General features: G+C 41.1%; 2 protein-coding genes and 1 pseudogene across 6 annotated transcripts; 1 reads left to right on the forward strand and 2 right to left on the reverse strand.

The window, feature by feature from the left end:
* Window positions 1-6,834: 6,834 nt before the first annotated feature.
* LOC144249261 (mesoderm-specific transcript homolog protein pseudogene) lies at window positions 6,835-9,535 on the reverse strand (annotated as a pseudogene).
* A 12,565-nt stretch (window positions 9,536-22,100) lies between these two features.
* Window positions 22,101-25,334, forward strand: Gadd45a (growth arrest and DNA damage inducible alpha). Its single transcript, XM_026409688.2, has 4 exons — window positions 22,101-22,574; window positions 23,021-23,122; window positions 23,367-23,604; window positions 24,689-25,334. The coding sequence occupies exons 1-4, from the start codon at window positions 22,531-22,533 to the stop codon at window positions 24,800-24,802; spliced, it is 498 nt and encodes a 165-aa protein (XP_026265473.1). The 5' UTR covers window positions 22,101-22,530; the 3' UTR covers window positions 24,803-25,334.
* An 18,051-nt stretch (window positions 25,335-43,385) lies between these two features.
* Gng12 (G protein subunit gamma 12) lies at window positions 43,386-164,198 on the reverse strand. Of its 5 annotated transcripts, none has more exons than XM_077803695.1 (4): window positions 164,144-164,198; window positions 113,253-113,305; window positions 45,945-46,063; window positions 43,386-44,247 (listed from the first exon to the last, which is right to left on the reverse strand). In XM_077803695.1, the coding sequence occupies exons 3-4, from the start codon at window positions 46,035-46,037 to the stop codon at window positions 44,122-44,124; spliced, it is 219 nt and encodes a 72-aa protein (XP_077659821.1). In that variant the 5' UTR covers window positions 46,038-46,063; window positions 113,253-113,305; window positions 164,144-164,198; the 3' UTR covers window positions 43,386-44,121. The 5 variants fall into 5 exon arrangements, with proteins under 5 accessions (XP_077659821.1, XP_077659819.1, XP_026265569.1 ...); XM_077803693.1 differs by lacking the exon at window positions 164,144-164,198 and adding an exon at window positions 163,793-163,901; XM_026409784.2 differs by lacking the exon at window positions 164,144-164,198 and adding an exon at window positions 163,789-163,808.
* Between the last annotated feature and the right edge of the window lie 124,160 nt (window positions 164,199-288,358).

Genomic DNA, 288,358 nt, shown 5'->3' on the forward strand with positions numbered 1-288,358 from the left:
ACAATAAATGGAAACTAATGGATGCCATCTTTACACCTATTGAGGCTGGACATGGCTTCAGGATCCTCAATACAATGCTTCAGGAGTGAGATCCATTTGCCATTCCTGCCTGCCTCTCTCTAGCCTCCAGAATATCACTTGCTCCAGTTGCATAGAGCATGTAGTTCCCTATGCAAGACTTATATATATGCACTTTGCATATGTACCCTCTTCATAGAGTATGTTTAGCTTACTCTTACCCCTCATCCATGTTTAGCTTACTCTTAGATACCCTGCACAATTTGCATCAAAGTTCATCTCCACAGGCTGATTTGAATATCTTTCTTCTGTGCTCTGGAAGAAACTGGCATGTTGGCCTTTTATCACACTTGGCCATGATTATAAATTGCTCATTCTTCTCCTTCATTCCTTGAGAACAGAGGTAGTATCTTCTTCTACTTTGTATCTCAGGCAGCAAGCACAGAGTCTGGCATATAGTAGGCATTTAATAAATTTCTGGGAATAAATGTTCTAGTCACTGTAGCAGGTTCTGGGAACACAAGAAAGAACAATGTCCAAAACCAAGTAACATTTATTCAACACTTCCTGTATGCCAGGCACTATTGTTCTATGTACTTTACATGGCTATAACTTATTTAAACTTTACAGAACCAACCCTTCAAGGTAGAATCTGTGATTATTCTCCTTTGGTTAAGTAAGGAGATTAAGAAACAGAGAGGTCAAGTTACTTCTCCAGGGTCACATCAGCCAGATAGTCTTGTTCCAAAATTCCTAACCAATTACACTCCACCTCCTGGACTTTGCATGAACCCTGTCCCCAAGGAGTTCAAAATCTGACCGAAGGAGAAAGGCAGGTAAGAGATTAACACCACAGAGCATGGAAGGTCTATAGTAGACACACACATGCACCATAAAGGGGTAGAGGGCATGAATGTGGTGGGAGGTGGAGGCACCATGTTCAGGGAAACTGTAGCTGAAGAAGTGGCATTCAGATTAGGTTTGAAGGAAAGGGGCTTTGGAAATGAAGTGAAGGGAAAGATATGCCAGTCAGAGAGAAAAGGGCAAACAACACACAGACGAGTAAGGCAACGTCAAGTTTGGGCACCAGAACTGGCTATCTAATTTGCAAGGTACAGTGCAAAATGGAGATGTTGGATACTTTGTGCGCAGATTATGAAAAATTTCACAATAGTGTTAGCAAATCAACAGGGAGCCCTTCTAAGCTCAGGCTCTTGTGCAACAGCACAGGTGTCACACCCATAAAGCCAGACCTGATAGGCACCATAAATGCTTCAACATCGCTGGAACAAGAAGTACCTGGGGAAGAAAGACTTTATGAGGCAGGAAATGACACTGGTGAGATCGGCAGAGTCCAAACCAAGCTAAATAGCCTGGACTTTGTCCCATAGCTAACAAGAAGCCCGAGAAGGGTTCTCAGCAATGATGTAACCTGATGGGATTAGTTTGCAAGAAGAAACTTCTGGCAGTGCTACCGGGAGTAGACTGGAGGGTAAGAGAGAAAAACCGGGGAAGAGCATAGCAGCAGAGGCAACTGCCTGGCCCAGAGAAGCTAAAACTTGAACTTGACCTTTTCATCAGGGAAAAAAGGTAGATTTGTGAAATGAGTAGGAGGTGTGACTTGCCAAGTTAACACTCAAAGTACATGAGGAGTCCATGAGGAAAGAGGCATGGACTAAAGGTTTCATCAGGCTGTGAAGTTCAAGGGAGATCATCATCATTTTGCTAAAGCCTGTCAGATGAGTTTAAAGCAGTGCTTGATATAATTAATTATTTAGCATCAGTTGCATCATTTTTATCAGAGACATACCCATCCTGGAGAAGGTTAAAACGCAAAATGCAAGAAATGAAACTGTTGCATAGATTTCCATTTCTGTAACTCCCACAAGCAAAGAAGCACATCAAGAGTCTATTTATTTATTCTTGATCTCCTTCCAAAAAACCATGGCTCTTTGGGTCACTTGAGTTTTTCCCATGAAAAAGAAAGAAACGATCCCTACACCCTTCGGATGAGATTTCTCAATTACCAAGTTGTTCCCAGGAAGCTTCTAGAGTTCTTTTGGGTTTACTAGCCTTTGGAAGTTCAAGGTAAATATGGCAGTTATCTGTTTTATTTACATGGAAACAGTAAATGTCTAGATCCAGGGAGGCTGACAATGGTTCACACAGCTAACCCTCAGATGGTGTATTCTTTTCTGTTTAGTTTTCCAAAGGTCAGTCTATTTGTGGACACTCTTACTCACGCTAACTTTCCTTTCACCTCTTTGCTAATAAAATGTAAGGAACTACCCAGGTGTGGTGGCACATGCCTATGTGTTATAGAGGCTGATACAGGAGGATCTCAACTTCAAACCTGAATCCTGTCTCAAAATAAAAAATAAGGGCTGGGGATGTGGTTCAAGCGGTAACGCGCTCACCTGGCATGCGCGAGGGCGCTGGGTTCGATCTTCAGCACCACATAAAAATAAAATAAAAATGTTGTGTCCACCGAAAACTAAAATAATAATAATAATAATAATAAATATTTAAAAAAATTCTCTCTCTGTCTCTCATAAATAAATAATAAAAAGAGTTGGGGAAGTAGCTCAATGGTAGAGTGCTTGCTCAGCACGTGCAAAAAGTTCATCATTCAATTACCAGTACAGAAGTGGGAAAAAAGAAACAGAATATCAACATGCACAAATTTAAACAAAGTATGGATCTGAAGAGACTCATCTTCATTAAATCATGTTAAAGATCACGAGCCTTCACATCAGATAGATGAGGTTCATACAGATACGATGGTACACCAATTCAACCTCCTTCACCTTCAATTACCTTGGGTGGAAAATGGGACTTAAGTCTGCACTGTAAGATGATTAGAGGCTTGAGTGAGCTCACAGTTGTGAAAAACAGTCATCCTGAACGGGGGTCCTGAGTAACCTGGGTTTACTTTTGATAAGAGAATTAAATGATACATAACACCTTTATAACTCTCCCATTTCAACTGGTTGGTGGGTGGGTTTCTTCCTTTGGGCATAGCCCTGCAGAAAAATCATTAATGGTCCCAGCTTCAGAACACCAATAAATCAGCACACCCATGGTCAGGTCCCAGGACACCACCAACAGCCCTGGGAAACTCAGAATCTCCATCCTACAGACAACTGGGGAACTCTTCTCTTTCTTTCCTCCCAAATTGCTTTTACTTTCATATTCAGTGCTTCCGTAATTTCCTCAAAAATCTCCCCAGACTTCCCCAATTGATTGGATCCCCTACTGTAAATTCTCATAGCAGCTTGCCCTGTTTCTTTGTAGAATGTACCACAATTATAATTGAATACATAACTTTCTAATTAATTATTTTAAGTGCATCTCCAAGGTCAACTCCATGAGATCTCTTGTCTCACTTGTCACTATAAACACAGCATCTGGTACACTCCCTTGCATACAGTAGATGCTTAACAACTACATGCGACTAAATGAACAGATAGATGCTGGGCCCTACTTAATTGATTTGGATCAATAAGTATATTACTCATAGGTACAAATGCCATGGGTTATTCTACTCGATTCATAGGTGCACTCTTTAGACTGAAGATTCATTTTCATGCACAGGACATTTGTGATTGATAATCGCCATACAACATAATCAAATTGCTTTTATCAAGGTGGGAATGGATTTGAACAGATCCAGCCACACCCCTTCCCTTAATTTTTGTGTTCAATGGTATTCATTTATGACTTGGTGAGATTAATGACTACCACTCAAAGATGCCATGTCTTCTTGGAATGGACAAGTAAGAAAGGGAAGAGAGTGAGATAAACACTTTCCAGATCCAATGAAGTAGGACCATTAAGTTTGCCTCTAGAATGGAGTCTGAGAGTAACATTCCTGAGTCTAAGATTTCTAACAATGGAACCAACAAGTTGGGTGGGGGCAACTTAATCAAGAAACTACAATGTGGAAGATACTGAATCCAATGACATTGATATGATCCTCCAATGATAGTTGAAGAAACTGAGGTTCAGAGATGTTAAGCAAACGTTCCAAGGTCAGAAAGCTCAGATCCATAATAAAGACCACTGATCAACAGAGGGTATAAAGAAAATACTGGGAAATGGCAAGGAAGAAAATATAGGGTAACTAGAGAATGATAGGATGAGTCTAGCACACTTAGGCCCAAGGACAGCCTCCTTTCTCCAAGAAATTACAATTCTAACAGCTGGCTGTGTGACTCAGCCTGCCCACCTCATACGCATTCCATCCCACTTAAAAGGCAAAGATGCCAGGTACATGAGAGTTTGAGAAGTAGAAAAAAGGAATCGCCATCTTAGAACTACAGCGATCAGTAATCACCTTAGTAGGAATGAGCTATCAGACACTGGGAAAAAATATGAGGGCTAGTGGAAAAAAGGGAGGAGCAGCCGCAGGAGGAAGAAAAGGCACCTAAGAGAACAGGTGGGGGCACCAAATAAAATTCCTTCCAATTTACTGTTTTGCCCAGCACCAGCCATCCCAATCACCACCTTTGTCCCTCCAGCATGCAACAGATGTCTAATCCTCACCAAACTCAACCTTGAGCTGAGTTTGTTGTCCATAATAATCTGAAAGAGAAAAAAAAAATTAAAATGATCTACCATCCACCAAGTCAGAGTCACTTTTGAGGCTTCTACTTGTTATTCATCACTGCCTATCACTTGCTGAGGCTTTGTCCCACCTCCGTCAATGCTTTCAGGCCTAGGAAGGTCCCTTTTCTTGGCTCCCTCACAGTGCTATGCTACCTGCCTCTTAACAACGGTTGATGTCAGATACTAGCTCCATGAGGTCAGGGACCAAGTCGATTATTTCACCATTATGTCTCCAGAGTTTAGCACAATCCCATGGCACATAGTAAGAGTTCAATAAATATTTGTGGGAAGAATAAATAAATATTTGTTGACTAACTGAGTAGTGTCACTTATTCAGTCTGCAAATATTTATTGAGTCAGGGCCCTGTGCTAGGTGCTGTGTAAGGCACCTGAGATACAGTAAGCAAGACAAACAATCCCTGACCTCTTAGAGCTCATAGTCTAGTATCTGCTCCCCTTTTGCTACCGCAATGCGGTAAGAAATCTGAGATTGTATAGCATCTTACACAATTGTAACTTTCTGAGTTCTCTGCAGCTGTATGACTTGACCCTTAAACACTTGTTCCTAAGCTATCTCTGTCTTATTGTTTTTATCTCCTCACCAGCAAGACAAAAATCCTTGAAGGCAGGAAATGGTTTCGACATTTTGTGTTTGTCCTCAGTCTACACAGAAGCTTCTTTTATTTTATTTATTTATTTACTTTAGTCACAATTTATTTTTATTAATAGAAAATAAACACTTTTTCCAGTTTCAAAGTTGCTATACTTAAAGTTCCTAATTTTTTTAAAAAAATGAATTTAAAATTAATCACTTAATAATCCTACTTTGACGAAGACAGTGAAACTGTGGCTTAAAAAAAAAAAAAAAACTATTCAGACATTTGCTTATAGGGCTTTGGGAATTTGTTCTTAGAGTGTCTGGGAACTATCCTGTCTGCTAAGTACAGGAACTGCTGAGCTGCCTGAGAAAGCCTATCTGGGACAGCCAATGGGAAGTGAAGCAACCATCACCAGGGGAGTCAGTGTATTTCAGCAAGGTAACTCCGAGTATACAACAGTCCCCTCCCTACACTTCAGCTCAGGAGGGACATGCTTCTAAGCACTGAGGTATGAGTAGTCAGGCTATTATTTGCTACTAGAATTGATCTTTCAGCTAATGATAGTAAATCTCTGGCACAGATGCAATTGGTTCTTTTTAAAAATTTTATTTATTTATTCTAATTTTCTTATTTCTATATGACAGCAGAATGCATTACAATTCCTATTACCCCCTAGAGCACAATTTTTCATATCTCTGGTTGTATACAAAGTATATTCACACCAACTCGTGTCTTCATACCTGCACTTTGGATAATAATGATCATCACATTCCACCATCATTTCTAACCCCATGCCCTCTCCCTTCCCCTCCGACTCCTCTGCCCTATCTAGAGTTCATCTATTCCTCCCATGCAATTGGTTCTTAATGTCTGTCATTTTAGGAAATTCTGTAAATAATTTAGATTTAGTTTACTCAGAAATTACACATGTTTAATAAGGGTTCACTGCTTTGGCAGAGTAAAGGTATGCCAGTGTAGTGTCCTTATAAACTATACACAATGTGTTGGCAAATCATACTCTTACACCATACTTTAAAATACTGCATCACTTAAACAAGTATTTTAACAAAATGTCTATCATTTGAAGCAGCTGATGAAACTAATCCAAAGTATGAAAAGGGATATTCACTCTCACTTAAGCTATGTTGCTTTAAAAACTTTAAAAACCATGTACCTTTTAAGCCTTTCAAGAAGAGGTAACAGGCCCCACGCCTCATTCTTTACTGTGGAATTCCAATTGGAGTTGGGCCAGAAATTAGCACTGTCAGAGACTTCAGCAAAGTCCACAGAAGTGTTAAGTCTTTTAAGCAAAAGAATGTCTAATGCCTGTCTCTATGCATCCATGAGAAGTCGTGATCAACAGAATTTCTTAATAAACAAAAGACAAGTCTACATACTTAATCAGACGTCAAAGGAATGAGGTGGACTATTTTGTCAGAATTTCTATTGCCTTCTTTCTATATTCTGTTCCATCAATGTGAGTAAAGTGGACTTTTGTGAGAGAACAGTGTTTGATTGCCAGGACCTCTTTGGGGCATTTCTTCCTAAGTGGAATCCACAACAGATACCGAAGTGGGGGTGATAATATACAAAAGATACTCTTTCCAGCTCAGAAGGAGTTGATGAAGCCCATACATGCATTCAAGAACCCATGGGATCCTCTAGCTGTGGGTAGTGGCTAATCTGTTCATCCAGAATCGACACTGTAGACCACAGCAGCGTTTTCCTGTACAGCTCCAAAAGTTCTGAATGGGATTTATAGGATCCAATGGCCCAAAGATAAAATGAATGGGAATAGTTACAGAGGCAAGAGCCCCCACCCAGCATCCTCTACACGTCTGATTGATGTAAGAGACTGTCAATCACCAAGTTCCTGTCATTGTTTCCAGTCCCTGCCAATATATCCCACAGCTCACTCTCGGAGGATTGAGTGTATGGTCCAAAGACTGGGGAAAAACCTCGAGAAAATACAAAGAAGTCCATCAACCTCGTGAAGATGGGTGACAGCACACCTCCAACTTTAAGTAGTTTTTGGAGAAGAAGAGGCTGATGAGTCTTAGAAAAGATACCTCCATTTGACAGACAGAGACTCTTTATGGTAAGCTGGCTGGATCCATTTTGTTTGAACCTATACAGCAGCTCCTGAGCAACAATGTCTCCACACTCGTGAGACAACAGGTTGAGTCCTATTATAGCGCCTCCATGATGCTGGCCTGCTCAAATATGGAATAGTGGTGTGGTCTCCATTTGTTACTGAAGCCAAAGCCTAAGAATTCAAGGGCAATCATTGGATGAAACCTCAGAGTCAGACCTTCCCAAATCTTATACCAGTCATAGCTGGAAGTTGGAAAGCCATGTAAAAGCACATTATCTCAGGACTGCCAACTACAACCACAGAGCCCTAGTAGAAGATGTACAATCCCATATAGGTGAAAAACTTGTCAGAAGTCTTCCATGAGTGCAGCCTGACTCAGGTAAGACCTGGGCTACAGGACTCCATGTTTGTGGGACCGGGCACGCATGTGCTCCAAAAATTTCTTTTAAAAAACCGTGTTGTTTATCAAAAAGTGACCCATGCTCATCCATGCTGATAGAAATCAGAATAGAGGTTGCTTGTGGGATGTGACAATTGAGTGGACAGGGGCCAGAGGGATCTTTCTGGAGTGATGGAGATGTTATATATCTTACTGGTGGTATATCATTATTGGGTTATATCTTGATTGGGCTTTGTATTATGAATGGGTTACACAAGTATATACATTTGTCAAAACGCAGATGATAGAGCTGGCCATGTGGTGCCACCTGTGATATCAGCTACTTGGGAAGCTAAAGCAGGAGGATCTCAAGTTAGAGATAGCCTGGGCAGCTTAGTGAGACTCTGTCTCAAAATTTTAAACAATTTTAAAAAGTTGGGGATGATGAAACTCAGTGGTAGAGTACCCCTGGATTCAATCCCCAACACTGCAAAAAACAAACTAACAAAAAATTCCAGTTCAGGTCATGCATTTAAGATCTGTGTGCTTCGCTGAAGATAAATTTTTTTTTTTTTTTTTTTTTTTTTGGCACCAGGGATTGAACTCGGGGGCACTCAACTACTAAGCCACATCCCCAGCCCCATTCTGTATTTTATTTAGAGACAGTGTCTCACTGAGTTGCTTAGAGCCTCACTCTTGCTGAGGCTGGCTTTGAACTCGCAATTCTCCTGTCTCAGCCTCCGGAGCCACTGGGACTACAGGCGTGTGCCATCACGCCTGGCCTCATGAAGATAAATTTTTACCTCAATTAAAAATATCTTTAAGGAAAACATGTTTATTAAACAAATAGAAATGTAAGTAAAAAAAAAATCAACATGACCTGTGATCCCATCACTCGAAGAGAAACATTTCAACATGGGTCCCCACACAGGAAGGATTCATGCAGAATATAGTGCCTTTTGATTTTTTATAAACAGTATACTAAGAACATACATAAAAGGCTCTTTATAATTGCCTTTTAAAGGATTAATTCGATAAACTAGATAAAAATCAGGATCCTCCATTAGTTGCCAAAGCTCATGGAGCCTGAGATGTCCCAGTACTGTCACTGTCAACAGCACTTCTTGAAGGTGAGACACCCCCCTAAAGAGCTTCCTGGACCGAGAGCCATCCTCAGGTTATGGCGCTAATATTGCTAAATCTTAACTACCAAATTATCACTAACAGTACATCTTCAGGCTGATACCAAATTTACGATCAGCTTCTGTTTTTGAGAACATTCTAGTGACTAAGTACTCCAAGTATCACCTCAGAATTCATTCTTCTGTCCCCTCTGATTATATTAAACTGTTAGAAGATCCAATTTATAGCATGTTACTATTATATTTATTGTTTAATTTGTACAGATTCTAATGCAATACAGAGTCCTACATAATTGTATGGCTAGATTGTTGTGATCCATATCCTCATAAACTCACCACAGCCTGAGATTATACAGGCAAATCTCACATTTATATCAGAAATTCAGACCACATCAAACTTAAGACAGAATATTTGAAGTCAACAAAGCCACAGCACATCTCCAGTGCTAAATCCAGCTCCACAAGAAGACAACATGTAGGTGAATATTTAGTGGTTTCTTTGTTTCCTGATGTGGGTACATAGCCTCAGACAGGAGAATTATTTGAAACTACCCAGAAAATCAGAAAAGCAAGGACGAGAAGCAAAGATCTGTGAGAAAGAGAAATGTCTTTAGCTTTACACTTTTGGCAAGCGATAAAAGGCAGCTTTAGTGACAGCAGCCAGATGGAGATCAAATGACAACTGTGAGTTCATAATGGTCTCCAGCACTCTGGCAAGCACAGGGGCAGTAGGGGAAGTGGGAGGGGTCAGTTTTACTGGTACTACAAGCCAATCTGGTGCACATCAGCATTATCTGACGTCAGCTAAAACCAGTTCTGAGGCACTGCTGCCTCGGGACCAGCTGCTAAATGCTGAAAGCACCCTGGCCTGCCTCTGTGTGTGCCCTGAGCTCCTGCCTATGACATTTACAGGACGCTACCAGTTAATTTATGCTCCCCGCAGCAGGAAGGATCCAGATGTTGAGGCTGCAGTTGCTGATTTGAAAGGAGTTCACAAATACAGGAAGCTCTCAGAGGATAAAAGAAAACATAAGGGTATTCTACAGTGAATTTGAGAAACTCATTGTTCTCTATTTTAAAATGCACACATGAGAAGTGTTTGAATAACATCAAGCCTGTTCCTTAGCACACAGAAATACATCATTCCACATTATCAAAACGGCCTAAAGATCTAAAGTGCACAAACGGGGAAGTTTGATTCGTCTGTTGAGTAGGAACTGTATATTGGGTTTATCTGGGGTTGCACTAACATTCAGAGGAATTTTTCACAGTAGGTGAGGACTTTTGTCATCAGTAACAATGGCCCAAATGTTAAAGAAAATAATAATAAGTGCAATATTTTGCTTAGATGAAGGAGTTAAGAACAAATAATTGTAGAGGGGAACTGGAAAATGGATGTCATATAACTACATTGATGGCATCCTACTATACACTGTGTACTTTAAGTGCTGTATGAATATTCGTTATCTCATTTAATATTCATAATAAACTTACAGCTTTTGTCAGGAAATTGACAAAAGAAGTTAGGTTTCTTGCCCAAACTTGACTTGAGTCACGTTCTGAACACTACACTGATGTCATGTGAACTGAAGTTGTTCTGGAGGAAGATTATAGGTGGTTAAGGATGTGAGATCCTGGCGCAGCCACTTAACTGTGGGTCCTTTGAGCCAGGAGTTTGCTTAACCTCATCAAAAGGCTTCAGCCTACTTAGCAATGAAAAACGATAGTAGCCTCATGGATTATTGTAAGAGTCTCGTGATGTCATATAAATAAAAATTTGCTCATAGTGCCAAGCATATGATAAGTATTTAACAAATTAGTTGTTGATATTAATGGGTAACAAGCATAATCAGAGAGAGTTTTTAAAGAAGCTGTCAGGCTCTGAAGCTATTACAATGGTGGTGATGGCACAACTTCTTAATCTTTCAAAACATCCTGGAAACCAATTCACTATTGCACACATTTTACAAGAAAGTCTTCTCAACGGTGCACATGGGTTGAAGTTTTGACATCTCTGGTTGTTGACAACTATGCTAATATGTGTTTTAGGTTAAGAGGATAACCTTATTGATAAAAACTTACAAAAGAATGAAGGGAGGGGCTGGGGATGTGGCTCAAGCGGTAGCGCGCTCGCCTGGCATGCGTGCGGCCCGGGTTCGATCCTCAGCACCACATACCAACAAAGATGTTGTGTCCGCCGAGAACAAAAAAATAAATATTAAAAATTCTCTCTCTCTCACTCTCTCTTTAAAAAAAAAAAAAAAAAAAAAAGAATGAAGGGAAACACCCATGTCATGAATGACAAGAAGTAACCTAAGAAAAAACTAAATCACAGCATTGTAAAAGCCTAGCATTAAGGGCTCCCCACAGCTAGAACCAAAGAAATGAGGATTGCCTTCAGACCTAAGGCAAGTTTAGCTTCAGGATCACAGATGGACTTGTTTTGATAGTTTACATAAAAGACGTAAATCCAAACTTACAAAGTGGAGTAGAGGGTCCAGTTGCTAAGGATAATTAGAGACATGCCAAATTAACCAAACTTAATTCAAATAGTCATTAAACAATCACCCCACCTGGTTTTCAGTCGTTTTACCATCTGTTGTAGCTGTTTCTTCTCAGATGGGAGAGTTCCCTCTCGCTCCCAGGTGTGACCTGTTTATTAGGACTCAGTGCCAAATCATACTGCAGAGCATTTGGTAACCAGACAATGTATTGAGGTTAACACCGCAAGTTCTAACAACCACAGCTGACCTGTGCGGATGGACTGAAATTTTTGAAAGCTCAAATCAAAGCCGAAGAAAAGGAACTGTGTTTTTTTTTAATTCCTTAGATACAGTCTCTGGTGATTGAATTCTTCAGGACCAAGAAAATAACTTTTGTGGTAAGGTAAGTATTACAGGTTTTTCTAGTGACTGCAGAAAATCATAGAATAATAACAGAATAAAAAAAAATTATTAAGTCAAGAGTGTTAGAGGTAGAATTGACTGAGAGAATAACCTTTTCCATTTCCAGTCATAACCAGAGTGTGTCTCAGGGGCTACAGGTGAGTTGGGGTCAGACCTGCAGACTTCTGCCCTGACCCCCACTCGCAGAAGGCTGCTTCAGCCACACCTGGCCTTCTATCCATCTACATGTGAGGAGTGTGCCTTCTCTGTCTTTTGGGAAAAGGGAATTTTTCTTTAAAAAAAAAATGCTTACAAATATTTGACAAATGAGGAAACCAAGGAATAGAGAAGGTAACCAACCTACCTCAAGTGACACATCATTCAAGCCACATTCCTGGAGAGACATCAAACTAGATTTATCATAGTTGGCTATGTATGCAAAGTAGCTATCTACATCTTATTTTACAGCATAATTTCAAAACTTCCTTAAATACAAACCAGACATAAGATATAAACAACCAACTAGGGATGAATAGAGTTAATTTGGATTAGATAGAGGGGAATGAAGGGAGGGAAGGGGGCATGGGGGGAGGAAGGAGAGGAGAATGAATCGGACATTACTACCCTATGTGCATAGGTGACTACCAGTGGGATTCTACATCATGTACAACCAGAAGAATGAGAAGTTATACTCCATTTATGTATGCTGTGTCAAAATGCATTCTACTGTCATATATAACTAATCAGAACACATTTTAAAAAGATCTAAACGACCAAATAAGTCTATAAACAGACCTTCGGTATTTGACAGTGATGCCTTCCCAAACAGGGAGGACAGCTTGCCAAGGCTGAAGCTCCAGCTGAGAAAGCAAAAAATCCCTGACACTTTTCAGCTTAGTGGCCAATGATACTAATAAGATTTCCCCTTCCTATATCTTAAGGGGATGAGTTGGAACATATGGCAAAAATCTGTGCAGGTCAATGACAGAATGCTAAGCACAATCCATCACTTTGCCACAAACTGATGGGGTCTATGAAGCTCAAATGTCGAGTGTCCGTAATGGACGGCCAGGAGACAGACCACTCACTGTGGTCTTTGCTTACTAAAAAGGAGGCTGCTTTGGACCTTTACAATATAAAGTCATGGGGTGGCCAGAAGAGTGCTGTCAGATAAACGTGGCTGTGGCCATCTTCTGAGACCAGTCCTCCAGAAAAAAAGGGCTCCAAAAGAGCACGTCCTAGGCTCTCTTCAAAAGATCACAGTCTCCCAGGGCTTAATCTTAAAGTATCCTGTTTTAATATTTAATATCTTCCAGACCTTGAGCCCGACATTTCATTGCCAAAGTAAAGCAGGACCAAAGAGAAATAGACGCATGCATATTATTCACAGGACAAAAGAAATCTTAGAAGCAATTTCAAAGTACAAGCTTTACTGACGGAAATTTCCAGTTAATAAAGATTAAATGCTTACAAGCGCTAAAGCCAGAGAGAGAGCTTAAAGTTCAAATAGCAGTAAAGAATGCTCTAATTTTCCTTTACTCCTTATTTCTTTTGTTTCAACCTCCTAAGTACTTCTCGATTTGCTTGTCTTCATCTTCATTGTGCTTCTTGCAGGTTTTCCACTATAATAAAGCACCCCATTTTTGTTCTATAAAATCTCCCAATCCAAAAATCAGCTTCATAAAACCTTTTAAGGTTGCTTTTCCTCATCATTATCATCTCTTTATGCTACACTGAAAGAACAAACCTTGAACCTTGGCAATTAAGCACCATTTAATCTATTGGGTTTTATGTGTGTGTACAATACAGACAAGTAGAGATCACAAATTCTTAGTTTACAAAATGGACCGGTTCATAGCTCCTGGAAAAATATAAGACAAAGGTTTGGGTGGGGTGGAGGGTGTATGAAAAATAAAGTGCAGATGCAGATAAGGGTCAAAATCCTCTGCAATTAAAAAATATGAGCAGCAGATAATATATATATATATATATATATATATATATATATATATCAGAATAGAATTCTATCAAGATTATCAAGATATCTTCCTTTCTAATATGTGAAAAGAGATCAGAAGGTTTATGGCCCTATGTTCTTGTTTATTCATTACATCTTTAAATACGTACATTTATTCCTTCAGCAATATCTGATTAAACAAATATTTACTAAGGGTCTATTCTATGTTAGGCACTGTTCTGGTCACTTAGAGATTGATTAATCAGTGAACAAAAAAAAAATCCTACCCCATTGAACTTATACTTGAAGGCTTAGGGTGGGCAGGAGAGGAGAGTCAGATAACAAATACAAATAACTAAAAAATAATATGAGAGGGTGATCAGTGGCATGATTTTAAAAAGAGAGAGAATGGGGTTTGGGGGCTCAGTAGTGCTACAGAGTAGAGGAGTTATAACTTAAGAGTGGACAGGATAAGCCTCAAATGAAGAGAACTGGAAGGGAGTAAACAGTATGGGTATCAGAAGAGAGAATATTCCAGGCATGCAATCAGTACAAAGGCCCTAAGGCTAAATGCGACCCATGCAGCCAGAGAGGAAGGAGTGAAACCTGAGTTTGAGACAAAAATCTATTTGCTGCCTCTGCTACAAGGGTGGGGATGAGGGGATCTACATAAGCTACATGCCTCTGCAGATGAGAAAACCCATTTTAGTGTTAGCAGCTAATCACAGTAGGGGATGCTTCCTGGTGTCAGCTCTGAGGGTTGCAGCCAGCGAAGCCAGATTCTTCTCCACTCCACTACTATTCAGTGATCTATTGCAGCTTTTATGGCTGGCTATGCCCTCCAGGGTTGCAGCAGACCCCACAGCAGCTCACTGCCAATTTCTTTCTGGGTTCTTGTCTTGCAAATTTGAAGAATAAAAGCCATAGATAATAATCAAAGGCAAAAGTGAAATGAATAGGATTTATTTAAGTGAGAAGAAAAGAGATAGAACTCTGGCAAGGCAAGAGGGGACCGGATAGCAGGTTGCCACTTAAATGTACTAGTCCAGGAGCTTATATAACTACCGGGTAGGGGCACTGATCAATATCTATGCTAATCAGGTCTTGGAAAAGTACCAACACTATTGGTCAAAATCTATGCTAATCAAGTCTTGGAAAAGTATCAATGCTATTGGTTTGGCCCGTGACCTTCTAATTGGTTGTGCCCTATTAACCCTTGAGTTTAAATTTTCCTGTAAACTCCATTCGGGTGCACCCCCACTTCCATTCCCCATCTTCCCACCCCACTACCACCCCCTGCTCTGGGACAAAGGCTTGGCTGGAATGTTTGGAATGTTTCTATAGATTTCATGGAGTGGTCTTCAAATTTGAAAAAAATCTTAATTGGAGTCCATTGTACACCCTATCTTATTTACGAGCATAGGGCAGTAAAAGATAACTCATCTGGGTAGGAATCAGATATATATATATATATATATATATATATATATATATATATATATATACAAAATACATTTCACTTTAAATGTACTATTTGATGGGTTTTACTATATTCAGAAAGTTGTACAATTATCACCACTATCAATATTAGAACACTTTCATCACAAGAAATAGATTTTACAGGGTGTTTTACACTACAGGAAGGACTTTGGATTTTACCGAGTTGCTGTCACTTTAGCAGCTAGAGGTGAAGGGACAAAGGACAAAAGCAGAGAAACCAGTTGTTACATTCATCCAGGTGGAACATGATGGTGGTGAGAAAAGGCTGAATGATTTTACATTTTGAAGTAAAGCCAATAGGATTTACTGATGGGCTGGATGTGGGTTGCAAGAGAAAAGAGTCAAGAAGAACACCTAGGTTTGACTGTTGGTGGAACTGCAAGGTAGTAAAACCACTCAGGAAAGCTGTGTGGAGATTTCTCAAAAAACTAGGAATGGAACCACCATATGATCCAGCTACCCCATTCCACAGTATATATCCAAAAGCTCTAAATTCAGCATCCTATAGGGATACAGTTGCATCAATGTTTACAGCAGCACAATTCACAATATCCAAGCTATGGAACCAACCAAGGTACCCTTCAATAGATGAATGAATAAAGAAAATATTCACTTCATGGTATATATACACCATGGAGTATTAGCCAGAAGGAAGAATGAAATTATGTCATTTGCTAGTGAATAGATGGAACTGGAGACTATCATGCTAAGTGAAACAAGCTAGACTCAGAAAGGTAAAGGTTGAATGTTTTCTCTGATATTCAGAAGCTAGTCCAAAATAATGGGGGAATAGAGAGGAAAAAGAGGGGTAGATTCCATTACAATAGGAGATCAGTGGACTGACTATCTAGAATAAGACTGAGGGGAAGGGAGAAGGGATGGGATAAGGTAAGAACAGTGGAAGGAATCTGACCAAACTTTCCTATGTACATATATGAATACACCACAGTGAATCTCACCATCATGTATATATCCATAAGACACTAACAAAACAAAAACCCTAAAAGTAAATAGCAGAACGATCAGTAGAGTAGAAGGAAGGGAAAGGGAAAATACTGGGGACGGAATTAAAGCAAATTATATTCCATGCTTGTATAATTGTGTCAAAATGAATCCTAATGTTCTGTATAACTAAAAAAAGAATCAACTTAAAAAAAACATAATAATACACAGGTTTGGGGCCAAACAAGGGGAAGAATGAAGTTACAATTGACCTATAGTAGGACAATAAGGAAGATTTAGGACAATAAAGAAGACATCTTTTGTCATTTTAAGTTGGAGATGCTTATTGTACACTCACACAAAGACCATGAGTAAGCTCTGAGGTTCAGAAGAGATGACTGACCTGGTTGGAAATACATTTGGGAGTCATCAGCATATAAATATTTAAGGACATGAGATCAGAAGAAGTCACCAAGAGAGTGAGTGAGGATATAGAGAAGAAGTCCAAGGACTGAGCTGTTAAGAGGTTAGGAAGAAGAAAACTTTGCAAAAGCAGGGCACAGTGGTATGTGCCTATAATCCCAGCTACTAAGCAGGCTGAGACAGGAGGATCACAAGTTTGAGGCCAGCCTGGGCAACTTCATGAGATCCTGTCTCAAAATAAAAAGGACTGAATGTGTAGTAGTTCAGTGGTAGAGCACCCCTGGATTCAATCCCCAGTACCACCAAATAAAAAAAAAAAAAAGGAAAAGAAAACTTTGCAAGGAAATTGATGAGTAAGTAGAATCACCTAGAATCACCACCTCTGTTTCAAAGATCGTAAACTCAGAAACCTAGTCAAGCAAGGTGCAGGAACAAAACCAATGGCTGAATACCAACTCAGACCACCTGCTTTTCTCACCAGTAATTAATCTATGTAGCAAAGACTTTCAGAACATTCCTCCTGTGATGGAAGCCTTCTGATGCACACTTTCCAGCTGGGAGATGGTGAGACAGGATAAAGAAATCCTCCTCATCTAACACCACCACTGACTGGGCCCTGTGTGGCTGGTGAAATGCAAATGCCTGGTGGCAGCACAAGATACTGACCCAAAGTTCCAAATGACACCATGAGTCCACTACCAGCGACTCTTAATAGTCAAAGAGAATTTCCTTACGGTAAAGATTTCACACACAAAAAGATGGCACTAGGGGTATTATATTAGTTTTTAACAATAGGTGACAACTTGCCGTAACATAGTAGCTTAAAGTAACATGTATTTGTTATCTCACAATTTCTGTCCATCAGAAGTCTGGGCATGGCTTAGCTGGATTCTCTTCTAGGGATCTCAGAAGGCTAAAAACCCATATTGGCCAGGCTCCATTACCATCTGAAGGCTTGACTAGGGAAGGATCTGTTCCTAAGTTTCTTTGAGTTGTTAGAAAATTTCATTTCCTTGCACAAGCTGTATTTGCTTCTTTCAAACCAACAGTGGAGAAATGGATCCAGTCTCTTCAGAGAAGGACTAGTTCTTTTCTGAAGGCCTCACCTGTAGAAAGTCAGGCCTGTCTAGAATAATGTCCCTTTCTTTAAATGAGAGTCAACTGATTAGGGACCCTAATCACACCTACAAAGTCCTTTCACCCTTGCAACGAAATGCAACATGATCATGGGTAGCCCAGCACCACTGCCACATTCTGTTGTGAACGCAAGAGAAGGCAGGGTGGATTATGCAGAGTGTAATACCAGGCACTGGAGATCATCAAGGTCATATTAGAATTTTGCCTACCACAGTGAAAGTCCAAGAACCTAAACCTTCATGTTAAATTCAAAGGGAAGTATTGACCCTAAAAAAAAAAAAAGGGTACATTTTTTTGGGTAGCAGTAATATTGTTTGAATAAACCTCTTTGGGTAACACTGAGAGACATTCACAGGCCTGCTTTGAGAAAATCACATCACCAGATCAATACAAACAAATAGACAAAACAACAATATCAAGAAATCAGCAACCTTATAGTTTATCAATGAAATATAATTCCTGAAAGGTGGTAAATCCATCTGTCAGTCAGAGGTAGTGGCACACAACTGTAATCCCAACAACTCGGGAGGCTGAGGCAGGAGGATCACAAGTTTGAGGCCAGCCTGAACAATTTAGTGAGATCCATCTCAAAATAACATAGAAAAAGGGCTGGAGATGTATCTCAGTGGTAGAATACTTCAACATAGGTGAGGTCCTGGATTCAATCCTCAGAATTGCAAAAAATCAAAAAACTATTCTAGTGATCTTATCTTTCTCCTCCCCTCTGCTCCCCCCCCCCATGGCCATGGTACTGGGGATTAAATCCAGGGCCTGTCCTATGCTGAAGCATTCTACGCAGAGCTATCTCCCCAGTCCTTTTTCTATTTTGTTCTGCTACGTGATCTCACTATGTTTCCCATGCTGGCCTGGAACTTTTAATTCTCTTGCCTCAATCTCCCTAATACTAGTAGTGTTTATAGATGTGCCATCACACTCCACTTGATCTTATCCTTTAATGTGAAAAATGATCTAATACTGATATAACAACATTTATTTTGATGTTAAAGAATTCAGTACTCTTTGAGAAAAAGAAACATTAATTCTCTATTATAGAACCAGTAGTAGAAATGTATATATGATAAGAGTGAAGAACATACAAAAATATTTTTAATATGAAAAGTAGGTAGCAGTACTAAAATAAGTTGTTTTGGTGTGTGTGTGTGTTGGGGGCCACTGGGGATTGAACTCAGGAGCACCCTACCACTTAGCCACATCCTAAGCCCTTTTTATTTTATTTTGAGACAGGGTCTCACTAAGTTGCTGAGGCTGGCCTTGAACTTGTGATGCTTATGCCTCAGACTCCTGAGAGGCCTACTGCACCACACCCACAGATTTAACAATTCCCATATGAGTTCCAAATATAGCCATTTGGCATTCTTATAAGTACTAAGTACAATGTCACTATAGGCCTGTGTACTTGTAGCACCTGGAGCTACCTGGAATAGTTTTTAAAAAATGACTTATTGGAGTTATACTGATTATAAAGCTCTATTTATCTACCTATCTAGCTATTATACTGATTTAGAGAAATTTCTGATTTATCACTAAACACCAACTCCTCCCAGAACTAATAACATAAATGATCTATGGCCACTCTAATATATAACTGCAATTTGTGTAGCTAAATGCAGTTCCTACTTCCACCCAGGAGGCCAACTTGGGAGAATCACAGATGAAATATTCTGGGTAAACTTAGCAGTGAGGTAAAATAATATAACATATCCGAGTCACAAGTATGACAAATGAATATTTTTGAATACTGGGAGACTAAGATTATCTCACAGAGAAAACTCCACAACACTTGAACAAATAACTTTCCCATGTGGCAAAATATAGCATGCAGAGGCTAAAATTATATTTCTGCCATTTTATCACACATTTTTACTGCATATAGTGACTTTGGGGGCACTGTTGGGACTGTATTTTCATTTGAATTGGTGTAAACAATACATGAGTTCTACTGTCCCACAGCTTCCATTCAGATGACTAAAGTCATGGGACTTTCAGCATAGCTAGCTGATGACAGTGGATCCTACTTTGTCCCAAAATTCAGTTCAAGCATGGCCATGCGAATTAGATTCTAAGCTCTTTACAGGCAAAAAACAGGAATTGTACAGTTCTTGGTATATAATAGGACATCAAAAAGTATTTTTGAACTAATGTTTAAGGTGGAATATTAGAATTCACTCAATTCACAGGGCTGTAGGATTCTGAGATCTCTCAACTTTCAGATTCTATTCAACCCAATAAACAAATGTGTCTTTGCTAAATGCAGGAAATGTGCTAGTTGCTAAGGACACCCAACTGATAAGTCAGTCCTTGCTGTCAAGAGACTCACATGAGCCTGCTGTAGTGTTACATGCCTATAATCCCAGTGACTTTGGAGGCTGAGAGGTGGATCATAAGTTTGAGGCCAGCCTGGGCAACTTAGTGAGAAACTATCTCAAAAAATTCAGGGCTAGGGACTAGGGATGTACTCAGGGGTAAAGTTCCCCTGGGTTCAATCCCAGTACCACCCAATAAATTAATCAATTAATCATAATTTTAAAAAATAAAGTATGATCAGTTAAAAGGGCTAGGGTATAACTCTGTAGTAGAGTGCCCCTGGGTCCAACTCCCAGTACTGGGGGGAAAAAAAAAAAAAAGCAAGAAAAGAAAAGAAACTCACTCATGTCATCTTGCAGTCATACTTCCTTCTAAAGAACCTCTAAGAAATGGGTAGTGGATAGACCCTTGGAGTTCCATAGAACACATTTCAATAATCTCCAGATGTTGACTCAGGCCAGATTGTGTAATTCAGGTTTTGTCTGCAAAACTGAAAATGTTTCAATACCTACCTAAATTTCCATGTTGAAGATTTTTTTGTTGTTTTGTTTTTTGTTTTGCAATGCTGACAATTGAACCCAGGAACTCAACAGATGCTAGGAAAACATTCCATCACTAAACTATGTCCCAATGTTGAGGAGCTCTTTAACAAAGACATCTCATATAAGGATTTAAAGCATGGATACAAAATACACAGCACCCATGGGTGAATCAAGCACTGATGATGACCATTCCTTTACTTAAATATTGCTCCTTTTTAGAAATTGTGCAAAGTGGCAGCTAAAATAAGTGAACCAGAAAACCAATCTATTACTTTTCATTTATACTAAATAAAATCAAAGGAGCTGGAGAATATTTTGTCTAGAATGATAAAAACATAGGGTCACAAAATTCCCATGTACCTTTGCAAAATTTACTCTGTGACCTGTAACAGTGCAGAGACCCTTATAATGTAAGCACTGTTTTGAATGCAAGCATATCAGAGGCATTCTCACCACTTGAGTGACTCCAGTAGGTTTATGAAATGTTTTTTGCATGTATTGCATAAAGTCATAAAACAAAGGGAGTTTTGAACTATTCAGTGAAATCTGTACATTAAAGTTTGTTTTTAAGAAACATGTAACTCCTGCTTGCAGTTATAAAGGTCTGCTTTCCACCTACAGGTTGCCATTATCTCAAAGGTGAAATTTTAGCATATGACTAAAATGTCCTATAGCCACAGCTTCATGATTCAGCATCTGACATCAATAATTCACAGTGAGATCACAGACTCTGTGGAAGATAGTGACATACTCACTTGTCTTATGAAAAAAAGCTCAGGGCATATCTAGAGCATTTTGAATTTAGATTGTGGCTGGTTGTGTGGGTGTCAGATATTTGTCTCTCTGCTGTTGTGCATGCAAAGGACCCTTCTGTGGGAAAGGCACTTTGAGAAAGGTGAAATTAGGTTGTCAGGCTGAGATTCTCACAGGTGGTCATCAGCTCCCCACAGATACACAAGCTAGGTCAGGGATTCCCAGAGCTACACACTGCTGATGGGAAGCCTTTTTGCTTTCTGCAGAAAAGATTCCAACTTGATTCCCTGCCATCACTAAACACAAACGTGTTGGTTTTTCTTTTTTGAGCTTCCAACCCTTGCAACTTTCCAAAAATAAATCAAACCAGCCATCAGGGCACCGAAATAATACTACTACTAATAAGCAGCTTTGCCTAGACTTATATAAACAAAATTTCTGAGGTAACTAACCTTTGCCCAGGAGGTCTGGACATACTTTTTTTTTTTTTAATGTAACCTGCTTACTAATAATTACTAGACTTGGGTGCATTAACCCTGGGAATAGATTTTAATAACAACCTCTTAAAACAAAAGATATGAAACAATAATTTTTAAATGTGCACCAACTAGAAAAACAATCGGCAGGCTGCTACAGCCGAAACTGAAATCACCTCCCGCCACCGCAACGTCCCTCACTCCAGATGGCCCCCCACCAACCGGATAAGAGAACCAGCTCCGGACCCCGCCTTCCCGGTTTCTGCACCGCCCGCGTCCCCTCGGATCGCCTCCCTCTTAGCTCCGCCTTTTTCCGCTCCTCTCAGCTGGGCTCCAAGAACAAGGGTCAAATTGCCGAAGCAGTCTAATTTGCATGGACCAATGACCGCACCGTATGCAAATGAGACTGGACGTGGTTGGCTGAGGATTGGCAGGATAACTCCGGCGAGCCAGGGCCTTTGTCCTCCAGTGGCTGTGAGGCAGCTGCGGTAGTGGCGTCGTGGTACACTTCTAGGCTAGGGCCCGCAAGCGACGGGGCGAGCCAGCAAGCGGGGCGGGAAGGGAGCACGGCGCGGCAGCGGCTGGCGCTGCTGGAGGAGCCCGGGAGGGCGAGGGGCGGTCGGACTGCGTCGGATCGGAGCGCGCCACAGGAAGCCTGAGAGCGAGTGCAGAGAGCTGGCGCCCGCGCGCCCACGGTGGCCGGAGCAGCCCGCACGCCGCGCTCTCTGTGAGGGACTTGCAGTTGCAATATGACTTTGGAAGAATTCTCGGCTGGAGAGCAAAAGACCGAAAGGTAAGTCCGCCTGCTGACTTCTCCGGCCCTAGTCCTCTCGCCCTCCCCGCGCGCTTCAGGGCAGCTGGGCTGTGGGAGATTTGCAGGGGAGCAAGCGGAAAAGTTTGTCTAGGGCACCTCCTGCCCTCGCTCCCTCGGGGATCCTCGAGGGTCACCCGTCAACGGAAAGCACCCCGCCAGGGCCTTGCGAAGTCAGAAGCGGCTTCCGCGGCAGACAGGCTGTGGTCATGACCCCCGGGGAGGGTGACGGGGCACTCTCGGGGATTCTCACGGGACACCCGGCCTCCGGGCGTGAGAGGGGTCATGAGGGGTGATGCGGCCGGGGCAATCCGGGTTTGCAGAAAGCCCGAATGCCCTGGCCCTCAGAAGAGAGGGTCTTGGTGCAGGGGGAGAGGTCGGCAATGGCCCGAGGGCTCACAAGTCCCCTTACTTTTGCTCACCCATAGGATGGACAAGGTGGGCGATGCCCTGGAGGAAGTGCTCAGCAAAGCCCTGAGTCAGCGTACCATCACAGTCGGGGTGTACGAGGCGGCGAAGCTGCTCAACGTGTAAGTGGAGGCGAGCCTTAGCTATCCCCTCGTGGGACCCCCTTCCCACCCCATCCCGCGGAGGTCGCCTCCGGGACTCCCCTCACCGTGCAGCACCCCTCTGTGATTTGCATCTGCTGCGCCGCTGCCTGCCCCGGGCTGGTAGCCCCAGGCCGGAGGTGATCCCTGGATCCAGCGGGGGTTGCAGGTGCCCATGCGGGTCGGGGGAACCTCAGCATTTACCCGCTTTGCCCATTGCCTACAGCGACCCGGATAATGTGGTTCTGTGCCTGCTGGCGGCAGACGAGGACGACGACAGGGATGTGGCTCTGCAGATCCACTTCACTCTGATCCAGGCGTTCTGCTGTGAGAACGACATTAACATCCTGCGCGTCAGCAACCCGGGCCGGCTGGCAGAGCTCCTGCTGCTGGAGACCGACGGGAGCCCAGCTGCAAGCGAGGGCGCAGCGCAGCCCCCGGACCTGCACTGCGTGCTGGTTACGGTAAGGAAGTAGGAGACTGCGACCAAGTTGGGGCTAGAACCCTGAAAGGAAGCGAGCTCGGGCTGAGTGATAGGCTGCAGACCTGTATGGGTGGGGGTTAAGAGCGTGGCTGCCTTTGCCCCACTAAAGTGTGTTGGACTTTCAGCCGAGAGGTACTAGTTTCATCATCAGGATTTTCTCGGGTACAGAACAAGTCTAAGCACGTTGGCTGGTGCCAACAGCGGAAGAGATCCCTGTGAGTCAGCAGTCAGCCGGGCTACTCCCTACCTACATCTGCACTACCTCGCGTGACTAATTCCTTTAGCAGGGCAGATTAGATAAAGCCAAATAAATTCCTGGCTCACCCCTCATTAAGAAGTCAGCTTCATTCTCTGCCAGTCAAAGCTAAAAATAGAAATGGTGTAGGAGACTGACCTTATTAATTCCCTAGAAATACATTAAGAGGCTCAAGTGGAATTTTTTTTTCTTTGCAATCTTGCAATTTTTAAATGCAGTCCCACCTCCCCACTCTCATAAAGCCTTTGGAGGGTAGACAAGATGATTTTAGAAGTAATTGTGCTGGCTTGACTGTCTTCTGAGTTTTTCTCCTTTTTGACTGGTCTAGGGAAGTGCAGCCTCAGTTATTTTGCTACTTCTGAAAAGTACTACTCATTATCTTTTGGAAGATAACAGGTGGCAATTCCAGTTAGCTGGTGTGCAGCTCTCATCTCATTGTACACACAGCATGGAAATACTTTCCAAAATGGTTACACTGAAGGCTCAGCCAGGGTACAAGTATGGGAAGGCAACCCTGTGAATGATCCTCTCATGCAAAACTGAATAGATATGCAAACATATTTGTGGCTCATTATGAGTTTCATGTGTTTAGACTTTGCAGAGTATAGTTTGATAGATAATATTTTTAGTCGTTTTATAGGAAACCCAACTACTTAGAAGAATTTATATTGTTTGTGCATATAACTTGTCTCCATGTCATGTAGCCAAAATATAGAATGTTCAGGTATCTTCCTTTCACCAGTAGTGTAATTATTAGCAAATGCTGATAATTTTTATGGGAAATTAATTTTTCTAAATTTGTTCCTAGAATCCACATTCATCACAATGGAAGGATCCTGCCTTAAGTCAACTTATTTGTTTCTGCCGAGAAAGTCGCTACATGGATCAGTGGGTTCCAGTGATTAATCTCCCTGAACGGTGATGGCATCTGAATGAAAATAACTAAACCAAATTGCACTGAAGTTTTGAAATACCTTTGTAGTTACTCAAGCAGTTACTCCCTACACTGATGCAAGGATTACAGAAACTGATGTCAAGGGGCTGAGTGAGTTCAACTACATGTTCTGGGGGCCCAGAGATAGATGACTTTGCAGATGGAAAGAGGTGAAAATGAAGAAACAAGCTGTGTTGAAACAAATAAAAGTCAAAAGGAACAAAAATTACAGAGAACCACGTGGGAAGGAAAACTATGTATTAATTTAGGATGGTTGAGTTACATTAAAATAAACCAAATATGCTTTGTTAAAGTTTAAATGTGCAGCAGTAGTTTGGGTATTTTGGTTTATATTCCCTCCCTCAAGTTAAAAAAAAAAAAACTGAAAGGGTTAATCATATTTTAAAACCATATTTTATTGTATTTTGATGAGATGTTAAATTCTCAAAAGTTTTATTATAATTGTACTAAGTTATTTTATGACATGAAAGGTTATTTATGCTATAAATTTTTTGAAACAATACCTACAATAAACTGATGTGGAATAATTGCATCATTTCTCAGTGCGTTCTTCTGTCTTTTGTTAGCTTGGACTTTATTAACAGATATTTGCTGATGCCTTGCTCTACACTAGGTCAGGAAAACATGTAATTTAAGAAGAATTGGGGTTGGGGTTAGAAAAAAGAAATGGTTACATATTCAGCTTGCCGGCTGAGATGCAGCTCAGTGGTAGACCACTTGCTTAGCATGCACCAGACCTTGGGTTCAATCCTCAGCACTGCAAACCAAAAACCCGTGGTGAGATTCAACTTGCAGAATCTGAAAAATTATAGCTTATTAATGTTAGTGCTAAATTGTGTACAAAATGTGGAAGCAGAGAGGAATTACCCAAAGCTACCTGCAAGATGAGTGAAGTTTTTATTGAGGAGAATCATTTTTATTTGGGTCTTAAAAAGTTTCATTTCTCTTAAGTAGGAGAAAGGGATATTACTAGCAGCCGCATTAGTTTATGCAAAGGTGTGGAGGCTTAAAACATCACAACCTGTTCCAGGGAACATAAAGTGACTCTGTGTACCTCTGGTATAGACAGATAAGGGAGAGATAGTTGAAAAGGTAGGTGGAGATTAGGCCCAGACTGAAGGCATTCTACGTCACCCGTTTGCATATAGCCTTCTGTAAATGAGCAGCCTGCAGACAGCTTCATGAACTAAGTGGCACAATCAGATAACATTGGACTGTGAGAGACCGCTACTGGGTTGAATGGCTGGAGGTAAAAGGGATGATTAGGAAGTGACTACCAGTCCAAGGCTGTGCACTTAGCAGAACCTTATTTAGGGAATGAAGTGGCCTGGTAGCATGGCAGTGCCCTTAGCCTATTCCTAGGGTTTTGTACCCTCCAGCTGAATATTCACAACAGTTTTTAAGGGGACTGGTTAAATTATGTCAATTGGGAAAGATGGCAGAGAGGAAAGAAGTGAAAGAAATGAAAGCTTTCAGCAGAACAATCATCTTTTAGTTGGCACAGTCACTTGATAATTAACTGCAACAATCTCCTATAGACAGAGCCAAAGAGAGCAAAAATGCTTACTGAGGCAAGGCCTAGCATAACTTCAGTCCTCAGGGTTTTTCTATGTTTACTTCTCAAACCATACCCTCCCAAGCTCCCCTCCATCAGTCTCCCATCATTATCATGACTCTGTGTGATCAGGAAAAACAGTAGAGAAAAACCAATAGCAACAATAACAAAGAAAAAAAACACTCTTAAGTTCCTGCATATCTTAGAACAGGTTCATAAAGAGCCTTTCACCTTTCACCTGCAGAACATAGGTGTTTCTGCTATTTTTCTGTCTGCTAGAATTCCAATGGGCTTGTTCAGCCAAAGCAAAATCCAAACCATAATTGGAATTTAATCTTTTCATATTACAAGAAAATTGAGAGCAGTGAGTTTGAAACAGCATTTTTTTTTTTTTGCATTTCCATCAGAGTAAGTATTTTCAATCTTTTTTTCACTACTATGTGTGATTAAAAACCCTTCTGCAAAGATGAGTGAATTAAACTCGGTAGGCAGAGTAGAGAAAAGCAACTTTGGTGGAAGGAGCCTGGATAGCAGGCAACCTGGGTTGGTCCTTCTCCATTCTGTTCTTTGTAAAATAGAGATAAAAATGACCTGTCTTGCAGGTCATTTACTATAACTCGAGGGCAGGAACTAATATTTGGTTCGTGGTTGTAGGCCAGTGGTTAACACACATGCATGGCAGCAATAGGTGCTGAATGATATTTGTTAAATAAATGACTAGAACTGAGTGCAGGGCTGGGGATATGTGGCTCAGTGGTAGAGCATATGGTTAGCAAGAGTGAGCCCTGTGTTCAATTCCTAGCGCCACAAAAAGAAAAATGAGAAAGAATAAGAATGAGTGCTAACTACTGGCATATAATAGTTGGTCAATAGAAGGTGTCATATTAAAACCCAGATGATAGTAATAGGAAAACATTTAAGACTTCAGAGACATTTGTCTGTTGCTTATAATGTACACACATATATTATTATTAAAAAGAAGTCTTGAATCTTCATCCTAAATTCTATGGCTTAGGGATATGAAATAATTGCACACATTCCTCAGATTGCCTTGTTTGTAGATAATCTCAACAATTTACGCAATGCTACTATTTTGAGTTTTGTTTCATTGTTATTCTTTCCTGAACATAATAAAAAGTTAACATAGCATTGAAAAATCCAATCATGAAAAAGTTAGTTATACATAAGTACACAATTGCTTGGACAGCATCTGCCTCTAATTAATGCCAATATTTATTCTTCAGTTGTTGCTTGAAAAATCCTTAAACTTATTTACCTTAAGCCAGGTGGAAATGTTACAAGAACAAAAATCCCCTCATCTACCTAAGGTGTCTTGTATGTTGAAAAGTGGAAAATACCTGTTCCCCCCGCCCCACTGGCAATTTAACCTCAGTGTCATAGATAGCATTCCCTCCTCCTTTCCACAATTAACTAAGGGCCCCAGTAAGTCAAACTTCTATAAGAAAGGGCCTATGAAAGTAGCTAATCTCCTGTTATCTACTATTCCCAAATAAAGAAAAAAAAAGATTATTTGTAGGAAGCAGCTATTAGTATGCTATCAATTAGAAGCTTTTTTTTTTTTAAATGAATCTTTTTTGTAGATGGACACAACACAATGCCTTTATTTTTATGTGGTGCTGAGAATCGAACTTGGGTTGCGCCCATGCTAGGGGAGCGCTCTACCACTGAGCCACAATCCCAGCCCAATTAGAAGCTTTTTCAAAGCATATTTTGAGTTAGCTTACTATAATCCTTATGAAATAATTATCTCCTTTACTTTCAATTATAAGTGTTAAATTTTTCTTTCAAATGAATAGAACCCAATGGCATGATTTAACTCATGCAATGTCTCTAAGTTGAGAGATAAATTCCTTTAAAAAAAATCCTTATTAAACATCAGAACTTCTGTGAAAATGTTGTATTCATAGAAACCACCAAGAAAGAGTGAGCGTTCACTATGGGCAAGGGACTAAGCTGTAAGTTGAAGTCTAGGAAAAAATCAGGTATATGCTGACTTCAGGGAACTCACAGTCTAGAGAAACAAGGTGTTAAGTATATTGACACACACAATATACTAAAGCAGAATATGCCCCCCCCCCCAAAAAAAAGGAGACCAAGAGAATCTTTAGGGAAGTTCAAAGGGTAGAAATCTCCAGGGTATAGAGGGATGGAAGGGAGCAAAAGTTATAAGTTTTATGCATTGAAAATTGCACAAAAATACTTGATTGTTTGAATATGATTTTGCTATGTGCTATAGAGATTATTACTAAGATCCAGCCTATGGGAGCACTTGCCCTTAAGTTTATAATCTATAGGATAATCAGGATAAGCACATTCGTTCCTTTAATGCTCTTTACTAAATGCCTATCATGTACTTGGAGCTGTGTTAGGTCCCAGGCTATAAAAGATGAAGAAGCAGCTGCCTTCAAGGATGTGCACAATTTAGTAGAGATGCCTGATACCTGTAAAATTGGGTGATGAGTGATAATAGGTGATAAGTGATATACTTAAGACCTAAGTGTTCTTGGGTCAAGGAGTGTTTTCTAGGTCCAGTGAGACATGAAAGGTGAAGAGACTTGCCAGAGGACAGTGAAAGGCATTTACTCACGGAGGAGGAACTGCAGCTCAAGGCATGTTTAAGGCTGGCTTCTGGGGATGAGAACAATAATATAGGTTTATGCTGAGCACTGATCTAAGTACTTTACCTATGGCCACTTACCAGCACTTTCAACAATCCTATGAAATAGATACTATGAATGTCTCCATTTTGAAGGTGAAAAGACTCATATTCAGAGAGAGTAATTTTGCCCAGAGTCATACTGGATAGGAAGTGGCAAAACTAGATGTAGTATTGTCCTTCAATGATGGGTGACAATGTGGGGAAAATGGCAGGAGCCTAACTATGACTTTGCTGCAAGCCAAAGTTTTTTCTAGTAGGCAATACAAAGCAATTAAAAATAACTCATTGGGTTGCAGTATAACGCAGTAGTAGAGTATTTGCCTAGTGTGAGCAAAGTCCTAGATTTGGTCCCCAGTACCATGGAGGGGGAAAAAAAAGATTTAGAAATTACTAGTGGTCAATTGGGCATGATGATGCATGCCTACAATCCCAGCAACTCAGGAAGCTGAGGTAGGAGGATTACAAATCTGAGGCCAGCCTCTGCAATTCAGCAAGACCCTCAGAAATTTAGTAAAAGTCCTTTCCCAAAAAGAAAATATTAAAAGGGTTGGGAATATAGCTTGTTGGTAATGTGCCCCTGGGCTCAATCCCCAGTACAAAAAACAAAAAAACAAAAAAACAAAAAACCTGAGAAAGGATGTTATCACCATAAAAAGAGAGCCGCCAGAAAAAGATGACACTGTGACACACAAAGTCCTAACGGTGTGGAAATGGGTAGCCAAGAAAAATCTGGCTCACTTAATATTTAGCAATTTTTTAAACATAATTCTTTTTAAAATATTTTTTAGTTGTAGTTGGACACAACACCTTTATTTTATTCATTTATTTATTTATTTATATGTGGTGCTGAGGATCAAACCCAGGGCCTCCCACTGAGCCACAGCCCCAGCCCTTAGCAATTTTTTAAAATATCAGATTTAACATTTAAATATGCTTAGCCATGGCTAGAGCTGTGAAGAAGCTCCTCCCTTTTAGACTAGGATTTCTTATTTGCCACAGGCCTCAGCCTTCTCTAGAGTCAATTCTAGCTTACTAAACTCAAGTAGTCTTTCCTCCCTAAATTTTTGGGCAACTATGGTCCGCCTTTTGCCTCAATATTTAAAACTCTTGGGCTTGGAGTCCACCTGCGTCAAAAGACGTGCCTTGTACTATCAGAACTTCTCAAACTGCTAATGCAAACAAGGTCCTGGGGTGCTGGCTAAAATACAATTTTTCAAGACCCCTTCCCAGAAGTCTCAGATTAAGTGGGGCCTAGATAAGGTTTAGAATTTCTTTAAGTGCTTCGGGTGAGTCTTGCTATCAGGAAAGTTTGAGGAACACCTCACGATTTCCCTGAGTTTCTGTGCCTGCAGATGCAGCTCAGCCACTTTCCAAGTCCTAGGAGGGAGGAGGGAGGGAGCAGCATTCTCTCCTTGATGTCAGCACCCCCAGGAGCTGAGGAATGAATGTACCTTCCTCTGCAAATTGCAGAGATTCCCAGGGAAGATGTGTAGCAGAACCATATGCCACCTGGAGACAGGGTTAAAATTTACTAGTTTCCTAAAGTGATCGCAACAGAAGTTACAGGAACCACAAAAGGCAGGGAAGTTCACAAACCTAAAGGCTCTTACTTCCACCTTGAATGGATCCATCAAAAGACCTGTTTGCACCAGCACAGTGCTGGGCAGTGGGAAGATGAGGAAGAAATGATTGGCATAACAAATGGTTGTACTGGTATTATTGTACAGGCATACTGCTGGGTGTCAGGAAGGTAGCATTTTTCTTAGATCCTCTAGTACAGTGTACTTTTCACAATTATTAACTCATTTTTTTTTCCTGCTAAAGCAAGTGAGGCTCATAGAAGTCAAGAGACATCTCCAAGATTCTTGGGCAAGGAAGTAGAAGAACAGAATTTTCCTGTGAACTCAATCCTCTTTATACTGAAGCTGTCTCTAAAAGGCCAACCAGACAGCAGAGGTTGCCTGGGGAGGATGAAACTAATTGAATCTAATCTTTTACTTAACCCTGATAAGCAGGACCAAGCCTCAGGAAAACTAAAGGAGATGAAAAGCTGGGTGGAGAGCATTCTAAGAATTGTTCTGGTATCATAGATCAGATCACTGGGAAAAGGGATCTTCAGAGCGGTTTTTTTTTATGCTAAATAAAATCTTTTTCTAGAATTAATACTCTGAGAAAAGAATTTATTCAGAAAAGCAGCAAATTTACATGACTCTATCACCATATTGCAATCATGTTTCAATCTTTGAAATAAGCACTCAGCAATAAGAGGCTGGCTTGAAGAGTCTTCTGATTTCACTTTGCTTTTTTGTGTGACTATGAAGGACTGGGCTGGCAAAAGAAAGAGGGAGAGCAGAAGAGGTGAGACAGTGGGGTTTTGGAGCCAGAAAGACCTGGTCTGGGATCCTGGAAAAGTTAAAATAACTTCTCTACGCCTTACTTTTCTATAAAGGGGGTGGGGGTGTTGTTATGATGATGAAAACAGTATATTGAAAACACTCAGCCCAGTTCCTAGGAACTAATCTAATAACAATTACATTTCCCATGAGTTGGTAATTTTCTATGTATGTGTGTATATTTTCTATGCAATTATTCTAAATTTGCAAATTAGAGAGTTATTTAAATAAAAAAAGAACTACCCTGCCCCCTCATCCTCCACCAGCTGCATAGCCCAACTTAAACTAAATGCAACATCCAATTACATTATGTTAATTTTCACTAATCTGGCTTCACCTTTCAGGGAACTCAACTCAGTTCTTTATCCCTTACTTGGACTCTTAGTAGTTCTGTTCAGAATCTAGGGCTGAGAACATGCTGCCTGCTAAGCACTGAGCTTCAGCCTGCTCCATACAGATGACTATGCCTGGTGTCTGCCCGTAGTCTTGGATGTGGGCATAGGAAGCTGACAGACAGACAAGTTTCAAGCCAGTTTAGTGTCATGGCATGTCTGGGCATGCACGGTGGTTGTGTGTGCGCACTTGCGCATGCGGAGTGCAGGATGGTGGTCAGGGAGCCTTCCAGGAAAGGGAGATGCTTGACTTGAGTCCTGAAGCATGATTAGGAGTTCAGGGGAGAAGGGCGTGGTCCACATGGGTCTCATTCTGTGCTGTTGACTAGAGGATTAGGTGTGAAGGGAGTGGAGACTTGTCAGCTAAAAAGGTGGACAGAGACAAATCACAGAGGACCTTGTGTGTTCTTCCGAGGAGTGTAGACTTTGCCCTGTTGGCAATGAGGAGGAGGTTCTGAGGATTTTTATGTAGAATAAAATGTTCAATTCTGAGTGTACTGTGGCTAGCTTTTTCTTCTGATGGATTCAATTGCTCAGGACACAGCGTCCTGGAAGGGATCTGAGGATAATGTAAAGAGACATTTATTTATTGTTGCTCTCTGTCCTGTTCCTCTCCCTCTTCCTTCTGCTAACTTCTTTCTTCCCATCCTCTTACTCCAGTCTCAAGGGTAGATTTGTCATGTCTGGCCTATCCCCCTGCCTTGGTGATTGAGATGGATATACAACTTCAGCTGGCCAATCAGAGACCTCCCTGGGACTTTTCTGCTACACAGATTCTCTTCTGATGTTGTCCAGCTGATGGCTATGTCTATGCTGGCAGTCATCTTACCTACCAGAAATTAAGCCTGTTCAAGAAAGAGGGGCAGAGAGGCTGGGGTTGTGGCTCAGCGGTGGAGCGCTCACCTAGCATGTGCAAGGCCCTGGGTTTGATCCTAAGCACCACGTAAAAATAAATAAATAGATAGACAGATAGATAGATAGATTAAATAAATAAAAGAATGGCAGAGAAGAGACTGGAAAGCAGAGCTCCCAAATCCACCTCTACCTGAAGTTGGTCTAGGTTTTCAGTTTTGTGCTTAAACTAGTTTCATTTGCAACCAAAAGAAGATCAGCAATCAGGGAGGAGAGCTTTCTGGAATGTGGAATTTTAGTGCTAAAACTGGGACAGTTCCAAGTAAACGGAGCCAGGGGCAAATATAGAGACTGCAGCCTAGATGGAAGGCTTTTGCAGTTGTCCAGTTAAGGAAGGACACATGTCCAACTTGTTGCATTTGTTTAAGAAATAAGAGGATGGATTTGAGTTTTGGGGAAATCAAATAGGTGTGTGTTAGATCAGTATAAGAAATGAGAGATAATTCTTGAATGCTTCTCAGGCTTCCAGTTTGGGTAACTTAGTGACCATAATGCTACCAATGAAATTTTCAAGAGCCAGGCACAGTGGTGCAGGTTTATAATCCCAGAGACTCAGAAACCTGAAGCAGGAGGATCACAAGTTCTAGGCCAGTCTGGGCAACTTAGTCAGATCCTATCTCAAGATAAAATAAAAATGGCTGGGAATCTAGCTCAGTGGTAATGTGTCCTTGGATTCAGTCCCTAGTACTAGGGGAAAAAAAAAAAAAAATAGAGAGGAGATGGATTTAGTCTTGGACTTACTATGCTGTTTCAGAGTCTTGCATGACTGTTAAAAATGTCCACCAGGCAACAGACAAGTCTGATGTTTGGACAAGAGATTGGGGCTAGATGTTTAGATGATGTCATGGAAGCTAATGGAAAAGAATGGTGAGTTTATGGAAGAGGATGATTCATATTGTTGAAGGGGTCCATGAGGCAGGGACTGAAAGACTTCATTGAATTTAGAAAATAGTAGTTCACTGGTCATTCAGCTGTGAGATCAGTTTCATTACAACAGTGGAGGTAAAAGCCAGATTATAGTTCCTTGAGAGGATGGGAAAGGAGACCACATATAGAAAAAAAAAAAAATTAGGGCTCAGGCTGTAGCTCAGTAGTAGAGCGCTTGCCTGGCACGTGTGAGGCACTGGGTTTGATCCTCAGCACTACATAAAAGTAAATAAATAAATAAATAAATAAATAAATAAATAAATAAAGATGTGTGTCCATCTACAATTTAAATTTTTTTTAAATTTTTTATTTGTTCTTTTTAGTTATACATGACAGTAGAATGTACCTTGATATATCATACGCACCTGGAGTATGACTTCTGGTTTTGATGGTTGTACATGACGTGGAGTTACCCTGGTCGTGTATTCATATGTGAACGTAGGAAAAGTTAGGTCCAATTCATTCTTTCCCACCCCGACTCCCTCCTTTCCCTTCATTCCCTTTTGTCTAATCCAGTGAACTTCTATTCTCCGCCCCACCCCCACCCATACACACACATTGAAAAATTCTAATAAAAGGTCAGAAGAGAGGGGGATCAGTGAAGAGCTGGAGGGCTTGGACTTGACTGGGAGGGACCCCTCAACCCGTGAGCCTGATGGCAGGTGGCTGTGATAGAGGTGTGGGGATGTGGGGAAGCAGGAAGTTTTAAGAATTCAGGTCAGATGGCATGTGTGTGCATGGGTGTGTGTGTGTGTGTGTGTGTGTGTGTGTGTGTGTGTGTGTGTGTTCTGGTGTAGAAGACAGGGGTACTTGAAGGGTGACAAAAGTTTAGATGGGAGGAGTTGAACAAACTCTAACAAAAAAAAAATTATGGAATATCTGTTAAGGATCCAGCAGGGATTAGAAATACTACCACCACTTTTCCTCAGCTATAATTTATTCTCCGTGTTCATTCTAATTATCTTCCTGATAACAAAGGTTATCATGTTAAGACTCTGCTTAAAATCTCTACCCACACCATATAATTCAACGCAAACTACTGATTTGACCCAACCTTTCTTTGCAACCTCATCAACATTGCATATCTCCTCTGTAAAGATCTCTGTTGTCATGACACTCTGGCTTTTTGAGAATTTACTGCTTTTTTTTTTTTTTTGTATATACTATTTTCATGCTGAGATTATTCTTCATCAACAAACTCCTATTCATCCTTCAAAACCCAACTGATATTTTACCTCTTCTGTAAAATCCTTTCTGACTCATTCAAGCAGAGCAACATCTTATCATAGCATCTGCCACATTTCATAGTAATTTATGTTTTCCTCCTACAGCCCACTCCCCTTATTCCCATCCAGACTACTCTGAGAGCTCCTGTCTTCACTGGGTTTATCCTGGGACACACCTACACAGTGCTAATAGGAGCTACTATACTCCTAGTCACAGCTCAACAAACAAAAGAATTTCTCTTTGTCCCTTCTAAAATCCAAAGGCCCCAAGTGTGCTGTTTTTCTTTTGAAGTTATGTTTTACAAACTTATAAGATGATGATACTTTAGTTTCCTGAAGAACTTTCCTCAATTAATTCTGCAAGTTACAACATGTTGATAGTCAACTTTCTACAATTCATTTTTCCTTAAAAGATCTTCTCCAGGACTGAGGGTGTAGCTCAGTGGTAGAGCGCTGGCGGAGCATGCACAAGGCCCTGGGTTCAATCTCCAGCACTGAAAAAAAATAAAATTCTTTCCAGTCCTTCTGAGAAGTCAGTAGCTGAAGTATCAGGAAATGATTCTTTAAATATCTTTTAAATACCTCTAATTACACACAGCAAACCCACATACCCTTCTCTGACTTCATACCCCGGACTTTGTTTTTTCTCCTGATTTTCAATTCAATGAGGAAAATGTGAAATGGCTTACAATAGAGATGAAAAAAAGAAAAAAAAAAAAACCCAAACTGAAAAACGAGTTGTTCTCCCTCCTCAGATTTATGTACAAATTTAGAATTGCAAGAAACATTAAGTATCACCTAGACTGAATCCTTGTTAATAGACGAGGAAACAAAACTAGAGGTCATGAATGTCCTCAGGTCGCACAGAAAATCAGTGGCAATTGGACCAGAACATATATTTCCTATTTGTAAGGTACATTAGTGCCCCTTTGTCCAAGGTTTCAATCAAGGTTAGAAAATATTAAATGGAAAATTCCAGAAATAAGCAGTTTATAATTTCATTTTATTATAGTATTAATATTTGCATTGTAAGCACTTTGTTTTATTATTAATTGCTATTATGAATCTCTTACTGTGCCTAACATGAATTTATAATAGATATTTATGTATAGAAAAACATTTTATATAGAGGGTTTGGTATTATCTGTAGTTCAGGAAACCACTGGGGTCTTGGAACATATCTGCCAGGCACAAAAGGGGGACTGTATGTTTTCTTTCTCTTAAATCATACTGACTATGATGAAAATTCAGGTTTCTTGGAAAAGCATATGAAATATGCTTTTGGATCTCTCCAAAAGAGATTCTCTTTCCTCGTGTGTAAAGTAGGGATAATAATAGTAGCTCCCTCCTGGATTTGTGGTGAGACTTACATGAGTTAATAGATGCAAAATGCTAAACACAGTACCTGGTCATAGTTAATGCCTGGAGTACATTACTGTTTATTTTTACTAGTAAACACATTACTTTTTTTTTTTTTTGGGTCCTTGGAATTGAACCCAGGGGCACTTAACCACTGAGCCACATCCTTAGCCCTTTTTATTTTGAGACAGAGTTTCATTAAGTTGCTTAGGGCCATGCTAAATTGCTGAGGCTGACTTTGAACTTGCAATCCTGCCTTAGCCTCTCAGTTCCTGGGATTGTAGGCATGTGCCTGGCCCAAGATATTACGTTCTTGATTATGAAAAAAACTTGATTATTAAAGAACTTGTTTGTTCAACGTACCTTACTTGATTGATTTTAAACTTTCCAAAGTTATTTCATTTTTTTCCTCCCTATTCAAATCATGCATGAAGACAACCAATGGGAATCTGGCCGATATATACACAGGTGTATGAACTTAGGATCTACATTTTTTAGTTGTAGAATCGGGCACAACTTTATTTCTCTGAGCATGTTAAATCACATCACATTGATTTCCCTTTGTTTAACAGCTGTGGGGCTTCAATGGGTGGTCACATGCAAAATGCCTGCCTGGTGTCTGGACTTCACTCCAACGCCTTGCGCAAATGTCTATGAATATCGACAGGTTGTACAGCCCATATTGAAATGTCACCAGAAGCACATTTAGAACAAATCATTTCTAATGCACTGGCTATGGGGAAAGCTTTCAAAGTTAAATGTAGAAATATGAACCTGTGCATTCTAATGGGCAATTAATTCTTGGGTACTGTTCTCAGAAGGGATGTTGGTTTTCTGATATAATGTAAGGCTTCTATAAAATTTTTGCCTCATTTAAGTACAAGCTGTACTATTTATGTTTAAAAGAAAATGTTTATTAGTTTCCTTTTTATTTAAGTCCATCTTAGGCGGAAACTTATCACAACTTGTACTAGTTCTAGATTTTTTCTTTTCCTTCTTTATTTTGGCAGTACTGACGATTGAACCCAGGGCACTCTAGCATTGGGCTAAATCCCAAGTCCTTTTTATTTTTTAATTTGAGGCAAGGTCTTGCTAAGTTGCTGAGAGTGGCCTCAAACTTATGATCCGCCTGCCTCACCCTCCTGAGTCTCTGGTACTATAGGCACGCACCATCCTATCTGGCTTCTAATATATATATAAAATATATACATAAAATTATACAACTAGTAAGCTAAAAAAAATAATCTATGGTTGGAGGTGTAGCTTAGTGGTAGAGTGTGTACTTAGCATGCATTTAGCATGCATGTAGCCCTGGGTTAAATTCCCAACACACACATATAGACACATACTTGTGTATTACCTAAATCTTACATGCCAATTTTAAGAATGTCCCTACTTGGATCCTAGGGAACACTACTGACCCAGTCTGTCAGTGCCTGGCTCAGAGGAAGTACTATTTCTACATTTGTTCTAGGAGTGACTGTTTTATCCCTGTTCCAGACACAAATATGTGAATCCACAGGGCCCTTATTACTTTACATGGTTAATATCCTCTAGGATCAGAGATGTAAGCTCTTCTAGTGAATGAATCTCTCCCTTTTATCACTAAGCAGTATGCATATGTGTGTGTATACAGAAGTGGGGCAGAGGGTGGGGAGTAATGAGTTGAGAGGCCAGAAGTAGCAACTTGCACATAATGTCTAGCTGCAAATTTCTCAGACTATCAAGAGTGGCATCATATTATCATGTATCTCAATCATTTCAGTTTCTTGCTTCCAAAACAGTATAGAGTGTTTGGAAGGAATTAGAAGGTATAAGGATGCTTCATATATAATATTCTCAATGATGCCTGAAACTTTGCTATGAACTCCGATTCCTTTGTGCTGAGCATTGTTTGCTCCTCCATAGTTCTGTTTTATTGTGCCAATGGTCTACAGATTGATATATTAAGTCACTAGTACTTTTACCATGAATTTATTTGGACTGTACTTTCCTCCAGGGAAAAGAAAAAATTGGGTTCTGAAAAAATTGACAGATGAGGTGAGAGTTCCTTGGATTATAGCTCTTGTTTGCCCAGGGCTGGCTGACAGCTAAATGGCCTTAATAGATTTGAATGGCTCAGATAAGAGGACAGCCATTGGAGTAACAGAAGGTTCATCTGAAGGCAAAGGTCATTTGCTTCTTGCAGTGGGAAAGGGTGGAGTAGCAGGTAGAGCCAAGTTCTGCAAGTCAGCTACAGGAGAAGGCTATGCCAGGTTGTGCAGATGGCTGAAGCTGACAGTGAGACCAGGTCTTACAAACATGGTCAGAGCTTAAGCTAAAAGACAGCAAAGGTGGGCATGGACAAGGAGGGAAAAGGACTCAAAATGACTGTCTACTTGGTCCCCCCAAAAGGCTTATAGTGCTACCCATACACTTATTTGTCACTGACCTTGCCAATGAAAAGTTATGATGATCCATGTCCACAAGAGTTGAAAGGCTATATGACAGGAGTCACAACACTAAGCAGCCATCTCTACCTGCTGGCTTATTTCTTACTTGTAACATTAAGGCAGTGCACATTTCACCTGCCATATTTCCTTACACACCCCTGCCATCTCATCACCATCCATCCCCTTTTTTGTTTTTGGAACTGGGGATTAAACCCAGTGATGCTCTACCACTAAGCTACATGCTGCCACTATTTATTTTTTATTTTGAGACAAGGTCTTGCTAAGCTGCCCAGACTGGCCTTTTTCTTGCAATCCTCCTGTCCCAGTCTCCTGATTACACCATAGGCCCCACCCCTGGCTTCTATCTTTCTAAAAACTTTTCTATCCAATCCTATCCACCACCCCCAATACAGTTGTCTTCTACTCATAAGAATTTGGTCAGAACTGATGAGAGTGCTTGTAAAAATTGTTGCCTAGTTCTCATAAACATAGTATGTAAATTCTTCTTCAGTCCTTTACTAGAATGGGTTGAGTGACCATCTTTTGTTTATACTTTTTTTTTCTTTTCTTTTTTACAGTAGTGGATATTGCACCCAGGGCACTCTACCATTAAGCTACACTCACAGTCCTTTTTATTTTGATATAGGGTCTGGCTAAATTGCCCAGACTGGCCTTGAACTTGTGATCCTCCTGCCTCAGCTTCCTGAGTAGCTGGGATTACAGGCCTGAGTTGCTGTGCCCACCTGTTGCCACTCTTTGCACGAGTGTACTGGTTCTCAGAGATGGGCTATCTTTCTAGCTTGATCAGTTCATGATTTGGTGCTCTTTGGCTGCCTCCCTTTTCTTTCCTTTTTGGAAGATGTTGCCTTCCCTTTCTCTGTGGGAAACCCAGCCCAGGGGGAAGGTCAGAGGAGGAGGCAGGGCACCTTCTGCAAGCAGTTGGTGAATATGAGTCACCAGAAGTCTAATGACCTTTCCATTTGTTATCAGTTTCCATGGTCACAGCTGGGTCTCAGGATGGGAAACAGCCCTCCAGGCATGAGGAATCACAGCCTCACTCTTAACAACCTCTTCTGCCACCTTGTTGCTTACTGGATAGGCAGTATATGGGAGACCTTCTGCACACTAGCTTGTGGCCACTTTTGCCTCTTATCTCCCAAGACTTCATGCCAATGCACACAGTGTTTCTTCTGCCTCTCTCAAGCCCCAGTTCATAATGCCCTCCCTTGGAAGCCTTCTCAGAAGGCTCTCTGGTTTGAAGCTGGTCCCTTTTTCTCTTGGGCTCTCAGCACCTGTGCTCACGAGTCCCGGCACTTCTCAGATGGCGCTGTCATGAGTGTGTATGTGTGTCTGTCATTCCAACCCTCTTTGCTCCAGACTCATGTTCTTGGGTTGCTGTGAGTCTTGTTTGTCTTCATGTCACCAGCCTGACCCACATCCCAACAGGTGTTCAAAAAAATTAACTGAACGAATGAAGAGAAAAGGTCTTTTATTAATATATTGAGCAAACACCAGCAAAACGATGCGAGGCACTGACTCAGTAAAGAAAGCAACAGTGCTTTTTAAATGAACTTTCTTTCAAATCTGTGAACATGCTAGCTGTGAAGTAAATGCTTTTATTCTTTCCACAGAACATATTTTAAACAATGATCACAGTGTTAAGGTTAATAAGATGCTGGACAGATGAGTAGCCAAAGAACGTTACAAAACAACACAATCTCACCAACAATATATTAAATGCAAATTTACTGAGACATCAAGAAAATAGCTAGAAACATCATTACAGTAACTAAGTCTGTAAAACTAGGGGAAAAAGCACTGTATAACAAAAAGGCCTTTCATAAGCTATCAAGGGAGCACACGTTATAGACAAACCCAGTTTCTATTTGAAGTAGCGTGTAGCACCAACACATTGGCAGGACCAGCAGAGGGGCAGTGGTGTTGAACCAAGGCATCTGGGACAGGAAGGGATCTCAGGGGTCGTCTGCTGCCAGCCCCTTGTTTTACAAATGGGAAAATGGAGGCCCAGAGAGATGAACTGCCTTGTCCAAAGTAAGATGATAACAGGATAGGCTAGAAAATGACTGAGGGCTAAAATACAGGCCCCAACTTTAGGTCAGTGCTCTATTTTGATATACTTAGATAACTCTATTTGATTTAAGGTATCTTTTCCTATTGATCTATTATCATGAAATAAATAGATCAGTACAATTCATACTATACTCTGGTATTACGTTCATTTCACCAAGAAACGCCTGACATGTATGGTTGTTATTTACTTCTTGGGCCTGTATATATCTTAAATAAAAATTCAGAGGAATCAGAGGGTACTATCTTAGTTATAAATTGGTTGAAAAGTCAGCATCTGAAGAGAAAATTGGCACTTCTTCCACTATGAAAATTAATCTATGCCTCAAAATTACCGAATTGTTGGTACAAAGTTGTTTTTTTTTTCCTGATAGTTTAAAGATTAGTAAAATAGACACATAGTCCAAACATGGAGCCTGCAAAAAGCAGGCCTTTCCTTTAAAAAGTAAGGTACTTTTCACTTTAATAAGGTAAGGAATTTAAAAACCTGAAATTTTTCTTAGAAAAGGAAAAAAGTATTTAGTCACAACCCATAAATTGTGAACCACCTCATATAGAAAGTATTTCTCTATTAAAAAAAAAAAGTGTTTTTGTAAAATACTTTGGAATCTTATGTTTGGCCTAGCCTATCTTGCCATGGTGATGAGACCTCAACTGGACAGATTTATGATGAACTAATGAAAATATAGGAATGAAAAAGGAACAAGATCACTGTTCACAGAAGCAGCATTACAGACAAAGTATATTGAGTGTATTTAAATAGTTCAATGGGAATGAAGCCAAGAAGCTGCCTGTATATATTTAAGTGTGTCATTACAGTGGTAGCAGAAAAAAATAACACACATTGGCATCTACCATTATCACAAACCAACTGCTGGAGACGGTTTAACTGTGGCTTCACAAGTAGAACAGACCAGATAAATAAAAGTGACTTCTGCATATCATATATATGTATACATATATTATATTTTCCTCACATAGTTATCTAGTTATAAGTAAATCAACATGTGGTTACAATTTCCCCCCTCTTGTGTCAGCATCAAAGGACAATTTGATTCCATTTTTTTATGAACATGCCCTACACCTGGTTAGGAAATTACATGACATTTATACTCATAGCCTGTATTCTATCTGACCGATAAAAATAAAATGAAATCTCCTGGGAACTCAAGCCCATTTCTTACTATAACAAACAAATTAACAAATATATAGCAAAACATGCTTGTTTACCGTTAGGCAAAAGACTGTTTTAATGCTAAAGAATAAACTATGCTGGCTGCTAATAATGTGCACAAAATGGTATAATAAGAGTGATTTCATGAAAAGATTCTGTAGTAAGCTGTGTTATAAATATTTAAAGAAACATGTTAAAAATTAGAGTGAAAATAAACTCAGTGTTCTGAAACTATCCGTAGAAAAATATACTTATAAAAAAAAGAATGTCTCCTTAAGTGAAGCATAAGATGTGAAGTTGTTGTCTTAGTGTACATTTCCAATTTCACCTTTTGAAAGGCAAAAGCTTTCTCTCCTATGCAGGTGCCTGTAATTTACTTGGGACTGAGTATTTCACAGAACCAAGCAGTAGGTGACAAAAGGTTGAGGGCAGTGCCGTGACTTTCACAGGGTCAGTTCACAGTGCTGAGTCGACGGGTGAGTGGGAGGAACACTGACTACGTTCAAGCCATTTAAAAACAGGACTGTATCTGCTCACCCACCACCAATGAGCATGATGTTCAAGCCCAGAGCATTGGATTTTAAAAGGTTTTGCTTTTCAGGGCAGATTGTACATAAGTAAGGAAATCATCGTAAGTAATTCTTTCTCAGGGTTGAATCCTCTGTGATTAAGTTTTTAACCCTTCATTAGTAGTTCTTTTTAATGAGCTGAAAGTGGACTAAAGTGTCATATCCTCAGCATGGTTTGGCCCCTAATTAAAAAGGAGCCTTCCTTCCTCTCTGATAAAGTCATGATGCCCCTTTGGCCAGAGGAGATGCATGCCTTTGGCTTCCCCATGGACATCTTGAGGACATATGTCCTATCTTCTCAGAGGAAGGCTGAGAAACTCCATGTCCAGCAGCTGGGACCCTATGGTCCAAGGAGTGTACCGCCGAGTCCAAGCCCCTCCTGGGAAGCTGGCAGTTTCCCTTGGAGGGTCTGTGGACAGGCAGGGTTGAAACTGCAGACATCTGAGGAGAGCATGAGTCCTGACACCTTAATGTTTTAAGTCTATTTCTTTCCCACCAAGTCTCATCTTTCTGGGTCTGGGGAGGGGAATGTCACCTCTGAAAATACTCTAGCAGCAGAGGGAGAATACAGGGGAGGCTAATGGAGAAGAAGAGGGGGACAAATTGCAAAGCTGGCCTGAGAAGAGCAGTTGGTTTTTACATGTTTCTGCTCCCCCTGGTCAGGCTCACTGTTCACTATCTTATTTTAATCACCAGGGCAGAAATTTCAGAGATGTCTTCCCCAGGAAAGCACAGCTGCTACAGTCCTCCTCCAAGGGTCCCCTCCCCTTTTCTAGACTCAAGATGGCCGAAGCCCAAAAGGGTCCCTATGAATTAATACCTTATCAAAGAGCTTTCAGTTCAGTTTCAGTTTTTAATTGGCATGGTTCATCATCACCTAAGAGGTCCAGCAAGTTTCAAGAGAGGAGAGATGACATATCACCTGATCACAATGAATACAATCTTTAGGATGCTTTTTCTTTATTTTTTGCACAATAACTATATGAAAAGAATTTTTATTCTACCTACACAGCTCAAGATAAATACAACTTCTGGAGTTGAGGAACTGCTGTTACATGGAGAGGGGAGCTTTGATGAGGAAGTAAGCTTTGATATGTGTACATACGAAGACATACATATACAAAATACACCCCTTTCCCTTGTACACTATACAGGTTGGCACAAACCTTATTAAGAGCAGAATATGATATAAAGGTTTCAGGACTGAAGTTATTCTTGGCATTTTAATTTGACAGGTGCTTAGGCATTTTAAGTCTTAACATATCTGAATCAACTGAATACATGAAATATATAATTGTGTTTTTAAGAAGGCCCAGGCCAACTCTCCTTAAACAATAACCCAAAGTAATACCATAGTTATCAAATGGAAAACAAAGATTGTTATTCTGTATTAAATCAGTAAAGGGTATTTTAAAGAAAGGGCAACTTGGAAAATAAAGACTTTAGAGTCCATTATTCCAAGAGAAGAGCATTTTAGTTATTAGCAGTGGTTACCAAATAAGCTGGAGGCAAATCTCTTCAAGGAGCCGCTCAGGATTTGCTTTGTTGGGAAGAGGCGAGGAACGGTTCCATTCTTCCACTATAAGATGATGCAGGTTTTCTTATCCTTGAAAGGGTTTTCTGAAGTCGGTATGCCTGTCAGCAAAGGGTCACTCCTGGCGTGCTCCTCACAGTAGGACATGAGGTCTGCAGAGGCCTTTGAGACCTGAGGAGACAAACCAAAGCAACAAATAAGGACGAAAATCCTTTATTCAGAACCCTCCAGAGTGTACTGAACGCTAAGCCATGGGGTGGAGACTGATTCAAACAGGATAAGCAGCCTTAGACATCATTCTCATACAACTAGTCAGGTGCAAAGGGATATGGTTCCTGGCAGGGATGGTTTTCCCTAGCCAAGTGATCAGACAAGCTGGCATGGTTGTCCCTACACGTGAGCACTGAGAATACCACACCAGCCAGCTAGCTGGTATTCCTGCCAAAATACTTAATGAGAGTCTGATCAGCAAAGGAGCATAACCCAAGTAGGGGTGATTTTGAAAAATGAGTGGGCTGGGTTCTTAAAAAATGGACCATGTGTTAGATATTATTATTAGAAATGCAAATAAGTTTCAACTGGCTTACAGAAAAAATTATATGTGTGGATAGGGGGGATGATATAAGCAAACATGGTGAAATGTTAAGAATTTGCCAATTCTTGTGAAGAGAATATGAATATTTAGTGTTACAAGTCTTCTTTAGGTTTGAAATTTTTCAGAATCAAAATTGTGGGATGTATCAGGGAAGGAAAAGTTTGTGAATCAAGGGAAGGTTCTATCAGTTCTTATCCAGGTAAAAACAGATTGGAAACAGAACAGAACTGAATTATTGGCTTGAAGCCAGAACTCTGAAGCCAAGTTGTAGAGCTTCAATATTTACTGTCAGAGGGCTGGGGATGTTGCTCAGTGGTGAGTGCTGGCTTAGTATGTGTGAAGCCCTAGGTTCTGTCCCTCGAATGGGGGCAGGCAGAATAAAAGGAAAGATTTATTGTTATCTATTAGGTTTGGGGAGATACAAAGGGCAAAACCAGCATAGGAAAACACTGTGCCCCTCTCCAGCTTAAGTTAGGCTTGGAATATGTCATACCCTGTTTTCAGAAACCTGGGTGGAAGACCCCAGGTAATAATCAGGTCAGGCACCCAGGCCACTGAGTGTGGCGGAGCTGGCTCTACGGAGCTCTGCACTCGGCAGCCTGCTGCTTTGAGGACAGGTGACCATCTCCAGTTCAGAGGAATTTATCAGGTGACTGCTTCTGTTCCTAGGAAACAGCCTTAGTCACCACATTCCAGGGTCCTCTCTTGGAACCAAGCAGGGAAAGACTTCAAAGTCATGTGATCTAAGAAATGCATTCCAGCTCCTCAGTGGGACCTGCCTTTATCCTGGGGGTAGAAAATGGTCACCAAAGGGTGCACATTTAAAAAGCTATGTTTTCCTAAAAGGAAGACCCCAATTGTTGACTTTAAGGCACCCTCAGATACACTGATACCCTAGAACACTTGATAAACTCCAGATGGATGAGGAGGGTATTTTAGAAATCCCCCTGAAACCCCTCCCTGTCCCAATTTAGAACACAGCAATCATAAGACTTGACCCCTTTCATTTAGGGAAGGCAGGTCCTCTGCAAATCCTGTGCAGGATTTTGTAAAGAGGGGTCAACTCAGACTCTGATTCCTCATTTTTTTTTTTTTAAATGAGGCCTGGGCTAGGTAGGTAATAAAAATTAATATTGTGAGGCCCTTGACCTGCTCTAGGAAAATCCTGGAAGCAAGCTGGCTTAAATGGCACCCTCTTCTCTGACTCATTTCCCAGTCTTGGAAGAGCAGCAGGGACCACAGCAGGCATGATTCTGTCCCTTGGGCTCCTTACCTTTATCCTTTCAATGGAAGCTTCTAGTCTCAGCTGCTGCACGGTTCTCCTCGCCTGGGCTATGTTGTTGGTGCTTGCTGTTTTGCTGGACATCTTCAATGGTTGTTCTTCCCTGAAATCTGAAAAAAATTTTTTTCAAATAGTGAATAACAGTCATCTTTAGGTTATTTAAACATTCATAGAAAATGTGTGTTACTTGAAGGAAAATGGATGCATCTGCCCATCAGCACAGCCTCTTCGAGGCAGTTACTAAAATGCCCTGAGCAATCCCAGTGGTGGCTTAGATGTTCCAGCTTATCATCCATTTGAGTGTCAACATAAATTTTTGGTTTGCAGAAACCCAGAGCAGCAGTTTAATCAATGAAACCCAACATATAGCATAAGGGCGGCCTTTTAAAGAATTTTCTAGGAAGAAACAAATATCAATATTTGCAGTAGTTAAGGGGCCTTTGGCCACCAGAGGCCACGTTACAAGTCAATTTAATACAACTACTACATACTCTAACAGAAACTGAGTTTATTTCTTTTGAGCTCTCTTACCCAACTATTAGGCTGATGCAAGTCCTGGCAAGAGAAAACAGTGAGAAGGCCTCTCCAGAGACTTCTGCACAAAATCACATTTTCAGGTGCTATCAATATGTGCAAATGTTTCCAGAATGTTAGGCAGGTAAGCAGTCTTTATTCAAGAAAAAGTGGTAAACTTTTGGCTGAAAGACTCAATGACAGATCCACAGTAAATGTCAACTGAGACGCATGAGCAGCTGGAAGTCTGAAATAATCAATGAAGCTTTATCATTCCTTCCTTTGACATCTCTCTGGCCTCATCCTAGTGGCCAAGGGTTTGCTAATCCTATTATCTTCCCCTTCCCTATATGTTTGGCTAGGATTGACTCTCCTCTTTTTGTCTGAGCCCTTGAGTTCGGGGCTGCCCTGTTGTCCTCTCCCCAGATACCTGATGTCAAACAACGGAAACAGGCTGGCCTTTGAGCTTTGACCTGCCTGGTTTCTAGTGGCACATTTCATGAGGAAGGCAGGCCTGGGACAAGAACTGCCTGGTGCCCCTGCCATATATGGTTAAGTTTTCTCTTGGCATGATGGTGAATGGAGGAAAAGACAGAGCTGGCAGGCCTAGCAGCAGTGTGGTAGTTTATGACTCACAGGAGCAGGTGGACAGTAGGTGTGTCTTGCCGGCACTAGGCAAGGGTTCAGCAGTCTTAGGACGCGGTGGCGCCAGCAGCAAACCCAGGCTGACTCAACCTCAGCAGGACCTGCAGCTGCAGGAAGGCTTAGACCAGTCAGGCTGCAAAAAACACCAGCAAGCTACAGGCTCCATGCTGTCCACCACGTGGGCATTATGGTACTCCAACACTGAGTTTCACCAGATTATGATGTCCCCAAGGACTAAGTTCAAGGATCTCTGAGGTTGTACCCTCTGAGGTTGGAGGAAGCACTGGGTCAGGTGCACAAATAAAACTGCTTTTAATTGGGTGCAAAACTTTGAAATCAGCTTCATGAGCAGCTTCACATTCCTGGGACTGCACCCTGCCTCTGCCACTTCCCAGACAGGTAGAAGTGGGCAGACTGTTTCACGTTCATGAGCCCAAGATTTTTTGAGGTTGTTGTTTTGTTTTTGCATACTCAGGGCTGCTCTTCCACTGAGCTACATCTACAGCCCCCCCCCCTTTTTTTCTGGGACAGGGTCATGCTATGTTGCCCAGGCTGCTCTTGAACTTGTGATTCTCCTGCCTCATTACATGCATGTGCCACCATGCTCAAGTTTTCTCGGTTGTAACATAAAAATACTACTAATCACCACAAAATGCTTTTGGGGATTCATTCACTGATGCATACCTAAGGGTTAGCACAGGACCAAGCCACTCTCATAAAATGCAACTGCTATTATTTTAGCCGGGGGTGGGGGGGGTGGGGTGGGGGTGGTGGTGGGGTGGTGGTGGTGGTGGTGGTGGTGGTGGTGGTGGTGGTCATACAGACCATGAATTGGAATTCCTTTACCTGACTGTTCTGCCCACCTCTCCTCAATTCTGGTCACTGAGTGTCAAGGGTTTTGACTGAGTGGGTCTAGGTAGGGCTTCAGGGATCAGCTCTTTTTTGATTCTGCCCCCAGGCACTTCTGCCACACTCTAGTATCAAGGTAAGACACAAAGGTTGGTGATAGCCAACAGAGGATTGCCACAGGGAAAAAGAAGCCCTAACAGTACAGGAAATTGGGAGGAGGAAGCATGTGGCAGGGCAGGGTGGCCTTGCCTTGTCCTGGCCTTGGGCAACCTCAGTTCAACACATTCCTGGACTAGCTGTCTCTTCCTCAGACTCCTCAGTACTGCTGCCCCACCCAAGGAGAGGCCTCAGATCTCCTCCTCGGGGGTGTTGCCCACACCCAGCCACCTGGCCTAGCCCCTTTCTATGCTCCCAGGCCAGCATCTGAAATGAACGTGAGGTTGTGGGCAACCTCACCCCAAACAGTGCCCAGTGCCCAGTGAGTTGGTTGCAAATTTCATTCCCCTGCAACACATTGATCTGGGCTGCCCCTCCAGTTGGTGGCTGTTCTCAGCCTCCAGAATGTGAACATGACACCTTTTCTGAGTGGCCTGTGGTTTCCAGGCTGCACCCTCAGGATTTTCTAAATGTGCTGCTTGCGTGAGAACAATGCCAAGCATTCTCCTCAACCTCCAGGGCACAAACTTTCCAAGGCCTGAGCAAGTTTTCCTGTAACTGCAAACAGGTCACACAGATGGGACCTTGACCAGTCACTGCTCCCACCCCGTGTGACCATAAGCAAATAGTCCACAGTCAGGCTATATTTATAAAAAGCCTGGGTAGGTCCCTCTCAAAGTGGTGAGAAAGCTGGCACCTAGAATACAGGGGACTTTTTCCCTTCTTGACTAAATTTTAATCAGGATTTAAAACAGCTAGCTAGTAAGAAGAACAAAATATAACAGAAAAAAGATAACAACAGTTAGCAATCCCCAATTCATGCTTGCCAGCTCTGGCTTTATGCAGTGTTCTGACGTCTGCTCTGCCCTGCTTCTTCACTGTGGGGCCTTCTCACTCTCACAGCTCCCTGCTGCCTTCCACTGGGGAATCTTGCAGGTCCCAGGCTTTGCAAAGTCCACGCAAGACCATTTATTTATTTATTTATTTATCTATTCATTCATTCATTTATTTTAAAAGATCACTTGAGCCCAGGAGTTCCACGGCAGACATGACAAATACAGCCAGTAACTCCTGGGTTCTAGTGATCCTCCTGCCTCAGTCTCAGTTTCAGCCTCTGAGCAGGTGGGAACTAGTTATGTGACACTTTTTTTTTTTTTTTTTTTTGGCAGGGGGAGGGGGTATGAGGGATTGAACCCATGGGCAATAAACCACAGAGCCACAACCCCAGTTCTTTTTATTATTTAAGACAGAGTCTGCTAAGTTTCTTAGGGTCTCACTAAGTTGCTGAGTCTGTCTCAAACTTGCAATCTTCCTGCCTCAGCCTCCCAAATTGCTGGGATTGATTATAGGTGTGTGTCACCACGCCCAGCTGGAAAACATTTTTAAATGAGTGCTACTAGTACTTGGTATAGCAAGCTAAGAATAAATGGGTAGAATGGACACAGCTTCTGCCCTCACAGAGACATTAGACAAAGAGGATCCTTTCCTTTTGTGCTTCAGGAAGAGCCCAATCCTGCCACTGCTCTCTGCTCCACTCAATCTTTTCCTGAAAGTTCCTTCCCCTGTGCTGGTAAATGAATAACTGATTAAAGTTTTGGAGATGGGAGATTTTTTATAGCATCACAAAGTTATTAAACACAAACAGCTTCCTACTGAATATCATACAGCAATAGCTTCAAAAGTCAGTTAAATGGGGGTATTTATGGGCAATCCTAGAGAACACTGTAAACTGGGCTACTGGAAAATAATATAATCTCTGACTATCACTTTGTTCCTATGGAGAAATCAGATCAAAATTATATTGTTTCAAGTTGGGGAGCCTCTTCCAGGGACTCTTGAGTTTCCTGGCTGAGCTACCTGGCCTCAAGGCAGGGCTCCTATTGTTTCACTCCTGAGAGGCAAGGTGCTCTCAGTGCTTTGCTCTGCCTTAACAGCTGGGCTGTGGCAGAACAAGACCAAGGACTGGGCAGGCTATCTCCAACTGTCTTGGCACTATCAGAGGGCTTGCTCTGGTCTTTTCAATGGCAAGGATGTCTGTTGTTTGTGCTATTAATGCTACCCATTTGGTTTCCTTACATCAAGAACAGCTTCCAGGGTAGACACCAATGTCTGTATGGAGGCTGAGAGTACACAGGCTGCATCATTCTAGGACCACTCATTGGAATCCTGAATGGGGCATTACTATCTATCCTTGTTTTACAGAGGAGGCAACTGAGGTTAGAAAAACTGGCTTTGAGGCAACCCAGTTTGTATACCACAGTCCACCTTGTAATCCTTTTCTCTCCTGAAGCCACCCCTTCTGGAGAGGGATCAAATTCCAACTAAATCCAAGGAAAGAGAGCAATTCCAATGAAATCTATTCATACTCAGGGTATCACTAAATGTTCCACAATGTGGCTCTTAGTCAGGAGAGGCTGACACTCATTGACTTGGAACAGTGGGCCTGCTGACCACCTTGTGTTTATGTGACACCCCTCCTGGACAGAAGGCACCTTGTTTATCTATCTGGTGCCTGCAGAGCAGTCTTCCCCTCTCCTGTGCACCAGCTGGGCAAGGGCTGAAGTCAGCATCTGGGGTCCCAAGTGCTCCATTCTACCCAGAAGGGTCAAGGCCTGCGTGAGCCTGTGCAGACCACCATCTGGTGAAACTCTGGCTAACTCTTCTGTAGCCTTATTTTCAGTTGCATGTAAGGGTAACAGATTTGAATAAACATATGTAGTATTTAGCTAGTCAAATCATTTGCATTGGTTTTAATGCTGTGGTTCATCTGAATTCTCCGGTTCCTAGAAATTCCCAGGAACAAGATGTCCCATTAGGGAAATATGGACATTTTAATCTTTGTTTGTGGGGGGGCCTAAAGCTGGGAGAGAAGGGTGGGGATGGAAAGTGTCACCAAGCACGCTTTGGGAGGAAGGCCCCAGGGAGCCCCAGGGCCATCATGGCCTGGCCAGTAACTGAACCACTGGAGCGAAGCCAACTTTCATGAGCAAACATACCCCTGTGGCTGTAATGAAAGAGCAGCTTAAAAAAAAAAAAAAAAAAAAAAAAAAGCCACAGGCTTCTATTTCCTTTCTGATCTTGCCTTCAACTTCTAATGCCTTCCTCCAGCTGTCTGCCCTCTTCTGTAAAAAGGGGGATAAAAAGACCCATCTCACAGGGCTGTCAGAAGCAGGCAGGAGCACTGCTCAGTGCACCGGGCATACTCATGTGTTTACCAAATGCTGCTCCCTGGGTTCCTCCCTATGGAGGGAAACGAGCAGAAGATCAAGATTACTCTCCAATTTCAAGGCTGTGTGACCAGGTAGCAATGGCTTTCTAACATGGCCTTGGTGGGAACAGGGGAGTGCAGAGCAGGCTGTTGAGAAACTTCTGTTCTCATGAGCACTTATTATTCCTATCAGAGTCTGCAAGCCAAAGCCAGACTGCAGATGTTTTTAGTTGGGCCACACACACAGAGTTAGCTCTTGTGTGTGTATGTGTGTGTATGTGTGTGTGTGTGTGTGTGTGTGTGTGTGTGTGTCTGAACTTTAAATTGATGTTGACAGTTAAGAAATCGAGAGATTTTACTTTTAAAGGAAGATTGAAACAAACCTGGATCTGAGTAGTGGCTTCCCTCTCAACATATGCTAGTACACCTGTGGAGCCCCCAAATTTGAACCCGTGACTCTGTCTTTACACTGCGGCTTGGATAGCTAGTTCCAGGGGACACGTCAAGGATCAGCCAGGGGATGTGGTCTTGCTCTTGCTACTTCCCAGCTCTAAGGCCCTAGGCAAGACTTGGAAACAATTTAAACCTCAATTTTCTCATGGAAATGAGCAGAATAATAATACTTTCATATTTCAAAGGACTGTTAAAAGTATCAGATAAAGTAAGTGTGTGGGATGTAATCCCAGCTTCTCAGGAAGCTGAGTCAGGAGGATCACAAGTTCGAGGACAGCCTGGGCAACTTAGTTGAGACCCTGTCTCAAAATAAAAAAGCACTGGACTGTAGCTCAGTGTCAGAGTACCCTGGGTTCAATCATTAGTACCAAACAAAATGAAATTAAAAAACCCAACAACAAACAAACCCCCAAACAAAAACAAAGAAAAAGTCTGTGGGCTGCTAGGAATGTAGCTCAGTAACAATGCATACCTAGCATTCGAGAGGCCCTGGGTTCAATCCCTGGCATGGCAAAAGAGAAAAAAAAAAAAGTCTATCACTACAATAAAAATAAGGAATATGTTTTTCTGCCTGTTTAGCACCTGCATCTTCTTATCATATACCATGCAACCTGCAACAAGCTCTTGCAAACCCTAATGGGCTGGCCCTAGGCAGCAGCCCTATCCTATTCCTAGCATGACCTATGGACTGTAGGGCTGGAAAGTGAAAAATGACATCTCCAGGGCCATGAGAAGAACTGTGCCCGCCTTCCCCCATTTCATATGCTGAAGTTCTAAACCCCTAGTACCTCAGAATCTGTATCTGGTGACAGGGTCTTTAAAGAGGAATTAAGATAAAAAGAGATCTTGAAGATGGACCCTAACCTAGTATGACTGGTGTCCTTATAAGATGGGGAAATCTGACATACATGGGTACAGGGGGAAGATTAGAAGATGGTTATCCACAAGTCAAGGAGAAAGGCTCAGGAAAAGCAAACCCTACCAGCACTTTGACCTCAGATTTCTAGACTCCAGAAACATGGGAAAATAAATTGCTGTTGCTTAAGCCCTGAGCCTGTGGTAGCTGGCTATGGTGTCCTTCGCACATGAATACACCCAGGTTCTCCTGCTGCCAGGGCGCTGGAAAATGTCAATTCTGCCAATTAACATATTCTGATAGGTGGGAGTGACAGGAAGATTGATTTCTGCTAACAAGCAGGGTGGTGAGCTAGTTACTGGGTGTGGATGCAGGGGCATCCTAGCCACCTGCAACCAGGTAGAGAAAGGATGAGAGTCCCCGTGGCTGTGGCAGCCTCCTGGTTCTGCACTCTCCACTGGGTCCTGGGGGCCAGTTCTATCGTGCTGGCAGTCCCTCCTAGGGACTCTTGAGAACCTGCTCCTCCAGACCTCAGGTGATTAGGCAAGCACCCAACCCCTGTATTAAGCCCATTCCACTGAAACTGCCAAGAGCGCTTTCTGTTTGCTGTAACTGAACCATGAACAACATGCAACTGCTAATCTGCTGTTTGTAAACTGCAAATAACTTGCAGATATTAGCTATGCTATTATTGCCATACCATCACTGCTGAACACCCCAAACTCTAGGACTCAAAGGAGGGAGTAGTAAGACATAAATTCTCTCTCAGCCAGATCACAGTAGCAGGCTGTGAGGCCAATAGTGGTGGAACCTGTGACCAGCCGCAGGTCCTACTCATTCTGCACAGTTCTGAGAGCAAAGGGCAGAAAGAGCAAGCTGCTGGTTATGGGGGAGGAGACTGAGAGGGAGAGGCGAGGAAAGGCTGCATGGAGCTTTGGTCTGTAAAGGGGAAAGAGATGGCTAGAGCTCAGCTAAGAGAAATTTACATAGAATCAACAGCATGGAAAATAAAACTGCTCTCACAAGGCTCCAGCTCATCCTGTAAGAGCAGCAGGCTTTTGAGTTCCTTATCTAGTACCCTACATTAGTAGCATTTTACCTGCCTTCCAGGGTGCATCTCTCTGAATAATAATGAGACAGATAAGTTAAATAATGATTAATTTTGATGATAGCCACCATTTACTGAGTACTTAGTCTTTGCCAGGTGAGTAAATTCCATGCATTTAGTTCTTACAATAACTCTGGGAGATACATTCTTTTATTGTGTCTGTTTTATAGAAGAAGCAGAGAGGTTAAAAAATAAACAAATAAAATAAAGGTATTGTGTTCATCTACAACTACAAAATATTCATGCTTAGAATCACACTGGTTTACATGGTATAGCTGGGGCTCTGGCTGACCTTACTCTCAAGATCACAGTCACCACCCGTCTCTAAACAGAAAGAACACAAGGAAGGAGTGGGGAGAAAGGAGGGGCAGGTGCCAGTCAAAATCTCTTATCGGAAGATACTGTGCTCTATTTAGGGGTTGTGGCTCACTTAGAGAGGTGGTCCCCACACACTGCCAGCAGGAAGTGAGGCGCTAAGCAACCTCACAAGATGGAAGTCAAGGAGAATAGGCTGTTCTCAGTTAAAAGAACAATTGCCCCAGATTCCAGGTAAGGCTTTTGCTAAAGACACAAGATGATCCTATCATCCTCAGAGCCCCAGAGAAGCTGGCAGGGAGCCATGAGAATGAGCCAAACCAAGTAATAGATCCAGAAGGAGAGGTTGCTACAGAGCCTGGGCAATGAGTTCCTAACTTCACTGTGTATCCAGAACACTTGGGGCACTTGCTTAAAAAACCTGATTCAGGGGCTGGGGCTGTAGCTCAGTGGCAGAGCACTTACCTAGCACATGTGAAGCACTGGATTCAATCCTTAGTACCACATAAAAATAAATAAAACAAAGGCATGCTGTTCATCTACAAATACAAAAAAAAAAAAAATAAAAAAAAAAAAAAACAAAACAACCAAAGAAAACCTTGATTCAATAGGTCTAGGGCTCAAGAAGCTGCATTTACAAACTTCTTAGGTGACCCTGACAGTTTCTGCTTCCAGAGCCTGCCTGTGTTTATTTCTATCTGGGAATTAAAACAGGTCACTGTTAAAGCTCTGAACAAACCCTGAAAAATTTGCGTTTGGATTACCTTAACCTACAGGATTAAGCCTCCTTCAGCTTGAAATCACTGTAACTATTTAATATATTTCTTTGCTACAAAAGTCTAAATTTGTTTTCTTAATAGCCACTTCCTTCTGGAAAGTGTCCAGAAGCTAGACATCCCTGCTCTTGCCATGTCTGGTGATATCCCTCTGCTACCACTCTCACTATTTCTGACCAGGTACCCATAGGGCTCACTCCTGGGGCTCTGAAAGTAGCAGACTGCTTTTACAGTCAGATAAATACAAACTGTGGCTAGTTACTTATGACTTCAAGGTGCTTTACTTCTCTGAGCCTCATCTGTAAAACAGGAAGGGATAATACTGGTAAATACCTTGAAGGGTTGCTTCCAGGAGGAACTGAGGGATGCACGTAAATTAGCACTTGCCTGACACACACTGGTCCTCAGGGGAGGGAGAGGAAGCTCTCTCTACCCTATGACTTTAGCTGTGATCAATGCACTTCACCTTTACTTCAGTCCAAATAGTAGACCATTTAAATTTACACTTGAATGGTTCACAGTCACAGGTGAAATACCACTGTCTATCCCTTCTTGAGTGACATCTGTGACATCTCCATTGTCTTGGTCACTGGGGCATCCTTTGGTCTCAATCCTCCTTCTAACTTCTCGTATCAAGAGCTAACTAATAAAAATACAAGCCACATGTATGATTTAAAAGTTTTCACTGGCGACATGAAAAGAAAAATAGAAAAAAAGTAAAATTAAGTTTAATACGAACAGAATTGACAGGTATTCCTTATAATAATTATTGTAGTTTACATTTTTGAATACCCAGTGTGTATTTTTCACTTACAGTGCATCCCAACCTGGATGTCCCAATTGGAGTACTTCACAGACCTGGTGCTTACTGGACACAACAGTGTCTGCTACGATAGACAGTGCAAACTTACATTCTGGAACTTTCCAAATTCTCGGGACTCTGACTCTGAAAAACTATGTTTTAATTTCCCCATTTTCCCGGCTTCTATATTACCCAGTCTTTGCTCCCAGGACCTTGAGCCAGGGATGCTGGCCTCAGCTTGCTACAGCTCTCCAGGCCCTAATCTTCTTCCAGTACATTTTCTTCTGACCCTTTGCTCAGATACCACTTTCAGCTTATTCTTTTGAAAAGTTGGCTCAAACAAGTTCCTGGGATTTCTCAGGATTCCCTAAGAGAAGTCCAAAGGGACTTCCCTAAAAGAAGTCCAAAGCTTTACCCTCAAGATCCTAATGCTTCTGCTACCATAATAAAAATCCTAATCACAAAAGGAGCTTATTTCTACTTAGAGCTTGCTAAATGCCACATACCAGCCTATATGCTAGATACTATCAGTCTAGTATCCTTCTAGAGCCTCACAATGGTCCTGAGGCAGGTACTATTTTCACCCCCATTTTACAAATGAAGAAACCAAGGCACAGTGAAGTTGAGTATGCCTAGTGCCAAACAGCTGGCGAGCTGCTGGACTTGGGTTTACGCACTGTTAGTTTGACTGCAGAAACCAGACCTGGAGCGTCTACTTCTATCTGACTGCAGAGATAGGTTGCATCGGCAGGCCCTGGTTTCAGGGGCTGCCCTTTCAAGTCCCACCTGTGATCCCCCTCCCAAGCTCTCTCCACCTGCTTCTCTTGGCTTAAATTCTCTTGTTTTAGGCTCCAGTTCACATTTTTATCTCTTGTAAGGAAGGTCTCTCTAACTACTTTTGCTTATGGTGACTAATTCCCTTTATGAATTCCTGCTATGTATATATAATTCAGGGGTTCAAGGACACCTGAGGACTTACCTATGCAAAAAAAGGGTAGTCATGGGGAGGTGTGCCTGAATACCCTAAAATTATATGCAAAATTTGGGTTAACCTGAGGAGAGGATTAATAGCTGTTATCAAGCTCTCAAGAAAGGCTTATAACACCATTTATTTCAGTGCTTCCAACTAGTCTTCCAACTAAACTTTTAGCTCTGTAATACAGCAACTACATTTATTCCTTACTATGTGCCAGCTACTGTATCAAGTACTCTATACAGATATTTAATACTCTCTGGAAACATAAGAGGTTGACTTTGTCATACTTCAAAACTCAGAAGGTTACACAATTTGCCCAAGATCACATAGCTATTGGTGGCAGGAACAGGACTTTAATTCAGATTTCCCCAACTTCAAAGCCATGTCCTAATCAAGATGTGGTATCTTAATGCCACCTTCTCTCTTATATGGACTAATTCAGAGAATGAGGCCTCAATAAATATGTGGGTTAGATTAAGACATGTGATGTGGCAACCAACACATCAGCTAGCAAGTGAACCTACCACCTGGGGGTGTTTATGAGTCCAGTGTTTGTTTTCTTAGAAACAAGATATACCTTGCTGCTCCTTGCCACAGGTATTCTGCAAAGTACTGACTGTTCTGAGCCAATGGATACCCACCTGCTTGGTTCCCTGCATAGTTCTGAGAAGTCTGGGTGGAGTTCCTGGGGTTCCCACACTTGCTTAGGGTCAATTACTAATTCTGAATTTTTACCTCCAGCATGGATTGGCCACTTGTGTGGTACCCAGGTTTCGAGAGCTACACTGCATTTTACCTGCATACTGTACCACAAACAGGTTTCCAACTGTTGAAGGTGGGCCGACAAGGAGGTACCCTCTGAGGTTGACCTACAGAGGTGTAGGACTCAGCCTCTTCCGTGCTGTGCTACACCAGAATCCAGCCATGCATAGAGACATATATTTACAGTCAACACTGAAAATGACAGTTACAAACAAGCTTTACTCTCTACTTAGTGTTGTAAGACTGACTGAGGAAAGATTTGCTTATATCTGCATGGCTGGCTCAAGACGGCCTGATGTCTCATATGTTTACCTAATGACTGAATAAAGGAATGAATGAATGCAATCACTACTTAATATTTAAAACAAAAACTAAAGGTAACATCATCAATGGATTTTTTTTGGCCAAAGTCTGTGTTAAGGGCTTTATGTAAAATTATTTTATTTACTTTTCACAATGCCCCTAAAAAAATATTACTCTTACTTCATTAATTAGCTTTCAAATGTTAATGAAGGAATAAGTATACAGTAAACATTTTAAACAGTCTGAAAGGGTCTTCAACACAAACTAGTTCTCCTTGAACTCTAGCCTTTCTCAGGCAATTGCTGTTACCAGTTTCTCACATTTCCTTCTGAGGATATCCCATTCATATACAGACATGTTTATGCATGTATCTGTCTTAAAAAATACAAATGGGAGCATGTTACATGCATTGCATGTATGTGTTTTATTCTAACACTGTATTTTGGAGATTGGGTTAAAGGTAGTATGTAATAATGCCTATTTTTCAAACAGGGATGCTGAAGCTCTACAGATATCCAGATAATAAATGCCAAGGCTGAAATGAAGCCTGGTGCCCCTAATTACTTCTCACATTGCATCCCTCCTGCATCTCCCAGAAGCTTCCTGAGGCCAGAGAAGAAGTGGGTATGACCAGGGATGTAAAAGACAAAACCCTGTCCTAAAAGGACCTGTGCACTACTTTTGGGGACAAAACTACAATATGAAGTGAAGAAATTTCTAAACAATATAAAAATGTACCCAGGACATGTTTCACTATACTCCAAAGTGCCAGACATTTGTGAAAGGAAAGAGCCACAAGACACTGCACCCCCACCCCCGCGCCCTTCACACACTAGGAAGTTCTCTGGCACAGTGGCTCCTGCCTGTGGTCTATACCAGCAGCGGCAACCTCAGGATCACTGAGGATTTCTTCGAAATGCAATTTTTCAGAGGTCAGCCCAGATCTACAGAACCAGAAATGGGTTGGGCCCAGGCTATCAGTATTCTAACAAGCCCCTGGGTGATTCTGATGCTCCCTAAAACTTAAGAACCACAGTGCCAGAGGAAGTGACTTCTGATTTTTTTTTTTTTAAGCTGTAAAGAGGAGAAGAGTCCAGCATTCAATAAATTAACACTCACTCTAGGTAAACCAAGCTTGATCCATATTCCCCACATTAACCTAGGGTTAAGCTGAGAGTCGGGATACAAAGACACAGAGGCTGTATCCTGAGGAAGTGGAAGAGATGTAAGACCAAGCTGCCTAAGCCAGGAGGTAGAACATCCACAAGCTGGGTTGAGGTCTCTTCCTCTTACCTGTGACAAAGTGCTCTGTGGCCCTTTTGATACCTAAACCCAGAAAACCTACACCTTCCTTCCCATCTATGTGAACTGGGTTTCCTCCCCATCAGCTTTCCTGAAGGACCTGCCTTCAATCCTCTATGACCCCCTTGGCTGAGCAGGGCTGGAGGTTTTCTGCATGGGGACCCCTCACCCTGGATGTTGTCCACATGTAGCAATTCTGTCCCCACATCTGGTGAAATGATAAAACAGAACAGAGATCTTTAGGACTCTGGCCTCACATTAAACAGGGGGCATGCTTTATAATATGGCTAAGCAGACAGGAGGTGGTCTCCTATGTGTGCACTTAAATAAAAGCAGAAAACCCAAATGTCTAATGGGATGGATGTAAATAAGGCAACCCACAAATGAGACTGCATCACTTTGGATTAGAAGCAACAGTTGCCACTGCCCTGCTTTGAGTGGTGCTGCCTTCTTGAAAGAGCAGGAGAAATGATTCAGAGAGGAACAGACTGGAAAGTCCTGAGGAAAGCTCCTGTAGCTCACTGGCATTTACAGCCGCAGGCTGGGGCTAGAGCTGAGGCTGGGGCTGGAGCTGGGCATTGTCAACAATGAACGTGGAGTACTGACTGGTGGTGGAAGGGCTTATGATTAAGTCCTGAATATAAATAAGCAGTGTAAGTGGGCCAATAAAAAATCCAAAGATAGGAATCAGGAACCCAGAGAGGGGTGGTCAGTGATGGCTGCAGCAGGCAGAGAAGCCTGATGCTGATACAGGTCTGAATGATTCCCAGGAGGGTGGAAACTATAGGTGGGTGAAGAGGAGAGAATTTCAGAATGATTATTGAGGGATTGAGGGGAGCTGTAGAGTGAGGATTTAAGTGGCTTTCTAATATAAAATGGGAGCCACCAAAAGTTTCTGGGCAGAGTGACAGGGGTAAGTGGAGGGCTGAGGGCAAAATGATTGAGCAACCCCAGGCAAAGAGGACTAGAAGTGAGAGACTGGGAAAGACAAGGCAGACTGTACCCATGGAAGGCCTGGAAGATGGCAACTTGATCACGTCTGGGTGTCAGATGGAACTGGGTGCAAATCTGAGCTCTGCCACTTAGTATAATAGGATGTTAAGTCATTTATGGTCCCTGAACTCCCATTTTGCCCATCTGCAAAATAAGACAGAGTTTCTTCCTCTTAGGACTGTAATGATTAAATGAGAAAATACAGAAAAGAGCTGGCAGTGGAAAAAACTCAGTACCTATCACTATCAGGAGTTACAGCATGAGAATGCACACAGAGACAACTGGAATGCAAAAAAAAAAAAAAACTGCTTGCAAGAGATATGAAAAAGTAAAAATGAATCAGACTTTGTTCGCAGGGATGAACAGGGAGTGACAGCACAAAGATGGCTGAGGGTGAGCACAGGAAAGAGAGAGCAGAGTGCAGCTGTGGGCTGTGGGCCCTGGGCCTTCCTCAGAGGAACAGGCTCAAGTGGGGCATCTTAAGAGGAACATATCAGGGGCAAGGAAACATTCAGCCTGGGCAACACTGTCACAAAAGCTAGAGGACGGGGTGGTGGGGGGTGTTAGGGAGGAAGAGGGGCTAATGTTGTATAAATATGTTTAGTTAAAAATGTATTGTGCATGTTAGATGAGCACACTCCAAACTGTACTTACTGCTGGGTGATAACAACGTTAGGGAATTTTGGTGCTGTTTTTTATGTACTCCTGCATTTAAAAGCTTTAGGTTTTCTTTTTCTTTTTCTTTTTTTTTGGTAATAATAGATGATACTTACACAGCACTTAGGCTTGCCAAGTATTGTTCTAAGGGTTTTACAGATAAACTTACTTATTCCTCAAAACAATGCTATGAGGTTGTTACTATTGTTCTTCCCAGTTTAGAATTGAGGGAGGTACCACTCAGAAGACAGCCGAGGTCAGGGAAGAGGTCAGGGAGGACTACATACTGGAGCACTCAGACCAGCACCCGGCTCCACAGCTTGTGCTCTCAACTGTGTGTGACACTTTTATGATTATAACCAAACAGCAAACATCCCATGATTGTCATTTACCACACTAGGAGGAGGGGTTTATGGGAATAAAGGAAGTAGAGAACAAAAACTAGTTCACTGGACTTGGTAAGTGGGGAGTTGCCACCTGGTGGCTGGGGACTTCTGCATGAGTAGTTTACACAGTGTGAAGGGAATGCAGGTCAAATAATAAAGAACTGAAGAGAAAACTCTTAACTCAGGGACACACCAGCAGTAGGGATAGGAATGTATTTAAAGAAGTGTGGCAGTGCAGTGAAGACAAGGAACTGGACAGAACTGTTGTATGAGATGGTTGGCATTAGAACATTATATATATATATATATATATATATATATATATATATATATATATATATATATATATATATATTTGGTATTAGGAATAGAGCCCAGGGCACTTTACCACTAAGCTACATCCCTAGTCCTTTTTACCTTTTATTTTGAGACAGGTTCTCACTAAATGGATGTGGCTAGACTCAAACTTGTGATCCTTCTGCCTCAGCCTACCAAGTTGGGATCATAGGCATGTGCCACTACACCTGGCTGGCATTGGAGCAAAAGGTGTCAACTGCCAAAGAGTACGTACTGACCACTTGAACAGGAAAAACGAATAGATGGTGACAGAAACTATGAATGGAGAGAGTGTAGGTGGGGATATAGATGGTGCAAGACAATCTATGAGTTAGTTGTTGAAACTGGGTGGCTTCAATAGTTAAGCTGCATGAGGTTCATCCTACTTTTGGATATGGTTGAAAAATTTAAGAATAAAAAGTTAAAAGAAAATTTTTATGGGCTGGGGATGTGGCTCAAGCAGTAGCGCGCTCGCCTGGCATGCGTGTGGCCCGGGTTCAATCCTCAGCACCACATACAAACAAAGATGTTGTGCCCGCCAAAAACTAAAAAAAAAAATTCTCTCTCTCTCTTAAAAAAAAAAAAAAGAAAAAAGAAAATTTTTATGATCCTAAATAATATATGACATGACAATCACTGACATTATCAGCTGAGAATCTGTCATTAAAGAATGACAGATATGTACATTAATGATTACCTAATTTCCTTCTCCAGATCAGCTCTAACCAGTATGCCCAGTGTCCATAGTGCAGTGAACTAACTTTTGAGGAGGCACAGATGGGACTATAAGCTTCGATCTAGGACCACTGCCCATTTCACATGGTGCTTAACTCGGGGTCACAGATACCCAAGGATACCTTGCCAGGAAGCATTACTCCCCACAGACATCTACAAAAATGAGAGGCAACACTGTGGTCCAGATACCCACCACTTGACATGCCAAAATGCAGAATAGGAAACTTCATCTCACATTCTCCCATGAACCTATGGCCAAGACACATCTGGATCTGAGAAGGAGCATTCTAGGTAATAGCAGGGGAGCATTCTCTGGGTTTGATAGTACCTAAATATGTATTTTCAAAGAAAAGGGAATGAATACAAGAGGTTCCCAAGTTGACTTCTTGTAGTTCTAACTAATTTTCTATTAAATTGATTAGAATTCTACCTCTGAAATCAAATTTGTTGATAAAACTTCTATTTTTTTAATGTTACTTGAGGGAAAATGGAATGGGAAACAAGGGTGAGTCGCTGAAAGTTCAAACATCATCATCATCAGCAGCAGCAGAGTGATTTAAATAATGTGACACCTAAAAGGCACGCTTCTACTTTGGTTCATTGAATTCTGTAAAATTTCTGAATGTCTCCAGTTCATTTAAAGGAATGATATAAAATTTCTCAGAAATATAAATTAATGTAAATTCATTAATATTTTTCTTTAAACGAGGTGTAGAATATTTAAGAAAGACTGTTGAGACAAACAAATCATGACAAAATATCTTCACTTGGAACAGCTAGAGAAATGACACCAATTTAAATATGTAGCAGGTTACTACAAACAACTTGCTAAGTAAGTTTTGTTCACTTCACCTCAAGAATTTCACAAAATACAGTGCAGGATTTCTACCTGCAAACACCAAAAAAAAAGAAAAAAAAAATCTATGGCTTTTTAAAATCTTGATTTCCCAGGCCAGACCTAGTTAAAATATTCTACTCCAGACTGTAAGTTCCAAGAGTCTACTTTACAGGCTGAGGCAGGAGGATCCTACTTTTTGTAATAATTGATATTTACTTCACCCCCTTTCCTTAAGCTTCATACTCTACCTGATAGTGGTTCATAGAGGGCAGGCACCCCACATTACACAGTTCTTTGTATCTTCCACATGAACTACATATAGGAAGACTATGCTGATTTACTCATTATGGACACAAGTCTTCATAATTCAGGAAATGGACAATATAGTCCTACAGTTGGGCACACAGCAGAAACTCAATAAACAATTCAATCAAATGATGGCACAGTATTTTAGGCAAGTGATGATAAAAGTCTGAACCCAGTGAATGAAAATCAGAATTTCTGAAATAAACTGAGATTATGTCACATTACAAAAGGATTCCTTCAGAGAAGAGTTTTCCAAATGCATTACCTACCAGGCAAAAAGGTTAAGTTAGATAAACTAATTATTAGCTCTGATTCTAATTAAGTATCAAGTAGGAACTATAATAACCATCTCTAAATTAAAACGTAAAATTTTTGTACAGCTTCTTATATGTCTTGAGCATAGTTCAACTTCAGCTTCCAAAGCATAATACCAGTGGGCAGGGCGTGATACTGCACATCCATAATCCCTAGTACCAGGGAGGCTGAGGCAGGGGGATTCCAAATTCAAAGCCAGTTTCAGCAACTTAGGAAGATGCTCAGGAACTTAGCAAGATCCTGTCTCAAAAAATAAAAAATGGCTGGGTATGTAGTTCAGTGATAAAGTGCCTCTGGGTTCAATCCCCAGTACCAAACCAAATCAAACAAAAGTATAATTCTAGTGCACACACTTTCATCACCCTGTACACTTGAATGGGAGTGTGATATCAACTTTGACTTTAGGATACCTGGTATCTTTGGGTTCAATAGCAGCTCTTTCTTCGGTTTCTGTCCCTGGTGGCAGTTTCCTTCTTGTATTAAAGACCAATATAGGAAAGTATGTTTCTGAAACTGCAAGCTCTGGAAGGAAAGAAGTGTTCCAAATCTCTTCTTTGCTTAAATCTGCTGTGTAGGTCAAGTACTTAGGGTGGAGAGAAGTGGGCTGCTTCCCAGGGCTAATTCATCTCACAAGCAGCATTGGGCACATATTTTCAAGTAAATTCTAACCGTGAATACAACAAATTAAGGCTTTTAACTTACTCATGTCCTTAACTGTAAAGTCCATCAAACTTTTCTAACACTGAAGGGGTCCAGGGATTAAACTCCTAAGAAAGACCACAGGAGATCAACATTTGGTTGTCTGTAACCAAACAGGAGTTTCAGAAGGTTGAAGCAGATTCTATCAAAAATCTCTCTTCAGGATATTTTCAGAAGTGCATGAGATTTTTTTTTAATTATGTGAAGATTTATTCTGTAATATATGTATGTATGTATGTATTTTTTGCAGTACTGGGGATTGAACCAAGGGTGATTTACCACTGAGCCACACCCTTAATCCTTATTTTATTTTATGTTTTTGTAATTTTGAGACAAGATCTCACTAAGTTGCTGAGACTACAGGCATGTGCTACCACCCCTGGCTATGAGATTCTTTTATGCCCAGTGAAAATCAGAATAAATGACATGTATTTATATAATACCAGAAATTGTATAAGATTGTAAGAATCTGCATGGAATTCTTACAATCAGCCATTACCTGTCAGTGTAAACATTTACAAATGAACAGACCTAGGGTTCACATGGTCCCTGCATGCTTATGCTCTTATAGTCCCGAGGGATTGACAGCTGAAAACTATTGCTAGCTGAGATTTGGGTACACATACCTAGCTGTCATATGTAGTTGCTGCCACATTAGTATGCCACTTCCACCTTTACCCAACGTAGAACCCTGCTATCCTATTTGCAATGTGGCAAGCCTGATGAAATAATAATGCCATCAAAAGTATTAAAAAGTGCTTTTTCAAACACCATCTTATACAGGGTCAATTAATTATTTTATTTATTTTTATTTCTATTTATGGATTTGTGTGAACCTCTTGAATTTAGCATGTAAATTTATGTGATTGGTACTTTTGCAGATAATTGAAAAAAAAATCTTTCTGCCTCAAGAGATCCTCATTTCTTAATAGCCTATCAAGTGCTTCCTCTCTTAAATATTTAGTGCATTTTCAGTTTTAATAATTTCATGTGGATTTCAAACAGAGATTCCCTGCCCCCTTTTCTTTTAAATGGAATCTTATTTGCTATGGTTTGGATATGGTTTGAGTGTGACACCAAAGGTTCGTGTGCTGGAAGTTTGGTCCCCAGTGTGGCAGTGTTGAGAAGCAGTGGGATCCTAGTGGAAGATGATCAGGTCACTGGGGATGCCCCCCCCCTGCCCCCTGCCCAAGGGATTAATGGAGTTCCCACAGGATCCTAGTTAGTTCCCTTGAGAGCAGGCTGTTATCAGAGTACAGCCGGCCCCTGAATCTCTCTGGTTTCCTGTCTCACCATGGGACATTCTTCTGCACTCATTCTTGCCACTGTGCCATCTACCATGAGTTCCACCCAATATTGGACTATCAGCCTCCAAAACTGACCTAAATAAACTTCTTTATAAGGTACACGGCCTCAGGTATTTTGTTATAGAATAACAGAAAACAGATTAATATAGCAATTTATATTTCCCTAGAAGCAGATTATACCTGCACTCAAAAGGTATAGCAACATGAAAGACAAAAAGCACCAACAGAACGACTACCAGATGGCTTCCTAAGAGGAATGCCTTCTAGACTCACCTGGGCATCTCTTTCAATGTACCCAGGGCCTAACCTCATGCCATACCTCCAGAATCAGAGTTTCAGGGATAGAACCTGGCCAAGGTACATTCTGGAAAATCCCCAGGTGACTCTGATGTGTACTCCTGGTTAAGAGCCTCAGGACTAGAACGTGACTGGACTGCTCAGTCACAAGGATGAGGCCTCCTGACTGTTCTGCCTGGTAGAGGAGCTAGTCCCTTCCCCTTCTGGGCCTCAGTTTCTTCTCCCTAACAGAGAAGAGTAACGGAGACACTCTGCGCCACTTCTTGGCTTCCCTCTGAATAGCCCTTTCTTTCCTGTTCTTTGCACTACTCAAACCACTGGTGTAAGATTCCTAATGATCAAGGTGGAGACTGAGTGTCACTAAGTGAACTGCAGAGGTGATTCCAACAGTGGTGGCTATTGCCAACAGAATTATGCAGTGGGTGATGTGCAGGGGTCAGCAATGAGTTAATGCCTTGGAAGAATTTACAACTGGGGACCGGCATTTTCCTTACCAGGGAGTTCTAAGATAGGTGAGTGTTAAGGAAAGAAACTAGTGCTAATGGATATTTGGATGGGAGGAACCATGCCCACAAATATAGTAAGCTCTTTTAGCTAGAGTGTTCTGGGAAGGGTATCAGAGCAAACTGAAATTTCTGGATGAGTTACCACTGTTGCTAATTTTCAAAGATGACAGCACATGCCTAAAGAACCCAGAACCCAGAACAATAACAGAGAAGACACTCTGCTAAACTTCCTATTTCCAGATAAAAATGAAGCTTTGAACATGTCCACTTTTTCATGCTGACATGGCTAAACCAGCCTGTCCTGGTTTCTGGTCCAGACCTCCCTTGGGTCCATCTTCAGGTTTCAAACTGGCTCTGTACTGTCTCTTCCCTGCTCTGTCTTTAAATACAGCTGACCTTGAAGATTTGGCCCAGTATCCGATTTTCCTGTTTCTCTCCTCTCCTCCACTCCCATTTTTTGCAGATGATTCTTGCATCTGTCTCTGGCCCCAGACCCATGCCTTCATCCAGAGAGCTTGCAAGTTCCTTGGATGCCAAGGTTTATACACTTCTTATTCCCAGTGCCCTTGAACTCAAAAGGCCAGAAGTCCTCCTCTGGATTCAACCCACCTCTCTCTTCAAATAAAACTTTCATTACAGTTACCTAGACTCAAACTTCAGCTGTGTTTCTGGGACCATCACCATGCCCCATCACATTCAAAGGGCCTCTAGCCCTGTCAGTTCCATTTTTCTCAGCACCTCAGTCTGCAGTCCCCCACCAGCAGCCTTTGGATCAGGCTCCTGCTCCATAAGTGTTTGGAGATGATGGCAACAACTTTAGTGTTTTCAGTTCCCTGGAGCTGTCCTCTAAGGCTTTTCAGCCTGTCAGACTGATGGCCAAAGCGAACCTGAGACATGAGCAGGCCACCCTGGTGGATGTGGGGTGGGCGTGAGAAGCCTGGAGCAGGACCACTAGCTCACCTCCCTTTCTCCCTGTGGCAGCCTGCGGGACTCTGCAGACAACCAGGGCCTCTGAAACAACTGAAACCACTGCTGAAAGCCACCAAAGCCACCACAGCCAGATACATCCTCCTAAAATTCAGCTCTGATGGTATTATAACCCTCAGAAACACCAGAGTGTTGGTGGATATGCAAATTATGTGGGCAGAATGTTTATATGTTGCTTCTCTAGTCCAGGTGTGTCCCTGACAGGAAGGTGCCCCTATATGTAGCAGAAGACAGCAGCACCGTTACACTCTTACCCCAGATGGAGGCTGCCCAAATGGCCAAATAGGAGTCGCTCCACAGACTACTACACAGAGAACAGCAAAGAATGAGGTTCCACGGCAGTTCTAATGAGTCTCATGCATTCTGGGGTGCATGAAAGGGCCAGACACCGGAGTCAAAATGGAGCACAGTCCACGTGGTTCTAGCTGCATCCAGCACTGCCACAGGTGAAACTAATCTGTGTCATCAGATGGCAAGACAGTGGACAGTGGTGCCCTCGAAGAGCAGGGTGGCAAGGGACACATCACGTGCTGGCCATGTGCTTCACTTGTGAATCAATCATTCCACTGATGACCATGGTCCTGTTCTGTCTGCTGTCATACTTCAGCAAAAAGTTTAAAACCAACCAACCAACCATCCAGGGCCCCACTAACAGCTGGGCTGAAAGCAACTGTCACCGTGGCCCAGAAGCCCTTCTTGATATGGCTTCGAGCCAGCCTCAAGGCCTTCACTGTTCTCACTCCAGGGCTTCTTTACCCTTCAAGAATCCAGGCATCTGCTGTGAAATGTGGTGCTGTGGACATTCCGGGGAGAGGCATGCCCAGCATTCCACAGCACTCACAGGATTTTCAAAGCCTCTCCACAATCCTGAGCAGGAAAAGAACAATTGCTTGACTTGCTGTTCCTCAGTTGATCCCTGAAATTTAACTCTATGACTTGCTCTTGTACCTATTTTTTCCTCCAGAAAGTCTTCCCCTTTTAATCCCCTGTTGGGATTCTCCCCTTGCTTCTAGGTTACATTAGGTTACTTCTACCCCAAGTCTCTGCTGGCTCTCCAAAAAAATCAATCTCCCTCCCTGACAACTACTCATAGGGGGTCTGCTCCGATTTATTGGTAGGCACTGAGGATGTACAGTGAACCCTAATCTCTGCTCACACGGAACTCTCTATCAGTAGGGGAAACAGAAGGATCGCAGATAATTTTAATCAAAAAAGCAGCATCAAGAGAGAGATAGGTAAGTCCAGGGAGATTCAGAAAAAGCAGAGATTTCTCATGGCTGTGGAAAATCTGGGCAGACTTCAAGGAGGAGTGGCACTGCCTATGGAATTTAGAGCTAGGTGGGAAGGACACTCTAAGTGGAGGGGTGAAGACTAGCACTGTGAAAGCGCGGAAACTGTGCAGGGAAGGGGGGTTCCCCTAAGCAGAGACAATATGAAGAAGAGGAGGTAGACGGGGCACAGGTAGGAGTGAATCAGTCAGCTGCCAGGCTCAGGAGGTTGAATTTTATGCTGTAGGCAACTGAAAGCCACAGAAAACTTTAAAGCAGGGCATGATGTGTTCAGGGATATGCCTCAATCTCTCAAATGAACTGAGATGATCCCTGCTTTGGAGGTTCCAAAACACACTGCTGTGCCTGTGGTTCCTCCCTGCCCCTTTCTGCATAACATGGCCACCTACCACTTTGTTTGCTTGCACACTCTGACCAACTTAAGTGAAAGACAAGAATGGTTCTAATGCTAGCACACTGTCTTACAAATAGCAGCCCTCAATAAAAATTTAACAAATGAATGTGTAATGGTCACTTAAAACTGTTTCTGAATGAATGAAGAAATTGGGTGAGAAAGCACAAAATAATAATAATAATAATAATAATAATAATAATAAACACTTAGTCTAATACAAACAAAGCTAGATGAGTGCAAGGGTTCCTTCAACCTTCAGATCCTGTGTGGACACCAAGATGCTCACTATTCAGAGTGACTGACATGGAGAGGAAAAGACGGCAATGGTAAAGGAGACAACTCAAGTGCCTTAAGACTATGGGGAAGTGCGCGTCATGGGTGGTGTCCAGGCCAGGAATGGTGTATCAAGAGTCCTGTTCAATGCTCAGCACCTGGAACAGGAACGCAAAAAGAGTCCAGCCTCACTGTGACCCTGTTCCCTGATGACTGGTGGGATCTGGGAAGGAAGAAAGAGAGAGAAACTGTTCAACCTCTCAGGTTGAACTTCTGTATTTTTACCTTTTTTAAAAAGAGGGAATGAAGTGCTTTGCATGCTGCAAAGAAAGGGGCTCCACCTCTCAATCAAGAAAGAACAGAACACCCCACTGGGAGAGAGGCTCACTCTCTCCCAGGTCCACACGGGGTGTGCAGGCTCCAGAGCTTGCTGCAGCTAATAACCATGTTTGCCATGCTATTTTTTCTTTGTACATCACCACCTTTTACTTTTGAAGCTCTTTCACTTATATTATCATACCTCAAACCACCCTGTAATTAAGTTACTCTGTCCAGCTGGCACTTAAAGAGATCTGATAACTTGCCCAAGATCCCTCAAACAAGGAAAAGAACCCAGGTTCCTGACTCTCAGATCAGGCTCCTCCACTGGATCTCACAGTTTCTAGGGAAGTAACTTTCGTGGATGTGGCAAGGACTCCCCAGAGGTGACCCAGAGATAGGTACTGCCCTTCTGGAAGTTATGCCCACTTGTATTTGAATATGGGATGGGCCCCTCCATTTGGTGCAGGCCTGGGTGATCATGTGCTTTATCCTGGCCAAGGGCAACGTGTGGAAGCTGAAGCTTGGAGGATGTGAGCAGCTGGTGCGGCTTACCCAAAGGAGGGAGGGAGGGCGTGGGAAAGGAAAAGCAGAACTTAGCACCATTTGTGACTGCAGCTCTCCAAAACTACACCCTGCATGGCCCAGTTTAACATGTACCCTGCAGTGCTAACTGCGACTGGAATTCCCTTTTTCTAGTCTAAGTTTCCTTTTTACTGCAAAGCCTTCCAGGCGGTCGGGCAGCAACACCCATTACTAGCCATTACTATTTAGTCTAGCCCTATTTTTGGAGCCAGCTCAGGGTGTTTGTCTCTTTTTTCTTTTAAACAACAAAAGAAGTGCATTGCAAAATTCAAACTATATGCACATGACTAGAATAAAAAGTTAAAACTTTCTTTTAATTTCACACCAAAGGGGTAATTACAGTCAATAGTCTTTTTCTTTCCTGCCACACCTACTGACCTTTACACACACACACACAAACACACACTTCATACACATGTATATGATTTTTTAAACAAATAGGATATTTGCATAAAATTCTGCAAACTGCATTTTTCATTTAACAATAAACATATCATGTGTAACCAACCTTGCTGGTATATTTTTCTAATTTTAATTTCTCATTTTGGGCCATTTATAATGTATAGAAAAAGCAGTGCAGCATAGGAAATACCTAGTGTCAATTTTGAAAATTAATAAATTGTTACAATTGATCCCCTCCCCAGACTTTCTAGGAGTCCGTGCAGGACCAGCTTCAGAACATGCAGGGAGGGGACCAGCAAAACCTAACCCACATGATATCTGCTTGGTACAGAATTTCACAACAAGTGGCCCAAACAGGCTTGGTACTTAGAGACCAGCACTTAGATGCTGAGCCTGAAAAACCGTTAAGGCTCCTCCTCTAGTGTCCAATCCACTGGGGGGAGATTTCAGGAGAGTTGTAGGTGACAGGCAGAGGCAGGTTCCATGAGAGTGCAATGCTTTGACAGTTTCCCCATTTAAAAACCCAGGAGTCAATGGTTTGCAAGGGCAGTTGCCTTGTGCAAACAGGGAACTTAGGTTCCTTTTTTGCAGAGCATGTTCTCTGCAGATTCTGTGGGCCACCCACATGGTGTGGCTAACCCTGATAGCTATCCTCTGTCCCAGGAGGAGTACATGCTAATCCTGGCTCAAGGGCAGAGACCTACTGCCTAGATCTGAATCCAGGTCTGGGCTGCTATCTGGAGCAACCAGATGGGGAGGGGCAGAGGGTACAGGGCAGCTAGAGAGAGCACTAGGGAAAAGGGGTAAGGGCATACTGCCTTCTCTGAAATGTTTTTTCAAGATCCATGAAACAGCATTTTGGCTATGCCCAGAGCCCATGGGTAGCAAATGTTTTGATTCCTTCTGCTACCTTTAGAACACAGAGTACTTCTGTGTGCAAGAACCGTTTAGTCCTTTAGATGCACTGAATAATTTTGTCCTCACAATTGCCCGGTGAGTACATGCTATAATATTTTCCTGTTTTACAGATGGGGAAAAGAAGGTACAGGAAGTCATGTGATTTACCTAGTGAGTAGCAGACATAAGATTTGAACTCAGTACTGTAGCTCCAAAGCCATGCACTTAAGGATCACACACCTTTTTAGACTGGTGTGGTGATCTCAAAATGTATTATGTTTAGAAGTAAGGTTCCATGTTATTTCCATTATGGAAAGCCCTAGTTCAAACAAAGATAAGTGGGCTTCTTTCATACAATACTTCTGAGGGTCTCTTCTACACTGGGATACATTCATAATCTGCAAGAGACATATGGTTTACAGCATTTCCCCAAATTATTTGAGCATGGAAATGTTTTCCTAGCAATTTCTCATGAGATTAGTAGTTTTGCTGACCACACTGAGTAAATGCTGGCAAAGGGAGTTGTTAGGAATAGGGCTGATTCTTGCCATTTAATTGTGTGATTCTTGAAACTGTTTAATTGGAGCCTGTCTCCTCATCTGGGACAGGAGAGGAATGTGGTCCTGGTACCTCACCACATTGTTTAAAGATGAAATACATACACATTAAGTTCTTAAGCTATGCAGTGCTCTGGCTGTGAGCAGTGGCACACACCTGTAATTCCAGTGGCTTGGGAGTCTGAGACAGAAGGATCCGAAGTTCAAGGTTAGCCTCAGCAACTTAGCAAGACTCTAATTTAGAAAGATCCTGTCTCAAAATAAAAAATAAAAAGGGCTGCAGATGGGAAACTCTTCAGATTATAAAGAATATAAAATAATTTAAGAACAAAGAAATGAGACTTCAATTTAAAAAAAATCAGAGAATCACTGCAATACTATAACCTCTGAGTGATCATTACCAATAGCAGTTTCTGTCAGAAAAACATGCAAAATCCTCACAAAGAAAACAACCCTGAAGCACTGCAGAGTACATTACCATTCTAAGGAAATGAGGAACAGGGAAACATTCTAAAAAAAAACTACTTCTGACAAAAAAGTTTCTTTGCAAAGTGTGTCCTCTAGTGTGGTATTAGAGGCAGACAGAGGACAGGACCAATTTCCTGAGTGCTGACAAGTGGGACGGAAAGGGTCAGGTCGTGCCCACACACTAGAGATGGGGAAGATCTACACTAACTTTCTCGGGGGAGAATTCTCATTACCGAACTGAAAATGGCTTGGCATCAGCAGGACACCTTCCTGTTCCCTGTTCCTGTCTTACAGTGACTCATGCATCTGTGTTCGTTTCAATTTCAGCGGTTGTGGGAGAGGAGCTGAAGGACTGTGTTGTCAGGAACTCTGACTCCATCAAGGCACCCTCCCACAACACAGTGCTCTTTCCGTCACGCCTGCCAAACATGTGAGGATGGACAAAACACAAAACAAAAACCCCATGAGTAGAAGTCAGGGAGAAGGCTGCAGCGGGCAGCCATGGCCGCTACTGTGTAAGCTGGGGGCCCGCCCTGCTAGGGGACCCACCCTGGCACCTAAGGCCCTGTGCTCAGTGGACCTGAGCAGCTCTGCACTAGGGGCCTGTTTCCTGTTGTGCAACTATGTAAATGAACCCCGTGCTGGGGAGGGCTGGCTGCACCCAGTGGCAGGAATATGTGAATGGTAGAGCAATAGGGCCCAGGGCAGCTCTCAAAGCCTGCAGACTCACACGCTGGATGCCATCCCCAGGAGCATGGCCCTTGTCTCTGCCAGGGAACCTATCCATATGGTAAGAACAGACAATTCCCTGGCAAGCACAATCTGGCAAAGGTGGAGCCAGCAACCTCAGGAAAGTGGGGGGGGGGGGATGAATTGGAAGATGATTGAAACCTAGGGGACTGAACTCCAGGCTGAACTCAAAATGGTTTCCCTGGGCCATTTCTGCAAACAGCCTGTTTCCTTACATGTAAAACGAAAGGGGCTCCTCTCTGTTTCAGGGCAGGAACCAAATGTGGATGATTTCCAATGTTTACACCAATACTGAAAAGGAAGGGTCTTAGTCTCCATTTTGCAGATGTGTAAACTGAGGCTTGGAGGAATGAGCATGGTCAATGTCCGTTCGGGTACAAGTCACAGAGCCAAGATATGAACAAAAAACTGTGGGTACTGTGTCCCCTTCTGAAATTTTACATAGACGTCTAAGTTCTAAAGTGATGTTTACAACTAAAATTAATTCTTACTTTTCAGATGCACAGCACTGCTAAGTTGGTAAATTATCTACTTCAAATTAAAAATCTTACTTTCATCAATCCTTCTTGGACTACTTGTTCTTTTGCCATTACCAAATGGACATGTTCTTAGGGGACTGCAAAAGGGTTTTGAAATTAGCTAAAGCAGTCTAATTACAATTCTCATCTTAAATTGTTAACAAAATAAAATCACTAAAACAAGTCTGTGACCAAATATAAATTAGTTGCATTTATTGGTCTCAGGAAAGTTGTACCAAGACAGAACAGGTACAGGATGGTGGGAAGCACTCTGGGCCCAAGGTCAAGAGACCTGGGGTCTGTCTACCTAGGCCCTCAAATTAGGTTTCTACAAACCACCTGTCCCTGTCCTGTGCTCTTCCTGCATCAGTAAAACAAAGGGCTTAGATCAGATCAGTGTCTCTCACTCACTTTAATATAAAGATGCTTTTTTTAGGGGGTGGAAGGACTAGAAATTGAACCCAGGGCCTTCCATATTTGAGGCATGTACCATGGAGCCACATTTTAGCCCACGAAGATGCTTTCAAAGTACAAATTCTTACTAGATTCTGCTCCTTCAAAGACGGTTGTACTTTTGAAGCCTATGGGTTATAAGAATATATAATGACAAAAAAACTCACATAAATGTTCTCCTACTAATTGCAACAAACTTTTCATATACTTGAACAAGAGTAGTGCCTTTATGTTTAAGACATTATTATTCAATTTATTGTCAATGTGTAGTCTCCATAAAAATTCCCTCACCCTTTACAATAAATTACCCATTCTCCTTCCCATTCTTTGCATATATACAGTGAACCTTTGCATTAAATGGCCCTAAAAGGTTCTTTTCAGTATCGGGCTTTGATTTTATCACAAGCCAAATACTTCTAAGAAACGTCATACTAACTTTCCATTTTCTGTTCAGAAATTTTTCAGTTAGTGATTCTGTTATGCAGCAAACCACACCCATTGTACAATGACGACAGATTTATTCGTTAAATACACATGTTTTACAAAGACACACACACACACACACACACACACACAATGCCTGTGCTAGGTATATACAGATGAATAAAGTAGACCAGATTACTGGTCTACATCAAGTCTTTCACATGATTCTTGAGTCTTCCTCTCTGTTTTATCTCTAGTTTCAACCTCTCTTTGGAGTTCTGATTCATAATCTTCATGTGTCTGCTCAACATCTCTACTTGGATATCCAAATTTATCTCAAACTTCTTGTGTGTAAAGCAAACCTCGGGATCTTTTCCCTACCATGCTTGCCAAAACCTAAAATTCTTCTTTCAATGGCATTCCCCATCTCTGAAATGGCAACATCATTCACCCAAATGCTTAGGTATAAAAGACTCTCTTTCCTGTTTGTGATATTCTTGCCCAGGTGGCATCTACAGATACTTGATTATGGGGACCAGAATTATTTTAATGCAACCTAAGTTTATTGAACACCTACTATTCTCAGGTGAGGCACTAGGGATGCGGCAGAGGGGGCCAACATCACACAGGTAATGAAGAATGGTGTGGTACTGTATGGGGATGTGATCACGGTTGAGAAATCACAGAGCAAAGGGGCTCTCCCTGGTCTAGGTGGAGTTGTGGAAATGGTGTCCAAGATCTCTACCTTTAAAGGCAGAAGCCTCTTTGAAGTCTTCCATTTGGAAGGTTAATATTATTTCCTAATGATGTGCTCCCATAACTTAAATTATCTGACAGATGAACATCAGGGTAAAGGAAGTATTATGCTTCTACTCCTACACACCAGGTAAATCAGTGCTGGGCATGAACCAGACAAGATGAGTTCAGATATTCAGAGAACAAATGAACTGCTTACTCTAAGCCTAACCATGACACAAAAGCCATTTTTCACTCCCCTTTTAAAATGCATAAAAATTGGGGGTTAGGAGGTGTAGCTTGGTGACAGAGCACCTGCCAAGCATTCTTGGGGTCCTGGGTTCAGTCCCCAGCACCACAAACAAAACAATAGACCAAAAAATGTTCATATCCTTTGACTCAAAAATCCTAACTCAGGGAATTCATTCTAAGGAAATAATTCAAAGTATGTGTGGGAAGATATTCACTGAAAAAATTATTTATTAAAAATTAAAAAATGAGCCAGTCATGGCAGCACACACTTGTAATCCCAGGAACCCAGGAGGAGCACTAGTTTGAAGCCAGTCTTAGCAATTTAGCAAGATAAAAATTTTAAAAATACAAATAAAAAAGGGCTGTGGTATAGCTTAGTGGTAGAGCAACCCTGGATTCAATCCCTAGTACTTAAATATATATATAATACCTCTCTCTCTCTCTCTCTCTCTCTCTCTCTCTCTCTCTCTCTCTCACACACACACACACACACACACACACACACATACACACACACACACACACATAGGGAAGAAAAACAAAAATTCATGCCAGCTGGATGGTAAAACACTGAAGGTATAATATTGAGGACTGTATTGCTATATAAAACATGCTTAGCAACACAGTGAATCCCGCACCATGTACATCCATGAGAATGGGACTCTAACTAGAATAAGATATATTTCATGCTTATATAATTATATTGAAATGGATTCTGCTGTCATATATAACCAAAAAAAAAAAAAGAGAACCAACAAAAAGTGTTATATAAAATTTACATATGAAATGGACAGAGGGCAAAACATACAAAGATGAAGTTCATTTCCTAGACATGTCTATGAATATTCTTTTACAATTGTTGTTTGAACAATAAAAACAATAAAAAATGTAACATGGATATATTTTGTCCTAACTCACATGGAGCATGGGTCTGTAAATTACAGCCACTGAGCCGAATCTATTCCACTGTCAATTTTTGTAAATAAAGTTTTATTAGAACACTGACATGCCCACTGGCTTAAGTATTATTATCCATGGCTGCTTTTGCTCTCCAATGGTAGAGGCAAGTAGTTGAGAGACCAGATAGTTCACTAAGCTTACCATATTTACTAACTGGTCCTATGCAGAACAAGTTTACAACCCCTGATCAAGAGTAAGGAAAGATCATGGTTAATTCCCTAAGCTTATCACATCTGTAACTGCTATGGACTGAATGTTTATGCCTTTTCAAAATTCATACATTAAAATCCTAACTGCTGAAGATAGTATTAGGAGGTGGTGATTAAATCCCTTCATGAATGGGACTAATGCCCTTATAAAATCAGCCCAAGGGAACTCACTGGCCCCTACCACAGTATGAGGACACAGTCAGAGAACGCATTGTGTAAGTGGAGGCAGCCCTCAGAAGACACTGAATCTGTCAGAGCCTTAATCTTGGACATTGTAAGCTCTGGAACTGTGAGCAAGAAACTTTTGTTGCTTCTAAGACACCTAGTTATGATATTTTTGTTATAACAATCTGTACAGACTAAGACAATAACTTAGCAGATACTCCATGAATATGTATGAATGAACAGGAATTTATCTATATTTTATACCAACATTTAATGGTGGTGGTTCTTCTCTTTTTTTGGTGGTGCTAGGGATCAAACACAAGACCTCATGCATGTGAGACAAGTGCTCTACCACAGAGCTATACCTTCAATTCCTTCCTACTTGTTCTTAAAAATACACACACACACACACACAGAATAAAACAACTACCACTCCAAATAACTCTCTCCACAGTTTCTATTTCAATTTGGATAAGAAGGTCATACATTAATCAAAAAGCTTATTATCTAAATTGAACCCCAGTTCATTTTTATATAATATAGACCTGGAGAGGAGACAGAAATGCTTCTTATGTTAAGGACTACTGCTGAGAACTGAAATACATTTCTTATAAGTGTTTTGTTTGTTTGCTTGCTTTTGAAAGCTTCTCTGGCCTTCAGGAAGAATAAACAGTCAGAGGTCCTGGCTCTTCCTACGTTGAACACCTTCCTATGTAAGGTCACCAACACATGCAAACAAGGTGGACTTCTCTTTCAAACCATTCCTTGTTGCACCACAAGAATGCATTGAGCTAGGGGTGGTGGTGCACACCTGTAATCCCAGCATCTCAGGAGGCTGAGGCAGGAGGATCACAAGTTCAAAGTCGGTCTTAGCAACTTAGTGAGGCCCAAAGAAACTTAGTGAGCCTTGTTTCAAAATAAAAAATAAAAAGGACTGGGGTTGTGGCTTAGTGGTTGAGTGCCCCTGTATTCAATCCCTAGTATTAAAAAAAAAAAAAAAAGAAAAAAAAGAATGCATTGACCCTGAGGTTCACAGTATTCAATCCAAAGTCCTTAAGGAGTACTTGTGCCCTTAGCTGCCTGTCATCTGTTTCCTTTGCTTGTTGATAGGGGAAGACTGAAGGCTACCAAGCAGGGCCCAGAGCTCATTCCCAGATTATCATAATCACAAAGAGACGACCAAAGTTGGGCTCTGGCATTGTTAGAGACTGCAACAACTGAACAAAGTGTGTGACATTAGAATTAACTAAAAATTCTATGTAACTTGGGACACTGCTGAAAATTGGATCAAGGAAGTAAAGTCCAAGTCAAAAGTCAGCGATTGAAAGGCTGGAGTTGGCTGGCAGACTTGTTTTATGTGGCCTGTAGAGATTTAAAAAAAAAAAAAAATGTAGCCAACATTTAGGAATTGGGAGCTTTCACATAAAAATCCAGATTTCTGGCTTTCCAGAGAGCACATTCCCACGTGACTGCTGGGCTGAGGCCGAGTGGCAGTAGTGCCTTAGGAGAGGGTGGCTTCACTCCCTATATGCAATACTTGCTGGACCTTCAGGCCTCTCAAGTTGTCACCCTGGGCAAGTCATCTTCAAACAGGCAATGGTGCCAAGGACAAGCTTAGGAATCAAAGTGCCAAGACTGAATTTCAGTCCTTTTTGCCTCTCTACTTGGAGGTGGCACAGATGAGGATGAGGCAGAGGACTCTAACACTCTTTCAGAAATGACTCAAATAGGGTTCGTAAAATTTACAGAAAGACAGTCTGCCACAATATGCACTAAATAATACTAAGAAACATTTTATTCTCATGACCCTAGTCTCTGCTTATTCACCCTCACCAGCTCATTCATTAAAATTCGGTGAAGATCATTGGCAAATTATGCCATCTGATTGGTCTCTACATCAAAGAGTGCAACTTTCCACTCTTGGGAAGGTACAACGATTTTTAGTGGTACATAGACATATCTTTATTTTAATAGAAAAAAACAGTTTTAATGTTTGTTGATAAAAAAAGATAATTACATACGGAATCAGTGGCTTTATGAATGATAGTCAATTTAAATTAGATTGAGTGATTAGATTAGGCTGCTTCATTAGAAGAGTAAAGTGTAAATTGTTTATCTATTAATGAGGAAGAATAAAGGTATCCAGCTGCCTGGTACAAAATTTATAATAAACACTGGATTTACTAACAACACTGGATTTACTAACAACTTGGGGGTGAAGTCCCCAAGTTACCTTACTGGATTTATAGCCTAAAAGGGAAGAAGAACAGCTGGGTGAGAATGAAATGTTTTAAAGAATCTAAATCTTGGATTCACAGCGTCAAGATTTACTGTGTTCTGAACTTAGTACCTGAAGCAGAAGCAAGGTGGGTAGGCAAAACATCATCAAAACTGAAACAGAACCAATAAACAAACAAAAAACCAAAAACACTGTCATGTGGTTTAAAAAATAAAACAAAACAACAACAATAACAACAAAAAACTGAACCAGGACAAAACACAATACATTTTTGTTAACACATAATAAAAACGACACCTGATTCAGGCACAAGTGTTTCTGTGCAGCAAATGATAGAGATTTTTATCTGCTGCTGACACAAAGGCAAAAGGAAATAGTGGCACCCAGATGAGGCTGGGTGAGATAAGAGTGGTGACAACCCAGTAGGCTTCTGCAGAGAGGGATTCCTTGCCAGGTGAGGCCCTGGGGAAATAAAACCGTTTATTTATTTTTACCCTTGTCTGCCTAGGTTTGAACTTGTTTCCTGACTCCTTCCCCACCAAAAAAGCCCTGTCTAAATGAATGATCTATTTTTAAAACTTCAAAAAACACATCTTGTACAATTTCAAGAATGGGATTATAATTAGAATAAGTTTTACTCCATGGATGTATAATATGTCAAGATACACTCTACAAAAACAAATTTAAAAACTTCAAAAAAATTCAAAGAATGATTGATACAGGCTTATGTAATGCTTAAGATAGTTCTATATTTCTATTCATCAATAAACTGAATTCCATGCACATAGAAACAGGAGAGGCAGAAGAGTCATCCAGATCTTCTCAAGTATATTTGTCCCTCAGAGACTTAGAACATCAGTCAGATGCTAAACAACTGTCTGGAAATATATCAAAGTAGAGAAAATGGTATTTAACTGTCAGTAGAGTACTGAAAATGGTAAGTAGAAATAACATAGTAAGCCATTCCAAGTGTGTGTGTGTGTGTGTGTGTGTGTGTGTGTGTGTGAGAGAGAGAGAGAGAGAGAGAGAGAGAGAGAGAGAGAGAGAGAGAGAACACATGCAAGAACAAGCAATAGACAGAGAGAGAGAGAGAGAGAGAGAGAGAACACATGCAAGAACAAGCAATAGACAGATACAGATCCCTAAAGAGCACTGCTTGAATGGTAATAAATAATACCAAAGACAATGAAGCCTTCATTGGGTGCTTCCTATGTACTAGGCACTGTGCTAAGTGCTATACCAGGACACCCCATCTCATCCCATGCATACCTTGCCAGGGGTCTACTGTTATTCCCATATGACACATGGAGAAACTAAGGCAAGAAGAAATGAAGTCAGCTGGAGCTAGCAAATCACAGAGGTAGACTAATCCTTAATCTTTGCTCTTAAATGCTGGCTCCTCAGCTACTTTCTAAGCAAGACATGCTGGGCTAAAGAGAACTTGTACTACCAACTGCTGCAGAGGCGCCTAGAGCCTGAATTCAAATTCTCAGGTGATCAAGGAAAGGCAGGGGCTACCCCTCATGCTCCTCCACACTGTGCCCAGGCTCTTCTCTAAATAATTGGTTTTCAGATATGCAAAGAATGTCAGTGAGGAGTGCCAATTTGTAGTCTGCCCAGAGAGCCAACATATCTTAATCTAGCTCTATGGAAACGGACAGAGACAAGGCACCATTCCAGAATTACCAGTGTGTGGCTACTACTCTTCGGGCAACTGCTAGGAGGACTCAGGTGTTTCTTTGAGGGACTCTGCACGTGCCACCTTCGTGCCGCTCCATCTCAGCCCTACATGTGCATGTGTAAGCTCCCTGTTTCAGAGGGGAGAAGGAAGCTTCAACCATCAGTGCCAAATTATACACCTATTAAGGAGTAGATCCAGAATTTGAATCTAGGCCTCTATAGCTTCAAATCTTCTGTCCCTATTAGCGTATCACCTAAGGGAATGTGTGATCTTGTTTAAACCAACAGCCAAGGTCAGTGGCTAAGTTCATAGATTGGAGCCAGCCTGTCTGTGTTTGACTAGCTCTGCCACCTACCTGCTGTGTGACTGAGGGCAAGTCACTTATTTTCCCTGTGTCTTTCTACAACTGAAAGCTGAGAATAATAATTATATCTACCCTATTGGTACAATTACTATTCATCTAGGAATGAATGCTTTAATACTTGTGAAGTGTTTAGAATGGTGCTTGACACATAGTCAAGCATATTTATCTTAGTATGCAAAAAATATATAAAACTTTTTCTTATACACAGATGGCAAACAAAGCAGAGTAATGATATATTTATCAATGGAAAAATATGTATAAATCAGTTCCTGCAGTGGCCAATGTAGCAAGCCCATCACAAACATGGGCTGTGGGACCTGGTAACTTTCCATCTAAACTGCTGAACTAAAGAACACATTGGAAAAGGGTCACTGACTGTAGTCTCAGAACTGATGTGAATTGGCCACACAACCTGGAGAAGGTATTTCACTCCTCCAGGCCTGTTTCCTCCCATGGTAAAACTTCATGACAAGACAGAAAGGCATAGGGAAGGAAAGGGCTCAGAATAGGAGCCCAAGGCCCCTGGGGTCCAGTTTTCCCACACATGAATTTTATAACTGCTTCATGAGTTTCAATCTCCACTCTTCTAAAGTGGAGAAAAGTATGCCAGGGTTGGGGGCAAATAAGAAGGTGACTGTAAGAGTCCCTCTACAAACAGGGCTTTCTATTACCTGTGGCTGGGTGGCAGGATCTTAATAAACATTTGTGAAAATGATCTGCAGCACTTCCCACTATCCAAAGTAACTTCCTTCATTTGTTTATTACTAGTTTCTCTAGAATCTAAGATCCTTAAAAGCAGGGATGTCTTGATAAAAAGTCAGCCCCTAATCAATACTTTTGGACTGAGTGGCAAGTAGGAATACACAGATCAGCCAGAAAATAACTCAAGTTACTGGGGGAGCTAATGAATTGATGGAGAGGCTAATGAAAGCCCAAAGTAGTAAGAATTAGACAAGAAGATCCATAGGGCTAAAGCCATTCTTATCACCCAACTTCTAGATTCTTTTCTTTAGGGAGGTGGTTTGGGTGGGGAAAACACAGTGAAGATACTATAAAGTGGCTAAATTAACATACTCAGCAGGTATAGACTTTCTAAAGCTGAATACCAACCGGGATAATTAAAGGCTAGAGTCTTCTCCTTTTTTAAATTGACTCCCCTATAAACTACCTGCTGACAAAGGCATAATTAAGTTGGTTCTTCTAAGAATATACCAGGGAACTTTTCTCCTTCATTCCTAATGTTTTTAAAAAGCCCACATTCCCCCTCCCTAAACTCAATGAGCACTTAAATCACCAGAACTAAAAGCAAAGTTACAAGATAGTTTTAATTTTTTTAAAATTAAACCTCTTACATCCCTTTTTTCCAGTAACCAATTCTTCAGAGCCTCAGAAGTGACCCAGGCTGGGATGGGGTTGAGGGCACTGGAGGCAAGCAGCTGCCCAGGGGAAGAGGTGGTCATATCAACTCTTCATTGAGGGATAGAGAGGTGCCTAGGAGCCTCCCCACTGGGCATCCACTTGGGGGGGGGGGAGAATCTGCAATTTTTTGAAACTTTTCTAAAGATAGGGAGTCTAGCTTAAATATGCCAGTTGATGTTTGATTTTTAAAATATGTGCAAAAAATCATGCTGAAAACCCAGTGAGTACTGCTAAGTAATTCAAGGAGGGTACAATTCTATTTTGATTCTAAGGTTCTAAAACATGTATTCTCTTAGAATCTGAAGAAAGGTTAAACAGAGATAAAAGAAAGGTGGTGGAGCTGATGTAGAATGCTTAAATTTCAGTTTAGAAATATAGTTTCTTTTGGTGTGCTCTCATTCCTCCCAAATGAATAGAAGAAAATTGGTGCATTTCAACTAAGTTACTCCTACCTTACCTGATGTCATTTCTGGATCCAACCTTCATGCATACAACACTGCAAATAATTCCCAACAGGCAGCTTTGAAAGCCTAAAGAATCTTCTGAGCATGGGGTGCTACAGGCTGGGTCTTTGGGATAAGAGTGTTCAAGTCTCCCTCCTTAGGCATCAGTCACGACCAGAATTTATTGCCAGAAAGGTGTGCCATGATGGATATTCATTGGTGAAGATTAATTTCAGATGAACTTGGGCATATGATGACACTGGGTTGGATGGGTAGCATTATAAGAAGCAAGTATTAATACTCTCTGCTCTGGATAAGAAGACTGAAGGACTTCAAATGCTTGATTTTACATGCTAACTTTAGCAACACAACTTTTAGATAATCTCTAAAGATCTGGATGTGTGTGTGTGTGTGTGTGTGTGTGTGTGTGTGTGTGCAGCATCACGTGTGGACCATGAAAGTCACCATCTCTCCCCCTCTCCCCGGAACAAACACCCACAAACTGATGGGGATGCTCTGGAGGTTGAACTGGCTACTTCAATTGTCCAGGAATGTTCGCTATGCAAACCATGTGGCTCCGGGTGCCAAGGCAGAGATATGGTGGGACTTGATGCTGCTGGCTGTAAGGAAAAGGATGTGGAGCGCATAGTTCTGTTCTCTGGGGCAAAGTGGGAACCTGCAGAGTGGCTGAAATGTTTCATTATCCTAATCTGCAAAGGACAAATAATTACAGAACTTGCCACATCAGAATAAGAGACTGTTAGTTTGCAGGGAAGGGAGGAGGGACAGCTGAGGGATAAAGAATCTTCCTTTTAGGGGGATTTCTTTCTTTCTTTCTTTCTTTTTTAAATGAAGGGAACATGCAGAGCAGGTTACAATTCACTTTACAATTCATTTTAAAGGATTCTTCTGCTTGCAAAAATGTTTCTTCTGAAAAGGTTATGTCCTGGGCACTTAAGTGTTTGGTTAGGATCAGTAAGAAATTCCGGGCTTTCCAGAGGCTGCTGGCAGAAAAGCCTGGGTGTCAGGAGGCAGGCTACCAAAGATCAATCAGATGGAAAAGTCAGAGGAGGCCACTGGGAAGATGCAATTAGCTTTCTGGAAATCTGTGCAGTCCCCTCCCCCCTTTCAGGGAGACATAAAAAGGTATAGGATCTTCAGCAGAAATACAAATAGGGCACAAGCAGCAGAGCTAGGGCTTGGGGGCAGCTAGGAGAGTGGTGCAGGAAGAAGTGCAGTGACCCCTCCTTGGGATGGCAGCTGTTTTCTCTGCACCCTCTGAGAGTCCTGAAATAATTAATATGCATTGCCATTCTTGTTTTTCCAGTGGTGATTTCACCCAGTCCCTACAGAAACTCAGGAATAAACGTCCTGGTTTTGTTCTCTGCAAGGGAAAACACTCCCTCCAAACAAGGGAGCTGAGCATACTGCAGAGAACCTGTGAGATAGGACAGGCTTCAGAGTGCAAATCATTAACATTTTACTTTGGAAGGCAGGATTGCCCTTTCCTGCTGACTCTCACACTTCCTTTACGTGATCCTGTCCGGTCCTGGTTTTCTCCCACTCACTTCCACACATTCTTCCCTAGCACTTGCAGAGTGCAGAAGAGCCTCTCCCTCACAGCCGGCCAATTCGACACTTCCCTCACAAACCCTCCTTTTTCAAAATAAATTCATCTCAGACTTATTTTTCCAAGGCCTCACCCTCTTCCTACTCTCCTGGGCGGAGCAGGGCAGGGAGCTCTACTTCTTCCCAAGGAGTTGAGGAAAATAAAAGCACAAGTAAAATCTATAGAAAATGGTAAATAAAAAGGTGCCTGAGAAGAACAGTCTCATAATTCTGTTTGGGTTTATGTCCTGTTTTTGTCATTTGTGAGTGGTGAAGCTATAGATAGGTTACTTAACTTTCAAATCTGCAAAATGGAACTTTTAATTAGGGCAAAATTATTATTTTAGGATAATATTATTGCAAGTTTTTTGAGTAATGTAAAATCCCTTCCAGGGCTATAAGGTAAGTTATGTGAGACAAAGTATAGGGCGTGCTTCCAGGACTTGGAACACAGTAACATTCTTGGCTATTGATGATGATGATGATGATGATATAAACCCTTTGGACAGAAATGCCATCCTTTCCCTAAGTGCATATGAAGAAGTTTCAATACTTCTAAAAGCGAAATTAACAGTATCCTAAAGAAGGGTCCAGATGCAATTACTTGCTGATTGCAGCTACATGGGAGCACTTCTCAGAAGTCAGTGTGCACAACAGAGCAAAGAACTTATTTTAGGAGCTTCCAGTCAGGCCAGACTGGTTGATCCAGATGCCTTACCTGGCTGCAGCTCAGCCACGCCCCCCTCTGAACAGGCTGTCAGCATTCCCAGTGGGATGCACCACAGCCCCACATTCAGGAATTTTACCCCCAACTGGTCTCTCTTGCCAATTTCCTCTCTCCTTTTTGGTGAACTCAAAGCTTGCTGGGAATGAAAGCAACAGCTCAGCCTCACAAATAAGGCAAGGGCTCTGTTCCTCTGGTACTGAGTCACCGGTTAAGGCCTGTCTCCTTTGCAGACTCTCCCAGAAAATTACACAAAAACACATCAAGTCAGGCTCCAAATCCTAGGCTCTCAGAGGCTCTGATTCATCAGGGCGTGCTTTAGAGCTAGCAATTGAGACAGGAGGGACCCATCGCCCAGCCTGCTGAGAGCCTTGGTCTTCCTTAAAAAACTATAGAAGAAAGAAAAGCCTGCACCTTTCCTAATAAGGTAATGCCACATGCCAGTTGTGGTTTTGAGTTGCTTGGCACGCTGGGATCATATGACAGTCACTGCAGCCACAGCTTCACGCTTGTGCTCGGCTCTACAGGAAGAATGAGAAAGAGTCTTTGGTGTGCCTCTGGGGATTACAAATGAATAGGGAGCATGCTCCGCGGGTGGAACCCCGCATTTTCTTGATTAACCACACTTGCCTCACATCTCTCCTTCATGCTGCTGCCCGCAGGACTCCTGCTTTGTAGGTTCAGGCATCGTAAAAGTTCTCAGGTTGCTTTGTAGGCAGGTTTTCTCTCTCCGACTAGGGGCACGCTTCTGGAGGGCAGAAACCCTCCTTTATTTCTTTTGTTTCTCCCTGCTATGCTTATCATGGCCTAATCCACCCAGCAGTTACTCAATAAACGCTTGATGACAGACTAGTGCTGAGAATTCTACAGACCAGTAGGTGATCACTTTATATCATTAGCCCCCAACTTATAAATCGGCAGGGTTTCAAAAGTGGGTTTCAAAGAAGGTCCTTACTGAGCATGTTTTCCCATAGAAACAGTGTTATAACTGGGGCTTAGGTTTCCAGGCCACTCAGTTCTCAGAATATCCTCTGCATATTTATATACATTCTTATTGGGCTCTATCATTTGTCTCAGACTCCCGTCAGACTGGCAGTGCTAAGTCACAGAATCATCAGGAAGGGTCCAGATGCAATCAATTGCTTACTGATCACAGCCCCTGGGAAGCTCTTCTCAGAATACAGCATGCACAACAGAACAAGGGGTTTGTTTTAGGAGTCTGCAGACTGCAGAATATATTTCAGTTCTTTAAATTTACCTTAATGATCCACTGTAATTACAGCAACATTAATTTGCAGAGATTTTCCTTTATTAGTTGTATTTTCATGGTTTATGAGATTACATGTAGCGTCAGGTAATAATCTACACATTAGGCCAGGCATGGTTGTGCATACCTGTAATCTCAGGGGCTCAGGAGGCTAAGGCAGGAGGATTGCAAGTTCAAAGTCTGCCTCAGCAACTTAAGTAAGTAACTTAGCAAGACACTGTATCAAAATTGAAAAAAAAAAAAAAAAAACTATAAAGGGCGGGGATATGGCTCAGTGGTTAAGGGCCCCTGGGTTTAATCCCTTGTACAAAAAGGAAAAAAAAAAAATCTACACATTAGGTACTTAAAAATAACACTGAAGAGGCAGAGTAAGGAATTATTTTTGCTCATCATATAAAAAAAATGCATGTACTTTTGTTTTTCCTTTTGTAGTAAAAATGTTTTTAACTTCAGTTATTATTCGAGCTACTCAAGATTTTCCCAACCACTTACATTACACACATATGTGCACATGTACATATATACCAACTCACATTCTACCTAGTTCCAAAAAAAGATTTGTAGTAAAAATCAAAACTCAGGTACTAAATATATGTGTATGAATATATTCCACTAAGTATCTAAATATCCATATGCAAATGCGTATATTCTTCTAAATAAATGATTGACATCAGCTTTACAACTAAAAGCATAGTGGTTCAATAGTACGACAGAATCTTCAGGACACCTTGTCACTTTGGTGCAGGAATACTGTTTAATCATTTGCTTTTGGGAATAGCACTACCCAGTATCTATGGGGGGAAGCTTTTGGTGGCTTAGAAAGAAGGACAAATACCCTCATCTGCATGGCCCATAAATAATGAGGACAGTCTGGGGTCTTTGTGCCCAGTTTCTTCAGAGCCTGCAGAATGGCAGCTCCAGAGGGCACTGTTCATTGTCTAGGGTGGGTGCCCAGATAAGAGCTTCTGGGTTTGTACCATGAGGACCAAAGTACATATACACAAAAACCATGTTGCACTTCCCCCCTATAACAACTTCCTGATGCTTAGGTAACCTGAAGAGCCACACCTTGGCCCTATTCCCATTCAATGGTATTCTGAAAAGAGAAATGTAACTTATTTACCGTATGACAAACAAGATGTCTCTTGTCATCTCTAAAATTGGTAGAAAGTGCTATCAGGTGGACACTGCAGAAGAGCCCAAACCAAACAAGCCAACAGGATCCCCTGCCAAACCTAAGCTCCCAAACACACACGCAAAATGAAATGTGACTCCCTGCCCCCATATTTTGGAGTTCAAAGCTGCCCTTCTAACCTAAAACAGCACTGACTGGATACAACAGAGATGTCAGGTTCATGACTATGAAGCGTGACAAGTACCAGTGTTTTGTATCATATCTGCCTTTCAGCAAGTTATTATCCAGACAAGAAAGAGCAGTCTCCTCCCTCCTCCATTGCACATCTTGGTAACTCCACATGGCTCATCGTTGATCGACTGGGATGACCCTTTAATGAGAATTTCTGGATAACAGGATATTCTTGTTAGCAACATTTTGCTTGGATCAGCTCCTTTGGAGAGTCTAATATATATTCCCTTGTTTTCCTATCACTGGAAGAAATATAACTGAATCAGCATAGCAATTAATTACCCTGCATTCATCTTTGCTTGGTGATTCAGGATGTTATTCTGCTTCTAGGGCAGAGTAAAAGGGCAGCTGTCTAGAGGTACCAAGTATTCCAGACTGGTTTCAGTGTATCTGTATTCCAACAGACAGTTTGCAAATATGATTGCTAACTTTTGTCTATAAAAACTGTCAGTGTATAGGGGTTTGGGGTTCTAGGTTGCATGCAGTCAAATCCCAGTTAGTTGAACTATTATTCTAATTTCAGGGTGACAGACCTGTGGTGTGTAGCTGCCTCTTCCCTTCCTGTCACCTTAGCAGACATCAGTGATAGATCACAGTGCTCTTTCCTATTAAGCGGAGGTGAGTTAAGGAACACCTCTTTTCAACTCCCAACTCTAACCAACTGTAGATGGCATATAACTTGAAAACAGTGAACTAGTCCTGTTTTTAACTGATTTCCTACTCTTCAATTTCTTACCTTAGTGCAACTGACAGTTAACTAAAGTGTCATTATTTTAGTGACATTCTTTATATTCTTCTCAGCTAATCCCTTCAATAATCTGAGTTACAAATAATATGAGCTAGCATTCATTGCCAGTCGCTGTCACTATGTGCCGCATACTGTTAGATATGAATTGCCATAATATGTCCCTGTATCTTTAGAAAAATCCTAAGGCAGAGAAAGGCAGCTGGAATCTGATCTGTACTATAGCTTCCACAACTTTCCCTGACAACCCCCAGGCTGAGCCACAGGTCAGCCATCACTGCACTTTGTTTGTCCACAATGGTCTGTTGATGTGACTGTATTTCCTACTCAACTTCTGAAGGCAAAACCTGTCTTACTCACCTGTGGATGCTCAGCACTGGAAATACTGCAGAATACAAAGTGGGTGTTGTGTAAATATGTTGAAAGAATTTTGTTTTTAAAGCTGTGTTTTCAAATAGGCTCTGAGTTTCAACTCATGCTCTACAATGAACAGATGAACTGTGACAATGGCTACCACTGGAGGCTATTTTCATCAAAAGCTAAGTGTGCTGGGCATGTGAGCCAGGATGCAGGCTGGGGCCAGGGCACACCCCAGTGACTTGAGCAAGCCTGTTCTTGGCACCCAAATGCCTCAGAGCACGGCAAGTGTCAAGGCTGCTGGGTTCTGTTGCTGCCTTCATGCTGTGTCTTTATATATATTTTGTGCTTTTCTCTGCCTCTCTGCCTCCCTCATAGAATTGTGCTCTATACCCCTAGCACTTAGGAAAGTGCTTGGTTAGTGGTGAATGAGAATCCTCTGAAGGGATCTGTGGTAAACAAGAGCACTGGCCTGAGATGGAGAACCCACAGCTACTTCCAGAAGTGCCTCGAATGCCTCGGGCAGGTTCAGCATGTCTGTGGCAGCACTTGTCAATGAGAGCCTGCCCCAGCCGGACAGGTAGCGGGTGTTCAGTGTGACAGTGTATGTAAGCAAGCTGCCAACTTAAAAGCAGGTGCTTATTTTCCTCTCTGTGAGGCTGCTGTACCCAGGGCAGGTGCAGTCACTCTAGAGTGTCCCCTTGACCTCTCCTCTAGTGCTCCCTGTGTGTCCCATTTTACGTATGATGACTTACTGTCCCTGCCTGGGCCAGGAAAGGTGTGACCTCTCTGCCTCTGCCTCCAGCATTTGCTGTCCCTCTCTCCTCACCACCATCTCTGAACAAGTTCTCAGGGACCAAGTATGACCTCTCAGCAAGGCCCAGGGCTCTGCATGGCTCATTCCTCATCACCTCTTTAGCTGGTTTCTGACCCGCCCTCCTCCCACACACTGAGCTCGATCTTGCACCTGAACTCATCAATCCTGTCCTCACCACAGACTGCTGTGCTCAGGGAGTGGCATGCTCTGCCATCCAAGCAGCTGCCCAAGTCAGACCCCTGGGTTCATTCTGGAAAGGCCTTTCTTTCATGGTGCCCCTTCTGTCATCTCCAGGTCTTGCCTACTTTACCTCCTTAGTTGCTCTCAAATTGGTATGCTTTTATCTCCACTGTCACTGCCTTGGCTGAGACTGAGCAGCCCCCACGACTCACAATAGCTTCCCTACCTTCCAGAATGGCCCTCTCCAATCTCTTCTCAGGTCAGAGTGTCTTTCTAAAGACAGTCTGTGTCTCTCCCTTTTAAAAACTTCTTCCATAACATGGTCATCACTTCTTCCAGGAAGCCTTGCTGGGGGCAAGCCTTGCTGTGCTTCCCTCCCTGGAACAATGGCCATGCTTGCTGGGCTTCTCCAGCAGCAGCAAACTGTGCAAGGGCCCTGAACAATGCAAGGATTTTCATGATTCCCTCCGTGGCAGGCACTCTAGCTTGCTACTTGACAGCCATCTCTCACATTTCCCCTTTGCATGACATTCTTTTGTCCTTTGATTCAGGTAAATCCAGATGAGTCTGTCCATATAAGTGGCCCCAGCCTGACTGTCAGGGATGAGCTCAGGAATGGGCATGTGTTCAAGTTTTGACGAATGAGACATGGTGTGGGGAGTCAACTGGGGTCTTTCAGAGTTTCTTCATTTTAAAAAGAGATGCCCCGCAAGTAGTTCCTTGACTGCCTTGGCATTGGTATGAAGGCTTGGGATGCCTGCAACCCACAAGGAGGGCAGGATGATGCTTGGAGGATGGCGCAACAGATGAAAAGAACTTGTTGTCTATGAGCTACTCAGTAAACAGGAGTGAACTTCTACACATGAACTTCCTTTTATATGAGAAGATAAGTCCCCTTTTGGTTTAAGCCATTTGGAGTTGGATTTTCTGTTACTTGTATCTCAAACAGAGACACTGGGGTACAAATCTTGTTTCTTCTATGGACTGTGGGTTTAGGAGGGCAGGTCTGCATTGAATACATCCTTGTATCTTCCAGAGACTGGGGCTTATCTCACTTCTGTGCTTGAATGATGGGCCACCACTGTTTTCATTTTGGGTCCCACTGCCCTCAAAGGGAGCCTTCTTTGAGGGGCTTACTTAGTTTATTTATTATTTTTAAATTCAATATAGGCAGAAATACAAACAATATAAAAGCCCCATGGTCCCTGCTAGGGGGAAAAAACCTACCTTACGCATCCTTACATGCCTTACTGTACTAAGCACATGCTTGTGCAAAATGCATACTCAAAATGTTTGCTAAATGAATAATTTAATTTGCCTTTGATGAGTCAAGAGCACTTAAGACTTTTATAATGTCCTAGGGTCATAACGATGAACAGTAATCATCAACAAATTGTGCTAAATATAACCTGGTCCTAGGACATCCCTAGTGGTAAGGTTCTGTTTGTTTATGTGACAGCTTTGATACACCAAGATGCGAAAGCTTTAAATAGAACAAGCAGAACGGTGTTTCATACAGTGGGGCCAAACTGGATGTGCACTAAAGGCCTACCTTGTTTGTACAGGCCCTGGGGCTCTAACACTGACCAGACAGACCCACTGTCCTCAAGGGGTTGAGTCCAGGGCCTGCAGGGAAGTAAAACAACTTCAAAACAATGTGATCATGTCCAACGAGGAAGGTAAAAGGTACACCAGGGATCCCAGGGATCCCAACTCCAGACTTGGGAAAGGCCTCCCAGGGGAACATCCACACTGCATCTGTACACAAAGGGGAAACTCATCAACCTAACAGAGGAGAAGAAAGAAATAAAAAGGAGAGGGCCAAAATCAGTTTTATAAAAAGCTCATTCTGGCAGCATTTGGGGTAAGAGAGAAAAGGCTGAAGGCTGGGAAACCCAGGCACTGCCACAGAGATTCATTGTGGAGCACCAGGGTCTTCTCAGGAAAGAAACAGGCTCATGACAAATGATACCAGACATGGGTCCCCGAGAGCACACGGCTGTGGCTGCTGCCCAAAAGTCACGGATCTGGGTACCAACCACCCATCTTCTGGGTTCAGGACTGCAGTGGATTTGAGTTGGAAGCACATGATAGAATACAGTGGTTGTCGATTTTCTTTTTGCTTGCACAATACTTTGTTGAATGAAATATGGGTCCCCAAGATGCTAGAGAGGGCTGAGAAGTCCGAGAACTACTAGCGATGGCTCAGGTTAACAGAAAATGCCAACAGAGTGGTGGGCAGGGTGTTGTAAAAACCAGCCTCAGGGCTCAGAATCTCTTTCAAAGAGGCACAGTAGCTCTCGCTGAATCTCGTGAGAGAGAGGATGTGTGCATGTGTACGTACATGTGTGATGTGGAGCCCTGCCTTCTTATTCATCCCATCCCACAGCCACGTAAGCACAGGAATGGGTCTGGTCCAGGCATAGCCACAAAATGCTCTGTGACCAGCTCAAGTGGCCATGCCTCTTCGACCCTCGGTTTCTTCATGAGTCCCACCAATGACTGGGCCTCACAACCTCTGAAGTCAAATAATTGGACTGCAGGGTCTCTGCATTGGAGGCTTATGATTCTCTGGACCAGAGTTTCTCAGCCTGGATGCCTTGCTGACAGAGCTCTAGGTGATCGGGCGGGGCCTGGGCAGCCCAGAGTCTCTAGCCACAGGCATCTTCCTCCATCCGACAGTATGACTTCTCTAAGCATGCGATCATGAGGAAACAGGTGGCCAGAATGAGAAAGGATCATGAGGAACAGGTGGTCAGAACGAGAAAGGAAACATCCATAACAGCCCAGAGTCCTCCTCAGTCTATCACCTTCCGTTACTCAAGTGTCCACTAGCTTTCTAATGACAAGGTAAACAAGCAGCTTCTAAATGCATACTTGTGGGGGGCGGAGGGTGGTGAGCAAGGAGAGGCACGGATGGCAGGTGACAAGAAGGAGGGCTGACAAGACCATGACAAACAGGAGCCTTTCCACCCAGGTGCTCAACCTCACGTCTCCTGCTTTCTTAAGGACTTTGCTTTACCAACTGAATATTACCTTCCTTCCCACAGTGCCAGACTGTCCCTCCATCTCCTTGGACAGGTGGCATTTGGAAACAGTCTTGCTTTCAAGAAAGTTCAGTATCAAAGACACTGCTTTCCCTGAGAATGCTGAGCCTGGGTCCCCAAGATGCTAGAGAGGGCTGAGAAGTCTGAGAACTACTAGCGATGGCTCAGGTCACAGAAAATGCCAACAGAGTGGTGGGCAGGGTGTTGTAAAAACCAGCCTCAGGGCTCAGAATCTCAAGTCTGATGAGGAAGTTGTGGTCTAGCTTTGTTTGGGCTTCCTATTACAGCGACATATTAAAAAGAACAAGTACCCAAATCCCTGGGACTGAATTATGTACCTAAGGAATGATTAACGCAGCCTGAGTCCTGCTTTCCCTCCTCAGACTGCAGTAACACTAGTCTGGTAACAGTGGCCAGCTCACCAACCTGGCAGTGGGTGGGTTCCTGCAGTCTTCATGGCCCCTGGCACTGGCCTGGTGTCAGAACCTGGAAGCCCTTCACGGGGGCACACACTAGTGGTGCCACACTATAGGGCTGCACTGAAAATCCTCAGTCCTGACTCTTAGAGGCTATAGAGATGGACACAATTGTTGTCTAATTTGTTTGAACAAACAAACCCAAGAAATGTCTGCCAGAAAAATATGAAGCAAGTAAAGTGAGCTAAGATGCTCCCTGTAGAAGTGTTTCCTGAAAACACTGGCCATGATGACAGGCTTTTCCTGACTGCTCTGAGGGAAACGTGCCTTATTACTTAACAAAAAGTTTGGAGTGAATTCTAGTACACAGGATGGCATATGTAACCCATAATATTAAAGGAGGCAGGCAAAGGTGTGGTTTTGAGTGGGAGGAGTATTAGGCCCACACAGTCCCTCCTCAGTGAGTCTTCTCTGTTGGCTAATTATAGTCTCTTAACTATTCCCTTTGATAAACATTTATAAAGTACCTACTGCATACAAAGAACTGTGGCAAGTGGTAGAGCACAATGATTTTAAAAATGTGCTTTAGCATTAGGTGGGTCTGGTTTTGTATTCTGATTTGTCTACTCTTTCCTTAAATGTCCTCTACAAAGCTATTTAACCTCTCTAAAACTCAGTTTTCTCACCAGTAAAATGAAGGTAGTAATAGGTCCTGCCTCTTGGTTACTATGAGAATGGTACTTAAGGCTCCTAGAATAATGTCTGACCTATAGTAAGTACTGGATACCTGTTGGCTATTATTATAATCTTTCTGTACCTCAAATTCCTCATCTACAAAATGGGTACAATAACCAACCATACCAACCTCCTAGGGCCACTGTGAGAATTAAATGGATGAATGCATGTGAGTGTTTTGCATAACAGCTTGCACATACTAAGTGTGCAACAAAAACTAGTAGTTGTTATTTCTAGAGGAGTCTCCTCAAATTATTTTTAAAAATAAGATATCCGGATGTGAATGAAGGCTCAGGCAACAAAGAAATCTTTTCCTTGAAAACTTTCAATAAGGGACATTTTGTGACAATGTCTGTTCTCTCTCTCTCTCTACCCCATGTCCTAGTGGTGTACAAAATACTATGCCTTGTGCTGACTACAATCCACAGTGACCCTCCTCAAAGCTCTGATGTCCCTGCAATATTCTAGTTTGCCCCTTAACGTGGGACCGAGGAAGCATCCACTCTACTATTTAAGGCACTATTAAGAACATGGTTTTGTGAAACAGGGAGCGAGGCACACAGCTTGCTAGCTCTGGTATTTGGCTTGGCAGGGAACAGAAAAGCTGTTTCACAGTATCAAATACCAGAATTAGCCATGGCAGCCACCAGCTGTGTGGAGCCCTTTTTTCATTATGGCCAATTGCTGAGCGAAGTGCACCATTTCCCGCAGCAAGAGTCTTGTGAAGTTGGTGTCTGAGGTCCTAGTGAGCAGAGCTGTGGGCCATAATCCATGCTTGGCTCCAAAGTCCACATGTGCAACTCCTGTCCTGTGCCTCCCCAGGGGCCCAGCCAGCTCACTCAGGGCTATCACTCCCCCACACTCTCAACAGGGCAATCTGTTCAAGGCTTCCTCCCTCCCTTTGTTTCCTTCTTTGATATTTAACCAACCACGACACCTAGTGGCCACTCTGCGCAAACACAGGTCTCCTCAAAAGTCTGGCATACTTAGTGCTAGGGCCTGGACCTGAAGGAGAACAGTCAAGGTTAGGAAATTGAGGTACAGGGAAATGAAGCAATTCTCTAAAATTGAAGCCAGGAGGGAATTGTGTAGAAAACCAGGACCTTGGAGTTAGAGCACTTGTTGAAGTCACACTTTGCCTATGTCCTAGCTGCAGGAGGACACTTACTCCATTTGTTTGACAAGCATGGACTGAGCACCTACGTCAGGCACCATGCCAGATGGTGGGGACATAATAAGCAAGAAGGACAAGTCCTTACCCTCACAGTCAAACAAGAGGAAAAGATAAACAGGGAGTTGCTGGTAACTATGCCAGCTCATGTGTACTAAGGACTCACTCTGCCACCAGACCCAGCCTGCGGTACACTAACTCACCTCCTCTTCAAAACAATTCTACAAGGGACAGTGATTACTAGTTTTGCTTTAAAAATGAGAGGGAGAATATTTAATTATGGGCAATAAACTTAGGGCTCTTATGCCTTTTAAAGTCTAAGTTTCTAAAAATGAGGTTAATGGGCTAGACACTAAAAGATTTCTTTTTTAAAATTATGTTTTCCTAATTTTTCCCCCCTTTCCTTTTTGCAGTGCTGGGGATGGAACCCAAGGCTACATAAATGCCAGGCAAGCACTCTGCCACTGGGCTATATCCCCATACTGACACTAAAAAATTCTCAAAGTCTCATTACAGCTCAGTTTCTTTTCACTTTTGGATCTTTGGAGTGGAGCTAAGATTGGAAACCAGGTCTGACCACAAGTCTCCTGCTGGTCAGTGTTTGTGGACAACGACTGGCAGTTACTGAATGCTCACTACATGCTGGGCTGTGCTCTGCACTGACATCAGCTCATGCAATCTTGCTAACAATGCACAAGATAACTTTAAAATGGTTAAGGAGGTCCAAAGATAAATGAAAAGGATTCCAACCCAACCCAGTTGTGGGATTCTTTTTTTTTTTAATATATTTTTAGTTGACAACGAACCTTTTATATATTTATATGTGGTGCTGAGAACTGAATCCAATGCCTCACACATGCTAGGCAAGCACTTTACCATTGAGCTACAACTCCAGTCCCCAGTTGTGGGATTCTTAACAACTGTTTTACCTCTGTTTGATTTAGTAATATGGTAGATTAAAAAACTTATATATGGGGTTCTTAGGCTCTCAAAACAGAAATGGATAGCAGGCCTCAGTGAATAGCTCAAAGATAATGTAAGTTCCAGGAAACAAGGAGCACACTGCTCAACAACATTGCTTTGGGGGTGACTCTGAATCTCCAGATACACAGAGAGACAAACATGCAAACATACAAACACATAGCTGGATCCTGCAAAAACAACTGGTTTATTTATGATTCCAAATGAATAAAACACATCCCAGCAGTTCCACTGAATACATAAGAGATAGCAAACTCCAAATGGGGTAGTATGGACACCCCCTCATTCCATCCTTTCTATGTCACATTGGTGTTCTGAGGCAGGAGTAAATCAGGTCAACTCCTACAGTGATTCTATAATCATTGAAGAGATCTATAAATTTATAGATTATCGAATTTATAATCTACAGCTTTTATAATCTATAGTTTTTATAACTGAGTCTACAATAGTATGTAAATTCATAATTTATATATACATTTATAATTTATGAAATTTATGATCTATAGATTACAGAATCAGTGATCCTATAATCACTGGGGGGTGGCGGCAGGGAGGAAGGCTCTTGGGACAAGATATGCCCTTTAAGTGCATGCCCGCAATGACCTACTTCCTCCCACAGGCTCCACTTCCTAAAGTCTCCGTCACCTTCCAATCTCCATTAAGCTATGAATACATAAATGGATTAATTCATCATGAAGTCAGGACCTCATGATCTAGACACCTCCCAAGGTCCCACCTCTTGACAATGCTGGACTGGGACCAAGCCGTCAACACACGAGTCTCTGTGGATACGTAAAATCCAAACAAAACAGTGTGTGTATGTGCAGACATACATACATATGTGGCTTCCTTCTGCTAGAATAGAGTGCATGGTGGTGAGACTAAGATCCTCTCAGGGCTTCTGTGATATTTTTTTTTCCTCCTGTTTTTCAAGAAGTACATGCTATTAGAGAAAATGTATAAAATACATTAAAGTAAATGAAAAATAACAAAAATTGACATGTGGCTCTATTTTCTTCTAATCTTTTCTTTTAAAATTTTTTTTTTGTTTTAGGTGGACACAATATCTTTATTTTACATTTATGGGGTGCTGAGGATCGAACCCAGTGCCTCGTACATGCTAGGTGAGCACTCTACCACTAAGCCACAACCCCAGCCCTCTTCTAATCTTTTCTACATGAGTTTCTAAGGTGGTTAAAATGATGCTTGGCTACACAATTTTATTCTTTGCTCCTCTTCAGCAAAAACTTACCCCTATGGATGATAAATTCTTTATACACATTGTGCTTTAAAACTTTTCTTTCTTTCTTTCTTTCTTTTTAATTTTGAATAGTCTTACTATGTTGCTCAGGCTGGTCTTGAACTTCTAGGCTCAAGTGATTCTCTATCACAGCCTCCCAAGGGGCTAGGGTAACACAGCACCTGGCTTAGAATGTATTTTGACCTAATTTTCAATTTAGAAGAACTGCAAAAATAATACAAAGAAGTCTCTGATACCCTTCAGCCAGATTTGGATCCCTCCAATGTCAACATTTCACTGTGTTTACTTTAACACCACCTAATCCTTGGGGCACAGGCAAGGGAAAGAGACAGGAAGGCCAGGCACGGTGGCACATACCTGTATTTCCAGCAACCTGGGAGGCTGAGGCAGGAGGATTGCAACTTCGAAGCCAGCTTCAGCAACTTAGGCCCTAAGCAACTTAGTGAGACCCCGACTTAAAATAAAAAATTAAAATAAAAAGGGCTGGGGATGTGGCTCAGTGGTAAAAGCACCCCTGGGTTCACTCCCCAGAAACCTACACATTCACACACACACACACACACACACACACACACACACACACACACACACAGACCCGACGTTGCTTTACTCCCAAATACTTTAGTGTACATTTCCTATGAATAAGGGGTTCTTTTATATAACCACACTACAATTAGTCTAATCAGGAAATTAACACTGATATAGTACTATTACCTAATCTAGAACCTTAAAAGATTTTGCCAATTGTCCAAATAAATGTCCTTTACAGCAAAAGAATATCCTAAATTATACATTCTGTTCAACTGTCATTTCTCTTTAGCCTTCTTTAACCTGGGGCACTCTGAGTCTTTGTGTTTCAAAAATATTGATTTTTTTTTTTTAAGGAATAAGGGCTAGTTATTTGGTAGAATGCTCCTCAATCTGGGTTTGTTAATATGATTTTTCCTGATGAGTACAAGGTACACTTTACACAGGGGATTATGCGTTAGTTTTAATTACTGTAATGAGGTTCCACTTTACATAGGCACTTTCTCATTGTAGAATCTTGGATTGTTTTATAATTTTGCTATAATTCTAAATGAACTCCTTATCAACTACCTATTAGCTTTTTTATAATAATTTCTATAATAATAATTTTCTTTCTTTATTCTACGCTTTTTATTGGTGCATTATAGTTGTACATAATGATGGGACTTGTTACATTTTTTTTTTAATATTTCTGATCTGTGGTTGGCTGAATCCACAGATATGGAACTTATGGATACCAGAGCACAGAGTGCTGTAAGATGAAACTGAAGAGGGCACCAAGGCCCCACCTCATGCTCCCATGCTCCCAGTTTGAGGAGCTCATTTGTCTTTCTCAACCAGGCTCTTCTCTGTTTCCCTGAGCACTCCCTTTGGTGACTCTCAATTTCAGATCTCTTATCATATTTCATATTTTCTTGTTCTGTCTCTACGTGAGCTCCTCATCTCATACCTAGCACACTGGTCCGGAGTGGACACTCAGTGGATGGTTACCTAATGAGTGAATAAACGTGTGAATAACAGTACAAGCAAATGGATATGCGCAGGGCTGTGGTAAGAACAGCCCTTTTTATAACCATAGCTTAAAACAAAATCCATTAAAGTAACAATACAGTATTATTTTTTCTTTCCAAATTAAAATGTATTTTAGTGTATGTCAGTATGCAAGGCTAGGTACCCTGAGGTAAACTAGACGCTCATCCTTTGTTGTGATAGCTTTTTATTAAAAAGTTGTTAATAAAATAAAATATCAACAGCTTTAAATCTTTGAAAGAAAAAATATTCAGAAAAAAATCCCCTTTGTCTGTACTGAACTGTATTATTCTGTAAATGATACAGCCTAACAGCTATGTACACAGTACTTGTATTTTATAAGATATTAAAAATAATTTAGAGTAGATTTGAAGTACACAGAAGGATGCACATAGGTTATCTGTACATCCAATGACATTTTATATAAGAACTCGAGCATCTGTGGATTTTGGAATCTGCATACACTGGAGTTCTGGAATCAATATACAATGGGTATTGAGGGACAACCATACTTACCACAAAATTCCATCAAAATGTCTGCAAAACATCCCAGAATAAAAATACTAACCTGATTCAGACCTGTCCTAGGTATCCATTTCCAAAGTCTGCCCTTTCTCTCCTTCCAGTCTATCCTAGTTAGCAGAGTCAAAACTTCAGCATGTTGCAATTTGCAAATAATAATGAAAGCTTGAAAATGCTCTGAAATTAAAGGGAATTTACATACCATTCTCAGCCTTGCAATTACCTGACATCAAGGGACCATTAATGAATCAGGCTGTCTCAACATTATGATAATGGCTACTTTCAACAGAAGAAAAGGGGGACAGGTAAGGTAATGAATGGCTCTACGTGTGTGTACTTGTGCGCATGTGCATGTGTATTCTTTTCTAAATAACAGAAGTGGCAGCTGTGGACATAGGCAAGAAGATGGGTGTTCACAAAGAAAATTTGGACTCTGGCCCAGCAGGGATTCCAGTTCTCTGGGGCCCACAATCACCTCTGGACTTTATCAGAGTGAGTCCAGGGGCAAAAGGAGAAGAGACTCCTAGGAACCTGTCTTGGGAGAACACATTCCTTCTGCCCCAAGTAAAGCCTGTTAGGAAAATTGGTTCCAAATACTTGGGGCAAAAAACAAACACATGATACTGTGAAGAAAAAAAAAAAAAAAAAAAGACCAAACCCTTTTTCTTTTGCAAAAGATAAAATTTTAATTTTGCATGAGATCCAAACTTTTAGTTTACATGAAATGAATTAAGACAAGAAACTAATAATTATTAGAAGCCTGTTAAATACTGAAAAAATAATTTGTAATAACCTATGAAATATGTGAAGATGATTTTTCTTTATAAGAAAAGTCAGTGTCCAATAAGCAATTAATCTGATATATGAATAACATCACTCTCATAATGCCATGCTCGCAGATATTAAGTGCAACTTGGTGCTCTTGAGAGCACAGAAAGAAAACAAACCACTAAAATCACCACTAATATAATTGATTGCATCTTTCACTTACAAGATGAAGATCCTGAACATGAAGACAATAAACATATTCATCCCGGGATGGGAAATACAACTCGGTGAACAAAAGACAGTAGATGAGATTTTTATTATGAAGCCTCTATTTGTAGGGGACACAATAGATGCTAAATAATTGGGTCAAATCTAGCAAATAAAAGCAACTGAATAATTAACAAAGGTTTAATAAAAGTTGTCAGGATAAGATCATGGTTTAACAATGAAATATATGAGAAGGTTGTTATATTTCAACTGTTATCTTTCTGATTTGATTTGCATTTTTCTTTACAAAATACATGCAAAAAATGTAGGACATAAAAGTCAAATGCCTATTAACTAGTTAACCTTACTATGACTGGAAGTTACTTGCTAGCAGTTGTTGGCTGCAAATGTTAAATGAACTGACACAAACAATTTAAACTAGCAAGGTCTATATCAGAAAATTTCAATGTGGGCAACACAGTTGAAGTTTATAATTTAGAACTTCTAACATATTCAGGTTGTGGTTGAAAATTTCTCTTTGCTGGTTGGTTTTAAGTCTCTGCTACAATCTCAAGGAGGGAAAGGAAGCTCAAGACTAGTGAGGCTGTGCTACAACTAGCATTGGTGGTTGAGACTTTGCAAAAACATCCACTGCAGGTTTAGTAGTTATGAGCTTTAAACGTGGGGGCATTTAAACCATCTTACTCTTTTCAGGTATAAAGGAGTAAGTTTAGAGTAATTGTTTCAAGGTGGAAGGTGGAAGGCAAAAAAGAAAGAAAAGAGCTTATCACAGTCTGACAAACTTTTCCAGATGAGAGAACAGAGGAAGCCATTTTAAACAATTCCTCTAGTTTTCCTCCAGGGGGCAAAATTGTCCAGCATTTCACTGAAAATTCATTTTCACACTTTGAAATTGCATAGTGCTGCAAAGATATTCCTATACAAGGGGCTCTCCCTTGTTTTTTAATTTCTTTTTTAGTTATAGATGGACACAATGACTTTATTTATTTTATGTGGTGCTGAGGATGGAATCCAGTGCCTCACCCGTGCTAAGTGAGTGCCCTACCACTGAGCCACAACCTCAGCCCCTCCCATTTCTTCTTAATACAGTTCACTCTGACTGATTAGCAAAGCACTCCAGCTCTTTTGAGGTAAGCAACACATTAAGGGTTAAGATTGAGCAGGACACTATCAGCACAGTTCTGTGGGCTAGCCTGCCTGTTCTCCTAAAACCTGAAGTCAGAGCTATGGTTTTGCCAAAGTTGATAGAGTTTCAAAGATTTTTTTTTTTTTTTTTTTTTTTAAAGGAGAATTTTTCCACTGGGTGTTTTTCAGCCTGCTGATGCCTCACCCTGGATCCCTCCTTCCCTGCCTCCTCTGTAAGGCCTCTCTCAGGGCAACCACAAAGCTGCTGGAGGTCTGGGCTCTCCCGACTTCCCTTCCTGCAGGAATAGTGGGACCTTTCCACTTCGTGGAGGTGTCTGGTGGCCAGGAAGGGGCCCAGATAGCAGTTTCACCCTGGGTCTCCTTTTCCCTTCACTTGAAGGGTTAGGAGTCCCCAGTGGAAACTCAGGTTGAGCCGCAGAAAGGGCACACACAAGGCTAAAGCCTGTTCTCAAGAGAGAAACACATGCTAGCTTCATTGACTAGGTGGCCACACAAGACAGCAGAGGAAAGGCCTGGAGGGTGTGCCCATCAACTCTCCCTCACCCAGGCACAGATCCAGTTTTTGTGGGTTCTGAGCTTATACAATTTTGAGAGTCCTTTTTATATCAAGAATACAAAATAGGAGTACCACATTAGCTACAGGAAATGGGAAGGAGCTGCTGCCACTGCAAGACCCTGAAAGCTCAGCTTCACAACTGCCATTAGCTCCTGGTAGGCTCTGATGGTTGAGGAACAAGTTGGCAAGGAGCTCCCACAAACCTTGTCCACAAAATAGCAAATATGGCTTCTCAAAGGCTTTGTGGCTCAGCCGTGCCTCAGGGAGTGGGCTGAGGAGCTTGGGAATAAAGCTTGCAAGGCAGCCAGCAGCCCAACATCTATTTCCTCCAGCCCCGAGAGCATGGCAGATGCTCATCAGACACTCACTGATCAGCCAACTGAAGCAGCCCTGCTGATTGCACAGACCTGTCCTTCCCCTTAAGGCTGCACCATTCCTTTCTGCCTGACTAGCCATGTTTCATATAAAAAAATACTAGTCCCAGGAAGGGGTGAGAGTCATGTCCAACGTAAGTGCTCACCAGGATAATTCATTCACCCCAAGTGCCTAGGCCTGGGTAACACTACTACAAAAATTAGTGGAACAAATAATGATGTAGTCCTCGCTCACACATTTGTACCTGGCACTGTGTGGGCACAAAGTCTGGAAGACACAGTGGGACTGGAGCTCCACACTCTTGGGACTGTCCCCTGTATGGAGACAAATCCTGGAGAGGAACTGCAGAAGGGAGCATCTGCAGTGCCATATGAAGGCATGCACCTCCTCGCTCAGCACCCCAGCTCTGCCGTGGCCTGGCTCTCCACACCTGCCAGGCCCAGCCTCACTCTCCAGTTTGGGTCATCCTGTTACTTCAGGCCCTGCCTTCTTTCCCTTTTCCACCTATGGGAGGTGATGGCGCCTTCTCAGACCTCTTTGGGCTGCACAAAGGTGCCACCTACACGGGTCTTTATTAAAACAGCAAAATAAACTAATGTGAGTTTAGAGCATTTCGCTCAGTGTAGCCACGATCACACAATTTCACAATTCTTGTAAAAATAATAAATTTCTCCTAATCTGGAGGCAAAAATCTTAACAGTGTAATGAAGTGAGGCCTAAAAAAATGGGAAGTTGTTTAATTTGATTAATGTAGCTTATTTTCATATGTGCTACAGTTTATGTATTTATAAGTAAATCAACTACTAAATGTTTTTTCTTGAACAAAACAGTGAGAACAATTCTTATACATGAGAATGTCTTCATGGAGTCACTTACCCCAAGGAAAATAGTTTTCTGCAAATTCTTTACTGGTAAAATGGAGATACTTCTTTGATGGGAAATTGAAGGCCATCATTACTTGGGTGCTTACTGCATGTCACATTTCCACTGCCCCCTTCAAACAGATGATTTCACTTAATTCTCTCAATAACACTATGCAGTACCATCCCCATTTAATGCAGAATTAAGGCTTTAAGAGGTAGGTGACCTGTCCAAGACCTGCAGGTATTCTGTGATAGATTTGGGGCTCCGCTGTTGAGCTCAGGTCCTACCATGCTGCCTCTGCCACCAAAACATCTAAAATAAAGAATTAATGAGCTCTATGAGGCAGGCAAATGCATATATTTTGATTTTCTCTCAAGTTACTATTTGACTTAAAAAAAAAAACCCTGTTGCTGGAGAACTGGGTTCTTTTTTAGGGCTTTAAATGTTTTAAGTATTCTCTGGGCATGGTGGCGCATGCCTGTAATCCCAGTGGCTTGGGAGGTGAGGCAGGAGGATCACGAGTTCAAAGGCAGCCTCAACAACTCAGCAAGGCACTAAGCAACTCAGTGAGACCCTGTCTCTAAATAAAATACAAAAAAGGGCTGGAGATGTGGCTTCGTAGTTGAGTCCCCCGGAGTTCAGTCCCCAGTACCAAAAAATAAATTAAAAATTTTTTGAAAAATTATTTAAGAAGTTGTGAAAGGGCTGGGGATATAGCTCAGTGGGTAGAGTGCCTGGCTCGCATGCACAAGGTCCTGGGTTTAATCCCCAGCAAGACACACACTAAAAGCGGGGGAGGGGGAGAAGAGAAAGAAATTATGAAAATAGTCAAATGCAAATAACAATAGATAACCATCTATTGAACACATCCTGAATGACAGGCCACTGTGCTGAGTTCATTGTATGCAATATTTCCTTTAATACTGCTATATTGTGAGGAAAATGGCCTTATCTCTGTTTCTCTTTAATAGATGAGGAATCCAGGCTCAGAGAGGCTAAGCCATCTGTTTAAAGTGTCTCAGTAGCTGAGGAAAGATCTTAACCCTAGTCTATCTGCCTACAGTATTTCACTTCCCTCTTGTAAAATGTAGGTAAACAGAAAACATATTTTAGTTCATAGCCTGTTAGCTATTTCATATTTGCATACAGACCTTTGAGTGGCCAAATGGAAACTGCTCTGTTCTTAGGCCAAGAGAAGACAGGTGAGTCATCCAAGGGGAGTTCAGTTGTGCTTTCGGAGCCCTCTGACTCCAACATCATCTAGGCACAAGGCCCATGTGATAGGTCTATGGGAAGGGAAATGAGGGAGGGGAGAGCTATATCCTGCCATCTTTCCAAACAGCCAGTACAAAACCATCATTCTCATCTATATATTTACTCAGTCTTGCCAAGGGAATCAGTCCATGATGGAAAGCATTTTATACATTAATCTTAGATCATTGTCCCAGAGGGACTCCAACTTTAGCTGACCCAAGTATCTTGCTAGCATGTATCATTTACTCATCTGCGTTCTGCCTTCATTATGGGTGGGGGACCTAAACACAGAGAGTGACCTAATTGTTTCAGGATCCAACATCATAGTGGCTCAACTTGCAAATGACAAAGGAGGGCATGCTGTCAGAGGCTGAGTTCACAGTACTGCAGCCAGAGAAGGCAGAAAACTGATGACTCCAAAGAACATTTGAACATTAAAGGAAAGCTTCAAAAAAGGTGAAAGGTCTTTGGATTGAGGTGGGGCACATTCTGCAAAGCTTGAGGTTTTTGCAGAGTTCAGAAACTATTCACAGAGCCCTGATCCAAATGCCCCCATGCAGCACAGCAAATCAGCCCTGAGATCAAGAGAAACTATGTCAGGGTCCTGAGCATGAGAAACGGTGACTGAGCACAGCTACCAAATACACACTAGCTTTCTGTGGAGGTCATATCAAGTACACTCTGGCATGCAGGTAGAGAAAACCTACCCAGAGACACAGATCAAAGGCTTCTCTATGGTCTCAGAGAACAGGGTATTTGAGTCTCACTTTGGAACCCTCCCACCTAGGCCCATATTCTCAGATGAGGAGCGTGAGTTCAGAAACTCTGCGCGCACACGCGCACCCAAACACACAAACACACCCCTTCTGACCCCTCAAACTTTACTGTAAGTTAGTTGGCTTGGAAGAAATATCACCTTTCCAACAACTTCAAGCTATCTGAAAATCCAATGGATTTGGACTGGAGAGGGAGGAAGAGAGGGAGAGGGAGAGAAGAGAGGGAGAGTAAGCGCCCTCATGCCTGGACAGGTTTCAAGCAAAGGATGAAGAACCACTCTGAGGCACTGGAGAGGAGTTTCTTGTACTGACTGGGTCAGGGGTTAAGAGTTAACAAATGCTAAAGTGGAAGTTTCCACAGTAGCATCAGGATGAGACTGATGGGAAATTCCAAAGAAAGGGCTCAGACCATTACATGGAAATTTCTAAGAAGTCAACCTAGCTGGCTCTAGGACCCATAAGAAGGCTACAAACTGTCAGGACAGTGGAAAGAGAAGAGGATTCTGTGAGAAAGATTCCTTGGAAATGCTCAGATTCCTAGGAATTTTACCCCATTCCAGGTGGGTGGGGTAAAGAGCTTTGACCTTCCCTGTCAGGCCCAGAGGCAGGGGTCTGACCTGGGTCTCCCAGGTAGCTCCAGGGTGAAATGTGCAGGAGGCCACAAAGTCTGCATAAGACAGCAGAGGAGAAGGCTTCGTTCCCTCCCTTGCTGGGGGCTAAAGGAAGACAAACACCCAGTGCACCTGGATGTAGCCCCAGGCTCATCAGAACAGGTGCTACCTGGAGGCCTGGGCTTGAGAGTAAAAGGACACCAAAAGAGGGCCTCTTGGAAACCAGATGCTGAGGAAGGAGAAGAGGCAATTCCCTGTTCTAGGAGGCCCAGAGAGAAAGGTCCAGCAGCAGGTGGTCCTGGAGAAAGCCAGAGTGAAAGCCAGGGGACAAAGAGGTCCAGGTTCAGAAGGATGAGGGGCAGGCGTGACAGTGCAGTCAGGAAGGACCTGCACCCTCTCTCTCCCCCACCACCTGAAGTCTGGTCCTGGATGGAAAGCAGCCTTCCCTCAGAATGAATACTGTTTATGGACTAGAGCACATCACAGATTTCCAAAACAACACATGTGCAGGTGTACTCACGGCAGGGGGTAGGGAGGAGTGACTTTAAGTGGCCTCAGGACTTTTCACTACCTAAAAGTAGCCTGGAAATGGGGAAAACACACCTGACTGAATAAAGCTGGAAGGAATAGAGGCAGACAAGAATCAAACTGGGGCTTAATTATGGCCCATGAGCATGTCTTACAGTGTACTGGTTAGAGTTTACCTTGCTAAGCCTTGACTGTGTGCCACGTATCAGGCTGAGGACTGCACAGATATTACCTCATTCAGCATTCTTAACAACTCCATGTGACAGGTATTATGGTCCCTTTGACAGACACAGAAACTGTGGTTCAGAGAGGTTAGGCAACTTGCCCAGAGTCACACAGGTAGATAAGCAGAGGGATCAGAACATGTACTCAACCTTATCTGACATCTAATCCTGAATTTAGTGTTCTTCCAGACAAGCAGAATCCCGTAGAATGTCTGTGACTGAATCAAGCCAAGGAATTGAGTCCTGCTCATTCTTCTCCTCAGAAAAGAATGAGCTAGAAAACCAAAGAGCAGAGTTTGAGACCCACTGATCCTAGTGGTCTCCTCTAACGCTGAGCTTCTATGATTCTATCACCTATGGGTGGGAAGGTGGGGAAAGGGGACCCTTAATAGTAGGCAGGGGTGAGAAGAAAAGAGTTAAGTATCCTGTATTCCCAGAGAAGCAGCTGGAAGGAGCTGGTTCCACCAGAGGGTAGTATAAAGGACCAGGTTCTCAGGATTAGAGCCCTGTATATAAATAAGTAGTTCAGATAATGCACATAGGATGCTTGGCAGAGTCTGGCATTAGGTAAATTGTAACTGTGACTGTGAAAAGTTTACATATGTCTGAACACCTCAACATATAATTTAATGTAACGTGCTCAGACACTGACATCACCGTGTCTGTTCCATCAGTCGCTGTGTTTATCGTGGACACTAAACTTCACTAGTGGAGCCAAGACTTGAGACGAATGCCTAAGACCAAGCCAGCCAAATTTAAAACAGTCAGAGAAAGTGGAGCAATAGAGCTTCAGCAGCAGGGGAGCGGAGTCCAAGGAAGAAATGATGGAAAGAAAGCCTGATTCCTTTCTGAAGTCAAAATGGCAAGCACATACATGTATAATTTTATAAATAATTATTGAAGGTCTGAAATACACAAAAACCCAATCACTGTCTCCAGGTTAAGAATGACCCCTATAGATCTTCAGGCTACAGCCTGAGATCCTCAGGCCGAGCTGCCTACCAGACCCTGCAGTGGGGCCGGCCGTCACTCATCCTGGGCACATGCTCACGGCTGATTTTCTGATCATGACATCAAACTTGAAACAGTCTTTCAATGCCACCAAGGCTGAACCTAATTTTCAACTTTTCAGGTTTAATGGATTCCAAACTAACAATTTCTGGTACATGGAAATTTTATCTGTTTGGCATTCTTTTTCCTTCCTTCTAGTAACAAAATCCCTCCTTTTTTTCCACAGGGAACCCCCTCTATGTGATGCTGGTGGGATCTGCCCTCTCATGGGACACAGGAACATGCCTGAATCAAAGAGATACTGGCCACACTGATTCAGACAGGCAACCATCAATCAAGATGACTCCTTGGCATTATTGTTATGACTGTGGCAAAGAGTTGCTCTTCACTGGGGTTTAAAGCTATGAGAATGGTGGCTGCTGCTGACAGGTACCTCTGCCACTGTGATGAGGGACAGCAAGTATGAGAACACAGCTGATGAAGTTAAACAGAAGAGCAGGGGAGAGAGAACAGAATGGCCCGATTATATCTCTTGAGCCACTGAATAGTTGTGCCTAAAGCCAGGGCAGCATGAACACACCAGTCACCTAAAGTCAAAAAACAAGCTTAAGCTGGAGTTTATCGATTGCAACCAAAATAATTCAAACTAATAAACTGATCTAAAGGAAAATAAAGTCCCGAAGGAAATTCCCCTTCATAGATAGTCCTTTTGGAATTCTGGACTTCTCTCTGAAAATAAACCTGACTTAATTAAAATTTCTTCTTCCTATGACATTACTGCAAAAAGTCCAGGCTAACCACATACCACCCTCTGCACCGACGGTTCATCTTAACAGTGCTGCCTCCAAGCAGATGCCACCTTCCGCAATGCATATGAAAGTCAGTCCTAGAGAAGAGACCTTGCAGTGGGCAATGGTAGCACAGTTTATAGCTGATTACCCTCAAAACACACTTGCAGTCAAGTCCCACAAGCTTCTCAAACTGCCCTCAAGAGGTACTGAACATGTCAGTGTAAGAAATGGCCTAGAGTTGTGGGGTCCAAAAACAAGGATACATATGGTGCAAAGGAAGAAGGTTGTACAGGTCAAAACACACAGAGGCAGTGTCAACTCTGCATGGAGAAGCCATTCTGCAGATGGCAGCATAAGCTAGAAGAATCGGGAGTTTCGAGAAACAGAATGCCCAGAGTATTGTCAGGAAGGTTGTCTGTTATTCTTTTGGAATAAGGATAGTAAGTGAAATGTCAACCAGGTGCCAAACCTGGACCACAGCCAAGTGCCAAGGTTTGGCATCAAGTGTGATGACAATCTGTGAAGTCTATCAGAAGCAGGACAGAGAAAGCAGGGATATGAATATATGAACTTGTTATTCTAATTGAAATTATTAAGTTTTGTCCTGGGGTTAAGCAAGGCCAGTGGAGAAACATACAGCTGGCCTGGAAGTTTCTCCTGCACTATACTTGGGTGTCTCATCAATCGTCTCCACTGAGGGCAGGCCTAATTATTCTCCCTACTGTAGGGACTCTGTGTTACCCTTTGCACTATCATGTTTATGAGCACTCTGTAGAATCTCCTGGAGTCTTAAATCACAATTAACCTTGCTTCTTGTGAGTAATGAGTGTGCTTTTTCTCTCTCCTAGCCACTATAAATTGCTAATTGTGTGAGTTCTCCTTTTGGTACTGACTGTGCAGAAGACCAGGGACAAGACTGGGACTTGCTACCAAATGAAGAGGCTCCCATCACATACTGGGACCTAATTTTATTTCTGACTTCATCCTACTTGTTTTTCCCAATACATTTCCTTCCTTATTTATTTTTCTGAATCCCATTATGTTATATGACTATTTAAAAGACACCTGAAAAATCTTTGGCAGAGGACAGGCACACAGTCTAGATCAATGGCAATCAAAATGTAAAACACACGGAGTCACAAACACGAGTGGAGGACAATTTCACAAACGCTATTATGGAGGTCATTAGAGGGAAGCTCCGACTGAGCAGTCTGAGGGTGGTGGGCCAGGTATATCCCTCAGCCAAACTGCCACGTCAGCAAACATCCTAGTACTCTCCTCCTCTTCCTGCTCTCTGGCTTATAGCCTGCATGCTCCACCCTTGCTTGGGTAGCTGGGCACTCTCAGGTCCATCCCCAGGCACCCATACCTACCCTCTCTTCTGGGTTGCCCTCCCTTTCTTAAGTCCTCCACCAAATCAAAGGTCTCACACCTCTGTAGGACCTTGTACTTGCCTGTAAGTTGTCAATGACTGATACAAAAAAAAGCCCTTCCTTTCTCAGGAACCAGTACATTTTAACAAGGAATTTTGAAGAGTTAAAAAAACCACTGGAATAATTCACTAATGGTGAATACACTGTAAAAAATGGTATAGATGCAAGTGAACAGGGCAATTTGCCTGTATATCTCAAGTAATCTATGTATAGCTGTTAGCCCAGTACCTGACATACTGTCAATGCTCAGTACACAGAAGAATAATTATTACTACTGCTGCTTTGACTATTAATCCCTCCATTCCCTCCGTTACCACTCAACCACTCTGCTTATTCCTACACTTCCAGCATGCATGTAACTGTCTTTTTCATAACATTGGCTAGAGATCCACAATCAATTAATGCTATGTTAATTACATTTTATGGTTTATAAAGCATTTTATATACATTGTTCTTTTTGATCTTCCTATTAATCATCAAACTAAATATTATTCCCATTTTGTAGCTGGGGAAACTGGGAGGTTGATTTGTAAGCTCAGGGAGGTTGATTTGTAAGGTCCTAGAACCAGGCTCAAAGCCAGGTTTTGCATAAATTTCTTGTTCTCCCCATAACAAGTTGCCAACCGCACTGCATCACATCAGAATTATGTGAGGGCTTTAAGATTCCTGGGGATCACTTAACGAATGTGGATGAACCAGAGGAAGGACCATGATTCTATATATTTCAACAGGTGCCCCATGTGATTCTGATGAGCTGCTGGTCCATGGTGCTTCTGGCTGACTGTGTACCTGCTGGAGTCTCAGTTCTGTGCGAGGTACCACGAGGAAGATACACGTGACCTTCTTGAAGAACTAACAAAGCAACTGAGGAAGTAAGACTAGCCAAGGTAAAAGAAGAGTGAACCACTGATGATACAGCTCAGTTCTGAAAGAGGTCAGAGTGAATGAGATCACAGACGTCAGGAGTAAGACCGCATTACAGAGGAGGGAAAATTCTACGGGGCCTCACAAAATGGGAAGGATTTCTAAGTGGAGAAAGAATAATCAAAATGAGATGCCCTCAAGAGAGATGATGAACAGATTAGTCTGGCAAGAATAAAGGGACCGGTAGGAGGTGAGCAACAGAGTGGAGAAGCCAGAGAGAGGAGCCCAGGTTGGTGTGAATGAATGGCAAGGAGAAAGGCAGGGATGGCTTCTGAGCACAGGAACATTTTAAAATATAAACTGAAGGACAACTGGTGTGGCAGTACTATGCAGAATGAAGGGAGGCCTGAAGGGTAAACACCTGGATTGGGAGGATCACCTAGGAACCTGCTGAACTGACTGTGTGCCAGATGGCAAACGATAAGATGGGTTATAGGGTACTGACCACCAGAATGGGAAGGGATGGGCTGGGAGACAGGAGTCTAACCTGAGACCTCTCTCTGTCTATGCACTTCTAAATTTTACAAAGCTGTTTTCATATGACACAGAAACATGATGGTAGGTGGCAAAAGTGACTACAGTTTTCTTCTCCTCCCTGCAACCAGGCTCCTTGCATTGTGATTCTGCAGCAACTCTCATCAAAAGGAGGGCCTATAGCTACAGCTATTGAATCCAGGCTAGACACAGAGCTTGCTTCAGCAAACAGAAAGCCTCAGAAGCACTGCGGTGCCTGTTCTGAACCTCAGCCTCAAGATATATGTGCCTGTTTCTCAACACCCTGCCCAATCACCAACATGAGCAAACTAAGAGTATCGTGAAGGGCGATGAGGCAGGTGGTTTAGCCATTTTTATCACTTCAGCTGGGTTTCAATGTGAATCCCAGAAACAAAGGCTGGCTGACCTGGACCTGACACAAAGAGTTTCTAGCTGCAATCAGACAAATCACAACTGAGTCCAGCCCAAATCAATAACCAGCCAGAGAATTAGGAGATACATAAATGACTGCTATTTTGAGTAAGTGAATTTTGGGGTGGTTTGTTATGCAACAAAAACTAACTCATACACACCATAGTAGTACAGCTGTATTATCAGGAACTGATGCCCCAAGAAGCCCCCAAAACTTCTCCACTTAAAAAGCACATTAATAGCCGGGCATGTTGGTGCATGTCTGTAATCACAGTGGCTCAGGAGGCTAAGGCAGGAGGATTGCAAGTTCAAAGTCAGCCTCAGCAAAAGTGAGGCGGTTAAGCAACCCAGTAAGACCCTGTCTCTAAATAAAATACAAAATGAGGTTGGGGATGTGATTCAGGGGTCAAGTACCTTGAGTTCAATCCCTGGTATCCCTCCCCGCCATTACTTTCCTAGCTCTAAAGGATGTTTTCTACCACTGCCAAACTTTTAACACAACAATCACATTTAGGTGAGATGACAGATGATTAAAAAAAAAAAAAAAAAAAAGCAATAGGAGTACAGCCCTAATATCTATCTTGGAGCTTGTGAGCCAATTTTCATTACAACACACTGCAAGGAACTGTCTGAATTCCTTGGCTAAAGAAACACTTTATTGTTTTGGATACTGCTTGAAATAAGCAGACCATCAACAGACGCCTGGAAATAGTTTCATTACCAAAAGAAAAAAAAAAGTCTTTATTTTAATGGTATTTGGCATACTCATGAATCTCTTTCCTGCCCATGTTCTTAGCAAAAGAACATGGGTTGCTGTTTAAGGCAAGAAAACATTATAAATCATTTGGGAAAGAAAAAAAAGTCATCTAGTCATAGCACTGGTTGGGATCCTTCTAACTTAGAAGTGTGAATGTCATTTCAAAAATAATGTCATATGGTCACTTAGTTTTAATAATGAAAGAGAACTTACCAGTAAGAACTTGTGTGGTCCAACGTTTTCAGGTTTTTAATGGTAGGACGAATCTGAAATAGAATTAAACAAAACATTCCATAAGTCAGTCACACTTGGAAAGAGTGAGCTTTCAATCCCAAGTGACTGCCATGATTTTGAGTATTTATTCTTTTAGTTAAAGATTAACAAAGCTTTTTCTGGCTCCAAATGCAATAGGGAGTGTTTTTTCGCCTACGTATTTCAACTTCCTGAACAGAGAGCATTCTCTCATCTACTTCAGGGAGTGCTGGAAGTCTGAGGCCGTATAACTATAAATGGTAGTGTTTTCATCCAAACCCCTCCAAGTCAGTGAAATCCTTACTGCTGCTCTTGCCTTGGTCCCTCAGCTGCCTTCGGCTAAGACCAAGACATGGCTACCTCTGTGGAACCAACCAACCAACTACTGGCTTTCCAATGGTGGCCACCTGATCATGTAAAAACACACAAGGTTGTGTCTTATTGGTAACAGTGAGCTTCAGGTAGTGCTGCTCAACAAAAATAATAATGCCAGCCACATATACAATATGAAATGTTCCAGCTGCCACATTAAATAAAAGAAACAGGTGAAATTAATTTTAATAACATATTTAACACAGCTTAATTTATCCAGAATATTATCATTTCAACATATAATCAATATAAAAATTGAGATATTTTACATCTTTTTTTCAATAAATTTTACCGTGTATATTTCAGGTTTAGAACGTTTCATGTGATATAGATAGTAAGATGGTTAGTATTGTGAAGATGATTGACATATCTATTATCTCACATACTTTTTTTGTGACAAGAGTAGCAAAAAATCTTACTTAATAAAAGTCCCCAATACAATGGGATTTTGTCACCTGCAGTCCTCATGTTCTACATTACATCTCTAGACTTGCTCTTCCTGCATATCTGCTACCTTATGCATATCTGCTACATCTCCCCACATTCTCCCCTGCCTCTATTTTGCATACCAAATCTTTAAGAACCAGTCCATCTTGACTGAGGCTGGCCACTCAGGCTAGTAGCTCCACACTAGACAGCATAGGTTTAGGGAATATGTTCTTGGCCTTCAGGTACTGGGCAAGGCTCCAAAGCAAGTCCAGCACACATGGAGATTTTATTCACCTGTTTTCCTTCTCCTTGTAATCCATCATTACCCCATTTTATGGTGTCATTTTAATAAAAGTCATAAAGCAGTGACAGCAAATACTTATACAGCACTCCTACATGCCAGGGCCTGTTCTTGTTCCTGTTACCTCGGTTAATCCTCACAAAAACTTATGAAGTACATCATCATTCCCACTTTGTGCTGAGGAAACTGAGGCATACAGAGATTAAGTCCCTTACCCGAGGTTATAAGGTGGTAACAGAGTCTCCCTCTAGAGCATACTCATAGCCACTATGCACTCAATTAAATTTGAACAGCTCAAAATAAGATCATTACTTTCAGTTTTAATTATAACCATCAACTGATCCAAAGTCTGCTCTCATGATAACACGGTTAGATAACAGCAGTGACAGTACATGGAAGAGGTACTGGCTATGCTGGCAAATTAAATTAAAAACCAACCTGGAGTGGGAACATGAAAACCACAGGTAGGCCTGGGGTCAGACAGATTGTGATAGACGAGGGGGCCTGTTTGGATGACGAGGGTAGAAGGAGGGAGCGAAAGGTATGCTCTCTAGAAACACTTGTCTTTGTGGCCTGTCAGAGGGAAGGGCCTATACCTTTCATTAGACTCTCCAAGGGGTCTGAAAAATAGCAACCCTTGCATCAGTCTCAGCAGTTCAGACAGAAGAATCAAGTAGACAAGAATTAAGAAAACACATCCTGTGTGCTAGGCGCTGTGTCCCATGCTTATAGTTTCAGTGACTCAGAAGATTGAAACAGCAGGATTCCAAGTTCAAGGTCAGCCTGGGCAACTCAGAGAGATCCTGTCTCAAAATAAAAAGGGCTGGGGTGTAGCTCAGTGTGTCCCTGGGTTCAATTCTCAGTACATAAAACACAAAAAGCAAATATATCCTCTTTCACCTTATTAATCCACAGGCCTCCCTCAACCCCCAAAATCAAACTCAGTGAGCAAACTCAGATCCACACAGGCACTCCATGCCTAAATCATACTGGAAGGAGGTTGGTCAATTGGTCAGTGATTGATGCTGCAGAATCACAGGCCATGAGCTCAGCATGCTGCAGAATATTGCCACCCAGCTCATACAGTGAGCAGTGAACCTGATGAAAACCCCTCCATGGCCTCCTCTGGGCTTTATAGTCCAATCCAAGCTCCTCAACCTGTCTAAAAAAGTTCCCATGACCTCGTGCCTGCCCCACATTGAAGCGCTCCTCACGGGCATCTTAGCCACCTAGAATTATTAACAGGGTTCTAAATGCCCCCCACCCCCCATCCTCCTCGGTGTCTTTGAGGATTCTGTTCTTTCTGTCAAATGTCTTTCCCTATAGCATCAGGTTACCTTCATGCTTTGGTTCAAAAGTTACCACCCCTGGGAAGCCTTGTGAACTACCCAGTTGGCCTAGGGACAACCTTGTGGTAATGGAAGCAAGTAGTATTCATTCAGTTCAGTTGACAGTTGTGTGGTACTACTGCTGATAACAATAAAAGCTGGTCTTTATGGAGCTATGTCTAAGCTTTACAAACTCCTTTAATCCTTTTAGAAATCCTATGAAGTAGATTTTATTGCTCCATTTAGCAGGTGAGCAAACTGAGGTACAGAAGTTAATTCAGTAGCCTACAGTCATAGGCTTGTAAGTGGCAGGGCCAGATCATGAGCCCAGACAGTTTGGTTCAGAGCCTGCACTCTTCATAGCTATATTATACTTGCCATCAACTAGGTTCCACAGCATCTATACTACTCGCCCTCATGCTTCCTGTTATTTCAAGTAATTCTTATGTTTCAGTTTTTCATGTACCGGTTTCTCTGCTCACTTATTTATAGAATCCCTGATGGTTAAGAATCATTCTTTTAACTCATCTTTGTCTCTCCAAGACCTAGCAAAGTGTTTAGTGTATAGTAGATGCTCAATAAAGGTGCACACAGGGAAACACTGGAACAGCACGGGAAGGATGGGAGACAGGGCTACAAACTGGGCTGAATAAAAACACACCAGGGGGACTGGCATTGTGGCTCAGTGGTAGCACGCTCACCTAGCAAGCGTGAGGCCCTGGGTTCGATCCTCAGCATCACATACAAACAAATAAAGATATTGTGTCCAACTACAACAAAAAGACAATAAAAAATAAAAGATTAAAGATGCATATTCTTTAAAAAAAAAAAAAGAAAACACCAGGGTAAAGAGCCTCTGAATGTGAACTTTTAACAAACAAGTTTTAACCTCATCTTTTAAATGTAGCCATTGCCAAGGAGATAATCACCCAGTAATGAAGGGAAAAGAAGTAACCCAAAGCTTGTCAGACTTGATCATGTCTTCACTGAGTTCATCATCAGCTCATTCTACTTTGCATGGAGATCTTAAGTAATAGCATGCCAATGGTTCTGGCTGGTCAGAGTGGAAGAACGCCCGAAAAGACACATATTGAAAATCTCCTTTGGCTGCCTGGACATGGCTTGGACATCTCTGCCCTAATATTCTATGGTATGTTTCTTTCCATTACTTTCTAAATTCCTCTTAGATGACTATGAAAAGTGACCTTGTAGGAGGACACTCTTCTCTTTCTTTAAATAGTGGAAAAGACAAAAGTTTCAAGATCTGGGACAGATAAAGACCTTCAGAGAGTGAGAAGAGCACCTTCTAGCTCACATCAGAGATTGTATACCAAGGCTGTGGCCAAGTCTACCTCTCACAGATACATAAAATCAGTCATAACATTCACCATTCCATGGCCTCCAGAATATAAGATACCATGCATCCAGACTATAAGATATCTATGTGCTAGTTTCTTGTATACATGGATATCAGCATCATCTTGTCATTAACAATCAAATTCTAAATCTATAGTTTGACTCTAGCTAGCTCATCTCCTTCCCTGATGGTAATAAATAACAACATTAATTTGCTAGTATTGAGAGCTTTACTGAATGCAAATAACGTGCTGTGCACAGTGTAGATGTTGGAGATACAACAGTGAATACGGTTAAAAAATTGGTTTTCTTTTTGCTCAAGCAACTGGGTCAATAATGACTTCACTTGCTCAAGGAGAGAAACAGGTTGAGTGAGGAAGAAAATCTAGAACTCTGATTTGACCTGGTTAACTCTGAGACATCCAAGGGGAGATGACCAGGAAGCACTAAGAAGTCTAGAACTGTACTGTCCAATAGAGACTAGTACATATGGTTATTTAAATTTAAATTGAGTACAATTAAAAACTCACTTCCTCATTTACATGAGCCACATTTCAAGTGGTCCAGTAGCCACCAAAGAGGCTTCTATGTGGAGTGACATAGGTTTTTTCCATCATTGTAAAAGTTCTACTAACCAGGGCTTATCTATAACATACATGACAACCTTTTGGATTCCTTTATTACTATAAAGTTTACTGAACTACAAAATTGGAGCCCTGGAAGATCTTAGTTTACATGGCAATTGGATTCTGATTTGCTTGAATATATTTGTTTCAAATCTAACTTAAATTCTCAAGGACAATAGACACTGTAGGCAGAAGTGGCATGAACACTGGATCCACAGGCCTTGCTTCTGGCTTGTCTTCTCTACCAGGGCAAGTAATTTATGTGTGCTTCCATTTCCCCACCAACAAAGTCAAGAGTGACCCTGAATGGACTCTGTGGAGATGGATGCTGGAGAATGTTTCCAACTCTGGAGATACCTCCACTGTCAGGTCTATTTGTTTTCACACGTAAATTCTGATATAATGTTATTTCAAATGGCAAAACAGATGTAAAAGGGGTTTTGATGCACATAAAGAACCCTACTGTAGTAATGAATGATATATGCTCCACCAAGGTGAGATCAAGCTGAAAAAAAAAAAAAAGAAAAAGAAAAACCAAACTTATACTTAAGTCTATCAGAGAAATCTATTATTAACTGTTGGCAAGTATAATGACTTTATAAAGCAATGCTATATGTGTCAAAGAGACACAAATTAAGTCCTGAGCTCCAAAGCTAAAAGACAGCAGGAAGCAAAATGCTGACATTTTGCCCTGTTGTGCAAAGGCTCTGTCCCAGGGACGGCACACCCGAGAGGGGGAACTGGCCTACTTTCACCAAGTGGAAACCACCCCATAGCTCCTGGCTGGAAGAGCTGGTCTGGGCTGTTCCTCAGGACTCTTCTACCTGGTCAGGATTCTTAATGCACAGACTAAAATTCTGTTCTTAATTGAGGATCTGGCAGTGTATGTTCTCAACTAATGTGTGGATGAGTTGAAGAGTAGGGAAGGAATTCTGATAATGCCAAATTCAGTGTGAAATCTTAAAAAAAAAAACATGCACACATATATTTCCATTTTTTTACACTTTAAGAGACTATATTAAAAGTCAAGAGTAAACAATATATTATTACATTCAACTTATCTTTTCCCCCATGTTTCTACTCAAAGGGCAATAGCACTTTTAAAAGTATGGCAAGCTTCTTTGGAATTTACTTGTATTCCCACCATGTTAGTGCTGATATCTATTTTTGCCTATTACTTTTGATAGACATATGTGTTTTCATGTGACTCTGTCTGCAGATTATATGCCACTGGTAATAAACCTAGTACAGGTTTTACAGGTGGGTTGTTCTAGGGTGTATTGAATCCTCAGCTAACAAGCTGCTCTTGGGCAATTGAACTCTAAGCCTCAATTTTCTAAAGTGTAAAATGGACTAGTAATACCTTTTATATATTAGTTGCTATAAAGATTAAAAAGAAAAAAGTCAGCATGTACTGCCAAACTCCATGAATGATGGCTACTATTTTTCTTATTTCACTCTAAATTTTAAATGTTTTTGTATGTATTTCTACACCTATTCAAAGTCTTTCATGTTGAAAAGCCACAATTTACTAAATCACCCTCCTAATGCTGAATATTTAAGTTACTTCTAGTTATTATAAATACAATCACACTGGGCTTTAGCTGTTTCATTCCTTTCTCTTATTTTTCTAGCTCCCTTGAATTCTTAGCAGTAGAATTACTTTTTTTTTTTTTTGCTTTTTTCAAAGGGGTTTTTACTAATAATAATATCAACAAAATAATGAACAGTTCCTAAGATCTTGATATTTTATACATAAAATGGTATTGTTAAGGTGACGTCTATCTTGCTTTTCTAAGATAATTAGTATAAATATTTTTCATGTTATTTATTCATAGTTTGTTACCTTGAAAAATAATGTTTATATTTTTTGTTCATTCATGGACTAGAGTCTTGATATTATAAATTTGAATGACTTCTTTATAGTCCATGATCATCCACAATTAATATGTGTATTTGCTACAAATGCATTCCTCAAACTTTTGCAATTTTTACATAAACATCTTTTAATTTATATGCTATTTAATAATATGCAATTGCCACATTTTATTTAAACCTCATGAGCTATGGCATTGCTTACTGGCAAACCATTTGGCTTTTGATTTGCTTCTCAAAGTCCATTTACATCCACTTTGACTTTCACAGCAAGCCTTGTGAGGGAGCTGGGGAGTATGACAATGCTCACTGAACATCAGAGGAAACTGGGATACAGATCAGTCTGATGTCTTGGGCAGGGTCCCTGAATACTGGATTTGGCCGAGACCATCTTTGGAGTCTCTTTTTCTTGAACCATAGGATTCTTGTGAAAGGAAGCTTGTGAGGTCAAATGATTTTGTGCAAAATGGATTATTATTCAGAGTACCAATTCTATAGCATTTCTTATTGGAAATGCCTTTACACAAAGCATCAGAGAACCAACAGGTTCGCTGCCCTGAAGGCTCAAGAAAAGTTAGAATTTAGTAAATCTACAAAAATAATGGCTTATATAATGAACCACCCTTATGCACCTTTTTAAGCAAGCAAAATAATTTAAATACCTTCAGACCTAAATTAAATTTTCCTTTATTATTTAAAAAAAAATCTGGATGAAAGCCATGTCTTCTCCCAAAAATTCCCTCATCCTTAGGCTCAGTGAAACCATTCTTCTCCTGAATTTATACTTTTCTACTTTTTACCTTTTATCACAGATATTTCAGAATATGTTGTATTTCTTAAGTAGATGATAAGTACCCAAGACACCATTTTTATTTGTAGTTGTATTTCTTAAATTATCAAGCACCCTACACCAATTCAGCATTGGAGGGGGGGAGGGAGGAGAGTTTTACATAGTTAAGAGCCATTTAAAGAAAAAGCAGAGTCTGGTTAAAATAAAAGCATTGCAAGCACTGTGGTATAAGTTGTCTTAACTGTGTGCTCTTTGCAATATCACTCCATTTTTTGGCAAGCACCTCATCATGACACAGTTCTGGTGCATTCTTAGGCCAGAGGTCTGCATTAGCTAAACCACGTGACCTGTATTAAAGAACATCCAAATGTTTCCAACCTTGAAAAATCTTTAAAATTCTGCAGAAATATCTGTTTATGCTTTTATTTGCAAGTTCCAATATAACTCATTCCTCAAAAATCCAATCTTGGTCAGCATCTGGAAAAAACTCATAAAAAACTGGAATAGCTGTTTCCTAATATTAGGAAAATTCACAGGAAGTGATTGATGTTAACTAAGGAGAAAGAAAAATAATCTGGATCGAATTATAAAACAAAGACATCTAAAATTCATAATTTAATACAGTACAGTCTGTGAGCCATCAGATCTTCAGAACTGAGGGGAAGATTACATATCTTATTGAAATATTTGTCACTATAGAATTTTGTTATTTTTTTTTTTTTATTTTTTAGTTCTCGGTGGACACAACATCTTTATTGGTATGTGGTGCTGAGGATCGAACCCGGGCCGCACGCATGCCAGGCGAGCGCGCTACCGCCTGAGCCACATCCCCAGCCCTAGAATTTTGTTATTTCTGTGTATGTGGTGCTGGAGATTGAATCCTGGTCCTTGTATTTGCTAGGCAAGCATTCCACCATCGAGCTACATTTTTAGCCCTTTTATTTTATTTTATGACAATGGTTCATTAGGTTATAGAGACTGATCTCCAATTTGCTCTCCTCTTGTCTCAGCCTCCCAAGGAGCCTGGTTAGAAATAATTTTATTCCATGTATATACAAATATACATAACATTGATGCCCCACCTACATAATACACTCTTAGGTCCTACACTTTCCCACTGATGTTTATGTAACCCTTATCTGTTGAGCTGGCCATTTCAAGTATTTTCATAAAGTTCCCAATGCCTTACAGGACAAGCTAAGACCTAACTACTCTGGATGGTGGTCCCTGATTGGAGAGGGCTGAGTCTTTTGAGAAAAATCTAGTGTGTTTTGTATCTCAAGAAGAACTGGATGAACAGTGACCAATAGCCACAAGGCAAGATTACAAGGCAAGACCAAAGCAAACTGTAGAAGAAGGAGGTTTGTGGCTTCTTGGTTCTTCCACCACCCTGCTCCATTATCTACTATGTGCCTGGTAGAGTAGATGGTGCTGGGGGATACACAGAGAACAATATAATGCCCCTCTTCCTCAAGAAGATTACAATAAGTCATACAGATAACTAAAAAAGCAATTACATCTAGTGGCATATAATCTAACAGCAGTAAGCACAAGGAGTGTGAGAATACAGAGGACACCTCACCTATATATGGGATGATCATGGAAGGCTTCCATGAGGAAGCAATATCAACACTAAAACGTGAACAGGATTAACAGAGAAGAGGAAAAGGGTCTCTATGCACCCTGAGGGCTGCAAGGAGTGTAGAGTGTGGGGGAAAAGTTCCCGATGGGAGACAGGCCTTACCATAGGAAGTAACAGTCAGGCAAAGCCTAAGCAGGTAACTTTATAGTGAGAACCACGGGACCAATGGGAAGAATCCAGAATTGACAAGAGGGAAGAGTCAGAGTCTCTTTAGGTAAGAGGCCTCCTGAGGGCAAGAAAACATGCTGCTTCACAGTTATAACCTCAAGGAAGACAATGCTGGTCCCAAGTCCACGGAAAAACCAATAAGCTACCCAACCCAGCAGATGGGAACAGTGAGCGCACTTCATCACAAATGCAGGAGGAGAGGGAGTTATCTCCATTTATAGGTAAGTTGCTCATTTGAGAAGACAGTACAATATTCCTTTCTGCTAAATGAACCTGATTCTGAACTGGGAACCAATTCATCTTAGCTTGCCTGGGATTTTTCCAGTTTTAGCACTGAAAGTCCCCCATCCCAGGAATCCCCTCCAGTGTCATATCAGCCAAAACGGCTGGTTATCTAACTCTGAGTTTGTAAAGTGCAAGAAGTGGGCAATAAGATGTGTGATCTAGGTATTTGTGTAGGAACTGGGGTGTTAAGTGTGACCCCCACAATGCTCAACCTAGGCTCACCCGGACCCTTTGAGCTATGGAATCCTCTGGAACAGCTTGGAGGCCTCTCTGGGACTTCACCATCATCTGCAGTAATCCATACTGAATAATACTTGCAAAGCATCAGACTAACTGAAGGCCTAGTAATTACTATCTCTCATACTCAAGAATTACATAGTTAATGCCTTTAGAAAACATCAATTAGCCAGAGGAGTGTTGTCATTAACTGAGAGTTATCCAAATCTCTTTCAACTTTAGCTTTTGACATTGAAAAATTTTCCTAAAATAAATTAGTCTACTTAGATATAGAAAGCAAATGTACTTTCATATATCTTGGTTAACTAGGGATCTTATCATGCTTCACTCACTGCAATGGCTTAGAGTCTTACTTTCAAGAGTTATAAAAATTTTAAAAGGCAACAAGAACACATTACAGTTTCCAATCAATAGTCACAAGAGGATGACACTTTATGACAATATTTGACAGGCAGAAGGTGGCTGATAAATCTTCATCAAATAAGTGGTAGTGGAAAACTGAGACACACAGAATCACAGAAGAGAATATGAGTGGGACTGTGGATAAGACGCAGGCTGGACTGGATGGAGTGTTCCTATAGGGCTGTGGACTAAGGCAATGGAACTCAGCTGCTGCTCACAGTCCTTGTTTGAAAAAAGGAAGCAAGAGCTTCAAGAATTAATTCTCCTTTCCTACAACAGGGATAATGACTGGAGGCAACGTGGCTTTCAGTCAGCAGAAGATCCAGGAAGACTTCAAGCTGATCTGTGCCAAGGGCCTACCAGTCATCCTTGACTCCAAAAGCACCCCAGGAAGCTGAGCCAAGGTCATCCAGGCCTCATGCTGTTTGGCGAGAATCACAGGATGGATGAACACATGAGCCTTAGTATCTTTCTCTGACAAAAAGCAATCATATCCAGCACATTTTGTTAGTTCTTGGTGAAAAAGTATTTTTGAAATCCAACCACACTTGAATAGAGCTACTTAAGAAAAATCTAAAATTATAAGAAAACAGGGCTGTATTTTTATTAGCTTCAAAAATGGGGGAAAATCTGAGAAATATTTAGCAGTATTTCCCACTGGTAATATATGTCATAGTTATGTTTTCCTCTAAAACTTCCAGTTTTATTGGTGTATTCTGGGTAACAGATTTTGCTATCTGTTCAAAATAATCATTTTGCCCATGTGGCTTAGTCCTCTAATCACATCCCTTTTTTCAATGACACACTTTCCATCAGACACCAAGATAGAGAGAGTCATCACAGAAATATTCAGGTCATTTCCAGAACACAGAGTGAGGCCGCATGAGCAGGGCAGGATGCAGCAGAGGGCACTGTCCCATCCAGGCCAGGAAAACAAGCCACGGAAGGTTTTGTTTTCCTCGGCCAGATCTCTTCCTCTGACAGGGAAGAGCCGACCTCCCGGGTGAGGCAGTGAGCAACGTCTGCCAGGATCCATGTTCACATGAGAAGCAGGTGGGCTGAAAAACATGCCACCCTGATCTGGGTTTTCTGACTCGACTGAAGATTTAGTCTTCAACTACAGCCACCAAAACATGGTGGAACACTGTTTTTTTTTGTTTGTTTGTTTTTTTTGGTTGGTCACTGAAAACAATCAAAGGAGTAGGTAAGATACAGCAATTCCAAGGCTTTGTTCATGTTTTCCACCTATATCATAATTAAGAGTTCCATAGCTTATTAACATTAACAGAGAACCCAGCTGTGTTCAATATGACCTCAAGGCCAAGATTCAACAGGAGGAGAACTGCACACCAGTACCACCCACCTATTCCTGCACCTACCTGTGCTTCCTGGGGAAAGTGTCGATTGTACCATTAGACATTCTCATGGGCCTTCCCATTTTACATACATTTTGAATTACGTAGAAATCTGTGGACCATGCTTTGGGGGAGTATACAAGCATATTTTTACTGTACCAGAAAAGAACAACAAAAATCCAGAACTAAAAACAAAACAAAAACTGTCACCCATCATATATTGGGAGGGGATTTAAAGGTGGCTGGGGCAATCAACATTCTGTGAAACTAGCCACTTCCATGCTCAACCCTTCTCTTAAGGGTCTCCTATTTCTCATTTGTTTGTTTATCAGTGTTGACAACTTGATTATAAGGGCCTCTGATTGCATGGGCTATACTTTATTTATGTATTGTTTTCCTTCCTATAAAAATTAGCTCTTTGACACACCAGAGGTTTTCAATAAATGGGTTGGGGGTAGCCCTAGATGTGCTTATTTTATTTCTAATTATCTATAACTAAAATGTTCACAGTAGCTTAGAAGAAAGGTAACAGAACAGTTAGTTCTGAAATTAGGCTACATGACTGGGGATGTTGCTCAGTAGTAGAGCACTTGCCTAGCATTCATGAGGCACTACAAATAAATAATAAAATTAACAGAAATATAGCTGTTATTTATCTTCTATTGTCAGAGCTGGCTTTCATTCCTGTGAATGTCTCTCTCAGTTCCAGGAAGAGCTGTGGATGCTGATGATATCAGACAGTCTTTCTTAACCTTTTAAGACTCATACACCCATTTTTGATAACCATAAAAACTTTATCCCTACCCAGATTCTGGTACACCCTTGCCTGGCCTTCTTGGGAAACTAATCTGCATTCTCAGGCTTCTTTGCTCAACACTCTTTTCTCCCCCACATCTGATGACTCTCCAATCTCTGTCTCTAGTCCCAGTCTTCTCTTTGAACTCCAGATCTGACTGACTTGTAATTCATCCCTTATCAGGCCTCTCAAATATAACAATGGACACACCCAAATGCTCATCATCTCCCCAAGCTGCTCCTCTCCTGGGCTCCCCAGCAGAAGGATACCACAAGGCTCTGCCCTTCCAAGCCCAACTTCTCATTGCATCTTTGTTTCACTTTTCACCAATTCCACATCCAGTCAATCAATCTATCAGCAAATCCTGTCAGCCCTGTGTCCAAAATACCTCCTGAATCCAACCATGTCTCAACATGGCCTCTGCTCCCTGCTGGTCTGAGCCACAGCACCTCTTGCCTAGATGCAACAGAAGGCCCCTAGATTCTGGGCCGCCTTCTGGCTCACTGCCTCAGGATGACTCCACGAAGCAGGGGAAGGTCAGTCATTTACTTTACTCCCCTGCTCAGAACTCCAGTTCCCTTAGCACATCACTGAAGCCTACCCCAGGGCCCACAGGCCCCCATAGGAACTGGCTCCACTCACTCTACGTAGCCATACTGACCCCCAATTCTCTGCCTCAGGGCCTTGACACGTGTTCTTTCTCCTGCTTGAACTTCTTACCACAGATACAGAGGCCTGCCAACTCCCAGCCTCCCTGCCTACAGGCTTGGGGTCTATTCGCCTCTCTTCAGAAAGGCCCTACTCTGTCCTCCCTTGCCCTGCTTTGCTCTTCTCCACAGCACTTAGCACTTCCTGGCACTCTATTTTCTATGTATTGAGTGATGAGGCCTCCCCTTCACTGGAATGTAAACTCCATGAGAAAAGGACGTTGTTTGCTCCCTGCTATGCCCCCAGTGCCTGAGGCAAGCCTGACACAGACTAGGCATTCAATATTTTTTTTTCTATTCCTGAATGAATGCATATTCTTAACTGGCCAGAAATATTTTGTTGAACTTGATTTTCTGTTGTTTGTATTATGAAAATAAATATTTCCTCGTCTCCCAAGTGAATTGTAAAATAATGTGTGATTGTTAAAATACACACACTTCCCCTGTAGTCTGTCATCTGTCCTCTCCAAAACACCCCACTGTGCCCTATGCCACCCCCTGCCTTGAAAATCAATGGTGTGATGGTTGAATGCATAGAAAACTGTGATTGTACCTAAATTTTTGCTAAGCATCTGGCACTTTCTGTGGTTTTTCTCTTACTAAAAACCTCAAGCTTTGTTACCCTTAAAAAAATACTCACAGAACCAAGCCAAGAAGGTCCTGTCTGCCTTATATATGTAATGGTGGAGTTTCTTTCAGTTATTTCTGAATATAGCTGACTCCGAGTTCAATGCCGAGTGGTCAGGCTACATTACTTTTGTTGCATGATTCCACGCAACAAGAGCACAGAAAGTACTGTTTTAAGAAAGCTCCTCAGAGAGGACACAGAAGTGTTTATAAATCCGTCCTGCCAGGATTCTCCAATACATCGGGTTTTCTGGCTACTAGGCCAATATGGGTGCTTTTCAGAGGAGTAGTGTTTTCCTTCATGAATGATCCCCATTTATCATGATGCATTCAGTGGCAGTGTTAGCCTCAAGAGGCAGCCATCCTCCCAGTCTTCTGCCTTCTTTCCTGGGACACAATGAATGTCACCCCACAAGACTACCATCTCTCTCCATGAATTTCGCCTTTCCTGTGCTTGGCTTCTTAGCAAGCCTCAGCATCAGACAGTTCAGTTAACTGGTTATTGTCTACTGTCTCCTTTCTCCTTTTCTTAAAACATAATCTTTCTGCAGCTATCTTATAAGCAAGACTTTGGAATTCTTGCAGAAAAACAAGATATTCTTAGTCATGAATTCTTGAGAAATAATTCAGACATAGAATCTGACATAGAATCTGGTCAAATTCTAACATCAGAGAGAACACAAATAGAAAACACTGATGAGTATCAGTTCTGCCCTTTGACCTCCTCAATTAAAATAAAATGCAATAAATCATATGCAACTTGATGAACTTTTACTTACACATGTAACTATTCCTTTAGAGCTTAAAAGTTTCTATGTGACATGGAATTCTATTTAATCGTTTAGGAATTTAAGTTGTTGGGTGGTTTGTACAAAAGAGAAAAATGGTAGATATGGATTATGAAGGAAGCATTTTGTTATCCAAGTCAAAAGCTCTCCCAAAAACACTTTCATTTCTTTCTTTAAATCACAAATCTGGATTCCTAGTAATGTGTGTGTAATTTAACTCTGGACTGCAGTCTTTGCATCCTTCTCGGCTGTGGAATGGTTTCCTTTCTTCTTCCATTTTCTGAACACCGAACATGGCAGAGCCACCAACACTGGTGACATTCTGAACATCCCCAAATTCCTGCACTCTTCTGCAAAGCTTCCCTGCCAGCCCTCCAGCCTGCCCCCTCCTCTAGCCTCCCCAAACACTGTTTTACATTTTTTTTCTCTTCACTCAGCTTGGTTGAGGAAGTATTTTGTTAGCAGTCCTTTGGCTGGTTTCAGCATACAGTTTTTGGCATTAGTCAGGGTTGGAGCATTTCAGAGGCCCAGCACTAACCCAAGAAAATATTTCCCTATTTGACTTTCACTCCTCTATTCTTTTGCCATCTCCAAAAGGGGGGCGGAGCAGACAAAACTCCCATACACCACAGACAGACACACAGCCACAAAAACATTTCTACTCAGCTTAAAGCTAACAGAATCCAAAAACCGAGTCCCTTATTACAGATATCAAAATCTTACAAGTAAATTATACCTGATGAACTTTAATGTTTTGACTTTCTCTTTTACTCCTGATTTGTGTGAAAACGTGAGAACACTACGACTGGCCATCCAGCAGACAGTCCTCAACACTGCCCTGCTAATAGTCCAGGTTTGCTGGAGTGAGCTGAGAACTCAGGAAGGGTGGAGCCCTACCCAAGGAGGCCCAGGGGCAATGTATGGAGGATAGTGGGAAAAGGTTTCGTTTCCTCACTGAAGACAGGGGCACAGTGACAGGAGCCTCCTGTGTTCTCCACGTTGAAGCTGGGTCATAAGGCACACAACTGTGAAAGTCATAGGTGACCACAAGAAAGCAAGTCTAAAATTTAACAACTTAACACAACCAAGAGGGTAGATAGAAAGGGTAAGAAGGGCATAGGTCTTCAATGGCAAATAGCAGAAGTGTTTCCTCTTCCAGAGTTTCTGAAGATGTGGAGAAGACTCTTAGGGTTACAATTCATCTGCTTTGCTTTTCTGTTATTTATAGGCTTCATAAATAGGAGGGGCAAAAGATGGGCTTATGCCTTCTTAATTTGGTCTCCTCTGACTTAGAAGTAGAAAATTTTGCTTAGCAAACATTTGGCTAATGGAGAAAATATGAGTTACTCTTTTTAAATTAAAAAATATTAGAACAGGCTGGGGATGTGGCTCAAGTGGTAGCACGCTCGCCTGGCATGCGTGTGGCCCGGGTTCAATCCTCAGCACCACATACAAACAAAGATGTTGTGTCCGCCAAAAACTAAAAAAAATAAATATTAAAAAAAAAAAAAAAAAACGGGCTGGGGATGTGGCTCAAGCGGTAGCGCGCTCGCCTGGCACGCGTGCGGCCCGGGTTCGATCCTCAGCACCACATACCAACAGAGATGTTGTGTCCGCCGAGAACTAAGGAAAAAAATAAATAAATGTTAAAATTCTCTCTCTCTCTCTGTGTCCCCCTCTCTCTCTCACTCTCTCTTTAAAAAAAAAACAAAACAAACAAAAAAAAAAAACAAAAAAAAACCCAGCCTCAGGCATTTAAAAAAATATTAGTACATGATAATTATAATTATTTACCCTTGAAGTTTTTTATATTTATCACAGGCCCGCGGTCTTCCTCAATCCAGAGTTGTCACTCTACCCATTCATATCTAACCACTGTTCCACAAATCAAGAAAAAAACAATTTTTTTTTTCCTGCTAACAACCAACTGTTGGTACATTGTCCTGTGCTGGGTTCTGTACTTGGCACTGGGGATACGAACAGCCTAGAGGACAGAAAATACTATATCCAAATTAGAGATAAAGAGACTGAGGATCAGAGGATTTAAACATTTTTCCCTCAAACAAAAGTCTACAGCAGAGTTAGAATTCAAAACTAGAACCATCTGAATTCATGAACCTGTGCTTTTAACTACACCAAGCAACTTCAAACACTACCCATCATTTTTTCCACCTAATTCAGAAATAATAAAAACTGTATTGCTTTCTAATAGTCTACAATTCTGACTGCCCCTAACTTCACCATCTGCAGTAAGGTAGCTACCATGTGTCATTTCTGGACATTTGATGTCCCTAGAATGTAGGCCTACTTTTACCTAGAAACCTGACCAACTGTGCCTATGGGGCAGCAGAGCCACCATGACAACCTTCATGCTCACAGCTTCATCTTGCATCTACTGGCTGCTGTATGCACCCAGGGACTTTTCTACCTTGCTCACCAGAGCCTGTACACTCCCGGCATATTGCAAGTCCTCCAGGCACTACATGTCTTCTTTTTTTCCTCAATACTGAGAAACGAACCTAGGTGCATTCTACCCCTGAGTTCCGTCACCAGCCTTTTAAAATTTTCTTTCTTTTTTTCTGAGATGGTCTTGCTTAGTTGCCCAGGCTGGCCTCAAACTTGCAATCCTCCTGCCTCAGGCTCCTGAGTATCTGGGATTATAGGTGTGCACCACCATGCCCACTCCTACATACATATCTGCTGACTAAATGTGTGAAGCAAAATAAGCCAAAGAATAAGTTGCTGTCTCAGGAAATCCTGAATGCCAGCTCTTGAAACTCTTAATTTAATGAGTTGATGTCACTTCAAAGACCTTGGCAGAGAGTCCCATTCCAGAAGGTGTTTAGTAACTTGCTGACTAAGCTCTCTGTACACAATGTTTATAGCAAATATGCTCCTAACTGAGAAACCCTGGAAACAACCCAAATGTCTAGTATTTGGATGAAAAGTTAAGCCAATGACCACTTAAGAGTGCAGGGGTTTATTTTATGGCCATCACAAGAGAAGGATGAGAACTGTGAGACCCAGGAAAAGGGCAACACAAACAAGGTTACATGTAGAGACACACCAACAGAGAGGATGACAAATTGATTCCCTCTACGCAAAAAATTGCACACGGAAATCAGCATTCGAATGTGCACATGGGCTAGACTATTACTTGTTATAAGCGTTCGTTCAATAAGTGTCCAGAACTTAATAAGACATTGACAACTGGCTCTTCTTTCTACTGTTTTGTTTCTGCAGCTTCTATATTAGTAATATTGTGAACTTTTAAAAAACGCATGTTCACAATTTAACATGCGACCAAGTTTGAAAAAACACCTTCTTCGTGCACATCATGAACATGAATGCTTCTTGACAAAAGATGTCCATTTATTTGCCAAGCTAAATATATAAATTATTCTCAGAATCTGAAGGTCACAATCAGTGAATGCTGAGGGTATGTGGAAAGCCTGGTATATGACTCCCACTTCAGATTCAGATGACCTGGCCTATGCTCCACAGGGCCAGCATTCCATGCCAAAATTGGCACACTCAGGAAGCTTTCTGCCTGAAACCTGCATTTCTACATCCCCCTTTGGCTAACTCTGATTGTTCCAGTATTTCTGCACTTGGGTGTACCTCTCTCAAGTAATAGTAACAACAATGGGTACCACTTGCTGATATTTACCACATGCTGGTCATGTCTGTAAGCACTTCCCTATGAATCCCAAGTCAATCTTGTTTTGTAGAATAATTCCAAATATCGAGTATATGGCACACAGTAGGCACTCAATAAATTTATCTTTGCTAGAAGCATTATACTTCAGTTCATGTAAATGTCATGTCCACACTACAAGGGAGATGTTGATGTTATAATTACTAACATCTTATAGATGGGGTACAGAGAGGTAAAGGCAATTGCTTGCCGTAAGTTAACCTTTTATGAAGGTGGAGAGAAATGAGTTAGTTATCTTCCTGAATTAGTTAGCCCACTGAATTTCAAATCCTAGCTCATGCTCACCTGGAATATTATACCTTTCTAAGTTAAAAACCAGTGGATAAAATACAAAAAGTCAGGTTTACCAGAGTATGTTCTAAAAGTATTTTTCTACTCAGACCTACCCCATCCTGCCATGAAGACCCAAGACTCTGAAAGGTAGAGACTCCACCTCTTTACTGCAGAGGAAGAAGGAAGCACTCCCCTAAAATAAATGTCCACTGGAAGGAAGAAGCACTCACCTAAAATGTCCCCATAAGTATAGACTAGTCCTGTCACGCCTTACTAACTTCACCTCTTCCAATAAGAACCCCTAGACATCCCCCCCCAAATACACACATACACACTAGCCAACTTCCATTTACCTTTCTTTACCTTAAACGCTCATGGAAAGAAAGAGACTCTTAGGGTTGGGGTTGTGGCTCAGTGGAAAAGCACTTGTCCAGAACATGTGAAAAACTGGGTTCAACCCCAGCACTGCACATAAATAAATAAAATAAAGGTACTGTGTCAATCTACAACTAAAAAATACAAACACAAGAAAAAGAAGAGAAAGACTTCCTTGGATGACAAGTACAGAAGGTTTATGGTAAGGATATAGATGACAATTAGGGCCCTGCCCAGATCAAAAATGCAGCCAAGAACTGAGAAGCCAAGGTGGCACTAGGACTGGAGTCTGCTCTCCAGCCGGCAGCAGGAGCCTGGATCCCACACTGATGATGACCCAGCCTTCCTTTCTCTGCTTTCACTAATGTCTGTCTTAGGTTTCCCTCTTCTCCGAGTTTCTCCTCCCTGGGTTCTTGCCTAGTGACCTCTTTGTGACTGTGAGCACTTGCTCACTCTCTGCACCCTGGCTGTTTTTCACCTTCATATAAAGAGGTCATAGTTGAAATCCATATATAGAATCTGACTGAACACATGGTGCCAGGGCTGAGCCAATTCAGGGCAGACCAGGCTGCTTGTCAGCTTATGGGCTCCCTTGGAGTCAAGGGCTCTTCTTGACCCAATCAGCCTTGGCTAAGGAAGAAAAGTAAGGATAGAAGAAATCATACTAGTTAGGGGCAGGGCCACAGTTCTTCCTGAACAGTGCAAGGTTGCTTCCCGCAGCAGAAAACAAACCTTTTTAGAAGCCTCTTCTAAAAAAGCCAAAACTCAGTTTCTCCTCTACTATCACTGAACAATCAACCTAGAAGACTACTGCAGGCAAAAATGTACACAGGTTTTCCTCAAACCCCAAGCAAGAATTCCACAGTGGACACCAGGTGGGTATCTTTTAATTCATTTTAATTCTAACACTCTGCCTAGATAGAGTCAGATCCCCCAAGATGAAGGCTCAGTCCCCAAGACTTCAGATGGCAGTCAAAAGCCCCAGGTTGTTTACCCGTGCTTCTGACCAAACAGCTAAAAATCAGATTCCCAACCCTACCCCTTGGCTTCTATTGAGTACCTCACAGAAATCAGGGAAATACAACATTTACCAGTTAATTATAAAGGACATAATAAAGGACATTGAGGAACAGTGGATGAAGAGATGGACAGGGCAGGTGTGGGAAGGGCCATAGGCTTCCATACCCTCTCTAGAAGTGCCACCCTTCAGGAACCTCCACGTGTTCAGCTACCTGGAAGTTCTCTGAACCCTGTCCTTTGGGGTTTTATGGAGGCTTCATTACATAGGCGTGACTGATTAAAATCATTGGTCAACTTAACCTTTAGCTCCTCTCCTCCCCCAGGAGGTCTGGGAGTGGGCCTGGAAGTTCCAACCCTCTAATCCTGCCTTGGATTTTTTGGTGATCAACCCCTACCATGAAGTCACCTAAGGGCTACCATCCAAAGATCAACTTAAAAGCATATAAAAACGTACATGATCTGGAAGATTTCAAGGATTTTAGCCCTTTCTAAAAGCATGGAAACAAAATGAAAGACCAAAAATAGGGCTACAGGCATAGGGGCACACTTGTTGGTCTCTCTGGAGAACTTCATTTGGATAAGGTACTTAACAATACTATGCATCCCAGGCTTGGTCACAGACAGCAGAGCACTGTGTAGTATTCTGCAATTGCTTCTTGCCTATTTGTCTGACTTTATACCTTTATATACTAATCTGGTGGTACCACTGATCCCAGAATACACTGATGTTCATGCACCAACTTCATTAGAGGACTTACCTTTCATTAATATATGTCAGTGACTACAAGTGTTTACACAGAGTGCTAACATAACAATTCTTTAACCTTTGGCCTCAGGACTCTTAACATTTCCAAAAGTTGAGAATCCCAAAGGGGTTTTTGTTTATTTGAATTTATCTATTGATATACAAGAAATTGAAATTGAAAAATATTGAATGCATCAAAAATATAATAAACAGTAAATCCATTAGATTTTAACAAAAATATTTTGTGAAAAACGGTATTTCACAAATGAAACAAATTTGTTTCCACTTTTTAAAACAAACTTCCACAAATTTGTTTTAAAAAACTGTCCCACATTTAAAAAAAAATTCTTTAATGTCAAGTTTCTTTGCAAATTTCCTTAAAAGGAGACACCTGGAATCTTATTTCTGTTTCAAGATTCATCTGTGTGTATGATACTGGAGATTGTACCCAGGAGCATTCTACCACTGAACTACATCCCCAGACATCATCATCATCATCTTATTATTATTATTATATTTTATTTTGACACTAAGGGTCTCACTAAGTTACCCAGGCTAGCCTCAAACTTGTGATCCTCCTGAGTTGCTGGGATTACAGGTATAGCCACTGCACCCAGCTCTAAGTCCAATTTGTTGTGCTATGTTGTTTTGGTTGTAGTATATAAGGAGAATCTGGCCTCATACAGATAGATGTACATGGAAAGTCTTTTCAGATTACTGTAGATATTATTCTTTGATACTATACCAATACTTAACAAGCAGTACTTTTTTTTAACCGCCCCCACCCTCCGTGTGTGTGTGTGTGTGTGTGTGTGTGTGTGTGTTAATGTTAAGTAGTAAGCGTGTGCTAAACATTCTGGATATGTTACTCTTAATTCTCCTAGTCTGTGGCCTGCCTATTAATTTTCCTAAAACTATCTTTTGACAAGCATAAGTTTTAAAGTACAATGAACTAAAATACATAAAATCACAGTTATTGTGAGCAGTATATAAAAAAATGCATACAAAGCAATGAGTACAGTTCTTAGCTCAATAAATATTAGCCACAAAAAAAGCAAGGGGAGAGAGGGAAGGAGAAAGAAAGAGGTGGGGGAGAAGGAGGGAGGGAGGAAGATGTGTGTCTGACCTGTTTTCTCCTATTGCTTTTCCATATTAGCCAGATGAGGGACGAAGAGTGGAGAGGGACAGAGGAGGAAAAATGGCAATGGGAGGGAAATGTTTGTGGAATGAGAGTAAAGCTGGGCAGTGTCTCAGAGAAAGTGAATCTATGAGCCCTGCTTGTGGTTTCCTAACCAGAGAAGAAGAAGGAAGCCTCCTGTCACTCCAGGTTTCAAGCCTAGGTGACCATGAGAATGAGTTATCTGAAGGTGCCCACAGAGCATCCGGATGGAGGTGCCAAGGAGGCTGGTGCTGTGGTGCCAGAGAGGTGTTTCCACAAAGATGTGGAAGTCTGCTGCAGAGAAGGGATGGACAAGTGGAAGGGTCGAGGGTGGTGGATCAATACCTGCTTAGGAGACGTGGCACTGTAAATGAGGGCAGATGGAAAAGGAATGGAAGAAAACAGGTCAGAGATGCAAAAAGGAAGCACCTGTGGCAAGTTTCCAAACCTCTGTTGGCCAAACACATTTAGGTTCCACCCATTTCTAGCCTGCCACTCCTGTCATTCTGCCAAACCTGGGGTCTGAGGCTTTCCCTCTGCATCAGCCTGTGCATGTCCTGTTTTCACTCCTCTCCCCCAGAACTAGTTTCTCAAAAAGTGGCGCATATGGCACTTTTTAAAAAGACCATCTTTATAATATTATGGCAAAACACAACAAAACAACAATCATTAGGAAGAGCAATGTCACGGTGGTATCTCTGAAGCCCTGGGCTGCATCAGGACTATGGGGCCTCTTGCCAGGCTACCTGTGTCTATGGCCCTGCCTACCTGCCACAACACTCCCCTCTACCCCAGTCTAGCAGCCAAAGCTCACTCACCCCCAGGGCTCTCACTGCACTTTGTTCCTTCTGCTACCCACTCTTTGGTCTGTTTCCTGCTACAGAACTAGGTGTCTTTCACTCCCTGGACATCTCTGCACCAAGCAGGTGTTCAGCCCTATTGTGTGGTTGAGTGGTTCAGGAAAGCAGATAGGGAAGGAGCCATTGGAAAAGTAGTACACAGAAGGTGGGAACAGGCTAGCCAGAGAAGCCAACGAGGAGGGGGCGGTTTAAGAAAATAAGCTTCACCAAGAGAAGATGTAGCGAACTACAGTGTACATTCCCACTGGGAAGGACACTGCCTCCACTAGCAGGCAGGGAAGAGGTTTGTGGGGGAAGTGACTAAAAAAAATTCTTTGTTATTCCAATGGTTCATGAACCTCCAAAGCGCTAGCCTACTCAACAACATTTTATTCCTTAATGTTTAACTTATCTCATTAGGGAGAAAATTTTAATTTAAGTTAATTAAATTTGTCTACTCAAATTTATATTAGTTTTCTTTTCTATGTGGCAATAATGAAAAACTGGCTGAGAGGCAGATCTAGGGGAAGGTGATTCAGTGACAGACGTGAGAGGGCCAGGAGGACTGAATGGAGACAGCAGAGAGGCAGCGATGCCAGGACTTCTTGGGCAAGCCTCCAGAACCACAAGGAGCTTGTGCTTCCTGTCAGGCTCTGCGTTAAGTGCTTTGCATGCATTATTTTACTTTTATTCTCACAATGACCTTAGGAAGTAATATTTCCTCTACAGATGCTTAGAGAATATAGGTAACTTCTCCAAGGACCCACAGTGGTAAAGGATGCAAGATGAGGACTTAGCCAAGTCTGACACATGGGCCAGGTGCACTGACCATAACTATGAGCGGACCTGGCAGGCCTGGACACATCTACTGAATTAGGGGAAGAGGTGTCTGCTACACAGTGAGTATATCAGGTAAACATTTGAATGAAAGAGCAGAGGAGCAAGAGGAGACAACTGATGGGTAAGGCAACAGGACAGCATGTAGTCCAGGAGGCAGGGCTGGCCTTGGCAAGCAACAGAGAAAGAAGAGATTGGGAAGCTGGTTAAGAGCTGTGGGCAGAGCCTCAGTAGACAGGGGCAGGGAAGAAACCTCCATGGGGACTCAATCAACACAAGAGCATTGCTTTCCCCAACAGCCTTCTTGAATTAAAAACCTATGAATTAACATTGTGCCTCCCCATCTCCCACTGCTCTCAAAAAACAAAGGAACCAGACACAGTGCTTTAGTGAAATAATTCTTTCCATACCTTGCCTGAGGCAATTCCAAAAAATTCCTCCTGCTTATGACTTCATACCTGTCAGCATGTCACAACACAATACCTTCCTCACGTGTTTGCGGTGATGCTGTTGTAAACAAACTTACTGAGCTGCCAGGCATAAAAAAGTACGGCACACACACTTGTATGTACAAATGACTATGGCACTAGTTTATGTATTTACTATAGTATTTTTTATTATTATTTTACACTAGTTTTTTTCTTTTTTCACTGTTACAGTCCCAGATAGGTCTTAGGGAAGTATTTCAGAAGGCCTTGTTATCACAGGAGAGGACAGTTTGTGTCTATTACCACTCCTGCCTGTTATTGTCACATCTCCCAGTGGGACAAGATGGGGAGGAGGTGGAAGACAGTGATACTGATGGTCCTGACCCCATATAGTCCTAGTGTGTTTGTGTCATAGTTTATATTTTTGTATAGCTGTGTATGTTTGAGTTTTAAGCTAAATGTTATAAATCAAAAGGCTAAAACTAAGTTTTAAAAAGTTATAGAAAGCTAAAGTTAATTTATTATTGAATAAAGAAAAGTATTTTTATATAAATTTAGAGTAGCCAGAGCACAGTGATTAAAAGTCTACATAGTGTCCAGTGATGTCCTCAGTATTCACACTCACTCACCAACTCATCCAGAGCAACTCTCATCCTATAAGCTCCACTGTAACTGCTCCATGAATGTGTACAGTTTTTTACCTTTGATGCCACATTTTTATTGTACCCTTTCTACATTTAGATTTACCTAAGTACACCAACAGCACTGGGTTACAATTGCCTATAGGATTCAGTTTGTTAATATGCTGTGCCAGTCTGTAGCCTATGAGCAACAGAGTGTACCATATATCCAAGGTATGTAGTAGGGTGTACTATTTCGGGCTTTGTTAAGCATACTCTATGATGTTCACACTACAAAACTGCTTAATGAAGTATTTCTCAGAATGTATTCCTGTCATATGTATGACTGTACACTAGTAATCACCTTAAATGTCAAGGATCTAAAAATATACTAATTGTAATTAAATTAGAAATGGATGATATACCAACTAAAAGAGTTTGTCAGAGTGGATTAAAAAAAAACAATAGTCAATCAAGCTTTGTTTATAATAAACCCTCCTTAAATGTAAAGACATATATAGATTAAAAGTAAAGAGATGGAGAAAGATATATCATGCTAAAAATAACCAAAAGAAAGTGGGAATAACTATATTAATTTCATACAGAAGAACATCAAGACAAAGAAAATTATCAGGCATAAAAGAGGGGCATTACATATTAATAGAGGGGTCAATTCTCTAAGAAAACTAGCAACCCGCAGGCTGGGGTTGTGGCTCAGTGGTAGAGCTCTTGCCTAGCATGTGCAAGGTGCTGGGTTCGATCCTCAGCACCACATAAAAATAAACAAATAAAATAAAGGTATTGTGTCCAACTACAACTAAAAAAAATATTAAAAAAGAAAAAAAATGTAGCAACCCTTGATGTTACCTACCTAACAACAGAGCATCAAAATACATGAGGCAAAATAGAACTGAAAGAAGAAATAGATGAATCTATATTATATTTGGAGACTTTCACACCACTCTATCAGCCATGGAGAGACACAGCAGGCAGGAAGTCAATAAATACACAGTTGAACTCAACAGTACCATCAATTTACTGGATATAATAACATCTACAGACTACTTCATCTGACAGCAGGTTACACATTTTTTCAAGCTCATATGGAACATAATGTCCACATACCAGGACATTAAAAATGCCTTAATATGCCTGATATAGCATATGCCTATAATCTCAGTGACTTGGAAGACTGAAGCAGGAAAATTGCAAGTGTGAGGCTAATCTCAGCAATTTAGCAAGACCCTGTCTTAAAAGGAAAAAAAGAAAAAGGGGTGTATGTACAGCTTAGAGGCAGAGCACTCCTGAGTTTAATCCCCAGTACTAACCAACCGACACCACCTTAATACCTAAGAAATAGAAATCATATACAAGACCTGATCTCAGAACACAATGCAATTAAATTAGAAATTATTAAAGAAAGACAGCTAGAAAATTTGGAGAGTAAATAACACTATAGACAAGGGTCGAAGAAATCTCAAGAGAAATTTATAATTTGAACTAAATGAAAATGAAAATCCAACTTATCAAAATTTGTGGGATGCAGCAAAAACAGTGCTTTTTAGCGGGAAACTTAAGCACTAAATGCATCTTAGAAAATAAGAAACCTCTAAAATCAATAATTTAAGTTTCTACCCTAAGAAAGTATAAAAAGAGCAAATTAAATTCAAATTAAGCAGAAAAAAATTAGAGCAGAAATAAGAGAAATTGAAAACAGGAAATCAATAATGAAAAATCAATTAAATTAAAAGTTGTTTAAAATGAAGCCTCTGGCAGGAATAACTATGGAAAAAAGAACAAATTATTATTAGAAATGAAAGGACTAGGCATGGCGGCACATGCCTGTAATCCCAGCAGCTTGGGAGGCTGAGGAAGGAGGATCACAAGTTCAAAGCCAGCCTCAGCAATTTATCAAGGCCTTAAACAACTGAGACCCTGTCTCAAAATTAAAAATTAAGGGAAAGGGCTGGGGATGTGAACCAGTGGTAAAGTGTCACTGGGTTCAGTTCTCCGTACAAAAAAATAAAGAAAAGTAACAAAGGAGAATTTTCTACAGATCTCATGGACTTTAAAAGAATACTAAAGGAATCTTATGCACAATTCCTAGTTCATAAACTTGATAACCTACAAGAGATGGATCAATTCCTTAAAAAAGACAATCCACTAAAATTCACAGAATAAAACAATGTAAGTAGGACTGTTTCTATTAATAAAAGTGAATCAATAATTTAAAACTGTCCATAAAAGAAAATATCAGGCTCACACAGTTTCACTGGTGAAGTCTTCCAAACATTTAAGGGTTAAATTATACAAATTCTCTAGAATCTGAGAAGACAGTAGCAGAGAGAATACTTCTTAACTTTCAAAACCAGATAAATAACATGACTAGATTCAGACTAATAACTCTCATGAACAGAAAGATGTAAGAATCCTCAACAAAATAATAGCAAGTTGAATCCAACTTTGTGTAAAAAGAATGATACAAATAGGATTTGTATAGGGTAAGCAAAGTGGGTCAAAATTTCAAAATCAACTAATGAAATACATCATATTAAAAGGCTAAAAGAGAATAATCACATGATCGTCTCAACAGAAAGGCACTTGGAAAAATTCAATACTCAGTCATGATAAAAGTTTCCCTCAGTAAACTAGAGGGAAACTTCCTCAACTTGATTTTAAAAAACATCTATAAAACTTTCACAACTAAAATCCTATTTAATGATAATAACTTATAGCTTTCCTGTTAAGACCACACGTTGCACTGGAAGTCCTAACTAATACAATAAGAAAAGGCATTTAAAGATATGCAGACACAGTAGGAAAAAACAAAACATGTTCATAGATGATAGAATAAGCTATACAGAAATCTGAAGGAAAAAAAAAACTGACCAAGGGGGAGAAAAAAACCTTCTGGAACTAACAATCTAAGTCAACTGTTTTCTTATATACCAGCATTGGACAAGTGGAATTTGAAATTAAGATGTTATCATCTACACTAACAACCCCCCAAAGTGAAATACTCAGGTATAAGCTTAATAATATGTATAAGAACTATGAGAAAATCAACAAAATTCTGATGAAATATACATAATAATGAAACAAATGGAGAGATACTCCATGCTCACAGACAGGAAAACCATATTGTCAACACGGCAATGCAATTGCATTCAAATGCAACAGCAATCAAAATCCCAGCAAATTTCAAAGATATCAACAAACTGATTCTACAGTTTTATATGGTGAAGCAAAAAAACCCAAAAAGGCCAAATCACTATTGAAGAACAAAAAATCTGGAGAACAGACACTACCTGACTTGACTCAGTATAAAGCCACAGTAATCAAAACAGGGTGGTACTGGCAAAAGAACAAAGAGATCAATGGGATGGTACAGAATCAGAAATAGACCCACATAAATAGAGTTGACTGATCTTTGACAAAGGAGCAAAGGCAGTAAAATAGTGTAAAGAAAGCCTTTTCAACAAAAAGTGCCAGAACTGAACATCCACATGTAAAAAGAGAAAGAAAGAAGAGCATCTAGACACAGACTTTACAGTATTCACAAAAATTAGCTAAAATTGATCACAGGCCTAAATGTAAAATGCAAAGCTATAAAACTCCTAGAGGGTAGTAAAGGAGAACAGATGAACTTGGGCGTGGCAAAATTTTTAGATATAATCAAGGGCATAATCATGAAAGAGAAAATTGATAAGCTAAACTTCATTAAAATGAAAAACTCCTGCTCTGCCAAAGACAATGTCTAGAGAATGAGAAGATAAGCCAAAGACTGAGAGGACATAATTGCAAGAGAAATTTCTGATAAAGAATTGTTATAAAAAAAAATAAAGAATTCTTAAAGCTAAATAATATGAAAACAAACTTATTTTAAAATGGGCAAAAGACCTAAGGAGACAGCTCACTAAGGAACATAAAGATGGCCAAAAAAGCATATGAGAAGATGTTCGGTATTATATGACATCAGGGAATAATAAATTTTAAAAAGGAGATACCATTACACACCTATCAGAATGGCTCAAATCCAAACAATGACAAACAAAATGGTGTTGAGGATGTTGTACAATAGGAACTCTCATTGCTGGCAGAAATGCAAAATGGTATAGTCCATACACTAAGAGATAGTTCATTAATTTCTTATAAAATTAAATACAGTCTTACCATAATTCAGCAATGATGCTCTTTGGTATTTATTCAAACAAACTAAAAACTTATGTCTACACAAACACTTGCACATGTCAAGATTTATCATTTACTATAGGAGCTTTATTCATAATTACCCTAAAGCAACCAAGATGTTCTTTATTAGGTGAAAATACATATTATACTAGTAGAAGAAGCCACTCTGAAAAGGCTGCATGATATGATTAAAACCATTAGACTTTCTAGAAAAGGCAAAACTACTGAGACAGTAAAAATATCAGAGGTTAAAGGGAGAGAGGGAAGGATGAACAGAGCACAGGGAATTTTTAGGCAAGGGAAACTATTATTATACAGGATACTAACATGCTGAAGAGGAGAATATATGTTCATTAATTTGTTAAAACCCACAGAATGTACAATACCGAGAGTGAACTCAAATGTAAACTATGGACTTGGGGGAGAAGGATGTATCAGTGTTAAGTTCATCAACTGTAACAAATGTACCACTCTGGTGCAGGTGGTTGAGGCATGCAGAAACAGCAGATATATGAACTCTTTGTACTCTTTGCTGAATTTTGCTGGAAACCTAAAAGTACACCAAAATATAAAGTTTACTAATTAAAGCTAAAAAGAAAAAAGAAAAGGTATTGGTCTGTGGGACATCCACGCTGTGGGCAATGCCTGCTTTACACCTAGATGTAATTAATCTGACCCAATGCCCCACCTTGGAATACAGACTGGGAACCATTTGTCTACAACAGAGACAAGTGAGGTTCAAATTCCTGTTCTGTCATGACCAGCAGTGTGATGACAGGTAAGCTATTAAAACTCTGAATGGCTGTTACCTCCTTTTTTCCCATCTGACATAACAAATATTTAATATTATCTCTGTTCACTAGAATCAATTGTTCAGTTTGTAATCAGTGGTCCCTGGACCAGCAACCTGAGCATCATCTGGGAGCTGGCTGGAAGTACAATTTTTCAACCTGCAACTTAGACACACTACAACCACCCCAGGGGAGGATACAGAGATTTATGCTTTTGCAGCCCACCAAGAGCTCTGACACACCTAGAACATTCTCAAGAACCACACTCTAGAGCAGCGGTTTTCAACTTTTTGTTTGTTTTTAAGCAGCGGATTTGTCCCTGCAACAGGGATCTTCTTCAGAAGACTGAAGTGTAAAACATGTTAATTAGATTGTACTGGGTAGGAAGAGATTGACGTGTGCCCTCAGGATCTGACTGTTTCCTGCTGTCACCTCAGGGACAGAGAACAGTTTCTGTGACTTTGTTGCAGATGCTACAACTCTTGGTGGCACCATTGAAAGAATTAAAAGACTTAACAGTAAACCATAATTAAAAGGCAAACTCAATAAAAGCAAAACAAACAAGAAAACACAACTTTCTGGAGCTCCCAAGGGGCATCCAATTAAGCCACTTCACAATGGGTCACATTCCAAGGTCATTCTCCAGCATGGCATCACAGGCCCATGAAAAGTATCTTATGCACTTGGGGCAAATTTATCAAAAGCACCAATGTAGCTATCTTCCTGGGCCTGGCCCCAGATTGCTGTTACACTGCCTGCAACCCAGAGCAAGTGGTGCCCCACCTTACATCAGGTCAGAAGACCTACTTTCTGGTGTGGTGGGCACAGGTGACTCTCTTGGTTTGGCAATAATAAAATTACCTTTTATGTCTTGTCACAATTTGGTAGTATATTCCTGAAAGGAGTTGAGGCTCATTTGTGAGCTGTGACACTGTGAGCTGAAAGCCATGGTCTAGGAATAAAGTTTGAAAACGATGGACATAGAGATTCTAACCAAGGAGATAACTGTGAGAAGGTTTTGATTACTGAAGAACACACATTACAGATACTCAAAGAGGGATGCACACAGAATATAAAGAGAGCAAAAGGAAAAACATGAGAATGGAGTTACACTGTTCCTAGAGAGCAGGTCCACTTGTTTTTTGAGATGAGCCAGCTGGCTGTGGAGTGATGGGAGTACCTAAAGATTATTCTGAAAACCAGCACTCATGCTCAAATCTGTCACCCTCCATCAGCACCCTGTCTCCAGCTCATACTTCATGTGGACGAGTTGTGAATGTCCCGCCCTGACCATGAGCATCACCTTGACACAGCAAGTCCATCTAAGTGCAACATCTCAGAGAAAGGAAAACCCATCCCCAATTAGTACCACAGTCAAAAGCATTTCAAGATACTGAAGACTATATTTTTTTTAAAAAAGCAAGCTTGCAAAAGGAGTTCCTCTCATGATTTCCTAGTTTGTCCCCTCCCAACATCTCAGAGGGGCAGAACAGGTTTTAACTTCAGCTAAACTGAGGCAGGGCAGGCTATGTACCATGCCAAAGGTCACCTTGAAGATCAGTGGAAAGCCAGGTCTAGTCACAAAGCAGCAGATAAGGCCTCAGAGAAATATCTACTCCACCTCTGGTTTTGCAGAGGAACCACCTTTCACCTACAGGGGAGGGAAGGTGTGGTGGGCACAGGTGACTCTCCTGGTTTGGCAGGAGCCACTGGAAATGAAAACCTCTCACCTGGTGGCAATGAGGTAGGTAGGATGTAAGAACAGGCCTTGCTCTCCTCAATGTCCAACATGGTAGTCACTAGCCTAATGTGGCTACATAAATGTGAATTTTAGTTAATTAAAATCAAATAAAGCAAAACATTCAACTTCTCAGTTACACTATTCATACCTCACTGCTCAAGAGCCATATGTGGCTGGCTGGATGAACACTTCCATCCCTGCAGAGAGTTCTTTTGCACAGAGCTGCTAAAGCCTGCAACTTTTATGACAAGGATGTGGTTAGTGGAACAGGCAACCAGACCTGGAATCCAGAGACCTGGATATCCCATGCAGCAGCTCTGTGAACTGAGGCGAATCTCTGGACCTCTGATTCCTCATCTGTAAGAAGGAAGTTGTTGGCTACATAATCACAATGGCCCTTTCAGCTGAACATCCCAGAATTCTGCCCCTGATCTTCACAAAGCAGACTCTAGAGTCTACCTGCCCCTTCTTTAGGACTTCAGGCTGGGCCCTTGATCAAATTGCATCAAAAGAACCAAGCCCCTGGACTTCACTCTTTCCTGTAGAAACACTGTCACTGGATCCAAATTAAACACTATGCTTCTAATCACCTGAAGGGTTAAGATAAAAAATAATCCCTAAATGCTCACTACAAAGACTACAGATCCTGAAGAAGCAGTTCCCAGTGTTCCTCCCATCAGAACCTACATGATAAAATTTGTTGCATTTTAGGGCCAGAAAAACGGGTGTCTTTCACCAGAAATGGTTGTTTCCTTTGGACACAGAGTGAAAACAACATGGCTTATTATGACTTGGGGCATCAATTAATGACTAAGCATGTGGTGGACCCTTTTCTGCAACAATGGAACACTCACACCTCCAGGGTGCCTAGCTTTATCTCCACCCTACAGAAAACATATCTTCCTCAGAGGCCACATTAACACATCTTGGAAATAGAGTTAAAATAAGAACATATTTTAAAAAATGAACAGTTCAGTGACCTTCCCACTGCACTGAACTGGAGAAACATAAACATGGAGTACAGTGTGAACAAAAACCACAAACCTAGAATCATTGAACTGAAAAGAATTATTTACCCTGGAAGAATTCACCAAAGGCTGAATTGTGACAACTTCAGCATCCTCCCCCACCCCCATTATCTCTAACTTCTCCAATTAAATTAATTAAGCTTCAATTAATTAAAATAACAATAGCAAGCATTTATGGAGTACCTAGTCTACTGAGTGACAGGCACCGCTGCTCTAAGCACTTTCTTAATTTATACCTCACAATAACCCCAGGAGGAAGACACTGTGATCTCTTTTTCAGGAAAGACACTGAGGCATTGAAAGGTTAAGGAACTTATTCGAGGTCACACAAGCAGCAAGTGGGAGAGCTGAAATTTAAATCCTGCCAGTCAGGTTTCTGCTCTGCCACTACATGAGCCCCCTTTTTAAAACTAACAACAAACATTTTCAGGAACATTGTTAAAAAAATATGTGTATAAAAATATTTATACACACACACACACACACACACACACGCTTATTAGCAAACACCAGATTTTGCCCCTAGCACCCTTCTAGATTCTGGAGAATGCCAACCCTTCAATTCTGTCACTTTTCCAATATTTTCTCTAAAACTTCCTCAGCATTGTTTCCTGCAGAAATAACCAAAAAAACCTTCCTGCGATGTAACCATTAATTGAAGGCATATTAGGATCAGCAAAATTTTTCCTACCTTACCTACCGTATTTAGCAAGGGCAAGTCCCCCCAAATAAAAAGACAACTGAGCTGGGGACTGACAACGCCAGTCTTTGCAGCTATTATGAGGCAGGTTAAAAATGAATTTGCATGAGTGGCTGCTGGGCCCCTCATAAACACGGTACCTGCCAGGGAATAATCCCACTTTCTCTTTCCTACACTTTGCATCTTTGCTCATCTCCACTGAGCCTCTGGTTCAACAACACTTCATGTGCTTTTATATGTTTATCCAGACTATCTTCTGTGAGCAATAAAAGAAAACAAGTCTTTTAAAGGTGCTGGGGGGTGGGGGAAGAAAACAACACTAAGTTTTGTGTATTTTTTTAGTCTGAGGAGGATGGATGGGGTAGTCAAATGGGCATAGATCTGAATTCTGGCTTCCCATGAGTTGTACAGCATTGAGTAAGTTACTGAACCACTTTAAGTTGTAGTTTTCTCTTCTATAAGATGACCTAACTTCCTTGTTTTGGATGGACTGTGATACATGATCAAGAGTAGGCATAAAAAATGATACTTCCCTCTCCTTCCCAAAACCAAAGTTGTAAAAGGTTAGCTTCAAAACCAAGTTGCACTCTTGAGATTTCATTTTTATTTGGTTTGCGACCATAAATGCTCCTAAGGAACTGACTCTCAGGTGCTTCTGGAAGGTATTACCATACAAAAGCTTCTGGCTCTCAAGGGGGAATGGAGAAATATACATGGATCAAAAATTCAATACAAATAAAACCTTTCTTCAAAAAAACCTGTATTTGTATCTAGAAAAACAAAGCCACAAATTGTTTCTATGAGTGCAAATGTTGCAAGTTGCCCTCCCTCATAATTTTTCTTTTACTAAATCTCAGATAAAAATAAAACATACTGCTGGACATCAAAGAAAATTAATGTTGACCATGAAAGCCACTTCTAGTCAAAACTTGAAAGTCTACATAGACCCCACCCTCAAAAATAACAATCTGCTCCCAGGCTCCGTAGCAGAACATGGCCATGAGTATGTCTTATGTCCTGGAATCCCAAAATTCTAATTTCTTAGGAAAGCAGTCCATCTAGCAAGACTGCCTCAGAGAGAGGCCTCAGCCAAGACCCCTTTGTACTGTGTCCCTTGTCCGGAGAGGTACTGTGCTATTACACTGCAGGTTACTACTGTGTCAAAAAGGGAAAGGAGGTGGTCCTTCTCCCAGGACAGCTTTTTTGTTTCACCTAACAGAACACACCAATAATTGGCTTGTAAGTAAGAAGAATCTGTGTTGCCAGGAAGCAGCTCTGTGGTTTGACAAGAATTTGTGCTCACAGATTCCTTCCAAACCCTATAAATGGATGAGGAAAACTGAGTCAGAATTATGAGACTCCTCAGCAGCCCAGGCCTGACTTCCCTCCCAAGTGTTATCCACAGGAACAGCCTGACTAACCTCAGCAGCAAGGGTACCTCCAGGACTCCCAACCTGACCTGCCATTTTGACAGGAGCCCACTGCCCTTGGAGCACACAGGAGAGGCTGGCTCCAAAGGCCCTGTGCCCAGCATTTCAAAATTGGTCCCCATGATGCTAGCATGCAAAAATGTTTGAGAAGTGCTGCTCTGGTCACTTCTGACTTCTGGGATCATACAGGAGCACTACATCCTGCTCCTTCAGAGAATTGTGTCAACTTTTCTTCTAATGAAAGAAGAAGAGGAACAAAATCAAAACTGTTCACTTTCATTCAAGTCAGCAAAGCTCAAGGTCAGAGTCCTTCAAATGAATTCATCCCTTTGCCCTCCTACATAATAAAGATTACACTTTATACCTAGTCTGAGTGTTTAGCGCACAAGAACGTGCACCTGAACTGGGTAAAGGATCCTGGTTCCAAAGGAAAGGAAACGCACCACAATGCTGTGGGCAGTCGCTGGGGCAGGGTGATCAGCTTAGCAGAACCACTGCCCTGGAGATATCCTTAAGGAGCCATCAGTTCCCAACCCCCAGACTTCCCAGGCTTCTCCCCCTTGACAGGCCCCGCCCTTTAGAATTAGTTACAAATTACTCCTTCTTGGTGGCAGATCCTCCCAACAAACTTCCACTCTCTTGGCCTCCAGGTTCCTGGCCCAGCCCCACCTCCACCACCAGGTAGGCCCTCAGGCTCAGGTGTGACTCATGAATATCTGCAGGGCAGCAGGAAGTGAAAGGGTGGGGAAAGAGGGGGTGTGTTCTCCCGCCAGCCCCTGGCCTGGCTCCTGCACACTCAGCCCTCCAGGGTCAGCCAGCAGGTGGTAAGAGGTAAGTCCAGCAGCAACCCACAGTCCCCCAGTCACAGGTAGACTCCACCAGGCTGTAGAAACCAGGAAAATAAGAGGTCTGGGGTGCTAGTGCCACCACTGCCATCTACTGGCTCTGTAACCTTGGGCAAGTAACAGAAGCCATCTAGAACCAGCCTGTTTCCCCATCTGTAAGATGGAAATTTAAGGTTTGACCAGACTCATCACGAAGTTTTCTGAAAAGTACAAAGTTCTCAAAGTTGGATCATTTCAATTTAATACATACTCTCTAGACGCGAGTCTTCGATGAGTTGGATACCTCCCATAAAGATGAAAAAATGTCACTGAATCCAAGGGGTAAAACACATTCTAGAAGGAAGACAAATATATAGTAGATAAAACTACAAAATCCAATATAATATAAGTGTGCTGGCTGAATAGCTTGTTACAGGAATGCCAGACAAGGGAAAATTTAAATATACCCAGAGAAGGCAATAAAGGAGATAGCACAGTTATGCCAGGTGACATTATAGGGCATTTATGTAGGTGCTCACATAAGCACACTGTACATACCACCTCCCCTGAGCCTCAAGACATTCTGGGGAAGTAGGCAAGTACTGCTATTCCAATTTTTCAAATGAAGAATCCCAAGTTCAGAGAAGCAATCACTCAAAGTCACGTGGCTAGTGAGTGGCAGAGCTGGGCTTTGGCCATGGCTGGGCTTGACTCCAAGGTATGGATCTTAATCTTTAGACACATGCCTTTCTCTCAGTGGTGAAACCATTCCTGATTGCCCCTGCCAAGGCAAAGCTAAGCTCCACCCTCCTCTGTTCACACCGCCCTTTAACCTATTGTACTGTCAATGTTTGTTACATGTCTATGTCCCCCCATTAGCTTGGTGGTCCTTAGGGCAGCAACAGGAGGCAGACAGTGCTCAGTAAATGCTGGTATTTAATAAATGTTTTTTTAATGGACAAAAGAAAAATGAAGTTATGACAGATATCAGGGGATAGGCAGAAGTTCACTGGATAGTTTAAGAGAAACGTTCTTGAAAGTAAAGGTAATACTTTACCCAACTTTATGCCCCCAGAATCTTGTGCTCACAGGTGCATAATAAATGTATAATGAACTCAAGGCAAAGGAACCGTGTGAATCACAGAACCAGTAGGCAGGGACAGAGAATTGCTCCTCAAAGTAATCATGGGAAAAGAACTACCTTTTAATTTCCAACTCATCATGGAAGAATAGGTTTGTAAAATGCAATAAAAATGAACCACAAGCCAGGCACAGTGGCACACACCTGTAATCCCACAGCTTGGGAGGCTGAGGTAGGAGGATCTCAAATTGGCAAGGCCCTTGTGAGACCCTGTCTCAAAATAAAAAATAAAAAGGGCTGGGGATATGGCTCAGTGATAAAGTGCCCCTTGGTTCAATTCCAGTAACAAAAAAGAAAAGATGAGCTTAAGTGTGCCATAAGAGACAGTGAGGGTTTCTGTATGCCAAGTGCTATTCTGAGTGCCTCCACCTATTAACCCTTTCAATTTTACAACCTACCTGTGGAGCAGGTGCTACTATCTACTACTGCCCTCATTTTAGGGATGGTGAAACAGACCCAGAGCAGGTAAAAATGTTTCCAAGGTTCCAAGCTGGTAAACAATGTGGCCAGGGCTGAATCTAGGCAGCAAGAACTCTGAACCACTAGACTGGCAAGCCTTTGGGTACCTGTTGACAGCTTTCAACCAGGAAGTGACCGATTCAGATCTGTTTAAGGGAAGTCAGCCAGGTAGCAGTATAGAGGGTAGAGGTCAGTGAGGAAACGAGGGCAGGGGGGAGGCACAGACAGGTTAGGAAGGGCTGCAGCAGGCTTTGATGGGGTAGAGGGGTTGAGCTGAAAGGAGGTGAAGCAGAGGAGGAAGGAGATTCAGATGACTCAGTTGTTCAGAGCCTGGAATCCTGGTAGAAGGGAAAGGTCCTAAACTGAGAACAGGAAGAAAAGCAAACAGTTGGTTTTTTTTTTTGTTTATACTAATAAATAAAGAAATATATATGTTTTATTTTTATTTATGTGTATATGTATGTTGTAGATAGATACAACATCTTTATTTTAATTATTTACTTTTATGTGGTGCTGAGGATGGAACCCATTGCCTCCCATGTGCTAGGCAAGCGCTCTACCACTGAGCTACAATCCCAGCCCCAAAAAGTAAACAGGTTTTGGGCTGGAGATGTGGCTCAGCGGTAGCGCGCTCGCCTGGCATGCGTGCGGCCCGGGTTCGATCCTCAGCACCACATACCAACAAAGATGTTGTGTTCGCCGAGAACTGAAAAATAAATATTAAAAATTCTCTCTCTCTCTCTTTTTTAAAAAAAAAAAAAAAAGTAAACAGGTTTTGAAGGAAGATGAGATCCGTTTTCAACAATGTCTACCTGAATTTGAAGAGCCATCTAGGATCTACAGTTGCCTTGAGAAAATTCTAGATTGTGATTCTGGAGTGGTTTATTGAGTTCAAGTAACTCCTTTTCTTTTTTTTTTTAACCCCAGTTCTGCCAGGCCACTTTCCTCCTCTTCCCCTTTCTCCTTTGCCCTGGTTAGACTTAAATTAAAGTTTAAAAAATAGGAGTTCCCACCCCTAAACCTTCCCCGATTTGAAAACGGCACACAGGGCACACCCAGGACACTATATTTCCAGCCTGCTATAGCTAGCTTATTTGCAAAAATAAAGCAGATTTCTCTGCAAAGTCTTGTTTGCATTTTCATTAAACCCTAAGTCTTTACAATGGCCTACATGATGGAGCCCCTCCCACTTCTACCTCAGGGGTCTCTTTTTGTGCTCAAACATACTAAGCTCATTCCTAGCTTGGACAGTTCAAATGTCACATCTGCAGAGAGGTCTTTGGGGTTATTTCTCCTCTCAAACTCCCATATTCAGTGTCTTCACAGGACTTACCCTACCTCAATCAGTCTCATTCATGTGGTTTCGCTCTAGGAACCTGGAGTATCTTGTTCAAAGCTGCATCCCCACAGAGTAGGCAACCTTCATTTGTTGAATGAAGAAAGTTCATTTTGGTGCTTATTAAAAACTGAAGGAAAAAAAGGCTGAAGAGACAGGGTCTTTGTCCACAAGAGCTAAAATGTCTATTAGCAAAGAAACATCCAAGCACAGGAGAGAATCACAGTATCTGTGATTCCCTTTTTGTCCCCTCCCCTTCCAGCAAGCCACTTCCTCCAGCTTACCTGGAGGACACCTTTCCTGTTGCACTTTTCATATGGTATTAGTAGGAGGGGTGGGGGGGACAGGGACAGGGACAGACAACACGGTACCATAAAAAGAGCAACAACTCAGAGTCGGACATACTTGGATTCAAAGCAGGATGCCACCTCCTTGATTACTGTGCACAATAATCAACCCCTGAACCTGCTTCCTCCCCTACAAACAGAGCTAGCACTTCCTACTCACGGCTACTATAGGGAGTGAGAAAGTGCATGTAAAGGTGTTAGCACATGTCAGTACAGAGCTGGCACTCAAGGAGTACCCATCAGCATCACTACCATCAAATTTACTGCCAGCACACTATACTCTCTCAATTAGGGTTTGACAAATGCATAACTGTGAAATAATTTCAGTTGAGATTAAAGGTGATGCGGGGTATGTACCATGCTGATCATAATGTCAATTATAATTACAATAATAGTTAACCCTGAGCACTTATTAACATGCCAAGAGCTTTATATACATCAGTAGCTCTTTTATTCCTAAAATAAAGACAGACAGTACTTAATCAATACTAAGAAGCATAGTTTGCTCACATTTTATCATCCCGGATACTGGGATAACTGTACGTGGTAGGCAGAATGCCCACCTCTCAAAAGATGTCCAAATCCTAATTCCTGGAACCTGTGAATATTATATGTTAAAGGACAAAAGAATTTTTGCATTTTGTAATTAAGGTTACAGACCTTATATAGGAGGAGTAACTTATAGGGGAGCCAATCCAATCAACATAATCAAATGAGCCCTCATAAACAGAGAATTTTCTCTGGCTAGAGGCATAGACATATAGCAGAAAGGACCTCAAAGAGATTTAAAGCATGAGGAGAATCTGCCACTCTGTTGCTGGCTCTGAGATGAAAAGTCTAGGGGCAAGGACTAGAGAGAAAGATCTCTAAGAGATAAAGGTGCCCCCCAGATCAGACCCCAAAGAATGTGCCTCTGTAGGTAGAATTAAAGTCTACCTACAACCTAAGGAAGCCTAGAAATAAATTCCTTCCAAGGCTTCCAATAAGGCCCAGCTGGCTGACACTTTTTCAGCATTATAAAACCCAGAGGAGACAAACAAGCCAAGCCCACCCTACATTTTGACCCAACACACTGTGAGTTAATATATCTGGATTGTCTTAAGCTGCTAAGTTTGTGATAATTTGTTACAGCAGCCACAGAAAATGAATGCACTCCTATCATTGATGTTTGTTATAGTTTAATCAGCAGTATTTTTTCCTCTTGTGGCACAGAAAATAACAGCATATCTCATAATTGATGACATCTTAGATATGTTGAAATACAGTGTTATTATTTCTGTTTTTCAAATGGTCAGAAGATCCAAGTGGTCAGGTGATGCCTAGGTGATTCAAGCTCTAAACCACCATAAATGCTTCCAGAGAGCTCCCAAGGGTTAGTGTATCCTGCCAAAAGGCCAAGGAAAGGCTAACACAAACTTCCCAGGCCAACGTCTGACACAGGGTCCCTAATGCAGCTGAATCCAGTTGGGTCCAGAAGGTACTTCAGGAGCATCTAAGCCACATGGATCTGGTACCCAAAGGTGCTGGTATCCTTCTATATGCTGGGGATAGAACACTAGACCAAGGCAGTGTCCTTATGGCTGATGCTATACTGGAGAAGATCAACACCATACAACAGATCAAGATAAATGCTAGAAGAAAAACAAAGTATTGGAAGATCTTTACACAAAACTTTACAAAAGAACCTACATATTCAGGAGCTGAAAAGACATAGAGCTCTGGGCTGGGAGATCTGCTCCTTTCTATGGGACCTTCCAAGGGCCATCACTGTTAGTGGTTTAACTCTGAGAAAGAGTTTGTTGTTGTGGGTTTATTAGTTTGCTTTTGGTTTTTACTTTTTTGGATACAGATGTAGGCCGACTTTATACACTACTGCCTTAGGAATTTCTAAAAATAAAAAGACTACAGCTATCTTTTCACCAAATCATAATGTCCCTCTCTTTCAATGGAACTCCATCTTCAAAAAATAAAAGTTAATTTTATATTGAAATGACACCCCAAGAGCCTTACTAAAGAGCGGCTCAAAAAGCAAGACACAATTTCAATCCTACTCCCTTCCTGGAATACTGAGCTCTGGCCTGTCTTCTTACGCTATATTTTTACTTTCATCTTCTCTTTTACCTTGGAAATAAAATGTCTCTCTGACAGTGGAACCAAAGAAAAAACCAGAAGTCCAATTCAGGGAGTAAACAAAAAAAAGTCTGACATGTATAACACTTCTGGAGATACACATAAATGGAAAATTCTACACTTCTTAAAAGATTGTATGGCCTTAAACTATACTACAGAGCCATAGTAATAAAAACGGCATGGTAATGGCACCAAAACAGACTTGTAGACCAATCATACAGAATAGAGGACACAGAAACAAGCCCACTTAAATATGGTTATATCATACTAGACAAAGGTGCCAAAAAATTCACTGAAGAAAAGATTGCCTTTTCAACAAATGGTGCTGGCAAAACTGGAAATCCATATGTAGCAAATTGAAATTAAACCTCTATTTCTCACTCTGCACAAAAATCAACTCAAAGTGGATCAAAGGCTTAGGCACTAGAACAGAGACCCCGTGCCTAACAGAGGAAAAAACAGGCTCAAATCTTCACCATGTTGGCCTAGGATTTGACTTAACAAGACTCCTAAAGCACAGGAAGTAAAATCAAGAATCAATAAATAGGATGGATTCAAATTAAAAAGCTTCTTCTCATCAAAGAAAACAATTAATAAAGTGAGAAAAGAACCTACAGAAAGGGAGAAAATCTTTACCACATGCACCTCTGAAGTGGCATTAATCTCTAGGATATATAAAGAACTCAAAAAACTTAACACCAAATAAATGAATAAAGAGCCCAATCAATAAATGGGCTAAGGAACTGAACAGACACTTCGCAGAAGAAGACATACAATCCATCAACAAATATATGGAAAATGTTCAACATCTCTAGCAATTAGAGAAATGCAAATCAAAATTACTACAAGATTTCATCTCACCTCTGTCAGAATGGCAATCATCAAGAATACAGGCAACAATAAATGTTGGTGAGGACGTGGTGAAAAAGGCACACTCATAAATTGCTGGTGGAACTGCAAATTGGTACAACCACTATGGAAAGCAGTATGGAGATTCCTCAGAAAATTGGATATGGAACCACCATTTGACCCAGCTATCCCACTCCTTGGTCTATACCCAAAGGACTTAAAATCAGCACACTATAGTGACACAGCCTCATCAATGTTTACAGCAGCTTAAGTCACAATAGATAGACTATGGAACCAACCTAGGTGTCTCTCAATAGATGAATGAATAAATAAAATGTGGTATATATACTCAATGGAATATTACTCAGCTTTAAAGAAGAGTAAAATTATGGCATTTGCCAGTAAATGGTTGGAGTTGGAGAATATCATGCTAAGCCAAATAAGCCAATCCCACAAAACCAAAGGCCGAATGTTTTCTAATATTTGAATTCTAATTCACAATAAGGTGGGGGGCACTAGGGAAGAATAGCATTACCTTAGATTAGGTAGAGGGAATATGTGGGGGTAGGAAAGATAGTAGAATGAAATAGACATTAAGTATTACTGTATGCATATATGTGACTACATAACCAATATGATTCTGCAACATGTACACTCAGAAAAATGAGAAATTATATCCCATCTATTATATCAAAGTGCATAAATGCATTCTACTGTCATGTATGACTAATTAAAACAAATTAAAAAGAAAAGATTATGTGGGAAATTTCATTGGAATTTACATCTCCTCAATCTCTCTTTTGCTCATTTTTTAAAAGGGGAAGAAATTCTAGACTAGAAGATCATCTTCATTATGATTTTGGAGAAGCCCCAGTTTAATAATACCATTTGCCGAAAACTATTCATAATTCAGACATTAGCAACGGTCATAAAACCATACTTTATACTTCTCTTGATTCTGCACTATTTGGCAGCCCACTCTACACTTAGGCCAAAGGAAGCATCACATTCTAAAGTCAGTATTTAAGAGATTCTGACAGGGATACATGCAAGAGGAAAGATCAATAAAGACCTACAAGGTGGACCTACTATCCCAGACCATGATCAAGAAAAGATGTACAAATGGTCCCAAACCTCCACTTTACTTGTAATAAGAAAAACTTTAAACATTCTAAAGTGCCATTTTATATCAACCAGATTAGCAAAACCAAAAAGAGCTGACACTCTTCTTCTTGGTGGGACTATGGGAACCATCCATCCAATACAGTGCCATGAGAGGACACAGTGATCCAGCCCTTCCGGAGGAGGATTACAGAGCACAGTGATTCAGCAGTCCCACTTCTGGGAATTAGTCCTTAAGAACACCTGCACAAGAGCAAGGAGACCTAACTTCTAGCCCTCACAGCACTGTCTGTAATAGCAAAAGACTGGATATGACCGAAAAGTCCTGCATAGGGGACTTGGTCCATGGTACACAGCACAATGAAAAACAACTGCACTGTTGAAAAAGGGAGATCTCTACCTGTTGAGAGATATCTCCAGGACATGCTGTAAAAATTTTTAAAAAAGCAAGACACAGAACATCCATATAAATATTGTCACCTTTTATGAAAGAATGGGAAATAATATAAAACATGTTCTTATTGGCTTGCATTTACATGTTGCTTGTCACACACAGTATGGATAAGGTATGGAGGGGGATGGGACAGAAACAATATTTTTCAGTGTTTTCCTTTTATATATGGGTGGTGAGATTTGGGGGAGGAACCAGATAAATACATTGCTTGTATTTTAAAATGAAGAGGTTTTATAGCTCTTTTCCCAAGGGGAATGAATAGGCTATAAGAGTTCTGCTCAGGAGAAGGGGTCTGGAAGACTGAGGGTGTAGGCAGGCAAGGTCTCATGTGAAAGTCAGTGAGCAGAAAAAGCTCAGTCCAGAGTTCAGGAGGTGAGCACAATGACCGTGGACAGGGTGATTTCTGCCTTGCTGGGTATGGGTGGCCTAAAGCCCCTGATATTTATTACACCCAGAAGGAAGTCAAGAACAGCAGGTGAACTGGAGTCAAAGGTAGAAACACTCCCAGGCAGGGCGCCAGGAGCATTTATGTACTCTCGGGATGTAGATAGTAATGACTGAAGCATGCTGCTCATCAAATACGAACCTTGAAAAAGAGGGCAAAGCATGTACTGAATATTCAATTCTGGAGATATTCCTGAAAAGTTGAAACTCCTGAAATTTTATAAAATCAAATCATACTGAAAACGCAATAGGTGAGTTTGCTATTTAAAGAAATTCCATAGGGAATCCTTGGAATTCACCTTCTGCTATTTTTGCTTTGGGAATCCAAGTTCGCTTGAAGAAGCGTACATTTAACCAGATTAAATATGAAAGTATTCACGTTTCTAATCCTGCTGGCTGTTTTCACAAGGTGTAGTCTCTCCATAAAATAGCAGAAGGCCAAAGTCCAAAGTTCAGGACAGCCCCTTTATCCTAAGCACCACCGCCTTGGCGGTCACACTCACCCAACAGGGCTCATCCCACCTGCTGTGCAAATGCCTCTCAGGAGAGAAACCGGGAAGATGAAGCTGATTCTGATAGTAGGCTTGCTAAAGGACCAGCCTGAAAGAGAAAGCAAGTATGCAGTGCCAGTTGAATTTTCTTTTTTAGCTTCCGGTGGCTTTGGCAACAAGGATCCCCACTTCTTACCTAAACTAGAAAAAAATCTTTTTCCAAAATGTGGCATTCCAAAAGCACTTGCAGCCAATGTCACTTGCATCCCATCCCAAGGAGGAAGGCCCATAGTTGGTCAGTAAATAACAGGAATCCCTTTCCATATCCCCAGGAGTTACTACTACTCTATTCCCTGTACCAGACAGACTTCGTCAGAGGTGCAGGGTACTTTGGCATGGATCAGATGATACTGAGCATGTTTCTGTTCAATTAATAGTAAACAATGTCAACAACACCCCGAATACTGGTCTTTACCTGCCCCTTAAGGAATGAGGAACTGAAGAGAAAGAAGTCCATCAGAATAGAAAACTCTAGATAGGGCAGAGGGGTGGGAAAAAAAGGGAGGGGACATGGGGTTAGAAATGATGGTGGAATGTGATGGACATTATTATCCAAAGTACATATATGAAGACATGAATCAGTGTGTATATACTTTGTATACAACCAGAGATATGAAAATTTGTGCTGTGTAAGTAATAAGAATTGTAATGCATTCCGCTATCATATATAAAGAAAAAATTCATTAAAAAAAAAAAAGAAGTCCATCAGAGGACAGCCGATCATGACTTATATCCACATGAAGTCCTGTATTCTAATGTGCAGGCCATGGCCTAATAATTCAAAAGATTTCATTAGTCTAGATATATTCAGACTCCTAGTCTATAGGTTTTGACACCTTTTCAGTTTGCCTGAGATTTTGGTTGAATCAACCTGGGTGATGGTTTTATCTCCATAAGGTCTTGGTAAGCCTCAATAAACTCCAAACATAGTTTGGATTTTTATTCCTTTTTAAGTCCTCAGATTTAGCTCACATTGGAATTTCATAGGCTTCATTTTGAATCTTCATTCGAGAAGAGGCTTCATACTTCTCCTCTGCAATTTCTCCTCAAGAAGCAGACAAAATTTGAGGTCACCATAAGCTTGGAATCAGAGTCAAAATGTCCCAGTGGGGGCTAAGGGTTTAGTGTCCAGTGGTCAGGGATATCTTGGCTGGCAGTATCTGCAGCTAAATAAAAGCCCAATTATTCTGCACCAGTGAAGATAAGATGCCACCCCCAACGGGTTCATGTGGGTTTACACACAGCCATTTTGAATGAAGGCAATTCTCTATACAGAGAATTCAAGTGAAGACATGGCAACCAATTCAGACACACTCCAGTGAGTATCTGTGACCACGCCAACTCAAGTATAACCAGGGCTTACACTTCTCTCCTCCCTCAATCAAAGGGAATTCTGTGTCAATTATACCACCTTGCCTTCAAAGGGAAAGGTAGCCTATTTCTATAAGGAAGCACACAGAATATGTGAGCCTTCTGACCCCCAGCTCCCACGTCACCTATTTACAATCAATGAATGTGAAAAGTGCAAAAGATTCTTAGCAACCGATTCACTCACACCTTAAAAAAAAAATTCCTTTAGCTATTAATCCTCCAGCAGAGCTGAAATATCAAAAGTCTAAATAGTCTGTAACACTCCAGCTTTTATTATAATCTTCTGAAATGCAGACCCATTAAAAGAAGACAAAAACCTTCCTTGTCCCAGGATGGCAACCAGACACTCATAACTAAGCACTTTTACGATACCCAATATAACCTGACATGATAAACCAAACATTTAAGTGACACTAGAAATGATTTTCAAGAGAGACTTGGCAGTAAATGGGAGTAATCCAGTTACAAGTTGCCTTCAGTCAAATCACCTCCACTCTCTTCTCTGGCTCCAAGCTACATACTTAAGACTGTACTGTCCTTCCTAAGAGAGAAGCGAAGAGAGAGTTCAGGACCTTTTGGCAGGTGCTGGTTCTAGAGAAGGACTTAGCAGGCCGGTTCTCTCAGGACCTTTCAAACCTCCTCTGGGAGTACAGGGATAGGAAAGGCAGACTTCACAGGTCACCAAAGCACTGGGTGTCTGTATTTATTTCAGGCCTGCTGAGTCTCACAGCCATTTTGGAGACACTGACTGTGATGGCTGAAGAGGGGTAAAGCTGATGGGAGGCCCTGATGATTCTCCTCTGATGGTTCTTTTCTCTCTTAGAAGGAGCCATCTCCTGTTTTTCTTGATCGGATTTATAACTTTTCAATGGAACTGCCTCCATAAAGCCCTTTTCACTCCCAGATCTAGCTGGATACACATCCATTGTGGCTCTTGGCAGAGCACTTAGTGAGGAGATGTGGAGGCAGAATGACTCTGGGGCAAATTCTGTCCCTGCCCCTTGAGCAAGGTTGGGGATTTGAGGGAACCTCAGACTCCTCATCTGGGTCTTTGTGAGACCTCGGTGAGATCCTGCAGGAAAGACTGTGTTGTAATTACTTTTTATCTATGGAACATTCCTGTTAACCTAAGTGCACGATGTCTTCCTCAGTACTGCAGTCCAGGTGTCTGATAAGACCGAAGGTGCTGTACAAATGCAGCTAGTCACTGCACATCTGGATCTGCAAAGGGCACCTTCCAGAAGTCAAGGTCAGTGGACTTGGCCTGCATGCAGATTCTTATTAACGACTGATGGACTTTTCACATATCTCTTATGAAGACAAACCTGCAGCTTCTGAAAGGACTCCCTTATACTGCGACATAATTCTCACTGCAAAGGTTTTGACATTAAATTTGAGAACCTTAAAGTGCCATGAAATTTGATGTTTTTTTCTAAAACAATAACAAAACCATGCTATTAATGTCAGAATTTGTTTTCAGTAACTATCATATAAATGAACTATCATTGTATGTACTCGCTGATTGTGGGCAAATAGGATAAATTGGAGTGGACATAATCCTGTCACCCATTTGTATTTTCTTCAAGGCTTTTAAAAATGCACAGTTAAGAATTTTAAGCTGGCTGTAATAATGCACTAAAACTTGCACACTGCCTTCCCCCATTTAATCTATAACAGACTTCATGCATTACTGATTTTAAAAGTTTCTGAAAAGAAAGAGAATGGAATTGAGATCTAGAAGAATTAATTTGAATAATTAAGATTGCAATCCATTTCATATTTAAAAGACACAATGATATTGTGTAATTACTGTATGTTCTCTAATTTTCAAATGATATTTGGCAGGACTTTTGATTATTGAGACTTTAAAAATTTTTTGGAAAATGTTATAATTTCATATAGCTTTCATAATTTCTTCTTTAATAAATATATTCATGCTAATTATATAATAACATTCCAAAAAACAATTTAATGTTAACATTCATTGAACATTGACTAAATGCCCAGCACTGTTCTAAATGTTCTGTATAGATTAACTCATTTAATTCCTCACAACACCTCAACGAAGCATAGAGAGATTAAGTAACTTGTCCACAGCATGCACATCTACAAGTATGAGCCAGGAATCCGTCATTATATTATGATGTTCTAGGAGTACAAGCAATCAATAATTTATTCAATCAAGACATCCACTGCTTCAGAGCATAGTGTCACAAGTAAGAAACAGTTCATATTAACACTGTACCCTTTATAGTTATGTGAAATTATTATAAACCAACATCTCTCTGTCCCTGTGGAACAATTAGTAAAATTAGAAGTCATCTGTGGCATGAGCTAAGATTCCAATCAGACCAATTCTGTGTGCCTGATGTCCACTAAGGAAACACACACACACACACACACACACACACACACACACACACACAAGCTTGAAAGGGTTTGTTTTAAAGATGGAAGCATTTTTAAAATTTTGCAAATTTTAGCAAATGATTCAGTGATGCAATGAGTAGAGTCCCTGAATTAACTGAACATCCATTCTCACAAAAATTTTAAAATAAAACAAATGCTCACAAACAATCCTAACACTTCTAGTGGCTTATCTGTTGGCCTTGCATATCAGTACATGTAAAAGCAAATAACCGGATACCCTTAGGTCACATTTTTTCATACTTAAATTAAAAATCATACATGGTTAAAGACAAATACTTCTTCTGTTCCTGGTTTAATTTCCTGTAAAAGGCTAATAAACACAACTATTTGAAATAAAAAGTCTTTTTAAATTTAAAAGACAATTAATGAAATGTTTCTGATTGGCCCTAAAAATACCATGCAACTATAACTTCAGCTCTAAAAACATATTAAAATTATTAACCCTTCAATAATAATTATTCATACTGCTGTGGTAGAAGCATGACAAACACATACACATACTTGAACACATAAAAAACAGGTATCTTCTTTAGAATTTCTATCTAGCATTTCCGGAAGGTTCAGGCTGCCATCTTATAATTTAACCATCAGCTTGCTCATTAAGCTAACTAAAACATCTAATACTTTGAACATTTATTGTAGGTTAGGTACAAAGTGTTTTCTGAAAATAGTGTCATACATTTATTAAAAGTCTAGAGGTAGAGGCCACTACTATTCCTGTTTTATAAATTAGACAAAAATTGCTAAATAACTAATATTCTTATCCAGGTCTGTCTAACACCAAAGCCCATACCCCAAACCTCTGTTAAACTGCTTATCTTCTCAATTAAGGTTCAGAAAAATTTATTTGGCTTCTACAACTTACCTTTGTATGTTCAACTTAATCTGAAATAAGACAAAAAAACAAAGAAACAAATCCACCTAATGAAAATCTAACACAGCAAATGACATAATATAAATCTGATTTTTTTTTATTGCTAGACAGAAAAGGTATTTAATGTAAAAAAAAAAACTAAATTGGTATTAGTTAACCATTTCCTCAAATTTTTTAACCACGAAGGCTTTTGCTGTCACAACTTGACAAACAACCATGTTCTCTAACAAGTGACAACACAAACCCAAGACCACAAATCTAATTGTTGGAGAGCTAGTCTTTCAAATAAGATTGGGGCTTTCTACACAGAATTTTTTTGTCTCTTGTGAAACAGATTCACATTTCTATATATTTCTACACAAAATCATGCCCAGAGCCCCCTACCTAATAAATTACTTGGGCTACATACAACTGCATTGTTTATAAGGCCTAAAGACACAGTAGTTAGACTGTTCTGCATTTTTTTTTCTGGACTTAAACCAGAGCTTTATGGTGCTGGTTAACTGTTAAGGAAGGTGAAGGGACAGAACGTTTGATCCAAAAGTCCTCTTGTCATTTAAGTCTTTACAATGTTTGATTACCTTTAAAAATTGTGTGTGTGAACCGCAAGTTTGTTTATTGGAAAAGGGCCTTGCTAATCTACATAGTTTGGTTTAAAATAAAACATACCAACCCTAGCTCCTTATTTGAAAGTGATTGTTTTGGCAATAGTAAAATTCAATCCCGTCATCCTAACGCTGCCTGCCTTCCTGGTTCTGCCGGGGGGAGGGCCGGGATCCGGTGGTAATTTACATTGAGAGCCGAGAAGCAGCAGCAGCAATGGTGCAACGTGGTGACTAGCACTTTAAAAACAAGGCCAAACTCTGCTTTGGCCATAGAGAACACACAGACACAGACCCTGCCTCTGACAACATCCGAAAGATTCATTATAGACAATCTATTCAGGCGAAGCTTCAACTGCCCCAGGAAATATAAACAGTGTCCGCAGAGACAGCGGTGGGGAGAGGAAATCACTGATGGAAAGGAAGCTAATCATGTGGAGTTTGTCCAACTCCACCAAGTCTAATAAATTCCGGATTTGTTTCCACTCGGAGCAGCGATTAAACGTGCGCTGGCACGTGGGCGCAGGGGACCTGCCTTCTAACTCCGGGGGTTTGGCCATTCCTTCCCGGTCCCCTGGTTTGTATACAACCACGCCCGCACAGGATGACCACACGATGACAGGCCTCTTCAGGTCCCTCACTCCGATTTCCAGTTGTCCAAAGTTTCACTCCAACCGCGTGAGTTCAACGAGAATCACGCTTCCCTTTTCGGAAGTTATGAATGGTTTAAGTCAAGTTTACGAGATACACAAGGCAAAGGACAAGAGAGTGTCCGGAGACGCTAGTGACCGCGTTTCAAAATTAGTTTTAATGATATGCCTAATTAAAATGAAAAGTCACCCTGATCGACGAAGGAAGTGTCCGGGCAAGGCTTTTAAAAAAACAACAAAAAAACATTCTAGACTCCAGTCTGAACTTTGACCTTTCTCCTTACCACCTACAAAAACAGTCTGCAAATGGGCAGCCTCCGGGTCCCCTGCGGGGTGTGTCATCAGGGTTCCCCTCTCGGTGACCCGCTATTTATCCGCTAGACCCCCAAACGCTTAGCGGGTGCCGAGGCTGCGCTCCTACCGGCCTGTCGCAAGAAAGCGAGGAAGAAAAGTAGGGAAGAGGGCGTGGCGTGCGGGTCGCCCCCCGACCCCAGCCTCTCGCTCAGCCCGGCCCCACCACCAGCACCGCTGGCGACAGTGGGGGCCTCCGCAACCCGCGCGGGGCGCGCCGCGGGCGTCAGAAGAAAGCGAGCGAGAAGGGGGATCGTTCTTCCCTCTCCCCCAACCCGCCGGCCCTGGCTCCAGCCCCTGAGACCCCGCTACCCGCGCGCTCCGGCCGCCGCCCGTCGAGGGCGCGCGCCGCCGGTCTCCGGGTCTCACTGTCCCTTGCCCTCCCTCCTCCACCCCCTTCTCCGGCGCTCAATGCCCCGACCAGTCCCCGCCCTCCGGGACACTCTTCCCTCCTTCCTTCCTTCCTCCGTTCCCTCCCTCCATTTCGCTTCCCAGCACCCAAACTCGCGGGCCGCCGCCCCGAGCTGCGCCCCTGACCCCACAGGGACCGACTGGGCACCCGCGCCCGCCGCCGGGCGCTCACTCGCCTTCCTGAGCGCTGGCCCCGCCGCCACCACCACCGCCGCCGCTGCCGGGGACTCGGTCTCTAAGGGCTCCTGGAGACGGCAGCGACCTCTCCTCCTCCCGCTCCTCTGGGCGCCGGCTCCGCCTCGCTCGGGGTGGGCGGGGCGGACGGCCCGACGGGCGGGGCGGCTGCTCGGACTCTTTCCCCGGCTCCCCGCCCTCCCTCCGCCCGGACGCCCGCGCGGTGCCGCGCTTCGGCCGCCCTGCGCGCGTCGGGTCCCGGCCCGCGGCGGGGAGACGTCGCGAGTGGGCGAAGCTCGTTAGTGTCTTGGCGCCCTTGGCCATCCCCACTCCCCGGAATTTTCCCCGAAGACCTGGACTTAGATTCCGGGGCCTCCACTTCGCCACCGGCGAACGCTGGCCTCTGACTCCTTGCAAGTTTCCTCCGCGTGTGAACGCCTCGCCAGCCCTTATGGCAGCGGGTCCCCTGGGCTGCGAAGACAAGCGCTGCCAAACCCCTACACAAAAGTTAGGCTCTGATCCAAAAATGTCTGAGGAAAAGAGCCTCGGTAACATTTAAAGGGCCCTGGGGCCACGGAGAGATTTTGTTTCCCAGAAGCAGAGGTATGACCAGATTGTTAAATTTGAAGTACATCCGCCCATCATGAGGTTTCCCCCCTCCACCTCCCCGCAACCGCATGAAATTTGTGTTTCCGAATGCCCAGAACTTGGCAGCGTTCTGCGTAATGAATTAATTGGATTTGGTTGGCCTTTTCTGGATGGATTCGGGGTTGGGTAGATTGAAGAGCCACTTTCGCTTCCAGAGACTTCATACTCATTCATACCGCCTTTTCAAAAATAGAATTGAGCACCTGCTTCATTCCAAGTATGGTGCTGAAGGTGATGGGGAGCTCACAATCTGACAGGAGGCTTGCTCTCAAAAAGCTTCAAGCCCCCAAGCAAGTGGAGCACTCAAGTAATTCTAGCAGCTCAGGAGGCTGAGGCAGGAGGATCACACTTTAGACTCAGCCTCAAAATAAAAGGACTGGAGATATAGCTCAGTGGTAGAGTGCTCCTGGGTTGAAATCTCAGTATTTACAAATAAAATAAGGCTTGTGAATCTGGACAGAATAAAGAAGGTGAATGTACAGAAATTTACTATTTTACTACTCAGTAGATTGCTTGAGTATCTCTAGGTATCTTCCTTCTTGTTTGACGGGGTGGATAAAAGAGAAAGTGAGGCCTAAGTAAGTCACTTAGAACCAGTGTGGGCAGAGTCCATGCTTAGAGTCGAAATGCATTGGTGAAGGCTGTAAGTGTTGAGTTTCACCAGCTGAAGAGAAGTGGGCCCCAGGGAAGCTGGGCTCCAAGAACTGCTCTAATGACATTATCTTCACTCCTGCTTTCCCTTTGACCCCTACTCAAGTATCAGTTTTTGTGAAATCATTTGGATAGGATGCAGAAGGAAAAACCATACATTTCCTCTCCCTGCTCTAGTTGATGCCTTTTTCCAGGAGTATGGTCTTAGCAACCTGTGAATAGCTGGGTTGTAGGGTGGGAGTCATAGCTTGCCAGAGAAGCCCTTTATTCTCTGCTTTGTACAACATTAGGAAACACTTGACTGATTCAGATACTGATAATTTGAAGGATTCACCCTAAACAGAATAGCCTGACAACAGAATTGACTCTGATGGCCCTACCACAAATTTCCTTTTCTAGTACACTATAGTTTATTAAGTGTTTTCATGTACTTAATTTTATTCTTCTTTCATTAATCTCTTAAAAAATCCAGAAGCTGAGGTGCAAGAGCTAAGTGGCTTATTGAAGGTTTTCTAGTTCAGTGCTATTCAAAAGTATGGTCACAGACTAGCAATGGTCTGTAAACTGTCATGCAAAGGGAACAGATATTGAAAATGAGCTGGTAGAAACTTCAATAGTAGTTATGCCTAATGAATCATTTAATCATTAAAAAACATGGGCTTTTATTTTTGTATGTTGGTTTATTTCATAAGTATCATCCTTCAACAAACTTGAAAATAAGATGCATTTGACCCTCCCTATCGGTTCTGCATCTGCAGATTCTAATCCTCAGATTCAGCTCACTGCAGATTAAAACTATTTGAGAAAAAAAAAAAACTGAGTTAGTACTGAACAAGTACAGCCTTTTTTCTTGTCATTACTCCCTTTACAATACAGTATAACAACTATTAATGTAGCATTTACATTGTTTTAGATATTATGAGTAATCTAGAGATGATTAAAGTATACAGAAGGATGTGCATAGGGTATATGCAAATACTAAGTAATTTTATTTGAGACTTCGTTGTCCTCAGATTTTGGTATCCATAGGATGTAGTGGTGGGAAGATGGTTCTAGAACCATTCCAAGTGGGTATTGAGGAACAATTGCACTACAGATAGTTGGAAAATCCCTGATCGAATTAGTTGAAAGGCAAGAATAGTCAGAGCTAACGTTTAACCAGTACTTCCTTCATGGCAGATATTGCTTTAAGTACTTTATATGTATTAAATTATTTAATCCCCCTAACAACCCTGGCAGGTAGGCATGGGAAAGTTAAATGAAACAGTCAGAAAGTGGCAGAGCTAGGATTTAGACCCAGGGCACCTGGCTCTACATTTTGTACTTTTACCGATGGCCTTTCTCTGCTGATACTCCCCAAACTTCAGTGACTCACATTTCATCTTCATATCACTGGATCTTTTACTTTTTATTTGCATTTTTTGTTGAATCACTTTTGTTACTTCTTACATTTATTACCTGTGCAGTTAGTAATTCTACCCATGATATCATGAGTTGATAATCAAGTACTCTAGTTCATGTTAAAGTACATGATTAACTCCAGCAGTAGCTGCCAGTGATGGTCATATTCCCTGTGATTTTTCCAACTTCATAATACTGGTTCCATATGTGTTTCCTGCCTACCAGCATCTGCATCTGGTGGTCAGAGTACCACATTCAGCTGCAGGATTTGCTTTGCCCGCACACAGAACAACTGGAAATGGTTGGTAATTAATGTCCTCTATTCTCACACTTGGCCTTTAACCAGTGACAGACTAGTGTGGGGGTAAAAATACTCCAACTCTTTTGCAACAAATTTGGACAATTCTCAGTTGAATCAACACTGACAACAGAAGTCCCTCACTATGTGGTGGGGCTAAATCCCTCTTTCCTCTATGGGACTTTCATATCACATCCTTGCTTAGCTTCTTCCTCCTCCCAGTTCCAGTTCTTACTCCCATACCAATTTTTCCTGGTAATATGTCCTAATCAGGAACTGCAACATGAATGGGGGGGGTGCTAATACATAATGAAAATTCTTCACAAATTAATTAAGAATTTCAAAATGGCAGCAACCATGTATTAAACCAAGCATAGGGCTCTATATGACTCCACAGGTATGTGTGTAACTCTGGAAGTCACACATTAGTGAAGCCAACCTGTATTCTAATAAATCATTTTCGCTTGTGTCCTCATCTCAAGGTCTGCTTCTGGGCAATCCCAAGCTAAAATAGTCACTATTGAAGTAAAAATAAGCCTCGCCAGTTACCAAAAATCATCTGTGTAACATACTGGCGACCATCATTTCATACTGTAAGAGGCCCACCTTATAGGAGGATGTGTTATGCCAAGTCATACATAGAGAGACTTGGTCACAGAAAGATGTATAGTAATTGAGAATGGTCTAAGTTAATGAGATGAGGCGTTAGAAAAAAATCTGAGTTTCAGTCCCAATTCTGACAGGGATAGAAATGTGAATCTGGGTGGTATCTTACAACTGAGTTTCCTGGAATCATGCATTTTGTGGGAAGGTTTACTGGTACATGATTAAAAGACACACAGGTAAGAAAGTGAAGGTGACAAACTGTGTGGAACGATAAACTACCTCTAAATGTGGGGACAGCTGAGGCCTCAGTTGGGCCTACAGCCCAGTGGGGGACTAACGTACAGTCACTCTTCAGAGTTGGTTCAAATTGAGTCCAGAGACTTGGACCTTTATATTTCCATATCCTACCTTTGCCCGGAAAAGGTAAACCTTTGGCAAAGCAGTTCCCCAGGGCAGTACTCAGTGATGGACCCCTGGGAGTGCTCAGAGGCCAGTATTCCCAACAGCTGGGGAATAGCTGGGGCAGCCCTGAGCAGGGACCTGAGATAAGCTTCTCAGCATACACTGCAAGCTGGTTATCTCCTGAATCTCATTTGGTTTCTAGTCACTCACACAGGAATACGCAGCTCAATGTTGGAGGGCCTGAACTTGGTCTTCTCTGTAGCACTGGGGCAATTATTAGTTGTACTTTCCCTTCCTGATATTGAATGCTTATTTAATTTCCTATTTTTTCCTCCAGACTTCTTTTACATTATTTCCTTCCCTTTATATGTTCTTGCTCTATATGTTTCACCCTCTCCTTCACTTGAAATAAACAAATGAATAAACCAGTTGCCTTATGAAGAAGTAGCAGTAGAATGGAGGAAAATTTGGGCTTTATGAGATGAGGTTTTGGGGATTAAATCCTGACTTTGTCATTAGCAAACTGGTGAATTTGGGACAATCACTTGACCTTACTGCAACTGTGCTTGTCTTTAAATGAAAGGATTGCAAAAGAATGGTTTCTAAAGTCTCAATTCTATGAAAATTACATTTATAAATGAAGTGGCTTTCTTCATTACACATCCCTCACAAAGCAAGCAAGAAAATGATTTAACATCTCAGGCCAGCCAAATTTTAAAATTAATTGCAATTCATGCATGAATATAATGTGAACTTTTATTCACTATTCAATAACAACATCCTAACAAAAGTATCAGAAAGAGATCATGAGGAAATATGAAAAAAAAAAAAGGCAAACCAATCAGTTTATGGGTGACCAGATAGGTATCCACAGACTTCAGAACAATTTATATGGGGTAGCTGCTTTGCTTCCTGGGTATTTTACTTGTCCTGTTGTATATGGCCACGCTCTGTCTGAACCTGTCCTGGAGAGCTACCTTTTTGTGAGTAGGATACCTGGGCAAGTGTGTTCACAAACTGGTTTTTCTGCTCAGTCAGAGGCTGCCATATTCCCATGAAGAAGTCAGGTCAGGAAGAAGCACCCATAGCCTTGGAAATCCCCAGATAACCTGTTGAAACATGTATTACTACAGGCAGGAACTTTGACCAAAACTGTGGCTATGGATCAGAAGGCAATTTAACAGTGTTCCATCCTCAGATGTGTAGAAGTCAACAGAGCCCTGGGTGGAAATGGTTCAAAAAGGAGCCATTGACTCAAGGTAGTTGATTACTAACTCAGTATGAGTTTTCTGGTTCATTACCAAGCCACATCTCCTCCATATGCAGATCAGAAGTCCCCAGATACTGTTATATAAGGTCAAATACATGGGCTCAATAGTTAGCAAATTTCCCATCATTGGAAGTATTCCACCAGTGGTCAGTTAAAAAGTAGAGATGTAGAGGGTATGAGGAAGCACCCTAAATCCCTATCACAGGAGGTATGGTACCTCCATCCATAGTACTTTGTGAAAAAAAAAATATGGATCTAAATATATTCACACGAAAACATACCCTGAATGTATTTTTAAGCATAGAAAGCAGGTTATAGAACAGCATGTAAAGAATTTCCAACTCATGCTTTAAAAAATACACATAGGCACACACAAATTTCTTTATGAATATATCTGCAATGATAATTAGCAATATATTAAAAGTGACTTTCTTAGGGTGGTATTTCAGGTAACCTTTGTTTTATAGTACATTATTTTTTTAAAACAGTGAACGTGTAGCTTTTCTATGAATCATTTTTTAATGTTTTAAGTGTATCCTTTTTAATATTATACAATGAAGAAAAAAGGAATTAGTAAACCAGGAATTAGGGAACCATGACCTGAAGACCAGAGGACCACATATTTTTATAAATAAAGTTTTATTGGAACATAGCCACATCATTCATTGACCTATTGTCTATGGGTGTTTTCACTTTAGAATGGTAGGGTTGAATAGCTGTGATGGAGTTATGGCTTGCAAAACCTAACATATAATATTTATTTCTTCCTTTAGGGGAAAAGCATGGCAATCCCTGTGTGGACAATTGAGCTAAAAAATATTATTGGTATGGCAAATTGCAACTTAGTTTTCACCAGTTCTTCAGATTTCAGTGTATCTCAGTTTCAATTTTTTAAAAAATATAGTCTGTATATTTTAAAGTAGCTCCCAGTTCTGGGTAATGATTATAATAACTAAGTGATAATACTAGTATTTTGGTAGGTAACGTCTATAGTATTCTCCTTCTTCCTCCCCCTTCTTTCCAACCTATTGTTTCTCTCCTTCTTTTCTTTCTCCTGTTCTTCCTGTCTGTTTCATTCTTCTAATGAGATAGAGTTTGTCCTCAGATGCTGTTCCATGTGAAAGAGGACAGGGGTGGGGCTGGGGGATTGAGGTTCACCTCTCTTTCTGGCTTGGGTCTGTCCAAGATAAAATGATTGAAGAAGTCAGGAACAAAATTATGCTGGGGAAGTAGGATGACAGCCTAAAAAATAGACCCAGACCTGGGGGACACCAAACAGGGGAGCGGAGGGAAGGTGTCAGGCCCCAGAGGAAAGATTATAAATTGGTTGGAGCCTATCTTCTCTCTCCCCATTCCTCCAGCACACCCTTCTTATGTCATCCATCTACTTCCAGATGCACAGAGTAGGTTCAGGAATTTTTCTCCTTCACAGTCAGTGGTACCCAGCCTCAAAGTTCCCTACTTGCAGAACTCACAGGAGTAAGCATAACTGATGCCAATCTGAGCAACGCCAGGTCCTTGCTCATTTACAGAACTCAGCCAGAAAAAGCTGGATATTGGCCCTGATTTAAAATGTACTCAGATGCTAAGTAATTAAATATATCCATAGAAACATTCTCTTCATCAACCACTCACCTCAGACCTTCCCTAAAGAAAATATAGGCCCTTGCAGTGTTAGAAAGGGAAGCAGCCTGTGAGATAATGATTAGATTATTGGTTCATCTATTGCCTGTGCTATTGGATTTTGACTCATGCAGTCAACTATGTGGACTGGTTAGTAAGTAGAGATGGGAATGGAAAGTATTTATTCTGGTGCTATGATAACAGATCTGTTTTTTTATTTTGCTTTGGATTTTGGTGAGAATGGAACGTACCAAGCCTTCAATCTCTGTGACTTCCAGTGACACAGTTCCCAAAATATCTAAAATGGATGTTTTTTTTTCCTGAATATAGACGAATTTCAGAAAATGTGATTGAAGTGCTATTTTTTTTTAACATTCCAATATTACGCAAGTACTGATACATAAGGACTATTGTTAGTATTTCTCAGTTATCTCAGGTTTTGCTTTGTTTTTTTTTCTTTTTCTTTCTTTTTTTTTTTTTTGATACTGGAGATCGAATTCAGGAGCTCACTTAAGTGTTCAACCACTGAGCTACATCACCAGTCACAACTCCCTGACACCCTTTTTGAGGACAGGGACTTGCTAAATTGCTGAGACTGGCTTTGAAGTTGCAACCCTCTTGTTTCAGCCTCCTGAGTAACTGAGATTATCTGGGTGTGCCACCATGCCTGTCTCAATATTTTAAAAATAAAAATTTGGGCTAGGTGTGGTGGCATACACCTGTAATCCCAGCAGCTTGGGAGGCTGAGGCAGGAGGATCATAAGTTCAAAGCTAGTCTCCGCAAAAGTGAGGTGCTAAGCAACTCAGTGAGACCCTGTCTCTGAATAAAATACAAAGTAGGGCTGGGGATGTGGCTCAGTTGTTGAGCAACCCTGAGTTCAATCTCCAGTACCCCCCTAAAATTAAAAAAAAATTTAAATAAAAATTTGGATCATTTCTGTCTCAGATTACCCTGAAAGTATATACCACATTAAAATTTTGAAGATAATAAAGGTGACTTAGTTTAAAGAATGTTCTGACCACATTTCTCTCCCATTTAAACCCTGCTCTTATTATTTTCCCTCCTAGTTCCTGGATTGCTAGGAAGGTTGAATATCTTATGTTGAATCATCATCTATAGTCCCCATGCCAATTTGGACATGGATCTCCTTATGGAGGTCTCTGATGGATTGTGCTGGATATTTCTATTAAAACAAACAAACAAATAAACAAACCTTGAGCTTTATTCTGGAAGATGGTTAAAAGAAACATAAATCCTTTTGGGTCTGGCTTTTAAGATTTATTTGGCAGGATTGTAATGGTTGTCATTTTAGGCCTAATTTTCCCTCTATAGAAATAAAACCTGTGTGCCTACCCAATGCTCCATAAATCTTGAGATTTTCCAACTGGCTGCTGAGAAAAGGCACTATTCCTGTGTGAGCGTCAGGCATTGTTACTTCTAATTCTTGCAAACAGCTTTATCTCCAGTGTTAGGTAGTTACTTTATCTGCCCGAGCTCATCTTCACTCTTCATGTGCATCCTCATATTCAAGGGGGAGCTTTTAGTCTTTGGGTTCTCTTTCTGCACAACTCCCTTCTTCCTGGATCTCTGTCCTGTGAATTCTAATCATTTTGATCTCCACTTTCATCTCCATCTCCTCTTATAGTTTGGAACTGGAACGTCCCCCAAAGACTTGTGCATTGAAGACTTGGTCCCCAGTGCAACAATGTTCAGAGGTGGGGCTTTTGGGAAGTGAGGACCTTGAGGGGTGTGACATTGGTCACTTTGTTCAAACTACTCTGTTTGTCCATAAATCTGACAGATATCTTGATGGATTAGGTCACATTTTGGAATCTACCTGGAATTCAGGAACCTGGCAGTAATAATCTTCCTTTTGACCCCGATTCTTAATCTGATTGGCTCAAATTTCTTTACAAATATTAATTATGTCTCATAACAGAGTTGCCATCCTGGTCTCTTTTCTTGGACTAGTAACTCTGGGCTCCATGTTTAGTTCTTCTGTTCTCCAGAAGCATGTTTATTCTTCCTTCCTTAAGGAGAAATCTAGGAACAATCTCTAGCAACACCCTTAAATATTTAGTGTCCTAAGATGGACTTAACAATTTAACAATGTAAAGTACTTTTAAAATGTAAAGTATTAAAATGTATTTATAATATAACATATTATAAAATATATTTATAATATAACAATTAAAGTACAATTTAAAAATTGTACTGGATAACTGCAAAAGTCTTTTTTACTTGAATCTCCAAAACGATCCACCAGGGTGCAGGAAAACATGTTAGAAATCATAACTGCATTTATTTATTTTTTTCTTTTCATTTTGTTAGTACAGTAGTTCTGATATACTATTTAGAAATAAAAGCACATATATTGGGATTACATGCTTCACATCCTTACTAATGTAGTACACAATAAAAATGTTTCTAGATGACAGATCTAGTCTCCCAATCCCCTGTAGGTAAGATGGGCTTGCTCTTTCTTTCCGCTAACAAACAAAACCATCTCAGGTTTTAGTATAAGAAAACAACTTTTATAGTAAGCTAAAATTGGAAAGAATGGAGTTTTTCTATGTATAGGCAGTACTCAGTCCACAGCTGTACATGATCCCACCACTTGTGTAGCACTTTCTAATTTTACAATGCACTGAACTTACCTATAGGCTTTTGATTTCAGAAGAATACAATGTCTACTCTCCACTAAGATATGTGTATATTTAGTTATTTGTGGAGCCTGTTAGCTCTACCTAACCACTGAACTACCAATTAAACAGTGGACCTAGAATAATAAGTACAAGGCCATGCACATTCACAGGCTCCATCAGTATATACTGACAGACTGAATTACTGAAGAGATATGGATACAATGAACTGTAGATATGTTAAGTTATTTACCAAAAAATAGTTTGCCAAAGTAGTAATTGAGTAAAAATTAAGCTACAACATATTAGTGTGTGTGTGTGTGTGTGTGCGCGCGCGCGTGTGTGAGCATGTGTGTGTATGTGTGTGTGTGTGTGTGTGTGTGTGTGTAAGGATGGGTACAAAATACACTAGGTGTCAGACATGTAAATGAAAAAAAAAACATTTTGAAAGAGGAACCTCTGGCTCTAGCCTGCCACTAGATCAAGTAGATTGGAAATGAACTATCCAGTTGAGCCATTCCTGAATCAAGTAGATTGGAAATGAACTATCCAGTTGAGCCATTCCTGAATTTCTAAACACACATGCACTAATGAACAAAGTAATAATATCATTGTAATATTTAAGCTTGGGGATAGCAGACGTGGGAGTTGTAGACATCATTTGAGTACCTGGATCCAACTCTCTGTTAACACTCTTTAAACATGGAAGCTTTACCTAACCATGTTTCTCCATTGGTGACTTGTACTGGTTACATCTGGATAAGGACCTTTCTTAATTAGTTAATCCATTTTTTTCTACTTAAAATCTTTATTCTTATTCTTGCTCCATACCTTTCCTGTCCACAGACAAAAATTCTAGTTCTGATGTGTATATATTTATTTGCATCTGTTTTATGATATGTATCAAGTGTTAACATTTTCCCATCTTTCCTTCCCTTAAGGTTGATTAACATGTACCAAGTTATGGTTAGACAGGAGAAAGAAGTTTTGGTGTGCTATTGCACAGTAAGATGACTATAGATAATGATATTGATTGTATATGGTTCTTTCTAGAAAGCTAGAAAATGGATTTTGAATGTTTTCAACATAAAGAAATGATAGATGTTTGAGGAGATAGATACACTTACCTTGATTTGAATATATAATATATATGTGTCAAAATGTCACATGGGACAACATAAATATGCACAATACATATCAGTTAAAAGTAATAAAGTAGGATGGGTGTGGTGGCACACACCTGTAATCCCAGAGGCTTGGGAGGCTGAGGCAGGAGGATTACAAATTCAAAGCCAGCCTCAGCAATGATGAGGCACTAAGAAACTCAATGAGACCTTGTCTCTAAATAAAATGCAAAATAGGGCTAGGGATGTGTCTCAGTGGTTGAGTGCCCCTGAGTTCAATCCCCAGTACCAAAAAAAAGAAAGAAAATTTCCTGTCTAAATGGTATACATTCTAATAGTGCCTATTTTTATTGACAGTTGTTTTGATTTCTAGATATTTTAAAAATTGCTATTATCCTTAGAATTCTGCTTTCTTCACCCTCACAATCCCCCACACACATTTTACTTTTTAATAGTAAAATCCAAGTCTTCAAATCTCCTTTAGACTAGTAATTATATTTTTAGAGTGTTTTCCTGTTCCTTTAATTGTATTTTTAATTTAGTTTGTTTTCTATTTTTAATTTAAAAATATTTTTTTGGTACTGGAGATTGAACCCGGGGGCATTTTATCACCAAGATATATTCCAGTCTTTTATTTCTTTTTACTTTTTATTTGCAGATAGAGTCTTGCTAAGTTGCTGAGGCTGGTTTCAAGCTTGTAATTCTCTGCCTCAACCTCTGAGCCCAACCTTTTTTTCTTCCTCTCTTTTATAAATTCATTTTCATCTGTGTCTTTCATGTTAGTTGCTTTTCTCAAATGTCCATTAATGCCTGACTGATTCTGATTGGAACCTCTGTGTGTACAGGGCTCCCTGAGTGATGGCAATAGGTAAGGTAAATTTGGCTGTATTGTCTGCAGAACTCTGGTTTCTATGTGTCTGTTGGGCTAGTCAGATTAGCTGACCCCCTTGGGCTTGGGGAAGGATTCAACTCTGACTACTGGTATTCCAGGAACCTCGGGGTCTCCTGGTGGCTTTTTGTTTTAAATCTAGCTGTTTACTCAATCTCCTTGTTTTTTGTGCGGTACTCTGTACCTTTGACTTGTGTCCACACTGTCTAGATGCTTAATCTTCATTCATTCAACAAACATTTATCAAGTATCCCCTTAGAATATTATCCTAGGAACAATTCTAAATGCTTGGGGACCCACCAGCAAACAAAATGGATGAATCACTCTGCTCACCTGGGCCTGCATTCTAGTAGGAACACATCTCTACTGTTTGGCCAGAGTGAGGGCTGGGGCTAACTGGCTACAAAAGGAAGTGGCAGGATCTGGAGGTTCAACGGCTCCTTATAATAAGATTTCCAACCAATCCTCCTATTTTCAGCCTTACCCTATATCCCGATCTTCAAAGGTGCTTTTGCCTTGGATTTCTGAGCCTGTTTGGATTCTGGTGCAATGAATTAGCTTGCTTTTATTGGTGTTCTCCTTACCCTTCAATGGACATTTGGATTCAGCTTTCTTTGTTTTGCTAAGCCAGTTCTTCTTGAATGAGCATCTATTTTCCCTCTGTTGTTCCCTCTAGTCTTGCATTTTTCTTGTTTTTAAAGGCTTACACTTTTTCTCTTTTTTTCATTTAATATTGGCTTGATAGGCTTAGGAAGCAGTGGAGACACTCCTGTGATCAATCAGTTTTATTTAATCATGTACCAGCAACTTTCCACACAGGCACAAAGTGCTTGCTTAACAGGTAAAAATGGTGCCAGCCTGGATGGTGGCAGTATCAAGTTCTGATTTTCAGATAGTCACGTCTTTGTAAAGCTCTATTGCTTGAATTTAGAATGAGATCACAGAAAGATACATAAGCAGCCATGTCTCTGGACCTCATTATCGTGGCTCATTTTCTTCCTTTTCTCCCTATCCCCTTCTCCCTCCTCCATCTCCCTCCCTCCCTTTCTCTCCTTAGAATATGTCTTATTTAACTTCTCCTTCTAATAACATTGTTTTCCTTTTTTTTTTTACTTTCTATTATTGACTTTCACGTTTTTTCTTCATTGATATCTACAAAAAAGAAAGTATTTTGGATTAAATTCTGAGTCATTGCATACATGTATTTATAAAAGAAGCTTTTTAAGGAGTTGGAGGAAAATAACATTAAGCCTTATCTGTATTCAAGAAATAGTTCTAAGAATTTTTACTTATTACCTTATGAAATCTTTGCCTCTGCCCTATGAAGGGGGTATTGTCTCCATCTCATGGATAAGATATCAGGTCCCACTACCTTATTTGTTTGTTTATTTGTTTTTGGTAACAGGGATTGAACCCAGGGGTGCTTAATCACTGAGCCACACTCCCAGCCCCCTTTTCACTAAGTCCTTAGGGCTTTACTAAGTTGCTGAGGTTGGTCTTGAACTTGTCATCTTCCTGCCTCAGACTTCCAAGTCTCTGGAAGTACAGGTGTCCACCACTGTGCCCAGCCCCACTATCTTATTTGACAAATGAAAGATAACAAGAGTAAAAACTTGCCTAAAATCTTACAGAAAATTAGCAAATTGAGAAGACACAGTCTTCAACCCTCAATGTGCATGGGGATGCCAAAATCCTCAGATGGTCAAATAAAATAGTGTAGTATTTCCATAATCTAAGCATATTCTCCAGTATATATTGATTGTCTCTAGATTATTTATAATGCCTAAAACAATGTAAATGCTTTGTAAATAGTTGCTATACTGTGTTGTTTCGGGAATAATGATAAGAAAAAAAGTCTCTGCATGTTCAGTACGGATGCAATTAAAAAAAAAAAATTTCTGTTTTGATCAGCAGGGGGCTGAACTCCCTGATGAGGAAGCTGCAGTTCTGGAGGCTGACTGCATTCATGAAACAAATCCGGTTTATTTATTAGAAGAGTCTCACGTATTTCTTGCTAGGAGTTAGAGGTAGAGTTTGATGCCTTAAACCTCCAAAGTCCAATACCGAAGGAGCCAATCAAGAGCCAATTAAAAGCCAACTAAAAGACAAGGAACTAGATTTATTTCATAGACTAATAGAGCTTATCTATTCTCCTGGGTGTGCAAACCTCACAGAGTTTTCTCCTCTCAGTGGAGGAGTGGAGATGGCTGAGTCTAGAATGTCCTGACCTGGACATGTTCAGGCTGTTTGATGGAGGGTGCTAACTGGCCAGGTAGTGGGGAAGGGCTGGCTGGCCTCACCCACACTGTTGCAGCCTAGCCCGCTGGACCAAGATCAGGAGCTCCAAGAGACAGCCTGTGCCCAGGATGTGATTCCCTTGGGGGCTGGCGGTTAGGAAGGGGAGATGGCCCACTGCACACATGCATGTGAATTAGAAGAGGATACAGGAAACAGACCAGCTGCCATTACAAAGTGGCCAATGTGACCCACTGAGATGTTAGGTATGTAACGCAGGACCTAGGAGGTCCACCTGAACTGCTTGTGACTAGGTGACTTTGTTCCTTGTTTTGTGTGTTTTTCAGTTTCCTGCAATGCACACATTCACCTTTTAAAAATAAAAGCTCTTAAAAAGAAGAAGAATCTGGCTCTGGTCACTGGAATTAGCACCTGCTGGCTCCTCCCTGGGGCATTGTCATGGGGTCTTAGAGAAATATGAGTAGAAATTTTCTCTCCTGGAAGCTGGATGGAAGTATCCTTTTTTCTATGAGCTGATATGGAAATATGGGAAGAAAATATTTTTTATCTTCTTTTTTAGTAGATTTTATTTAGATTTTAGAATGCTAATATTTTATTTTGAAACAGATGAAGAAAAAAGTTAATATTTTAAACATTTCTTGTAGCTGGTTCTGTATTCTAAATTCAAAACAATTTCTTTTACTACCACTCACAGTAATACACATATTGAATTTTAAAATACCAATCATGATGCACTGTGGTATTTTTTTTCTTCTGTTTTATCTTTTAAATTGATGCTGGTGTCAACCCGCTCCAAGGGTGTCCTGACTCACTAATGGGTCGATGACCTTCAACTTGAAAAACATTGGTCTAGGAGTTTGTTGACACAATCTTGGATGAAAGGACTGTTCTTGGTTGCAAAACACTTCAGTGGCCCTCTGGTTACAGATAAGGCAAAAATTAGGGTCTAGATCAGACAGGAGTAGTTGAGACAAAAACATGCTGTTTAGTAAAATTGCAAAGGATAATACAATTTAAAAGATATTCTCCTTGGGTAAAGATTATTCTGAAGTAGTTTTACTTTTATTTCCCAGGATGTGGTGGACAAGGTTGGAGGAATGACAGAGTGCCCGAGATGCAGCGTGAGGGAGAGAGGGACCGAGGGAAGAGGGAGAGGAGGGAAGACTTTAATCTGGGCAGAAGTGGCCCTGGAGCATGGGTCCAACAACAGTGGTAGCAACCATGCCTGGGGACTAGTCCATGGCTATGAAGTGCTTGTGTCTGACACCGTGCTTCATGAGATTTCCATGTGCCCTGGCAGAATGACCTCAGATACCCTCAAGTCTTCACTGAGGTTGCTTCATCATGACGATTCAGCATGAGGGAAGGGAAGGGAAGGGAAGAAAAAGTCAAGGCAAACCAATTGAGAGACTAAGCCATGGAGAGACTAGACCCACAGTTGTAAGAAGCATCACAGAAAAATGTAGTATATTCTTTTTCTGGTTTCCCCCAAGAGTAACATTTTGCAAAACTACAGCATAGTATAAAAAACTGGCATTGAGACAGACAAGACAGAGCACATCTACATCATCACAAGAATTCCCAGTCTTGTGTCCTTTTATAGCCACATGCCCTGAAGTCCTGAGCCCCTGGCAGCCATTTATCTGTTCTCCATGTCTAGAATTTTGTCATTTCAAAAGTTGTTATATAAATGGCATCATAAATTATATAAACTTTTGAGAGTAGATTTTTGTTTTTAACTCAGAATAAATGTCTGGAGATCCATCCAAGTTTTTGCATGTACTAATAGTTCTTTTTTTTTTTTTTGCTGTGTACTATTGTTTGTTTAACCATTTACCGTTTGAAGGATGCATGGACTCTTCTCATTTTGGGATTATTGTCATTAAGTGCCTATAAACATTTGTGTACACGTTTCTATATGAACATAAGTTTTCATTTCTCTGGGATAAATGCTCAAGAGTGCATTACTGGGTTTGGTAGTTGTGTGTTGGAGTTTTGAGAAACTATCCACTATTTTCCAGACTGATTGTTCCATATTAGATAACCACCAGCAATGTGTGAGTGAGATAGTTTCTTGGCATCATCAATAGCATTTGATGTTGTCACAATTTTTTATTTTAGTTGTTCTGACAAGAGTGTAGTCATATCTCATTCTATTCTAAATTTGCACTTCCCTAAAGGATAGTACAATTGAACATCTTCTTGCAAGCTTATTTGCTATCTGTATATCCTCTTTGGTGAAGTGACAACCAGTATTTTTAATCAACTGCAAGCTAACAATATAAGGTATTATTAGTAATAATATTAGTAATTATATTGGTCACAATTGTAAGCTAGCTTTCTTCCTTTTAAAAAAAAAGTCTTATATATAATACTCTATGCTATGTGCTAGGGATGCAAAGGTACATTGAAGAGACATGGCTCTTTCCCTCAGGAAACTTAAAATCTTGAAATGGATGAAGAATTGGAAAACTTAAAACACATACATACACACAAATGTATTTAAAACAAATACAAAAAAGAATATATTCTGAAATAATAAAAATATTGGACATTTAATATACATTTGAAATTAACGTATTATTTCCAGTTACCTGAAAAATGAGTAGATAATTTTCAAGCACAGTGGCGTCAGGAGCAACAGTCTGAGTGAGCAGCATATGAGAAGTCCTGAGGCAGGAAAAAAACTTGGGGTGTTGTAGAAACCCAAAGAAGACTGGTATACAGTGAGAATGGAAGAGCAATGTGAGCTGTGTAGATGAGTTTAGCAATATAGTCGGGGCCCAGTTCTAAAACAGAAAAATTGCATTAATCCAAGCAAGAAATGGTAGTTTGAACCACCAAACAGGTGAAGAGAGAATCAGATGGCTTTGAGGTATATTTTAGAGGTAGAATTGATAGGACATGGTGAGGGAACTGTATGGAGTTTGTGGAGGGAATGGAGATGTCAGGTATGGCTCCCAGATTTCTTAATTAAACAACGTGGTTGATAGAGCTGACGTTACTAGGCTGGTGAAAACAAGAGGACTTGATTTGTATGGAGAGTGACAGGCAGTGGATAGCCGTATGTTATTTTTAGATGAATGAAAATTCTGAAGCATGGTGTTTGTCCACAAAGAGAAGGAGTCCCATTAATTGAAAAGCACAAAGAAGGACCCTACAATGGAAACTGAAATAGTTGAGACTAAACAAGAACAACTCAGGTTCAGGGTACATCACCCTTCCCTTGTTTTAATTTTTTTTTTTTTCCCATGGATACTTTTTTAAAAGTGTGACTGGGTATCCAGCAGATGGCAACATTTCTTTATAAAAGCCTAGATTTAGAAGCCATACCTTCTCAGCTCCATCAATGTGGTTCTTGTGGGGCACACAGCCAGAGTTTAGTCAGAACTGAACTCTGGGAGCAGCCCATCTGCTGAGTTTTTCTAGTAATATGAGCAGGTGGAGGCAGCTTTATGAGCAAGGTCCTTCTTTGGCCCCTTGCAAGGAGCCTAATGTGGGCTAGTCCATTTGTGCATGCACGATTTGAGACTGGGTACTTCATATTATGAAACGTCCCTCAGTCCTTCAGTGTTAGCACCAGAGATGTACTAGGAGCCTTGGTTAACCTCTCTGAACCGCTTTCTTCATTCGTAGAATGTTGTGTATATCTTACTACCAAACTCATGGGGTCAGTGTAAGTGTGAAATTACACAATATGTGCTTATTAATGTTCCTAGCACAGTCCTGGGATAAAGTAAACACTTAATACATAGTCTTATTATTATATTATTCCCACAATGGCCCTTATTCCTTTCTCCTGGCCCCAAGACTCTACTCTTCACCAGCCTCCGTTGTGGGAAGCTTTCCAGTCATGATTGCCTAAGTAGAGCTTGTGAGTCATGCAAGATGGTGGCTGTCTTTCAGGTTCTCCTGAGCTTTGCTCTTGGCAGGTGCTCCTCCTGGATAATCCGTTCTCCATTTCTGCATTTACACAAGATGGAGTCCTTCTGCAATTGACTTGTCTGATTGGACAGGCAAGCCATGAAGATGGAGAGAGAGAAAGCTCCTGCATGGAATGCAAATGCCAGAAGATCAGCCTCTTCCTAACACACTGCACTGAATTCAATTACTCTCTGTTCCGTTGCTTTCCCTAATCTACTGAAACACACACCGTTGCTATCTGTTATAATCATATGTTCCTAGTCTCCCAGGTGGGAGAGGGCCAAGAGCTCATTTTGTTTGGAGCTTGACACAGAATATATGATTATATGCATATAGCTCAGATTTGTCTGGGGAAGAAGTCTAATTGATGCCAGTGCCTGTGATTCAGCCTCAGGGAATATTTTTACAGCAAGGTCAGCCAGCTTCCCCCGCTGTATATATTTGCTCCCTTTCCTACTTGCTCAGGCCACCAGATGCTTCATTTTCTTTAATAAAAGCCAAAAATAATTGTGTGCTTTAAAATATGCTTTCTGAAATGTTGCCAACTAATACTATTATTATCTAATAAAATTGCCTCTCGGCTTCTTCCTACATTGTTTGAGGGTTTTTCTGGGGCTCGGTAATAAGAGCTTTATGAGAAGTAGATAGTTAGGAAATGTATCTTTATCATGGAAGGAAGGAAAAATTTTGTTGGGTCTTTAATCCATTTTGCAGGTAGCAAAAATAAAATCATATTTTCAGTCCATGTGAAGGATTGCTAAAGGGCAAAGTGTGAAAAAATGTGTCCAGTTAGAGAGCAGGTTCTCACTCTTCCTCACATGTGTATCGTGCATCTTAGTGTACGGTGCAGCTCAGTGTTTGGTGCACAGTATTTCACTAGCTTCTCATGTGAATCTTGTGTTGTAGGAAGAGTGCTTGCCTACATTCTCTTTGAGTAATATTTTTAAGGTTAGGTAACTTAGTTCACTTAGCATATATTTATTGCAAGCACATTATGTGCTGGGAACTGTTGGAAGTAGAGAAGGATGGTCCTGTCCTAATGTAGTTTACATTCTAGTGGGGGACAAACACATACAGAAAAAATATATAGTATGCCAAATAGTGATGAGAGGCATGGAGAATTGGGAAGGGGATTGCATGTGGGTGTGTGTCTGGAGGAGTGTTGCAATTTTAAATGTGGAAGTTAGGGAGGGGCTAATTAAAATGATGATATTTTGGTTAAGACCTGAAAACGAGGAAGGAAAATGTATATAGAGAAAATAATATTTCAGCAAGAGGCAAGAGCAATTGCAAAACATTGGTAGAGGATCAGAATAGAGTGAATGAATAAAAGAGTCAAGTGATAAGGTTTGGAAAGGTTAGAAATAAGACTGTGGGAAGTCTTAGGGGCCATCCCAACATTTTGAGGAGAGATCATGGTATGATTTAGATTTTTCAAAAGGTTACTCAAGGAATTGTGTTGAAATTAGGACATGGGAAGGCAAAGGCAGAATTGGGGAGACCAATTATAAAGCTATTACAATAATCCAGTAGAGATGAGGTTGGCTTGGACCAGGCTCATGGTGGTGGAGGTGTAAGAGATGGTCAGGCCTGGAGCCAACAGGATTTGCTGACAGATCAGCTGTAGGGTATGACAGAGAAAGGAGTCAATGATGAATGCACAGTTCCTGGCAAGATGGAGCTACTGTTTCCTGAATTGAGAAGACTATGGTAGGGTGGGCTTGGCCGAGGGAAGGCAAGGGATTAGATTTAGACAGGATAAATTTGAACCTTGAATTAGGCATCTCAATGGAGATACTGAGACTTCAGTTGGATATGTAAGTCTGAGGATTTATTCTGGCTGAATAAATATATTTGGCAGTCTTCAGTATACAGATATTTTTGAAAACCTTGAGACTGGATAGATTCATCAAAGGTGTAAGTATAGACAGGGCAGCACTTAAGAGTGGTTGAGAGGAAAAGTCTAGCAAAGGTGAAGGACCAGCCAATGAGGAGGAGGAAAGCCATGAATATGTTATTTCCTCCAAGTTATTATGAAGACAGTATTTCATGGAGAAACTGTGACCAAGTGGGTCAAAAGCTGCTGACAGTTCATGTACAATGAAGACTGAAAATGGCCATTGGATTAGCCATTGGATTTAGCTTAGTACGTGTCCCAGTTATTCTCTCCCATAGCAGTCTGTTTTCTTCATCTGCCTCCTTCACTGGTCACTGTTTAAGAGCAGGGACCAGGACTGTTTGGGGGCATAGTGCCTGGAATTTATCTTTTTTTTTGTGTGTGTGCTACATGGCACTCATCTCCTCTTCCCTTCCTTCCTAACAGAGTCTCAGATTTCTCATAAAATTACATCTCTTCTCTTAAGCATGGCAAATTCAGTGTTATGGAAGCCCAAAGGGGCAGATGCTTCAGCCCTGGACTCCTGCACCTGGGGGCAAGCTCCATCCAGCCGAGGCTTGGGGTTACCCAAAGTCTGGAGAGGAGGTGGAGTATCAGCAAGGCTGTCCTGAGCCTCTCCCGGTGAGAGGCTGTTACCAGGTTTTGGTGCTCCTCAGCTTCATTGCTGAGTGCCCCCCTCCACCCCACCCGGCCCCACGCATCCTCTTTTTACTTCTCTGAGCCCCTAATACCTTTCTGGTAAATCCCCTTTTGCTCAAGTTAATCAGGGCCAGTTCTTGCTCTTTTCAACCTGAGGGGGAAAAAAAAAAATCGAAATCTCAACACCAAAGCACTCAATAAATATTTGTCGAAAGATTGGAAAAGTATGGTTTTCATTTCACAAATGAAAAGTCTGAAGTTCAAAAAACCTGGGCCTCTTGTTTAAGGCCACGCGCCTCCCACATTCCATCAATTCCTGGATGCACAATTTTCATATACTCAGATCTTTGAAATCCATACATGTTACAATTGGTGGCATCCTACAGTTAATTGGCAGTATTTTTCTCCTTTTAGAAGCATGTTTTAACAAATTCTGTGTTTTGTGTTAGCTTTACTCCAATGAAATATGGTAGTGAGTGTCAAGAGTCAGGATTCAAACAGCTCAAAAGCCTATATGTCTTTTATCCCCCAGGGAGTTTACTATCTGTTTGGAGAAAAACAGTAAGTAAAAAAGTCCACAAACCCCCTTTCTGACTTAGGAGCGCTGCATAAATGCTGAATGGAGACCATTCTTAGCATGAGGATCCAGCAGTAAAGGTGGGACAACCTGCCTGCTTCAAGGGCTTACATTTTATTGAGGGGAGATAGACCATAAACAAGATGAAAATATTTAGATGTGTATGTACACACACTTGTGAGAAACATGACAGAAGGGGAAAAAAAAACATTAAAAATTTTAGAGAATCGAGTGTTGGAGTGGAGGTTGCTAACTCAAATAGAATGGCCTGGAAAGTCCTTGTGGATCTTATGAATCTCTAGGTGGAAGTGCTTCAGGGAGAGGAGACAGTGAATGGAAAGTTCTAGAACAGGAACATGCATGGCAAGTCTAAGGTATTTATGTCCACAGCAGAGTGGTGGGGGCAAGGCAGTAGCAGATGCACCTGGGGACATCCGCAGGGCCTGGACGTGCAGGATTTTGGAATTCTTTCCAAGTGGAGGACTAGTCTTTGGAGAGATCTGCATAAAGGTGAGGGAATGAGGAATAGATGGGGCCTGATCTTCGAGGAGCTGGAATGTTGCCTTAAATAGTTGGAATATAATTCTCTAATGTTCATAGAATTTTCATTTCTGAATCACATTGAGCAGGAAATCTACCCTAATGAATAAGTTTTTTTTTAAATGTGTGAGCAGCACCGAGAGACCCCCACTTAGAACAGATGTAATGAAGTGATAGTTTGTTTCAACAGAAGCAGGCTATGGAAGGTCATGCTTCCTCCACTCTGCCTTTGGTTGTCAAGGAGATACCTCTGGAGACCTCTTCTTTTGTATCTAAATGTCACTGTGTAGCACTTAGATTTTTCATGTTCTCCTTTTATTATGTTATTGTAAAGTTCACCTTGTAATTTTGCTCAGGAGTTAACAATTTCATCAGGATGAGACTATTCACTGCAAACTGCATTTTCCAATATTCTGATTGTTTGTCTTTCTCCATCTTTCTGAGGCTGGTTTACAGGAGGGGGCTGAACCTGAAAAATGCATGTCTCTAGGAAGGTCCTGAAGGTCAGACAGGTTGCAAGAAGCAGGTTCATTCTGAGAAGCAGATGGCAAAGTGGTGAATTGATGAATCTAGTTATAGAAAAATATATGGTGCTGTGTTGTTTTCAGATAGTCCATTTTTTTCAGCTGCTGACTAATAAGACATTCTTACATTCATTTTACAGAAGGGGAAATTGAGATTCAGAGGCAAAGAGAAATAACCAGGTATTTGTTAGCCCTGGAGCTAATGTCTTCTAATTTTTATTTTATATTTTGGTACTGGGGATTGGTACTGAGCTACATCCCCATTTCCTTTTTTTAAATTTTTTTTTTTTTTGTTAATTTTGAGGTAGGGTCTCAGTAAGTGACTGAGGCTGGCCTTGAACTTGCCATTTTCCTGTCTCAGCCTCCCAAGTTGCTGGGATTACAGATGTGTGCCACCATTCCTGGCTCATGTAGCTTTTTAAAATTTTGTTTGTTTTATTTTTTATTTTTTTAGTTAAAATGGACAAAATATTTATTTTTATATGGTGCCAAGGATTGATCCCAATGCCTCACACATGCAAGGCAGGCGCTGTACCATTGAGCTACAGCCCCAGCCCCTCATGTAGTTTTTTTAGTGTATTTTCTACAATATTACACTTTTTAAAATAATTTATTTATTTATTTATTTATTTTTATGTGGTGCTGAGGATCCAAATCAGGACCTCACTTGAGCTAGGCGAGCGCTCTTCCACTGAGCCACAACCCCAGCCCTACAACATTACACTTTTTCAAAGATGACAGTCAGAGGTTATAGTTTAATTAATTTGCTCACTTATTTGTTCAGCAAGCTTTTACACTGAATGCTTTCTGTGAGCTGCATGCCATTCAAGGCACTGCTAATACCAAGGTGAGTGAGAAAAATTTGTCAGCCGCTCCATCTTGTGCCCACACAGATGTTACAGTTGGTTGTTAGCTGAATGTTGATGCAGAATCCTGTATCTATCAGAGTTGGCCCTTTAGATGAAAATCTGTTCATTATCCCTGGCTTAGGTGTACACGGTTCAGAGACCAAGTGTGCTGACTCCTAATGAGTTCTCCCTTTGAGAGGAAATTGAGATTTTTCAATAAGCTCCAGACTGAAAGGCCTGGGACAACTGATCTTCAGATTAAGATGGTTACGGATATTGTTGGCCAGGGAGCAGTAGCCTCTTCTCAAAGTGTTGTTTCGCAAACTATTTAACAATACTAGTGAGCAGAGTGTGTTTGTTCCAGCTTATTTAAGTTATATGACTTAAATCACATGCTTCTATACCATCACGCACAATTAAGAGTGAACAATGTGTCCTACCATCATTTCTTTTCAGCAAAGGGGAAGAAACAGGTGATTTCTTTGGGCTCTATGCAGTGCTTGCTCACAGCATTCACACTTCGATCTTGCCATGGCCTGTCCTTAGGACATCCATCAGCTAGCAAGTCGCTCTTGAACATTTTTAACTGAGAACAGAATGGAGCTTTTGTATCACAATATCTTTCTGAAAGCTCTGTCAGTAACCAACATATTCAAAGAACAGTTACGCTATTTGTGCTCCTGTCTATACATCTTAATTATTCGAGTCTTCTAGGGCTCACCCAAATCAGACAGAGGAAATTAATGAGATGTAGTGTGGTGTTTAGACAGATCAAATAAAAATGTCAGACACAGACAGATCACACTGCATTATCTGATTTTTGTCTTCAGCTTCTGCTTTTTAATATGCACAGTGTGGATATATGTGTTATCAAGAGAGGCCTGTCTCTTCTGTGCTGTGCAGCTTTTTGAGTGGTCCATTTAGAAGTTTCATATGTGACAAATAGGCATCCATTATTTGGGGTTTGGGGCATAACAATTTTATCAACTGGGTAAGGCTGCTTCATGGGGGAAATTGATTTTGAGGGAAGATGACTGTTGAACTCTTGGAACTTTGGAAGACAAGGAGTTATGATTACAAACTCTGCCCTGAAGTCTGGTTAGATAGAGACACTGAAGAAGGGCAGAGAATTCACCTTAGATTCAGGGAAGGGGAGGGTTATTAGGTTCCTAAAATAAAATAAACTCAACGAATAAGGGATATCTGGGCTGATGACCTAGGATCAAGACTCTAAGTTGTGAGATATGACTGGTTTCTATACAACCCATCATTCATACCATAAGCTTTTCTAAACCAGCTACTTGGTCAGAATGAAATGAATGAAGGAAAGGATTCCTGAGATTGAGGGTCTCATCTGAAAGACCTGTGACCTCAGGATCCAAGTGAGGAGGCAAGTGTCAGAAGGACCTGGCAGAACTGGTCCCATGACAATGACTGGTAGAAGACTTCGCCGCCTTGGATCCTTCCAGCAATTTTTCTTTCAGCCAGGTATAGAGAGTGGGTCTAATGTTTTTGCCGTTGCATTGTGTAAGCAGCAGGAAGATCCTTGGATGAATGAGAGTTGAGGATAACCCAAAAGACTGCTTCTTGTTAATAGGGAATGGGAATGTTTGGGTATTCAAGTATTAATTCCAGCAACTTGGGAGGCAGGAGGATCACAGGTTAGAGGGCAGCTTGGGCAACTTAGGGAGACTCTGTCTTAGAAATAAAAAGGGTGATGGTATAGTTCAGTGGTAGAGTGCCCCTGGGTTCGATCCCTAGTACCAAAATAAAAAATAAAATAAAATAAGACAAAATAAAATGAAAGAGTATTTAAATAAGAAAGGTGGTACAGGCTAGGGATATAATTATATAATTCAGGGGTAGAACACTCACTGAGCATGCATGAGGCCCTGGATTAAATCCCCAGCACTGCAAAAACAAGAAAAAAGATGTTTGGAGTTGGAGAATATCATGCTAAGTGAAATAAGCCAATCCCACAAAACAAAAGGTCGAATGTTTTCTCTAATATGCAGACACCAATTCAGAATAAGGCGGCGGCGGGGGGTGGGGGGGCACTAGGGAAGAATAGCATTACCTTAGATTAGGTAGAGCGAAGTGATGGGAGAGAAGGGGAGGGGATGTGGGGCTAGGAAAGATAGTAGAATGAAACAGACATTATTACTATATGTATATATGTGACTCCATGACCAATATGATTCTGCAACTTGTATATTCAGAAAAATGAGAAATTATATCCCATCTATGGATGATATATCAAAGTCATAAATGCATTCTACTGTCATGTACAACTAATTAAAACAAAAAAAAATTTTAAAAAGGCTGATTTGCCTATATTTGTGGGAAAAGAGCCCTGAATATCTGCATCACAGACCAGTCATCTCCTAGAGTTGAGTCCCTTAGTCACTGAGATATAGGCCACACCATTGTTATCATAAAGAAGTAACTGCCTATTGGGAGAACACCAGGAACTTTGCTGAGCGCCTGCTAGAAAAAACCCAGGGGAGAAGTTTATAGTCCTGAGAAAATGCAGAGTGGTCAGCAGGGTGTTTAGAGGAAGAAAAGAAGAGAAGAGTACCCTTCAGGTGGTAGAAGATGTTACTTTATTTTGAATCTCCAAGGCCTTACATGGAAAGTGCCTATTAAAGATTGTGATTAAATTTTGGAATTCCTGAATACACCAGAATCTTCTCTTAGAGGAGGGACATGCAGGACCTGCAGAGTTCTGGGGTACAGGAGGACCCTGTTGCTTTTGGATATCTCCATGGACATGGTCTAAGGTTCTAACTTAGGCAGGGAGAAGGCTCTTCAGGGCTACGTGAAAGCCATTGAAGTCCTGGAGCACACCAAGATGGTTTGAGTAATGAAATTATAACTCTGGGGAGGAGGGACAATTTGAACTTTGTTCAAGGGGGCATATTCCCAGATTAATAGTTTTGGGGTGTTGTTTTAATTCACATCATGCTAAATCCTTGCTCTAAGGGGTTAGGTCACAGCCATTCAATTAACTAATCAGATGTAATCAACTTACCCCTCACCACTATCCTACGAAGCACGTTCTATCATTGCCCTCCTTTCCATGTTCACTTGTGCTCCCTGGGGTTCCCAGGCCAGACCTGACCTGCTCCCCACTCAGGGTCTTTGCCTCATTGCTTTTCTCAGGAGGCCCACGTGTCTCACTCCCTCTCCTTCTTGAGGTCTTTCCTCCAAATCTCTCTTCTCAGCGAGCCTTCTCTGCCCACCCTATTTAAAGTCACACTCTATTCTCCTGCTCTGCCTGATTCCTCTTCATGACCCTTATTACCTTATTTATTGTTCTTTCTTTGTTTAACTGTCCAGGTTCAAAATGGATTTTGTTTCCTCTCACTACTGTTTCCAGGGATCATATTAAACACACTGAGCACTTGCTCTTGTGCAGCCCACAGATGCCAGCAGAGGCACCGTGGCAAGCTGCTAGAGAGCCTCTGTTCTACTGGGCATCACCCATACCATTGCTGGGTTATGGAAAATCCAGAGAATCATGGGTCTGAGGTTGGGGCAGATGTGAAGTTGAGGTTGAGGGTAGAGAGTTTCTTAACAACAGAGCACATATGCTCCCTGACTTACTGTGGGGTTATGTCCCCAAACCCATTGTAAGGTGAAACTATCCTTAGTTGAAAATGCATTTAATACACCTAACCTACCAACATTGTAGCTCAGCCACACAGTGCGCTGTAGTGTCAGTTGTTTCCCCTCATGATGGCATGGCTGACTGGGAGCTGTGACTCACTGCCACTGCCCAGCATCACAAGAGAGTGTCACGTCGGACATTGCTGGCTTGGAAGAAGAAAAAAATTTAAAATTGACCACCAAGTCCATTTTCTACTGAACGCGTATCACTTTCACACCATTGCAAAGTCAAAATATGGCTAAATTGAAACATCATAAGTCGGGGACCATCTGTACTTGTCTTTTTTGTATGAATATCCAGTGCCTAGAATTATGATCTCACATAATAAATGCTCAATAAGTATTGGTTGAATAAATGAACTCCAATTTTATAGATAAGGAAGCTAAGTCCCAGAGAATTAGGTACCATGTTCAAAGACACAGCTAGTAGATGACAGAGCCAGGCACGAGTCCAGTTCTTGCTCCAGTCTGGCCCTAGAACCTCTGCTCTGAACTGTGGGGCTCTGCTGTCACAGGATGTCCAGACAGAAGGATAGAAAGAGAGGAGGCTGCATTCTAGACCTGACACATCATCCTTACCATATTTTTTTAAGCCCTTCTAGCTTCCTTAAGTGTTGCCTAGGACAAGGTAGGGGGTTTATATAATAAAACAATAATTTTCTAAAAAGTTGGAAATAAAATTGGCCAAATTTTTGATTTGCCTCTTTGTCTTATGACTGTGAGCAGCTACTAGGAGAATCCAGATACAGAATACAGCAATGGGAACATTAAAAATATATTTCCTAAAGATAATAATAATAGCAATATGATATCACATGTAGCAGAATAATGACCTTCCAAAGATGCCCTTGCCTTAGTGACTAGGACCTGTGAATAGGTTACCTTGTGTGGCAAAAGGGAGTGAGCAGGGGTGGTTAAATTGGGGATGTTGAGATAGGGAACTGTCCAGGATCCTCTGGGTGGGTTCAGTCTCATTGTAATTCTAAGGGTCCTTAGAGAGTTAGATGTGAAGCTGCTGGCTTTGGGGTTGGAGGAAGCCATGGAATGTATGTAGCCTAGATGCCGGAAAAGACCAGGAAATGGACTCTCCTCTCCAGGCTCCATCAAAGAAAGTGGCCCTGCCCAATCTTGGCTCCATCCCAGTGAGTCCTGGGCCAGGCTTCTCACCTGCAGAACTGTGTTTAAGCTGCCAAGTTTGTGGTAATTTACTACAGCACCAATAAAAAAACTAATGCACCACATCAAGGAAAATTCAAAGTGTTAAATTATCAAAATGTTAAAAAGACCCAAATCTTACTTTCAATTGAAACCATTCAAAAATGATTGTATATAGAACACCACTGTAATTACTGAAACATTTTTAATTGATGTACTTATTGGTTTTGAATAAATCTTTCTAGGCTTTTTGCAAACAGCATTATTTTCATAATTATCATGGAAGATAAATCAAAAAAAGGGAAATTTTGCTGTACCAATTTGTGAATCCATTTTTATTAAATCAAGCAGCTTATCATATATGTTAGACTTCATGTGAGAGGGAAAAGATCATTGCAAGATTTGGAGCTTCAGGGTTCCATCACAAAGCTACTCAGTCTTAACACTGTTGTTTTTTCCACCACAAAGATCCTTATGTCTCTTCCTTCCTTTCCCTGAACAACTTCAGACTCCATCACTTCACAGCTGGATAGATAAAATGGAAATCCAGCTGGCCAAACTGGCTCCTGCCTGTCCAGATCCACCCCTCTATAAAATATCTTCTCCATCAGTCTCTTTCCTTTGCAAAAACACCTAAGCTCTTTTCATTGGCCACAGTGGAGATGCTTAGTCCCTGGCAGGACCTGAGTAGGGGGGAGGGGTTGCAAGTGACTTGTATGTATACAGAAATGATGTTTGAGGTTTGTAGATTGTTCTTTTATTAAAAATAAAATTAGGCTGGCGTTATGGCTCAGTGGTAGCGCGCTCGCCCAGCAAGCTCAAGGCCCTGGGTTCGATCCTCAGCACCACATAAAAACAAATAAAGGCATTGTGACTATCTACAACTAAAAAATTAATTAAAAAAAATTTAAAAAAAAATCAGGAGCTGGGGTTGTGGCTCCGTGGTAGAGCGATTGTCTAGCATGGGTGAAGCACTAGGTTCGATCCTCAGCACCACATAAAATAAATAAATAAAAATAAAGGCATTGTGTCTACCTACAACTAAAAAATAAAATAAAATAAAAATTAAAAAAACCCTGAGGGACAGGCTTTTTCCTGGATATTCATGTGTAGTAACCATTTATTAGGCACCTAAGCCTATAATGGGAACAGGGAATACTGGGGATTCAAGGGAGTATGAGAAAGACCAGATCACATTTCAGTGTGGGGCCACTGCACATACATTGAAATAAGCAAGAAATATCTGGTAGTGTTAAAGTCATGTGAAAAAAAAATAGACAGGGTGAAGTACTAGAATGACCAGTGAAGAGACGTCTGCACTCCCATGTTCATGGAAGCGCTATTCACAACAGCCTCGCAAAAGAAACAGCCTAAGTGTCCATCAACAGGAATATGGATAAAGAAAGTGAGGCATATATACACATAATGGAATATCATTCAGCCGTAAAAAGAATGAATTCTGTCATTTGTGGCAATATGGATGAACTTGGAAGTCATTATGTCAAGTGAAATAAGTTAGAAATGGAAAGACAAATTTGACGTGTTCTCACTCATGTGTGGAAGCCAAGTAAAATGATTTCATATAAATAGAAGATAGAATAGTGGTTACCAGAATCTGGGAAGGGAAGGAAGGGTAGATAGAGAGAAGTTGGTGACTGAGTACAAAATATAGTTGGATAGGAAAAATAAGTTCTAGTGTTTGATAGCAAAACTGGGTGACTACAGTTAATGATAATTTATTACATATTCCAAAATGACTTGAAGAAAGAATTTTGAATGTGCCCAGCACAAAGAAATGATCCATGTCCGAGGCAATAGATATGCTGATTACCCTGATTTGATCATTGACTGTACTCTATAAATATTATTATAAAAATGATTCTTTAAAAATTAGTGGAGGTACAAGGGCCCTCCCTGAGTTTCCCAATGAAACCGATCACATTTGGTCTTCATCTCTTCCCTCTCCTTGCTTTTTATCTTGCTTTTTAATCTTAATTTTTAATTGATGATAGTATCCAAGAGCCATATATCCCACTTTATATATCTTAAGGAACAATAATTGGATTTTTGTTAGCCAAAATATTTTTGTTCTGACTAACATTGTTATTTGGGGTCAAAACATAGGCCAGGAGCCCTGGCCTATAGTATCCTGACATTGCCAGGTTGGGAATGAGAGGAAGGGGATCCTGGGTGTTGACTGATTTGAACCTGGCAAGGACACAGGCTCTGTAACTTTCTCAGAAGACCCCTGACCCCTCAGAGAGGCTCCTCTGCCTCTCCTTAGTGACTTAGCCCATTCCCTTGTAGTGGGCCTGGGAATAGGTTCCTTACAGAAAGGGAGTTTTGCCCTCTGTGGATGGGCAGGTTTCCTAGGCTCTCTATTCTGCCTCCTTCTGGCCTTTTCTGTGCTTCAGGGAAACGAGCATCTTTACCCTTATGGGGGCCAGTTAGGAAGGTTCAGCATGGCAGCAGCTTCAAGGTTAGCTGAAGCTGCTGTGCTTCCACCTCCCCCACCCCAGCGGTCTCTGGGAGCCCAGGTCTGATGGAACTGTTGCAGGATGCCCCTAGTAGGTGACTCAGAGTGGATCGGGCCAAGGTGGGATTTTTCCCCTCCCCACAGTGCACTGAAATTGGAAGGGGTGAAGGGAGAGGGAGCCACCCTGCTGAATTCTGTCTGGCATTCCCCACTTGTGCAAAATGGGACCTCTGAGGGTGAGGCAGCCTCTGCTTGGGTTTGGTGGTAAGATAAACCTGGAGGAGAAAGCACAGTTGTCCCATTGAATTATTTGAACCCAAAACTACTGAAATAACTTTTTGTTTTTTACTTTTTTTCAAATAAACTTGTTTTGTTTATTTGTAAAATGGAAAAAAAATAATTAAGTATCAGTTGAGATTTAAAATAATGACTGGTGTCACTTTGGACTGAGTGGTTGGAGAGGGGGAGGAGGTGCCATTTGAACTAGTATCTGTATAGGCCTGGACTGAGCGCTCCAGGAGGAGAGAAGTGCAGGGGTCTCAGGTGGGTGAGATTCTGACATATTTAAGCAACAGAGCAAAGGAAGAAGCATGTGGTCAGAAGGTAGAGCACAGGGGTAACAAAAGCAAAGATGGAATCTCAGGGAATACTGAGTTTTAATCCTCCTTTTGAGGTGATAGAAGGCTAAAAGCTTAGGACTGGTATTGTAGCTCAGTGATGGAACACTTGCCTAAATAAATAAGTAAAATAAAGGTCTATCAACAACTAAAAAAAAAAAAAAAAAAAGAAGGCTCAAAGTTTAAATCAGGGAGCTGACATATAACCATGTTTGTATTGAAAAACTCACTTTGGCTTCTGTGAGATGAAGGATGACTGTGGGATCCAGTTAGAGGCCATTGCTATGACCCAGGCAAAAGACTGTGGTGGCTGGACTAGGGTGGTAATGACGGAGGTCAGGAAGAGTATGCAGATGAATCCAGAGCATAGTTTACATTTGTGACTGACAAGACTTGCCAGTGGATTGGAGATGGGGCACAGACAATGACTTCCGGTTTTCAGGGCTTGATTCATTGGGTGTGGTCAGTGATAGTTTTACTAAGATGAGGAAACTCAAAATTATCATTATGAATATCTGGTAATATAATGTCCTTTCTTGATTTATGAGGCTTCCAGGGCAATTTGCGCTTGCCTAATATTGTACAACACTGCTAGGCTTTGAAAGACTTGTTCTATTTTTTAATAATTTTGTAATGTCTCCCTTTTTGACAGGATTCCCACCACCAATTTCCTCTTTCATCCAAAATCTGTCATGGGCTAGGAAACCAAACACAAATGTTAGTTAAAATTGTTTGTAAAACAAGGGTAAAGAGGATCAGAATGGAGGGATGACAAACTCCCCATCAGTAAGAGAGATGCCTGCATTCTGTTTTGTGGACTTTTTGACAAATATTGCTTCAAAGCATTTTTTTTTTTTTTGGTTTAGTTTGTGGAAGATGCTGCTGAGTACACGCTCTCTGGACACATGGAGCGTTACTGAGCTTCAGGTTGTGTGCTGGGGAGTCGACCATCTGCTTTCCCAGAGTTCTCTGCCATCAGCTCAGCCGGCCTGCTACAGTCACTATGTTTGGCCCAATATCATTGCCGCCTACCTGCTGCTAGGTAAAAGCTGATTATTTGTCTCAATTCTTGTTACTGTCTTTTTACCCTGTTGTTGGTCTTGCACACATACCTCGTTTTTGTGCCTGTATCTTTGCCTTTTGCTGCTCTGCCTGTCTTCCCTGATAACCCCATCCAAATAGAACTGTGACTGTTAATTTTTTTTTTTCCAATTCTTAATCCTGCTGGGAGATGCATTTCATTCCTGGACCAACCTGGAAACAGAGACTGTACTATTCATACTAAAACTGCTTTTACTCCTAAGAGTAAGCTGAACACTCATGTGCCAAGCCTTGTGATTAAAAATACCACACAGACCACACTAAATTCTGATGGCTATCCAATGAGATGGGCATTGTTATGCAGTTTTTGAAAATGATGTAACTGAAGCACAGAGAAGACAGGTTATTTTCCATAGGTCACAAAGCTAGCTAGTGAGGATAGAGTGAGGATTAGAATCCAGGGTGACTGAAAAGTCCCTGCTCTTCATTATCATAACATAACTGCCTCCTGCAGACTGACACATAAACCTGAGGGCCCTGCCTTGATTGAACTGGGGGTAATTTTCCATCTGTACCCCTTTGCCCCTTTGTTGATGTCCTTCCATGGTGAGCCCAGAGTCATTCCCTGTCACTGTCACATGCTCTTTTCTTCAGATTTGCTAGAGAGCCAGATGCCTATTCTAGGGGGACAATACATATTTTCAATTAACTCCAAACTTTATAGATGGTAAGACAGCATCTTAAAGAGCACAGTGGTTAACTAAGATCTCATGGCAGGTGTCCTGGTTCCTGAATAAAGGTACAGAGCTTGTAATTTGATCAAGATCATGTTGCTATTTTATGCTAAGCCCTGGATTTCGACCCACGTCTGGTTGATTTCGGTGTGGCCTCTTAATTAATTTCTGGGAACTGTCTCCCAAATGGCTCTAGCTTTGGGGCTGGCAGGCTTCCTATTTGACATGCGGCCTTCTGCTTCTACTTCATTTCCCTGTAAATAAATGTCCCCAGATGAGTTCTCATGGTAATGGAATTTTTAAAATACATTTCCATCCTCTCGTCCACTCCCTTGAAACAATATAACTGATCAACTGTTTTTGTTCATCTCACTTTAGAACACAGTCAATCTTTCTCTGATTTTGGATTTGTACTCTGAAATGCTTATTTTGCTCAATTCGTGTCTTGAAATATATTTTTTGATCAAAATATATGACTGTCTTAGGAAAAGGGGTCTTTTTCTTAATAAAATCAAGTCATGCAGTTTCTATGATATAATTTCTTGAGTATTCTGAACTACACCATAGATCATGTGTAACGTGTCATCGAACAACGTAACCACACAAATGCTCAAAACTAAGACAAAAAGTTGTAAAGGCCAATTTAGTGGAAAACATAAAAGAGGGTGTTAGAAATTAAAAAAAACCAATTGTCCATACTCTGAGCTGACTTGTACCTGTGAGAGCCACCTTCAGAGGAATTACTAGCTTATGGGCAGCTTCAGATTCAGAATTTAATTGTAAGCATGCTCACCAGACACCTGCTGTGTAACTGGTGCTGTCTTGGGCTGGGCGTGCAGAACTTAATAGGACACAATCCTCATCCTCAAGGACTTTAGAGTCCAGCAGGAGAGACACCATGGCAGGTAAATACATAGCTACCTGGCACAATAAGTGTACCAGCAGAGACATCCACAATCTGAACCTTGCTCCCTGGTACCTTGCTCCCTACCACCTCAGTCTTTTATGGATATATTTTCCAGGATCCTTTGAACTTGATAATTTTTTCAGTAAAATAGAAATCAAAGTTTTGTTGTTATACAGATAAATTAGATTAACTGAAAAGGATCATTTTTTATTACAACTTTTTTTTTTGGATTGGCAAGAAATAGAATTTGTATCTTGTTACATAATTCATTTCATTTATAAAATATATAACACACTTACCTGGAATCACTTCTGTAGTGGTACCCAACTTTTATTCTTTGTAAGAATCTCCTCAGGGCCTTCTTAAAAATTTATCCTCCTGAGACCCCAACTTAATCGGTAAGATATAGATTCACTGGGTCAAGAATAGGGCCCAGAAATCTGTATTTTAAACAAAGTGTCCCAGGAATCCTGATGCTTTGAGATTGGGGAGAACAGAGCCCTCTGTGTCATGGTAGGCTTTTGGCTGTGCCAATCTCCATTCCACTGATCTACTCTACTCTCTGTGTCTGGAGGGTGTCTGGTTTTCCAGACTCTGTTGTCAAGTGGTTCACAGTTGGTTTTGGATAGTGGGAGACACTGGTGGAAGACAGAGGGGGAGGACAATGCAAGGGGTTGTGTCTGCTGGGAGTGGCTAGGTCAGCTAAACAAGCCCACCATGATGCTTCCACTCCCACCTTGTGTGCCTGTCTCCTGGGACCAGTAGCTCCAGCCCTTCCCCATTAAGTTAAATGTTATTGTTAACTTTGGGGTTGCCTCACTAGGAGGCTGTCAATGCTCCTCTCAAATCTCTGAGAATCCCTTTACCATTTCTTCCCAGGTCAGCCTGATTTCCAAAGGTTAGCCCTTGCCTGTCTGTATCTTTAGTAGGAGGCTACCCCATGCATCTGGAGCCCATGTCATACGGTCTTAGAATGAACGTTCCCTCTGGGAATAGACCTTAATCACTGACTGACTAATATAAACACCCAAATCCCCTCACTCCTTGGCCAGGATAATTCCTCATCCACAATATTCTTTGCTCTCCCCAATAAACTGCTTGCACTTGAGACTTGGTTTCAGAGCCTGCTTCTTGGGAAGCCAAGCTGAGATACTCACTGCACCTGCACCAGCATCTAGGATGTACCTTCACTTTGGAGACCTTTAATTGTGGGGACCTGCTCATGATAACCTGGTCTTGTCTCTATGCAGCTCTGGGTTTTCCCAAATTGTGTGCTCCAGTATCCAGTATGCAGAATAGTGTTGTCTTCTGGGGACCTTACAAAATTCCTTTGACAGAGCCTGAAAAATAAAGGATGTGTTTCCAAGCAGAAGGCTTTAGTTTACTTTATTCTGAGTGGAACACATATACTTGGGCCACACATTTAAAAAGTAAGTTTAATTTATGGAATTGAAACTAGCATTCTCTTGTCCTTCCTGTTCCCATTCGATCCTTTCTCCTCCCCTTCTTTGATCAATGAGGTACCCACCTTCCTGGTCTCTATTTTTTTGGTGTTTAGTTTTACAATAATATATACTGATTGAATAATCTTTTGTGTGAGACAAAAGCATCTTTAAAAATTTATATTGGAGGCACGACCATCTTTTAAAATTTGTACTAGTGGCTTTCTTGTCTCTGAGCTGTCCCCAATTCTTCCAAAATGCTCCAGCTAGTCATAGTCAAGCGAGGTTGCTCATATCCAAGCCTTAAGTGATATATCTTTGTCATCTTTTAATATGCTCATATCCAAGCCTTAAGTGATATATCTTTGTCATCTTTTAATATGCTCATATCCAAGCCTTAAGTGATATATCTTTGTCATCTTTTAATATGCCTCTAGTTCCTCATAAACCTTTGGAAGCCTTGGATCAATGGAAATAGCATAGAACTAAAAAGAAAGAGACCCTAATTTTACTCATGAGAAACCCAAACCTCATTAAAGTGAATTGGAGGTAGGACTTCCAATAATGCAGAGGGAAGAAGTAGACAAATATCTCCCCAAAACAATTGGAAAAAAATTGTTCAAAACAACCATTTCGGAGTTCTGGAACAAACAACAAATTGAGAAACATTTATCATGAAATACTGCTGAACTATGAGCAAGGACAATGGGAGTCTGTGGCATTCTTGTTTAGGGCTAGTTCGTACCCCTGGCCCAGATCTGTTGGCACAATAGTGTTACCAGGATGGGGCTGCTTGTGGAAACAAGTAGTTTGGCTGCCAGGGGGGTTTGACTTGATTTGGAGTGGAGGGCACTGTCACTAAAATTAGAAAACTCAGGAATACATAGGAAGAGCTCTCAGCCTTCGTCATCTGGGGTTAGGGCCCGAAATCCAACAGGGAGACCTTGGGTATTAGATAAGTTCCCCACTCATCACCATATGACTGAGAGGACTGTATGTGCAGGAAGTCCCAGTGGCACCTAGTGGAAAGAAAAATCCAGAGCACCCTTGAAATGTACCTGAACTTTGTATGCACAATAGTCAGTCCACACTCAGGTCCATCAGAATTGGTGGAAGTCTTGCTGGTGAAGGTTTGAGCATCTTCTGGCCAATCACAGGCTGACTTCCAAGATCAGCCAGTGATCAGTCAAAAGATATAGATAGGGGGCACCCCCTTTAAAAAACTAAAGTAAAAAAAAAATAGAAATAAGAATTAAAAATTACTAAACAGAGACAACAGTGGCTATATACTGCATAGGAGAGAAATTCTACAGATTAAGTACAGGCAAGTTCAAAGCAGAGTAAAACAATATTTCAGAGAAATAAACCAGAATGCAGAGTTACTGTGATATATAATATATTTTCGTGGGTTTATTTTGTTTGTTTTTATTTTATGTTTTTTGGTGCTGTAGATTGAACCCAGGAGTGCTTAACCTCTGAGCTATATCCACAGCCCTTTTTATTTTTTATTTTTGAGACAGGGTCTCACTAAGTTACCTAGGGTCTTGAAAAGTTGCTGAGGCTGGCTTTGTCCTTGTGATTCTCCTACCTCAGCCTCCCAAGCTGCTGGGATTACAAGTAAATGTCACTGCACCCAGTACTGCAATATATTTTGATAATTTTTGATAAATATTCAAATCAAAAAGTAATTATGAGACATGTAGATACCAGAAAATATTACAGTTATTCAGGGAAAGCACCATCAATATAAACCATCTCTAAGTAGATTCCGATGTTGAATTCAGCAAAGAAGACTTCAAAGCAGCTATTATAAATATGTTCAAACAAGTAAAAAAAAAAGACATATAAAAGATTAAAGAAAATATGATAAAATGATTTGGAAAATAGAGGATCTCAATCAGTAAATAGAAATGATTAAAAAAAAAAAACAAAGAGAAATCTAGAGTTTAAAAGTACAATAACCAAAACAAAAAATTCACTAAGTGGGATTAAAAGCAGATTTAGTATTACAGAATAAAGAGTCAGGTAACTTGAAGATAGATAAAAATTATCCAATCTGGAAAAATGGAGAAGAAAGACTGAAGAAAGCCAGGCGCTGTGGTGTGATGCCAGAGGGCTTGTGAAGGAAGGACTTGGCAGTACATTTGAAGAATCCAAGATCAGATCATCCAACAATATAAACAATACTTTCAACAATACAAACAAAATGGGATTTTATTTTCTGCACAATGAACTTTTCCTATTTTCTTCTGCCTATTTTCATAACAGATCATTTTGAGATTTTTAAACAATTCTGAAGCGCAGCTTTGCTTTAGAAAGATGTCTTTTTTTTCTTTAGTGCTTACAAAAATAAGGAGAATTGGCAGAAGTGTCATTTTTTTTTCTAAAAAACAAACAAAAAACCCCCCTATTTATAACATGTTTGTCACCAAGGGATCATAAAGTAGCCACCAAATGTAGGCCCAGTTTTGTTCACAACAAGATCTTGTAGAAACACATTTTTCATCTTCTCTGTGGTTTGTAATATCCTACTTATGAAAATTTAAAGCCGTTAAACAACTTTTGAAACTAAATCGGTTAAAAGAAAGGTGAATTACCTTTCAGATTTCAGAACCCTTCGAAATGAAAGGCTGTGATGGAGAAATATTAAGAAAGTTACAGAATACCAAACTGTCACAGTATTATTATTTAAAATATCTCAACAAAATAAAATAAAAAACTATGGAAAACACAAAAGTCAAATCAGAGTCATTGGTTTAGTACCTTTCCTGAGTCTCTTGTTTTTAAGAATTAAATTTAACTAAGGACATTTCAAAATGGACCCAAAGGCCTTACACCTTTCATGCTGCCCTGGGGATACATTTAAGACAAAAGGCTACACTCACTGAAAAGTCCCAGGGCTTTGCAAGACTGAATTGCCCATGTCACTGCCGGGAGGTCACTGTCATTGCCCGCATCACTGTAGATTGAACCCAGGGGTGCTTAACCTCTGAGCTACATCCATAGCCCTTTTTATTTTTGAGACAGGGTCTCACAAAGTTACCTAGGGCCTTGATAAGTTGCTGAGTCTGGCTTTGTTCTTGTGATTTTCCTACCTCAGCCTCCTAAACTGCTGGGATTACAAGTGTAAGGGTGTGTGTGTGTGTGTGTGTGTGTTGGGGGGGGCAGGTATCTGAGCCACTGTAGCACAGGATTGTGCTTTGTTTTGGTTTTGGTGCTGGGGGTGGCACCCAGGGCCTTATACATGCTAGGTGAGTGCTGTTCCACTGGGCTACACTCCCCCGTCCTGTGGAAGTTTTTCTGGAACTACCAGCTTTATCTTGACTTGTCACAATACAACATACAGCACTGTACACCCAATGAAGATGAACAGTTTCAGTCATTAATAAACAGCATACTTCTAAGTGGCTCTGGACACTGCGTACATTAAATTGTGGTAACCTAATACAGAAACAAACACTAATGTTGTAAAAATCGTACATAATCAGGGGTGGGTAGGCAGGTCATTTTAATCTTTTAAATCTCACAGTTCTACGAAAAAGCTTCAACATATGAACTCATTAGATTCTAATAAAATGAAGTGGAAAAGCATGATTATGAGTTAGTATTCGGATATGAGCATTCTTATTTCAAAAAAGTGGTTGTTTCCTTGATCCTAAAATAAGATTGTCCCCTGGGATGTTTCTACTTTTCCACTAATTTCAACCCTATGTATGTGTAAGTGCAATACACATATGCATGCTTGCAGGCAATTAAGCACTTCATTTGAAAATTAATTAAGTTAAGGATAAAGAGTGTTGGAATTTGAAATTTTGTTTTTTATTTATAAAGTACTAGTTTACTTGCTGAGCTTTATACTGTTAGGGCACTAAATATTATGGGCCACATTTTCTGTGAAAAATATAGGAAAAACTTTTTCCACTGATTTTTATAACCATTCTTGCAGCATCTCAAAGAGAGATGCCAAAGATCTGCCGAACTGTATGTCCCCCATGATCATGATGAAATCTCAGTTGCTCTCTAATTTCAAAAAAATTTTCCAAAGCTGATAATCATGTATTTTCTTAAAGTTCAGAGATGAAATTATGGCTCTAAACACCCAAACTATGACATTAACATCCCTATTAATTATTTAATAGTATAAGTGTCCCATTACACAGGTAGGGAAACTGAGACACAAACAGATACTTTTTTTTTTTTTTAAAGAGTTGTCTAAGGTTAGACAGGGAAGCCAAGATCATACAGTTAGAACTGCAGAGGGAGCATGAGTTTGAACTTTGCTTGGGATGTTACATTTAACTCACCTGTCCTGTTTACATCACACCCATCTTGTCCAACCTCTGGCAAACCCTTTAAAGAATCCACTTGAAAGATGCCATTTGCCACCCAGCTTCTCTGATCATGTGAAAAAAAAAAACAACAAAACAACTAGCCAGTTTATATAACAACAACAAAACGAATCCTGCTAGGTGTGGTGTTTCTTGAGTACCTAACTACTTGGAAGGAAGCAGAAGGATCAAGTTCAAGGTCAGTCCTTGCAACTTAGTGAGACATGACCTTGTCTCAAAATAAAAAGAACTGGGGATGTAGCTCAGTGGTAGAGCGCTCCTGGCTTCAATCCCCAGTACTGCAGGAAGAAACAAACACAAAAGAGAATGCCACATATCGTATTGTATACAATTAGCAAGTTTCAATTATAGTACTTTGGTGCCCTTTTCAGAAAAAAAAAAAAAAAAAACCTCAAAACTTATAAAGGTAACTATTAGCATTTAAAATTTTACATTGTAGCAGGAAAGTTAGAATCAACAGATCAGGTGTAATCACTTAATTTCTTGACTGACTTCATGCCTTAGGAATACATCTGTCCCTCCAAGCTTATGCTCCAATTCTACAGGGTGTTTTCCAGTGAGACAGCTGCACAGTGACTGTTCTTTTTAAAACATCCCAGACCAGGTCCATTTCTCAAGTTATAATATTGTGCTTTTTCACTTTCCATTTTTTAAAGTTTATTTCTTGTTGTACAGAGGAAACCAATACTTCTACTACTGACAGATACACAGCATTGCTTTGCTCCTTGGCACCCTGAAAGATGATTGGATTCTTGTTTATTGGTACTAAAATCTTGTCTTGTGGTTACCTTCATTCCCATGAAGCTTGGCTATCCAACTGGTGGTGAAGCTTCTCTAAAGTGTATCTCTTCTGCCTTGAGCAGACTTATTTTTTATTTTTATTTTTGGCGTTTCCCCAATGGCTGTTGAATTTATTTGCTCAATCAATAATGGTCCTGGCAGGAAGTGTGAATCTGGAGGTATAGCGATACCAGAGTTCAAACTGTACTACAGAGCAATAGTAACAAAAACAGCATGGTACTGGTACCAAAACAGGCGGGTGGACCAATGGTACAGAATAGAGGACACAGAGACTAATCCACAAAGTTACAACTATCTTATATTTGATAAAGGGGCTAAAAACATGCAATGGAGGAAGGATAGCATCTTCAACAAATGGTGTTGTGAAAACTGGAAATCCATATGCAACAAAATGAAATTGAATCCCTTTCTCTCACCAGCCACAAAAGTTAACTCAAAATGGATCAAGGAGCTAGATATCAAACCAGAGACACTGCGTCTGACAGAAGAAAAAGTTGGCTATGATCTACATATTGTGGGGTCGGGCTCCAAATTCCTTAATAGGACTCCCATAGCCCAAGAGTTAACAACAAGAATAAACAAATGGGACTTACTTAAACTAAAAAGTTTTTTCTCAGCAAGAGAAACAATAAAAGAGGTAAATAGAGAGCCTACATCCTGGGAACAAATTTTTACCCCCCACACATCAGATAGAGCCCTAATATCCAGAATGTACAAAGAACTCAAAAAATTAAATAATAAGATAACAAATAATCCAGTCAACAAATGGGCCAAGGACCTGAACAGACACTTCTCAGAGGAGGACATACAATCAATCAACAAGTACATGAAAAAATGCTCACCATCTCTAGCAGTCAGAGAAATGCAAATCAAAACCACCCTAAGATACCATCTCACTCCAGTAAGATTGGCAGCCATTATGAAGTCAAACAACAATAAGTGTTGGCGAGGATGTGGGGAAAAGGGTACACTTGTACACTGCTGGTAGGACTGCAAAATGGTGAGGCCAATTTGGAAAGCAGTATGGAGATTCCTGGGAAAGCTGGGAACGGATCCACCATTTGACCCAGCTATAGCTCTTCTCGGACTATTCCCTGAGGACCTTAAAAGAGCACACTATAGGGATACTGCCACATCAATGATTATAGCGGCACAATTCACAATAGCTAGACTGTGGAACCAACCTAGATGCCCTTCAATAGATGAATGGATAAAAAAAATGTGGCATTTATATACAATGGAGTATTATGCAGCACTAAGAAATGACAAAATCATAGAATTTGGAGGGAAATGGATGGCATTAGAGCAGATTATGCTAAGTGAAGCTAGCCAAGCCCTAAAAAACAAATGCCAAATGTCTTCTTTGATATAAGGAGAGCAACTAAGAACAAAACAGGAAGGAAGAGCATGAGGAAAAGACTAACAGTAAACAAAGACGAATGGGGGGAGAGAAATGGAGAGAGAAGGGAAAGGATATGCAAATGGTAGGAGACCTTCAATGATACACAAAAGTATAAGAGGTTATGATGGGCAAGGGGGAGGGGGGAAAAAAGGGAGAGAATTGAACAACAGCAGAGGAGGCAGAGAGGGAAGGTGGGAGGGGAGGGGAGGGGGGATAGTAGCGGTTAGGAAAGGTAGCAGATCAAGACAGTCACTAATATGCCATTATGCAAAAATGTGAGTATGTAACAGATGTGATTCTGCTATCTGTATTTGGGGTAGAAATGGAAGTTCAAAACCCAATAGAGTCAAATGTATGAAAGATGATTTATCAAGACCTCTGTAATGTTTGGAACAATCAATAAAAAAAAATAATAAAAAAAAATAATGGTCCTGGCAAAAATTAGTTCGCCAACACTGAGACAGTTGTAACGAGACACTGATTTTAAAAACCCATGATACCGTTGTAGAAATCAGAGTTCACACCAACAGAAGAAACCTTCAGTATTGCCAGCAAATACAAAATGAACGTAAGATGTCGGACAGAACAGCAAGAAGGCGTTTATACATTTATATTTGACACCTGACCATATTTCAGTCACCATAATATGTTCTCTCCAGATTTAAAAAAATAGTATGCTGATTTCTATAACAAAGCTTTTTTTTTTTTTTTTTCCGTACAAAAATCAAATAATGGCCGACAAGTCACAACAGTGCAATAAGTACAGGATAAAGAGCCTCTCACAATTGAATCCTCCACAGGAGCTATTATTTCGTCTTTAGAGTTTTCTGACAATATCCCCCATTTTTTTTTTTTTTTTGCAACACTAAGTTGTCTTAACCTCATGTTTGACTTGAAGTTTCTCCCTACATCAGTTTTTATGCAGTATCTCCACCTGTGGAAGTCCGTGGTGTAGAAGATTCTGGATCAGTGACAACCAAATCTGAATCCACAGATGCTTCCATGGCCAACTGTTTACTGTATAAATCATTTGGTTTGCAAAATAGACGTACTCAAAGATACAGAGAGGCACTGGGTTTCCTTCAGGCCTTGAAATCAAGAGTTCAGACATCATGTCTGGATATTTCCACAATTTCTCCAGGCGAGACTGCATAGTAATATCTTATAATCATTGATTAAAAGCTGCAAGACTCTGGGGACACCACCTGTCCTTCTGTTTCTGATGTTTTTGTTCTTCCCTCTTTGTCATTTATATCAGAAACTGGAATAAGATGAGCAATGCACAGAGGACAACTTCCATAATGATCTCACATTGCGAAAATAACATCTCTGTGCATTATTACAAGCAGGCGGCATGCTTGGGTGCTTCCTTCATTAAATTTTTATCTCGCTACCCAGTCTGGGCTGTCATCTTGTTCCTGAAGAGTGTCTACACCATCATATGAGTTCTGTCACCATCAGAATGTGTTGACAGATCAACGCGGTGACGCCGGGGCTTCATCCTTAATGGTACAGTGCTTACCAATTCGCTTTTATGGGCCAGGAGCTGGTAAGTTTCAACAACAAAGGGCTGGCAATTCTCGAATTTGCAGTTTCCTGCAATGGTGCACCTCATGTGTTCACTTCCAAGATTTGAGCCATGGAATTTCTTTAAATTGTTTTCAGCAAAAATGTGGTTTACAAGACCCATTCCTTTGCAAAGTAAAAGTAAGAGTATATCTTGGATGAAAACAGAGGCCGGTTCTACTCGTAACAAAAGCATCTCTGCTCCTGTCATCCAAATTTGATAGCACAGCCCACTTCGTTTCTCCATGCTTCTGATGGCTTGAATATTGTGCATTTGTATGTTGGCACTGAAGTCACATCACTGGTCATGATGCCAGCACTTTCCTGACCTAGTGCTGAGGCTGAAAGTCCAAGGTTGGGTGGCTCCATGGAGCCTCATGGAGGAAGAAGTCCTGGTGGGGCTATATGGGAGGAGGAGAGAGACCATGGTGAAGGGGGATGGCAGAGAGGCAGAAGTGGCTTCAGGAGGCTGGTGTTTGTTGATTTCTTTGAGTTAAGAAATCCTAGAGGCTACAGAAATTTCGATTTGCTTCCAGAGCACAGAGTGGAGTCACGGAACTTTAAAGTTCTTTGAACTTCCAGAGAGGTTAGGTCAAGCGGTCAGGATTTCTGCTCTCAGTCTCTTCCTCTCAGAAAATGAGTGTATTCTGTCAGTGTCTGTATTAGTCTTTTCCTTAGGTCGACTAATCTTAAAAATCCACACACATGGGGCTGGGGTTGTGGCTCAGTGGTAGAGCACTTGCCTTGCATTGTGTGAGGCACTGGGTTCGATCCTCAGCACCACATAAAAATAAATAAAGATATTGTATACATCTACAATCTAAAAAAAAATTGAAAAAAAAATTTCACACACATTTGGGGATAATGATCAACACCTCCTGCCTGTATCACCACTGGCCCACACAGGCCAGCTGCCCATCACCATTCCATCCTTTCTTTCACATACACTCTCCTACCTACTACACATCTGTGCAGATTGGAAGGTCTCAGATCTTCATGTGACCCCAGAGGGATAGACAAGAATGTAACTATGTATCCCAGCTCTCACACTGTGTCAGAAGAGGGACTGTGACATTCACTGAGGGGTATTCAATAGTTCTGTCCCTCTTCTCTGCTCAGCCAGCCCCTTCTTTTGTATCCTGTGACCTCTTCCCATGGTCACCCATTTCTCTCAACTGTTTCCTTAGTTCCCTCCATGGGGAGAGGAGTCAGTTGGAGTGGTCAGAGTCCAGCATAGCTGGCTGTGCTCTGCTGACTAGTGGGCAGGTTTACTGTGTCTTCATATGCATGGGTCTCTCACCTTCCTCTTCCCTTCCTGGCAGCAGGATGCAATGGCAGGTTCTAGATGACTCTGTTGGCTTACTCTCTCAACTTTCTTCCTGCTTATGCTCGGTCCCTTAGAATGTTAAGATGGACATGAGGGGCCCTAGGCTCCACTGTGGTCTTTACCAGAGCACTGCGGTCAAGTGGTTAAATTTGTTCACACTAGGAATACGTGGTAGTTTAAATTTTACTTATTCCTCCTTTTGTGGACAGCTCCTTCAGAACAGAAGATAAGCTGAGCAGGATTTGGGCATTGCTGGGTGCTTGGTTATAATATCAGCAATTTCGCACCCTAACCTTATGGGTGCTGGCAATGGAGTAGTGTATCAGTGAGTGGTCCATGCAGGAAAGAGAGACACCGTATGTATCTTATGTAAAAACTATTCTCATGCAGAAAATGAGATGTTCGTAAAAATAATGGAAGGGTGGGGGAGAAAAAGCCTCACTCCCAGAATAACAACTCCTCATCCCTGTGGAAGTTACCACTTCTCAGGCCACTCCTGGAAATATTGAGAAGGAACATGTGAGAAACAGACAATCCTGGTGGTCCATTTTCAGAATACAGTATTTCGCTTTTTTTTTTTTTTTTTTGTACCAGGGATTGAAGTCAGGGGCACTCAATAACTGAGCCACATCCGCAGACAAGGCTCACATCTTTATTTATTTTATATTTCATTTAGAGACAGGGTCTCACTGAGTAGCTTAGTGCCTTGCTGTTACTGAGGCTGGCTTTGAACTTGCAATTCTCCTGTTTCAGCCTTCCAAGCTGCTGGGATTACAGGCCAGCACCACCACATACAGCCAGTATTTAGCTTTAAAAGTAAAATGATCTGGGATGTAAGAAAGGCAGCTGGAGGGGAGAACAGAATGAAAAGTTCCAAGCAGTCAGCACCAGAGTGTAAAAATTCACAGTCCCTTGATGAACAGGAGGTGAGAAGGAAAGGTCCCCTCACCTGACCAACAGAGATAATAAACTGTGTATGTGCCAAAAGGCACTCAATCCCAGGGGACCTTCCTGCCACCAGAGAACAAAGGGAGGTGGGATAACTAAAGGTATATTTCTTTAAACAACCCTGTAGGAGACAGTAAAATCTAGGTGATGTTCAAGAAGATTGTGCACCCCATAGTATTCAGCCATGAAGAACTGGGGAAGGATCTTGGGCTCTAGGGGATAAAACACTGGTTGTATCCAGACTGTGGGTCTGTGACCACCAGCCACCTGGTCTTGCAAGACCAATATTAAAGTAAAGCCCCTCTTTTTGCTGTTCCTAATGTCTCTTAGTCCATTCTTTCGGCTTGGACAAGTGAGCGTGTTTCTCACAGAACAGAACTCAACACCCTACAGTCAAGGACCCTGCACTGAACCATATAAATCTTTTCTTTTTAAATATATATATATTAGTTGTAGATGGACACAATATCTTTATTTTTTTAATTTATTTTTGGTGCTGAGGCTTGAACCCAGTGCCTCGCACATGCAAGGCAAGCGCTCCATTGCTGACCCACAACCCCAGCTCCCCCAAATTATCTGAATCTTGACTCTAGGAAGTCATGTCAAGAGGCTCACATCCCCACTGTCTCTATTACAAATGGCTTTATAGCCTAGTAAGGTGGAGGATACACAGCAATCTTGCTGTAGAAAACCTCTAACGTTGATTAGGAGAAAACAAAGGGGGATGGCGATAGTCCCGAGCTCCATTTCTACCATTTACATCTTGCACTCGTGCATCTATTTGGTGGGACATAATTTGCATCTGCACTTTAGCTGTGAAGGAATCTAGAAATGCAAGTTTCTAAGCTTTCCAACTTCTGCAGTATGGACAGGTCGGAGGAGGAAGGGAGGTGAGGAAGCAGAGGACGGGCTTAATCCATCAATCACCATAAGGAGTCCATGAAGGGACTGTGTGTATGTTATTTTGTACTTAAAAATTTGTACTTTCATTAACTGTTACATGCTCAGGAACAACCTGGAAAATAGTGGAAAGTATAAGAAATGTAAAGAATATCAGATATTGTTTACAAGGAATTGAAAACGCAGTGTAGCACTGTGTGAAGGGCTGGGAGCAGACCTGGGGTGGCGAGAAGGTCTAACCGGACAAGAAACTGTCTTCTTCAGGAGAGACTCCATTCCTGTCTCTCTTCTAACATTCATACTCTCCTTTTCCAGAAATTTGGCATGTACTGGCCCCATTTTCCAAGACCAAGAATGTGGAAAAAAACGACTCGATAGATCTTCCTATCCCTGAGATTCCTCCATTTTGTAATCAGAAATTATCATTTCAAGTATACTAAATACCACAAAGTTATTAACACCTAAGTATGTATCTTCATTGAGTATATCATTTTCTGATATTTAATAATTCTGAGCCTCAATATCTTGAGTCATATGCTTTGTAACTTCAAAATCATGCTTATATAAAGCTTGAGATTTAAAAACCAACCAACCAAACAAAAATAATATTGAAGGAATTTGAAACAGGTGAGAAAGACAGCCAGACAGTCAGTTGAAAGAAAAATCTGGCCCAGAGAGTCTTGGAAGCAATTGGCACAGATGCAGTGGTGGAAGCCTGTTGAATTTTAAGGGGTCATTAGACCACATCCCTCTTCCTCTGACTTAAGAATCGACAGAGGAATGAATAAAGATGCCAACATATGAAGACCAATATATCTGTTCCATTACTATCAAATCTTGCCTAGTGAATGTGGCTTGGATCTGTTGCTATAACTGGGTTTCCTAAAACTCTCCTTTTTGGTTTGAAATTACTTATGTCATTCCCAAGGCCCAGGTTAAGCTTGCATACAGGAGAGAGCTGAGTGAGTATATGATTCCCACAGGTTGACATGAAAAGAGACTAGAGAAACCACATGGGAACCACGGGTTTTAACATCTTAACCTCTTCCTGTAAATAACTGTGTTAAAATGGATGGCAATCCCGTGGGTGGTCAGTAAGATATCAACACAAGTGTTGTTGGGGACTTCCTAGAAGTCTTTCTAAGGGGAGGGTAACTCAGCTTTGATGATTACCCCTTTGCTCTTGTTTCCTTTTATCTTCCTGCTGCCTAAGAATGTGGACATGATGACGGGTGCACCCAGCTGCCATTTTGGATCATGAGGTGATCTTGAGGATACAAGATATCTGCTGAGGATGACAGAGCAAAAAAGATACATACTTAGGTGTTAATAACTTTGTGGTATTTCTTTAGTATACTTGAAATGATAATTTCTGATTTTCTTTGACCTGGTTGAAAAATACATTTTGAGCATTTTTTAGCCAGCTGCCATTTTGGTTTCAGTTATATAGATCCACTACAGTCCTACCTGGAAACAGGATATTGTGAAAGCTTGTGCGCAGTCTCTGTGGTGAGTGAGAATTAGAACTAACCAGAGTCTGGTAGAGGTCTTCATGGGCTGGGGCCTCAGCTGAGTGACCCATGAACCCACAAAGTAGGTACTTCTTCCTCCCCTGGTAACCTGGAAACAAGCAGAGACAGACATGGATTCTTCAAGGATTTGGAGCCAATCAGGCAGATGTCTCAGGATGATACAGCGCAGCCCATTGTCTAGCCATCATCTGTGGAATTCAGTCTGCCTACCATTTACCCTCGTCTCCAGGTCGATACGTTATCCTGGCTGATGACATTATGTATTTCATTAAATTACATTTCTTTCTCTGGCACCAGTGAATACAAAACCACAATGTCTTTAAAAACATATCCAGCACTCATGTCCCAAGTTTGTTCTTTTCTTCTTCAGCATCACATCCCTGAAAGCTATAGAAAAATCACTTATTTTGACAGGAATGATCTTTCTTGTGCGACACTAATTGAAATGTTGTTCATGTTCAGCAGATGTCTGAACAGAAAATGTCCAATTTAATTTGTTAGCGCCTTCCCAAAAGGCACTGCTCACTTCGGGGATGTTTGGCTAGACATCATTCAGTTCCATTCACTTAATTGGAGATTCATTCACTGTATTTTTGTGGAGGCTCTGGTTCATGCATTTCTCTTAACATGGCTCTCTGGCTGCCCTGTTTTAATCAGCCATCGGACCCTTTTGTATTTCTTTCCGGCAACTTTCACATAACCTAACTATTTTTTTGATAAAGGAGCTGAACTTGTTGCTCCTCTTGGTTTGGTTGTCTTAGCAGACTTCAAGCTGATCCGCTGGGGTCAGTTGAGTAAACAGAATCATCCGCCCCTCAAACAAGCCCCCCCCACTGCCTGGTCTTCCTTCATGCCAATAACTTCACTTCCATTCCACTCCATGGTCACACTTGGTCCTTAACATTGTCATTACTTGGAGACCTCTCACTGCCTGATCACAACTTCCTGAACATCTACCTGTAGACACACAAACCTATCCAAAAACCCTCTTTCAAGAATCTCACACCTTCAGGCTTCACTTTCTTTCCTTTGCAGCCTGTTTCCTCAAATTCTAAGACTTTGAGCCCAATAATGTCAGCATCCTCAGTCATCTCTCAGTGGAGAGGTTACCTAGCTGCTTTTGCAGGTGGAGTACAGCTTGTGACTAGGCTAACCAAGGTGAGACAAGGTAATAAAGTTGAGACCTCATCCCAGAGAAACTTGATGCTTAGCAAATGCTGAATGCTCCTCACCTCAGCTTCCAGACATAGGAGAAAGCTTGGCCTCCCTAGGAAAAGAACAATCAACTTAACCATTGGCAGTGCTTTGGCTAAGTGTTCCCAAAAAGCCATGTGTTGAAGACTTGGTCCCCCAGACCATGGTGACCTTTAGTAGGTGAGGCTAGTGGAAGTTAGGACATTGGGGGCATGACCTTGAAGGGGATTTTGAAAGCTTGGCCCCTCCATGCCCTCTCTCTTTTGCTTCCTGGTTGCCATGAGGTGAACAGCTTTGGTCCAGCATGCACTCCTCGCCATGAGGTTTTGCCTTGCCACAGGCCCCAAAGCAACTGGGCCAACAGACCACAGACCAAACCCTCCAAATCTGTGAGCCAAAATTACCATTTTCTCTTTTTAATCGATTATTTCAGGTATTTTGTTATGGTAATGAAAAGCTGACTAACATACAATCTACTCTATTCTCCTATATACAATTAAAAAAAAAAAGCTACTTTAAAAATCATTAGTTATAGATCCCCGGGTGATTCATGTATTAGAATGAACTGACAAGAACTTTAAAGATCTATTGGAAAAAGTAGGAAAGAATGGAAGGATATATAGGAAAAAATAGAAAATAGACACTTTTGAAATATGAAGGAAAACCAAATGAAGTTTTAGAACTGAAGATACAACATCTGAAAGAAAGAATAAATTGAACTGGTCTAACAGCAAAATGTGAACTGTAGAAAAAGGGATCAGTGAATTTGAAGATGAACAACAGAAAGAATAATACATAGAAAAAAAATCTCTACTGTGTCAGTAATGTATGGGACAATGGTCAGTGTTCCAACAAAGTGTAATTAGAGTCCTCAAAATAGAAAGAATAGTGAGAAAATGGGACAAAAATTAGTTAAACAAATATGGCCATTTTTCCCTCAAATTTAATAGAAAAAATATTCATCAAATCCATACATTTTATCCCAGGCAGGATTAAATATGGAGAAAAAAACATACCTACATGCATGAGAATAAAAAACTCAAAAATAGAAGAGAAAATTCTAAAGGAATCCAGAGAATATTATAGGAAATAATAATGATAGCAGAATCGGGTACAGTGGTGCACACCTGTGATACCAGTGGCTTGGGGGCTAAGGCAGGAGGATTTAGAGTTCAAAGCTAGCTTCAACAACTTAAGCAAGGCCCTCAGTAACTTAGCCAGATCCTGTCTCTAGATAAAATACAAAAACGGGCTGGGGATGTGGCTCAGTGGTTAAGTGCCCCTGGTTCAATTCCTGGCACTAAAAAAAAGAAAAGAAAAAGAAAAAAAAATTAAAAAGAATGATAGCAGACTTATTAAAGATAATGCCTACCCAAATGATATTTTCAAAGTGCTGAAAATGCAATTAGGCAATAAAAATGTAAAAAACAAAAACAAAAACAAAAAACAAAATTGGAAAGTTGGAGGAGAAAAAATTGTATTCACAGATGACAAGACTGTATGTATAAAATATGCAAAGGAACCTACAAAATAGCAACAACAATAACAAACACTTATTAACTCCATTAAGTGAATTCACCATGGTAGCGGAATACAAGATTAATGTGCAAATATTAATTGAATTTCCATGCTTAGATAATGAAAGAAACATGTCATTTGCAGTAGCATAAAACATCCAAGAATGTATTCAAAGAAACATGTCTAAGACCTATACAATAAAAACCACAAAACACCAAAGTCAATTAAAAAAGACCTAAATAAATGCTGGTGAAAGAGTAGGTAGGAACCAAGAGGGAGATGATGGGTGGAGATGGAATTTTGGGGTTATTGCTACCATCTGTCCTAGGGACATTTAAGAAATTCTTCATACATTATAAAGTTTTTACTTGGTGCTTTAGGGGTCTTGGGAGAGAGGGGTGAGCTCGAGGGCTTGCAAGACTAGAAATTCTGACCAACTGCCAGCCTCAGTCCCATATTCTCATTTCTGAGTAAGGACTAGAACTGTTTTCTTTCAAATTGATAAGCCTTTGGGAGTGGATGATCCATCAATTTAGCCAACCAGCTGTCCAACATATATCTTCTGTTTTCTTTTGGTTCATTTGATAGGGGAGCAGAGAAGAGCTTAGTTTATGTCTACTCAAAGATCATGGCCATGACTGCTGGTAGTGTAGGAACTAAAGACTTCCTATTTGTTATTTTCAAATTAATTTTTATTGGCGCATTATAATTATGCACAATAGAGGAATTCACTGTGACACATTCATATATGCACATAGGTTCGTCAATTTCTTTCTTACTTTCTTCTTTTTTTTTTTTTTTTTTTTGAAAAGCAGGAAAGGAACTTGAATTAGTGTAGCTACACCTGGAAGACAAGGGGTCCACATTGGAGCCCCAACTTCCAGGGGCTGACAATGACTGAGGCTTTTACAGAAAGGCAGTGAGGGCAAGGGCTGGGAGTTGGCACAGCTGGAGGCTTTTCACAGCTGCCAGGGCAGGGGATCTTGATCAGGTGTGGTCTGTCCATCATTATCTCGGAATAAGAAAGTTGCCATTGCCTGAGGGACTTTAACTCATCACAAGATGTTTATCAGAGCAGTCCATGATCCTGGAATCTAAGGTGACTTGGAGTAAAGGAGATGCAAAATGGAGGCAGAGAAGCCAAGTCATTAATCCTGCTTTTAGCCACCCACTGGACTTTGGCAGGTAAAGTGAAAAGTCCAAATCCTTGTTCTAATTCCTCCCAGTCTTTTGTCCATTTTTCAATCTTCAGGGAATTATGGCTTTGGAGGTTGCTTGGCTTGGTGATAAGCTAGTCTTTACACAAGGACTGAAACATAGAGGTGAAAAAGCGTCAGATGCTTAAGCCTAGAAGTAGAAGTACCGTCATAAATTTGTGAAGCAGAAAACAAAAGGAGTCTAAGTCAGAAGATACCTAACTAAGCAAATCATGTAGTGGTTCTTTCTTGTTTTAAATAGCTCTGTGAATATAGATTACTAAAAAACATATTTAGGATCAGAAAAAAAAATAATAACCTTTTACTTGTTCTATCTAAACAGAGGCTGGACACAATGGCTCATGTTGTAATCCCAGAGGCTCGGGAGGCTGAGGCAGGAGGATGGAAAGTTCAAAGCCAGCCTCAGCAACTTAGCAAGGCCCTAAGCAACATAGTGAGACCCTGTCTCTAAATTAAAATAAATAAATAAATAAAAAGGGCTTGGGGTGTGGCTCAGTGGTTAAGCACCCCTGGATTTAATCCCTGGTACCAAAAACAAAAAACAAAAAACAAAAAAAACAGAGGACACTTGTTTGAACTATGAGTCCTGCTTTCCATGGGGGAGGTTCTTCAGGTAGAGAGCTTTCCTGGTAGAGGGCTTCAGGGTTAGGCAATCATGCATAGGAACCCCATCTTCATAAGGTTTAGGCTTTTCTTAGTTTTGGTAGGGCTGACACAAGTGCACATCTTCAGTTATATTTAAAGGACCACTGTGTTTCCCCTTTAATGGTCTATGCATGACAGCTCTTTGCCTTTTCTTCCACCCTTGTATTAGTACTTTTGTCTTTGGTTATATCTCTCTGCATAGTGATAAAGACCAAATAGGTGATCCCTATCTCGGCCAAAAATTAACATCTTTCCTTCCTACTGTAAAGGTTCACTGAAGCTCTGCAGGAGTTACTTTTAGGAACTTTTGAGGAGACTCTTGGATCCTTCAGAATTTGGTCAATTTTGTTCCTTAGTACCTCACTTTTCCCTCTACTCTTCCTCCTTCTAGTCCCCTCCTCTACTGGTCTGCCTTCTATTTTCATGAGATGCCCCCCTACACACTCCCCCCCCCTTTTTTTTTCTCTCTAGCTTCCACACATGAAAGAAAGCATAAGATCCTTGACTTTTTAAGTCTGGCTTACTTAGCTTAACATAATGCTGTAAAGTTCCATCTGTTTTTCTGCAAATGACATAATTTCATTCTGTTTTATGGCTAAATAAAACTCCATTGTGACTTAGGGGGGATCCAACATGGCGGCCGGCGAGGAAGCAGCGACTCCAACGTCTCCACTTTAACGGGATATGAAAGACTCATCGAAACAGCTGCAGCCTAGCTACGGAGGAACTTCTAGCATAACTTCCTTAAGAGGAGAGCTGCCGTGAACTGGTAGGTTTACTCGAAGTGACAGGTTGCCCCAGAGAAGTGGATCTTGGAAGACCACGCGGGCACAGAGGTCTAGTCCCCCAACCATCAGCCGCTCCGGCAGGCGGCTCCCCCTGGAGGCCTAGCTCTCGCCCTGGGAGAAGCGGCCCCACCCGCCCGCTTCCTAACCAGGCGGCCACAGCTACTCGGCGATAAAGGTGCCCACGTGGCGGGTGCAGAAGTTAAGTCCTGCAGACGCCAGCCACCTTTGCAACCCCCGGGAACCCTGAGTGGCTTGGCCCGCCCTGCCCGAACTGGCAGTCCTCCGCCATACGGGCTCCCCCGGGAGGCCTGGCTCTCGCCCTGGGAAAAGCGGCCCCACCCGCCCGGTTCCTAACCAGGCGGCCACAGCTACTCGGCGATAAAGGTGCCCACGTGGCGGGTGCAGAAGTTAAGTCCTGCAGACGCCAGCCACCTTTGCAACCCCCGGGAACCCTGAGTGGCTTGGCCCGCCCCGCCCGAACCGGCAGTCATCCGCCATACGGGCTCCCCCGGGAGGCCTAGCTCTCGCCCTGGGAGAAGCGGCCCCACCCGCCCGGTTTCTAACCAGGTGGCCTCAGCTACCTGGAGATAAAGGTGCCCCCGTGGCGGGTGCAGAAGTTAAGTCCTGCAGACGCCAGCCACCTTTGCAACCTGCGGGATCCCTGAGCGGCTTGGCCCGCCCCGCCGGAACCGGCAGTCCTCCGACATACAGGCTCCCCCGGGAGGCCTAGCTCTCGCCCTGGGAAAAGCGGCCCCACCCGCCCGGTTCCTAACCAGGCAGCCACAGCTACTCGGCAATAAAGGTGCCCACGTGGCGGGTGCAGAAGTTAAATCCTGCAGACGCCAGCCGCCTTTGCAACCCGCGGGAACCCTGAGCGGCTTGGCCCGCCCTGCCCGAACCGGTGGCGGGTGCAGAAGTTAAGTCCTGCAGACGCCAACCGCCTTTGCAACCCGCGGGATCCCGGAGCGGCTTGGCCCGCCCCGCCTGAACCGGCAGTCCTCCGCCATCCGGGCTCCCCCGGGAGGCCCAGCTCTCGCCCTGGGAGAAGCGGCCCCACCCGCCCGGGTCCCAACCACGCGACCGCAGCTACTCGGCGATAAAGGTGCCCCTGCAGCGGGTGCAGGAGTTAAGTCCTGCTGATACCAGCCGCGTTTGCAAGCCGCCGGCACCCAGTGCGGCTTGGCCCGCCCCGCCTGAACCGGCAGTCGGCCTCCACCATCCGGGCTCCCCCGGGAGGCCTACCTCTCGCTCCGGGAGCAGCCCCCTGCAAGCTAGGCGAACCTTCGACCCATCGGGAGGTTAGGCCCAGCAACCTGCGGAGTGATAGAGGTGCCCCTCGTGCCTGCTGGGTAGGCGGACCTTTGACCGACCAGCAGAGCAGACCTAGGGCCTGCCAGCGTGGTAGACGGATCACACCAATTGGAGGAGGATCACAGCCACTACATGCCCTGCAAGGGTGATTATTCAACTATACAAGAGCAATATAAATAAATAGAGGGAAAATTTCAAAACACAACAGTTTCACCAAGCAGAAAGAAACGCCAGCAGTATGAAAAGACAAGGAAAGAAAGGACCACAGGCAATGCAGGTCAACTCAACTTTAGAAGAGGTAATAGGTGCAACAGATGGAATGTCAGATAGAGAGATCAGGATATACATGCTTCAGATGATCTGGAGTCTCAAGGAAGACATGAGACAGCAAAATCAGATAATGAAAGATCACATTGACAAACAAATCCAGGAAGTAAAAGATCAATTTCACAGGGAGATAGAGGAAATAAAAAACAAACAAATAGAAATACTAGAAATGCAGGAAAAAATAAACCAACTTAAAAACTCAATTGAGAATACTACCAGCAGAGTAGATCACTTAGAAGAGAGAACATCAGACAATGAAGACAAAGTATTTCAACTGGAAAAGAACATAGACAGCTCAGCAAGTCTGCTAAGAAACCATGAACAGAACATCCAAGAAATATGGGACAATATCAAAAGACCAAATTTAAGAGTCATTGGGATACAGGAAGGCACAGAGCTCCAAACCAGAGGAATACACAGCCTATTCAATGAAATAATACGAGAAAACTTCCCAGACTTGAAGAATGAGACAGAATCCCAAATCCTAGAAGCCTACAGGACGCCGAATGTACAAAACCATAAGAGATCCACACCTAGACACATTATAGTGAAGATGTCCAACATACAGAATAAGGAAAGAATTTTAAAAGCTACAAGGGAAAGGAAGCAGATTACATTTAGGGGTAAACCAATCAGGATAACAGCTGATCTCTCAACACAGACTCTGAAAGCTAGAAGATCCTGGAATAACATATTTCAAACACTGAAAGAAAATGGGTTCCAACCAAGAATCGTGTATCCGGCAAAATTAAGCTTCAGGTTAGAAGATGAAATTAAAACCTTCCATGATAAACAAAAGTTAAAAGAATTCGCAGCTAGAAAACCATCTCTTCAAAAAATCCTTGGCAAAACATTGCAGGAAGAGGAAATGGAAAATAACATTGAAAACCAACAATGGGAGGTAGGACAGTAAAGGGGGGAAAGTAGTCAAAGAGGATAACAAATCAGGTTTAGTAACATCAACAAACAAATATGGATAGAAGTACAAACCATATCTCAATAATAACCCTAAATGTCAATGGCTTAAACTCACCAATTAAGAGACACAGGCTAGTAGAATGGATCACAAAACAAGACCCAACAATATGCTGTCTACAGGAGACGCATCTGATAGAAAAAGATATCCATAGACTGAAGGTGAAAGGTTGGGAAAAATCATACCACTCATATGGACAGCGGAAACAAGCAGGCGTGTCCATACTCATATCTAATAAAATAGATTTCAAGCCAAAGCTAATCAAAAGGGATAAAGAAGGACACTTCATACTGCTCAAGGGAACCATAAACCAACAAGACATAACAATCATAAATATATATGCCCCAAATAATGGTGCAGCGGTGTTCATCAAGCAAACTCTTCTCAAGTTCAAGAGTCTGATAGACCACCATACAATCATCATGGGAGACTTCAACACACCTCTCTCACCACTGGACAGATCTTCCAAACAAAAGTTAAACAAGGAAACTATAGAACTCAACAACACAATTAATAACCTAGACTTAATTGACATATATAGACTTTACCACCCAACATCAAGTAGTTACACTTTTTTTTCAGCAGCACATGGAACCTTCTCAAAAATAGACCATATATTATGTCACAGGGCAACTCTTAGACAATATAAAGGGGTAGAGATAATACCATGCATCTTATCTGATCATAATGGAATGAAACTGAAAATCAATGATAAAAGAAGAAAGGAAAAATCAAGCATCACTTGGAGAATGAACAACAGGTTGCTGAGTGACATATGGGTTATTGAAGACATCAAGGAGGAAATTAAAAAATTCCTAGAGTTAAATGAAAACACGGACACAACATATCGGAATCTATGGGACACATTGAAAGCAGTCCTAAGAGGAAAATTCATTGCTTGGAGTTCATTCCTCAAAAAAAGAAAAAACCAACAAATAAATGATCTCATACTTCATCTCAAAATCCTAGAAAAAGAGGAGCAAAACAACAGCAAAAGAAGTAGAAGGCAAGAAATAATCAAAATCAGAGCTGAAATTAATGAAATTGAAACAAAAGAAACAATTGAAAAAATTGACAAAACTAAAAGCTGGTTCTTTGAAAAAATAAATAAAATTGACAGACCCTTAGCCATGCTAACGAAGAGAAGAAGAGAGAGAACCCAGATTACTAGCATACGGGATGAAAAAGGCAATATCACAACAGACACTTCAGAAATACAGAAGATAATCAGAGACTATTTTGAAGCCTTATACTCCAATAAAATAGAAGATAGTGAAGGCATAGATAAATTCCTTAAGTCTTACGATCTGCCCAGATTGAACCAGGAGGATATAGACAACCTAAACAGACCAATAACAATAGAAGAAACCATCAAAAGACTACCAACTAAGAAAAGCCCAGGACCGGATGGGTATACAGCAGAGTTTTACAAAACCTTTAAAGAGGAACTAACACCAATACTTTTCAAGCTATTTCAGGAAATAGAAAAAGAGGGAGAACTTCCAAATTCATTCTACGAGGCCAACATCACCCTGATTCCGAAACCAGACAAAGACACTTCAAAGAAAGAAAACTACAGACCAATATCTCTAATGAACCTTGACGCAAAAATTCTCAATGAAATTCTGGCGAACCGGATTCAAATACATATCAAAAAAATTATACACCATGATCAAGTAGGATTCATCCATGGGATGCAAGGCTGGTTCAATATACGGAAATCAATAAATGTTATCCACCACATCAATAGACTAAAAAATAAGAACCATATGATAGTCTCGATAGACGCAGAAAAAGCATTCGACAAAGTACAGCATCCCTTTATGTTCAAAACTCTAGAAAAATTAGGGATAACAGGATCATACCTCAACATTGTAAAAGCAATATATGATAAGCCACAGGCCAGCATCATTCTGAATGGAGAAAAATTGAAGGCATTCCCTCTAAGATCTGGTACAAGACAGGGTTGCCCTCTCTCACCACTTCTGTTCAACATAGTCCTCGAAACACTGGCAAGAGCAATTAGACAGACGAAAGAAATTAAAGGGAAAAAAATTGGAAAAGAAGAACTTAAATTATCACTATTTGCAGATGATATGATTCTATACCTAGCAGACCCAAAAGGGTCTACAGAGAAGCTATTAGAGCTAATAAATGAATTCAGCAAAGTGGCAGGATATAAGATCAACACGCATAAATCAAAGGCATTCCTGTATATCAGCGACAAATCCTCTGAAACGGAAATGAGGACAACTACTCCATTCACAATATCCCCCCAAAAAATAAAATACTTGGGAATCAACCTAACAAAAGAGGTGAAAGATTTATACAATGAAAATTACAAAACCCTAAAGAAAGACATAGAAGAAGACCTTAGAAGATGGAAAAATATACCCTGCTCATGGATAGGCAGATCCAACATCATCAAAATGGCGATATTACCAAAAGTTCTCTATAAGTTCAATGCAATGCCAATCAAAATCCCAGCTGCATTTCTTGTAGAAATAGATAAAAGAATCATGAAATTCATATGGAATAATAAAAGACCCAGAATAGCAAAAACAATACTAAGCAGGAAGTGTGAATCAGGCGGTATAGCGATACCAGACTTCAAACTATACTACAGAGCAATAGTAACGAAAACAGCATGGTACTGGTACCAAAACAGGCGGGTGGACCAATGGTACAGAATAGAGGACACAGTAACCAATCCACAAAACTACAACTATCTTATATTTGATAAAGGGGCTAAAAGCATGCAATGGAGGAAGGATAGCATCTTCAACAAATGGTGCTGGGAAAACTGGAAATCCATTTGCACCAAAATGAATCTGAATCCCTATCTCTCGCCTTGCACAAAAGTTAACTCAAAATGGATCAAGGAGCTTGATATTAAATCAGAGACACGGCATCTGATAGAAGAAAAAGTTGGTTATGATCTACATACTGTGGGAGCAGGCTCCAAATTCCTCAATAGGACACCCATAGCGCAAGAGTTAACAACTAGAATCAACAAATGGGACTTACTCAAACTAAAAAGTTTTTTCTCAGCAAAAGAAACAATAAGAGAGATAAACAGGGAGCCTACATCCTGGGAACAAATCTTTACTCCACACACTTCAGATAGAGCCCTAATAACCAGAATATATAAAGAACTCAAAAAATTAGACAATAAGACAACAAGTAACCCAATCAATAAATGGGCAAAGGACCTGAACAGACACTTCTCAGAAGAGGACATACAATCAATCAATAAGTACATGAAAAAATGCTCACCATCGCTAGCAGTCAGAGAAATGCAAATCAAAACTACCCTAAGATACCATCTCACTCCAGTAAGATTGGCAGCCATTAGGAAGTCAAACAACAATAAGTGCTGGAGAGGATGTGGGGAAAAGGGCACTCTTGTTCATTGCTGGTGGGACTGCAAATTGGTGCAGCCAATTTGGAAAGCAGTATGGAGATTTCTTGGAAAGCTGGGAATGGAACCACCATTTGACCCAGCTATTCCCCTTCTCGGTCTATTCCCTAAAGACCTAATAAGAGCATGCTACAGGGACACTGCTACATCGATGTTCATAGCAGCACAATTCACAATAGCAAGATTGTGGAATCAGCCTAGATGCCCTTCAATAGATGAATGGATTAAAAAAATGTGGCATTTATACACAATGGAGTATTACTCTGCATTTAAAAATGACAAAATCATAGAATTTGGAGGGAAATGGATGGCATTAGAGCAGATTATGCTAAGTGAAGCCAGTCAATCTTTAAAAAACAAATACCAAATGACTCCTCTGATATAAGGGGAGGAAACAAGGACAGGGTAGGGACGAAGAGCTTGAGACGAAGATTTTCATTAACAGGGTTGAGAGGTGGGAGGGAAAGGAAACGAGAAGGGGAATCGCATGGAAATGGAAGGCGATCCTCAGGGTTATACAAAATGACATATAAGAGGAAAGGAGGGGTAAGACAAGATAATTCAAATGGAAGAAGTGATTTACAGTAGAAGGGGTAGAGAGAGAAAAGGGGAGGGGAGGGGAGGGGAGGGGAGGGGGGATAGTAGAGAATAGGACAGACAGCAGAATACATCAGACACTAGAAAGGCAATATGTCAATCAATGGAAGGGTAACTGATGTGATACAGCAATCTGTATACGGGATAAAATTGGGAGTTCATAACTCATTTGAATCAAACTGTGAAATATGATGTATGAGGAACTATGTAATGTTTTGAACGACCAACAATAAAAAAAAAATAAAAAAATAAAACTCCATTATGTACATATACCACATTTTCTTTTCCATTCATCTACTCATGGACACCTAGGCTGGTTATATAACTTGGTTACTGTGAATTACGCTGCTATAAACATGGGTGTGCGTGTATCACTATGGTATGCTAACTTTAATTCTTTTGGATAAATACCAAGGATTGGTGTATCTGGGTCATATGGTGGTTCCATTCCTAGTCTCTCTCTCTCTCTCTCTCTCTCTCTCTCTCTCTCTCTCTCTCTCTCTCTCTTTGTACTGGAGGTTAAACCCAAGGCATTTTACCACTAAGCTACATCCCCACTTTTTTATTGTTGTTGTTTTGAGATTTGATAAATTGAGGTTGAACTTGAGCTTGAGCCAGCCTCCCGGGTCACTAGGATTACAGGCATGTACCACCACCCTGGGCCATTCTTGGTCTTTGAGGAACCTTTATACTAATTTCCATAGTAGTTGTACTAATTTACAATCATATCAGCAGTGTAAAAGTATTCCTTTTCCCCATGTCCTTGCCAGAATTTATTATTTGTATTCTTGATGATTATCATTCTAACGAGTTAGATGAAATTTCAATGCAGTTTTGATTTTCATTTCCCTGATTGCTAAAGATGTTGAACATTTTTTTTCCATAGATTTGTTGGCCATTTGTATTTAAGATTTCTTAAAGAACTGTTATCAAAATTCTGTTTCTTTTTCTATCTGCCATTTCTGAAAGCTGACATTTAAACCAATGACCTCTGATCCTTTTGGGTTGAGACTTTATTCCCTGTCATTCTGCAAGTTTTTCTGTCATGATGAATGTGTTGATTTCATATTAATAACTAGTATCTATTTACAAATATTTACAGAAAACTATTGAGATCACTGGTATTCACAGAAAAGTTATTATGTTTGAAATACTTGATTTAATGTTTAAAATTATTTGAATACTATGATTTCCGCCTAGTTAATCACTTCTGTGGTTCACAATTTAAACCTTCAAAATGATATACGATAAAATACCTCCCTGTTATCCTTATTAGTTATCTAGACTGTAACCTTTCTCAGAAGGTAGTACTGTTTGTGTGTGTGTGTGTGTGTATCTTCAAACATATTCTGTGCACTGAACGCTACACACACACACACACACACACACACACATGCATTATTTCTCTCTCTCTTTTTTTAAAGTTGGAAGCATTTTTATCTACCTTTTCTAAAAACAATTAACAATACTTTCTTGCCCCACAGTATTGCACAAAGAGCTTCCTCAACTCCTTTTAAAACAACTCTCACATTCTTTATCTTACTGAAAATAGTGGGGAGTGGATTAGGCATGATCTACTCTTGCTTTCCTTGTGTGGCAATGAGCAAGGTTAATAAACTTATTTGCTGATGCACAGTGAGGGTGTGTCAGAGCTGAACTAGGAAACTAACCTTCAACTCCATGTCCATTGTTCACTTCTTGGACCAACTGTCTGTGAAATCGATCCAATGCTTTCTGTATAACAAGCCATCTGGATGTTTACATTTAGTGGCACTGTTGCCCCAGCCCAGTGTCTCACTAAATATAGTTGCTCTATAAATGTTTGTTGAGTGGAAAAGACTTGCTTAATTCATAACCCTGAGTGATGACTCACATTTTCATCATCAATCTCTCCTGTTTCCTAGGAGATGTATCTTTGGCGTATGTGGTAATGGAAATGCTAGGCATGAGTGCAAATACAGAATGTCCTGGTTCCAGCCAAGTGCAAATTGTTTAGCAAGCTGGGAAAATTTACACAGTCCTCCCAATAAGAACACTAGTGAGTCAGATAGCATCCTTTCTTCTCCCCAGGAGCCTCTGGCCTGTAAATTCTGCTTCTCAGAAATAGCATCTTTAATCTCCAGTTTTTCCCTCTTATGATTCCTGTGTTTATTGTACAGAAAAGGATAAAGGAAATAGACTGTGACTTGCTTCTAAGACTTCTTTTTCAGAAATCTACAAAATGTGTTTGCTTCCTTGGAAAGCAATTCACTTAGTTGTGTGTTTGTGCAAATGTATGTGTTAAGATGTGTGAATCTCATGTTTATTGTGAACACATTCTCCCACATGATAAAAGAGGCCCAGCTTCATAATTCTGAGTGTCCTGTATCATTCAGTTTGTTTTGCATGCGATGATTAAGGGATACTTCTCATTTAGATTGCACTCAATTAGCTTTCCTGCTTGGGAAGCTTGTTTTTTTTCTCCCAGAAATTTTCACTGATAACTAAAGGATATAAATGCACAGAGAAAAATCAGGTCAACAAAGCTTGAAAACTTTATTTGATACATGAATGATCTAATCTCCAAGCAAGTAACCTTTATTAATTATTTCTAATTTAATCCTAGAGGACAAACTCTGAATAATTTGAATACTTCAAAATTAGTTGGTCTATGATTCAGCTTATAAACAATTCTGATTTCTTCACAACAACACTCTGAAATATATATTATAGCTCCATGTTATAGATAGGAATGCGGACACTAAAGGGGTTGAAGAAGCTTGTTCAAGGTTGAGTTGAAATGTGAATGCAGGCATCCCAACTCTTAAACACTATGCTATAATGCCTCTACCTCCAGGAGGGGGAAAATGGAGGACTCTTCCAAAGGTACCACATCTCGGCTCTTGTGATATCTGCTTTGGCTGAAGGTGTGTACTTAGGACAGGTGAACCATGATAAGCTTATATTCAGTGTTCTAAAATGTGAGCAAGATATGCAAATATATGGATGCTTGTTTGCATAGTGGAATAGGAGGGATATGTCCATGTGGGCCTTGTCCACCACTGGTCCAGGGATCTTCAAGGGAGAGAACTTAAGAGGAAAAACTGTTTAAGGAGGCATACTTGAATATAAACAGAGGATCATGATTGGGCAAAAAGTGCAATAAGAGGTTTCCTACTCATGCTTCAGTTTGTTCTGTTCTTTCCTCTGGGAATTTTTGCCTAAGACCTGGAAAAGGAAGTGGAAACAAAAATATAATTGCTTTTTAGGTGAGAAGTGTTTCTCTACTTGGCTCAAAGTGGCCACATTGTAGAAGGATGGAGCCACAGGAGCCTGGTCAGAGAACCAGACCTTCCTGGTCCACCTCCCAGGAGCTGCAATACAGGCACGAGTGATCCTGGAAGTCATTGATAGGAGTGCGAGAGATGCCTCAATTTGGACTTCAACTATGAACGTTGCAAGGAGAAGCTCAGTGACAGAAAAGCACAGTGGCCCTGAGACCTGGAATGTGAGCAGGTGGAGGTGTCTGCTCAAGCCCCTTTACAGTCTCCTAATCTCAGAAACCACAGGTACAGCCAGGGAACTACTGCTTGGTTCCATGTTCCTACTTTCCCTCCAGACTGACAAAGGAGGGGAATTTGATGTGCACGTATTTTTTTTTTTATGAGGTGAACAAAGCACCGAACTATGCCAAGAAGGGAGAAAAACCAATGCAGTGTTTTTAAAGCACATGCAAAACGTTTTTATGCTTTTCAACACAAGTTTGTGACATAGGACATTGTAATCTATTTGTAATATAAGAAAACCTGTGCTAGAAACTCACTTAGTTATCAAAATTCACTCCCACTTGCGATTGGAAGTATCAGTTGATAGTAGCACACTTAATTGTCTTTGTCCTTTTAGTTTTTACCCTGAGGACTATGGGCATTTACAGGATGCGGAGGATCATAGTGTTCTTGTGATGATATCCGAGAAAGAAATGATCTGGATGCCTCCAAACACCTTACATATAATTTACACAGTCTGCAAATTTGACTCCTTGTAATTTGTTATAGTTCATAAAGCACTTTCACATAATTACCTCATTTAATCTTCAGAGAAACCTAGGTAAGGTAGGAGGCAAGATTGTAAAAACACTTACACATCAAACCATTTGAATGAGTTTCCTTTTGTTAAAATTGAGATGTAAGTGGTGAAATGGCACATCTCAGATCACATGGAAGGGACAGAGCAAAACTGGATCTGCACTCTATTCTAAACCCACACTGACCAATGTGCGGCCCATGGCCACGTGTGGCTCCTATGCACTTGAGATGTTATTAGTATCAATCTTTTATTTTATTTTATTTAGATTATTTAAATTTAAATAACAATATATAGCTAGTGGGAACCACATTGGAGGGCATAGGTAGATGCTGTGCTTTGGGGGCAGCCCTAAAAATGAGTATGTTAGTGGGTATCTTGGCAAAAGAAGGTGGGGGCAAGAGGAATGGATGGGAGATCTGTTTTCAAAGCTGTCCAGAGGGTCTGTCTGAATATAGCGGTTACAAGTTTCAAGAAGGATGGGCCACATGGCCAGGCAGCTAGAAAATAAGGGCTAGGGAGGGAAGTTGTTATGGCCCAGGTAAGGACAAGGATGATCATCACCATATTCAGGAAGGGAAAAGCACATGTCCAGAAGCCTGTGCTAAGAACAGGCTCTATCTCAGTATCTCCTTAGGGTGCCCTTGCAAACGAATTCCATCAATAGGTCAAACAGTGTAAGGGTTTTCATAATCTTGCTTTCTGCCCTTTGGGTAAACCTAATCTTTACTCCATAGGAAATGTATCTCTGGGGAGAGATGGGCAACTATCAGAGATGACAGGGAAAAGGTAAAGGACAAGAGAAATCATCTGCATGCTAGAGGAGCAACCACCTGCCCTGAGTTCTTTGCTTCCATAATATCAGGCACAAATTTTACTTCAGAAAGAGAGGAAAGCGGGCCAGAAACTCTGCTTCATTCTCCTGCTTGCAGCTGGAAGACTGGCTGCTATATTCCTGGTCACCATGGAGACAATTCCAGGGAAGGTCACCTTCCTTCCTCTGCTCAGTACCATCCAGCAAGGCAGAGGGGAAAGAGGCAAACACTATAGTCACTGGTCAAGTGGAGGAGGGGCAGCAGAAAAACCAGAGACTGGGGTGGGGGGAGAGGAGAAGGAGAGGGAACAGCAACGGGCCCCAAGGAAGGCAGGGGTTTCCAGCTCAGTGGTATCTGAAATGTTTAAAAATTCTGGGGAATCAAGAGAATATTATCCTGTGAAGTTCATGCCCACTCCTGTTTCAGACTTTTCTTCCTTAAGCTTGCACAAACAATTGAGCTTAATTCAACACGTTTATGTTATTAGCCAGGCCCTGTGCTCGACCCCAAAAGGACACATATGAATTAGACAAAATCCCAGTCTGCCAGGAAGGAGACAGGTGGTGTGTGGCTATCTACTAGAAAGCGAAGAGAACATGGTGGGAGCAAAGTGGGACCCCAATAAAGCATCAGGGAAGTCTATAGAGAAGGGTGCATGCTCTGCCTGAAGGCATAATAGAAGAATTCCATGAGGCTTTTGTTTGGTTTTTTTTTTTCAGTCAAGAACATTCTTAGAAGGGAGATAAAGTGGAGAAAGGCCCAGAGATATGGAGGTGCCCTTGGTGCCCAAGGATAGTGGAGTCCAGGGTGGCTGAGATGTGGAAGAAATTAGGGTGTGAAAGGAAAAGGGAGCAGTGGGCTGTGGAGCAGGGGATGCTGATTGTGGCCAGGTTTGAAGATGCTCTGGATGTCACGCCAACTTCATGAGCAAAAATTCCTGGCAAAATATGAGCAAACAGCAAACAAGCTTTGGAAGTTAGAGTCAGTTCATAACCTCAGACAGATTTAGAGGTTCCTCTGCCCTGGAGCTATGTGTTTACATTTTGAAGGGTTGTAAATATGTGGGAGAACTTCCCCCCACTCTTCCCAGAGAGGGCTTGTTTGTGTGAGAGAGCAAAGGTTCTCTACCTCTCTGCGGTGGAGAGGGGGCGGCCAGGCAGCAGATCCTACATAAACTCTCACGTTCAAAATTTAGGTGTCCCTTCCTAGGGGACAGACTCCCTGCCTCTGCAAGCAGTGTGAACATCTGTCCTTCTCACATCATCACACGGGGGTAAACGGAGCATGGGGAATCAGTAATGTTATTGCTGTAAGTAAATAATTGGTCTGATCCCTGATCCAGAAACTTTGCATTTGCTCTTGAGATAAAATTAATATAGATAAATATCTATAATTTCCATTATAGTTGTTTTCCAGCCTTTAGAATAATGCTGGCCCAGGAGTAGATAAGCACCACAGGCAACATCACGCAGATGGCAGATGCAGAACCACAGCCAGACACCGGTTCTGGCTCCCTGTCATCTGAGCACTGTATTCATGGTCATCTTCTCAGCTACTATGACAAAACCAACCATATGGTGTTAAACCGATGTCTGTAGAGAGAAGGCAGCACAAACTGAACAAAGTGTTTATTACTGCAAGTTTCTTGAAGATGAATCAAGAAAACCCTAAGGGTAGTCTTGGCAGCTATTACTTATAGAGGCATGGGGGAGGCCAAGCTCTAGCTTCAGAATTGTGATTATTTAACACGCACGACCAACCCCTGTGGGTTTCTTTAGGGGTGGCTATGGGACTGAGTTCTGCCAAGCAAAGTGTGAACAGAAGTCTGATGGAGGTATCTGGTTATGTTTTTCTTGCTATTAAAAAGAGACACAGAGCCAGGCATGGTGCTGCCTGTAACCCTGGTGACTCAGGACACTGAGGCTGGAGGACGGCAAGTTCAAAGCCAGCCTGGGCAACTTGATGAGACCCTGTCTTAAAAAAGAAAAAGGACTGGGAATGTAGCTCAGTGCGGGAGCTCCTCTGGATTCAATCCCCATTACCACACACATACATACACACACAAGAGTCACGTATCTGAAAAGTCTCCATACTATATGATTCCATCTATATAACATTATAGAAAAGGCAATACTATGGAGAAAGTTATTAAAAAAAAAAACCCAGAAATTGCCAGGAATTGAGGGAGAGAAAGACGAGCACAAAGCATTTTTAGGGCAGCAAAACTACTCTATGACACTGTAATGGTGACAAAATACATTTGTCAAAACCCGCAGAATGTATAAGAGTGAACCCTAATATAACCTAATGTGTTTGGTAATGGCATGTCAGTGTGGGTTCGCTGATTGTAACAAACATACCTCTCTAGTGCAGGATGAGACCAGGGGTCTGTGTATGTGAAGGACAGGAAGTCTATAGGAACTCTCTCTTTTTTGACTCAATTTTGCTGTGAATCTATTCAATGCTCTCCACTTTCTGCTGCTACTTCCTCCCTCAAGTCACTCTTCAACCCTGGAGTTTGATTCTTGTTTGTAACCCTCATTTTGGGTGACCAATTCATTCACTTGCTCAGAGCTTTCCCAGTTTTAACACTGCAAGTCCCACATCCTGGGTACCTCCTCAGTCCCAGGCAACAGAGTATAGTTGATCACCACTTCACACAATCTACTGTGGCAAAGAACATCACATCCTATATAAAATCCCATAGACACATTTAAAAAAAAAAAATATATATATATATATATATATATATATATATATATTTAGTTGTAGATGGACATGATACCTTTATTTTATTTATTTATTTTTATGTATTGCTAAGGATTGAACCTAGTGCCTCACAAGTGCTAGGCAAGCACTCTGCCCTCCCATTGACACTTTTAAGCAAGATCTTACTTGGTCCTTTTGAAGACGGATACTGTCCACTACTCCTTCCTGGCTCCTAAGACTGCTCTACTCTGGTTCTCCTTCTGCATCCTGCTTATTCCTTCTCAGAAGTTCCTCTTTGTCTTTTCTCCCTTTGTTTGCCTGAGGCTTGGACCTCACTTCTTACTAATTCTATGTCCTGAGAGGATCTCATTCACTCTGTGACTTAACTTCTCATCTCCACAATTGCAATCCAGCCATCCTTATCTTAGAATAAGACCTCCATAGTCAGTGCTTCTGGATGCCTCAAATTAAAATTTGGAGTGCAGTCTGATGAACTGGATGAATGAACAGTCCCTCTTTGGAGGTTGTTGAAAAAGCTTGTTCATGTCTGTATTTATGATCATGCTGGGAGATACACAAATATGAATAATACATGTTCTCTAGCCTTGAAATATCATATTCTCTCTAATAGCAGGGAAGTCTGATTATTTTCCAACTCCCACTGACTCAAGATAGAAAGTAACTTCAGTGAGGTGTGAGGAGGGCAGCAAGGAGTTTAGAAGAGGAAAAGTTTATTTCTAGCCAGGAAAATCAAGATCACTTCAGAGTTGGGGAGTTAAGCTGGAACCTGAGGTTGAGACATGCAGTGATGATATGAAGTCCACTCCAGATGATGGCATTTATGTGCACAAATGCAGAGACAAGGCAGCTTAGGAATTTGATCCTTGTGCTGTCTGGGGTGTATGTGTATCCACACCTGTGGATAGACCCTCACAAATTAAAGTTGGTAAATTAGAAACTGCTCAAATTACTACTTAGCCCAATTAACAAAGAATACTAATAGCTTAGAGTCTTTTTTTCAAAGGGCTTGATGACCTTCATGACCACCAGGATCCCCTCAATGAGCAAACTTCAGTTGGAAGGAAGCAGATTTCCATGGGTCTGATGCCACAGTCCTAGTGTTCTCTAGTTTGCCCCTCTGCTCTGAGACCAACAGGCTTGTGACATTAGGGACAAACAGTCTGAGAAAAGTAGCGGAGTTGTTGACTGTTGCATAAAAACAAAAACAAAAACAAAACAAAACAAAAAAACAACAACAACCAGGGAAGCACATGATAGGGTAGAGAGAGCACTGGAAAAGGAGTCAGAACAGCCTTGGACACCTCAGCTCCAGTCTTTCTTTCTTTTTAAAAATTCTTTGGAGTTCATTTTTCTATTCTAGAACTTTTTTTTTTGGTGCATTATAATTATACATAATAATGGGGTTCATTTTGCCATAACCATTCATGCAGATAATATTAATTTGATCCATCTCATTCCCCAGTACCTTCCCTTTCCCTCCCACTCTCTCTCCCCAAATCTGCTTGCTTTATTCTCCTGATCCTGATCTCCCTTCTATTATTATTATTATTATTTTACTAAGTGCATTATAAAGGGATGTAGGTGTGTTGTGTGTGTGTGCGTGTGTGTATGATTCATTCTGATTTATTTATATATGGACAAGGCATAAGTTGGTAGATTTCATTCCCCAGTACTTCCATTCCCTCCCATCCACCTTCCTCTGCTCCAATGTATGGTCTTCCTTCTATTTTCATGAGACCCTTCCCTCCCCTTTTTTTAACCTCACCGCCCCAATGCCTTAGTTTCAGCATATGTAATAAAACATTTTACCCTTGACTTCAAGTCTCTTCTTGAAGACAATTTCTTCCTATCTTGTATGGGGTTATGCTGTTTTATGGTTCCTTCTGGGATTCAAACGAGATAACAAATGTGAACAGCTTTTACAAAACAAAAACTGATACATATTGTGAAGTATGAAGATAGGAGTTGAGGGATATAAAGAGAACACTGAGTTTCAAAAGAGAAATGTCCATAAACCATTGGAATCAGAACAAACAACTCTTGAGCAACCAGCCCGTGTCCTTGCACCCACATCCTCGCCCGCAGTTTGCTGATCAACTGAGAAAGCAACAAAACTTCAAGATACTGGTAACCACGGGGCATCTGGAGGAACCACTCCTTTAGGGAGTATATACATCAAAGACTTGTGTCCAAAAAATGACCCTAGCCTTATTATAATAGTAAGACACACGCGCCTGGGTGGAGACTTAAAACGCTAATGAGATATGCAGAAGAAGCAGGATTTGAACATATGAGGACAATGCGCAAGCGCAAGGAAGATTGACATGCTTTCGTAACCCCAGCCTGACTCCGCCTCTAGTTCTGTCTCCTCACTGCTGTCTATGAATGTTAAAATCCCTGACCAAGGAGAGGCGACTCAGTGTCTCTCTGAGACCACCACACCTTTGTTCTAAGTGTGTACTACTTTTATCTTTATAATGAATCTCTTACTCTGCTACTTGATCAAGAACCTGGAAGGTCCAAGTAGAGGTCTCTGTCCTTGGAGACTTCCTTGGACCCTTGTGGTGACATTATTTGTTATTACTATGCATTTCCCTCTCCCTTTTAATGACACCTTTGTCTATAGAGATTGTGGCCATTTGAAAGGAAAGTAAAAGTACAGCATTTATAACTTTATAACTAACCATGGGTTCAGACAAGTCCCAGACAGCTGCAGTAGCATCTGCTTGTGATTTTAACACCAGCAGCAGAATCTCCCACTGGGAGAAGAATAAGACGCTGTGTACGTTTTTCTTTCCAGATCCTGTACAGCCCACCTAGTGACTGAGGAAATGAGAGCTATAGGTGTTTCTTACACAATGGGGAGTGCTCCTCTTTGATTAAAAACAACCCTCACCGTCTGCCTTCTACCCAACTGTGATGGTGTTATTTGTGGCTGAAGTTTTCACATGGGTGAGCCATCCCACACCCCAGTCCTCCATTCCAGTGACATTTCCTCCATGCCACACCTGCCGCCCACCTCCTGGTCACTTTCTACATCTGATCAGCAACAGAAAATTAACCACTTCTAGTATACAGATCTCAGGCACCCACTGTCCTACCATTCTGCAATCTTTTCAGCTCATTTTCTCTGGCACCCCCACTTAAAAAATTCTAGGAATTCTATAAGATCTCTAGTTCATTGATGCATCCATCATTTTTCCTCCTTCTGCATGTTTTTTAAATTTTTGATATGTTAAATATACATATAAATATAAAATCTAACTTCTGCAACTTAGATTTGGAGGCCATTATTGTCTCCAATCCTTTTCAACTATCCCTAATACTTTTGCCTCATTCCTTCCAAGGTATTCTCCCCCAAGAAACCTCGCTATTTTTCCTGCATTGCTGAGATTTAGCTGGGACATTCCAAGATAGCAGTAGCAGGGTTTACAACTGGCACACGACCTGGCACATCTAAATGTCTTCAAAGGTGGATTTACTGTGAAGCTGATGAAGAGGAAGCTTCGTGATTCCTCACTTGCACACCACCTTTCAAAGACCCTAGCCCCATGTTTATAAGGCTATGTCAGATATTATTTTAAAGCAGTGAGATGACATTGAAAATTTTGTTTTCTTAAATAAGCCCCCAAGTTATATAAGCTTTGGGCTCCACAAAACCAGGTCACCCATGCCAGGTGTTAGTTATTTTGAACATTACTGGGACCATCACCCCAAACATCTAGACATCACATCTACTTGTGGCTGGTACAATCAGCCTCTGCTTATGTTCCTCACATCTACTTTTCTGCTGGGCTTCTCCTCAAGTCTCACTAGGCTCCCTCCAGCCATACTCATTAAAATATATGACCTCTTACCTCCACCCATCCACCTTTTCCTGCCCCTTGGTTGCTTTTTTAATGATACTGCAAAATGTGTTTCTTTTGTTCTTCCATTGACTTGTTTTTCATCTATATCTTCCATGCAACTGTGTTTTCTGCAGGTACCAGAATGGGTTCTATATGTTCACTGTTGTGTCCCCAGCACCCAACACATAAATTAATTATGAATGACACAGACTGTCTGGGGCTGTCAGTGAGACCCTGTTGCTGAGGGAATAGCCTGTGGTGACCATTTATGCCTCTTTCAGACTTCTCTAAATTCCTTCTGTGGCTAAGCAGTGATCTGGTCTCCAGGCACAGAACTGGTTGGTTTCTCAGAGCCCTAAAGGTTTCCAAGTCTGTGCAGGAACAGTGACCATTTCATGACTGTCCAGGAAAGCCCCAGGACCCCACACTCCTTGGCTCTCAGCAGGGATGAGCCCTTGGGTTTGGGCACTGGAATTCTTCCTCCTTGGCTGCTACTTCTCTCAGCTCCTTCTCTGTGTCCAGTCTCTCTGGGCTCTGACAATTGTCCTCTATAACAGGGGCTATACCAGGGAAAAAGACACCACAGTGTGACTACCGGAGGGTGCACTACTTTATTAACCTCTAGACTATTGAACACAGCATGCAAAAGTATATAAATTTTCATGCATATGCATGTAAATGTTAATTACATGAGATTTATGTTCTGAATGCCTGGAGCTGGAAATATGGTAACCGTAATCAAGGATTCCCTGAGGGAAGTGATGCTGACAGCCTGCCTGCGACGCCAGGGATTCCAGGTGTGTTTGTGAAGAAACCGTTATGTAAGAGCAGCTGCTTTTTATTCCCATCATAAGTTATTGTCAATAAACATCTCCCGAACCTCTTTTATGAACAGAGTACTGTGTTAGTCCTATTTCCTGCCTTTACCTGCCCACTCTAATTTCCATTTGCACAATGCACATTTTCCAAAACACTTCCATATGCATTAGCTCATTCAATTCTCAGAATACTTCTGAGGAAGAAGGAATATGATCAGCTCCTTTTACAGACAAGAAAACTGAAGACATTCAGAAACAACAAGCACATGATATGTAGTAGTATCCCCCTAACCAAGGTTCCAATTTCCAAGGCTTCAGTTACTACAGTCTACAATGGTCTAAACATAATAAATGGAAAATTCCAGAAATAAAAAAAACCCGTAAGTGTTAAATTCTGAGCATTGTGATAAAATCTTAATCAACTCCCTTTCATGTCCCTCATATGAATCATCACTTTGTCCCGGGTATCTGCACGGTATATACCACCCACTTATTAGTCACTTAGAAGTCATCTCAATTACCATATTGATTGTTGTGGTATGTAGTGCTTGTGTTCAACTTGCCTTTATATTCCTTAATGTCCCTAAAATCCAAGAGTAGTGATGCTGGCAATTCAGATTTGCCAAAGAGAAGTTGTGAAGTTCTTTCTTTAAGTGAAACTTCTTAATCAGTAGAGAAAAAAAAAATGTATGCTGAGGTCGCTGCAATGTATGGTAAATTGTCCCTGTTAATCTTTTACTGTGCCTAGTTTATAAATTAAATGCTATCATTGGTAAGTATGCATAAGAAGAAACAGAATATATCCAGGGTTTGGTACTATCTGCAGCTACAGGCATCCACTGAGGGTCTTTGAACATATTTCCCCCATCATAAGGGTGGTCTTTCTTTGACAAAGCCAATGCCTGCAGCGCGTGCTCCAGGTTGAACCCTATAACCTTGTGATGTGTTGCAGGAAGGCAGCACAGAGCGAAGGGAAAGGCCAGCCCTGGGATTCCAGACATCTGTTTGGTCCCTGTTATTCTCCAAGCTGCCTGTGATGCATCACTACCTTTTAGATGTTTGTCTCCCTGTCTAAACAAAGCTATTGAACTAGTCGGTGGTCCTCCACCTGGGCTGCACATTAGGATCCCTGGGGGATATTTTTTAGAAATCCCCATGCCCAAACCACACCTTGGAGTAATTAAATCCAATCTCTGGAGCTGAGAGACTTGAATCAATGCCTACCCCACCCCCTTTTTCCTATGCTCCCTGGACATAACAAAATGCAGCCACGTCTGAGAATCTTGGCTCTGAACTAAATCATCCCTTGAATTTTTCAATATACTGTAAACTTCCATCTGAAGACTATTTGTCGCCTATGATCAAAGTAGACGTTCCCTAATTGAGCTGTTCCTATCCACCAAAGGCCATTAAAATTGTTTAACCATGTTTCTTCCAATTATAAGTGACTACAAAATTCATTTTGATATGTGATAATTATTAATATCCTAAGGTGCACTGAAAAATATTCCTTTCAGGGTTCACCTTGAAAAAAAAATGAAAATAATTTGATCTCTCTGAGCTGTCTGGTTGCTGTACATACATAGCCAAGGAAACAGACAGCACCTCCTAGCAACATACTCTCAGATGGAAGAATGGCCATTTTCACCCGACTGTCTTGTTTTGGGGTTCAACTCTATAATTACTATTCTGTTCATCATACATTGTGTATAGAGGTAAGAAGAAAGGGCTTGGCACATATGTTTAATATCTTTCAGATGTTTGAAAGAGTCAAATGGAAAAAAACAAGACCACGAAAATATAAAATACAGCAGAATACAATATACAAAAGCCAGAAAGGAAAGATAAATACATTCAAATGAAATGGAAGAAGATACCCTAGACTAAAACTCAAAGAAAATTACAGAGTGGGAGGAAATATCCACAGCATACCGAACAAATCACAAATGTGGAATATGTAAAAAAAAGTCTTATAAATCAACAAGCCAAGGACAAATAGCCCCAAATAAAAATAAATGAGAACTGGCGAGGTATTTCACAGAAGAAAGAAAAATAGCCAGTGTTAAAAGATTCAAAAACACGCTCAGCCTCACTAGTAATCAGGGGAAAATCAACTAAAATAATAACAGGACATCATTTTTCACATAGCAGATTGGCACAAAATGTAAGAAGATTGATAACAGCAGGTTTTCCTGAGGAGTAGCAAAAGACCTACACCTTGTACACTGTTGGTGACGATATAAATCGAAAAAAGCCTTTTTGGAGGACAATTTGGAACATCTAATAAAACTTTTTAAATTCAAACTGCCTTCCGCCCATCAATTCCAATTCTTGTCTCCTCTGACGAATGACTTGTGCGTCCACAGGAAGGCAGGTGCATATATGGTCAACGCCATGCTGTGTATACCAGGGAAAAACTAGGCAAAGACTTGGAGAGAGCCATCAAATGCCTATTCTGAACCCCAGGAGGGCCGGTGTGGGTGGTCAGAATGGAGGGCTTTCTCTGTATTATTTAATTTCTTTTTTTTTCTCCTTTGGATGAAATTGACTTGAGGATAGTGTCTAATTCATAAAGTTGTATTAGATGAACAAATATATATATCAATCATTCACTGAATGTCCTATATAGCTCAAATAAATGCCAATGGTAGTATTTTTGTCCTCTTTAGCAATAAAGAGCAGATTATGATCAGTGCCTGTTAGCAAGGATGTCATTTGCCCCTGCTCTGCCTTTGTGGTAGAAGAACTAAGACTCCTGTCCCGGCTTTTGGGTGGTCCTGTCTATCAGTCACTTCCTCCCTTATTCAACCATGATGATCACTGAAGTTTACTTTTATGTGTCAGGATGACAGAACCCAGGTGCTTTCTCAAGTCCCTGAGGTGGAGAGCACCCTCTTGGGAGATGTGCACACCTCAGCTCTCATGCTTAGTAATAATGCTTGCTGACTGCTAGGTCAATTCTCAAAGGAAACGTACTTCCCTTCTGGGAAGACCCCAGGGCCTGATAGATGTGAGTGGTGCATTGAAGGGGAGAGGAGAACGGTGGAGGAGAAAACACCCTGTTTCAGATAAATTCTTGTCACGGGTCTGTAGAGTTTTTTCAGGGTCTTAAGTGAATGTACATTTAGCCTTGGAAGAATTTAACTGGCAACCACAAGAAAAATGTGTTTCAGTACATTTATTTTTCCTCAACACACTCATGAGGCAATGGCAGAGGGTGGGAGAGGTGCTTATTTTAGACTTGGTGAATGAACTGCCCCCCAAAAGGGAATTATACTGAGGTGTCTGGTAGAGAATCAGTGCTTGGGGGAAACGGGGAGGAAGCAGAGAGAAATGGACTCCATGTCATGTGCAGCACCTTACTGGAGCCTTGTTCACATTTTCCTTACTACATGCTTCTTCCAATGTACTCTTTCTTTTTCTTCCTCCTCCTGCTCCTCTTCTTTTTAGTCTTCTTCAACTTCAGATTTACAAGTAAGAAAAAAAAAAAAACCTATCTACTTTCCTCCTTGACACTCTCTGGCAGAAAACTGCTTCATTTTTTTTAATATATATTTTTTTAGTTGTAAATAGATCTTTTACTTTATTTATTTATTTATTTCTATGAGGTGCTGAGGATCAAACCCTGGGCCTCACGCATGTCCGGCAAGTGCTCTACCACTGAGCCATAATCCCAGCCCCCTGCTTTATTTTTATGTCTTTCACTCAGAGCACTGCTCTGACTTGGATGAGGCTTTTCTCCCATCACCTTTTTCTGAATTGGACTGAACTGACTTCTCTTCTACTCTCACCCTTAAGCAGGTTTGCCCAGTGACTTGGTCCTCTTTTCCTGCATTTCTTCTCCTCCTCTCTATTAGAGAATCTCACATGCTCTGATTCTCATTTCTGTGCAAAGGTGCAAGGCCTTCATGATACCTTGCAGACTCCACTCTTCTGCCTCTGACCCCCGAGGCTCTTATCTCCAGCTCCGTCTCCCTGGGCTCCCACTGAAGTGGACAAGGGAGCATCCTCTGTTGCTCTCTTTCAGTGTAAACCTTACCAGATCGAATGCAATCCCGTTGGGGACCTTCCTGGGCAGTGAGTTCCTCTACTCTGAATCCCGGTGGCATTTACTGTCTACTCCACTGAATCAGCTTCACCAGCTAGGTTGTCGGAAGGACTGTGATAACTGTTGGAGGTGCTGACAGAGGAAGCTGTCTGTGGGTGTTCAGATAAACATATTTGTCTTCTGGGGAGGATCAAGAAACGGTTTCTCCCTTCACAGGCTTTTAGAGTCCAGGGAAGAAAACACAGATTTAGCCACATGTGTTTCCTGTAGCCAAAGCCTTTGGTTGAATTGAATGGTTGAAAGTATTATCATTTTGTCTTTTAGGGATGATCTCACCTAACTCCTGAAATAGCATGACTCAGAACATTTGGTGGGATAATAGGTATGCAATATCTTAATCAGAACAAATTTTAATTAATTCCTTGAAGAAATTAGTATCATGGGAAAATTCCTTATTGGCATGTCCCCTATCATAATAGCAAATATTGGACAAATGGGGCAAATAAACATCATAAAATCATATTAAAATATAGATTTAACAGGAAATGCTCAATAACACGTGTGTTTCATATTAAATATGCCAACCAGTTAAACACTAAGCCATCTCAGTTTCTAAAATGCAGTGACTTTGCTTGCTATAACTGCCACCCTAATACTCCTCACAGTTGGACCTACTTCCAAAAGCTCAGGTTTCCAATTTCCTTAGTTGTTCTAACTCTACTATATGTGTTGATTTAGATTCTCTCCAAATCTATTCTGGAAGCAGCTGTATCAAGCTTTTATGTTATCCTTGCCCATGAGATGGCTCCAAGCATTCAGGCTGAGCAGAAAATGTTCCCTGAATTTAGAAGTACATTTCTCTTGACCACCTAGATGTTATTGGCCACTTTTCAAGCTCTCTCTTCCTTTGGTTCCAAACTTAAAAAATCTTCGCACACTCTTTTAAAAAGGTCATTTCACCAGTTGGGAGTCTTCCATTTCTGATCAGTCTTAGATGTAGTCACTCTCTTTTCCCCCTTCATTTCAGATTCCTCTTGGGCGATTCTTTTGTCTAATCAGTTTCAAAGCTCTACACACAGAGTTCTTATACAATGGTCTCCTTCCATGAGAATCACTCTTGTTCTCTCCCAAATGTTATTCTTCCTGCATCGGAACTCCTCAGGACATTCTGATTCTCTCCTGGTGCTTATCACTTTCTGTCTCTGTTTAGGATTGCACAGCTCCATAGCTGATAACCCTGGTGTATTATAAATTCTTTAACAGCAGGATCTGCGACTGACTCATAGTTCTATTTGTCACAGTACCTTGTACAATGTCTGGCTTGTCATAGGCACTCAAAAAATTTTTGTTGACTGAATTAGTGATGGATGGATGGACAGACAGAAGGAAAAACTTTGGCCTAAAATTCATTACAGAAAATTCTATTTGCATATGCTATCACTATAAGGAACTTGTCTTTCTTGGACATGTTCCTTGAATTTTATCTGAGCAAAAAGGATTTTTTTTATTCCAACTTTTATTGTTCATCTATTAGTTTCTTTGGAGTATCATTTTCTAAATTGAGACTCAGTTTCAACAGCATGCATACACAATTGGAGACAATGGATCATTACTATTCAGGGTCTATTTTGTACCAGGTTCCATGCCAGGCACTTTCTATATCTTACTTCTGATCTTCAAAACAACTTTGTGTGGTAGCATTGTTATTTTTATTTATAGATACAGACAAAAAAACAAACTCAAAACTACTTACCTGAGTCAGAGGCTGTGGGTACCAACCCACGTCTGTCTGGATCTAAAGTCTTTTTTAATATATATGTCAGTTCCCCTTAAGTATGAAGGATCATTTGAAATGAGGATTTATCTAAAACGAGACATGGACTTGGAAGATTTAGTACACAATCACAGTTCTCAGAGATCTTTCAGTCTATCTGGGAAGGAAAAAAAATCTCATTGCTTCTGCCATCATAATGCAAATATTTGTACAATGCTTTATAATTCACCAAGGGCGTCCTCCTGATTTCAGTACCCCAGGAAGTGTTTTAGAGCTGGGCTTACTAAGGGATATAAAGGTATATGCAACCGGAGGGGGGAAATGCTGAAGGAGCAGTTAACCATGATGGATGGGGAAACACAGAGGAAGGGGCAGTGGAGCTGAGTCTTGAAGGAGGACAATTTCTATGGCAGAAGAGACAGCAGCATGATGGATGGTACATGGCCATGCTGCAGCCTCACCTCCCTCTTATCCAACCTCCCCTCTGCAGCCAGAGTGAGCTTTGTAAAACACAAGACTCTTGCTTCCTGGCTTACAAGGTTTGGGTGACTCCCACTCCCCTGGGATAGAATCCCAGCTCCCTGGGGTGATTTGGGAAACTGCAGTCCTCACACACCATTGTTCTCACCATTTTCACCTTCTATTGGACAGGTGCTATGCTTCCTTCAAAAACACCAAGCCCTCTCTTCCCTTGGAGCTTTTATTCAGAATTGTATTTATTGAATGTCCTTTAGTTCCTTGCCCTCCTACCTTTCTGCCAGTGTTTCTTTATTCCTTTGGGATTTGGTTAACCATCTCCTCTGTTCTTGGGGCACCGTGTGCTGGCCTCCATCATAACTGACATCTCTGGCACTGAAATAGCCTCTTTTGTGAGACTTCCTGAATCTCCCAGATGACAAACAACTGGAGGGCAAAGAATGCCTTGTTCACTATGCACACAGCACTTAGTGTATTATAAGTGATCAATAAGTATTTGTTGAATGAATAAATGGAGCTGCTCCCATCTATTGAGGGTGCTGATCTGCGCTTAGGGATAACACTGGTTTTCATAGTGAATGCAAGAGAAAGATCTTAAAGTAACCAGTATGTCAAAAGTGCAGGACTCAAGCAATTTTGCAATAAATCTATTCCAACCCAGGTCTGTCTGGCTCCAAAGTCTTTTTCAATATATCTGTCAGTGTCCCTTCAACATGAAAGACCATTTGAAATGAGGATTTATTTAGAATATGACATAGACTTGGAAATGGAGCTGTTCCTGCCTACGGAGGTTGCTCCTCTGACCTTAGGAATAACCATCGTTTTCATAGTGAATGTACGAGGAAGATCTTAAAGTAATCCATATGTTGAAAGTGCACGACTCATGCAATTTTGCTACAAATCTATTTTATTTGTGTCTTCCATGTTTCTATGCATTTATTTAATAGAACTTTTTCTACACTAGCCCCTGGATAAAAATGTGGACGGTCAAAAACAAAACAAAACAAAAGATGGAGGAAAATGTAGACAATCTTTTCTAGTTATCCTTGGGTTTTCTAAATCAACTCAGTTTAGTAGTAAGAGAATCAGCAGCCAAGAATCTTTCAGCTGGACTGCTATGATAAGCTTCTAAATGCTCCCCACCCCCATCCCCACCAGTGTGTCTTTCTGACTTGCTAGAGGACAGGTGAAGTTATTTCCACCAAAAAAAAAAAAAATTGTATTGGCTCCCAACCACCTGCAGAATCTCATGCAAATTTTTTTTTAGGGGGGTGGGTACTTGGGATTGAACCCAGAGGGGCACTTAACCACTGAACCATATCCCCAGCCCTTTCTATTTTTAAATTTTTATACAGGGTTTCACTCTGTTGCTTAGGGCCTCACTAAATTACTGAGGCTGGCTTTGAATTTGCAATCCTCCCGCCTCAGCCTCCTGAGCCACTGGGCATATCCAAATTCTTACCCTGGCATCCAACAGTCTCCATGATCTGACTCAGCCAACAGTCTCCATGATCTGACTCCAGTCCATTCATTCAGATTTACCTTTCATCAATTCATATAATCTGTGCTATCAAATTTCTCAGAGTTCCCTGAACATGCTTTTATTATTCCATCAGTCTGGATGCTTGATCTCCTTATTTGTCTACTAAGTCAGACTCTGTCTTCTGAGGTCTGATTCAGATGCCACCTTCTCTGGGAGGTCTTGCATAGTTCCCCAGATGGAATTTCTAAGTCATTTCTCAGTATCCCCAAAGCTGCAGTAGGACTTAAAAGCATGATCCCTGCTTCTCACTCCAATTAAACGTATAATTTGTGAGTGTTTAGTTGTATTAAGTGCATTAGCTATTGGCTTCTGCCATGCAGGGGTCTTATGGGGGTGTGTTAAACAGGAAATGAAGATCTGTGGATTGGTAAATTGTGGGTACTTTCAGAAGTAATAGGAAGTGATTCCCCCCTGCCATTTTGGAGGGTAGTGAAGGATATTCTGGGTGGGTAGTTAGGGGACAAAGTCAGGACACTGAGGATGATAGCTGACTAAGGTAATCGCCATTTCCTCTCATCAAAGTCTATCCCTGGAACCCCTGGGTTTCAATAAAAGCAAGAGAGGACAGGACTCTCAGTTGGCAATGTATTCCCAATAATGCGATGGTCTGCTGAACCCAGAAAAGCTAAAAATGATGATCAAGTTGTGTTGGTTTACATGTAATTTCCTAAGCAAGAGGAACACAATAGTGTTGGTAGAAGTATAACTGCAGTAGCAAAGGAAAAACCCTCAGCTTGGATGCTACATCAAAAGAAGACTGTTCATCATATTTTGGGAAAATTAAATGTGAGACCTACATTTGGGGATTGTTTCCTGGAGAGGTACACCCTGTGCCTCACAAGTGCACCTTGCACATGTTGTGGCAGATTGCCTGTCCTCCTGTACCTACCTCAGTGGCAGTTCAATTGCTTTGTCTTGTGTCTGAGCGAGCAGTTTGTACTTTTTGTTCTATGCATCTGTAATGCTGTCTTTGTTAGTGCTTTGTACATTTGAGGTACTTGACGACTCCATTGTTAATGAAGGACTGGCCTTTGAACTGCTGATCTAGCGGAGCAGCATTCCAGGTGTTTCTGCCACTCACAGCTAAGCTCAAGTCTAACTAGGACAATAGCTAGAAAAAAAATCTTGCACATGTACAAGAATAGCCATAATGTGATTGCTCATTACAAAAACAAGTAAGGAAGTGCCCAAATGTCCATCAAAAATTGAATGGATGCCTTTTTCCTGTAAATTCATATAGTACCATACACAGAAATGAAAATGAACATATAAAATATGGCTAAATCTAAAAAATATATATTAAGCAAAATAGAATATGGAAGAATACAGATAGAATAATTTCAGGTGTGATATAAAGTTCAAACACGGGCAAAAATATATTATCTCGGGATACTAGATATAAAAGGAAGTACAAGTTTTTAAGAGAAAAAGAGAATGAATACTACAAAGTTCAGCAGGTTGACCACCTATGGATGGAGAAGGAGAGGGTCATCAGGGTGGTATAGCTAGAGGACTTCAGAGATTCTGGAATTCATATTGATGAAACTCTGGGAAGGCATGTGGCAAGTATGTTTCCTCCTTTAAACTAGATCAATATGCATACATCATCTTTGCATTTCAGGGTATATTTCTTAATTTTAAAGATTTTTCCATTGCCTTCTGAAGAGACCTGTCACTGTTTGCTTGTTCACCTTGTCTCTGTAATGACAGCCTTAAAGCATCTTAGAAAACCAGCAGGGGTAGAAGTAGACTTAGACTACTCAGGCTACTCTGAGTATTGGGTGAGGAAGACAGCTAGCTCCAAAGAGAAAGAACAAAAGCAAACAATGCTTATGTGAAGCATGTTACCTACTCACACGCATCGCTTTCTATCTGTCACCACTCAATCAGATTCCAGTTTTCTTTAAGTTAGTGCCAAGATCCCTTTCTGATAGAAAGCAGAAATACATTAATTCTTCAAAAGTTTGTTAAGTACCCACTGTGTTGTATGTCGCTCTTTGCACTGCAGATACCAGCATGAACAATATAGACACAGCACAAAGAACCTCAAGTGCTTAACATGATGCTTTGAGTATAGGAAGCATCATACAGTGAGGCGACCATTCTTAATAACACTACAATAGACTGAAAACCTTGAAGCTTTGAGGCATTGAATATCAAAATCCCCCCAAGACAGTTTTCCCCACCTTTAAAGGTTTACCTCTGAAATAGTATGTTTGAGTAAGTTATTTAATTCTACAGGATCAAAAAATATTAGAATTTTGGGCTAGGGTTGTAACTCAGTGGTAGAGAGCTGGTCTTGTGTATGAGGTACTGGTTTCAATCCTCAGCCCCACATAAAAGTAAATAAATAAAAAAAATGTGTGTCCATTTACAACTAAAATATATTCTTAAAACATATTAGAATTTTAGTGAATTTAAGCAATAGTGTATTTGTTGTTCGTGTGTCTTCTGCTTTGATCCAGGGCTGCTTTTTAGTGAGCAGCTCAGGATTTCCGGCATTTTGTGCGTGACATATTTCAAGGCTTGCTCCTACAGTGACCACGGCAGGCTGGGGAAAAACTAGCTGCGGAGTCTTCAGTTACACTGTGTGGGCTAAAGCAAGTTACATGCCTCCTTTTAACATCAAGGGGCCTGGAAAAGGGCAATTCTAAGGAGTCTATAAGGAGTGGGGACCAAATAGCAGTGAATAGTGGCTCATCCGTGGGTAGTCTAATTAAGGAACACATGACAAAGTGCTCTCAAACAATCACCCCCAGCCCTACCTCCATTTAAGATCTGAACAACCCTACAAGGAAGTTATTATTTCATCTTTCCAGATGAGAAAGTATCCCTTGCTTACCTAAGATCACTTTTATTATAAGAGGTAGAGAAAGAACTCAAGTCCTGTGCTTAACAATAGTAATGTTTTATTGCCTCTTTCATATCGCACATAAAGGAGTGAATCATGATTATTATTCATGCTCTGCTTTTAAGCTCCTAAACATTAGCATAATAAGAGTCATACATCTTATGCCTGGAGATGTTCATTATTCAGAGCAATAATCATCAGCTCCGATTGGCTCCCCTATACATATTGTACACTTCATTATATAGAGGACCATTATTCAACTGGTTTATCAGTGCTTACACTCCCAATTTCTTTTTCCAAAAGTTTTAAAATGCTGAGAATTACAAACTGCCTTAGTAGCTTCCATAATACTTTCTCTCCCAGTTCAACTGTTTGCTAGACAACCATTAGTCGGCATGGTAGGCTGAAAAATGATCCCTCAAAGATGTCCATGCCTTAATTCCTTAGACCTATGAGTATATTATCTTATATGGAAAAAAGGATTTTGAAGGTGCAATAAATTCAAGGATTTTGACTCGGGAAATCTATCCTGGATTATCAGGATGGGCTCAAGTGTCTTTACAAAAAAAAAAAAAAAGAGGAAGATCATGGTCAAAAAAGGAGGTCATTGCAGAAGCAGAGCACGTGGAGATAGTGGAAAGGACGTGAGTCAAGGAATGCAGACCTATCTCCAGAGTTTGGAGAAGTCCAGGAAATGAATTCTCTCCTAGAGTCTCCAGGGTCAACCGCCCTGCCATCGTCTTGGTATCAGCTCTGTGGGCCCCCGTTTTAGACTTCAGATCTCTAAAGCTGTCAGATAATACATCATTATTGTTTTAAGCGGCAGCTTGTGGTAATCTGATACAGGGAACAACAGGAAATGAATACTATAGGCCAACAGAAAAAGCAGAATCATGTAGCAGAGTTACACCTCGCCCACGGCCCTCCTGGGCCCCCCTCAGGAGATGACTTCTCCCCAAATGAGTGTCCTCAAAATTTCCTTATTGGTTTCCTTGTATCATCATTTGTTCCTTCTGTCTACTTTTTATTACCTATCACATCACAGAGCTTTGAGAATAAAAGAGTATTTTGACTTCTGTTAGAAATAATTACAAGATGCCTCCTCTCGTCCATTTTGGAAGAAGATAGGGTGGAGACTTAAATTGGGGAAATAAGCAAGATGGAGAAGAAGTTGCATGGGGCTTAGGAACCAGATAGAGTTGAACTTGATTGAACCTCTACTGGGCACCAGAAAATGTAACGTGTGGCCCCTTTTCAGGTGCCGATTTGAATAAAAAAGACCATTAAAAAGACAACTGGAGAATTTGTCATGTTTCAAATGTAATCACCCATATAAATTATGCTGTCATACTTTGTCATTTTGACCATATTTTTAGAGATGTGTATTCAAGTATAGAGAGATGAAATGACATGCTATCTGGGCTTTGCTTTAAAATCTTATAGGAGAAGGGAGTACGGATGGACAAAACGATGTGACAAAAACCTTCATCATCATTGACTTTTCTGACTTTTTCTTACTTTTTCATAGGGAGCAAATAAAAATAAAAGAACTAGCTCAGTCTTGTTAATGGAAAGATTTCAGTAAAAAATAAAGGTAATAAATAAAGGCTCTGTTCCTTTGAAAATTCTAGGTCCTTGCAGAGCTCAGGGGATGGCAGGTGAAATCAATACAAGTGTCCTTATGACTAAGCCTCTCTCCAAATTGCTCCCCTAGGGGGTTAGGTTCTTCTTATAGATTACGACAGCACTGACATTTTCGAAAAGAAAAATAGGCTCACCAAACACTTAATATGCTGGACTTGTTGCTGGCACATACTAAGAGAGAATCACAAAAACCGATAGCACAGTCTCCAGTCTTTCCGGAAGGCATCCTGTCCTTATTCTTAGAATTTGGAAATCATCTAAAGCCCAGAAGAAAAATAACACTGCTTAGAAATTTTTGACCCCTAGCAGGTCATGGCTGCTTAGTTTTTCTTCCAAAAGAGATAGGTAAAAGTAATATGTGTTGTTTGCTGTGCTGCTCTCTCTCTGCTATACCACCATCGGCCCAGGTGGGAGGACAGCGTTGGCTGCCCTGTCGTCTGTTTTCTGGTAGCTGTTTCCCAGTGCGGGGAAATTTTAGGGCAGGTACAGCCAAGAGGGTAACAATTTCCATGCTGAAAAGGTCACCTGTAAGTGCCTCTCAGCCTCAGCAGCAGGGCTGATTTCCTCCTGATTAGTATTGTAATTTCAGAGGAAATTAGAACGAAGGAGTACTATATTCTGTGTTGCTGATAAGAACAGTTTTTACCTCTACATGCAGAGCTAGAGGTATAATATGGCAAAATGTTTATAATGAATTAAGTGAACGCGGTTGCTCGTCATAGAAACCCATAGACACTGTCACAAAGCCAGTGATGTGTGTGATTTACCTGAGCATTAAGTTTATTTCAAACACTTTTTGAATGCAATAGGCACTACCACATGCAATAGGCACTACCACAAATACCAAGAAGGAAGAACTGATGCCTACCCTCAGAGAGCTAAATGCCTGGTCTTAGTTTTTATTTTTCAAAGATCAGTATGCAGAGTACCATAAAATCCAATTTTACCTTTTCCCAGAGGGACTTTGTGACCCCCCTCCCCTAGTTCTGCTCATTGCCATATATTATATCTTCCACCCATGTGTGTAGGACAGGTGATCCTATAAAGGCTAAAGAATCACCTGGAGGCACATTTCCCCACACCTGACATCTGCCTCTTGAAGAAAGTTCTTTTGGTTTAATCCATACCTTTCCCTTCTCTTAAACATCCACATTTCTCACTAGCAGATTTGTGTCTTCCAGACTTTCTCCAATAAAGAAACCCATCCCACTTAGTGTTTCTCAGACTTATTTGACCTCAGAACGATTTTCACCAAATAGCTTTTTTGTGTGTGTGTTTTGCAAAACATACTTTGAAAATCAATTCAGAGGCACCTTGAACCATTAGAATTATTGGCTCTGCTCTGAATTCAGCTGAAGAGGAATGTGTCCAAATAAGAACTACTTTTGCTGCCTTCTCTGACCTCTGACCTTTTTAAAGCTGCAATCTAAGAGACCCCAAAATCTTATAAGATCTTATGAGTTTCTTGTTATTCAGCTTTATTCAGGTTAAAGATAATCATGTGCCTGACTTACCTGAAGTTCTAATTAAAAATAAATTAAATGTTAAAATTAAGAAAGTTGAGCAGGGTTAGTTGTGTTGCACCATTGCTTGGAGCAGGGGAGGGATATGATGGTCATGTTTTCTATTCATTCTATTCTAAACAGAAGCAGTGTTTCCTGGGTTTGTGTGACATAGACAATCTGAAGATTTCCTGTCCTTGGGAAGGCTGATACTGTGAGTGGAGAAATTTGTCATCTCTGGCGTGTAATATACAGTGTCTGATGCATAGTAGGTACTTGATAAATTAATTAGCAAGGAGCAAGATTAACGAAGAGATGAGTGAATAGCTTCAGGTACCATGTTCATTCAATACCTATTCTTTGGGGAAAGCAATAGATCAATGAGGTTAAGGAGAACTACCTATAATATGGCACCTAAGTAGTAGTACCTCAGCCGGAAGAATTTGAGAAATGGAAGAATTCTCTGGCCTTTCCCTGAAGCAGACCACTAGACTCCTATGTGAGAGGTACCTTCCCTATGCCCAGAACAAAGAAACACCTTATTTTCAAAGATAAGAGAGAGGATGAGAAGAATCTGAATAGGCCTTGCTAAAAATTTCACGATTTACTATTCTTAGCTCAGACTTTAATCCTAAAATATTCTCCCGTAACTGTTGTTCTTCATCAAACCTTGTATAAAAATGTTCAGATCTAAGCACTTCTTGACTTCATTTCCCCACAGGGGGCTCCTGTGTCATGTATATTAAATAATTTCTTATGCTTATCTCTTGTTAGCCTGTCTGTCTAGTAGTGGCCTCAGCCAGGAACTTAAAAGTGTAGAAAGATATTTTTTTCCCTTCCCTATCAGGCAAAGCTAGGTAAAGATAAGCTACAGCTGAACACCAGCAATCACCAGATATACCACACTGTGGTCATGGCTTGGGATGCAGGACTTAGTCACAAATCAGGCCCACAGAAGGACATAATGGCCAAACATACTTCTCCAGACATTTAGGTTGACTCCTAAAGTTAAACTTATGTTTTCAGATGAAAGAGTGCAGTTAAGAAAGATTCTCAGATGTGGTTTCATGGCACTTTTGCCATAAAATATGTGGAAGCTAATACACAATAAGAGATGAGAGGGGAAGAATAGATATTCAGTAGATTAGACAAAGGGAAATGAAGGGAATGGAGGTAGAATAGGATAAGGAAAGATAGTGAAAGAATCCAAAATAATTTTCCTGTGTGCATATATAAATACACCATAGTGAACCCCACCATATTATACCACAGAATGGGATCTTAAGCAGAATAAGATATATTCCAAGCTTGTATAATTATGTCAAAATAAATTCTACTGTCATGTAGAATAAAAAAAGCCAATAAAATTTTTAAAAAGCCAATAAAATAAAAATGTATAACTATGGGTAAGTGGCAGAAAAATCAATAAAAAGAAGGAACAGAGGTTGGGGGTAGGGAAGGGGAAGGAGATGTACTAGGAACAGAATTAAAACAAGATATATTCCATGCTTTTATAATTATATCAAAATGGGTTCTATTTTCATGTATAACCAAAAAGAACCAATAAAAACAATTAAAAAAATGAAACTGAAATTTTTTTTTAAAAACCCACAGAATGTAATGGGTCATATACACTTAGCCATATAAAAGAATAAGATTTCTTTCTGTCTTTGCAGTCTTTAGCAGATTACCTGTGATGTGTGTCACATTCTAGTTTAATACTTCTTCAGTAATGAAACTGTTTACTTTCTCTTATGCCTTGGTGGAGAGTTCTCCTAGGTTGGGAGCAGATTTTTAATTACATTCTCCTACAGGGCCAGAGTGAGGATGAAGCCAGGGTGTTTGCCCTCCTCTGCTTTGAGTGGTATCTCTGCCAATGGTTTAGCTTCCACCCGGCAGACTTTCCCACCATGGTCTCAGATTCCCCAAGTATCATTGGCATCAGGATTTTGGTTGGCACCATTTGTCCTCTTTGTTCTTTTACCCCCAATGTTGTCTGCAACTTCATATTGAGGCTAATATCTGGATGGTCTCATGGTCTCCTCTTTGGTTTCAACTGTCCTAACTAACACTGTTATATGAAGGTGAGCTATGATAAGTTAACAATGATCTAGAAGAGCCATCTCAGAAAATACCAAAGGACAAGTAGTTAAAAAATATTAAAAAATAAAATGAAATATAATCATATACTTGATTCACCCAAAAAAATGTAGAGGAAAAAAAAAAAGGGGCACCTACACAAAAATAATGAAAGGTTGGACAAAATGAAAGCAAATACCAAGATGGTAGACTTAAATACCACTACATTAAATATTATATAAAATGTAAATTGGCTAAGTGCTTCCATTAGCCCAGAGACTGTCAGACTAGATTAAAAAAGAAACAGTATAGTTGAAAATGTATAAATGGAAAAAGGACTATAATGCAAACACTAAGCACAGGCGATATGAGTGCTATGGTAAGATCAGTTAGTAAATGGAGAAGATGGGATTCAAACCCAGAGCATCTGTTATAACTCTCCAGTGTTTCCCTCAATCATAATAAGAATGAAACTTAGTTTATAATCATATAAAAACCAAGATATTTTCATTGATTCCAATCTCACTTGGCTATTTTCTATGTCAGTAAAAAAAAAATGCTACTGATTAAACTCTGACATGTCATCAACTATACACTCTAATTTCAGAGATGTTCAATGTGATCAGAGATGTTAAATGTGAAAAAATTGTGCATGTTAGAGTCAAGAAAATGATACCCCAAAATGAGGCACTATGGACTTCAAATTGAGAGTACCTGAGGTGAAGCAAATTCAGGGAAAAATTTTGTTCAAATTTCCCTTATCTACCTAAAGGCCAGAACAGCCAAAGAGGAATGCAATTGCTTCAAATCTTCTTACTGAAATTTCATTACCCAAGGAAGATTAAACTCGTGTCCCAGGGAAAGACTGAAACTCAAACACCATCCCTGGAGCCTAGAGGAATTTTGTACCAGTCATTGTCCGTTCCCTGGGTTCATTCATTTCCCCTAAAGCCCATTTATTGCTCCTCTAAAATCGTCTACAGCCTCTCCCTCTACTTCCTTCTCCCCCATGAAGAGGGAATTTAAGCCTCAACCATCTGGCCCTTCTTTGAATTTTATAGTTTGTGTGGATCCCAGGCACAAAGGCATGTGAATAAATTTGCTTGTCTTTTCTCTTGTTAATCTGCCTATTGTCTGTTTGTTTCAGTTGGGAAAACTTCAGAGGTAACATTCGAACATCCTACAGATGAAATATGGGAAATATTCTCTCTCTTTTTAGGGGAGGAAAACTTTATTTTTGTCTCATAGTTTCAGATAGGCTGACTTCATTGCTCTGACCCTGAGGCAAGGCAGAACATCACGGTAGAAGGATATGGCAGAGGATGGCTGCTCAGGTCATGAGAGATAGGAGGCAGAAACACACACACACACACACACACACACACACACACACACACACACGCCAAGGACAAAATATCGACCTACAATTACCCCAGTTAATCTATTCATGTGGATTAATGCACAATTTAGGTCACAGTTCTCATAATCTAATTTTTTCATCTCTGAACATTCTTTTTTTTTTCCTGATTAGTTATACATGACAGCAGAATGCATTTCAACTCATTGTGTACAAATGGAGCACAACTTCTCATTGTTCACGATGCAGAGTCACACCATTCATGCAATCATACATGTACGTGGGGTAATAATGTCTGTCTCATTCCACCATCTTTCCCACCTCCACTTCCCACCTCACGCCCCTCTGCCTAATCAAAAGTTCCTTTATTTTTCCCTAGTAACTCCTCCCCCCCATTATGGATCAGCATCCACATATCAGAGAAAACATTTGGCCTTTGGTTTTTTGGGGGGATTGGCTTATTTCGCTTAGCATGATATTCTCCAACTTCATCCATTTATCTGCAAATGCTATAATTTCATTCTTTAAGGCTGAGTAATATTCCATTGTGTATATACACCACATTTTCTTTATCCATTCATCTGTTGAAGGGCATCAAGTTTGGTTCCACAGTTTAGCTATTGTGAATCGAGCTGCTATAAACATTGGTGGCTGCATTATTGTAGTATGCTGATTTTAAATCCTTTGGGTATAGACCAAGGAGTGGGATAGCTGGGTCAAATGGTGATTCCATTCCAAGTTTTCCAAGGAATCCCCATACTACTTTCCAGAGTGATTGCACCAATTTGCGATCCCATCCCATACAATACGATTGTATTTCCCCCCCTCCCCATATCCTCGCCAACACTTATTGTTGCTGAATTCTTGATAATTGCCATTCTGACTGGAGTGAGATGAATTTTTAGGGTAGTTTTGATTTGCATTTCTCTAATTGCTACATATGTTGAACATTTTTTCATATATTTGTTGATAAATTGTGTATCTTCTTCTGTGGAGTGTCTGTTCAGTTCCTTTGCCCATTTATTAATTGGATGATGATGATGATGATGATGATGATTTGGTGTTAAGTTTTTTGAGTTCTTTATATATCCTGGAGATTAGTGCTGTATTTGAGGTATGTGTGGTAAAGATTTTCTCCCATTCTATAGGCTCTCTCTTCACATTATTGATTGTTTCCTTTGCTGAGGAGAAGCTTTTTAGTTTGAATCCATTCTATTTATTGATTATTTTTTAAAAAAATATTTAATTGATTTTATTTTTAAATACATGACAATTCTTATTACCCATATAGAGCACAATTTTTCATATCTCTTTATATAAAATATGTTCATACCAACTCATGTCTTCATACATGTACTTTGGATAATAATGTCTATCACATTCCATCATCATTGCTAATCTCCTGCCCCCTCCCTTCTCCTCCCACCCCTCTGCCCTATCTAGGGTTCATCTAGGGTTCTATCTAGGGTTCTATCTAGGGTTCTACTAGGTACTCCTCCTCCCTAACCCATTATGGGTCAATCAGTTTATATCAGAGAAAACATTTGGCATCTGTTTCTTGAGGATTGGCTAACTTCACTTAGCATTATTTTCTCCAACGCCATCCATTTACCTGCAAATGCCATGATCTTATTATCTTTTATTGCTAAGTAATATTCCATTGTGCATATATGCCACACTTTTTTTTTAAATCCATTTATTTACTGAGGGACATCTAGGTTGGTTCCATAGTTTAGCTACTGAGAATTGTGCTGCTATAAACATTGATGTGGCTGTGTCCCTATAGTGTGCTGTTTTTAAGTCCTTTGGGTATAGACCGTGGAGTGGGATAGCTGGGTCAAATGTTGGTTCCATTTCCAGTTTTCCAAGAAATCTCCATACTGCTTTCCATATTGGCTGCACCAATTTGCAGTCCCACCAGCAATGTATGAGTGTGTCTTTTTCCCCACATCCTCACCAACACTTATTGCTGTTTGTCTTCATAATAGCTACCATTCTGACTGGAGTGAGATGATATCTTAGAGTAGTTTTGATTTGTATTACTCTCATTGTGAGAGATAATGAACATTTTTTCATATATTTGTTAATTGCTTGTATATCCTCTTCTGAGAAGTGTCTGTTCATGTATTTGGCTCAATTATTAATTGGGTTATTTGTGGGGTTTTTTTTGGTGCTTAGGTTTTTGAGTTCTTTATATACCCTAGAGATTAGTGCTCTGATGTGTGAGAGGAAAAATTTGATTCTTAATTATATTTCTTATGCTTTAGTAGTCTTGTCAAGAAAGTCAGGTCCTAAGCTGACATGATGAAGATTAAGTGGAGGGAAGCAATTAAATATAAAATCTTAAATATAAAATCTCTGGTCTAATTCTTAGGCCCTTGATCCAGTTCGAGTTGAGTTTTATGAAGGGTGAGAGATAGGAGCTTAATTTCATTTTGCTGCATATAGATTTCCAGTTTTCCCAGCACCATTTGTTTAAGAGGCTATCCTTTCTCCAAAGGCACCTTTGTCTAATATGAGATAACTGTATTAATGTGGGTTGGTCTCTGTGTCCTTTATTCTGTACCACTGGTCTACAATTCTATTTTGGTGCCGATACCATGGTGTTTTTGTTGCTATTGCTCTGTATTATAGTTTAAGCTCTAGTATTGTGATGCCTCCTACTTTACTCTTCTTGCTAAGAATTGCTTTGGTTATTCTGGGTCTCTTATTTTTCCAAATGAATTTCATGATTTTTTTTTCTATTTCTATGAAGAATGACATTTGGGATTTTAATAAGAATCGCATTAAATCTGTATAATGCTTTTGTTAGCATGGCCATTTTGACAGTATTAATTCTGCCTATCCAAGAATATGGGAGATCTTTCCATCTTTTAAGGTCTTCTTCAATTCCTTTCTTTAGTGTTCTGTAGTTTTCATTGTAGAGGTCTTTCACCTCTTTTGTTAGGTTGGTTCCCAAGTATTTTATTTTATTTACTTATTTATCTATTTATTTTTGAAGCTATTGCGAATGGGGTAGTTTTCCCAATTTTTCTATCAGAGGTTCATCACTGATGTATAGAAATGCATTTGATTTATGGGTGTTGATTTTATATTCCGCTACTTTGTTGGAGAAGTATTCTCTTCTTAATAATTCAAGTTAATTTTTGTCTGTATGATCAAACTTAAATGGACCAGTGAAATGCAATCTCTGTTCTTCTTGAAGTTGTGGAGGACAAAGCAATTAAATATAAAATCTTAAAGATGACGAACTTACCTGCTCATAGTTCTAGAGGCCCAGAAGTCCATGATTAAGATGTTGGCATGGCCGTGTTCCTTCAGAGGCCTATCGGGAGGGTCCTTCCTTGCCTCTTACAGCTCCAGGTAGCCTAAGGAGTTCCTAGACTTAAAGGGTACGTAATTCTAATTTCTGTCTTCACATATCTTCTCTTAGCGTTTGTGTCTTTCTCCCTTATAAGGACATAAGTCATTTGGATTAGGGTCCACCATCATCCATGTGATCTCATTCCAACTTGATTTCCTTTGCAAAGGCCCTATTGCCAGTGGGGGGGGGAAACACGTGTTTTTCTTTTTCTTTTTTTATTGGTTGCTCAAAACATTACAAAGCTCTTGACATATCATATTTCATACATTTGATTCAAGTGGGTTATGAACTCCCATTTTTACCACGTGTACAGATTGCAGATTCACATTGGTTACACATCCATGTTTATACCTACTGCCATACAAGTGTCTGTTGTATTCTGCTGCCTTTCCTATCCCCTTCCTATCCCCCCTTCCCTCCCCTCCCATTTTCTCTCTCTACCCCATCTACTGTAATTCATTTCTCTTTTTTTTTCTCTTTCCCCTCACATAGTCTTATATGTAATTTTGTATCACAGTGAGGGTCTCCTTCCATTTCCATGCAATTCCCCTTCTCTCCCCCATTCCCTCCCACCTCTCGTCCCAAACACATGTTTTTCTATTACCCATTTTAGGTTGTCTGTGGCCCCTGGAACAAAAGATTCACAAGAGAACATCACATAAATGTATCTAATGTAGACTTTACATGACACAAGAGGCTTCATTCAGAAATGAAGACCCAGAGAAACAAAGTGCAACCAGAGTCTCTCAGGTAGTAGGCTGGATGAAAAGCGGACAGTTGTGGAGAGATATGATGGAGTGGAAAGAAGGAGGTGAATGTCATCTGGAAGAAACTTAGCAGAGACTGCTTGTTCAGATTCCTTTCTGTGTCCCTTCATCTTTAGAGACAAGGATGCTCATTTCCTTTGGGAATAGGGAGGATGCCTATTGCAGGAGGTTCCTTTGACCTGTTTAGGGAAGGTCAGAAACTCCTTCCAAAGTTTCAAGACCTGCATCACTGGAAAAGGGCTGGTGAAGGTTCAGGCTACTTTTCACTTGGGCCATTTTTCTCAAATTGCTTCAATTTAAAATATTTTAAATATGCCAAGGTATCATATTTTGGGTTAGTGTGTGTGTCCTGAACGTCATTATTCCAAGCAAGGTCATGTTTATAGGTAATGGAGGTTAGAAGTTCAGTATATCTTTCCGGAGATAAAAGTTAATACACAATAGTTTCCAAGACACACACACACACACACACACACACACACACACACACACACACTCATTTATTGAGAAATGGGGAATACAGAATGGTGTCCTGTCCTCCCGCAATGTCCTTGAAATGTCATTACTCCCATCAAAATTGGTGACACTCTTCCTTTAGTGTTTGGGACACAGGGATTTTGCTGGGACTATCTAGAATCCAGAAGGCATCCGTCACCTTAAAGGTCCTGTATTGTCACTTTTTAGCTTCCAGGAGGCACAGGCTAGGTCCCTTTCCTTGTGGCTCTTGCACACTGTGTGGCATTCCTTTGTTCTAGGAGACACAGACCTCTCTATCCCGGGCCTTCCTTCTCATCTACCATAGGCTGTGTCCTTATCAGGGGCCACAGACAACCTTCTCCTTTGATGATTATCTGGGACAAATTGACTCTCCTGGGGATAGGTTTTCAGGGGATTTTGCCTCAGCCTTGCCAGGTTCTTCCCCAGGGGCAATTAGCACAGAACTAACTATCTATCTGAATATCAGGACAAGGAGGCAATCACAGATGACAGATTGATGATATCAAAATTGTACCCCCAATTGCACAAGAATTAAATCGAATGAAAAGAGAATGTCTTTAATTAACAAGTTTAGACAACAGCACCCATCAGAAGAGGGATTGCTCTCTCCTCTCACACAGAAGCAAATTCTTCTTTGCTTGCTCCAAATCACCGGCTATGCATTAATACCACCTGTGGATGTTCAGCTCGAAGAACCGGTTAATCCAGCATTTCTTCCCCACCACTTCTTTTCTTCCTCCTCCTAAGAATTAGTTTTTCTGTCTTTTTTTTTTTTCTCCTGGTATTCACTCCACACAAACCGGTATGCTTTATGGCAAACCATCCCTTTATTACACGAACACATCATCTCCTTTTTCCAGGGCTTTTTCTCTCTCTAACCTAATTATATCATGAAATTCTCTTTCTTCAGACTTGTCAGGAGCTCAAAAGTGGCCCTAATTACAAATGATGGGCATAAGGACACTCTAATGACACACTTAGAGCTAGGAGAACAAGAGTCGTTAAGTGTTCTGGGAAAGTGAGGACATTAGACTAACATAACCGTCACTTGCAAAGTCCTTCAAAGTCCTCAGAAGTCTCCTTCAGGATCACTGGGAAAGTTTCTGTATACCTCTCTGTCTTTCTCTAATCATGTCTGACCCTCTTCAAGTAGCATTGTGCGAGTTGAGACAATTTAAGTATTCACCCATACCGCTTTATCTCTGGGAAAGACTTTGGAGATATTTTATACTGAGGGAGCTATGACTCAGAAGAAGTTACTTGCTGAAGATCACAAGGCTAATCAGTGATGAAGGGTTTGTGCTAGGCCTCCTCTCTCTCTCTCTCTCTCTCTCTCTCTCTCTCTCTCTCTCTCTCTTCTTTCCTCTCTCTCTCAGTGTTCGTGTTGGCTTATGCCCTGATGATTCATTTTGCTGTCTGTTTGGCCAGTAAGTCCATCTACTCATTCAGTTGATATTCACTGAGCTTCTACTATGTGCCAGCCACTGTTTTCAGTCCTACCAGACATATAGAGGTGACTAAGGCAGACACAGCTCCTGCTCCTGCTGAGGTGACATCCCTTCTAGAAAAGCACAAAGAAAAACATAAAAAATTCAATGACCCGGCACCATGGTGCATGCCTGTAATTCCAGAGGCAGAGGCAGGAGGGTTGCAAGTTTTAGGCCAGCTTCACCAACTTAGTGAAACCCTGTCTCAAAATAAAAAGTAAAAAGGACTGGGGATGTAACATAGTGGTAGAGCATCTCTGGATTCAATCCCCAGTGCTGAACAAAGAAAGAAAGAAAGAAAAGAAATTGAAAATTCAAAGCAGTGTTTGCCCTGAAAGTTGATAGGTCAGTAATGGAAGCACTCAATACTGCTTACCTGGAACAACCTCTCAAGTAAGTGAAATTTACATGGGGGCATTTTAGCCAGTTTCAGTGTTAAATGATATCTATGGGTTACTCCAAGAACAATGCAAAATGTATTGTGACTGGCAAAGATGTAACTTAGGAAATGTTGGAACACAGTTTGTTTTGCAAGAAGAGAATAAAGTTTGTATTCTGAAGTGTTCCCCCATTATAATTCGACCATAAGCACAACAGAAAAGAATGGTCAACAATATAGAAAATGACCTGGAATTCTCATGAAGACACATAAGCAATATACCCTCAGATGTGAGTACATTCAGATTCTAACTAGCAACAGAGCAGACATTCAGAATTTCCATGTACTTGTGATTTTCCTGTATTTATTTCTGTTATTCATTTTGAATTTAATTTCACTGTGGTCAAAGAATATATTTTATATTATATCTATTCTTTTACATTTATTGAGTAGTTGTAATGGTCCACATTTGGTCTATTCTGGAAAGCATTCTATGTGCACTGGAGATAATATTCTGTTCTTATTGGATGCAGTGTTCTATAAATATCTGTTAGATCTAGTTGGTTTATAGTCTTCTTTGAGTCTTCTATATTCTTCCTGATCCTCTGTCAGTTTTTCTCTCCATTATTTGAAGTGGGGTGTTGAAGCTTACAACTATTATTGTTGAAAAGCCTATTTCTCTCTTTAGTTTGGTCAACTTTTGTTTCATGCACCATGGTGCTCTGAGATTAGGTGCATATATATGTTTGTCATCATTTATCCCAATGAGTTGACCTTTTCATAATTGTAACATGTACTTCTTAGCTGGATGTAGAGGTGCAGGCCTGCAATCTCAGCAATGTGGGAAGCTGAGGCAGAAGGATTGCAAGTTTGAGGCCAGACTGGACAATTTAATGAGATCCTGTCTCAAAAAGGACTGGGGGCCTGGGGCTGTGGCTCAGCCAGTAACGCACTTGCCTGGCATGTGTAAGGCACTGGGTTGGATTCTCACCACCACATATAAATGAATAAAGGTCTATTAACAGCTTAAAAAAAAAAAGGACTGGGGATGTAGCTCGGTGGTAGAGCACCCCTGGGTTTTATCCCAAATTAAAAAAAAAAAAATTCTCTATCTCTAGTAGCATTCTTTGTCATTTATTTTGTCTTATATTAGTACAGCCACCTCAGATTTCTTATGGCTGATGTTTGTATGTCTTTTTCTATCCTTTCTCTTTCAACTATTTGTATCTTTGAATCCAAACTGTGTTTCCTGTGAACATATAGATGGATATTTTTTATGCAGTCTGACAGTCTATGCTCTGATTAAATTGCTTCATGCATTCACATTTGAAGCTACTCTTGATATGATTGAATTTTCATTGACCATTTACTTTATATTTTATATATGTCTCATATTTTTATGTCTATTTTTCTATTGCTGCTTTTTAAATATTAATATTATAATATTTTTAATATTAGAAAATATTAAACATTTTCTACTGTAGCTTTTATATTTTTTGAATGATTTTTTTAAAAAAATTTCTTCTTACTGTTTGTTCTAGGGCTTAGCATATGCATCTTATTACAATTAGTTTTAGGTTTACACTAATTTAATTCAGTGAAATATAGATAGGTTACTCTTACATAGCTTTATTTTCTTTTCCTCCTTTTTGTTGCAATATTTAAAATAATATTACATTTATAACCTATAAACCTAATAATAGTTATATTTATTACTTTATATGAGTTTATGGCTCTTAAAAAAGCTGGGAGAGGAAGGAGAATTAGGAAATATTTTTAATATTTTTAGTTTTTGTTATATTTACCCTTTTATTTATCATTTCTGGTCCTCTTCATTTGTTCTTGTGGGTGGATTCAATTTACCATCTGGAGTCATTTCCTTCACTTAATGAGTTTAATGTGAATTTTCAGGACAGCTTTAGGACTCATAATGTATTATACATGAGAACTTAGAAAAGCAACTAACATTTATGAACGACTAACTGTGATGTAGATTGCATTCGATGCTTTATATATGTTTAGTATTTAATTCTCAAAGTACTTCTTTGACTTGGCAATTTAACAGATGAGGAAACTAAAGCTTTAGGAGATAATACAGATCTTTTCCAATCATCTTTACTACTTTCATTTCATTATATATGTCTTAATCTCTCTCATGTTTGCGCATCAGCACGTGACAATTCTTCTGCCTGGAATTTGCTTCTCTATTGCAGTCTTATCTTCAGGACTGAGCTCAACTGCCATCCCCCTGAGAAGCATGAGACATGCCTGTCTCTGTCCATGGGGCAATTGTAATGGTCTGTCATAGGTCAGGGGAAATATGGAAAATTAAAGTGCATTCAGAGTAGCTGCTCAATAAATACTTGTTGAATCAAACCATATTATAGATGTTAGCTCAACTGTATGTTTGTCAAGACTATCTTCTCTGCAAGTGATAGAAACAATTCAAACTGGGAAAAAAGCAGAGCTCATGGGTTCTTACACTGAAAAGGTAGCTGGCTTTACTTGTGGTCACCTTTTGTGCTCAGCTGGTATTCAGAGTAAAATTGGGGGATGCCCTCTCTTCCTCTAGCCTCAGCTCTGTTTCTCCCTGACTTAGCTTCACTATTACATGAGTCTCCCCACCAAGATGAAAGGGGAATCATAGGTAGCATCAAAGCGTTGGTAGAGTTCTCATTGGCAGAGCTTGGGTTCTACTGAACCCAAGGTATTCACCCCTGGCCAATTATGTGGCCAAGGGAGTGATTTGTTTTTGAGGATGAGGTCTAGTATTCACCTCTATCCAAAGCACATGCACTAAGAGAAGAGAAGAGAATGCTTCTTAAAGGAAATATTAGGGTGTAGGATTATAAGAAGAAATAACTGTCAGCTATGCTCTATTAGCAGGGTACTCCTGAGTGTCAGGAATCAAATCTTTCTTTTTTCAACTCCTTGGACCTAGTACATATGAGGCATTGAGCATATGTTGAAGGATTGAAATATGTGTGTGTGTGTGTGTGTGTGTGTGTGTGTGTGTGTGTGACTAAATCAGGCTTTCTGCTACACAAAGCTGGAAAAAGAGCAGGATGAATCTTAAGCATTAGGGAAAGCACTGCACTACTTATCATGATGTGTCCTCCTTCCCCTCTTTCTTCTTCTCTTTTTCTCTTCTTCTCTTCATCCCTCTTCCTTCTTCTTCCTCTCTCTCTCTCTCTCTCCAATAATAATATCATAAAAATTGATCTGAATCAAGATTCAGCATTAACAAAGCAAATGATATTCTAGGAACAAAGTGGAGAACCTTGCTCCTAGGAGGATATAGGTTTGGCTCTAATAGAATTGGAGAGAGATAAACCAGAAGACTTTCATATAAAGCCGAATGGTACATTACAGGATTTTATAATAGAGACTAGAAGATTTCCCTGTGAATTAAAGGCAAGACGGGTGGCATATGAAAACTGTTTTCAGAATCTTTGGAGTAGAAAAAATAAAAGAAAGAAGCTTATATTGCTTAGGGGGGACTAGATTGAGACTTATGGGTGAAATCTACATGGAGATAGATTTCAGCTCAAAATAGTGAAGAATTCTCTTTAACCATTAGGGTCTGACCAATGAGCTGTGTGTGGTTATGATAGTAACGTCCTTTTTTTTTGTTTTTTGGTTTTAGTTTCTCAGAAATTGACCCTAAGACAGGGATTTGAATGCCAATAGCTTATTTGGGAGGTGAAGCGGGATCGTGAAGAGAAGAGGTACAGAGAAGTGAGAAAATTTAAAAAGGCCACTTTATCAAGCCAGCCACTACGGAGGAACCTCCAGAAGCATCATGGAATATGCAACTTGTGAAGCCATTCAACTGAAGAGACAAGGGGCAGAGGCAATTACACACTGGCCCTGATAGTCATTCATCTAGGGCTGCTCCCAGGGAGATTTTGTTCCCTGACACTCCCAGCCTACCTCTTGGGTTGCAAAGCAGGCAACAGCAGCAGAGGTGAAATGTGGATGCTGGCACAGGAAGTCAGGTTGGAACACACTGAAGTGGTAGGGGTCAGGGGTCTGCATGGGGAGGATACTGACAGCACCTACTACGTATTTGTTAAGTACTTTGCTATGTACCCAACACTTATCACACATCCTATTTTCTCCTCAGTTCAATCCAATCAAGTAAATATTATTTTACTTATAGATGAAGAAACCAAGGTGTTGAGAAGACAGGTAACTGATGTTGCGGCTCAGAGGAGACAAACTTTAAGGTCAAAACCCAGTCTGTTTCACTCTAAATCACAATTATTTTATAATGTCACTGTTTTAGTCAGGCTTGTCTAGAGAGGCAGAACTGATAGACTCCACAGATATATGGAAAGGGATTTATGAGGAAATTGGCTCACTTGATTATAGAGGCTGAGAAGTCCCACGAGAAGCCTTCTGCAAGCTGGAGACCCAGGCTCATCAGTAGCATGGCTCAGTTCATGTCTGAAGATCTCAGAACCAGAGGAGTTGATGGTAACTCTCAGACCGAAGCCTGAAAGCTAGGAGGCCACTGGTGTGAATTCCGAGTTGAAAGAATAGAGAACGCAGAGTTCTGACATCCAACGGGGGGAGAGAAAGGGTGTCCTTGCTCCAGGAGAGAAAAAAATAATTTACCATTCCTCTGCCTTTTGATCTATTGGAGTGCCCAACTGGTTGGATGGTGCCCGCCTACATTGAAGGCAGATCTTCCCTACTTGTCTACCCACTCACAAACCAATCTCCTCTGGAAATACCCTCACAGTCACACCTAGGGCAATGCCAATCAGCTTAGTCAAACATGAAATCACCCAGATTTTCCTTTCTGCAGAAGCGGGATGAGCTCTGAGTTTACTAAAGAACTAGGAATAAATTAATGCTTTACAGATGAGTATCTCTTAATTCAGTGCAGTTGACACCCCCAATGAAGCCTCACAGTCACCCTCCTGCCAATCTCAGGCATCAGATACAATGACAATCCTGTGGAAATATTGTAGGGAGTTTAGGGTTCAGGGCTGTGAATTCATGCTACCCCAATTGAGCAGCCACAAAATAGGAGCCTGAAGGCCACGTGTGAGCAGAAGCTTGAGAGACAAATTTTCCTTCCCTGAAGTGCAAAAAAGAGGTGACAGGAAGCAGTCTGACGATGCTGGTGAGCTGGTTCTGTGTGTACATCAGTTTGGGGACTTTTGGATGCCAGTTCTTAGAGATTTCCTTCTGAGCTTGTGCTTATGGAGCCCAAAAAGGACACAGGAAAGTCTGAGTGTTGACAGAATGGAGTGCAATCCTGGTGGACAAGGGCTCAGAGAGTTCAGTGGGATACAGGGTGGGACTCTGTGCCTTCCTATACCAAGGCCCCATATGAAAAGGACTTACTACTGCCCCAGAACTAAGTTTGTGGCTTCCCCTGGGCATTGCACGGGGGGAGTTCCTACCTGGCTACAGTTCATCAGTCCTAAAAAACAGATCTGGTCACTTGCAGCTGTACTAAGTGGAAATTCATGATCACCCAAAGCTTGTGCATTGATCTTATTTGGAGGCACAGTTCCTTGCAGGTATATTCAAATTAGGATGGGGGTCATGTTGAATTAGGGTGGATTTTACTTCATGACTGGCATCTTTATAATATGAGAGAACTTCAGACATAGAGGTTTAGAGAGGGAAGAGGACCATGTGAAGTCAGAGGCAGTTACAGAACCCCAAACCAAGAGATGCCCAGAATCCCTGGCCATCACGAGAAGCTAGAGGGGCAAGGAAGGATTCTTTGCTAGAAGGATTTTGATTTCCGACTTCAAGCCTCCTGAACTGTGGAGAGGAATAAATTTCTGTTGTTTTCAATAACCCAGTTGTGTAAATTTTTTATGTTTTTTTTTTTTTTTTTAATTGAAACGCAGGCCGTAGCTATAGGACAAAAACTTCTCTGAGCTTGGGTTCCTTCCTTGATGAAATGAGCACGAGGCAGATACCTAATTAGGTTTTCTAAAGCCCCAGGGCTCTCAGTACACAAGTTCCCTTCTAGAAGATGCCCAGGGAAGAGGCCCTCCCCCTCCCCCGCCCCCCATCGTTCACGTCTCTGGGCCATTGTCAACGCTGTGTGAATAGTCAGCAGCTCCTGAGAAAATTAGCTGCACTCTGCCGGTGTGAACATTTCTCTTTTCACTGCTGCAGCTCCCTTCTGGCTCTCTTTCCAGACAGAGAGAGGCGTCTGGGGGCACCAATTGCTCCTGGAAGCCAGGCCGGTTTTAGCTAGTGATAAATGGCTTGCTGCCCCAGGAGTGCTGCTGTCTGACGTCAGAGACGCCGGATCACTAATTAAGGGGCTACTGTGTTTACAGGAAGACGGGAAATAAATATCAAGACCGCAGCACTCCAGCTGCTGTTTCACAGACCCGAGGCCAATGATGACGCCTTTTATCTGGGGGTGGCTGGGCAGACAGCTCAGAGCCACCCACGTTCCTCACGTGGCTGTGGCAAGTGAGGCTAGGTGCCAAGGGGTCATCTCCCTCACCAACTCTGTTCTCTCAACTCCTCCGTCTTTTCTCTACTTGTACTTTGTTATGGGGTAAGGGGGAGGAGGCCGGGTGTGTGGAGGGAAGAAATCAAGAAAATCCTATTTAGTTAAATTGACACATTTAGAAAGAAGCCACGTTTCCATTCCCTAGCTGACTGCTCACAATCCTCAGCAATCCTGCTGTTGGTATTTGGAAATGATAAATCAGCCTTTCTAAGCAGGTACTAAGAAGCTGCTGCTTGCATTTTGGAGGGACAGGAAATTAAAGAGCCTTGGTGGCTGCGGTGGTGGTGGTGGTGTGGGCCATCAGCTTGGACTCCCACCCTGGCCCTATGTCAGATAGTCGCTATGGTAGGAGAAAGCAAATGAAGGGGCAGAAGAGAGGGTTCAAGGGGGATATTAGGCATCTACATTAATGTCAAAGGTCCAGACACATCCCATCTAGGACTGACAATTGCAACATTGGAATTGACTGGCAGAGTATCTACTTGTGTTGGCTACAAATCAAAACCTCATGTCTTCCTGTCAGACACTCAGTCAGGAGTTTAAATAGCTAGAAGGGTCAAAAGGACTGAACCTTCGCACTATGATCCTGACCTATAGTTCTTAATTCTGGAAGTCTTTTGTGGCACTCCAACCCTTGGCTATCCAACACAGAGCCTCAGGTCCAAAGGCATATGGGGAAAGAAAGGCTAGGTGCTGGGGGTGCAGGATGTGGCACCCCCAGGGAAAAGCAGCTCTTCCCAGGGCAGAGTCCTGCTAAAGGGGCTCTGATTAGGAAAGCAATCTGGCAGCTTATTTGGATTCAACTGAATCAAACTAACAAATTAGTTGCAGAAATGTTTCCAAAAATGTTTCCACTTTTTTTTTTATGTAGGACTGAAAACTCAGCAAGAATTAAAATGATAACCATTTATTAAGCTGCTACATGCCTGCAAGTCTGCATATATTTTGCATATTTTTAACAATAGCCCAGCAATATAGGTGTGATTGCTTCTACTGGAGAGGTGAGGAAACTGAGGCTCAGAGATGCTAATTCAGGTGCCCAAGAGTACACCATGAGAAAGTAGAAGCCCTTCAAAAAATTCAACTTGATACCATGTTCCATGGTCTTTGCTTTCTCAGTGTTCCAGATATCACCTTTTTATTATGTTCATAATACAGTGGGTAAGGATTTAGGCAGTGGGGTGGCTCATCCCTATTCCATGACAACTGGGGCCTCAGCTAGGGTACCCCCCCCCCCCCGAACTGCAGCTAGCTGAGATAGTTCTCTTGGGGCAAGTCTGGGGTTTCAGTTCTGACCCTCCTGGGTTCTTCCATTTGTATCCATAAGGCATTTGCTGATATTCAAAATGGTTCTCCCCACATGTCTGGTGTTTGGGTTTGGGTGGCTGGAATAGCATCTCTTTCCACAGAGGGTCTCCAAACTTGGCTAGCTCAAGTTTCTGGGTAGCACAGGAGTCTTAGCATAGTCTGGACATTTTACACGGTGGCTGATTAGCTTCCCGAGATGGACAAGAAGAGACAGGAAATGGTAACTGCCTGTTTTCTCAAGTTCTTACCCAACAACTGGCAAAGTATCACTTTGGCCATTATATTACTTTGGCCAAATGAGTCACAGGACCTGTGCAGACTCACTATTGCCTCACCGGGTGCTTTGTGAACATAATTGCTCCTGACCAGAGCCTTGCATCTGAGACGCTCTTTCCCTCAAATTACAGTGTTTTTGATGATAATGATGATGCCTCCGGTTTTTGTCTGGCTCTTTAGATTTACAAAGATCTCCCAACTATTTCCCTTATTTGAGCCTCACAAAAAGACTTCGAAGCAAGCACAGGTTGTGCAATCCTCACTTTAGAAAATGAAGCTTTCAAAAAGCATAAAGGCTCACCCAGGGTAAAGGGTGGAAAACCCAGCCCTCCTGGCTGCCCAAAGCGCCTCTCACCATGCTAGAGAGCTCTTGCGGCTGTTCTTCTCTGCTGTGAATATGCTCTGCTTTGTCCTAGGCTATTATTCTGCAACTTAAAAAAAAAAAAAGTTTCCAAAGGGCTTTCCAAATAATATCTCTGGTAATAAAATAGGATTGGAAACAATAATTTCATTTTACTGATTTTAATGATAAAATTATGTTTTACATTTACTAAAGTTAAACATGTGTTTTTTTTTGTCAAAGTGAAATTCACATAAGATTTAAGTTTTAATTAACCATTTTTACATGTACATCTCAGTGGCCTTTAGTACTTTTATAGTGTTGTACAACCTTCACTTCTATCTAGTGCCAAAACATTTTCATCACCCTCAAAGTCCTGCATTCTATAAGATTTATGTACTCTCACCCAATACTTGGAATCCAAGTCCGTTGCAGGTAATTATAAAACCAGGTTTTATTAAAAATGAAAAAAATCTCCGTTTTCGGATTCAGGCAGACCTGGATTTAAATCACGGCTCTTCAATTTTCTAGCCATGTGGGTTTCAGCAAGGTATTTAACAAAACCTATTTCCTTGTTCCTCTCACAGGGAATAATGATGCCTATTTAGAAGGGAAGTCGTGAGGACTGGGGAGATAATGGATTTCAAGCACCTCTTACCGGGCATGGTTCTTAGTGGTTGCCTAAATGAAAGTAGTTGTTATTCATGGTATTAATGACCAGAGATGAGTTATAGGACCCTAGGAAAACCATCATAACCCTCTGAGCCTCAGATTCCCATATGAAAATTGAAATTATGGGCCTAACTTCTTTCTAAGCTCTGATACTTAAGAGGATAAAATATCTTACAGGTCTATCCTCCTTCTCTGTCTTTAAAAAGCCTCCTGCCATGTTCCTTCTTCTTCCACCCCCATTCTCTCTCTCTCTGTGTGTGTCTCTCTCTCTCTCACACACACACACCCACACCTCATGTACACAAATCTTATTTCTCATCATCTTGATCAGACTGACATTATTTTTGAACAGCTGTATTTGGCATACAGTAAATGGAGCATGTTTTAAGGGTATAGCTTAGGTTCTGACATAGAGATGCCTGGTAAGATCTTCTCCACAGTCAAGACGATGAAGGTGTAACCACCCCAAAAGTTTCTTATTGTCCTTTTTGTAATTGTCTCTCCCATCGCTTCCCAACAATCACTAGATGTTTGTGGTGTCCTTATATTTGTACTTTGTTATCCGGCATCTACAGACACATGGGTCCATTAGGACAAGACTATACGCTTTGCTCATTCTTGTAACTTCGGCAACCAGTAGAAGACAGGAAAACAGTAGATGCTAAAAAAAATACTTGTTCAGTGGATGAATAGCCCCTTTGTGCTTTATTTTCCCAATGCAGCAATGCTTTAGCTTTTTCCTCTGAGTGCTGTGGTCATGGATGCCAAGAAAGAGAGTCCTGGGTTGGAGTGGTTGGGAATGCTTCACAGGGGAAGAAATTGCTTTGAGGTTCTGATAATGAAAAGGGCTGGTTGAGGAAGGCAGAGCTAAGGACTTGAGCAGAGGCCAGGATGTGATCTGGGAAAAATGAGAAAGTAAGGAACAGATCAGAGGCCCTGAGGTGACTGACATGTGTGACAAATGACAAGGAGCTGCAGGAAGCTGGAGTGTTTCTGAAAAAACGAAAACAAAATTAAAAACAAAGCAGGAGCGGCTGGTCCCTTGGCTAAGAATGATTAAGACATTGGATTTTATTCTCTTTTATTGCTGAGTAATATTCCATTGTGTATAAATGTCACATTTTTTAATCCATTCATCTACTGAAGGGCATTAAGTTTGGTTCCACAGTTTAGCTATTGTGAATTGTGCTGCTATAAACATTGATGTGGCTGTGTCCCTGGAGTGTGCTGTTTTTCAGTCCTTTGGGTATAGACCGAGGAGTGGGATAACTGGGTCAAATGGTGGTTCCATTCCCAATTTTCCAAAGAAATCTCCATACTGCTTTTCATATTTGCAGTCCCACCAGCAGTATATGAGTGCACCTTTTTCCCCACATCCTCACCAACACTTGTTGATCGTATTCATAATAGCTGCCATTCTGACTGGAGTGAGATGAAATCTTAGAGTGGTTTTGACTTGCATTTATCTAATTGCTGTGATGATAAACATTTTTCCATATATTTGTTGATTGATTGTGTATCATCTTCTGAGAAGTGTCTGTTCGGGTCCTTGGCCCATTTATTGATTGGGTTATTTGTTTTTTTGGTGTTTAGCTTTTTGAGTTCTTTATACATCCTAGAGATTAGTGCTCTATCTGATGTGTGAGGGGTAAAACTTTGCTCCCAAGATGTAGGCTCTCTGTTCACCTCACAGATTACTGAGAAGAAACTTTTTAGTTTGAATCCATCCCATTTATTGATTCTTGATTTTAATTCTTGCACTATAGTTGTGGTATTTGCAGGTAAATGGATGGAGTTGGAGGAGATAATGTTAAGTGAAGTTATCCAATCCCCCCAAACCAAATGCCTAATGTTTTCTCTGATATAAGGAGGCTGATTCTTAGTGGGGTAGGGATGGGGAGCATGGGAGGAATAGATGAACTCTAGATAGGGCAGAGGGGTGGGAGGGGAAGGGAGGGGGCAGGGGTTTAGAAATGATGGTGGAATGTGATGGTCATCATTATCCAAAGTACATGTATGAAGACACAAATTGGTGTGAATATACTTTGTATTCAAAAAGAGATATGAAGAATTGTGTTCTATATGTGTAATATAATTGTAATGCATTCCGATATCATATATAAATTTAAAAAATTAATTAAAAAAATAAATGCAATAAAAACATTCGAAATCAGGATGGGCATGGAAGTTTAAGATGAGATAAATAGTCTCATAATTCAGACGAACACAATGAAGCTCCCGTGGTAGATTAGTGGGAAAGGCAGAAAAATCCATTTCTTCATTCCTCATCTGGTTTCTTTTAATATTTATTTAATTAAATTATTTTTGGGGGGTGGTTACTGGGGATTGCACTCAGAGGTGCTGAGCCAAATCCTCAGCCCTTATTATACTTATTATTTGGAGACAGGGTCTCACTGAGTTGCTGAAGGCCTCGCTAAGTTGCTGAGGCTGGCTCTGAACTTGCAATCCTCCTGCCTCAGCCTTTCAAGCTGCTGGGATTATAGGTGTGTGCCACTGTGCCCAGCTATTTAATTTATTGAACTTCAGCAATAAGTAAGCACTGTGCTAGGCACTATGATTATAGAGAAGAAAAATATAGTTCCTGGGATCAAAGAACTTAAGATATAGTCAGAGAAGGATAAATTATGTACTGATAAGAAAATATCATGGGCTTGGCAATTCTAGCTAGCTACTCTAGACCTTGGATTCCTGAGAAGGAAGGCTTCCCAGGGAGAGAGGTCCCTGATGTGTACTGTAGGATGGGAGAGGAGAGAGCAGCAGGCAGGAGGAGCCGAGCATTCAGGCATGAGAAACAGCCAATGCAAAGAAACACCTAACAGGTCCTGGAACTTCAATTATTCAGGATGGTGGAGGGAAGGGTGGGTGTGGAGTTCTGGTGGTAGAGGCTGGGGAGGCCCAGACATGGAGGGTGGGGAGACAGTTTCTCTATGGGGTGACCTTTCTAAACTGAAAATCTGACCACTCACTTGTCTGCTTCATTTTTTTTTTAACAGCTCCTTATTTCCCAAAAGATCAGGTCCAATCTGGGGTTTGCCCCACAAGGTACTCCACAATCTCAGCCTTGCCCCCTTTCCCAGAATTTTTACTGCTTCTCACCTGTGGCATCCCTCCCTGGGTCCCCTTAGGCTAAGATCCAGCTATATAGCCATTATCTGTTCTGCTCAAGCACCAAGATTTTCAGTCTCTGCTCCTTTGTACTTGTTCTGCCCTCTTTCTCCGGTGACTGTGTCTTTCCTTTTGTGGGTGGTCTCCTCTTCTTCAGTTCTCTGAGACTCAGCTCAAGCCTCTTCCCCCATCAGAAGCCCTTTCTGACTGCTCTAGCCAGGGGGCACCACGATTTAGGCAGTGCTCCTGCTGAATCTGGTTTCTATCTCAGGACAAGCCTTGGCAATGCTGTTGCACAGTTGTGTCTGCTTCTTATTTATTAGTTGAGGGCTTCTTGAGGTCAAAGATCCTGCTTTCTCATCTTTGGAAATCCAAACCTCCCTGGGTATTACCCCAGGCCAGTGGAAGGGACTCTGGGGATGGCCCAGGAATCTGGGTGTTTAACATGTGCCCGTCTAGTGAATCCAGCCACTGGGGCCTGATGGACGCAGGAGGAGAGCGCCTAAGAGCCCAGTTCTTCCTGTCCCTGGTGTCATCAGCTAGATTGTCTCACCAACATTCACATGCTAAAGTCTCAACCTCAGAGACTGCATTCAGAGGAGGAAGAGACGATAAAGTTAAAATGAGGTCTTCATTTAAAATGGTTCTTCATTTGACAGATATCTGTATGAAAAGAGAAAATTTGGACACACATACACCAAAACCAACCAATCAACCATCCAACCAACCAACCAACCAAACAAACAAAAAAACAAACAATAAAACCACCAGAGATGCACCCCCAAAGGCAAAGATTAGTGAGGATATACAAGGAAGGCACGGCCTCAGAGCCAAGGAGAGAGACTTCGGGGGAGAACAAACCTGCCAGTACCTGACCTTGGACTTCTAGCCCCTAGAACTATAAGGAAGTAAACTTCTGATGTTTGGGATGTGGTCGTTTGTCCTGAAAACCCTAGCAAAACAGTCACCATTCTAGCTCTGCACCATAGTCTGATATTCTTGGGATTTGGTCTGTACCTATTGAAGGCATTCATTTTCTGATACAAAGAGGTAGTTATGAGATTTCTCAAGATGTGCTGCTTGTAAAGGGATTCATTTTGAGAGACATGTTTGGGGTCGCTGGGCTGCGGAGAGAGAGTGAGGGTAATTCAGCCATCCATTCATGCATATTCTCCTCCCCAGCTACACTCAGGATATAAAAAACCATCTGTCGGATGAGGGCCCCGTCGGTTACCATGGTGAGGCAGAGCAGAGCCGGGGAGACTGGGGTGTGTGTCTCTGTCTCCGACACTTGAGCCCAATGAAATGTCAGCCTGGTTTGTGTTCATTTCAGACAATATTTTTATCCATCTTTTTTTTCTTTTTAATGGCTAACTCATTTTACAGACTTGTATAGATCCTGTTCTCATCACAGGGTGTTTTCACCTACAGATAAAAAGCTCTTTGAGAACAAGGACTATTGTTCTTCCTATTGTCTTCCCTCCTCTGGCCTCTTGCCTTTCCTCCCCCACCTCTGTCTGTTACAGAGGTGAGATTCAAAAATATTTGATGAGTTGAATTGAATTAATTAACCTTTGAAGAAACTCTTGTTTTGTGTATGCTTCTGATTTTAAAAAACACTGACAATTAATTTCATTGGAAGTGTCTTAGTTAGTTTTAAGTGGCAAGTTCTAATGTTTGGTATATAGCTTTAGCAAGACTGAGACAGATATGTGATCAAGGCACAGGGGCTCTTGCCAGGCACTGAGTACATGGACAGGACTTGAGAGCAAGGTCTCTGGACTTGATTGGACCTAGATTCACTTCTAGGGTCTGCTGTCAATTCCTTGTGTAACTTAGAGTCAGAGGCTTTATTTCTCTGTCTCTTTCATCATCCTCAAAGTGGGAATCCTAATCATGCTTGCTTCATAAGTTTCCTGTGAAGCTTAATGGAGATAGTGCAGGTAAAGCCCGGTATCTGCCACTCAGTGAATTTCTCCAAAAGCTTAAGCTGTGGTAACAACACTATTACGAGTTTTCATTTCAGTTCTGTTCCCATTTCTGCAAGTTTGGGCACAGGTTTCCTGATTTCTAACATTCCAGGAAATGTTCCCTCTCATCAAGGTCATGTCTGGGGGCAGGTGTGGACAGCCATAGACCTTCACCTCCTCCTAGGCCATCTGTGGACTTCCCTCCATAATCACAGCACAACTGAAACTTCCAGAGGCAGAAATGTTGGGGGAAAGTAAACAGCTGAGTCTGGAGAGGTTTCTAAGGACAGGGACCTGACAGCCAAGGTGTCGGGGAGATCTGACTCAGACTAGCCTGGCTCAGACACAGAAGGAAGCCGAACTGGGTGGAGAGGGTGGCCTTATCAGCATATGCAGTGCAAGACTTTGGGAAGAATCATCCAGGGAGGTGGAGGTGGGGGAGTGGGGGAAAATGAGGAGGTGGGGAGTAGATGGCAGGGTGGGTGTGGGGACAGCCGACTTTGCCCCTCTGTGAGCTTAGTTCCCTTTTTCTCTCCTTCCTTTCTTTCTGAAACTTAAAGAGAAATCATGTGATCCAACAATCCTCCTACTGGGTGTACATCTAAAGGAAGTGGAATCAATATATTGAAGAGACTTCTGCACTCCCATGTTTATTGCAGTACTGTTCAAACAGAAAAGATATAGAATCAAACCAAGTGTCCACCGATGGCTGAGTGGATAAGGAAAATTATATATATATATATTATATAAAATATAACTCAGTCTTTAAAAAGAAGGAAATCCTGTGACAATGTGCATGATCCTGGTAGGCATTATATTAAGATAAATAAACCAGGTACAGAAAGATAAATACTGTGTTATCTCACTTATGTGGGGAATCTAATAAAGTTGAAATCAGAAGCAGAGAGTAGAACCAAGGTTATGGGGGTGGGAGGGAGTTCTGGGGAAGATGTTGGTCAAAGAATACAAAATTTCTATTAGACAGTAGAAATAAGTTCAAGAGATCAATTGTACATGGTGGTAACTACAGTTGATTACAGTGTTCCTTTTCTTCTTCTTCCTCTTCTCCTCCTCATCCTTCTACTGGGATTAAATCCAGGGGTGCTTTTCTACTAAGTTACATTTCCAACCCTTTTAATTTTTAATTTTGAGACAGGATCTCGCTAAGTCGCTTAGGACCTTGCTAAGATACTGAGGCTGGCCTAGAATTTGAGATTATCCTGCTTCAGCATCCTTAGTTGCTGGGATTACAGGCCTGTAAGACTACCATTTTTATTGGCCATAACAATGTTTCTTATACTTGAAAATCACTAAAAGAGAAGATTTTTTGTGTGTGTTCTCACCACAAGAAAAGCTTATGAAATAACAGATGTTAGTAAGCTTGGTTTCGCCGTTCCACAATGTACATCTATTTCAAAACATCATGCTGTATATCATAAATTTATGTATATATATATACATATATATATAATTTTTATGTATCAATTGAAACATTTTAAATTAACTAATTTAAAAAAATAAGTAAATGAACTAATTTAAAAAAAAATTTGGTACACACTTGTAATCCCAGTGGCTCGGGAGGATGAGGCAGGAAGATCATGAGTTCAAAGCCAGCCTCAGCAAAAGTGAGGCAATAAGCAACTCAGTGAGACCCTGATTCTAAATAAAATACAGAATAGGGCTTGTGATGTGTACCAGTGGCTTTGGAGGCTGAGTGAGGCAAGAGGATTACAAGTTCAAAGCTAGCTTCAGCAATTCAGCAAGGCCTTGAGCAATTTAGAGAGACACTGCCCCAAAACAAAAAATTTAAAAAGAGCTGAGGATTTGACTCAGTGTTTAAGTGCCCCTGGCTTCAATTCCCAGTACCAAAAAAAAAAAAAAAAAAAAGCAGTTTTGGATTAGAAGGCCAACTGACACGTCACTTATTTGCTGCATTACCTTGAGTAAGTTATTTAAGCTCTCTGGACCTCAGTTCCTCGTCTGTAAGATATGAATATTAATAATCATGTCACCAGTCTCATGGGGTTCATATGAGAATTAAATGAGATACAACTTTTAATGTACATTCTTCCCCTGGGTTGCTAAACTTCAGCACACTGTGCTTCATCAAGCTGAGGTCTTTCTGTCTCAGGGTTTTCATGGCTGCTGGCTTCTCTTCTGGATGATTTTCTAGCCCTTTGTCTGACTTCTGGTCAACCTCCAGGTGATGGCTTCTTATAGGACTTTTCTCAGGCAAACCCACTGTTCTCTACATTGTGGATTGAACTATTCCACTCTTCATAAGAATCTCACAGTACTTTAGCAGTATTCACACACTGATTTTACCTTGTCTTTTCACTGGGCTCTAAGCTCCGGAAGGGAATAACAGACCTCATCTGGTTTCTTGTCTACACTGCACTTTTACTTCTGAGTAGAGGGTCCAGCAGAGGCTGGGGCTCAACCAACATTTCTAGGATGGTAGCTAAGTGAATGCAGTTGTTATTAATACAAAGATTCCCTTTATTGTGGTATAAATCTACAGTTAGAGATCTTGTTTTCTGCTACAGAGAGCCTCATATTCCCCCATTCTCCATTAGATAAACTTTACCCAAATACTCTTCTATGAAACAAAAGTATGTTACAATGTTAAAACACAAAAAGTGGTCTGCCAAATAAAGATTATTTATTCAAACAAGCTTGAAAAATGCTATAAAGCGTACCCCTCCACACCTGCTACCCTCTGGTCTCACAAAGTGCATTGGTTGAATAAAGGCTCTGAGAAGTTCTGCAATTTAGAAATCTATATTTGGTTAACCTATTGCCCATGGAACTATTTTCTTATAATATCCACAGATACCTCTTGGTATGGATAATTTGGAAACCCATGAATTAGACTATAAACTTTTTGAAGTCAAGAGCCAAGTCTTGTAAATATTGGCATCTCCTCAGTACCTAGCAATATTACACATACCACCATTGATTAGTATGCATACATTGATAATCTGTTGTAGTATTTCTGTCCCCATTTTTTTTTCTTATTTTCTTTGGTTTATTTTCAAAAGAGCAAAGACCTGATTGCAGCTCAATGTAATTGCCTGTAAATCACAGCGAATTTATTTCCCTTTTTGCCCAGATTAAACCATGGTAGTTTGTAATGATTTATTTGATAAATATGATAGAATTTGATAAATATGATAGAATCCTGGGATTGATTCTAATCCAAGTTCTGTCATTCTCTAGCTCTGTGACCTCAAGCAATTTACCAATTTTTGGGTTGACTTAGGAGCACTAAATTTCTGCCTCCAAACTCCTTTCTTCCATATTCTTCTACTTCTTCAAAAATGGCGCCATCATCAACCTATTTGCTCCAGCTAGAAATGGCACCATTCCGAATTCCTTTCTTTCTTACTTCAACTCGCAGCCAACCCTTTAGCAATACCTATTGATTCCACCACTGAAATACACTCTATCTCAAGGCCACCCAGCTCTTTCCACATCCATTTTTTTTTTTTTTTTTTTTTTTGCCTGGGGGAGCCAACCATCACCTTTTGCCTTAGCTAAAGATCTCTTTGCTGGCTGCTTGCTACTTTTCTTTTGTCCCCCTCCCACTACAATCTATCTACCACTGTGTTACCCAGAGTGATCTGCTGACGTAAATGTAAATTAGACCCTGCACTCCTCTACTTAAAGCTCTTTGGCTCTAATATTGCATTCAGAAAAAAAAAAAAAATCCAAACTCTTCATCAGGGTCTCTGGGTCCCTGTTGACCTTTGCTCTTTGTTGTGCGCTTTCTCTCTGCTTCCCTGAGATGAATTGTCCCCCTTTTCCCCAGGCAATCCAACAAGTTTCTGTTGCCTTGGAGTCCTGGCACACACCAAGGGCTCTGCCTGCAACTCTGGCCCACCCATTTCTCTTTTTCTTTAACTCTGGGTCTCAGCTTCAGTCTTATTCCCAGAAAGACCTCATCATGCTATTCAAAGTGGTACTTCACTCTTCCTTTGGTTTTTCTCTACCTCTGTGACTTGTTTATTTCTTATAGAGCACTTTAGCACTATTGATCGTCATTTTCTCTGTTGTCTTTTGTTTGTGTCCCTTAGTAGAACATAACCTCAACAAGTGAAAGACCATGTTTTTTTCTGAGATTCCCAAGGGTTAGTGGAATATTACAAATACACAGGAGTCCCAATTTAAAAAAAAAATAAAACTTTTTATTTCTTCAACCTGAAAAATATTATTTTGTCTTATGCATACATTTAAATTAATTCTAAGGAATAAATTTATGCTCAGAAGATTTGTCAGTCTTTTCCATGTGTTAAGCATAGTGCTAGTAAATGTGATAAATCTAGAAGAGTGCTTCCTGGTGGACAAAAGAGGGGAATCTGGGCTTTGAAGTCAGAAAGACCTAGGTACAACCAGCTGTGTTCAACACTCACATCTTTTTAAAATATTCCTTCCTTGGCTCCTCCCTTCAAAAGGAAAACCCCAAATCTTAGCTACCCTGCTCATGTTGCCAGTCCCATTTCCTGTATCCCTATGAGTAATGATTTACCTTTATTTTCCACTAAAATCTTGTAAGTAGTGCTATTGATAATTACTCGGGGAAGATTGTCTTTAAATACAAGCGTATATTTGATCACAACAATCATCACACATAAACAATTAATTCAAAAAGTGTTGGGTGTGCTGGAGCACTCCAACTAGCATTTAATGCTCACTAAACACTATAAGCAAATCACACAATCCCAGGGCAACCACGAGTCCCAAAATACTTCCAATGCCACGTGACTTCTCTTAGTCGAAGAGCAGACATTGTGGTTGTCTGGTGGTTCTCTTCAGCTGATGGTAGGACATCAGGGGATAGTGGAATTGATCTAGGGACAGACAGACAGCAAGGCGGCCAGTCTCACTGATGTCCTTGGAGTAGCCTCGTTAATATGGTAGGACAAGAAATTTAAATATAGTTCCAAATGGGTGGTGTAGGTTGGTGATTGGTTACACCCAGTGAAAGTCCATGTCCATCAGTTATGTCCAGTGAGATGCTGTAATTGCAACGGGGCATGTTCTTTGCACATGTCCATGGAGCTGTGCTCCCTTTTGATTGTAACCAGTCAGTGTTAAGTGTGCCTATGGCTGGTGCCCTTACAGCTCCTTATCAATTGCAACCAGATATGACTAAGCATGCCTATGGCTGCCGTTCCTTATGGCCAGCAACTCAGCGAGTCCCAGCATGTCTCAGCTCCCAAGTCTCACTCCCAAGGACCATTTCTGTCATGCATGCTGTTATCCTCCTGCACACACTGAATTGGAAGGTTTAAAACTTCAGGTACTGCCTTGAAATCTTTGAGCCTCCCCAGAGCCTCCAAGGCCTAACTGCGAGTTAAGCATGGTACTAGTAAATGTGATAAACCTAGCAAAGTGCTTCCTGCTCTCACTAGTGTGTACCCCATCCCATGGGAAATTCTATCTTCTCAGCCAGCGGTACTCACCTGGTCCTCAATCTAATGTGTTTTACCTACCTACCAGTCTATAGAATTATTCAAACTAGCCAATCACTCTTGTTACTGTAATATCTGTCTCCTACAGCTTCTGAGTATTCTTTCTGCTGAGTGCATGCCATGTGGCCTCACACAGCATGCAATGCCTCCTACCCCAGGCTGCTGGTACATGCGATTAATAAACTACTGACAGCTCATCTGTCCTATGTCAGATGTCCTGTGTTTGGCCATCCTCAGAGCCCTAGGACAAGACTCCCTCCCACAACAACGGGGTAAAGAGGGCCTAACGAAATACGTTACACACACACACACACACACACACACACACACACACCAAGTCCATAGGGAAAAGTTATAACCCTCAAGAGTTTATTATTGAAATAGACTCCTGTTATAGCAGATTAATATAAGAAAAACAAGTTTAATAACAAGCATATTTTATATAGACTTGGGAGACACTCAGAAAACAAATAGTTCTCAAAGAGGTGGCTCTGAATTCCAGCTTGTACAGCATCTTCACCAAAGAAGAGTAAAGTTTTAAAAAAGTGACAAGACAAAGGAAAAGGAATTTGAATTTCTACAAGGAGGCCTCCTAGGGAAAAGCAGATAAGTGCCCGTTAGGAAAAACGTGTTAGTATAAATTCCTCTCCTGTCACCGCAAGGCCCGTAAGGATGGAAAGTTGTCGTCAGTGGTTAACCTTTGTTCTCTATGATTAAGAGAAAGAGCAGGATGTCTTTTGGCTTTGTGAATCTGTATCCCACTTTTAATCAAACAGAGGGAGGGCAGAGCTCTCCCCTTCATCAGTCAGATGCTTAATGGTGTTTATGGAAAAACAACCCCAGTGGTTCTCAATCTTGGGAGTCCCCCTGAGTTAGGAATACAACTTCACAAAAAAAGTACCTGCTAAGCCTCACCCTTGTTGCTGTCATTCAGTGGGCCTGGAGTGGGGCCCAGAGGCAGTGTGTTTGTGTGTGTGTGTGTGTGTGTGTGTGTGTGTGTGTGTTTAACTCCAAAGTGCATTTTGGTGCCCATTTAAGACTGAGATCAATTAATTCTGTATTTTGCTTAAGATGCTGTGGCAGATCAGAAGAGCTTCCCAAAAGGTTAAGATTGTTAAGATGAAGACGAGTAAGAAGAAGATGAAGGCTGGGGCTAGTGGGAGGTGGGGAACCTTTAGGAAGTAGGGCCTTGTAGAAGGAAGTCAGGTCATTGGGAGCTGTCCTTGAAGGCAATATGGGGACCTCAGCTCCTTCTTCTTTCTCTGGAGGGACTTTATATATATTTTTTTAATATTTATTTTTTAGTTATCGGTGGACACAACATCTTTGTTGGTATGTGGTGCTGAGGATCGAACCCTGGCCGCACGCATGCCAAGCGAGCGTGCTACCGCTTGAGCCACATCTCCAGCCCAAGGACTTTATATTTTCAATTCTGGGGAAAGAGGGAGGTGCTATGGTATTGTGTTGGTAGAAGCCAGGGGTGTTTCTAAACATACTAAAATGCACAGGATATCTCCCCCCCCCCCCCCAATAATTATCTGGTCCCAATGCCAATAGTAATGAGGTTGAGAAACATGCCAATTATTTTTATTTTAAATTACTGATTTGGAAGAGAGAAAGCCAGTGGCTGAGTTACAGAACATGACCATGTATCCAGGCAAGAGGTGATGGTGTGTTAGACTAGCATAGTAGTCATGGAAATAGGGAAGTATTGGGATTTTAAATCTATTTTTAAGATAAAACGGATAGGACTTTGAGATGGATTTTATGTGTAAAGAGAGGAGGGTGTCAAGGACAACTGTCAAGTTGCTGTAATGATTTACTAGGTAGATGGAGAGGCAGTTACTGAAATGGAGACTTCCAAAGGAATAAAAGATAATATTTACATAGATTTTATTTATTGTGAGTTCCAGTCCATTAACTCATTTTATGCAACAGTATGGTGAGTGTTAGCAACACTTTCCTTTTACAGATGAGAAGGAAGGGGTATAGAAAGGTCAAGTACCTTGCTCAAGATGATGTAACCAAGTATAAGTGAGTTTTCAATTAAAGTCAAATTCCAATGTCTGTGTGCTTAACTGCTATGTGGCTCCAACTTTTGAAAGAGTAGATTTGGGAAGAAAGATCATATCTCTTTCCATGTCCTCAGATCCTTCCCTCCTAAGAGCAAGAGTACATAATTAATGACTGCAGTACTGTTTTGCAAATATTCTGAACTCTTTTTCTGTGATACTTCCATTATATCCACAAGGAGAAATCCCCTAACTTTATTTGATCATATATATATATATATATATATATATATATATATATAATTTTATTTTATTTTTCTCTTGAACCCTGGGTGCTGAACACTGCTGAGAAGCCCACAGAACTTTGGTAGCAGCTGATTATGAAGTCATAACCATGATTGCCTCCAGAACTCTCAACAGAGGGTCATCCCTGGATCTCAAGTGAGCCTTGTGCCCTATATCCCCATTGACTTCTCTAGCTTCACTCTGTTCTAGTCTTCTGTTCCATTCCTTACTCCTGCTCATTCAGTGGATAACCCTGCACCACATCTTATCAAGAAAATATAACCACTAGGTTGATACCTCCTCATCTTCTGGCTACCTCTTACCTATAAATCTATCCATATTTCCCTTCATGGGCGTCTTGCATTTCCCAATTAGTAGAAAAGGTATCAGCAATCCCAAGTAAGGTGAATCCATCCCCATCTCATGATCAAGATTCCTTCTTATTTGGCCTTCTTCATGGACCATTCTAACCCTCTTCTAATCCTTTAATTTCTCTGGCATGTTCAGCACCTGCCCAGCATTTAAGGTACTTAACCCTGTGTTGGATGTGCGTAAATAACTCTTCTTATTATGGCTTTTGGAAAGTTGGCATCAAATGTAAAAGAACATTCAATGTATCCTGGCAAACTTGAATCGCAAACATTTTCAGCTCTTTGTGTACAAGGCAATTTAAAATTTTAACCCGTGTCTTTAAGTGCATTTATAACCTGAAAGCTGATTTCCCAATACCAAAGCAGTCATTTGAGAAAAATTCTTTCAGAAAATATCCAATCATATTTCTTTCTCAGAAAGAATAATTTATTCAAACACAAGGAGGAAAATGCCAGAAGTTCCATGCCTCTAAGCTTAGGTCTAGTTTCATGTTGTATCTTCCCCGAGTCCTGGTATCTAATGAAATGTAATTGTGCAGGAGGTCAAGTGTGGAGGAAAAGCAAAGGGACAAATTCCACTTGGAGAGATGGAGGGAGGAGTCTACTTTCATATTTCTTAAGGAGGGTGTGTTCTTTTCTTTCATTTTCTCAATCATTGAAAAAGTCTTATTGAGCCCCTCCCAAGAGGCAGGCACTCAAAAAACACGAATGCAGAAGTTACCTTAAAAACTAGTGGGATCCAGTACCTTTATAGACCATCAACACAGGTTCACAATCCCTTGGTTATGGTTCTAAAGTACAAAGGACTTGGAAAATCAAAAGCTTTTTCAGAAGTTTATACTTCATGTTTGACAGCAAATCTGACCAGACTGATTCGAAGCCACTTATAGACTTCATTCCAATTATTTAAACACATGCCATATTATTGAAAAAAATGCATTAGATTTATAGCCTGCTTCCCTAGACCCAATGGGGGTGTTAGACATATGAAAATTCTGAATTTTGAAGCACTTCTGGCTGCAAGAATTTTCATGTGTGGATTACATGCCCAAATAAAGAGACCAGAGTAAGGCACAAAACATTTATGGAGTACCTCACTGAATATCAAAACCCATGTCAATTGCTTTATTATGTTAGATCTCAGGACAGGCCAGAGAGGTAGGCATTGTTATCTCATTTTACAAATCAGGAAGCTGGGCTTCTAAGAACTAGCTTAAACAACTTGTGCAAAGAGAGGCAGAGTCAGGAGTGAAACTCATTTGATACATGCATTAAACCATTTAGGAGTGCTTAAGAGAGCTAATTTGTGTCTGAATGGTTGGTTACTATTATGGTTTGGATCTTAAATGTCCCCCAAAAGGCCATGGGTTGAAGGCTTGGTCACCAGCCTGTAGCTCTATGGGAAGTGGTAAAACTTTTAAAAGGAGGAGCCTAATGGAAGAAAGTCAGGTGATTGGGGGTGTGCCCTTGAAGGGGATATTTGAACACTGCTCCCCCATTGCTTCCTGGCTATCATGAGGTAAGAAACTTTGCTCCACCACAGAACTCCCTGCCACGGTGTTCTGCCTCACCACAGCCCAAAGACAACAGGGCCAAGTGACCATGGTTTAAAAACTCTGAAACCATGAGCCAACCAAACTTTTCCTCAGTTATTTTGCCCTAACAATGGAAAGCTGAGTGACACAGTCACTAACCAAAATTTTATCATAAAAGTAATGAAAAAGAGCCATATAGGCTCACATTTAAAAAAAAAAAGTTGGAGAAAACAGACATTCATATCACTTTGGGGGGTCCACATCAAAAGGAGGCGGAATTTGAGCTGATTCTTGGAATCAGCAATCATTTTGCTTATGAGCTGGTAAGCATGTTTAGTCTTCTCTGCTTGATGGAAAACAGACTCTTGAAGTGGTTTTCTGGCATCTGTTCTGATGTTTCCCCCTAGGATTCTTCCTCGCTGTGCTCTGAGAGGAGATTGAGCTGGGGCTCATGGCTATGTGTGGGCCTTTTCCCTCTGGGGTTAGGTATGGGGCTTTGGGCTTAGGACCTGAATATTGTGTCCAGCTGCACAGAATTTGAGGTTCCGTTTTCAGGTCGCCAAAGAGGTGACCCTGGGGATCTCATAAAATATAGTTATTTGAGTAGGAAGCTTATTTTTGTCCTGTATGATTGCACATCATTGTCCTTTCAGAAGTCTTAGAGCAAAGGAAAAGATTTGTCTGGCTTTTCGGGGCTTAAAGGGCCTTCCATCCATAGGGACTTCCTGAACACTGGCTTTTTTTTTTTTTTTTTTTTTTTTTTTAACCCCTGAGGAATGAAATATGCTTTTACCAGAAGTTTCTCTGGTGGAACTTCTGTTTATCACCTGGAAGCTGCCTGCAAATTGGAAGATGTGACTCATCGTGTGGGATGGCAGAATTTTATTAGTATTTCCGTCGTGCATTTAGGTGAAAGGATATTGTCTTCTGAGATGTTTCATGAGATAGGGGGACAGACAGGGAAGCCAAGATTAAGGTTATAATCACAGAACTGGAAAGAGTTTTCAATATATCAGTGCTACTCTGGGGTCCTCTCATATAGTGCTGGGCAGACTCAGTCTGACACACTGGCTATTCTAGATAGACCACCAATGAGGATATGACCATCTTATCCCCCATCTTACCCTCACCTCTGAGGGAAATGAACTATATTATCTTTAAGGTTCCTACTAGCCACATATTACTTTGTGTTTATGACTCAAAGTTTTTAATTTCACACTTAAAATTTAATATCTAAAGCCAAGGCAAGCTACAATTTTTTTTATTTCCACTGGGAGCCAGAGAGAGGAAATTAGGAAGATGATATGTCAGAGGAGCATCCAGTGTTGTCTCTGTGACAGGAGAATCAGACAACTGGAGTTAAAGCAGGTTTACACCCTGTTCAAGCTGACCACACTCTAAGGAGCAACCCTAATCTCTAATGAATCTAATAAGCCCACCCTGTGATGCACCTGCTTCCTCTGCCAGCCTGGGACAGAGTCAGCATTAGGTTTTGGCTGCCTGCCTAGGGATAATTATCACCTAGGTAATTAGAGATTGGCCCTCCATGTGCACCTGTAATGGAAAAATTACGGGGCGTCTTGTTTCAGAGCTGATATCAAGAGGAGCCCCATTCCACCCCTGGCTTCTTCTGTTCCCGCTGCAGGTCTGTTCTGTCCAACAGTAAATGTTAGTTCATAACAACAGCTGAGAGCCAACATGGTGTCTTTGTGGCTCAGCATTTTACCTCTTTGGGCTCAAGACCTTGCAAATATTCTGTGTTCTTTCACAGTCGGAGGTAGGATGGGATATTGAATTGCAAAGTGACTCTGAAAGCTCAAGAGTGTATGTTATTGTGTTTAGAATTTCATTTGAAAGTCATAAAACTATGTAAATAATACCATGCTTATTTAACCTCAGGGTCTGTTTGATCCGATCATAGGAGCAGCTAGTGCATTAAAAAAAAAAAAAAAAAAAAACGCTTCTAAAATGAATCTACTTATTCTCCAAATATATACGGATCACCTTCGTGTGCTAAGGCAGTGCTAGGACCTATGATTGCTGAGGTGAGCTTTCTGTTCTCAAGGGGATAATAGCATTAAGGGGAGACAGAGATAAATAATTACCATACAAAATGATACAAGGTACTGGTCCTGTGACAGTGGAGGGGATAAAGTATTTTGGAGACGCAAGGGAAGAAACAATAGATGGATTACCTGAAGTGTGTAAGTGTGCTTGTACATAAGAAGTTTGCCTGAGTAGAGGCAAAGATACAGGCTTAAAACATAAATATGCACTTATTAGATGGCAAGTGCAGGGATGAGATTCTCTAATATCAGGCACAGGAGAACGGAAGTTCAAGCCACAGAATTTGTCTTGTAGTGGTAAGTGCAGAAGAGAAGTCCATTCATTTGCAAAGGATTATTCATCCCCTACCATGTCTCTGGTGCTATGAGAGGCTGTGCCCTGGCAGCACTTCCAAGCAAAATATGCCAGCTCATCATTGGCCCGCCTTGACCACTCTAACTAGAGTACATGCACCTGTTCCCCAACACTGTCTTCTTGCCCTGCTTTATTTTTCATAAAACCTCAAAATCTCTACCAGGACACAATAGTTGTTTATCTGTTCATCTTCCACTAGAGTACAAATTCTATGGAGTGAGGATGTCAGGGCAGGGCTGGTTCCATGGCTGTGCGACCTGTGCCGTTGAATAGGGTCTGACGCTCAGAAGGGCCTGGGTGCTTTATTTAAAAACCTCTTCTGTTGATTCTTCTGGATACTCTTCATGATTTTATCTTTGAACTTGTATGTATAAGTGAAGCCCAGTGTAACAATGGAGTATTCACAGAGAAGATGAACAGGGAAGATCCACAGGATGGCTGCCTGCACATGTAGTGGGTTTAGCAGCAATGTTCACATGCGCTGTTGACCAAGCCAATGACGTGCCTGTGTGTACCATGGGGAAGGCCAGGGTGCCATGGTGCCCCAGGGCAGTGTTGAAGGCTACCTCCAAGCTTGGATTGGCAGGGATGACAGTAATGTAAGTAGCAGAAGCAGCAATAGCTAGGGCAGTAGAAATGAGAAGAGTCTCTGCAGAGGGTAGCTCCAGGACTCCTTCTGGTGAGTGACAGACAGGGGAGTTATTGTAATTCTTTAGAGTTTGGAGTCCATGATTTTAAAAACCACTGCAATATTACAAAATAAATATTCATAAACTTTGAAATCAAAATTAATATAAAGATTGCTGTATTTGACAGAAAACAATATCATTATCATAGGAAGCTTCAGATGAACCAGTTATTAACAAGGAAGACAATTTTAAAATTGACTTTTCTTTATAATTGAAAATACGGTGATAGAATGCATAAACAAGCATTTTGAATTCTATACAAATCATAAAGCTAAATTCAGTTTTTTTAGAGAACCTTCATAAATGAAAGAAAGTCAGAGGAAATAATTAAATATGATTGCATAAATTTACATTTAAAATTAAATGTAACATATATGAAACTCATTTGTCAGTATAGTTAAATCCTTCTAGAAAAAATTTTTATAAAAATTATTAGATCTAGATGAAATAAAAGTTATATTTCAAAATAATTGTCTGAAATTTATACCAATGTTGTCATAGCTTACAAAATACTCTTAACAGCTCCAGTGATAGCTATACCAGCAGAGAAATACTTCTTGAAATAAAAAAAAATAATCAAAAGGTATTTGCAATCTCACATTTGTTAAAAATGATTGATGTCTCTTCAATTACACTTTTTTGAAATGAAGTTGCTAAAATTATAAATTTTGATGACCTAACTGATTTGCAAGAAAATGAGCTAGTTAAAAATCTTATGATCAATCAAGGTAGAACATTAATATAATATTATTCATTGTATTAGATAAAAGTATGAAGTCAGAAATATCATTTTTCAATATGTAAGTTTATATTGTTACTTATAAATCACCATTAACCTGATTATATTTTATAATAAAATAATTTCAAAGGAAAAAAATTATATTTAGCACCTTAACAACACCTTTTAAATGCTTTCTGAATACCTTGCCCCCACCTCTTTGTTTTGTCAGGCCTCACAGATTCTGTAGTTGGCTTTTTATTTTTTCCCCCCCGTGGCACTGGGGATTGAGTCCAGGACCCCCCACATGTTAGGGTAGTGCTCTAACAGTCAGCCACATCCAGGTCTCTGTAGCTGGCTTTGAGTCAAGGTCCTGGCAGAAAACAGAATGTAACTCCAGTGATTCAAAAGACATAAGGGGATATGGACAAAATGGGCAGAGTCAGCAATAAGGACTGTTGGAAGAGCAAAGACTAGCAGTGTTAGGGAGGTATCACCACTATATAGGAGCAAGGAGAGTGTTCTAGACCTCAGGGAGAGTTGGCACCTAATAGTTACATGTGGTCTAGAGGGAAACTACCATGAATAGAATCCATGAGCCAAAGTCCTGGGAGGGAAGGAAAGAAATGCCTTAACTCTGTACCTCTCGACTTCCATTCTGCTGCTATGCCTTCTATTGGTCAAACTCTACCAAAATCTAGAAGGACAGGGAGCCATGGTGTGAAGTCTGCAAGGAGACAGCCTCTTGGAGCACAGCTCGGGAGAGCAGAGAAGGAATTGCTCTGTGGGGTGTGTGTGTGTGTGTGTGTGTGTGTGTGTGTGTGTGTGTGTGTATGCGTGCGTGCTTCTGTGTTGCAAACAGAAAAGAAGAACTTTTGTCTTTTAAATCGACTGATGTATCTTCATTATCTAGAACAGTGCCCGGCATATAGTGAGTGTTAGAAAATGTCTGTTGACTGAGAAAAAAAGAAAGAAAACCTCACATCTGATTTGGTAGTACTAAAAGTTTCCCATAGATCATCATTTCCTTTTTTCTCATCCCTTTCATCAATGCTTTGCTATTAGTGCACTCTCTCCCTTAGGCAGACTCTGCCAGAGGGCCTCTGAAGCCTGAAATGCCAGGCCTGCCTCATACACATCTACTTTGTAAAGAAAGAAGTCCTAAAGACTCAGCTCTCTTCTTAAAACTCCAAGAGTGTGGGCAGTACC

Source organism: Urocitellus parryii, chromosome 11, assembly GCF_045843805.1.
Source record: "Urocitellus parryii isolate mUroPar1 chromosome 11, mUroPar1.hap1, whole genome shotgun sequence".
In the NCBI taxonomy this organism is placed as follows: Eukaryota; Metazoa; Chordata; class Mammalia; order Rodentia; family Sciuridae; genus Urocitellus; species Urocitellus parryii.

Excerpts from the sequence above, each read along its gene's own strand:
- Gadd45a (XM_026409688.2), top strand. The coding sequence starts at position 22,531 with ATGACTTTGGAAGAATTCTCGGCTGGAGAGCAAAAGACCGAAAG. Across the intron at positions 23,123-23,366 it reads GCGGCGAAGCTGCTCAACGT|CGACCCGGATAATGTGGTTC; the intron begins GTAAGTGGAGGC and ends CATTGCCTACAG. Across the intron at positions 23,605-24,688 it reads TGCACTGCGTGCTGGTTACG|AATCCACATTCATCACAATG; the intron begins GTAAGGAAGTAG and ends ATTTGTTCCTAG.
- Gng12 (XM_077803692.1), bottom strand. The coding sequence starts at position 97,418 with ATGCACTCTATTCTAGCAGAAGGAAGCCACATAT. Across the intron at positions 46,064-97,384 it reads AGCAGAAGGAAGCCACATAT|ATTTCAGGGAAGAACAACCA; the intron begins GTATGTATGTCT and ends AATTTTTTTCAG. Across the intron at positions 44,248-45,944 it reads CTTCCATTGAAAGGATAAAG|GTCTCAAAGGCCTCTGCAGA; the intron begins GTAAGGAGCCCA and ends TTGTCTCCTCAG.